Source organism: Indicator indicator, chromosome 1 (genome assembly GCF_027791375.1).
Source record: "Indicator indicator isolate 239-I01 chromosome 1, UM_Iind_1.1, whole genome shotgun sequence".
In the NCBI taxonomy this organism is placed as follows: Eukaryota; Metazoa; Chordata; class Aves; order Piciformes; family Indicatoridae; genus Indicator; species Indicator indicator.
The window spans coordinates 129,465,316-129,750,566 of NC_072010.1; the positions used below are offsets into that span (position 1 = coordinate 129,465,316).

The 285,251-nt window shown below is 46.1% G+C and overlaps 5 protein-coding genes and 1 non-coding gene across 6 annotated transcripts; 4 read left to right on the forward strand and 2 right to left on the reverse strand.

The window, feature by feature from the left end:
* The first annotated feature begins 40,726 nt into the window (after positions 1-40,726).
* Positions 40,727-84,971, forward strand: ADGRG2 (adhesion G protein-coupled receptor G2). The gene is made up of 27 exons (XM_054381808.1): positions 40,727-40,844; positions 43,032-43,649; positions 51,529-51,570; positions 53,965-54,003; positions 55,347-55,379; positions 56,607-56,648; positions 58,374-58,421; positions 60,087-60,154; positions 61,764-61,837; positions 63,216-63,255; positions 63,353-63,387; positions 64,279-64,361; positions 65,561-65,621; positions 66,690-67,411; positions 68,608-68,806; positions 70,011-70,167; positions 72,574-72,723; positions 72,934-73,056; positions 73,922-73,967; positions 74,073-74,176; positions 75,172-75,296; positions 77,006-77,274; positions 78,948-79,047; positions 80,057-80,331; positions 81,274-81,375; positions 82,933-83,085; positions 84,787-84,971. Exons 1-27 carry the CDS (start codon positions 40,727-40,729, stop codon positions 84,969-84,971), a joined length of 4,011 nt encoding a protein of 1,336 aa, XP_054237783.1.
* Positions 84,972-89,380: 4,409 nt separating this feature from the next.
* PHKA2 (phosphorylase kinase regulatory subunit alpha 2) lies at positions 89,381-136,682 on the forward strand. Its single transcript, XM_054399860.1, has 32 exons — positions 89,381-89,458; positions 94,645-94,803; positions 95,873-95,920; positions 97,154-97,322; positions 98,839-98,921; positions 99,180-99,260; positions 101,033-101,131; positions 101,438-101,584; positions 102,426-102,479; positions 103,090-103,212; positions 105,508-105,603; positions 106,073-106,180; positions 106,903-106,981; positions 108,785-108,919; positions 116,609-116,718; positions 118,281-118,425; positions 119,407-119,485; positions 119,902-120,065; positions 120,687-120,860; positions 121,940-122,028; positions 123,187-123,320; positions 124,187-124,343; positions 125,353-125,432; positions 125,656-125,734; positions 125,827-125,956; positions 126,466-126,567; positions 127,403-127,521; positions 130,219-130,266; positions 132,351-132,518; positions 134,071-134,124; positions 135,684-135,884; positions 136,509-136,682. The coding sequence occupies exons 1-32, from the start codon at positions 89,381-89,383 to the stop codon at positions 136,680-136,682; spliced, it is 3,666 nt and encodes a 1,221-aa protein (XP_054255835.1).
* A 4,314-nt stretch (positions 136,683-140,996) lies between these two features.
* PPEF1 (protein phosphatase with EF-hand domain 1) lies at positions 140,997-175,993 on the reverse strand. The gene is made up of 16 exons (XM_054384788.1): positions 175,936-175,993; positions 171,152-171,279; positions 169,627-169,678; positions 163,319-163,491; positions 160,947-161,061; positions 157,433-157,479; positions 152,902-153,068; positions 151,795-151,831; positions 150,317-150,466; positions 148,044-148,232; positions 145,776-145,961; positions 144,677-144,819; positions 143,572-143,678; positions 142,578-142,741; positions 141,685-141,769; positions 140,997-141,190 (listed from the first exon to the last, which is right to left on the reverse strand). Exons 1-16 carry the CDS (start codon positions 175,991-175,993, stop codon positions 140,997-140,999), a joined length of 1,995 nt encoding a protein of 664 aa, XP_054240763.1.
* A 12,160-nt stretch (positions 175,994-188,153) lies between these two features.
* On the forward strand, positions 188,154-188,226 carry TRNAV-UAC (transfer RNA valine (anticodon UAC)). The gene has a single exon. It is a non-coding gene; the product is annotated as a tRNA-Val (tRNA).
* Positions 188,227-196,244: 8,018 nt separating this feature from the next.
* Positions 196,245-207,003, forward strand: RS1 (retinoschisin 1). Its single transcript, XM_054396639.1, has 7 exons — positions 196,245-196,385; positions 198,556-198,583; positions 202,209-202,234; positions 202,341-202,446; positions 205,379-205,520; positions 205,653-205,848; positions 206,851-207,003. Exons 1-7 carry the CDS (start codon positions 196,245-196,247, stop codon positions 207,001-207,003), a joined length of 792 nt encoding a protein of 263 aa, XP_054252614.1.
* A 9,890-nt stretch (positions 207,004-216,893) lies between these two features.
* CDKL5 (cyclin dependent kinase like 5) lies at positions 216,894-282,370 on the reverse strand. The gene is made up of 16 exons (XM_054396767.1): positions 282,307-282,370; positions 281,731-281,765; positions 271,798-271,843; positions 267,135-267,271; positions 263,244-263,364; positions 260,066-260,125; positions 254,461-254,551; positions 251,985-252,174; positions 246,298-246,378; positions 243,956-244,116; positions 239,627-240,641; positions 235,937-236,042; positions 233,297-233,420; positions 222,945-223,047; positions 218,141-218,257; positions 216,894-217,265 (listed from the first exon to the last, which is right to left on the reverse strand). The coding sequence occupies exons 1-16, from the start codon at positions 282,368-282,370 to the stop codon at positions 216,894-216,896; spliced, it is 2,823 nt and encodes a 940-aa protein (XP_054252742.1).
* Between the last annotated feature and the right edge of the window lie 2,881 nt (positions 282,371-285,251).

The following is a 285,251-nucleotide window of genomic DNA, read 5'->3' on the forward strand; positions in this document are numbered from 1 at the left end:
GATTACACATTAAGAAGAAGTTCTTCACCATGAGGGTGGTGAGACACTGGCACAGGTTGCCCAGGGAGGTGGTGGAAGCCTCATTCCCAGGCTGGATGTGGCTGTGAGCAACCTGCTGTGGTGTGAGGTGTCCCTGCCCATGGCAGGGGAGTTGGAAGTGGCTGATCCATGAGGTCCCTTCCAGCCCTGACAATTCTGTGATTTCACCAAGCTTTGACTCAAACCCTACTTTTTTCAGTTGGTAGCTTTTAGTACAAAGCTTTTGCTAGTACAAAGCAAATTGGTTTGAGTGTTTCCTGTGACTCACTGAAAAGTAAATGAGCTACTTAACAGAACTGCCATGTTCATTGCCATGGATGTAATCTAACACAGGGGCAGAATTATGTAGATCACTGCTGGCTTAGTAACAACTGATAAGATAATTGATAAAACAGCATTGCCAGGAAAGCAGTCTGAGTGAAAAACCAGAGCTGGATAGATGCTTATTTAATTGCTGTGTGATTTTAGTTCTGGAGCCTTGCTCCTTATTCCTACCTGCCTAATTAAAATGCTGAAGGGCTGTGTGCTTTTCTTGGTCACAGAGAACATTATCAGATGCTGTTCTCAATATGCAGGGAAATGCCTGAGATGCAGTTAACTCTGTAGTAACTCTGTCAGTAAAAATAACCATTTTTTAAGCTACAAGCATGGTCCACAATTAAAACACAGAAAAACTCATCCCTGAATTCAAATACCTTCCAACACAACTACAGGATAACCATGGAGTAAGAAAATGTCCCAAATATTGACAGACAAACTGCAAAGCCAAAGTGAGAACCCTTACAGACAACAGATTCCAGAGGAGGGCTACAAAGTTAGTTTGATTCAGTAAGTCAAAACCCTTACAGTGGTTGAAATCCAGGCTGGGTGTAGAGTGGCTGAGAGCAGCTCTGAAGGAAGAGCCTTGGGGGTGTTGGGTGCTGAGCAGCTCCCTAGGAGACAGCAGTGCCCTCCTGCAGCCCAACAGGCAGCTGTGTGCTGGGCTGCAGCCAGAGGAGTGTGGGCAGCAGGGCAGGAGAGGGGATTCTGCCCCTTGGCTCTGCTCTACTCAGACCTCACCTCCAATCCTACCTCCAGTTCTGGGGTCCCCAGCAGGAGAAGGACACAGAGCTGCTGGAGAGAGGCCAGAGGAGGCCACAAAGATGATGCAAGGGCTGGAGCAGCTCTGCTGTGAGCACAGGCTGAGGGAGCTGGGGGTGTGCAGCCTGCAGAGGAGAAGGCTCCAGGGGGACCTCAGAGCTGCCTGCCAGGACCTGAAGGGATCCTGCAGGAAGGCTGCAGAGGGACTTTTGCTGAGGGTGTCTAGAGACAGGCCAAGGGGGAATGGTTTGAAGCTGAGGCAGAGCAGGGTTAGAGTGGAGCTGAGGAAGAAGTTGTTGAGTGTGAGGGTGGTGAGAGTCTGGCACAGGCTGCCCAGGGAGGCTGTGGCTGCCTCCTGCCTGCGGGTGTTCCAGGCCAGGTTGGATGAGGCCTTGAGCAGCTGAGTCTGGCTGAGAGGTGGCCCTGGGCATGGTGGGGAGGTTGGAGGAGATGAGCTCTGAGGTCCCTTCCAACCTGAGCCATTCTATGATAATTGCAATGGAAAATTGAAAGTATTTTTTGGCATCCTGAAGACAGAATACATAATTAGATATACATATGAAGTAATTTTGGTTGTATTTGGCTACTATTTACAATGAAAACAGAAAAGTCCAAAACATTTTAATTTAGGCCTATACCTCATACAAAAATGATAGAATTGCTTACTGGTGAAACAAACAAACAAGCAAACAAAAATGTAGCAAAGAAAGTTCTTAAAGTATAAGTGAATTTGAAATCCACAAAAGGCTCTTCCTGTGCTTGCTAATTTAAGTGAAACCTGAGCCTCTAAATACCTAGAAAAAAATGTCAAGGTCATTGCAAATAACTTTGATTAGCACTAAAAAAGGGACACAAGAGTAGACTAATGGGATGAGGGGATAAAATATTAAAAGGGAGCTATTGATTTAAAGGTGCTGTCACTAAAACTAAGTAGCAATAGCTACTGACCAAGTAGTAGATTGTATTTTCCTGACAGTATGTCCAGCAACCTATTAGTATTGATCAGATTTTCCCAGCTGTCTTGTAAATGCTCCTTATTCTCTTCTGGTTCATTTTGTTGGGTTCTTTTTTTTTTTTTTCTTTAGGTATTAAAACCAGGATCAAATAAGAGACTGAACATTCCAGCCTGTGCACAAATTGTTACAAACAGCAGTTTGTGTTTCTGTGTTTAGCAACATGTAGAAAAGGGAGCAAATAGCGTCCATTATTCTAAGGATAACTTCTTCTGTTTAGGTTCCCAGAAGAGGCATCAATGTGTCCATAAACCCTACATGCAAGGGTGTGCATCTGTGAGCTGCAAGTCCATACACCTTCTCCAAACACTGGGGATTTCTCCAGGAAGACAAGCTACAGGAGACAGTAAGTCCTCCCAAGAAGATTCATAGATTCAGAGAATGGTTTAGGTTAGAATGGTCTATAATGAACAACCAAAGTGCTAGCTATCATTTTGTTATCCTTTTCCATCACACAGTTTGATAGAATGATTTAGTTTGGAAGGGACCTGAAAGAGCATCTTATTCCAACCCCCTGCCATGGGCAGGGACACCTCCCACCAGCCCAGCTTGCTCAAGGCCTCATCCAACCTGGTCTTGAACACCTCATGGAGAGGACATCCACAGCCTCCCTGGGCAACCTGTGCCAGTGTCTCCCCACCCTCACTCCAAAGAATTTCTTCCCAATCTCCAGTCTCAATCTGCCCTCCTCAAGCATCAATCCATCCCCTCTGGTCCTATCACTCCCAGCCCTCGTCAAAAGTCCCTTCCTGGCTTTCTTGTAGCCCCTTCAGGTACTGGAAGGTTGCTCTAAGGTCACCCTGGAGCCTTCTCTTCTCCAGGCTGAACAGCCCCAACCCTCTTAAGCCTGTTTCCACAGGGTAGGTTCTCCAGCCCTCTGATCATTATCATGGCCTTTTGTGGACCCACTCCAGCAGCTCCATGTCCCTCTTATGCTGCAGGCAGCAGAACTGGAGGCAGTGCTCTATGTGGGGTCTCAGCAGAGCAGAGGGGCAGAATCCCCTCCCTGTGCTGCTGCTCTCCCTGCTCTGGATGCAGCTCAGCACACACCTGCCTGCTGGGCTGCCAGGGACCATTGCTGGCTCATATTGATGGTAAATAAGCAGATGATGTATCCCTTTCCTTGTTTGCAGGGGCCTGGACTGCAGAAATGAGGGAATAACTAGAGGAGAAGATTCTGATTTTACCTCTTTCCCATCTTCCTCTCCTCCATTCCCAAATAACCTGTATGGTTTAGTAGGCATTGAAACAGGCTGCCCAGGGAGGCAGTGGAGTCTCCAACCCTGGAGATGTTCCAGAAGCTGTAGCTGTAGTGTTTCAGGATATCGTTTAGTGGCCATGGCAATAGGGTTAGGGTTGGACTTGATGATCTTGAAGGTCTTTTCCAGCCTTAGTGTTTGTGTAATTCTATGATTCTGAGAACATAATTTGGTGTTTTAAACCCCAACACTTTGAAGAGCCAAGAGGAACACCCTCATTGTTTTCAGGGACTCATACATAAAGTTACCAGGTGCCTTCATGCATCAGGAGCTCTGGGAGTCAGGGAATCTCTCAGGTAAGGATCTAGAGTTGTACATGGCATTTTGTGGCTTTACTGTGTAACCTCTCAACTCAGGACCATGGGGGTTTTGGCATGGTAATAATGATGGGAGCCTTTGTGGAGTGCTGAAATGCAAAATCAATGTGATGCACTTAAGGAAAAAAAAAAGTATAAATAGAAAATACCAATACAGAAGTGGATGAAAGCATCAAAGAAAGTAGTACAAGAAATAATTCCAGAGCAGCAATGCCATGGAAGCAATGAGCTGTCTTTGAAGTCCATTAACTTGGTGACTCAGTGAACTTCCAAGATAAATATCTAGAACTCTGCATAGCAGTTTGTGATTTCCTGCTCTCTTCCTGTAGCCTCTAAAATGATTTGAATTTATGTTTGTAATTCATTCTTTTTAACTCCAGGTATTCTGTAGAAATCACTGGGAGGCAACATATTCATTTCAGCCTCTCCTTTGCCATCCACTTGTTCATCTGTGTCTGTGACAGAGACTGCTCTGATCAAAGCAGACATGAAGAGTCTATTTAGGAATAAGATTAGAGGTGGTTTAGATTGGTATACTAACATGTGTGGTCACAGAATGGGTTGGGTTGGAAGGGACTTCCAAAGGTCATCCAGTCCAACCCCCCTGCAGTCAGCAGGGACATCCTTAAGCAGAGCAGGTTGCTCACAGCCTTGTCCAGTCTGACCTTGAATATCTCCAGAGATGGGGCCTCAGCTACCTCCCTGGGCAACCTGTTGCCGTGTTGCAGCAGCCTCCTGCTGCACAACTTGTTCCTCACATCCAATCTCAATCTGCTCTGCTCTCCTTTCAAACCCTTGTCCCTGCTCCTGTCCCTGCAGCCCTTTGGGAACAGTCCCTCTGCAGCCTTCTGTACCCTTCAGGTACTGGAAGGTTGCTCTTAGGTCTCCCCAAAGGCTTCTCCTTTCCATGCTGAACACCCCCAGCTCCCTCAGCCTGTCCTCATAGCAAAAGTGTTGCAGTCCCCTGATCATCTTCATGACCCTCCTCTGGACTCATTCCATCAGCTGCATGTCCTTCCTGTGCTGAGGGCTCCAGAGCTGGATGCAGTACTCCAGAAACCTTTTGGTGAAGAAATGTTTCCTAATACCCAATCTAAACTTCCTAAATCTAAACATTTTGCCTTGACATTTAAATTAGGGCAAACCTAAGAGAATAAGGGTTAGTTGGGTTTCAGAAGCAGTGTTGTGTGGAGCACATGCTATGGTCCAGCAGTAAAAAGTTAGACACACATCAGTGAGCAAAGCATGCACCTGGGCCAGAAGGTGAAGCAAATGTTTCAGCTTTCCCAGAGATCACTCCATCAAAAAGAGGGTGACAATGATTTCCTCCTAGAGTCACCAAGGGAAAGTGCTCACCAGATCATGAAATGTCTGGCAGTGTGCTTGAGTAGCCAAGAGATGCACAGTGACAAATTTTTGACATGCACATCCCTAATGGCAAATACATCCTGAGAGGGTGTGCTCAGGGAAGGATATTCCAAGCTCCTGGAGAAGCTCTGCAGGGCTGTCATTTTCTGGCAAGATTAATTCTGTGAGGCTATGATCTCTTCTGGCTCAGCTTAGGCCTTCTCCCTGCCCCATGATCTGGAGTACATTCAGTTTTTCCAAATGAGTGGCACAGTGGAGCCAAGTGAGATACAATAGAGAGGAGGAACTCCCTGCTTGGTTCTGCACAACACTGTCACCTGCCTGTGCTGGCCTCCCATATCTCTCCAAGTTATCCTAAGACACATTTCTGTTGTTTCCCTTTTGCCCTCAACCACCAACATGCCTCCCAGCAGCACAGTTTGTGTCAGAATCACAAATCACAGAATGGTCTGGGTTGGAAGGGACCTCCAAAGGTCATCCAGTCCACCCCCCTCTACAGTGAGCAGGGGCATCCTCCACTAGATCAGGTTGCCCAGAGCCCTGCTGAGCCTCCTTGCAGCCAGAAACTCAATCCAGATGCACACTGCCTGGCACACAGGACTCCTTGCACAAGGAGTCATGACGCAGTGGCACACCTTGCCCTTTATCAGCTGCTCTTACCCTCTGGGCCATGAAATTTTCATTAAAACTGTTGCTTGTTAGTTTTTCATAGAAAACAGTGTGGTTGAGCAAAGCATCTTGCAGGAAAAAAACCAACCAAACAAACATTTTCCACCCTTGAGAAAAACCAGAAAGGTTTCAGTGTACTACAAACCTAAACAATGAATTCTTTTGACTGAAAATATTTGAGGTTTATGGGCCTGCAGTGATAGGATGAGGGGTAATGCTTTGAAATGAGATGAGATGTAGATTGGATGTTAGGAATAAATTCTGCACCATGAGGGTGCTGGAACACTGCAACAGGTTGCCCAGGCAGGTAGCTGAGGCCCCATCCCTGGAGATCCTCAAGGTGAGGCTGGACAAGACTGTGAGCAACCTGCTCTAGAGGGATTGGACTGGATGACCTTTGGAGGTCCCTTCCAACCCAAACTGTTCTGTGATTCTACTTTTAAAAAAGCTTTTGTGAATGTTTTAGATGCTCTGACACACAGACTACCAATTTTCTCTTCCGTTATCTACCAAATACTGCCAAGTAGAAAAAAAACATGGAAGAAAATAATATATTTGGCATAAAAGAAATTCACACTCCCTCCCCCACCCCCACCCCCCCCCCAAAAAAAAAGTGCATAATCTTTGTGTGTGGACCCACCTCTAACAAACATTAGCCTTTTGGCAGAATCTGTATGGGATTGTCCAGGGAATTTGATGTGGTTAATCATTGATTATATCCCTATGTCAAACTGCAAGTTGTATGGCTTGCTGAACAGCATATAGGGGAAGAATGCAATAAGCAAATATTTAGCCACCAGCTTGTTATTTCCATTTGTATCATGTAGAGCAAACAGCACTGTGTGCAATCTGCCACTTCCTTAATAAGAAATCAAAAGACAGTAAAGCCAATAAAAAGGTGATTTTTATTACAGAATAATAAAGCAGTTACAGATTTTAACTTCACTTATTCCACGAAGATGCTTTCCTTAGGGCATAGTTTAGGGATTGCCTTTGTGCTATAGTTGAAAAGGATTGGAAACTGACTGGGAAGGAGTTGCATTAAAAAAAAAAAGTGGTGAGAGGACTTTAAAACCACTTCCAAGTAGGTAAAAATTAGTGCTTCAGAAATCACAGCATGTTACAGAATCAGAGAATGTTAGGGGTTGGAAGGGACCTCAAAAGATCATCCAGGCCAACCGCCCTGCCAGGGCAGCACCTAGAGCAGATCACACAGGAACACAGCCAGGTGGGTTTTGAATATTTCCAGAGAGGGAGACTCCACAACCCTCCTGGGCAGCCTGTTCCAGGGCCTGTTCAGGGCACTTTCCCTTGGGATGTTTGCTGTTAAATGCTTTTTTTCCTGTATACAATCTCCGTGCTTTAAAATGCTGCCTGCTGTTTTGATTAAACCAGAAGCTGGCTGGGGATGATCTCACTGCATGATTTGTAGTTATAAATGTAACCACAGATGCTTCATTTTCTGAAGATCCTCCTGAGAATCCAAACTCCAGGCAGTTGATCTGAGCACCTGCACCCAACCACAGCTTTGGAAAGATGTGTCATTATATAACCAACATGAGCAAGCCATGGAGCTGAAATTGGGAACACCCAATCTGGCTGTGCGTGCTCAGATGGAAACACAAAGAGCACAGCAATTAGCATAAGCCATACACAGTCTGGTTGCTACCTAAGGTGCTGAAAAGATTCATTCAAGTAGCTTCAGCTGTAAGTTAAATGTCTTTCTATATCAGAGAATCACAGAATGTTGGAGGTTGGAAGGGACCTCCAGAGACCATCCAGCCCAACCCCCTTGCCAAAAGCAAGGTCACCCAGGGCAGTCCATACAGGAATGCATTCAGGTGGGTTTGGAAAGTCTCCAGAGAGGGAGACTCCACAACCTCCCTAGGCAGCCCTTTCCAGAGCTCTGTCACCTTCACTGTAAAGAAGTTTCTCCTCATGTTGAGCTGAAACCTTCTCTGTTCAAGTTTGTCTCCATTGTTCCTTGGCATATTACTGTGCACCACCCAAAAGAGCCTGGCCCCCTCCAGTTGACCCCCACCCCTCAGCTATTGATAGACATTGATCAGATCCCTCTCAGCCTTCTCTTCTCCACACTAAACAGCCCCAGGGCTCTCAGTCTTTCATGTAGGGGAGATGCCCAAGTCCCCTAAGCATCATTGTGGCTCTCTCCAGCAGGTCTCTGTCTCGCTTGAACTGGGGAGCCCAAAACTGGACACAGTATTCCAAGTGTGGTCTCAGCAGGGCAGAGCAGAGGGGCAGAAGAACCTCCCCAGCCCTGCTGGCCACACTTTTCTTGCTGCACCTCAGGATCCCATTGGCTCTCTTGGCCACATTGCTATCCCATGCAGAACTTGCTGTCCACTCAGACTCCAAGGTTTTTGTCCATGGAGCTGCTTCCCAGCAGGGCAACCCCTAACCTGTACTGGTGCCTGTATTCTCTGGTGCACAGTGCCTTGTTTTACAGAGTGCATGTTTTAATATACTCTAATGCACAGCAATAACAAACTCTTTCAAGATTACTACTTCTGTTGATTATTCAGTGCTTGGTAATTGTCTTTTCTTCTCCTGTTTCAAAGCTCTCAGACATCTGAGCAGTCAACTGGAAAATGTTGTTGGACTTACGTGACTAATCATAGACCATCAATAGTGAAAAGCTTACAGTCAAATAAAATATTCTTTGAAAACAATCCGAAACAAAACTGAAATTTATTTCAGAACATTAGGGGTTGGAAGGGACCTCAAAAAATCATCCAGTGCAACCCCCCTGCCAGGACAGGTTCACCTAGAGCAGGTCACACAGGAATGCATCCAAGTGGGTTTTGAATGTCTCCAGAGAAGGAGACCTCTTTGGCACAAGCTTAAAGATAGCAAAATATGTTTACAGTGATCATGGAGAACCTGTGACTTATTCACAGATACCTTCCTACCTGTGTGAATTAGGAAGAAGATCTTTGTGTGAGAACCCAGCCTCTTAAGCACAACAACCTCCTAGCTGGAACTGACAATAACAGCAGCATCCTGGGTGTCCAGCAGCTATCTCAATTCACTTGAATTAAGAAGAGTGTGTGCAGCAGATCCAGGGAGGTTCTCCTTCCCCTTTACTCTGCCCTGCGGAGACCTCACCTGGAATATTCCATCCAGTTCTGGGCTCCCCAGTTCAAGAGGGACAGGGATCTGCTGGAGAGAGTCCAACAGAGGCTACAAGGATGCTGAAGGGACTGGAGACTGCCTGGTGAGGAGAGGCTGAGAGACCTGGGGCTGGTTAGTGTGGAGAAGAGAAGACTGAGAGGGGATCTAATAAATGTCTGTAAATATCTGAGGGCTGAGGGTCAAGAGGGAAGGAACAGGCTCTGCTCAGTTGCACCCTGGGATAGGACAAGGGGCAATGGATATAAACTCCAGCACAGGAGGTTCCACCTCAACGTGAGGAGGAACTTCTTCAGTGTGAGGGTCCCAGAGCACTGGAACAGGCTGCCCAGAGAGGTTGTGGAGTCTCCTTCTCTGGAGCCTTTCCAGCCCTGTCTGGATGTGTTCCTGTGTGACCTGTGCTACATTCTCTGGTCCTGCTCTGGCCAGGGGGCTTGGACTGGAAGATCTCCAGAGGTCCCTTCCAAGCCCTAACATCCTGTGAGCCTGTGAACTGTAAACCTGTGAATTAGCTTAGTGGGAGTATGGGGGAGTATGGCAGCAATCCCAGCTGGGGAGGGAGCTGCATCCTGGTCTGACCGGAGGTACACGTGACCTGCCTAAGCAGGATTAAGCAACAACCCCAGTTCAAGCATCAGCTCAAGTACAAGCTGATGGCCACCTACCTTTGGTTTGAGTAGTGCCTTAGCAGGTTGGAGATACTGTCTGCTGAATGAGAACTTGAGCTGATAACTCAAGATAAGAAAACATGAAAAGTAAGCAAAACTAGCAAAGAAAGCCCTGAACAGACAGAAGCTGAAGTCATTTGATAAGACCAATGATAGCACAAAGATATAGATATGTTACAAGTTGGCCTGCTCAAGGGGAGAGATTGCCCAGCCCCTATCCAAAGTGGTTTTGAAAACTTATCTGCCAGCCCTGAAGAGTACACAAGGCCTGAATGGTGCTTGGGTTCTCCTGGAACCAGCCTGAGATGTAATTTCTTGTATCCCCAACCCCCTTACAGCATGTTAGCTTTTCTCTTCCCTGTGTTTGCCTAAAAACACAGAGAAGAGAGGATTCTTTTCTTTCAGTTTGTCAGATGGGTATAGGTCTTCATGCAATAAAAGTGTTGTAGGGTTGGGGTATATTTAGGCTTCAGTATTGGGTTCCCTACAGTATTTCTTCCCGAACTGTCACATTTATGTAGGTTCTTGAAGAAACACTGGAAGAATTTGTTTATACATTTTCATGGACCATCCTGTTCCATATTTGGCTGAGCAGGTAAAGAGAAAAAAAATGAATCTGCAGAAAGTACTTTCCCTCAGACACCTCCTCCCTGGGGGTGTTCAAGGCCAGGTTGGATGAGGCTTTGATTCTAGTTGAGAGGCGTCCCTGCCCATGGCAGGGAGGTTGGAGTAGATGATCTCTAAGGTCACAGTACCACATTAGAGGTTGGAAGGGACCTCGAGAGATCAGCCAGTCCAACCCCTCTGCCAAAGCAGGATCACCCAGGGCAGGATGCACAGGAATGCATCCAGGTGGGTTTGGAAAGGCTCCAGAGAAGGAGACTCCACAACCTCTCTGGGCAGCCTGTTCCAGGGCTCTGGCACCCTCACTGTAAAGAAGTTTCTCCTCATGTTGAGCTGAAATCTTCTATGTTCAAGCTTGTACCTGTTGGTCCTTGTCTTATTATTGCACACCACCCAAAAAAGCCTGGCCCCCTCCACTTGACATCCACCCCTCAGATACTGATAGACATTGATCAGATCCCCTTTCAGCCTTCTCCAGACTAAACAGCCCCAGGGGTCTCAGCCTCTCTTCATAGGGGAGATGCTCAAGTCCCCTAATCACTCTTGTGGATCTCCCTTGGACTCTCTCCAGCAGGTCTCTGTCTCTCTTGAGCTGGGAAGCCCCAAACTGGACACAGGATTGCAGGGGTGGTCTCAGCAGGGCAGAGCAGAAGGGCAGCAGAACCTCCCCAGCCCTGCTGGCCACACTTTTCTTGATGCACTCCAGGATACCCTTCCAGGTCCCTTCCAGCCTAAGCTATTTTATAATTCTATGATTCTATGACCTTGGCACAAAATGTTTCCTTTGTAACAGTTTTCCCAGTACTCATTTTCTGCCCCATAATGCATTTGGATCTCCTTCAACTGTGGTGAGCTTGGAACTATTTGTTGGTTTCTTATTATAAGTATTTTTTTTTGTCACAGTAATTTATTGTTGCTGTCTATTTAGTTGCAGGATATCTCATTATTTAAATGTTTGTGCCAAGCTGCTAACCAGGCTATGCCAGATAAAATTTGAGCATAACAATCAAAAAAAGTTGAAAAGCAAAGAAACTAGATTGGAGAGGGACTTGTCATAAGGGCAATAGGCCAAGGGGGAATGGTTTGAAGCTGAGGGAGAGTAGGGTTAGCTCTTCAGTAGGAGGGTGGTGAGAGTCTGGCACAGGCTGCCCAGGGAGTCTGGGGCTGCCTCCTGCCTGGGGGTATTGAAGGCCAGGCTGGATGAGGCCTTGAGCAGCTGAGTCTGGTTGAGAGGTGTCCCTGGGCATGGTGAGGAGTTTGGAGTAGAAGATTTCTGAGGTGCCTTCCAAACTGATCCATTCTAGGATTCTATGATACTGCTATTTAGCTACAGGATATCTCATTCTTTATATGCTTGTGCCAAGCTTTTAACCAGGCTATGTCAGCTAATAACTAGGGAATGGCAATCAAAAAAAGTTGAAAAGCAAAGAAACTAGACTGGATTTCTTCAGCCAGACAAACACTCTTGGTGCTTTTTTTTATTTCACTCATTTCAGTGCACTTATTTAAACTGATTTTCACAATTAATGCAGACAAAGGTACCTGAGGCTGTCTGTATGAGGCTGAGGAAGCTTGGATGAGAAAGCCCTCGGGCTGAGCTTCCTCATGTAGCCAGCCAAGGACGTGTGGTCATGCTGTGGCTGGTGGGGATGGTTCCTTCCTTCCCCTTCACCCCAGCTATGATTTCCTGCTGTAGCAGTGGTGCTGGCAGTGGTCATTGTGCAGCACAGGGTCCACTGGCTCAGGCCACTCCTCTACCAGCTCTGCACTTTCTGATGGTCTCCTCTTCAGCTCTGTTCATCAGCCAGTCCCTCCCACTCTGTGGCTGGATGATGGCTGGTGCATCTTTCCAGGCAGTTCCCAAAAAGAAGTCAAGTCCAGACCCTGAGGTGAGCACACAGGATCCTGGTTGAGAGGCCCCCAGGGACGGCTCCAGCTGACTCTAAGTAGGTGTTGAAAAGTCCTCCTCTGGTTGGGCCAGCTCCAATTTCCAATGTCTGGGACACCACACCCTTGGGTTCACTTTTGTGGAGGCAGCAGCTGCGCAGTCCAAGGAAAAGGGAATGAGATGCAGCTGCTGGGTCCAGCAGCAGGCTCTGTTCTGCCACTCCCTAATGCATCCCAGAGGCCACCACAGCTCCTGAGGCTTTCCAAAACATGTTCCTAACCCAGATATGATACACTGACTCTGGGCTGTTATCTAATGTTGATTCAGTTCAAGTCATTGATGCATGTTGAATAAATTAATTCAATTCTTCATTACAAATGTATGAAATCACCACTTATTACAAAAGCAATTGGCTTTTCATCTTGTCGTTTATCCTTTTCCATTGCCTGCAGCTCTTAAATGGCTCAGCCCATATGAGAGAACAGAGAGAAGGGTCCTTTTCCAAGGCAATTATCCTTCCCCTTTTCTTGGGGAAGGAAGGGACCACAGACTTCATTTCTTTTCTGTCCTGTAACATAGGACAGACACATTATTTTGGCAGTGTTGATCTGCTTGAGGGTAGGGAGGCTCTACAGAGAGTCTTAGACAGATTAGATCAATGAGCTGAGGTCAATGGATGTGCTTCAACAAGGCCAAGTGCCAGGTCCTGCATTTGGGCCACAACAACCCCATTCAATGCTCCAGGCTTGGGGCAGTGTGGCTGGAAAGTTCTCCAGCAGAAAGGGACCTGGGGGTTCTAATGGCCAAGCAGCTGAATAGGAGCCAGCAGAGTGCCAGGTGGCCAAGAAAGCCAAAGGCATCCTGGCTGGGATCAGCAATGCTGTGTCCAGCTGGAGCAGGGAGGGGATTGTCCCCTGGCACTCAGCTCTGGGGAGGCCACACCTGGAGTGCTGTGTCCAGCTTTGGGCACCTCAATATGAGAAGGATATATGAGGAGATGGGGTGGGTGCAGAGAAGAGCAACTAAGCTGGTGAAGGGCCTAGAGAATGAGTCTGATGAAGAGCAGCTGAGGGAACTGGGACTGCTACACGTGAGGAAGAGGAGGCTGAAGAGAGACCTCATTGTCCTCTACAACTACCTGAAAGGACAATGTAGAGAGGTCAGTGCTGGTCTCTTCTCACAGGGAATTAGTGAGAGAACAAGAGGGAATGGACTCAAGCTGTACCAGGGAGGTTTAGGCTGAACATTAGGAAACATTTTTTCTGTGAAAGGGTGGTCAGGCATTGGAATAGGCTGCCCAGGGAGGTGGTGGAGTCACCAACCCTGCATGTGTTTAAATACCTTTTAGATGTGGTGCTTGGAAATATGGTTTAGTGGTGACCTTGGTAGAGTAGGGTTAATGGTTGGACTTGACGGTCTCAAAGCTCTTTTCCAACCTGAATGATTCTGTGAATTTCTTTAAAATCTCCCCAGTGCTAGAAGCTTCTCTCACAAACAGTAACAGTACACTAAAAGCCACCTCAAAGTAAGGATTCAGAACAGAAAGACTGACCCAGTGACACTGAAAATGCCAGAGGCTCTGCTCTTAACTTAATTACCTCGTGCAGCTCTCTCCAAATGAAACAGACTCATCAAGATTATTAAAGCTGCACATTGACTATGTATTCAGTTTCCAAATTCTGGAGTGAAATACCCAGAAATCAATGACAGGTTGCAGCTTTGCAGCTGTGCCTGTAACACAAAAATTTTAATGGCTCTAGAGAAACAAGACTTGGAGTTGTCACATTCAGACTGGAAATACAACTTGATAATTGCAGTGGCTGTCATCTCATGGAACAGTTTTTCCCCTTCATATTGCAACATTTGTGGTTCAATATTTTCATTTTGGCTCATGGCTTTTATTTACACATCTCGCTGAAACCACAAAACACTACAAAGCCTCTCAAAACATTTTCCTCTGGTAATTATGGGATGCTTTACTTCTTTAACCTAAACAAATTTGTCTACTTTTAGAAACAGAAAATTCTTTTCACACAATCACAGAATGTTAGGGGTTGGAAGGGACCTCCAAAGATCATCCAGTCCAACCCCCCTGCCAGAGCAGCAGCACCCAGGGCAGCTCACACAGGAACACAGCCAGGTCAGTTTGGAATGGCTCCAGAGGAGGCTCCACAACCTCTGGGCAGCCTGCTCCAGGGCTCTGGCACCTTCACAGGGAAAAAGTTGTTCCTGATGTTCCTGTGGCACCTCCTTTAATTCACGTTGGCACCCAGTGCCCCTTGTGCTGTCCTTGGCCAGCCCTGAGCAGAGCCTGGCTCTGCCCTCCCCACACTGCCCTGCACATCTTTACCCCCAGCAATGAGGTCACCCCTCAGGCTCCTCAGCTCCAAGTTAAAGAGCCCCAGCTCCTTCAGCCTGGCCTCACAGGGAGATCTTCCACTGCCTTCAGCAGCTTTGTGGCTCTGCCATGGACTCTGTCAAGCAGTTCCCTTGAGGTCCTTCTTGAACTGAGGAGCCCAGAACTGGACACTGTATTCCAGATGTGTTCTCACCAGGGCAGAGTAGAGGAGCAGGAGAACTTCTCTCCACCATCTAACCACAGCCCTTCCAATCTACCCCAGGATGCCCTTGACCTTCTTGGCCACAAGGGCACATTGCTGGCTCAGGGGCATCCTTCTGTCCTCCAGCACCCCCAAGTTCCTTCACCCTGTGCTGTTCTCCAACAGGTCAGTCCCCAACCTATCCTGGTCCATGTGGTTGTTCTTTCCTAGGTACAGGACTCTGCCCTTGTCCTTGTTGGATTTCATTCCATTTCTCCCCACCCAAATCTCAGCCTGTCCAGGTCTGGCTGAATGGCAGCCAAGCCTGAGGGGGTGTCACCAACAAACTTGACCCTTACACTGTAGATAAGGGATGCTGCTGGTAACTTGCTATGCGATAAACAGCTAGGAAGAGACAGTGCCAAATGCAGAGCATTTGAGCAGCTACTTCATTTAGTAGAAAGCTGCAGCACTCAGACTTCCAGCATTCTGGCAATCTGAGCCATAGGTTTGAACATACGGATTTTTGAATTTCCAAATCAGGCAATCTCTAATACTTCTCTACTGTGATCATAATAAGCCATGAAATGCCTTTCCTCTCTGGATGATTTTGGGATCCTTGGCAGAAATCACCAAACAATGTAATGTTTCTAAAGGAAGTCTGCAATCTTCTCCCTTTACCAAAGTGTGAATTACAGAAAATGATGATGATGATGATGATAATGATCTCTGGATTAGAGGAAGCAAAGATGTCATTTAAGGCTCTATAAAATAATCCACTCTGCTGAACCACCCCTGCTTTAGTAGCCCCTCTGCATTTGGAAGTGTTGGTGACAGTGGCATTGAGGCAGCCTCAGCACCAAGCTGTGTGGTGCAGCTGACAGGCAGGAGGGAAGGGATCCATCCAGAGGGACCTGGACAGGCTGCAGAGCTGGGCCCAAGCCAACCTCATGAGGTCCAATAAGACCAAGTGCAAGGTCCTGCAGCTGGGTTGGGGCAATCCCAGGCACTGATACAGGCTGGGCAGGGACTGGCTTGAGAGCAGCCCTGAAGAAAAGGCCTTGGGGGTGCTGGGGGAGGAGAAGCTCAACAGGAGCAAGCAGTGAGCACTGGCAGCCCAGAGAGCCAAGCAGAGCCTGGGCTGCAGCAAGAGAAGTGTGGCCAGCAGGGCCAGGGAGGGGATTCTCCCCCTCTGCTCCACTCTGCTCAGACCACACCTGGAGCTCTGTGAACAGTTCTGGAGCCTCTGTTCCAGGAAGGATCTGGAGGTGCTGGAAGGTGTCCAGAGAAGGGCCATGAGGATGAGCAGAGGGCTGGAGCTGCTCTGCTCTGAGGACAGCCTGAGAGAGTTGGGGTTGTGCAGTCTGGAGTGGAGAAGGCTCCAAGAAGACCTTCTTGTGGCCTTCCAGGATCTGAAGGGGGCTACAGGAAAGCTGGGGAGGGAATTTTTAGTGTGTCAGGTAATGATAGGACTAGGGGGGAATGGATCCAAGCTAGAGGAGGGGAGATTTAAATTGGATGTTAGGAAGAAGTTCTTCACCATGAGGGTGGTGAGACACAGCAACAGGTTGCCCAGGTGGGTGGTGAAAGCCTCTTCCCTGGAATTTTTTAAGTCTAGGCTGGATGTGGCTCTGAGCAACCTGCTCTGGTGTGAGGTGTCCCTGCCCATGGCCAGTGGGTTGGAACTGGATGATCCTTGAGGTCCCTTCCAACCCTGACAATTCTATGATTCTGTGACTCACAGAATAGAAACCACCACAAATCATTTATGCCAGCAGTGTGCCCAGGTAGCCAAGAAGGCCAACAGCATCCTGGCCTGGATCAAAACCCGTGTGGCCAGCAGGAGTAGGGAAGTGATGGTGCCCCTGTACTCAGCCCTGGGGAGGCCACAGCAGGGGAGTTGGAACTAGATGTTCTTCAAGGTCTCTTCCAACCTAAACCATTCTATGAATCTATGAATCCATGAATCTGTGAACCTGTGAGTCTGTCTCTCAGTCAAACAGCCTGGTTTGCGTGGTCAGTGACAGGAGCAGACATTTGCCATGTCAGCGATCCACCTTGGTTCAAATGCCTAACCTCAGGAGTGCAGAGCTGAAAAGCCAGGTCAGTGTGCAGCAGAGTACATTAGCTGCCCCTCCAAAAATTGCCATGGTGGTTATCTTGCACATTTCATTTTGGAAGATTTAGGAGAGTGAAGGGGTTACCAGGTGAAAGCACCAAAAGAATTGGACTTCTTAACATTCTTGCCACTCTTACACTGAACACTGAGCATTTGGGACAGCAATGTGCCCTTGTGGTATCCTGGGATGCAGCAAGAAAAGTATGGCCAGCAGGGCTAGGGAGGTTCTTCTCCCCCTCTAATCTGCCCTACTGAGACCACCCCTGCAATCCTGTGTCCAGTTTGGAGCTCCCCTGTTCAAGAGACAGAGAGACCTGCTGGAGAGAATCCTGTGAAGAGCCACGAGGGTGATTAGGGGACTTGAGCATCTCCCTTTGAAGAGAGACTGAGAGCCCTGGGGCTGTTTAGTGTGGAGAAGAGAAGGCTGAGAGGGATCTGATCAATGTCTATCAATAGCTGAGGGGTGGGGGTCAAGTGGAGGGGGCCAGGCTCTTTTGGGTGGTGCACAGGGATAAGAAAAGGAACAAAATGGAGACAAACTTGAACAGAGAAGGTTTCAGCTTAACATGAGGAGAAACTTCTTTACAGTGAGGGTGCCAGACCCCTGGAGCAGGCTGCCCAGAGAGGTTGTGGAGTCTCCTTCTCTGGAGCCTTTCCAAACCCACCTGGATGCATTCCTGTGCATCCTGCCCTGGGTGATCCTGCTTTTGGCAGGAGGGTTGGACTAGCTGATCTCTGGAGGTTCCTTCCAACCTCTAATGTTCTCTGATTCTATGAGCAGTTCTGCTCCATCTTTGGATCAGGATGACAATCCCTGTCCTTGACTAATAACCACGAATGGTCTTTGCAATACCTGGGGACCTATCGTTGCTGGAGAAATGAGTTCTGGTAAGGGAGGGAACTTATCCTCTATTTAACAAAATTTCCCCAGCCTTCTAAAAATTCTGTAAGTGATTCAAACTGGCAGGGGGGGTTGGAGTAGATGATGTCTGAGGTCCCTTCCAACCTAAGCCATTCCCTGATTCTAAGAGGATGAGTTTCACCAAGGTTTTGAAGACCATTTCTAAGCAGGCAACATACATTGCATCTGCAGTTAGGTCATTATGCTGTCACTTGAAAAATCTTGGGCAGTCGTCCAAGAAAAATCAGATTCCTTTAGATATTCTTGTGAAATCAGCCAATTATTCCAAAAATGTTACAAGTTAGGGATATCACTGAGCCAAGAAGATGTCATAATTGGACTAGACTGGAAGTAAACCAGCTTGTATTTTGTGCAGATCCCAAGTTAGTTTCACAATACCCCTTGGAATTATCATCAGTTCTTGAGACGAAAGCTTGCAAAATTCACTTGTTAAAAACCCTCTAATTTAGGAGACAAGGAAGTCATCAAAACATAAAGATAGCATTATTTATGAGGGAAGAAAATAAAAGGCCAGTTTATACTGGTTGTAGGTCTCCTGTGTAGGAATTCTAAGTGTTTACACAGCCTTATGCAGAAGTCTGATGTGAGTTTTATAAAGCTTCAGTAACTATTCCAGACCTAAGGCAAAATTTCCTTTCCTGGCTACTTATTGGACTGCTGTGTTCATTCCTGCCACACAAGAGCATGCTCTTAAGCCTTACTGAGCATACTATGCTTCAGCAAACTCCTCTTTGTCAGCCTGCAGCAGTAGGACTTTGCTGTCTTCTGGCATTTGGCATCAATCTGTCCTCTGACTGCCTCATCTGGGAAGTTTATTGCTCCTCAGAGGGGACTGACAGGCTTCCCAGTGGTCTGCTCCTACTTAAACAGCCAGGAGAACTCTGGAAAAAGCAGGAGGTCACAGTAGCTTCCTGCCCAAGCAGTATTCAGTACCTTGTGGACTACAGATTTGGAAATAAAGGGGGAGTTTCTTCCAGAACCTTCTTATCTCAGGTAGCTTCCTTGCCTCTCATTTGCCCTAAGCTGTTTTCCCTATCCCAGTGGCTCCTTGTCTTTACTCTTTTCTGGTTTTGATTTCTTGTGTGCATACTGAAGGGACAGGGCTGTGCGGGAGAAAATACATTACTGACGTAGCTCTTCCCTTTCCCGGCAGCATGTGATCATAGAATGGCTTGGGTTGGAAGGGACCTCCAAAGGTCCAACCCCCATGCAGTCAGCAGGGCCATCCTCCACTGGATCAGCTTGCTCAGAGCCTTGTCCAGACTGACCTTGAAGATTTCCAGGGGTGGGGCCCCATCTGCCTCCCTGGGCAACCTGTTGCAGCAGCCTCATGGTGCAGAATTTACTCTTTACATCCTATCTCAATCTGCTCTTTTCTCATTTCAAGCCATTGTCCCTCCTCCTGTCCCTGCAGGCCTTTGGGAACAGTCCCTCTGCAGCCTTCTTGGAGCCCCTTCAGGTCCTGGCAGCTTGCTCTTAGGCCTCCCCAGAGCCTTCTCTTCTCCAGGCTGAACACCCCCAGCTCCCTCAGTCTGTCCTTGTAGCAGAGGTGCTCCAGCCCTTTGATCATCTTTGAGGCCCTCCTCTGAACCCTCTCCATCAGGTCCATGACCTTCCTATGTTGAGGGCTCCAACTCTCCAGTTTTCACCTCTTCTCCCTTCAAATGACAGGGAGGACTGTGCACTCTTCTGCTTCTTGAGGAGCAAACCCACCCAGAATTGGAATCTACCCAAACACAGTGGGGTAGGGGTCTCTGGATACCAGCCAGAATTAGCAAGGCTTGGGTCATCACCACACAGGATGAGCTCCTGGCAACAGTCTCTATCTGGTATAGGATGAGGAAGGTCTCTGTCATTGCTCAGGCATTCTGATGCTTACAGAAGAGCAGAGAAGCCCTTGAAATTCTTAGTTTCTATACAGTGAGATGACTGTACTGTGAATTAACTTTTTCAAGATGTTTCAAGAGCTTTTTCAAGATCTCCTGAAGAAACTATTGTCTCCTATAGGGATTTTTCTCATGTCTATATCCATGAGCTGACAGGCTCAGAACATCATTAATCTTCACATACTTTTATTATAGACATTTTAACTTAAAAATCTATCTATTCCACAGTTCACCGAGCAATATGTATTTTTCAGTACATGGCCTAGTTTCCCTTCACTGATTTGTAACCTCACTTTGAGAACCACTGACTTAAGCAATGAAATAAAGGCCAAGATACCTTCAGACAGGAAGGCTAGAGTGATGTGCATTTTCTTCTTCCCATTTTGTTTTATTGAAATCAGATGAATGAAAACACTCTCAAACCCTCCCCTTTCACAGAAAAAATAATAATAAGTGGAAAAATAACAATCAGAAGAAGAAGTGGAAAGAAATGTGGTACTGTAAGCATTTTTTGTTCCTGCCACCTGTAAACTACACCAGTGTCTTATAGGAAAAAAAAATCCTTCTGTTCTGGGTTCTTTTGGACATCCAGAGATTAGTAAACTTGTACTATTCAGGCACCAGGTGCTGCTTGACTTCTTCTTCCATGCAGAGAATCATAGAATTATTCAGGTTGGAAAAGACCTTCAGGATCATCAAGTCCAACCATTAACATCATCTGAAGATCTAACAACAAATGTCTAACTGGCTGCACATTTGTTGCTCATTATTTCAAACAGGAGGAATTTGCTAGCAGTTACCACACAGATATCTGGCATTACCACCTTCACTAAATTTAGAACAGGAAATGACTGCACTAACTGACACAGCAGTCCCATGAGCACTTCAGGCAGAGAGTGCCACTGAAGGGAGTGGCCCTGCCCCACCCATACCCCTGCTGCTCCCTGCTCCTGCCCCAGAGCCACCCTCCCCTCTTTGTGCATGAGCATCCCTTAGAGTCCAACATCCTCTGGGCCGAGGCACAAAACCCAGGTGGGACCTACACTTGCAAGCAACCTCAGTTCTCTGGGTGGGCATACAAGCAGCTGTGCTGATAGAAAGCAGGACACAATGTGAAAAGAGGAGAAGGAATCATGGAGATGAGCGACTGGAGAAAAGCAGAGGATAGTCCAATGTGATGGTTTGAAACTGTCTTTTTAATTTTTCCTTGCAAAGTTCAGAACAGAGAAAGTGAAAGAGTGTAAATAAGTCACTATTGGGTATAAGAAAGCAAAATAACGATTGTTCTAAACACTTCCATTGGATAGATAGAAATGTTTAAGAACTATCACCCAAAACAAAGTAGGCACTCTGCACATTCTGCGTTCGGCAGTGGGGGCAGTTGCTGGGCTGTCTGGCTGCTGTTTCTTCTTCTCTTCTGGCTGAAGATAACACACTGACCTTGGCAGCTAAGTTAACAACTTTCTGCTTAACTAACTCTGCTTCTCTGTCCAGGGGGGTCTGGGGGGGAAGCTCCTGGGAGAGAGAGGCCCCTTTGGGAGGGTCCCCTTGGGGGGAAGCAAAGGGAGATCGATTGTGCTTTTTCTGTTGATTGTATATATTTGTGAATGTTGTGAATTTTGTATATTTGTACATATTCATTGCATTTCACTGTAGATTTTAGACTCTGCTTGTAAATACAGCTTTTCATTTGCTTCCAGACTGAGCTAGCCTGGTTATTGTTGGTGGGGGGGGAATTTCAGCTCACACCGACACATCCAAGTTCGATTGTATGAGGTTTAACAAGATGAAGTGCCAGGTCCTGCACTTGCGTCACGACAACCCCAAGCAACACTCCAGGCTTGGGGCAGTGTGGTTGGAAAGCTGCCCAGCAGAAAAAGACCCAGGCAGCCTGCTGAACATGAGCCAGCAATGTGCTCAGGTGGCCAAGAGGGCCAACAGCATCCTGGCCTGGATCAGCAATGGTGTGGCCAGCAGGAGTAGGGAAGGGATCAGGCCCCTGTACTTGGCACTGGTGAGGCCACACCTCAAATGTTTGGTTCAGTTTTGGGCACCTCACTACAAAAAAGACATTGAGGTCCTGGGGCATGTCCAGAGAAGGGCAATGAAGCTGGTGAAGGGTCTAGAGAACAAGTCTAATGAGAAGCGGCTGAGGGAACTGGGATTGTTTAGGCTGAGGGGAAACCTTCTTGCTCTCTACAACTGCCTGAAAGGAGGCTGCGGTGAGGTGGGCATTGGTGTCCCAAATAACAAGAGATAGAACAGGGGGAAACAGCCTCAAGGGGACAAATGAGTGAAAGCTGAAAGCTTCTGCTTCAGTATATGTCAAATTTTGGCACAAAGTGGCAGCAGGTTTTTATTCAACAAAGAGCAAACAAGTCCTTTTTTTTTTTCCTAATGGAGAAGACAGAGTTGGTTCCCTCAGAAGTATGCTTTGTAAATGGAGAAGAATGCCCTTGCACCCAGACAGAGAACTAGAGGTAAAGAGGGACAAATGATCCTTTTGTTTCCCCCACGTATTTCCTCTAAATCATGCTTCCTTGTCGCTCATTGTCTGCACAATGAGACTTGACCTTCCCGTATTTGCTCTGATGATTCGAGATTGGCACACAGTTTACTTCCTTTTCTCCTCCCAAACCAAAATGAGCTTGCACTTTGTCGTTACCAAGACCTGGAGCTACTGGGTTGCTCACATCTCTTCAGTGCACATTCACAGAGCAGCTGGAGAGCTTCTCATTCAGCTTTGAACTCTCTCATGCCTCTGTTACAAGATCTTGCCTGAAAGTGCCAGAACCTTGAAGAGATTTTCTGTTCTACTCTTTGAATGATGCCAATATATATTCATTTACTCTTAGCAGATCACTAGAAGGAAACCAGGTCATCCTTATTCCTGTCCCATATGGATCATTGAGGCCAACCTTAACCCAACTGCCCTGGCCACTAAACCATGTCCTGAAGCACCACAGCTACAGCTGCTTGAGCACATCCAGGGATGGTGAATCCACCACCTACCTGGGCAGCCTGTTCCAACCCCTCACCACTCTCTCACCAAAGAAGTTTTTCCTTGTGTCCAACCTAACCCTCCCCTGGCACAACTTCAACTCATTGCCTCTCATCCTGTCATTGGGTACTTGGGAGAAGAGACCAACCCCAGCCTCACTCCAGCCTCCTTTCAGGGAGCTGTAGAAAGCAAGGAGCTTTCCCCTCAGCCTTCTCTTCTCCACACTAAACACCCCCAGCTCCCTCAGCTGCTCCTCGTATGATGCCTCCAGACCCCTCCCCAGCCTCATTGCTCTTCTCTGGACACTCTCCACCCCCTCAATGTCTTTCCTATCCTGTGGCACCCAGACCTGAACCCAATGCCCAAGCTGTGGCCTCACCAGTTCTGAGTACAGAGGCACCATCCCTGTCCTACTCCTGCTGGCCACACTGGTTTTGATCCAGGCCAGGCTGCTGTTGGCCTTCTTGGCCACCTGGGCACACTGCTGGCTCATGTTCAGCCATCCAGCACCACCCCCAGATCCTTTTCCCCCAGGCTGCTTTCCAGCCACTCTGCCCCAAGCCTGGAGCATTGCTTGGGGTGGTTGTGACCAAAGTGCAGGACAATGCTTACTATGCCTATTAGAGTTTCTGGAAACAAGAGACCCCAGAAATTACCTTGCAAATGTCATACATTTGAAATAAAATTCATCAGCGTCACATGTTTTAACATTATGAAAGCCAACTCTTGAAGACAGCCCTTTGAAGATATCATTAAGTTAATATTTTAAAGAGTCAATCATTAATTTAATATGACTAATTATTTTGAAATGGGAAGATTACTGGGAGGCAACATTTTCATGTACTAAACCATTAAATAAAATGAAAAATTCAAAGAAAGAAACCACAACTAATATGTGGCTAAGTATAAAGCTTAGCAGATAAAAAAGATGCAAGGTATCCAAGACTGTATTGCCAGAAGACTTTACAAATATGATTCTCCTGAGCTTAATAGAAGGTATAAGATTAGCTCTTATATTACTGGAGGAAACCTTCTGCCAAGACCATGTCTCATGAAATTTCATATACAGCCACTGCAGATCTGAATCTCAGTGTGCAATGAATTTAAAATAATGAGGAATGTAAAGGCCAAACAAAACTACTGAGAGAAAGACTTCAGATTCTACTGTCAGAGTACAAACATCCTCATTCTTGCTTACCTTTTCATTCTACTACTCTTTTATTCCACAGTATTGTTGGAAAAGGGACTCACAGATCACAAAATGTTAGGGGTTGGAAGGGACCTCCAGAGAGCATTCAGTCCAAGTCCCCTGCCAGAGCAGCAGCACCCAGGGCAGCTCACACAGGAACACATCCAGGTGGCTTTGGAATGGCTCCAGAGAAGGAGACTCCACAATCTCTCTGGGCAGCCTGCTCCAGCCCTCTGCCACCCTCACAGGGAAAAAGTTTTCCCTTCTGTTCCTGTGGAACCTCCTCTGCACCAGCTGGCACCCAGTGCCCCTTGTGCTGTCCTTGGCCAGCCCTGAGCAGAGCCTGGCTCTGTCCTCCCCACACTGCCCTGCACATCTTTCTCCCCAGCACTGAGGGCAGCCCTCAGGCTCCTCTGCTCCCAGCTCCAAGCCCCAGCTCCCTCAGCCTGGCCTCACAGGGAGATCTTCCACTGCCTTCAGCAGCTTGGGGGCTCTGACCATTGTTATATCCATTCTAGTCTGCTCCACGCAAAACTTACTGAGGCTGCAACTTACTCATTTCCAGACTTGTATCATATTTGGTGCCTTTATTTATTTGCTTCTGTGGCCACAGTCATGGGTGGGTATTTTGCTGACCCAGGAACTTAGTACAAATAGTCTAATCAAGGATCGTTTCCATTTGATGGGCCTTTCTGAATAAAGAGGATTAAAGGGAACTCCTCCTAAGACCTTAGTCATTTTTTGGCAAACCAGATTGATAGTGGGATCAAGACATCTCTGTTCATTACTTTGCTAGAGGTACAAGGGCCCATACTGGGCTTTTCCTGAACATGGGCTTCCTGAACTGGGCTTTTCCTGGGCTTTTCCTGGGCTTTTCCAACATCACTGAAGGGTATTTTGCATCTTTACAAAAATTAATCTATAATCAGTATAGTCACCAAAGAATGAGACAGAGAAAAGCTCCTAGAAATAAAGTCAGGCATAAATTGGTTTCCTGTGGAAATCACGTATTTGTTGATGAAGAAGAATCAGATAGTTCCTCACTTTTCCTGTGTATCTCAGGTTAAAAGTCAGACTCAGATGTTATTGAACATGAAAAGTATCCAAGGAAGTCATCCAATACTTGTCCTAAGCAATGTACACCTCCTTTCCAAAAGAGAGGACTAGGTCCAATTCTACCTCCCATATCCTGGGATGCATCAAAGGAACTGTGACAGGCAGGACAACTGTGACAGGCAGAAATTCTGACCTTCTGCTCTGCTCTCGTGAGACCCAACCTGGAACACTGCATCCTGTTCTGGTGCCCCCAGCATGAGAGGGACATGGAACTGCTGGAATGGGTCTAAAGGAGGCCACAAAGATGATCAGAGGCCTTAAGAACCTTCCCTATGGGGACAGGCTGAGGGAGCTAGGGCTGTTCAGCATGGAGAAGAGAAGGCCCCAAGGAGACCTAAGAGCAGCCTTCCAGTACCTGAAGGGGCTCCAAGAAGGCTGCAGAGGGACTGTTCCCAAAGACCTGCAGGGACAGGACTGGGGGCAATGGTTTGAAATGAGAGCAGAGCAGATTGAGATTGAATGTGAGGAACAAGTTGTGCAGCAGGAGGCTGCTGGAACAGGTTGCCCAGGGAGGCGGTTGAGGGCACATCCCTGGAGATCTTCAAGGTGAGGCTGGACAAGGCTCTGAGCAACCTGATCTAGTGGAGGATGTCCCTCCCAACTGCAGGAGGGTTGGACCTTTGGAGGTCCCTTCCAACCCAAACCATTCTTGTAATTTTATTTGAGGAGACAGACACATAAGGATAAAAGAAAACACTAATTTCCTGGCACTTGAGGCTTTATGTCCTTCTTTTTTCACCTCAATTACAGGTTGTTTAATATTTAATGTAGCAAATTATTTGACCTAGGTGGAAACAAGAAGTGGATTTTCTGTACAAGAGCATTCAGAATGTCAGTCAAATTACAACTAATGGCAGTGCTGAGGTTTATTAAAACCTCTGTGGTTCACTTAGGCAAAGAGCTTTCTGGTACCACCAAGAATGACCTATCAGCATCACTGTTAACATCTGAAAAGATTAAATAAAAACATATTTAGTAAAAAACCAACCTGAGGTGTATAGAAAAAGGTTGAAATATTATCTTTGGTCTATAAATAAACAACCAAAGTGCTATCTAACATATTATTATCCTTTTTCCATCACACAGAGATTCATAGAATGCTTTAGTTTGAAAGGGACCTTAAAAGATCATCTCATTCCAACCCCCCTGCCATGGGCAGGGACACCTTCCACTAGCCCAGGTTGCCCTGGCCTTGAACACCTCCAAGGAGGGGGCATCCATGACCTCCCTGGGCAACCTGTTCCAGTATCTCACCACCCTCCCTGGAAAGAATTTCTTCCTAATCTCCAGTCTAAATCTAGCCTCCTCAAGCTTCAGTCCATTCCCTCTCATCCTATTACCACAAGCCCTTGTCAAAAGCCTTTTCCCAGACCTTGCAGCCCCCTTCAGGTACTGACAGGCTGCTCTAAGGTCTCCCTGGAGCTTTCTCTTCTCTGGGCTAAACAGCCCCAACTCTCTCAGCCTGTCCCCACAGGGGAGGTTCTCCAGCCCTCTGATCAGCTTTGTGGCCTCCTCTGGGCACACAGCTGCCTGGTGGGCTGCCAGTGACCATTGCTGGCTCATAGGGAATTTTTCATCAGCTGACACCCACAGATCCTTCCCCTCTAGACTGCTCTTGAGCCATGCCTCACCCAGTCTCTACTTGTGCTTGGGATTGCCCTGACCCAGGCCTTGAGCAGCTGAGTCTGTTTGAGAGGTGTCCCTGCCCATGGAGGGGAGGTTGGAATAGATGATCTCTGAGGTCCCTTCCAACCTAAGCCATTCTATGAAAAGGTGAAATGTTCCCAGAATGCCTGCCAAGTTCCACACAGACTCTTTTTTTTTTTTTTTTATGGACAAGTTACAACTCCTTTAAAATGTTTTTGACTGGAAATACAAATGTTGGTACAATATAAAGAGAGTGAATGTCATAAATAGAGAATGGAAAGGTTTTATAGACCTCTCTCCAGGTGTTGTCTTCAGAACTGCTCTCCTTGGCAACTCTCTTTTGTAGTTTCCCATAATGTTAATTAGCTCCTCGGTGTGGGCTTTTGGGTATGGCAGCCTTTCATCCACCTCAGGTCTTCTACAGTTTAAAGGTCATTGTCCTTTGCTTGGCCAAAAGTGTACTTTTCTGCTGAGGAAAAGCAGAATCTTAGCAGCAGTTCTTCCCACAGCCTTACAGACTTGCTGAGGCTAGAGGGCACCTCTGGTGATTGTCTAGTCCAATGTCCTGCTCAGGACAGGGGCAGCTCCAGCATGTTGCCCAAGACCACATCCAGATGGTTTTTGAGTATCTCCAGGGGTGGAGACTCCACAACCTCTCTGGGCAATCTGCTCCACTGCTTGATCAGTCTCATAATAAAAAAAGGTTTTCTTATGTTTGAAAGAAATTTCTGACATTGCAGTTTGTGCTCCATTCACTTTTAACTCCAACAGGTAATAATGTTCCAGTGTTTTTCACCCTCACAGGGAAAAAGGTTTCCCTTCTTTTCCAGTGGCACCTCCTCTAATTCACGTTGGCACCCAGAGCCCCTTGGCCTGTCTTTGGACATCCCTGAGCAGAGCCTGGCTCTGTCCTCCCCACACTGCCCTGCACATCTTTCTCCCCAGCACTGAGGGCAGCCCTCAGGCTCCTCTGCTCCAAGCTCCAAGCCCCAGCTGCCTCAGCCTGGCCTCACAGGGAGATCTTCCACTGCCTGCAGCAGCTTCGGGGCTCTGCCATGGACTCTTTCAAGCAATTCCCTGAGGTTGGTTTTGAACTGAGGGGCCCAGAACTGAACACAATATTCCAGATGTGGCACCTTTCTAAGGAAAACAGCATCAAAGATTTCTCTTTTCTTTTGGCCTGGATACCTAACAAACTGCCTCTCATTTTTATGCCATTTTGGAATGTAGATGCCATAGGGACCCTGAGCTGCAATACAGTCCTGTGTGACATGGCTGTGTGTGTATGAGCCAGAATTCAGTAGGGCAAAACCCCCATGGTGAGCACAAACACCACTTGTCATCAGTAATGACACAGGACACAACTCTCTAAATGGGTTTTCTTTTATATACTGGTGAAATCATAGCATCATAGAATTGTCAGGGCTGGAAGAAACCTCAAGGATCATCTAGTTCTGATCCCCCTGCCATGGGCAGGGACACCTCACACTAGATCAGGTTGCTCAGAGCTACCTCCAGCCCTGCCTTAAAAACTTCCATGGATGAGGCTTTTACCACCTCCCTGGGCAACCTGTTGCAGTTTTACCACCCTTATGGTGAAGAACTTCTTCCTAACATCTAATCTAAATCTCCCCTCCTCTAGCTTGAATTCATTACCCCCAGTCCTATCACTACCTAACACCCTAGAAAGTCCCTCCCCAGCTTTCCTGTAGCCCCTCCTCGGAGACCTTCTCCTTTCCAAACTGAACAACCCCAGCTCTCTATCTGTCCTCATAAGAGAGAAGCTGCAGCCCTCTGCTCATCCTCATGGCCCTTCTCTGGACACCCTCCAGCACCTCCAGATCTTTCCTGTAACAGGAGCTCCAGAACTGTTCACAGAACTCCAGGTGTGGTCTGAGCAGAGTGGAGCAGAGGGGGAGAATCCCCTCCCTGGCCCTGCTGGCCACACTTCTCTTACTGCAGCCCAGGCTCTGCTTGGCTCTCTGGGTTGCCAGTGCTCACTGCTGGCTTGTGTTGAGCTTCTCATCCACCAGCACCCAGTTAACATTCAGCAAAGACTACACTGATGCTGTCCACACCTCCATGCCACTTTCTGACCAGAGAATGTGAATAAGTAGTTGTTCTATTGGAATGTTAGGTTGGTATAGCTACTCCAAGAACTGTGTTATAAAAGACAGGTTTGTTAGGCAGGCACAAATTCTGAACAGGGGCAGCCTCCTTCTCACAAACTGAGCTCTCAACTTTGTGCTCAGTATGTGCAGTTTCCAGATTAGGCTTAAGATCTCCTCCCTTGATATGTTTAACTCCTTTCAGCACAACAGCTAGGCTGTGTCATGCCCTTATCCTAGAATTGCTCACTCGTTGTTTACCACTTTGCTGTGCTGAAGGCAGAAAATAGACTCAGAGATGATTTTATTTAACACTCAGTGCTACCATCAGTTTGAAAATGACACCTAACCTTTTTTTTTCCTAGTAATCTGCAATTTACATGACTCATAACTAGTATAGGAGATTACAGAACATGAGTTATTTTGGGGGGAAGGCTACACTTCTACATTAAACAGAGAAATGTAAACATTTTAACTGCTTCTTTGTACCTTCAGGCAGTTTCTGGTGTTCACAGAAACTTGTAACATGGCAAAGAAGATGACAAAACCCCACAAAATCCAGAGCCTTGGAAATTAGCAGAAGATCTTTCTGCTTTGCTTTTAATTTAGATTTGACATAAATGCTATTAGGTTAACATAAACCATTGTAACAGTCATTCCCCTAACTTTATGCTTACTTCTTTTTAAAAGCATAATATACTTAAACTATGAGGGAGGTGGAACACTGCACCAGGGAGGTGCCCAGGGAGGTGGTTGAGGCCCCTTCCCTGGAGGTATTCAGGGTAAGGCTTGATGAGGCCCTGGGAAGCCTGGTCTAGTGGACCATGTCCCTGCTGACTGTGGGGAGGTCAGATTGGATGACCTTTGGAGGTCCCTTCTGGCCTGGACCATTCTATGATTCTATAAACTTCTTGGGTTTTACTATATACACATCACAAGGCAAAGCAGCCTGAAGTGTTGTGCTTTAGAGATGGGGAAGGAATACTCATGATCAGGCACAGGACAAGTTTCTCCTGTCAAACACCTTCATGTTCCACTACATGCTTGCTTCAGAGCATCCAAAGACATCACTGATCTAAGCAAAATGATGCAAGGCTCTTCATCTAACTCCAGCTCTTTTTGCCAGTATTTCTCTTATGAAATCCTGCTTATCACAGAATCACAGAACATTAGGGGTTGGAAGGGACCTCCAAAGATCATCCAGTCCAACCCCCCTGCCAGAGCAGGAACACCTAGAGCAGGTCAAACGTGAATGCATCCAGGTGGCTTTGGAATGTCTCCAGTGAAGGAGACTCCACAATCTCCCTGAGCAGCCTGCTCCAGGCCTCTGGCACCCTCATAGGGAAAAAGTTTTCCCTTCTGTTCCTGTGGCACCTCCTCTGCTGCAGTTGGCACCCATTGCATCCCTGTGCAGAGCCTGGCCCTCCCCACACTGCCCTGCACATCTTTATCAACAGGAATGAGGGTACCCCTCAGACTCCTCTTCTCCAAGCTCAAGAGCCCCAGCTGCTTCAGCCTGTCCTCAGCAGGGAGATGTTCAGTGGAACATGCTGTACATCCTCAGGGAGACCTGCTGTCTGTAAGAGTTGTAGAATTTACCCCTGTATTTTCTTCAGAAGCATGGAGAGGAGTTGTTGCCTAAAGCTCTATCCTTTCCCTCAGGATGTGCAGTGAGAATTGCTTTCCCCAGCTATGTCCTGGACCTAGGTTCCTCTCAGCAGTGCTCCGGCCCACACACAGAGAGCAGTTCCTAAATATTTTGGTAGATTAAGCTATTAACAAAGAAAAAAAGTCCTTGAAAATGCACTTAAAGAATATGCTTCCTCTGAAGGAATTAAAAAGAGAGAAGGGGAGGGACACAGCTGCAGCTCGCTGTTGCCCTGATGACTAAGTGAAGTTCCTCTGCACCATCAATAACCTGAACTGGCTGAAGCAAAATCGAATGAAGGCTGCTAACTCTGAAAAACTCTTATCTACATTGGGGCTTGATGCCATGAAGTCTGTTTTAAGGGTGAAGCCAGCTATACAAGGAGAAAGGGCGTTTAAGACTGAACACATTGTACACCAAGGAATTCAGAACAGTTAAACCAGAGTGGCAGTTTCTCCCCGATGAATCTGTTGTACCCCGCTACAAAGTTCTGGGCTCCTCAATTCAAGAAAGATGTTGAGTTGCTTGAACGTGTCCAGAGAAGGGCAACAAAGCTGGGGAGGGGTCTAGAGCACAGGCCCTATGAGGAGTGGCTGAGGGAGCTGGGGGTGTTTAGCCTGGGGAAGAGGAGGCTCAAGGGAGACCTTATTGCTGCCCACAGCTACCTGAAGGGAGGTTGTCGCCAGGTGGGGGTTGGTCTCTTCTCCCAGGCAACTAATGACAGAAGGAGAGGACAGAGTCTCAAGCTGTGCCAGGGGAGGTTTAGGCTGGATGTGAGGAAGAAATTCTTCCCAGAATTGGAATGGGCTGCCAGGGGAGGTAGTGGAGTCACCATCCCTGAAAGTGTTGACTGGATGAGGCACTCAGTGCCATGGTTTAGTTGATTAGATGGTGTTGGGTGATAGGTTGGACTTGATGATCTCGAATGGCTTTTCCAACCCGGTTAATTCTGTGAAAGTGCCCTCTCCACCTAAGTGAAGGCACCTTAGCTGCCTTCAACCTGCGACTGGCTAGCCCCACCTCTCAGCAGCTGCCCCACCAGGCCAGCGCTGCCACACGGGTCCGGGACGCCGCCCGCACCCGCGGGGCCGCCGGACAGGGAGGCGCCCCGCAGCCGCCGGGCCCGCCTTGCCGAGGGGGTGCGGGGGCCGCTCCTAGACGGCCCCGCCGAGTTCCCTCTCGGCTGGCTGCTCGCAGCACCTCCCTCGGCTGCCTCCGCCCCCCGGCTGCGTCCAGCCGCTGCCCCAGCTGCCGGGGCTGGCGGCCGCGTCTACCTCGCACTCAGGGTCGAACGGGCAGACGGCAGGGAGCGGGACGGGACGGGACGGGCGGTCCTAAGGGGCCAGGTGAGCGCTTGCTCAGCTCGCAGGGGCAGAGGCGGCGGCCCCTCGAGTGCCAGGAGGGACCTGCACCGCGTCCAGCCGCTAAGGTGGGAGTCGCCCTGCGCTGCCGGTCTTGAGGTGAGCGACGGAGCCCTGGAGCAGGCTGCCCAGAGAGGTTGTAGAGTCTCCTTCTCTGGAGACTTTCAAAACCCACCTGGATCCATTTCTGTGAGGACTACCTTAGGTGCTCCTGCTTTGGACTGGATGATCTCTGGAGGTACCTTCCAACCTCTAATGTTCTGTGATTCTGTGATTCTGATTCTCCGGGGCTGGGCGGCAGAGGTGCGCCGCTCTCTGGGACTGGGCTTTCCCGACGACCCTCCCTGAGGGCTGGAAGGTCCAGTGGAAAGCTGCCTGCGAGGCTGGTGGTGGTGGCGGGCAGAAGAGGGCAGGTCAAGGAGCTTGGACCTCTGCAGCCAAGGCCCGCGGCTCCCGCTTGGTCGCGGAGAGGCACTTGTGAGTTTCGCCTGGTGGAGGGGGGCGCAGTCCCGGGGCGTGGGGGACTGAGGGGAGATCCCGCCCGCAAGCGCAAGGCGCGCCGTGGGACCGGGGCGGGGTCCGCCTGTGGCCTGGGCCGGTGCGGTCGGGGCGTGAGGCGACGGTAAGGGGCTGCGGGGACACGTCTGCGAGGTCGTCTTGAAGGGAGATTGCTCTTGTAACAGGTATATTTCTCGCTGCTGCTGGTGGAAGGGTTTCTTTGCGATTTCTAGCCTTATTTTAAGCACTTAATCCAAGATGATACAAAAATCAGTGAGGTGTTTAAATCGGCTTAAAAAGTTTTGAGTGAGGCGTGGGTGGGGTTTGAATGAGGTTTGCGATAAGGAGCAAGGGCAGCGTCCCGTCGGGAAGGTGTTTCTAGGCTGGGTCAGGTTTCGCTGTCACGGTTTCAGTGGCAGTTGTTGAGGATATGTTCAGCTCGAGTTTTTGGTGCTTGTTTCTCCGACAGCCTGTATCACCACAACTAAAATGTCTTCAGTCGCCTGTCGTGCACAATCTTTGCTTTGAGCTAGGCACGCAGATCTAAATGTTACTCAGTCCCAAAGCAGATTAGTTGAGTCTTGAGCTCTGTCACTTGTGCTGAGAAGGTAAAGCTGGTGGTGTGTGTCTCTACTCCAAACACCTTTCTTCGTTTTGCTGGCGTGGGTTAACTGTACATCATCATTAGTTCTGTGCATGTTGATATTCCCGTTCTTAAGCATTTGGTTTAAGGGTTTACCCCTAGCTTCCCAAGCTGAAAAGTACACTAAGCAGGGGAAACGAGGATAGCTGCTTGTTGAATTAAACTAAAGAACAGAAGACTTGGCTTTGCTTGGGAGCATCTCCAAGTACTTTGTCTTGACAGGGGAAGGACATTTAGTGATAAAGACAGTCTAAAGTGAAATGCTTTGGAAGAAGCTGCAGGAAGGAACTTGCCTGTAAGCAAAGTTTGCTCAGATCTGAATTGGGGCCACAAGATTTTCTATTTACACTGCAAGTCAGTATTAGGCTACTTCTGCTCTGGTGATCAGACAGCAAGTGAACTAATGGTAGCAGTATCTTTAGTAATATGACTTTAGTATTGTAACACTACTTTACTAACTAGTGTTAGTAGTATCTATTAATGTTACTTTAGTATCTTAACATTTCTTTATTGACTAATGTCAGTAGCATATCAATTAATATTCCTTTAGTATCTTAATATTACTGTACTAATGTCAGTAGTATCTATTAATGCTACTTTAATGTCTTAATTGTACTTTACTAATATTAGTAATATTTAATAATATTACTATAGTATCTTAATATTACTTTACTGACTAATGTTGGTAGTATCTTTAGTAATGTTACTTTGGGATCCTAATATTACTTGAGTAATGTTAGTAGTATCTATTAATATCACTTTAGCATTTTAAGGTAATTCTACAGATTAGATGGAGCCTGAGGAGGTTTTTTCTCTTTAGTGCCTTCCAAATGTAGTGTTAAACTTCTGTTTGTAATACACCAACAGAAACGGCCTTAAATTAGAGCTAGCTGAAGAGAGGTAAAGTACTGAGTTCCTATTCTCAAGTCGATGGCTCAGCTTAGAAAGTTTTTGTGCTGTGAACGCATTTAGTCAGCTCTTCCACTGATAACTAGGATGCTGGCAGACTGAGAAAGTTTTGGGCTTCATGAGAGAATAACTGTTATTAAATTTGGACAATTTTTAGTTCTTAATCTGTAACATGATCAGTGGCCTTGGCTATCACACTGTAACTTTTAAAACTGATCGCTGTGCTTGAGTTTGGAATTTGATGTTTTCAGTGAAATAATAAATTAGATTATCTGAAGGCCAAAATTAGGATAGCTCATACAAATAATCTTGCCGACTTCAATGGAAGAATTGGCCTGAATAATGCTTTCTATTTGGCCTGAAGTGATAAATGTTCAGCTTAGTAGTGTTATTGTTATGTCTAGGTTCAAACAAAACCTTTGCTCCTTTTTTTTCATAGGCATGGATTTAGAGAATATTAATTTTCTTGCAGGACACTGGTAGGTGCTCCTCAGCTTGTGAACAAGAAAGGAGCAGAGTGAATCATTTCATGTTTATTAGATGCTTTTAATTATGAAGGTCTTATTTTTTTTTCCCATTCTTAAATTCCTACAAAGAAATGGATCTCAAGCTCCTCCCTGCATGAGTCACATGGATTTGAGTTGAAGATCTTGTATACTACAGGTGTTCAACATGTGAGTGGCACTCACATTGACTTGGGGAGGGTTTCATTGCAGGCAATATCTAGTGGAACTGATACAAGATTTTAGAAGTGTGTTTGTCAGGTGAAGTCCCAGCCTCAGCATTTTCTGCTTTTCTTTTGTGCATGAGTATAGTCCAGGAATCTAATTTATTGTTTGATGCAACATCCACTTTTCAGCCAGTGTCTTATTAAAACAGTGATGTTTCTTCTCTGGCTTAGGTCCTCCTGTACTGGCTGCTGAAATAAATGGTTCTGTTCTCAACACCTCAGACCCCCCCCCCCCCCCGCCTCCAAAAATGTAGTTTCCAACATGAGTGACTTACTTTTGCTTGCTTTAAAAGAAGATTGTAGAATGTCAGCTATACTGGTTGAGGTAGTGAATGGAAAAGAAATAGAATCACAGAATTGTGTTGGTTGGAAAAGACCTCCGAGATCAGTGAGTCCAACCAGCAGTGCAACACGTCCATGCCCACTAAACCATGTCCTAAAGTGCCACGTCCACATGTTTTTTGAACACCTTCAGAGATGGTGACTCCACCACCTCCCTGGGCAGCCTATTCCAATGCCTGACCACTCTTGCAGGAAAGAAATTGTTCCTCATGTCCAACCCAAACCTCCCCTGCTGCATCTTGATACTCAAGGTGAGGTTCAACAGGGCTCTGGGCAGCCTGATCTAGTTGAGGATGCCCCTGCCGACTGCAGAGGGGTTTGGACTGGATGACCTTCAGAGGTCCCTTTCAACCCAGACCATTCACAGAATATATCTGGTTGGAAGAGACTTCCAAGCTCATCCAGTCCAACCTTCGACCAAGCACTGAAGCTGATGGGCTTTACTTCTTTGGTATAAACTTAATTTTGGTCATTGGGCTGTTTAGAACAGTGTGAGAGATTAAGAGGGGAAAAAAACAAAACAAACAGCCAACCACCAAACTAACAAACAAAAACTCTACCAAGTATTCTGCTCCTTGCCTTCCAGACAAATGTTAACAGTTCCAACTGCAAGATCCAGGAGACTTGTTAAGTCCATAAAGTGAAGCTTTGGATGAAATCCCAATATGATTTCTTTTTTAGGGTGCTGCTGTTCAAGCCAAGAGCGCATGGGAAGGAAAGTGTAAACTGAGCAGAAAGAGCTATTTGTTCCCCCTGCCCCTTACAGTAAACTGAAGGAAATGAAGGTCTCATTTTTTACAAGTAGGAAAATTGCAATCATGACCTGAACAGTTGTCCTTTCTGGCATGCCTGCTGGTGCAGGGTTTCTCCTGGCTCTCACTTGATTCAGCCTGCTTACATTGTTCACTGCTTTGAGTGTTCCAATTTGAGGAAAGTTTTTGTCCTTCTCTTTCTCTCTCCATCCAATTTGAGTCTTGTTAATGAATGTAAAGGTTTTGCAAAACTTCAGATATGTCTGATTTTCTGTGCTTGTATCTTTGCACACCCTTCCTTCTCCCTTTCACATAGCTTAAGGTGCATATCTGGCATTCCTTTGATTAATGTGAAATTAAAGGCAGTCTTTGTTGTACTTTGTCTTCTGTTTTGCAGAACACTTATTTCCCTCCCATGGATCCTGTGCACCTCTCTGTTAACAAAAATGTAAACAACCTGCTTGTAGTTGAACTAACCAGACTTGAGACAAACAGAGCTATTTTATTGCATCTCTGCTGCTTATGCATCATCAGCACTATGTAAACTCTTTGTAGAAGCCTGCTGAGGTGTTGTCACTGAACAGCTTTATAGTTTGCTTTGGAAGATTTAAAAGAATGTGTGGATAATGCTGCTCTCCTGAGGGAACACACAAAGCAGGAGAGGATATCCTGGATAGCACAGAACTTTCATTAAGAGCTAGAAAGAGCCCTCTTGCTCATCTCTGAGGGATCTTCTTTATATGAGGAGGTGAAACACAGCCAACTTGGCTAAGAAGAACAGAAACTTGCTTGAAGTTGCCCTCAGATCCATTTGTGTGCTATATCCAACGAAATGAGTTACTGTAAGAGAATTAAGTACCGAAAGTACATTTTGGCACTGAGAATAGCAGTGGAGGGCCATGCAATAGCACATTGCACTGATGAATCCACTTACACAAACATTAACGATTAAGCTTACACTTGGACATCAGTCTAAGGGGAGACCTATGAGCTGAACTGAGGGTAGAGCTTGGCTTGCATGGCTTGGGATTTGTAAAGTAAAATGAGATTTAAAAGCATCTTTCTAATACCAATATCCTACAGCAATGGAAGGACTACAAAGATGATCCAAGGGCTGGAGCACCTCTGCTATGAGGACAGGCTGAGGGAGCTGGGGGTGTTCAGCCTGGAGAAGTGACAACTCTGGGGGGACTTCAGAGCTGCTTTGCAATAGCTGAAGGTGATCCTACAGAGGGCCTTTTTGTGAGGGTGTCTGGAGACAGGCCAAGGGGGAATGGTTTGAAGTTGAGGCAGAGCACAGTTAGACTCGAGCTGAGGAAGTTCTTCACTGTGAGTGTGGTGAGACTCTGGCACAGGCTGCCCAGGGAGGCTGTGGCTGCCTCTTCCCTGGGGGTGTTAAATGCCAGGTTGGATGAGGCCTTGAGCAGCTGAGTCTAATTGAAAGGTGCCCTGCCCATGGCAGGGAGGTTGGAGGAGATAATCTGTGAGGTCCCTTCCAACCTAGGCCATTCTGTGACTAAACAAAATAATGGCTTTCTTGGAGAAATTTTCCTCCTGTTTATTTCTGTGAAGGACTGAAACAGTGAGCTGGGAGTTTTGCAGAAGATTGATGTCTGTAACTAAGTGGCTTGCTGCTTTCTGTAAGCCAACATATTAAAACCAAAAGATTTAAAATATTTGAGAACAGTAAAGATTTATGTCAGGACAACATGTTTGCTAGGTCCTTGAACTGACTCCACCATTGCAGTTGGAGAAAAAGTGGTATGCTGATGAAGTGACTGTAGAACATTGCAGCCTTTGATCCACTGCAGAAAATTAATGAAAACCAAGCTATTATCAGACAGGAATAACCTTATTGCTGCCTGCTGGAAAAAAGTGCATTTAAAAAAACCTACCCCAGTGGAACAACATTTTTTTTCAGTCAATGGTGTTACTTCTGCTGTTAAGTCAGTGAATCCTCTAATTGCCAAAATTCCCCGTGACATAAGACTTTCCACCATAAATGTCCTCCCTATTACATCTGGCTTGCTGCAGCCAACATTTAAAAATAACATAAAAAACTTTACTATATTTTGGTTCCAGTCTGGAAAAATAGAAGGGGTTGACGGAAGAAGTTTACAGTCTTACATTTCTGAAAGTAGTGAAAAGCATGAAGAAGTTCTTGTACCTAGCAGAACAATGTTTTTCTTGCTCTTTCCTTGTTTTTATCACCTAATGGGAATAATGGAGACTGTCACAGAACAACAGCCAGATCTTCAAGGTCCCTTCCAAGCCAAACCATGCTGTAAATCTGTTCATTATACCTTCCTCCTCCTCAGTAAATTCTTTGATGGACAGCAGCCTGGGTTGCTGCTGGTGTCACAGCCACCAGTCCTCGCCAAAGTCTCATCAGCAAACCCCTTCTGCAGAGCCTTTGGGTGTGATGGGACACAGAGGGAAGGAGCTGCTTTGACTCACAACATGGAAATAGTAAAGTGATAGGCCCAGAGGAGACCACAAAGGTGATCAGAAGTCTGGAGCACCTCTCCTCTGAAGACAGGCTGAGAGAATTGGAGTTCTTCAGCCTAGAGAATAGAAGGCTCCAAAATTTGAAAGGGTTTACAAGAGGGACAAAGGCATGGAGTGACAGGATGAGGGGTTCAAACTGGAAGAAGCTGGATTTAGATGAGACATGAGGAAGAAATCCTTCTCTGAGGATGGTGAGGCACTGAGGTAGCCTACAGAAGCTGCAGAGGCTCCAAGGCTGGAAGTGTTCAAGGAAAGGTTGGATGGGGCCCTGAGCAACCTGGTGTAGGAGGAGTTGTCCCTGCCTATGGCAGGGGGCTTGAAACTAGATGATCTTTAAGGTCCTTTCCAACCCAAACCACTCTGTGATTCAGTTTGTGTATTTAACCCAAGATTTTAATAAGGGATAACTACAAAAGTAGGCAGAATGAGCACCAAAAGTATAGATTAAGGAAATGTGACTTGAGCAAACGAGATTGAAGTGCAGCAGCAGACAGCATGCTTAGAAGTAGACCATTGAGTACTTTGGGTCATGTTTTCCAGCCTGAGTTTCTGTTACCCACAGTTTACACATTGGTACCAAGAAGCAGCTCTGGCTAGAACTCGAAATAAAGGGACTAATTATTATCTACTGCCAGTAGATAGAGATCTTCAACAGAACTTGGAAAATTGGAATGTATGTTACAAAAAGTAATTTAGCAAAGTACACTGAGGACAGCTGTGCTGGTGATTTACATTTTCTCTGGCTTTAGTCCTGTTGAAAATATATCTGCTGTAATACAAGGCAAGCAGCAGCTCAAGATGATTCTCTGTGTCTCTTCATATGTGACCTCCGGGTACAGATTTGGAAAGCAGTCCAGGTTTCTCACATTGCACTTTTGCACTGTGCAGTGGTCCTTGAGGCTGGCTGCAAAGGAACAGGCTCCACCTCCTCTGTGCTCCAGTTGTGTTTGTCACACAAGCCCAGGTTCCTGAGGCACCTCAAAGGCCTTTTACTGTGTATAGCTGTGTCTGACTGCCAGCTGAAAGGCTTTAAAAACAGGGAGTGGAACATCTGCCTTCAGAGGCCAGGCTGAGGGAGCTGGGGCTTGGGGCTTGGAGCTTGGAGCAGAGGAGCCTGAGGGCTGCCCTCAGTGCTGGGGAGAAAGATGTGCAGGGCAGTGTGGGGAGGACAGAGCCAGGCTCTGCTCAGGGCTGGCCAAGGACAGCACAAGGGGCACTGGGTGCCAGCTGGAGCAGAGGAGGTGCCACAGGAACAGAAGGGAAAACTTTTTGCCTGTGAGGGTGGCAGAGGGCTGGAGCAGGCTGCCCAGAGAGGTTGTGGAGTCTCCTCTGGAGCCATTCCAAAGCCCCCTGGATGTGTTCCTGTGTGAGCTGCTCTAAATGCTCCTGCTCTGGCAGGGGGATTGAACTGGATGATCTTTGGAGGTCCCTTCCAAACATTCTGTGATTCTGTGATCTTTCAGAGGTACAAAGCTGGGTACAGCAGAGTGAAGGCAGTACAAAGGCTTATTTGCCTTGGTTTTCACTTTTTGACTGCTCTTGTAAGTTGCTGACAGCTTCTTGACCTCTCTATTCTGCCCTTCTGCAGCAGGGTGCCTGTCACAGTGCTTGTCTTAGTCAACCTGTTAGATTTCGGTAACTTCTCTTGAAGAACCTCTGTGCTCTTTGGGCAGGCCCAGTTCCTGCTGGGTTGAAGGACAGTTCTGTCAGAAAGCTTTTATGAGGTCAGGTAATGGTAATTAATGATAACAATTAATGCTAGTGGCCATTTAATGGTAATTAATTCAGTAGTAATCAATGGTAACAATTGACAGCTAATTAATGGTAACAGTAGGAATGCAGACCTCCTCTTTATACCATCTTCTTGTCTTGGGTTCCAGTAACCTCTTTAGATTCCAGGGAAGATGCTGTTAATGCTGAACTGCAGCACACAACCTACCAACCACCCATCTCATTTTGCAATGTTTGTTCATTGGTTTGAAGAAAAGTTCTCTCAGTTCTAGTTTCACTTTCAAGTTAATGGCATGGTCTGAAATGTTGTGAAACCTGGGTACCAATGCTACAGGATTGTCACTGGTCAAAATAACTCAGTCTCCATGGAGAGCAAACAAGAAGGAACAAATCTGTGCCTGAGCCCTTACTTTCCAGACAGGCTGGAGAGTTGGGCAGGGAGAAATTGAATGAAATTCAGCAAGGGCAAGGATAGAGTCTTGCACCTGAGAAAGAACAACCTCATGGAGCTGGATAGGCTGGGGAGCAATGTGCTCTTGTGGCCAAGAGGGCAAACAGGCTGCCCAGAGAGGTTGTGGAGTCTTCTCTGGTGTGATTGAAAACCTGCCTGGACACTATCCTGTGCAACATTCTCTAGGTGAACCTATCTGATGTGGGAGTTGGACTAGATCATCTCCAGAGGTCCCTTCCAATCCTTATCATCCTGTGATTTGTAGAAGGGCTTTGGGCCATGCTCTGATGTAAGTCTTTGGAGAAACAGAGCTTGAGGGAGAGTTTTTATGGGGTTTGGTTTTTTTCCTTTCAGTAAACAGCTCTTTCTTTCTGGATGACTTCACAATGTACAGAGTGTTTGTGAATTTCTGTATGATGCATTCCCAATATAACAGAGGCGAAAAGATTTGCACTCTTGGGTTGGAAACATTTTGTCATAGTATCTACACACCTGCACTTTTCTTTTTTTCTTTCCTAGTCACTCTGGTTTATTTATTTTTTCTTCTAGAATGGTTGCCTGGGGAAAACAGAACTGCTGTGTTGGCAGAATACAGGAGGTTTTCTTGAGGTTCAGGGTTGTTCTAGCAGTCCTTTTACTTCATTTGTTCCTGGCTATGGCAGGCAAAGGTAAGACAATTTTTTCCTGATTTTCCTAGTGTTGGTTTTCCAAATAAATAAGAATTAGACTTGGTGAATAAGGCTTTAGAATAGATTCAGAACAGGCAAGTTGAAATCAAGAGAAAAAACCGACCATTAACAAGAGATGAATCTCTCTGTTTAGAGTATTGGCTTTCATAAACAACTAATCAGTTTTGTTTCATGTAACCTTTTGGCTGTGGATGAGGAGGGGATGTAAACACAATCTGTAAGAACAAGACAAATTACTTTCTTGCTCTTTTTTTCTTAACTGGAAGTGTTGCTGTTTTCAGAGCGTGGTGTTAAACCTTTTACACTGCTCTTAGACACCAGATGATCCTCTGAACTTCAGTAGAGCAAGGGAGAATGGTTTGAAGCTGAGGCAGAGCAGGGTTAGACTGGATCTTAGGAAGACTTTCTGAAGGACAAGGATGGTGGGACTCTGGAACCTGTTGTGGATGTCTTCTCCCTGGGGGTGTTGAAGGCCAGGCTGGATGAGACCTTGAGCAACTGAGTCTAGTTGAGAGGTGTCCCTGCTCATAGTGTGGAGGTTGGAGTAGATGAGCTCTGAGGTCCCTTCGAACCTAAGCCATTCTATGATTCACTCTGCTTAGTGTGTATATGGGTGTAGAACATCTCCTGCATTGCCCTTGGCTGTGGATATGGTTATAGCTAGGGAAAAAGCAACAAGGTCCAAAACATGTAACAGAAATGATATATCTGAACATGGCAGTCTAGGCTTCTTACCTGTGAATAAGAAATAAATTCAAAAGGTTTTTGTACCAATCAGGTAACTGATATGATGATGGTTTTGTACACGGTACAGTAGAATCAAAGAATCATAGAATGGTTTGGGTTGGAAGGGACCTCCAAAGCTCCTCCAGTCCAAGCCCCCTGCAGTCAGCAGGGACATCCTCCACTGGATCAGGTTGCCCAGAGCCTTGTCCAGCCTGACCTTGAATATCTCCACAGATGGGGCCTTAACCATCTCCCTGGGCAACCTGTTGCAGTATTCCAGCACCCCCACGGTACAGAACCTGTCCCTTCCCACCCAAACCATTCTATGATTCTGTGCCCTAGAGGAACTCTGCCACTCTCAGAACACAGCCAGTTCCAGTTCCTCAATTCTATGACCACAGATGGGCTGCAGCCCACAAGTACCATTGCTAAAGAAAATCAGCAATGATTAACAGAACTTCCAAGAGCTTTAAAGTAATATCATCTCTTACTTGTTTTACATCTACCCACAACAGGCTTAGCTTTGTTGATAATTAATTTCTAACTAATGTAAGCTGTACTGCAGGTTTTTGACTTGGAACAGTGACATGCTGTGATTTCCTTTGTGCTTTTCCAGCATTCTTTGAGCACAAACAGCATAAAAACGTTCCCAAGCCTTTCTTGTAACAATTCATGTAGTGTTGGTATTTATTCCTGTAATTGTGGCACCTTTTTTGGCATTTTTTTTTTTACTGTTCAAGGCAAACTGGGCCAGACTTTGCTGTTTCCAGAGGAGTAAGTGAACTCTTTTGTCAGTTTAATCATCAGGCCTTGCTTAATGATCACCACTGTAGTTATAGTATGCAGCAAGTAATGACTTTCTGTGAGTCTGGGTTGATATTTTGTCTACCTGGTAGCTTCTATTTATCAACCTGCACTTGGAAGTTTGGAATTTCCTCCTGTTTTTCATTTGTTTCAATTCAAAAATAAATTTGAGAGCCCTGTGCTTCAAAGATGGAAAAGCTGAACACATTCCTGATTCACAAGTGACCTGATGAAAGCTGGTGATCTGTTTTCACAGATGCATGGTTTAGGTAGGAAGGGATCTTAAAGATCATCTAGTTCCAACCCCCCTGCAGAGATGTTCCAGTCCCCCAGTCATCCTTGTGGCTCTCCCTTGGACTCTCTCCATCAGGTCTCTGTCTCTTGAATTGGGGAGCCCCAAATTTGACACAGTATTCCAAGTGTGATCTCAGCAGGGCAGAGTAGAGGAGGGGAGGAGAACCTCCCTAGACTTTCTGGCCACACTTTTCTTGGTGCACCCCAGGATGCCATTGGCCTTCTTGGTTGCAAGGACACACATGGAAGAATTAACACTCTTATAGAAGATCCTTTTAAAAACAAAAATAATTTTACAAATCAACTTTGCTTTTTTTTTTTCCTTTTTTTTTTTTTTTTCAGATCAGGAGGGTTTCCTAGGAAAATACAAAGCTGTTTTTAAGACTGCATGTGAAGATCCTTGGATTATGTCACCAAGGATTTCTTTGCATCCCTTGAAAGAATTCATTGTCTGTGTGCACGTCAAGCTGTATTCCTCAGACAGACCTTGGACAGCCTATGTGTACTATCAAGAAACACCTCACACCAATCCCTCTGGAGAGGAGTATGAGCTTGGACTTACAGGAGATGGTGGTGAAGTGAGGATATGGTTGTTTGGAAAACAAATAAATACAAAAGCAAAACTTCATGAGAACACTTGGTATGAAATATGTGTCCAGTGGAAAAGTGAAGACGAGGAGATGAAGTTATTCATAAATGGAACCAAAGAAGCAAACAAAAAACTACCTGGGAAAGTTAATCTCCCTGGGAAAGGGAAGTTCTTACTTGGCTGTTCAAAGCTGCCAGGTACAGCTGTGTCACCTAAGCTGGGGATGACAGGGGAGTTGTACATGCTCAGGATGTGGGATAAAGCAGATCTAAGGCAGTCTCATGACTGCAAGGACAGCGGTGTGATACGCTGGAGAAAGGAGGACTGGCTCTATAATGTGACAGTAGAAGAGGACAACTCTCTGCCATGTGGTAAGTAACCACTGCACCACTGTTGCTGAAATTGTGCTTTTGTCACAAGTTATCTGAAATTGTTTTAGTAATTCTCTTCCAGATTGTAAAAAGTCTTTATTAGTCACTTCTAGCTAAATGCTTCCTGAGATGCTATGAGGATCTGCAGCTGTCACCAGCTTTGATCCCAATGCAACAGACATGGCAACCATCCTGTAAAGACTCTAAACTTCTGTGGAATGAAGGCTGCAGAGGGCCTGTTTCCAGAGGCCTACAGGGACAGGACGAGTGGCAATAGTTTGAAATGAGAGCAGAGCAGATTTAGATTGGATGTTAGCAACAAGTTCTGTACCATGAGGCTGCTGGAACACTGAAACAGGTTGCCCAGGGAGGTACTTGAGGCTCCATCCCTGGAGATCTTCAAGGTGAGGCTGGACAAGGCTCTGGTTAACCTGGTTTAGTGGAGGATATCCCTGCTGACTGCAGGGGGGTTCGGCTGGATGACCTTTGGAGGTCCCTTCCAACCCAAACCATTCTGTGATTCTAGTCTAAAGTCATCAGAAAGTTTTGATTCTGCATCTGCAAAGAATACAACTGGCAGAGGAGTGGAGCTTGGGGTCGGGTTATGCCTCCTGCATAGGCACAGAAGGTGAAAAGGAAGTGGTGAATTGCAGTCAGAGTTGTGCTGCAGGACAAGTTCTGCATTTTTTATTTTATGGCTGGGTTGGTATTTTGTGCCTACATCAAACAGCAGTTTGTAAAATCTTCAGTCAGATGTTTTCTGTTTTGCTTAATCACTCAAAATCTTTGTGCAGTATAAGCTGTTCATCTGTTGGACAATGATGCACTCCATAATAAATTGAGATTTACTTTATGTGCCATTCTGAGCTGAAGTTTCCTTGCCTCCTTTGGCCACCTTTTTGTTGACACTTGAAATTCTTTTTTTCTTGTGATTGTGTTACTTGTTTTATAAGAGTTTTCCAGATTATAAAAAATGTGTTTCTTTTTTTTTTTTTTCTTAACCATGTGAGGTCTAACAGAATCAAAGAACCACAGAATGGTTTGGATTGGAAAGGACCTCCAAAGGTCATCCAGTCCAACCCTTCTGCAGTCAGCAGGGACAGCCTCCAACAGATCAGGTTGCTCACAGCCTTGACCAGCCTCACTTCGAAGATTTTCAGGGATGGAGCTTTAACTAGCTCCCTGGGCAACCTGTTGCAGTGTTCCACCACCCTCATGATACAGAATCTGTTCCTAATATCCAATCTCAATCTGCTCTTCTCTCATTTCAAACCACTGCCCCTCGTCCTGTCCCTGCAGGCCTCTGGGAACAGTCCCTCTGCAGCCTTCTTGTAGCTCCCTTCAGGTACTGGCAGGCTGCTCTTAGGTCTCCCTGGAGCCTTCTCCAGGCTGAACAACCCCAGCTTCCTCAGCCTGTCCTTGTAGCAGAGGTCTTGCAACCCCTGGATCATTTTTGTGGCCCTCCTCTGGACTCATTCCATCAGGTCCATGTCCTTCCTGTGCGGAGGGCTTCAGAGCTGGATGCAGAATGTTGATTCTGGTAAGATTCACACACATGCTTAGTACTTAAAGGCATGCTCACCTTTAACCAAGTAGTTCCCTCTCCAGAAGATGCTGTTATTACCTCTGTAGTAGCCACATATCTTCTGCACATTTGCCAGGAAGGGCATGCCTGACCACTTCCCAGGTTGTGACAAAGGCTGACCACATTTCTTGGACTAATAGGACTTAGCAGTAGTAAACTTTTAGATTGCAGTTAAGAAAGCAACTCCTTCTTCCAGGCTCATAGTCTTCTGGTTTCCTTCTGCTTGATGTAGTCATTGCTTGCTCAGCAGGTGTAAATACTGCAGGAAAGGCCAAAGAGAGAAGGAGGCCCCACACTGTGTGTGTCACAAACCTGCCACTTGCATTCCTCAGGTTCCTGTGGTAATTCCCATTTTGCTAGGAATGAGAAGTAGCATAACAGCTGTGATGTGGAGAAGGGGTGCACAGATTGAGTGTGTCTCACTTCAACAATCATCTCCTGGGGTTTAGAAGTATGTAAATGAAGAAAGATGTGTTCACTCTTCCAGATGCCAACAGTGGAAGAGTTCTTTATCTTGTTCTTTAAAGAATGATTCCTCTTTAGCTATATATTTAATGTGGAATATTTAAATGAGTGCCTGGAGTATGAATATTTAATGTGGACAATATCAATGGATATCTGGAATGTTGTGTCCAATTCTGGACTCTTATTCAAGAGAGACAGGGATCTGCTGGAGAGAGACCAGTGGAGAGCTCTGAGGATGATTGTGGTACTTGAATATCTCTGCTATGAATAAAGACTGAGAGCCCTGGGGCTGTTTAGTCTGGAGAACAGAAGACTGAGAGGGGATCTGATCAAAGTCTATAAATATCTGAGGGCTGGCTGTGGTTCTTTGTGGTAGTGTCCAGTGACAGGACAAGGAACAAGAGGTACAAGCTGGAGCACAGGAGGCTCCACCTCAGCATGAGGAGACACTTCTGTGTGGTGAGGGTGCCAGAGCCCTGGAACAGACTGCCCAGAGAGGTTGTGGAGTCTCCTTCTCTGGAGACATTCCATAGCCTCCTGGGTTTGTTCCTGTGCAAGCTGCCCTGGGTGATGCTGCTCTGGCAGGAGGGTTGGATTGGATGATCTCTGGAGGTCCCTTCCAACCCTTGACATTCTGTGATTCTATGATATCACTTCTATGTCTGTATAAACAAAAAGCTGCTGAGGGACTTTTTAGGGTGTCAGGTGACTATAGGACTAGGAGGAATGGAAAAAAAAATAGAAATGGGTAGATTCAGACTGGTTGTTAGGAAGAAATTCTTCCCCATGAGGGTGGTGAGAGACTGGCAGAGGTTGCCCAGGGAGGTGGTGGAAGCCTCATCCCTGGAGGGTTTTGCAGCCAGGCTGGATGTGGCTGTGAGCAACCTGCTGTGGTGTGAGGTGTCCCTGCCCATGGCAGGGGGGTTGGGACTGGCTGAGCCTTGAGGTCCCTTCCAACCCTGACAATTCTATGATTCTGTAATCCAGGGGGAAAAAAATTGCATAAGGAATATAAAGCTCTGGGTGATTAAAAGAATCCAAACCCAGCAGAAAACACCTGAGTTAAAAACACTAAATGCTTGAAAAGAAATGACAGTAATGTGTGGCAGTAGTGTGTGGGCACCAGCTCTTCAGTTGTCATTTTCCTGTGGGCTATTTGCAAGTTGCCTTCAAGCCAACTTGACAGCTGGAAGAAATGTCCTGTTTAAACATTAGTCACTGCAGTTACACATTAAACAGTGACATTATCAACCCAAATATAAACACCCAAAGTGTTACACTGCGTTTATGCAAAGGAGCAGGGAGCTGACTGGATAGCTTTTACAGATTTCAAGGAGTAAATAGAAGAGATGATTTAAGGTATGACTGGAAATAGCATCACTGACAGGAAAGCACTGCCAGCAGTGTCAGTGCCCTGGCTTTTAGCAGCAGGAGCCCAGTGCCTCTTGCTTTTGCTTGCCTTTGTTTTTTCTTTCTGCATAAATACTATGTAGTGGTTGTGATCTGGCATTTTAGATTTTAAAAAAAACTTTTTAACTGTCAAACTTTCAAGATGAAGTTGTTGCCCCCTCCTCTCCTTGTGTCCTACTAGATGATCCTTGAGGTCCCTTCCAACCTGGTATTCTATGACTCTCTGAATCCTTTTAACTCCCAATATTGCTGAGCCTGCTACTGGTGTTTTTGGAGGAGGTTTCAAGGTTTGTGGGTCCAAAGCAGTCCAGTGTTGATGGGAGAAATGGGAAGTGACTGGTGCCCTGGGTGACTACTTTGCTTTTGCATGCTTAAGGAAAAAAGAAAAGTTTGGGTTGTTGTTCTAGCTTGCAGGTGTGGTCAACAGGAGGCATGATGTAGACTCATGTTGAAGATTTCCCAAGCTGTGTGCACTTCTGATGACAGGATCAGCTTTCCTGGAAGGGAGGGTGGAGTCCCAGGGCTTTACCTCCTCAGGCAGAAAGTGGAAATGCAGCTGCCACTCATCCATTCATCCAGACTGTTGGGTGAGCTGTAGCCTTATGTTTGAGTGCATCATAAAGTTGGAGATGAAAAAATAAAATCTTTGTGCCCCAATACAGTTTTCTTTCTAAAACTGGAAGGGCAGAAAGGTATAAAAACCTCTAGAAGCTCTTAAAGGAAGTAAATGTGATGGGGAAAAAAATACCTGCCTCTGGAGTGCCTGTTTGGTGAGTCATGCATCGCTCTACTTTGTACCTGTTAACACAAGGCAGCTTTGGCCTTCTCTTGCTTTGCGCTTCTTGCCTCCCTCTGCTGTCAAAGGAAGGAGCTTTTTGGAAAGCCTGCCAGAGAAGTGATTTGATTCACCTCAATGTCTAATGCACTGCTTCATACAAACAGTTAAAAGAGAGCAGTGTGGAGGAGCCTTGGGGGTGTCAGCTGATGACAAACTCCCCAGGAGCCAGCAATGGTCCCTGGCAGCCCAGCAGGCAGCTGTGTGCTGAGCTGCATCCAGAGCAGGGAGAGCAGCAGCACAGGGAGGGGATTCTGCCCCTCTGCTCTGCTCTGCTCAGACCCCACATAGAGCACTGCCTCCAGTTCTGGGGCCCCCAGCACAAGAGGGACAGGGAGCTGCTGGAGAGGGTTCAGAGGAGGCTTATTGCACAGGCTGAGAGATTTGGGGCTGTTCAGCCTGGAGAAAAGGTGACTCTGGGGAGACCTCAGAGCAGCCTTCCAGTCTCTGAAGGGGGCTACAAGAAAGCTGGGAAGGGACTTTTGACAAGGGATTGTAGTGATAGGAGAAGAGGGAATGGATTGAAGTTTGAGGAGGGCAGATTTAGCATGGAGATTAGGAAGAAATTCTTTGGAGTGAGGGTCGTGAGACACTGGAAGAGGTTGCCCAGGGAGGCTGTGGATGCCTCCTCCCTGGAGGTGCCCAAGGCCAGGTTGAATGAGGTCTTGATCAACCTTGTCTAGTGGAAGGTGTTCCTGCCCATGGCAGGGAGGTTGGATAAAATCTAACCCAATTTCCTAAAAACCTGTGTCACATCAATACTGAACTAAAAATACTGCACCTGAATTTTCTGTTAAGGATGCTAAAATGATCTGGCCAAAGTAACAGATCTGAAGTGAACAGAAACTTCCCACATTTTCTTACATTCGCCTTGCACCAACAGTCAGAGATTCACAGATTGCATTTGGTTGGAAGGGACCTCCAAAGCTCATCCAGTCCAACCTTCCCACAGTCACCAGGGACATCCCCAACAAGATCAGGCTGCCCAGGCCATCATCCAGCCTCCCCTTGTCTGTTTATTTGGTGTTTGGATTCTCACAGAGTGTTCTCTATTAGAGAAAATTCTTACACAATTTATAATGTCTTGTTTTGGAACAGGAAATTCAAGTTGTTAATGTGATGATCCTAAACTAACAGTGTTGCAACTAAAAATTAATGGAGCAAATAAAAGGAGATTTCACAGATATAAGGATTTTCTTGCTCTGTATTGATAGTGAACAACCTAAGTGCAATTAGCACATCTTGAGTTAATTTGCTTTCATTTTTACATGTCAGCTTCAGGGATATTTGAAGCTGGACTTTAATCCTGCTCCAAATCAGTTCTATCCATTTTTTTTCTTTCCAGTTCTTTTAAGCACAGCAGTAAAGGAGGGCTGACAAAAGTAAGTGAAATTAAATGAAGTATGACAGCCTCTCCTTCCTCCTTTCTGTATGCAAAGGTGATTGCTCAGTAAACTTAATGCTGCACCTTGATCAGTGATACGTTTCATCCTCTATGATCGTTTCTAGCAACTGTAGGCACCTGAATATTGTGCTGTAAGAGCAGTTATGGTTAGATTTGTGTCCAGAAGCAAGTGCTGCCCAGAGCCTGCCATCATCATTTGCTGCACTAGCCGACTCCATATCCATGTCTGACATTTATGTGATTTGGCTCTCTGTGCTGCTGGGTTTGTTTTTGGAAGCATTTGGCAGTTTTAGGGTTCATTGTTTTCTTAGAATCATAGGATCACAGAATGGCTCAGGTTCGAAGGGACCTCACAGATCATTCACTCCAATCTCTCTGCCCTGGGCAGCTGCTCAAAACCTCATCCAGCCTGGCCTTCAACAGCCCCAGGGAGAAGGCATCCACAGCCTACCTGGGCAGCCTCTTCCAGAGTCTCACCACCATTATACTGGAGAACTTCTTCCTCAGCTCCAGTCTAACCCTGCTCTCCCTCATCTTCAAACCATTCCCCCTTGTCCTGTCTCTAGACACCCTCATGAAAAGTCCCTCTGCAGCCTTCCTGTAGGATCCCTTCAGGTGCTGGAAGGCAGCTCTAAGGCCTCCCTGGAGCTGTCTGTTCTCCAGGCTGAACACCCCCAGCTCCCTCAGCCTGTCTCTACAGCAGAGGGGTCATGTTTCATGTGCCCACTGAGCCAGAAAAAAACAGCTCCCCTTTTCATTCCCAGTCCAGGTCCACCTAAGCCACTTCATTTCTGACAGCTTGATCATCTGCTCATTGTTCAGATTCATAGAATGGTTTAAGTTGGAAGGGACCTTAATGCCATAGGCAGGGACACCTCCCTCAAGAACGCGTTGTTCGAGGCCTCATCCAGCCTGGAGGGACATCCACAACTTCCCTGAGCAACCTTGTGCTGGTATCTCACCACCCTCACTGGAAAGAGTTTCTTCTTAATCTGCAGTCTCAATCTGCCCTCCTCAAACTTCAGTCCATTCCCTCTTGTCCTGTCAGTACAAGCCCTTATTAAATGTTCCAGCCTTCTTGTAGGCTTCCTCAGGAACTGGAAGGCTGCTCTAAGGTCTCCCTAGAGCCTTCTCTTCTCCAGGCTGAACAGCCCCAACTCTCCCAGACTGTCCTTATAGTGAAGGTTCTCCAGGCCTCTGATCACCTTTGTGGCCCCCTCTGGACCCACTCCAGCAGCTCCGTGTCCCTCTTTTCCTGGGGGCCCCAGAACTGGAGGCAGTGCTGCAGGTGGGGTGTGAGCAGAGCAGAGCAGAGGGACAGAATCCCCTCCCTGTGCTGCTGCTCTCCCTGCTCTGGATGCAGCTCAGCACACAGCTGCCTGCTGGGCTGCCAGGGACCATTGCTGGCTTATGTTGAGTTTTTCATCAGCTGACACTCCCAAGTCCTTCTCCTCCAGACTGCTCTGGAGCCAATCCTCACCCAGCCTCTATTTGTGCTTGGGTTTACCCTGACCCAGCTGTAGGACTTTGCACTCGACCTTGTTGAACTTCATGAGTTTGGCTTGAGCCCACCTCTTAAGACTGTCTACGTCTCTCTTGGGGATGTTCTTTGTGAGCAGTTTTCTATGTGTTGTATATGCATTGTGTGATGTGGATGTATTCTCAAAGTACATCTTGTGTAATTTGTAAATATATATGGAATAAAGCATCCCTCTCTTACCCAACTGATGTTAAACCAACAGTTCATTACTTGAATAATTCATCAGCATTTCTTTACCACAGTTCTGCAAAAGCAGCTGTGTGAAAGCACAGTTGTGGGTACCTGTTGCATTTCTGGTTGTTGCTACTTAGTCTGCCTCTCCTTCACTCCAACAAATGTCCTCAAAGTATTTCTGAATGTATTGGCAATGGAAGGGCAATGGGAAAGCTCACAGCCTAATCTGTGTCTTATATAAATATAAAATTGATAAACAGAGGAAAAAAAACCCAAACAACAACAAAAGAGTTCAAACCCCATTGCTCAGTGGATGCAAAGTAGTTTTGCCAACCTCTTGAATGAAGGTGAGCAGCACATCTGCAAAGATTGTGTTTAAAAAGGAGTGTTGTGTGTCTATCTGCATGTGTACAAAGATATATCCAAAACTTTCTGCTCCTAATGAAAATTCTTCTTCCTTTGCAGTTGAAACTACTGCTACGTTGCCTGGCAGAACACAAGTAACAGGTAAATTTGGGCTCCTCTGTAATTTTGCCCCCAGTTTCCTTCATCTTTTGGGAAGTGTCTCTTTTAGAAAGAAGAATTCCTCTCTAATTCATGGAGATAATGACCAATATGTCAATGTTTGCAAATGAATTTCCCATACCATCCTTGTGGCTTATTAGCATATTTTGTGCTGCAAGCAGCATCAGTAATTTTCCATAGAAAAGGAAATTCAGTATAGGCTGGGGAGAACAGTGAGCTTTTGGAGAACAGTGAAGGGGAAAAGGACCTGGGGGTCCTAGTGGATGGGAGGTTGACCATGAGCCAGCAGTGTGCTCTTGTGGCCAAGAAGGCCAAGGGTATCCTGGGGTGGATTAGAAGGGCTGTGGTTAGTAGATGGAGAGTGGTTCTCCTGCCCCTCTACTCTGCCCTGCTGAGGCCACATCTGGAATATTGTGTCCAGTTCTGGGCTCCTCATTCAAGAAGGACCTCAGGGAACTACTTGAGAGAGTCCAGCACAGAGCCACAGAAATGCTTAAGGGAGTGGAACATCTTCCTTATGGGGAGAGACTGAGGGAGCTGAGGGCTCTTCAGCTTGGAGAGGAGGAGCCTGAGGGGTGACCTTGTTCATGTTGATCAAGTTGTAAAAGATGAATGCCAAGAGGATGGAGCCAGGCTCTGCTGGGTGATGCCCAATGCCAGCACAAGGGGCAATGGTGGAAGCTGAGGCATAGGAAGTTCCATGGAACCATGAGGAATTTTTTTTTTCCCTGTGAAGGTGACAGAACACTGGAGCAGGCTGCCCAGGGGAGTTGTGAAGTCTCCTTCTCTGGAGATGTTCAAAACCTGCCTGGCTGTGTTCCTGTGTGATCTGCTCTGGCAGGGGGGTTGGACTAGATGAGCTTTTGAGGTCCCTTCCAACCCCTGACATTCTGTGTAATTCAGGTCACAGAGGTGACTCCTGTTCTCCTTTCATTGCAGCAATTATATTTACATTTATCCTTTTGAAAGAAGCTATTCCTAAGTTTTCAATAAGACAAGCGAGGAGCCCCACAAGTGATTAGCATTTCAGAAACTCCTTCTTTACCCCCAAAAATTCTGGGGTTCTGCAGAAGCGTTGCTATCCTTGACTTAAGTCTTCTACAACAGTAGGAAAGGCTTTTGCAGCATCATTAGTGTGTTTTGAGTAGCTTTCAAATTCTGAGGGAAGATGCTGAAATACCACAGGATGTTAGTGTTGGAAGAGACCTCCAGAGATTATCCAGTCCAACCCCCCTGCCAGAGCAGGACCTGAAGTCTGCTTTTAAAATAGTGTTTTGTATTTCATAGAATTACAGAATGACTCAGGTTGGAAGGGACCTCAGAGATCATTTACTCTAACTTCCCCACCATGGACAGGGACACCTCTCAGCTAGACTCAGCTGCTCAAGGTCTCATCCAAGCTGGGCTTGCAGCCAGCTGGTTTTTAGGTTGGTTGTGTGATAACTTGTTGGTGACACTGTCACAATCCACTCAGTGAACAAAAGAGCTAACTTGGAAGTGACTCTGTGAACCAGATATCAAGTTTCCTAATTTCTCTTTGATCAAATTGCTGGCTGTAACCAACATCAAAAGATTCAGTGGATGCTGTTTGCTGTATAAATAGCTGGCTGGCTCCTATCAAGATTGGAGTATGAATTAACTTTAGGTAATTCTGCTTTGGGTTTTTTTGCAGGGTAGAAAGGAGAGCAGATATGCATGGGATAAATTTGAAATGGCAAGTCTCAGTGTAATTATACAAAGTCTGAGAAGAGTTCTTCAGACCCAGAGTCTCCTTCTCTGGAGACTTTTCAAAACACACCTGCATAGTTCCTGTGCAGCCTGCTCTAGGTGATCTGGCAGGGGGGTTGGACTCAGTGATCTCTGGAGGTCCCTTCCAACCCCTAACATTCTGTCATTTTGTAATACCCAGCCCTAGAAGAGTTCTTCTTATGCAGAGTCTCCTCTGGAAACTTCCAAAACCCACCTGGAAGCATTCCTGTGCAGCCTGCTCTAGGTGCTCTTGTTCTAGCAGGGGAGTTGGACTCAGTGATCTCTGGAGGTCCCTTTCAACCTCTAACGTCTGTGATCCTGTGATACCCAACCCTAGAAGAGTTGTTCTTATCTAGAGTCTCCTTCTCTGGAGACCTTCAAACCCACCCAGGTGCATTTCTTTTTGAATTCATAAAAATAGTGTTGTTTTTTTCAATCAGAAATTGCTGTATCTGCCCTTTTTGACAACCTGGAAGCATTCCTCTGCTGAGCAAGTGTTGCCCTCTTGTGGTGACTGCAGGAAATGCAGAAAGAGAGGCTGCTGAGCATGGTTCTGTTTGTCTGAAAGTTCATTATCTTCTTCCCTCCCCCCCCTTCTTGTCTTTTTTGACCTCTCTGAAACAAAAGCTGAAAATTCAGGAGAATCAGCTGCAACGACCATTTCTGGTAAGGAAATCAGGAGTTTACTGATTATTGCAATGTTTGTTATTTCCTGGTAGATAAATCTGCCTTTTTTTCTGAGATAATGCAGAAAAGTTGTCGTGTAAATGAGTTCCAACATTTAAGGTCTTCATTGTTTATGTTTTGAAGAGAACATTTTGCTTTGTGATGAAATAGGTTATGCTTGAGGATGAAATAGTTGCAAATTGCTTGATCAACAGCCTTTAGTCTAGTAAAGTTTAGAGTCTTGTATCTGGGAAAGAGCACCCCCATGGACCAGTATAGCCCGGGGACTGACCTGTTGGAGAGCAGCTCTGGTAAAAGGGATCTTGGGGTGCTGATAGACAACAGAATGACCATGAGCCAGCAGTGTGCCCTTGTAGCCAAGAATTCCAATGGCATCTTGGGGAGGATTAGAAGGACTGTGCTTAGTAGATCCAGAGAAGTTCTCTCCCCACACACTACTCTGCCCTGGTGAGGCAACATCTGGAATATTGTGTCCAGTTCTGGGCCCCACAGTTCAAGAAGGATCTCAGGGAACTGCTCTAGAGCCCCCAAGCTGCTGCAGGCAGTGGAACAGCTGCCTGTGAGGCCAGGCTGAAGCAGCTGGGGCTTGGAGCTGGGAGCAGAGGAGCCTAAGGGCTGCCCTCAGTGCTGGGGAGAAAGATGTGCAGGGCAGTGTGGGGAGGACAGAGCCAGGCTCTGCTCAGGGCTGGCCAAGGACAGCACAAGGGGCACTGGGTGCCAGCTGGAGCAGAGGAGATGCCAGGGCAAGAGAAGGGAAAGCTTTTTGCCTGTGAGGGTGGCAGAAGGTTGGAGCAGGCTGCCCAGAGAGGTTGTGGAGTCTCCTTGTCTGGAGCCATTGCAAAGCCCCCTGGCTGTGTTCCTGTGTGATCTGCCCTGGGTGCTGCTGCTCTGGCAGGGGGGTTGGACTGGATGATCCCTGGAGGTCCCTTCCAAGCCCTAACATTCTGTGATTGTGTGAACATTACTTGAACATAAATATTGGAAATAATCTGACCACTCTTGAGAAGCACTGCAGTTGTTCTTAAAGTGCAACTTAAGTAATACTCAGTTCCTGTTGGAAATTTTGCATGCTTGATCTTTTTTGTCCAAAATTCACAGAAAGAAACCATTATATTCATACAATTTTTACCTCTTTCCTCTTTTTTTTTTTTTTGTTTTCCAGACTCTTCTCTTGTTACTTTTATCACCTATCCTATAAACTCTTCAGGCAAGATTTTTATTAATGTTTCTCTTATTTAGATTTAGTTAAATGCAGTTTTGTTTAATTTACTATTTTACTTTTATTTTTATGTAGTTTACTGTTGTTAATTTTTATTCTTTAGATACGACTTCAGAGGAGACCACACCATCTGCAGGTGAGAGTTAGTATGAAGAGAGGTAAGGTCTGAGGGCTGATGTTTGTTGCATTGGTCAAAAATTTGCCTTGTTTTAATAATAATTCCAAATTGTATCTTACATGGTCTTCAACTTCATATTTATCTACAGTCTGTATTGTGAGTCCACATGGGTAGGATTTTGAAGTGCACTTGACTGCCACTGAGCTGATAACTTTTCCTTTCTTATTCAAAATACTACAAAACCCAATGTGAGCATATTTATTTTTACAGGACATGTAGGGATTTGGTGTCTCTATAGATAGAACTTCTGTTTCCTGTACCTTCTGATGCTGTTTAAAGCATTTTTACATAGTTAAAAGGTACACCCCATTCCTTAAAAGCACACAGTGTGTGTTCATGCAATGAGTTGCCAAATAGGACCAGTAAAGAAGATCACAGCAGCTTGCTAAGCCTTTTGTTTTCTTTCCTAATGAAAACAAGGAGCAGCTTCATAGATTCCTAGAATGGTCTGGGTTGGAAGGGACCCCAAAGATCATCTAGTTCCTACAACCCTGCTATGAGTAGGGACACCTTCCACCTGCCCAGGTTGCTCAAGGCCTCATCCTTGAACCTGGCCTTGAACACCATTTTTGGAATTTAGCAACATTGCTGACAGAAAGCAGTAAAAGAGATGTAAGTGGATAAAGCATGAAGAGATTCCTGACCTGGTTATCCTCTCTGGTCATGGGCAAGAGCACCAGGTTGCTCAAGGCCTCATCCAACCTGGCCTTGAGCACCTCCAGGGAGGGGATATCCACAGCCTCCATGAGCAACCTGTTCCAGTGTCTCACCACCCTCGCTGGAAAGAATTTCTCCCTAATCTCCAGCCTGAGTCTGCCTTCCTTCAGCTTCAATCTGTTCCCTGTTGTCCTGTCATTACGAGCCCTTGTAGAATGTCCAGCTTTCCTGAAGGACCCCTTCAGGTACTAGAAGGCTGTTCTAAGGTCTCCCCAGAGCCTTCTCTTCCCCAGGGATGATCTCTAGAGGTCCCTTCCAACCCTTAAGACTCTGTGATTGTGTGTGAAAGTAACTTAATTCCCTTATAAATGATGATGTGTTTACACTCCTCCCAGGAAGACTGTCTAAAGCAGAAACTTATTTTTGTGCTGTGATTTCATAGGACTTTAAATTTCCAGTAGAAAACCTTAACTTTAAAACTTGCCTTTTTTTTCCCTTTCTTTCTTTCTTTTTTCCTTTTTTTAACAGAAACTCTTCACATAACTGATTCTTACCTCACCACAACACCAGGTAGGATTCATACATCACCCCTGACCTTCTTCTATGCTTCTCAAAAGTGAAGTGTGTGTAAGTTCAGGAGGTCTGCTTCCGAGTTTGTTTTTTTTTTTTTTTTTAAGTTAGATCTTTTTTTTTTTTGTATTACAGTGTCTCATATTAACAATCTGCTTGACTTCACATTGATCTCCAGTCTGGCAGGTCTGATTCTGCCATGCTTGTCTACATAGGTGCATGCAAAGGACTTTGGTCATTTTCTAAGTCAGAGCCAAAGGTTAAAGATTCATAGATGCAGAGAGTGGTTTAGGTTAGAAGGGACCCCAAAGATCATTCAGTTCCAAGCCATGGGCAGGGACACCTTCCACTAGCCCAGGTCACTCAAAGCCTTGGAACACAGTCTCAGGGATCATATTTAAATAAGAAAACCACCCAGTTCTTCATGCCTTTAGTAGATGAAACAGACTGAATCTGGTCATGATGTTCTCAGGGCAGGTCCATCTGTAGGAGAAGGCTGAATATAATTTTTCATCTATCAATTTAATTTTTTTTGGGTCAGTTTAAGTTTTTTATCAATTTAATTTTTTAACAATCAATTTAAGTTTTTTAATGATCAATTTAACTTTCTTATCAATCAACTTTTTATCAGTTTAAGTTTTTTATCAATCAGTTTAAATTTTTATCAATTTCATTTTTTATCAATTTCCTTTTTTATCAAACAATTTTGTGTTTTATTGATGAGTCTAACTTTTTTATCAATGTAATTTTTGTATCAGTCAAGTTAAATTTTTTATGAATTTAATTTTTTTATCAATCAATTTAGGTTTTTATCAATTTAATTTTTTATGAATCAATTTAAGTTTTTGATCAATTTAAGTTTTTTTACCAATTTAAATTTTTTATTAATCAATTTGGTTTCATTAATCAATTTAGTTTTTTATCAATCAGTTTAAGTTTTTATCAATCAATTAAAGTTTTTATCAATTTCAGGTTTTTTTACCAATTAATTTACATTTTTTATTAATTTGTTTTTATCAATCTGCTTAGGTTTTTGATCAATTTAAGTTTTTGATCAATTTAAGTTTTGGATCAATTTAAGTTTTCTATCAATCAAGTTAAGGCTTTTATCAATCAAATTTTTTATTAATCAATTTAAGTTTTTTATGAATTTAAGTTTTTATCAATCAATTTAAGGTTTTTTACCAATTAATTTAATTTTTTGTATTAATCAAATTTTTATCAATTTAGTTTTTTTATCTGTTTAGGTTTTTTATCAATCTATTTAGGTTTTTACCGATCAACTTAATTTTTTACCAATCAATTTAAGTTTATTGATCAATCAATCTGCCCTCCTTAAGCTTCAGTCCATTCCCTCTCATCCTATTATTACAAGCCCTTCAAAATGCTTCAAAATTATTATTAAAAATAAATTACTCAAACCCAGCATGTTTCACTCTGAATTACTAAGTCTTGGAAAATATTATGGGAAGTGGCCTAGAGAGGTGAAGCCTAAAGAGACATTGTGTAAAACAGATCTAAAAGGTAAAGACCTTTGCATTAAAACATTGAATTGGTTGTAAATATTCATGGATTGATAGAATGGTTTAGGTTGGAAGGGACCTTAAAGATCTAGTTCCACCTCCCCTGCCCAGGGCAGGGACATCTGTATGACTGTGCAGGGTTTAAAGTCAACTTTTTCACTCACTATGTTGTTTTTTTTTTTCCTCCCTCCAGAAACTATAGCAGAAGAAACCATTTTATGCAACATATCACCTGTCTGCAATTCTTCAGGTTAGTAGCTCTCTATTTTCTTTTTTATTTCTTACAATGAAATTTTCTCTTGTGAATAATGAGACAACTTTTATTTGCGATGGTAAAAGGTAGTTCTGTAATAAATGTTACTGAGTATTTAAGGAGAGTTTTGTACAGCTTCTGAAAAGATAAATATAAAAAAGGGGGAGTGTTTAAAAGTAATATTTAGCCTGTTGTGGATTCAATCTTTGGTTTCTTATCAAAGGATTGCAGATAAGAAGGGCAAACCTGAGCCAACAAGAGACTAGTACACTGTCATAGGCACTAAGGTCTCCCATATTGAGCCCAACTCTGTGTCAGAAGTAGAATTGATGTCTTTAGAAGAATTATTGTGAAAGCCTGCATGTATTTTAAAGTACCATCATAGAGTGGTAGGGGTTGGAAGGCAACTCTCGAGATCATTGAATCCAACCACCCTACAAAAGCAGCAGCAGCTGGGGCAGGACACGCAGGAACACATCCAGATGGGTCTTGAAAGTCTCTCTAGAGAAGGAGGCTCCACAACGTCACTGGGCAGCCTGTTTCAGTGCTCCATCACCCTCAACAGAAATATCTCCTCATGCCGAGGAACCTTCTGTGTTCTAGCTTGTGCCCATTGACCCTTGTTCTATATGTTTGGGCTTCAATTTTTCAGTTAGGTTCACCTCAGGCAGAAAATGCAGCTGATTCCTTGCACATCACTGACTGACTGCTTCACTAGTACAGAATCAAGCCTGAGATAAAAAGTCTGAATTTATCTAATGCTACAGTTCTGGTCATACTGTATATCAAAATGTGACAGAAGAGACAAACAAAGGAAATTGGAAAGAACAGTGATGTTCTCTTTATGTGAGTGAACAGAAATATAGTCCAAGATTGGGATTTGATGCCTATTTCTGCCTTCCAAAACACTTCATTGATAAACAGCTGCTGTGAAAAATGCTGAAGAAAATTCATAGAATGGTTTAGATTGGAAGGGACCTCAAAGGTCATCCAGTTCCAACACACCTGCTGTGGGCAGAGACATCTTCCACTAGCTCAGGTTGCTCAAGGCCTCATCCAACCTGGCCTTGGATCACTCCAGGGAGGAGGCATCCACAGCTTCCCTGGGCAACCTGTTCCAGTGTCTCACCATCCTCACTGGAAAGAATTTCTTCCTAATCTCCAGCCTAAATCCTCACCCTCACTGTGAGTCTGCAGTGAATGTGCAGCTGCAAGGAGAGAAGTGTCATAGAAGTTCTTTTTGTCTATCAGCTCTCAAGGACTGTGGAAAGATGCTCTGAATTGTGGTATGCTGAAAGTTCTTTAATCCCTAAGGCAACACCACATAGTCTTTACCCCCACATTTTATTCTCATTGCAGGAATTGGGTTTGGGTTAATAGTAATGTGCAGTGCAGATTTTCTGCTTTGAAAAAAACCAAAAGAGCTAGAAGGAATTTAGAGACAGCCAGCAAAGAATATACAGAAAATAAGGAAGCCCTTAACCTGCTTCATTTGTGGCAATAGGAAGTGATGAAAGAACAATTGCAAAGAAAAAGCTAGTCTAAGTGTTTTTGTTTCCCTTTTGTTGTGATAAAAGACAGAGAATTTCAGATTTCTCACCCAATTTTACATCCTATGCTTTGGCATTGATTTGCTTAACTCTTTTTGCCTTTTGGTTTTAGTGTTCTACGTGGGCAAGGTGAATCTTCAGGCAAGTGAAGAAAGTAACACATCACTAAATGTAGACATAGTAAGTGACCTCTCAATATGTTGTTGTAATGAAGGCTCTTTGTCTACACTTAAAACACTGACACCTTAAAATGATGCCTACTGTGTCTTTGTAGTTTTCTTTTAACTCAAGTCCAGTTTGCAGTAGGAGTTACCATCTGCAGTGGATAGATCTGCTCGTTCTCTCTTACATGGCTGCTCTTCAGCTGTATTTTAGAATTCCAACTAAATAAATTCACAGCTTCACAGATTATATTGGGTTGGAAGGGACCCTCAAAGGTCATCTTGTCCAACCCCCCTGCAGGCAGTAGGGACACCTCCAACTAGAGCAGGCTGCCCAGGGACACATCCAGTCTGATCTTGAATGTCTCCAGGGCTGGGGCCTCAAGCACATCCCTGGGCAGCCTGTTCCAGTATTTCACCCTGCTCAACCTTCCTGTAGGGCCCCTTCAGATATTAAAATGTAGAGCTCAGGTCTCCATAGAACCTTCTCTTCTCCATGCTGAAAAGCCCCAATTCTTTCAGCCTGTCTACATAGGAGAAGGGCTCCAGCCACCTGATCATCTCGGTGGCCTTCTCCAGCAGATCCATGTCTCTCTTGTGTTGGGGATGTCAGATCTGGACACAGTACTCCAGGTGTGGTCTCACAAGAGCAGAGTAGAGAGGGAGAGTCACCTCCCTCATCCTGCTGGTCACACTGCCTTTGATGCAGCCCAGGACAGGGCTACCTTCTGAACTGCAAGCTCATCATACAGACTTAGATCATTCCTACTGTGTCTTTCAGCTCAGTTCTTGAGTTCTTACACCCAGGATTCAGCATTGCCTGTTCCTTATGTCTATTACGGAGCTTGTCCCATTGCTGCACTTACAGTTAGAAAGCTGGTTCAGTGCCTGCTCTAAGCTGTCATTGTTGCAAACTAAGCCAAATTCCTCTTTTTCCAGTGTGAGATACAGAATCATAGAATGGTCCAGGCTGGAAGGGACCTCCAAAGGTCATCCAGTCCAACCTCCCCGCAGTCAGCAGGGACATCCCCAATTAGATCAGGTTGCCCAGGGCCTTGTCCAGCCTCGCTTTGAGTATCTCCAGGGATAGGACCTCAAGCACCTCCCTGGGCAACCTGTTTCAGTGTTCCACCACCCTCGTAGTGAAGAACTTCTTCCTGATATCCAACCTAAATCTGCTTTCCCTAGTTTGAAGGCATTGCCCTCATCCTGTCCCTGCAGGTCCTTGTAAACAGCCTCTCCCCATTCTTTCTGTAGCCCCCTTCAGGTACTAGAAGGCTGCCCTTAGGTCTCCTTAGAGCCTTTTCCAGGCTGAACACCCCCAGCTCCCTCAACCTGTCCTCATAGCAGAGGTTCTCCAAGCCCCTGATCAGTTTCCTGGCCCTCCTCTGGACCTGCTCCATCAGTTCCATGTCCTTCCTATCATTTGATCTATACTAAGTGAGCCAGTTCCTTCCATGAGTTGTGACAACCGTCTCATGGTAAATATTTGTGGAAGTGTGTTGCTGAGCAGGTGTGAAGTTTGTCTTTTGAATTTCAGCCTGTTGCAGTGTGTGAAATGAACATCTTTCTTTCAAGGCTAAAAACTGACTGAGTTTACTTAGCTGTGGAATCTTTGTTTCTAACAGATTAATAACATCAGCACCAACAATCAAGTTACAAAATTAATTGCCATTCCAGCACCTACCCTGCAAGAACTGAGGTAAGTAATTTTGAATAAGGATTTAAATCTGTCTTATATCTGGAAAAAAAAGTGAAGTGAGACCTCCCATGTGGTTAGCAGCCTCTTCCCTTGGCATTATTCCTGCACTTTATGAATTAACCATTTCAGAAGTTGTTTTGCATAAAGTTCATAGATTCATAGAATGGTTTAGGTTGGAAGGGACCTTGGAGATCATCCAGTTCCAACCCCCTGCCATGGGCAGGGATACCTCCCACCAGCCCAGCTTGCTCAAGGCCTCATCCGACCTGGCCTTGAACACCTTCAGAGAGGGGACATCCACAACCTCCCTGAGAAACCTGTTCCAGTGTCTCACCACCCACTATTGATTGAAAAGTCATCTTGATGAGAATAGTCTTAGTTTTGTTTCATGTACCACTGGAATTTGTTGTAAGAAGCAGTATACTTGCTGACCTTCCTGAGGTTCTTCAGTTTCCTTGGGGCTGAGCAAGGGCTAATGGCCTTATTTATATGCTGATGATCCTACTACTAGTAACAGTAATGAATGATAATCACAGAATCACAGAAGAGTTGGAAGGGACCTCAAAAGCTCATCCAGTCCAGGCCCCCTGGGAGCACCTAGAGCAGGTCACACAGGAACACATCCAGGGGTTTTGGAATGTCTCCAGAGAAGGAGGTGCTGGAAGGTGTCCAGGGAAGGGCCACAAGGATGAGCAGAGGGTTGGAGCACCTCTGCTATGAGGTCAGGCTGAGAGAGTTGGGGTTGTTCAGTTTGGAGAGGAGAAGGCTCTGAGGAGACCTTCTTGTGGCCTTCCAGTATCTGAAGAGGGCTACAGGAAAGCTGGGGAGGGACTTTTTATGGTGTCAGGTCTGGGGGGTATGGAGCAAAACTAGAAGTGGGGAGACTGAGATTGGATGTTAGGAAGAAGTTCTTCATCATGAGGGTGGTGAGAGACTGGAACAGGTGGTGGAAGCCTCATCCCTGGAGGTTTTTGCAGCCAGGCTGGATGTGGCTGTGAGCAACCTGCTGTGGTGTGAGGTGTCCCTGCCCATGGCAGGGGAGTTGGAACTGGATGATCCTTGGGGTCCCTTCCAACCCTGACAATTCTGTGATTCTAAATAATTTTTAAAGAAGTCAATTGATGTTAAAATACGTGGGAACAGAGGTTTAAACTTAGTTTGTGGAGTGACTAAGCAAAAGGCAACTGTAAAAATGTTTAATCCTTTGAAAAGTGGTTTTACAATATTAGAAGTGGTCTGATTTAAAAAAAGAATAATCACTAATCCAGTGCGTTTTTTTTTCTTCAGTAGTTGCTTGTTCTTTGCATAATATGGCAATTGTCTTTAGAGTAAACATAACTAAAATCTTCCATAATGGTAACTTTTTTTTATTTTAAAGTATTTCAGAGTTCAACAAAACCTTGCAAGCAGTAAGTGAGGTAAGTTTACTGATTATTACTCTTTGACAAGCTTAAGCATCAGTCCTGTTTTCTCCTTGGTAACAAAACAATCTTCCCTTTTCACTTGTCATTACAGTCCTCTGTTATGAAATGCAGTGCAGAAAACCAGAGGTTTGTTGTTAATTTTTTTCTTTTTCTAATGTTCATATCATTAAAAGCTTTTCTATTGTCTTGTGATCTATCAAGCTTGAGTGGCTATGGAGCAAACTTTATAGGAAGTGAAGTTTGAGAAACAGGCTGAGGAAATGTATATGTAGGCTGACAAGGAAATCCTGATCCCATTATTCTTACAGCATTAGTGAATTAATTTTTTAGATTTTTAATTATTTCCTTTTTTAAATTAAATCAAACTATATTGCTTTTCATTCATCTGGTGAAGCACTGGTTTGTTTGCCATGATATTTTTTTTCCTGCATCTATCTATTAGCTAAGTGTAATTGCTAAGGTGGAGGGATTTGGGACCAGCAAAATTCCAGAGCTTGTGAATACAGTGCCGTCTGTGTCATTTGGAGTTGAGATACCATTAATCATAGAATTAACACATTAATCATAGAATCATAGGGGTTGGAAGGGACCTCTGAAGAACACAGAATCACAGAACATTGTTGGTTGGAAGGGACCTCTAAAGGCCAGCCAGTCCAACCCCCCTGCCAGAGCAGGAGCACCTTGAGCAGGTCACACAGGAACACATCCCCAGACAGGTTTGGAATATCTCCAGAGAAGGAGACTCCACAACCTCTCTGGGCAGCATGTTCCAGGCACCCTCACAGGGGAAAATTTGTTCTTCTGTTAATATGGAACCTCCTCTGCTCCAGCTGTCACCCAGTGCCCCTTCTCTTTAGCCTGATGTGGTGGGGTTTGAGCACTAAAAATGTGACAACCTGTACTTTCACACTTAGCATTTGAGCTAATCTGCTTTGATTTAGCATCTGATGTTAGTTGTGTGGTAGAAGTGAGGCAGATCTGGTTATTGAGTGTAAAGCTTTTTTCTTCTCATTATAGTATCCAATGTCATTTCATCATCAAGCTGGCTGAGAGGGCAAATATTAGCAGTTTAACAGACAAAGCAGAAATAAGCCAAATTGGTAAGTTATGCTTTAAACAGTCTCAGCTTACATTTCATAGTATCATAGAATGGTTTGGGTTGGAAGGGACCTCCAAAGGTTATCCAGTCCAACAGCCCTGCAGTCAGCAGGGACATCCTCAACTAGATCAGGTTGCCCAGAGGCCTGTTGAGCCTCCCTTGGAATATCTCCAGGGATGGAGCCCCAGCCACCTCCCTGAGCAACCTGTTCCAGTGTTCCACTTCCTTAAAGGTGCAGAACCTGTTCCTAACATCCAATCTAAATCTCCTCTTCTCTAGTTTGGATCCATTGTCCCTTGTCCTGTCACTACAGGCCTTTGTAAACAGTCTCTCTCCATCCTTAACCTCCAAGTAGTGAAAGAAAAGATTGTTATTTCTTCTTAGATAACAAGGTTGAGGTGTAAAATTCCTGGAGAACATTAATGTTCCGGCAATGGCAAACTTGGATTGCCAAGTTTATGAAGTAGCCCTTTCCTAGTGACATTGTGATGGTAGGGAGAGGTGATTCATATCATTGGTCTCTTTGTTTCCAAGATGTAGCTTTGCATTTTGGTTTCTTTACAGCAACAGAAAGAGAAATCAGTGCTTGGCAGGCATGGAGAAGAAATCTTAGGGCATTCTGACCGGTGAGGGTGATAGAATGGCTTAGGTTGGAAAGAACCTCAGAGATCATTTACTCCAGCCATGGGCAGGGACACCTCTCAACTAGACTCAGCTGCACAAGGCCTCATCCACCTGGCCTTGAACTCCCCAGGGAGGAGGCATCCACAGCATCCCTGGGCAGTCTATTCCAAAATCTCACCACCCTCACACTGAAGGACTTCTTCCTAAGATCCAGTCTAACCCTGCTCTCCCTCATCTTCAAAGCATTTCCCCTTGGCCTGTCTCTAGACACCCTCAGCAAAAGTCCCTCTGCAGCCTTCCTGGAGGATCTTTTCAGCTGTTGGAAGGCAGCTCTAAGGTCCCCCTGGAGTCTTCTCTTCTCCAGGCTGAACAACCATAGCTCCCTCAGCCTATCCTCATAGCAGAGGTGGTGCAGCTTGGTTTTCAAATGTAATTTCAGAAAAAAAAAATCAAAATCAATGATGCAATACAAACCTTTAAAAAACATAAACCATGCTGATTTGAAGATCCTACTTAACAGTATTAGCAATTCAGTGCTTCAGGCTAAAGCAGGTTAATGTTTCTTTGTCATTGCAGACCGCTGTTGCTGTTCATCACTCAAGTATTGTTCCTTGACTGCTGAAGAATTACAAATGTAGTAAGTACATGGGATGCCATCCAGAGGGGCCTTGATGGGCTGGAGAGCTGGGCCCAAGCCAACCTCATGAGGTCCAATAAGACAAAGTGCAAGGTCCTGCAGCTGGGCTGGGGCAATCCCAGGCACTGATACAGGCTGGGCAGGGACTGGCTTGAGAGCAGCCCTGAAGAAAAGGCCTTGGGGGTGCTGGGGGAGGAGAAGCTCAACAGGAGCCAGCAGTGAGCACTTGCAGCCCAGAGAGCCAAGCAGAGCCTGGGCTGCAGCAAGAGAAGTGTGGCCAGCAGGGCCAGGGAGGGGATTCTCCCCCTCTGCTCCACTCTGCTGAGACCACACCTGGAGCTCTGTGAACAGTTCTGGAGCCTCTGTTACATGAAAGATCTGGAAGTGCTGGAAGGTGTCCAGAGAAGGGTCACGAGGATGAGCAGAGGGCTGGAGCTGCTCTCCTATGAAGACAGACAGAGAGAGTTGGGGTTGTGCAGTTTGGAGAGGAGAAGGCTCCCAGGAGACCTTCTTGTGGCCTTGTAGTATCTGAAGGGGGCTACAGGAAAGCTGGGGAGGGAATTTAGGGTGTCAGGGAGTGATAGGACTGAGGAGAGTGTATCCAAGCTAGAGGAGGGGAGATTTAGATTAGATGTTAGGAAGTTCATCATCATGAGAGTGGTGAGACACTGGCACAGGTTGCCCATGGAGGTGGTGGAAGCCTCATCCATGGAAGTTTTTAAGGCAGGGCTGAATGTGGCTGTGAACAACCTGATGTAATGGAAAGTGTCCCTGCCCATGGCAGGGTGGGGTTGGAAGTAGATGATCCTTGGGGTCCCTTCCAACCCTGACAATTCTGTGAAATACAAAATATGACTTGCTTGGGTGTAAGAACTCTCAAAATGTTAAGGAATTCTTTTCTGTTCCTAGAGCATGAAACATTCAACCTGATTGGATTTTAAATGTACATTATTTAGTAGCGTGTCCTTACCATTTGTATGAAGTCCTCTATCACAACTATTTGTCTTTAAAACCTGACGAGTGTTAAATTGTAACATGCATTTTTCTCTTTTTTTCCTTTTTTTTCAGTACTATCCAAGTGCCACATCACTCTATATGGGTTCCCACCCATCATTCTCCTCGCCCTAAAAAGGTTCTCTCTTTTGTTTCCCCCACCACTCTTTCTACCAAACAAAGCCCCACAGTTGGCCCACTGCCCCCACCATTGATAAAATCCCATTCTTCTGGAAGTCTCTCCACATCTCCCACTCCAAATCCTCTCTTTGAAACTTCTACCACATCTACTACTGAAGCTTATGTGTCTTCCACCACTGTTACCACTACACTTTCCTCTTCTGAGTCCATTGCTCAACCTGCCACCCCAGCTTTTCCTTCCACAGCTTCTAGTAAATCTCTCACTGTTGCCACACCTACAACAAAATCTGTCACTAACACAGGTTCATCAGCTAAAGCTGATGCTACACTTCTTAGCAACCCTGTTACAGTAATTCCTCCTTCCCAAGGTTTCACTAAACATTCTGCAGCTTCTTCTTCTGAGCTTCCCCCCAAACCTTCAATAGCAATTTCCCTCTTGGAGACCACCACCAAACCTGTAACCCAAATTCATGTCACTACAGATCCAGCCCAACCTGTTTCTGGTATTAAAAAAGTTCCTACACCACCTATTCTCCCCCTTACTCCTTTCACAATAACTTTGACCCCTGCTGTGAGTCCTGTCAACCACTCTGTCTCAGCTTCTCATCCTCACTCTACTGCTGCTGGCCATGGCAGCCTGCCTCATGGGAGCACAGGTAAATATGGCAAGTGAAATGATTTTTTTTTTAATAATTCTTTTATTGCTAGACACAGGATTGGCTGTTAGATAATCTTGTTTAATAAAGTTTAGCTGAGCTGGAACCTTCCAATTCCTGGGAAAAAAAACTGAGACAGCTCTCAGAAGGTGGAGACTTTCTGACTGCAGTAAGTTGTGATGCCTTTGGCCATGATGAATGACAACTAGATTTAAAATATTGCAAATCAATGTTGCATCTTCTTTAAAGTATTGTTATTGTTCAGGAATATTTTTAGTGGGTAAATATTTTCCTCTGAAGACTGGATGCATCTTTAAAAGCTTCTCTCCAAATTGCTGATTTTACTCGATTTTGTTCTACCTTGATTTTGTTCTACCTTGATTTTGTTCTACCTTGATTTTGTTCTACCTTGATTTTGTTCTACCTTGATTTTGTTCTACCTTGATTTTGTTCTACCTTGATTTTGTTCTACCTTGATTTTGTTCTACCTTGATTTTGTTCTACCTTGATTTTGTTCTACCTTGATTTTGTTCTACCTTGATTTTGTTCTACCTTGATTTTGTTCTACCTTGATTTTGTTCTACCTTGATTTTGTTCTACCTTGATTTTGTTCTACCTTGATTTTGTTCTACCTTGATTTTGTTCTACCTTGATTTTGTTCTACCTTCATTTTGTTCTACCTTGATTTTGTTCTACCTTCATTTTGTTCTACCTTCATTTTGTTCTACCTTCATTTTGTTCTACCTTCATTTTGTTCTACCTTCATTTTGTTCTACCTTCATTTTGTTCTACCTTCATTTTGTTCTACCTTCATTTTGTTCTACCTTCATTTTGTTCTACCTTCATTTTGTTCTACCTTCATTTTGTTCTGTTTTCAGGAATCCAAGGGCTAAAAATAGTAATATAACAAAAATTAGATTATTTAACATCAGTAATAGTCTGATGTGAAGAACTCTGTAATCAGTAAAAATTGGAATTAATGCTGGCCATCTAAAACCTTGCTTTTTGTGTTCATAAGGGCTCAGGTATTCAAATCTGATAGGGAGGAAAAAAAAAGATTCTGTCTCACATAATATGTTGAGAGACCTTACAAGTTGTTGGTCAAGAGAACTGCTTAGTTTTCCTGCTTCTCAAAGCTGACTTCAATCTGTTGAACATAACCTTTAAATCAATGCACAACCTTTCTTTTGTGACAGGGAAGACACTGTCAGCTGACACCTACACCACTTCTGTGTACAGCACCATCAGTGTCAGCACAGCTGAGCAAATTGTGTCCAAAATAGAAACTGAGGTAGCAGCTGGAAAAGTAGAGCCAAAGGATGTGGAAAGGATGGTCAGTGAGGTTAGCAGGGTCCTGACTGCTTCTCAGCCATTACCTCCCCGGATTTCTAACAGGTAGGTCGCTCTGGCAGAAGGCTAAAGGTGTGGTGTCTTGACTGTCTTGAGAAATTGATTTTGGCAAGTTTCTCTCTTTCAAAGTCAGAATCCAAAAGAATCATAGAATTGCTGAGGCTGGAAAAGTCCTTTAAGATCATCGAGTCCAACCCTAACCCAACTCCCATGGCCACTAAACCATATCCTGAAGCACCACAGCTGCAGCTTCCTGAACACCTCCAGGCAGGGGGACTCCACCACCTCCCTGGGCAGCCTGTTCCAACCCCTCACCACTCTCTCAAGCAATAAGTTTTTCCTCATGTGCAACCTAAACCTCTCCTGCCACAACCTCAACTCATTGCCTCTCTCTAGTTACTTGGGAGAAGAGACCAACCCCAGCCTCACTCCAACCTCCTTTCAGGGAGCTGTAGAGAGCAATAAGCTCTCCCCTCAGCATTCTCTTCTCCAGACCAAATACCCCCAGCTCCCTCAGCTGCTCCTTGTGTGATGCCTTCCAACACCCTCCCTAGCCTCATTGCTCTTCCCTGGACATGCTCCAGCCCCTCGATGTCTTTCCTACCCTGTGGCACTTAGAGTATTTCTTGTTCTTTAAAATCCTTACACAGCCCAGAATCAGTTTAAAATCCACACATAAACCAGGAGCAGTTTCAAATCCTTACACAAACCAGAGACAGTTATCATTCTACTTGTTACCAGCTTTCCTATAATCCCATGCCATGTCAAACTGTATTTTCTTTTGTGCTGACACCACAATAAGTGAACACAAGTCAGCTGTATTTTACACTGCTCTTGGGTTGCTGCTCTCTCTGGGGAGACCTCAGGGCTACATTTCAGTATCCAAAGGGAACCTACAGGAAGGCTGGGCAGGGACTGTTTAGAAGGGCTTGGAGTGACAGGGCAAGGGGCAGTGGTTTGAAACTGGGGCAGGGCAGATTTAGGTTGGATGTCAGGAGTGGTGAAATATTGGAACAGGCTGCCCAGGGGTGTGCTTGAGGCCCCAGCCCTGGAGACATTCAAGATCAGACTGGATGTGTCCCTGGGCAGCCTGCTCTAGTTGGAGGTGTCCCTACTGCCTGCAGGGGGGTTGGACAAGATGACCTTTGAGGGTCCCTTCCAACCCAATGCAATCTGTGAAGCTTTGAACTTCGTTGAGAATTGTGAGTCTGTGTGCTTGGTAATATTAAATATCTCTTTTTCTTAACAGAGTTATAAAACTGGTGGATTCTATTGGCTTGAAACTCAACTTTTCAGCAGCGTCTGCTGATTTTGTCTCCCCTTCCTTGGCTCTGGCAGTTGTCAAAACCAATCGCATCCGTTCCAACCAAATGTCTTTTGCTGTCCAGGACTCAGCTGATCTCCAGGTGAAGACTGATAGTTCTAAAAGACAAATTCTCCCTTATAGTTTTGTATTTATTTTTAAGTATTTATGTCTGTCTATTTATTTTTTAAGTATTTATGGCAGTATATTTATTTTTAAGTATGTATGGCTAGCTATTTATTCTTAAGTAGTTATGGCTATATATTTAATATAAAGTATTTATGGGTTTATATTTATTTTTAAGTTTGGTTTTAGATTTATTTCTAAATGCTTCTGGTTTTATCTATGGAACTGAAGTTTTTTCAGTGTTTATGTTACAGTTCCAGGATCTTTTGTTCATGTTGGTTGTTTCAGAGAAAAAATACTTTGGTTTTGAAGCCCTCAGTAGTTTTTCCTTTCATTTTTTATATTGTGTAAATAAGCAACAGGAATCTGTTAGGAAATGAATTGCAGAGGGTTCCAGGAAAGAACTGTTCTGTTGCTTGGATAATGACATTCATACATTTGTCACTCAGGACTAGTTGGTCTCACCAAAAAAGAAGAGCTTAGAAAGGTTGGATCCACTTTGTCTCACTCCAGGTCTCCTTCCTGGTTGAGGAAATGGTAATTTGGACAATCCCAGCCTGTGAGGCTTAAGAAAGGAAAGTTCTGGACAAGTTTTGGGAAGTTCTGCTCTCTCAGGGGAGGAAATAGTGTAGTGTGAGCTTTAGAATCATAGAATCATAGGTTCACAGAATGGTCCAGGCTGGAAGGGACCTCCAGAGGTCATCCGGTCCAACCTCCCTGCAGTGAGCAGGGGCATCCCCAGCCAGATCAGGTTGCCATTCCCTTGAATATCTCCAGGGAAGGAGGCTCAACTGCCTTCCTGGGCAACCTGTTGCAGAGTTCCACCACCCTCATAGTGAAGAACTTCTTCCTGATAGCCAATCTAAATCTGCTCTTTAGTTTGAAGCCATTGCCCCTGGTCCTGTCACTGCAGGCCTTTGCAAACAGTCTCCCTCCATCCTTCCTGTAGGGTCCCTTCATGTACTGGAAGGCTGCTCTTAGGTCTCCCTGGAGCTTCCTCTTCTCCAGGCTGAACACCCCCAGCTCCTTCATAGCAGAGGTACTCCAAGTCCCTGATCATTTTCATGGCCCTCCTCTGGACCTGCTCCATCAGGTCCATGTTAAAAAGACAGTCTTAAACCCATCACACCTTCCTACACTGAGGGCTCCAGACTTGTACACAGTACTCCAGGTGAGGTCTCAGCAGAGCAGAGCAAAGTGTCAGAATCACCTCTCTGGCTCTCCTGGTAACACTGCTTTGGATGCAGTCCAGGCTGCCCTTGGCCTTCTGTGCTGCAAGCTCACACTGCCTGCTCCTGTCCAGCTTCCCATCCATCATCACCTCCAAGTCCTTTTCCACAGGGCTGCTTTCTAACACCTCATCCCCCAGTCTGTATTGATAGTGAGGATGTGGTACTGGAACTGTTGTGTGACACTGAAAATGATCTGGATTGTTAACATCTGAGAGCCTTTCTGTTTTCCTAGCAAAATATGGTGCATAAACCACAGAATCACATTCAGTGACTGTGATTTTGGGGTACATGCTGACAAAATTTTTAGGGTTCCCATGACAAAAAAGTTTGGAGGCTATTGGTCTAAAAAGAAGAGTTAAACCATTTTCTGAAGGGCACTGTGAGATTCTTCCACTGTTGCTCCTCCTCCACCCATTCTTGGAGTGCACAGATGATCTCTTTCTTCAGTTCTGCTGATGTTTCACATCTCTGAGGAGCTCTGAAATGATGATACTTGGATGTAAAGTGGCAAGAAAATGTTAAAGCTTTGGTACTGAACAAAGCTCTCTGTCTCATGAGTACAGCACAACAAACTGGGTGGAAGTTAAGGTCTTTTTGTGATGCTGGATCAGTAAACTCTTGAGAACTGTAGCTCATCCAGTTTATTTGTATCATCTTTCCTAGTGATCATAGAGGGGTTTATGGTCTTAGATTCTGCTTAACCTCCTGTACTTAAAAACCTCTTGTAAGATAAGGGCTTTTTTTACAGCTTTTCTGAATTCTGGCAAAATTCATATGGGGCATAAAAATTCTTTGCCTTTGCAGGCTTCTGTTCTGTGAAATGTTCATTTCCCTGTACAGTTCCATAGACCTACCTAGGTTGTTGCTCTTCACCTTTTCAAATCAATATTGTCCACCACAGTGATGTGTTCTTGGGTTCTGTCTCTGTAAGCAAGTGAGTAAAACCAGAGTACTTCCAGTAATAATGCAGACCTGAAATGAGTTGCATCCTTTTCAGGTCTGCAAATGCTATTTATCCATTGGAGCAGGAGAAGGATGAGAGAGCAGCAGTGAGCTGCTGACAGTGATGACAGAGATAAGCCTTTTAAAGTCCTAAACTGAAAATAAATTTATTTTTCTTGAAGCATTTTCCTTTGCATTTATTTTTGCAGATCTCTCTAGGCATTAAAGCAATTAGTGATCTAAATAGCCTTGGATCAATTACACTTCCTTCATCACTGCTGACAAGTTTACACCCTGGAGAGTTGGACTTGGCTTCTAGAATTATATTCAACTTCTTTAAAAAGACCTCTGTGTTCCAGGTATCTTTTTGATCCTCTCTTCATAATGGTTTTAAAGTGGAGCCTAAAGCAAAATAAAACCTGAATGGGCTTTTTAGCCACAAAACACATTTCCGAAGCTCCTGGTTAAAAACTAATTTTTGTCCACATAACAACTGAGATTTTAGGTGCTCTACTCTGCTATTGCTTTCTTTAAGATTTTAAAATCTTAATTCTTTATTGTTGTTCCAGGATCTGTCCTTGAAGAATGCATCTTTAATCAGCAATGTTATATCCTCAAGTGTGGCTAACCTCACAGTTAGCAACTTAAAGGAAAATGTCACTGTCACTTTACAGAACATCAAACCTAACCAGGTACAGTTTGCGTTTTTTTTTTTTGGCAGACTTGAAGTGCAGTTTTGTTGTCTCCACTGGAGCCGTTGCAGAAGAAATGCTACAGCTACTACTACCAAGAATGCAGCTTGGTTGGCTCTGCTTTACTAGTGTGGATGTTTAATCTCCATCAGAATTTACAAAATCACTCAATTTTGCATATTTATCACTGGCAAAACATTTTGTTCGTGAATGGTCTGAGGTAATTTTGCTCCATCATCCATCCAGTTTTTTATTTTTCTATCTATGCTTCTCTTCTCATAGATTCCTAGAATGGTTTGGGTTGGAAGGGATCCTAACAATCACCTAGTTCCAAGCCCCCTGCTAGAGGAGGAGCACCTAGAGCAGGTCACACAGGAACACATCCAGACAGGTTTGGAATATCTCCAGAGAAGGAGACTCCACAACCTCTTTGAGCAGCCTGCTCCAGGCCTCTGACACCCTCACAGGGAAAAAGTTTTCCCTCCTGTTCCCCTGGCACCTCCTCTGCTCCAGCTGGCACCCAGTGCCCCTTGTGCTGTCCTTGGCCAGCCCTGAGCAGAGCCTGGCTCTGTCCTCCCCACACTGCCCTGCACATCTTTCTCCCCAGCACTGAGGGCAGCCCTCAGGCTCCTCTGCTCCAGCTCCCTCAGCCTAGCCTCACAGGGAGATGTTCATATTTTCACATGCTGAACAGATGAATTTAATTAAAAGAATCCTTTCTATGCACCTAAATGATTTTTTTTTATGTAACCATGCATATTAACTGCATACACTATTTATTCTTGCCTGCATTGCTAATTCATTAATTATTCATCATAAACGCAGAGTTCAGTAAAACACCTTTTTTATCTTACCTCCTAAACAGGATAATTCAACAGTTAGATGTGTTTTTTGGGACTTCAGTAAAAATGGTAAGTACTTGGTATCACCCAAGATCTCATGTTGGATTAGCTATGGCAATTCGTGTTACTATAAATGAAGGCTTTCCTAAGTGACCAAGCTGTTTTCATTGACAGGTGGACATGGAGGCTGGTCATCTGAAGGTTGCATAGTTAAAGAAAGCAGAGTAAATGAAACAGTCTGTTCATGCAATCACCTCACAAGCTTTGCAGTTTTGATGGTAATTATTAAAAATCAAAATGATGCAATCTTAGCCTGACTGAAGAACACATTGAAACAGATGTCCCTTAAGCACCTTCAGTATGCACACAGCACCTATGAAATACTGCTCAGGTTCTATTCACTTCATGGCTAGTACATCTAGAATCAGAGAATGGTTTGGGTTGGAAGGAACCTCCAAAGGTCATCCAGTCCACCCCCCCTGCAGTCAGCAGGGACAGCCTCCATGAGATCAGGTTGCTCACAGCCCTGTCAAGACTGACCTTGAAGATCTCCAAGGGAGAGGGATGGGCCCTCAACTCCCTCCCTGAGCAACCTCTTGCAGTGTTCCTCCACCGTCATGGTGCAGAACTTGTTCCTCACATCCAGTCCAAACTATTGTCCCTCATCCTATCCCTTCAGGCCTTTGCAAACAGTCCCTCTGCAGCCTTCTTGTAGCCCCCTTCAGGTACTGGAAGGCTGCTCTTAGGTCTCCTTTGAGCCTTCTCTACTCCAGGTTGAACACCCCTGGCTACCTCAGCCTTTCCTTGTTGCAGAGGTGCTCCAGCCCCCTTGTCTTTGTGGCCCTTCTCTGTCCTTCCTGTGTTGAAGCTGCTTGTTGAATGGCCCTGGAGTGAAAAAAACATCCTTAAGTGTTTATTGAACTGCAGCTTTTACATTCAGGCAGATGTTTGTATTGTAGGAAATAAAAATCAGGATAAATCAAATTTAAAACAGCTTTTTAATCAAAGAGGGCTTCGTAATTAGAAGCACAGAACCATAGAAGTATCTTAAGTTGGAAGGCACACTTAAGGATCATAGAGTGCAATTCTCTGCTCCTCACAGGACTAAGTTGGCTTTTCTGGTTTTCAATTACCCCTTTATATGATGCATGCTGGAAAGGACTGTTTGGTTGTTGTTTGTTTAATTGCAGAGAGAAAGGTACATTTTGAGAGGGTTTTTTTTGTTTGTTAATAAAAACACATTCTCTAAAATTAACTTCTGTTTCCATTTTAGAACCTGTATGGAAATACTCCTTTGAATCCCACACAGGAATTGGTGCTGACTTTTATATCCTACATAGGCTGTGGCCTGTCTGCAATTTTTCTTTCTATTACTCTTGTGACCTACATTGCCTTTGAGTAAGTACCTGCTCAGCTCAACTCAGCTGCCACTATTCTTGAGTTATGTGTGTTTGTAATCTTTACTGCAAAGTGCTGTCATGGATTTTGTCTCTGTTGGTAATGCACAAATGAGTCCAGTTGAACAGGATTCACAGAATGGTTTATGTTGGAAGGGACCCCAAAGATCATCCAGTTCCAACGACCCTGCCATGGGCAGGGACACCTTCCACTAGACCAAGGTCTCATCCAACCTGGCCTTCAACACCTCCAGGGAAGGGGCATTCTTGGCCTCCCTGGGCAACCTGTTCCAGTGTCTCACCACCCTCATAGTGCAGAACTTGTTCCTAACATCCAGTCTAAATCTCCTCTCCTCTAACTTCAAACCATTGCCCCTTGTCCTTATCACTACAAGCCCTTGTTAAAAGTCCCTTCCTGGCTTTCTTGTAGCTCCCTTCAGGTACTGGAAGGCTTCTCTAAGGTCTCCCTGGAGCCTTCTCCTCTCCAGTCTGAACAGCCCCAACTCTCTCAGCCTGTCCCCATAGGAGAAATTCTCCAGCCTTGTGATCATCCTCATGGACCTCCTCTGGACCTGCCCCAGCAGCTCCATGTCCCTCTTATGCTGGGGGCCCCAGTCTTTAGGAATTCAGTGTTTAGGAATGATAATCTTGTGGAGAAGTGAATTAACCATAAGGCTCTGTGCAGCAAAAACTGCAGAAGCAGCACTCTTAAATATTTTATGATGGATTGTCATCATAGAACTGTGCAGGAATGTGTTTAAAATACAGCTTAGGCAAAGCACTGCAGAATGACAGCATTTTTAAAAAGCTGGGATGTTTTCCTGTATCTGAGCCTTAACTACTGCAGCCTCCATATTAGATTTTGAAAATCCTCCTTGAAGTTCTTCAGTATAGAATCATAGCATCATAGAATTTTTGGGGTTGGAAAGGACCTCAAGGTTCATCCAGTTCCAACCCCCTGCCATGGGCAGGGACACCTCACACTACATCAGGTTGCCATGTCCAGTCTGGCTGCAAAAACCTCCAGGGATGAGGCTTCCACCACCTCCCTGGGCAACCTGTGCCAGTGTTTCAGCACTCTTGTGGAGAAGAATTTCTTCCTAACATCCAATCTGAATCTACCCCTTTCTAGTTTTGCTCCATTCCCCCAAGTCCTATCACTACTTGACACCCTAAAGAGTCCCTCCCCAGCTTTCTTCTAGCCTCCTTCAGACACTGGAAGGGCACAAAATGGTCAGTTTGGAGCCTTCTCTTCCCCAGCCTGAGTAGCCCAACTCTCTCATCTGTCTCCATAGGAGAGGTGCTCCAGCTCTCTGATCATCAAGAATGTATTTATCTCTATAAAGGCTTTAGAAACCTTGTCAAAAACTAAATCTGGCTTAGCAATAAAGAACATTTTGGGAGTTCTGTAACAAGAAGTCTAACCTAGAATGTAAAAAAAATATAAATTATGGCAATAAAGTCTAAGAATCCAAGTTCCTGATGGTATTTTTGTACCCTTATTACAACAACCTTTATTCATACAATTAATTGGGAAATCTTATGTATAAATGCAATACCTAAAGCATTTTATATCAATCACAGTATATAAACTAAGGTTGTGGGTTTTTTTGTTCTTGCCATTTGTGCAGTAAAGACTAGAAGAGAATAAACAAGCCAGGGATCCATGGACAGTTGATATCATTTCACTAATCTGCTTTTTGTTTTCAGGAAAATCAGGAGAGACTACCCCTCCAAAATCCTCATTCAGCTGTGTGCTGCATTACTTCTGCTCAACTTAGTCTTTCTCCTTGACTCGTGGATTGCACTCTATGACACACGAGGCCTCTGCATTGCAGTTGCAGTATTTCTTCACTATTTTCTCTTGGTTTCCTTCACCTGGATGGGCCTCGAAGCTTTCCACATGTATCTGGCCCTTGTGAAAGTCTTTAACACCTATGTGAGGAAATACATTCTGAAATTCTGCATTGTTGGCTGGGGTATGTATTTTTTTATTGTTGGGTTGGGTTTTTCTTCCTTTTTGGGTGGTAAATAGATACATTCTCTTATCAGCTATTTCAGTGTATGTCACACAATTCAGAAATGAAGGTGAAGCAGGCATTAAACATTGTGACCTTGCAGTGGCCAGGTGTTCATTACCAGTAAACCTGATACTATTCCACCTTTCTGAGGTGGGGAACTCCCTCCCTCATTGCAGAACAGAGGCTGCTGCAACGCAAATTGATAAGGAATATTCCTTCTGCAAGTATAATAGAACCAATTTGGCATGTGCAGGCTTCCATCTCCATTTGCCAGACAGGTTGTGTCAGTTGTGCTTTGATACAGCTTCATAGATTCATAGAATGGTTTAGGTTGGAAGGGACCTTAAAGCTCACCCAGTTCCAACTCCCTTACCATGTGCAGGGACGCTTTCCACTAGCCCAGGTTGCTCAAGGCCTCATCCAACCTGGCCTTGAACACCATTTCTGCAATAGCAACATTGCTAACCAAAAGCAGTAGAAGAGCTCTAACTGGATAAAGCAGGAAGACATTCATGACCTGGGTGTCCTCTCTGGTCACTTGACTGAATGTGAGTGATGGGATTTGCTGCCTTAGACTGAATGGTTTGGAGCTAGCTGTGGAGAAGATCTCTCAGAGAATCACAGAACATTAGGGGTTAGAAGGGACCTTGAAAGATCATCCAGTCCAACCCTCCTGCCAGAGCAGGAGCACTTGGAGCAGGTCACACAGCAGGGGTTGGAATGTCTCCAGAGAAGGAGACTCCACAACCTCTCTGGGCAGCCTGCTCCAGCCCTCTGCCACCCTCACAGGCAAAAAGCTTTCCCTTCTCTTGTCCTGGCACCTCCTCTGCTCCAGCTGGCACCCAGTGCCCTTTGTGCTGTCCTTGGCCAGCCCTGAGCAGAGCCTGGCTCTGTCCTCCCCACACTGCCCTGCACATCTTTCTCCCCAGCACTGAGGGCAGCCCTCAGGCTCCTCTGCTCCAAGCTCCAAGCCCCAGCTGCCTCAGCCTGGCCTCACAGGGAGATCTTCCACTGCCTGCAGCAGCTTGGGGCCTCTGCCATGGACTCTCAAGCAGTTCCCTGAGGTCCCTCTTGAACTGAGGGATTCAGAACAGGACACAATATTCCAGATGTGGATTCAGCAGGGTAGAGGAGAGGGGTAGGAGAACCTCTCTGACCTACTCACCACAACCCTTCTACTGCAGCCCAGGATGCCCTTAGCTTTCTTGGCCAAAAGAGCATATTGCTGACTCAGGGGCATTTTGTTGCCCACCAGGACCCCCAGGTCCCTTTCCCCTACACTGCTCTCCAACAGGTTAGTCCCAAGCCTATCCTTGTCCATGTGGTTGTTCTTTTCCAGATGCCAGACTCTACCCTTGTCCTTGTTGGGTTTCATTCCATTTCTCCCCACCCAGCTCTCAGCCTGTCCAGGTCTGGCTGAATGGCAGCACAACCTCTTGTTCCTCTCTGAGTTGTGCTTCTGAGCAGTTTTGTAGCAGAATGCTACAGTTTTTAGATTCTTTGAGGCAGCAGAACTCAGAAAACAAATATCAGAAACAGGACCTAGATTTCACAGAAAAAAATATAATTTCAACTCTTCCTAATACTGTCTATCATGATTTTCACTTATGTGTCTGCTCATAACCTCCTAGGGCTCCCAGCTGTAGTTGTGTCCATCGTGTTGGCAGTGTCACCAGACAACTATGGACTCATAACCACTGGGAAGGTTTCAGTCAACAGGCCTGATGAATTGTGAGTTAAAGGGAGGTGCTTTCTTGGGGGTGGCTGGGACACAGGTCCTGTGGAATTGCTTTTCTTTACATGAAAGGTGGGGAAGGAAGCAACAGAGGAGCTTTGAGATGGTGCAGTGCTGTAATAGGTCATGATTTTTGGGATCACAGAATCACAGAATGTTAGGGGCTGGAAGGCACCTCCAGAGATCATCCAGTCCAGCCCCCCTGCCAGAGCAGGAGCACCTAGAACAGATCACACAGGAACTCATCCAGGCAGGTTTTGAATGTCTTCAGGGAGGGGACTCCACAACTCCCCTGGGCAGCCTGTTCCAGGGTTCTGTCACCCTCACAGGGAAAAAATTCTTCCTCCTGTTTCCATGGAACTTCCTATGCCTCAACTTCCACCACTGCCCCTTGTGCTGTCATTGGGCATCACCCAGCAGAGCCTGGCTCCAGCCTCTGGGCATTCACCCTTTACAACTTGATCAACATGAATGAGGTCACCTCTCAGGCTCCTCCTCTCCAAGCTCAAGAGCCCTCAGCTCCCTCAGTCTCTCCCCATAAGAAAGATGTTCCACTCCCTTAAGCATTTCTGTGGCTCTATGCTGGACTCTTTCAAGCAGCTCCCTAAGGTCCTTGAATTGAGGGGCCCAGAACTGGACACAATATTCCAGATGCAGCCTCACCAGGGCAGAGTAGAGAGGGAGGAGAACCTCTCTCAACCTTCTAACCACAGCTCTTCTAATCCACCCCAGGATGCCCTTGGCCTTCTTGGCCACACGAGCACACTGCTGGCTCATGGTCAACCTCCCATCCACCAGGACCCCCAGGTCCTTTTCCCCTTCACTGCTCTCCAGCAGTGATGATTGCCTGTGTGTATGAAAGCTCTTACCCTTTGGCCAGAAAAGTACTTCTGGGTTAAGAGGCAAAAATGTTTTGCCTGTGCAATAACCCACACCCTTATTTCAGGTTCATTTCCCTTCATTCCTGTTTCTGACAACTTTTGACAGATTGTTCTCTTGTTCCAGCTGCTGGATTAAAAATCGAGTTGTCTTCTACATCACTGCTGTGGGATACTTCTGCCTGATCTTCCTGATCAATATCAGCATGTTCATTGTTGTGCTGATCCAGCTGTGTCGGATCAAAAAGAAGAAACAGCTTGGTGCTCAAAGGAAAACCAGCATTCAAGACCTTAGGAGTGTGGCTGGCCTCACATTCTTGTTGGGAATTACTTGGGGATTTGCTTTCTTCACAGTAAATGAGGTCTTTACTTACCTCTTCACCATCTTCAACACTTTGCAAGGTAAGTTTACCCTTCATGTGACTGCCCATTGTGTATGTCATAGAATGGAAAAAAAAAAAAGCACTGGGAAATAGCTTTTTTGGAGTTCAGCAATCAAGGTGTAATGTATCTTGTTAATTAGATTCAGAGGCTCATTAAGGCTGGAAATGACCTTAAGATCATTGAGTCCAACCCTAACCCAACTGCCATGACCACTTAAACCATGTCCTGAAGCACCACAACTACAGCTTCCTGAACACCTCCAGGGATGGTGACTCCACCACCTCCCAGGGCAGCCTCCCCTCACCATTCTCTCACTAAAGAAGTTTTTCCTCATGTCCAACCTAACCTTCCCCTGGCACAGCTTCAACTCATTGCCTCTTGGTTACTTTGGAGAAGAGACCAACCCGAGCCTCACTCCAACCTCCTTTCAGGGAGCTGTAGAGAGCAATAAGCTCTCCCCTCAGCCTTCTCTTCTCCAGGCTGAACACCCCCAACTCCCTTAGCCTGTCCTCATAGCAGAGCTGCTCCAGCCCTTGGATCATCTTTGTGGCCTCCTCTGGACTCACTTCAACAGCTCTGTGTCCTGCCTATTCTTGAGGCACCAGAACTGGAGGCAGAATTGGAGGTGAGGTCTGAGCAGAGCAGAGTCAAGGGGCAGAATCCCCTCTCCTGCCCCTGCTGGCCTCACTCCTCTGGCTACAGCCCAGGACAGAATTTGCCTTCTGGGCCAATGATATCTCCTGTTATTGCATTTGTTTGTGTGATTGCTGTCACCCCACGTTAGGAAAAGGCACTCTTCACTGCTCAGTGCTGCCCAATTTTTCCCCAGAGAAAAGTATTACTTCTTCTGATTAGGAATTGAAAAGAAATGAAAGACAAGCAAAACACTGTTCATCAAGAGGTAGTAAAAGTCAGTTTTGCAACCTTCTTCAGTGTTTTGTTTTGTTTTGTTTTTTTCAGGGTTCTTCATTTTTATCTTCTACTGTGTAACAAAGGAGAACGTCCGTAAACAGTGGAGAAGGTATCTCTGTTGTGGAAAATTCAGGCTGGCTGAAAACTCTGGTAAATAAGAGTTTACTTATTTTTTTAATGTAGATATTTTCACTTCTGAATACTTCTGTTCAGTGTTAAGTTCCTACTATTTTTAATACTATTAAAAAAAAAAACCAACTCAGTAAATCATTTTGCTGCAGTTGCAGATCTGATTTATTATCCAAGGTATAACAAATCTCCAAAGTGATGCTCTTTAAATGTGATGCAGTTCTTGTACACCATTGCATTAAGCTCTTAGCTGCAGCTGCTCTCTTCCACTGCAGTGCAGATGCAGTGCAGAGCTGCATCTTTGCAGGAAGACTTTTGGGCAGTTAGAAGCTGTAAGCTTTGTTCCAGCTTCTGAGTGGACTGTGGTTTTAGCAGGGACTTCCACAAAAAGAGGGTGAAGCAGAGTTTAAACCAACCAAACAAAAAGAAAGGATAAATGATTTTGTGCTGCTTTGTTGTTCAGTAGCTGACTTCTCATAGAGCTCTTTACTTGTTATACACTTAGAGGGTCAGCTGTGCTTCAGTTATTTCTCTGATGTGGTCTGCAGTTGTAAAACTGACAGTTGGCCGCTTGTGCTTAAAAGGGGACAAGAGAAAAAGGAACTAGATTTAAATATCAGGAATTGTGAAATTCTTAGGAGGAGTCCTGACTAGAATACTGTAAGGAGAATAAGTAAAGCCTTGGTTGTTTATTTAAATTCAGTTGCATTAACAACTATATTTTTATAGAATGATAGAATCATAGAATAGTTTGAGTTGGAAGGGACCTCCAAAGGTCATCCAGTCCAACCCCCTTGCAGTCAGCAAGATCAGGTTGCTTTGTCGAGCCTCACCTTGAAGATCTGCAGGGATGGGGCCTCAGCTCCCTCCCTGGGCAACCTGTTGCAGTGTTGCAGCAGCCTCCTGCTGCACAACTTGTTCTTCACATCCAATTTCAATCTGCTCTGCTCTCATTTCCTGTCCCTGCAGGCCTTTGGGAACAGTTCCTCTGCAGCCTTCTTGTAGCCCCTTTAGGTACTGGAATGCTGCTCTTAGATCTCCCTGGAGAATCCTCTTCTGCAGGCTGAACAACCCCAGCTTCTGGAGCTGAAAATTTCCCATGAACAGCAGTAGGTTTCCAGCGAACTCCAGTGCTGCAAAAAACCTAGAAAGCACATCTGACTGTCAGAGAAAGATACTGACAGAGGGTGGACAAGCAGAAAGAGAATACAGAACAGAAAGAGTCCTGGTGGACAAGTTCTTCAAGGGACAGCAATGTGCCCTTGTGGCCAAGAGGGCCAAGGGCATCCTAGGGTGCATTAAGAAAGGTGTTTCCAGCAGGTCTAGAGGTTCTCCTGCCCCTCTGCTCTGCCCTGATGAGACCACACCTGGAATACTGTGTCCAGTTTTGGGCTCCCCAGTTCAAGAGAGACAGAGACCTGCTGGAGAGAGTCCAAGGGAGAGCCAAATCTGCTCTCATTTCAAACCATTGCCCCTCGTCCTGTCCCTGCAGGCCTCTGCAAACCGTCCCTCTCCAACACACATTTGCTTATTGCTTATATGAACTGTGCTGTTTTCTATACCCTGTTCCTCTTGCAGACTGGAGCAGAACTGCTACCAATGGTTTGAAGAAGCAGACTGTAAATCAAGGAGTTTCCAGTTCTTCCAATTCCTTGCAATCAAACAGCAACTCCACCAACTCTACAACGCTGCTGATGAACAATGACTACGCAGTGCACGCCAATGGCAATGGTAGGTGTCATGCACAGTAGGATTTCTCAGGCTGCTTTTGTTCTTGCCCTGAAATACAAGTGTTACACTCCTTGGTGCTGATAGAAAGGGAAGTGCTGACAAAATGTGGTTCATTTTGGAATGTCCTCAAAAATTTATCACACTTCATTTTTTAGGAACTACTGGAGAGAGTCCAAGGGAGGGCTACAAGGGTGCTGAAGGGACTAGAGCACTGCCTGATGAGGAAAGGCTGAGAACCCTGGGGCTGTTTAGTCTGGAGAGGAGAAGACTGAGAGGGGATCTAATAAATGTGTATAAATATCTGAGGGCTGGGGTCAGGAGGGAAGGGACAGGCTCTGCTCAGTTGTACCCTGGGATAGGACAAGGGGTAATGGATATAAACTCCAGCACAGGAGGTTCCACCTCAACATGAGGAGGAACTTCTTCAGTGTGAGGGTCCCAGAGCCCTGGAACAGGCTGCCCAGAGAGGTTGTGGAGTCTCCTTCTCTGGAGCCTTTCCAGCCCTGTCTGGATGTGTTCCTGTATGACCTGTGCTGGATTCTATGGTCCTGCTCTGGCAGGGGGATTGGACTTGAAGATTTCCAGAGGTCCCTTCTAACCCCTAACATCCTGTGAGCCTGTGACTTACAGACAAAGTTTTAAAATACTCATTTCTTCTAGCCAGTGGGAACCCTTGGTTTATATATCAAATAATAGCTAACAGCTATTATAGAATAATTACTTACGAGAATCATGGAATCATGCATGGAAAGACCCTTGAGATCATCAGGTCCAACCTTTAACCCTACTCTACCAAGGTCACCATTAAACCATATTGCTAGGCATCATTTCTAAATGACTTCTAAACACCTCCAGGGATGGTGACTCCACCGCCTCCCTGGGCAGCCTGTTCCAATGCCTGACCACTCTTGCAAGGAAAAACTGTTTCCTAATGTCCAGCTTAAACCTGCCCCGGTGCAGCTTGAGGCCATTCCCTCTTGTTCCCTGTGAGAAGAGCTCAGCACCAACCTCTCTACATTGTTCTTTCAGGTAGTTGTAGAGGGTGATAAGGTGTCCCCTCAGCCTCCTCTTCCTCACACTAAACAGTCCCTGTTCCTTCAGCTGCTCTTCAGCATTCTCATTCTCCAGGCCCTTTACCACCTTAGATGTTCTTCTTTGCCACCATTCCAGCCCCTTAATGTCCTTCTCATATGAGGGGCCAAAAACATTTGTTGTCACCTGTATACACGACAAGAAACTTCAGGCATGTTTTAAAACAGTTCAGATTTTAATCCTTATTAAATTAAACAATGCCTGAAGAAGAAGGAAAAATAGGATAATAATACAGCTTGAAAGTAGGAAAAGTTCCTCTTCAGCCTTTCTGTAGGATCCCTTCAGGTACTGGAAGGCAGCTCTGAGGTCCTCCTGGAGTCTTCTCTTCTCCAGGCTGAACATCCCCAGCTCCCTCAGGCTATGCTCATAGCAGAAGCGCTCCAGCCCTTGGATCATCTTTGTGGCCTCCTCTGAACTGTGTGTCCTTCTTCTGGGAACACCAGAACCAGAGGCAGTATATATACAGAACATGTATGGAGAAATCCACATTTTGAACTGTTGCAGGGGTAAAATGGGAGTGTCTGAACTCCCTGCAGAGACTGAAGGAGCAGGGAGGCTTCCTTCTGAACCTTTCTGATAGAAGATGCTCTTTGGTTGTTGATTCCCCAGGCCATCTCCCCAGTGAGAAGAGCAGCGTTTCGTTCAGCCTGCAGAACGGGGACGTCTGCCTCCATGACTTGCCAGGCAAACAGCTTGTAGCTGAAGATAAGGATGATGCAAGCAGCCAAAAAAGCCACATCTCCCTCAGAAGGACTTCCAAGAGGGGCAGCCTCACTTTTATGGAGAAAATGTGATTTTCAGCATTTTCAGCAGCACATTGAGGGGGCCTAGAAATTTACTTTCCCAAGATTTACATAATGTGAGCAGACCAAGGACTGAATCTTATTTAATCTACGGTACTGGAACTTCAAGGCAGCCATGCAAGGGATTGAGAAGGACAACTATTTGAGGTGGGGGAGGTGGGGCAAAAAAAAAGGAAACAAGAGAAAAAGGAAGCTATTATTTTGACCAAGGTATCTTGGATGTCAAATGACAGCTGGCACAGTGCCATTTTTTGATTGTTCATTGAACAATGGTTTTTTAGGTTCTTTTTTTTACATCTTATTTTGTTTAGACTTTTTTTTTTCATTTAGGTTCTCTTTTTACATCTTATTTTGTTTAGACTTTTTTTTTTTTCATTTCAACCAAGTTTCTCTGGCTTTAGTACTTAGTAGTATTGTACTAAAAGGAGGAAATGAACAACTTGTGCCCACCAACAATGTTACCTTTAAAGATGTTAGCTACACTGTTCTCAACTTTTTATACCTTGTAGTAGCAAACTCTAGCCATGTACAGAAACAGGAAACTTCTCAGTCTTGCAGCATCTTAATAACACTTTTATATTTATTTCTTGTAATATAAAGTTAAATATTCCTATGTGTAGAAAAAGAATTGGTATTGTGGTTTAACTTCTATTGTCAGTTTGCATTTGTTCTTTGGAGGTCTCCTCCAACCCCAACTCATTCTATGATTTTGTAATTTAACTTTACCATAGAATGATACAGAAGTTAATTTGTTCAGTAAGTGAAAAACCTTACAGTGGTTTAAAGCCAGGCTGGGTGCAGAGTAGGTTGCGAGCAGCTCTGAAGAGAGAGACTTGAGGGTGTTGGTTGCTGAGCAGCTCCCCAGGAGCCAGCAGTGCCCTCCTGCAGCCCAGCAGGCAGCTGTGTGCTGGGCTGCAGCCAGAGGAGTGTGGGCAGCAGGGCAGGAGAGGGGATTCTGCCCCTTGGATCTGCTCTGCTCAGACCTCACCTCCAATCCTGCCTCCAGCTCTGGTGTCCCCAGCAGGAGAAGGACACAGAGCTGCTGGAGAGAGGCCAGAGGAGGCCACAAAGATGATGCAAGGGCTGGAGCAGCTCTGCTGTGAGCACAGGCTGAGGGAGCTGGGGGTGTGCAGCCTGCAGAGGAGAAGGCTCCAGGGGGACCTTAGAACTGCTTCCAATAGCTGAAGGGATCCTGCAGGAAGGCTGCAGAGGGACTTTTGCTGACGATGTCTAGAGACATGCCAAGGGGGAATGGTTTGAAGCTGAGGGAGAATAGTGTTAGACTGGAGCTGAGGAAGAAGTTCTTCAGTACTTCAGAGGGTGGTAAGACTCAGGAATACGCTGCCCAGGGAGGCTGTGGCTGCCTCCTCCCTGTTGAAGGCCAGGCTGGATGAGGCCTTGAGCAGCTGAGTCTAGTTGAGAGGTGTCCCTGCCCAGGGTGGGGAGGTTGGAGGAGATCATTTCTGAGGTCCCTTCCAACCTGAGCCATTCTGTGACTGTGTGAAATACATTCACTAGATACAGAGCTGTACTTACAAGCACTGTTAGTCTTCAACCTCTTAGTATACCACAGAGGGACAGAAACTGGGTCTCACCCAAGCAGAGAGCCATGAGAGAGAGTAATAAATAAAGTAGTAGGTTAGTAAATACAACTCACTCATGTTAGTAGCTTGAGTAAGTCAATGGGTGTTTGTGCCATTGATTTCAGCAAGGTCACTGTTTCACCTTGAGTGGTGGCTTCAAAGATTAAACACTGCCAGATTTCCTTTGCAGTGATAGAGAAGTGTTAGTTTTTGAAGAAGCAAAAATACAGCAAATAAATGCTAGCTGCTATGTTCAGCAGCAGAGGATTTTCTGTGTCATTTTCTGTGTCTTCTAAGGGGCAGCTCTTGAACTAGTCTAAACAATATTTCTGCTTGCAGTTCAGCCCTTGGCAAATCAAATCCTGAGGTCCTAGGTCAGAATTCCTGAAGCAAAATTTCATTCCCTTTGTGATACTTGTCTGACAAAGCTGGATTTTGGCTCTTGGTGCACAAGTGCTGAAAGCTCCTACGACATTGTGAAGACTTCCTGAACAGAAATTAGCCTGAGCCCTGGCTCTGCCTCTTCTTCCTCACACAGGTGTGCAGCTATGGCCATTACTTTGGTTTTTTTTTTTTTTTCCCCTTGTGTTCTTGAGCAAAGGTTGGATGCTCCTGGAACAAGAGCTAGAACAAATTGGCACCAGCCTGCAGAGTGCTAGGCCCTGTAAAGAGGATTTCTTGAGGTAGCTGCACACAGAAGGGGAGCAAGGGCTTTGCTTTCCCAGAGGAATGGTGGTGGAATACTGGAACAGGTTGCCCAGAGAGGTGGTTGGGGCCCCATCTTTGGAGATATTCAAGCTGAGGCTTGATGGGGCTCTGGGTGACCTGATCTAGATGAGGATGTCCTGAGGTTGGACTGGGTGACCTTTGGAAGTCTCTTCCAACCTGGGTGATTCTATGATTCCATGACTCTGTGACTTGGTAAGGAGCCCTGGCACCACTCTCCTCAACACAAACCAAACTGTCTCCAGTCTGGAGCTCTGCTGTAGTTCAGAGAGGAACCTTGTCAGCACTCAACCCCCCTCCTGGTTCTGTATGCGATGCATGGGGTTTGTTTGGTCACCTATGTCCAAGCATACCCTGAAAATGCTTTTCAAGTGAGAATTTAAAGTATTTGTTGTGTTTATCCACAAGGTTTTAACTGCATGTTACTGAAAGACTGTACTGGAATGCCTAGTAGCTGGAATGCAATTCTGTGAATGCTTTTAACTGTTTGGCTAATTGCCTTTGCACTGTTCCTTGTGAATTTATTTAATGTTCTTGTATTTATATTTTCAACTGTACAAAAAATAATAAATTTACAGAAAGTACAACTTGTAAAATAGCTAAACTCTGCCTTTGTGATCAATGTGCTATTGTACAGGGGGGTGTTTTAGGTCTTCAGATTGCATCAGCTGCAAGGTGTAACCTTTTGGGGGAAAATTATGATGATGTTTGTTGTTTTCCACATATTTTACCTTTCATGGGTTTTAGCATATTGTTTTTTAGCAAGAAAGCCCTGATCAGCCAATGTTGCCCTCAGGTCTGCAGAAGCTATTCTACAAGAATGCTGTAAAGAGCAGACAGCTGAGTTTGGCTTCACAGAATGGTCGGGGTTGGAAGGGACCCTCAGGATCATCCAGTTCCAACCCTCCTGCCATGGGCAGGGACACCTCACACTAGATCAGGTTGCCCAGAGCAACATCCAGCCTGGCCTTCAAAGCCTCCAGGGATGAGGCTTCCACCACCTCCCTGGGCAACCTCTTCCAGTGTCTCACTACCCTTAATGGTGAAGAATTTCTTCCTAACATCTACTCTAAATCTCCCGTCCTCCAGTTTGGATCCATTCTGCTGAGTGCTATCACTACCTGACACACTAAAAAGTCCCTCCTCAGCTTTCCTGTAGCCCTCTTCAGATACTGGAAGGCCACAAGAAGGTCTCCTGGGAGCCTTCACTTCTCCAAACTGAACAACCCCAACTCTCTCAGGCTGTCCTCAGAGCAGAGCAGCTCCAGCCCTCTGCTCATCCTCGTGGCCCTTCTCTGGACACCTTCCAGCACCTCCAGATCTTTCCTGTAATAGAGGCTCCAGAACTGTTCACAGAGCTCCAGGTGTGGTCTGAGCAGAGTGTAGTAAAAGGGCACAGTCACCTCTCAACGGCTTCAGTAATTAAATTCCCTACGGAAAAGCATATCCCACTGTCCCTGACCTACTTGCAGTTTTCCTTTGCTTTTATATTTGCACACTGATCCTGTTAGAGTTCTTGGAATCATTTTTGTTTGATGTATTGCTGGGCTGGGGAATCTGTTCTGACTTGGTCCCTTAAAAGCATGCACACACTAGTTTCTATAACATTTCTTATACCCTCAGCTGCTCGTCAGCAGACCTCTTCTCCAGAGTGCCTTCCAGTACCTGAGGGAATCCTACAAGAAGGCTGCAGAGGGACTTCTCACGAGGGTGTCTAGAGACAGGACAAGGGAAGTATTTGAAGCTGAGGGAGAGTAGGTTTAGACTGGGTCTTACGAAGAAGTGCTTGGGTGTGAGGGTGATGACACTCTGGAACAGGCTGCCCAGGGAGGTTGTGGCTGCCTCCTCCCTGGGGCGTTCAAGGCACTTCGGCCCTGTCCGCCTGCACGGAAGCTCTCCTGCCTCGGGAAGACCGCAGGGCCCCCTCCTGCGGCCGCCGGGACAGCGCCTGGCGGACCCGCCTCGCGGGAGGAGTCCGAGCTCGCCGCTCCGCCTCGCCGGTCGGAGGGATAAGGCCACCGCCATCACTGGCGGGAGAGGGCTGCGGGTCTGGCGGGCGGGCTGGCTGGCAGGCCGGCCGGCCGTGAGGCGATGAGGAGCCGCAGCAACTCGGGGGTGCGCCTGGACGGCTACGCCCGCTTGGTGCAGCGAACCATCCTCTGCCACCAGGTGAGGGCAGCCGCCGCCCTGGGACGCCGGGTCTGGGGGCGCCGAGGTGTGCGGGGGCCTGGAGCTGCCGCCTGGGCCGGTGACCACGGCCTGGTTGCACAAGGGGCAGGACGGGGCTGGTGGAAGCAAATTTCTCCTCTGGGCGGCCCGTGGCCGCCTTTCCGTGTCCCTGCCTTTGCCGCCGGAGGAGGAGCGCGAGGAGGCTGAGGCGCTGCGGCTCTGCGGCGGTGTTCGCTGGGCCCTCCTCTAAACGCGCGGCGGAAGGTGAGTGGAAATAGAGCAAGTCTGAGCTCGCAGACAGTGGTACTGTGCACGGAACGAGTTCTTGGCCTTACGCTGCACATCGCCTCGCTGTAACGCTGTGTACTCATGCCCTTCAGCCGCGGTAACCCTATTTGGCCCTAACAGGGCCGGTGAAATGCCTGTCGGCGTCAGCTTGGTGTGGATGCAGGGCAGGGCTGGCCGAGGCAGGGCCTCTGTGCTTTGTGCCCTACGTGTGTGCGGCCGCGCACGTCCGAGAAATTCCCATTCCCGGCCCCGGCTTGCTGCTGCCGAGGCAGCCTGTGCCGTGCTGGCGCTAGCGGAGAGATCTCTCCTGCTGCTAGGCTGCTTGGGCTCTGCCTTGCCGGTAGAAAGAACGAAGGCTGAGGTCGGTTGTATGAGGTTTAACGAGGCCAAGTGCTGAGTTCTGCGCTTGGGTCACAACAACCCCATGCAACGCTGCAGGCTCGGGGCAGAGTGTCTGGAAAGCTGCCCAAGCAGAAAAGCACCTGGGGGTATTGGCTAATAGCTGGCTGAAGGTGAACCACCTGTGTGCTCAGGTGGTCAGGAAGACCAACACTATTCCTGGCCTGGACCAGGAATAGTAGGGAAGTGATTGTGCCCCTGTGTTCGTTTCAAATACTGTTTCCAATTTTGGGCACTGCACTGTAAGACAGACATGGAGTTGCTGGTGTGTGTCCAGAGAAGGGCTGGTGAGGGTTTTGGAGAACAAGTCTCATGAGAGACTCAGGGAGCTCGGATTGTTCAGCCTGGAGAAGGATAAGAGGTTATTGCTCTCTACAGCTACGTGAAAGGAGGTTGGAGTGAGGCTGCAGATGGCTTCTCCCAAGTAACTAACGACGGGGCAAGAGGTAGTGGCCTCAAGATGTGCCAGGGGAAATTTAGATTGGATATTGTGAAGAACTTCTTTACTGAAACAGTGGTGAGGCATTGGAACAGGCTGCCCAGGGCAGGTGGTGGAGTCACCATCCCTGGACGTGTTCAAGAAATACACTTGCTGAGGGTTACAGGGAACTGGGGAGCAGTGAAAGAAGAGATGGGACCTAAATCTGCTCAGGTTAGTAGGGTTTGTGTCACTGGCTGTGTTTGTGGGCACATGGTCAAGACACCTGTGAATTAATATTTGTGTGCTAATTACTGTAAACCCATTAGAAAAAAATGCAAGAACATGGTATAAGTGGTGTGAGAATACAATTTTGCTGGGCTGCAATGGGTTGTGCTCCTTTCTCTACCTTTTGTATATGGTGTGACTTTGGACAAGTCACTTCCTCTGCCTGCCTGGATTCCCATGTTTATAAAATGAGGGTGCAGATAACAATCTCCATTAGAGGAGAGTTGAAGCTTCCATGGTCTGAGATAAAACATACCCTGTGAAAGCTGTGCCTTAATGATATTCATAATTAAGAATAATAGAAAAGGGAACTTAATGGCAGTATGGGAGTTGATAGCAGTGACCCAGAATTTTGCAATTCCTGTTTACAGTGCTTGGATGTCCTTTCAGGACTCTGTGCTGCTGCATTTTCCACTAAGTGTTCAATGCTGGAGAGAGCTCAGAGATGAGGGAAGGAGATAAGTCTTCTGTGCATGGAAAGCACGTTACAGGCTAGCAGCAAGGCAGAGGGACAGTATCCCAAGAGGGCCTGGAGGGATGCTGCAAGGAGGATTTGCCTTCTGTATCTTAGCCTTTTTATAGTTTTCCACTGTGATAGATTGAGTTGTACTCAGCTCTGGTGAGGCTACGCTTTGAGTCTTGTGTCCAGTTTTGGGCACCTCAATGCCAGAGAGATGTGGAGGTGCTGGAGCTAGGGCAGAGGAGGGCAAGGAAGCTGGGAAGGGCCTGGAGAAGAAATCTGATGGAGAGCAACTGAAGGAGCTGGGGATGGCTAGTTTGGAAAAGAGGAGCCTGAGGGGAGACCTCATTGCTGTCCACAACTACCTGAAAGGAGGTTGTGGAGAGGTTGGGGGTGGTCTCTTCTCACAGGTAATTAGTGACAGACCAAGAGGGAACAGCCTCAAGCTATGACTGGGTAGGTTTAGACTGCACATTAGGAAAACATTTTTCCCAGCAAGAGTGGTCAGGCATTGGAATGTGCTGCCCAGGGAGGTGGTGGAATCCCCAAGCCTGGCTGTGTTTCAAGGTGGTTTGGATGTGGTGCTTGGGGCTATGGTTTAGGGGTGACCCTTGCAGAGTAGGGTTAATGGTTGGACTTGGTGATCCTGAGGGTCTTTTCCCACCTGAATATTTCTGTGTGATTCTGTGAAAACATCCTCCTGGGCTGGGTGAAAAGCTCCAGTGTTTGCTTGGGAAGTTAGATGGCTGTCCCTGGCCCCCATGTAGCCTTGTCTTGAATAGCCCATGGTGGCCTGGGCTGAGCTGCTGCTTCACTGCTGTTGCCTTCCTGGTGCTTTTCAGGGTGGAGCCAGGGAGGGGAATTTAAGCCAGGAGCAGCCTGGCAGAAGAGCCAGGAGGTGTTGAAGGTGCATTTGAGGTGCTGCTGGGGTTATGTGTACTGTGGCCTTGTACCTTGCATTGAGGATTGTGCCAGCTGTGCAGCCTTGCCCCATCAGCTGGTGTTCTCTGCCTGAGGGCAGTTACAAGCTTGATGTCACAGGGATGCAGCGAGGAGAACACAGAGTGTGCTCAGGAACATTTTGCTGATGTTCGGTGTACCAAGGGTCAGGTTCCCTCACTCTACACCAGCAACGTTGTAGAGGCAGATTTGAATTCTGAATATGTGCTACCAAGCACTCAAATCACAGGTCCAGGCTCTTCACCAGGGTTGGCAGTTTTCTCTATGCAGCACCTTACAGGATTTGATCTGTAGCAGATCTTGTTTTGCAAGCACTGCGTTCTGCTCATCAGTCCCTGCAGCATGCACAGTGATGGCTATCAACCTGTTAAAGGTTGCACAAGAAGGCTAACACTAAACTACTGGTTCCTGTCCTGTGCTCTTGCATCAGTTACACCACCCTGCTGTGGTGTGGGGTCTGCCAGCTATTGCGTGTGGCTTTGAGGACACAGAGAGGCTTCAATACTGTTGATGAGCAAGCCTTAGAAGAGCATCCCCAGGAGGCTGTTCTCAGCCACTTATTACACTTGTAATTTAAATGGGGTAAGATGTGTCCATAAACTACCAAAAATTAACATCTCTATGCACTTTAATTACTGCTTAGTGTACTGTAAGTACTGTAAGAGAAAGGCATGTGGAGCTGATAAGGAAAGCACATCTGGTATATTCTTGTGGGTAACCCCAGCACATCTGGTTTCACTCAGTCTCTCTGCAAACTTTGCTGTAGAGCTTCCATCAGTTTTCGTCTGCCAGACCAACGAGACAGATGCAAATTAAATAGGTTTTCAGCAAGAGGCTGAATGTGGGCTTATATTGATGACCTGGTTAGAACCCCACCAGGCAAAGCATAAGGTCCTGCACCTAAATTGGTGCAATCCAAGATATCAATCCAGGCTGGGGCATAATGGCATTGAGAGCAGCCCTGCAGAAAACAACTTGGGGGTGCTGGTGTGTGAGACCTTGGACATCCCAGAAAGCCAATTGCAGCCTGGGCTGCATCAAAAGCAGTGTGGCCAGCAGGTCAAGAGAGGTGGTTCTGCCACTTTGCTCTGGTGAGACCTCACCTGGAGTGCTGTATCCAGCTCTGGAGCCCTCAATATAAGAAGGACATGGACCTGATGGAGCAGATTCAGAGGAAGGCCATGAAGATGACTGGGGGCTGGAGCACCTCTGCTATGAGGACAGGCTGAGGGAGCTGGGGGTGTTCAGCCTTTTGGGAGTGAGGTCTCCTTTCTTTAGTGCTCAATTGGGAGTGAGGTCTTCTTTCTTAGCTGCTGATTTGGGGGTGTCCTTCAGTTGCTCAATTGTTGTTCTTTTACTCCTTAGTTTGACTTTTCAAGCTTAGGAAAAAGTTCTTCAAGCTCTCTTGCCTTCATCTGTGCTGCTTTCCCCACGCTGTGTCAGCAGAGCTGTGTTTCTATGTGAGCAACTTGACATTGCTGTGGTTAAACCATACCAGGGCCTTGTCCTTTGTGTCAGGCTGTCACCCCTCTCCTGTTCACTTGTTACATGCAGACTTAAAATTACTACAGGAGGACCTGGGAGCTGCTGTGTGGCAGGAAATTGGTGTATGCATTCTTTTTAATTTAATTTGTCTTTATTATTTTAATCCTTGGCCCTTGTCGCACCAACCCTGGCAGCTGGTCTGTGTTCACTGAAATTTTTGATGAAGCTTTATTGACCTTTTGCTTCTCTACCTCATTAATGAAGAGCACAGTGCTCTAAGACAGACAGTCTTTAAAATTAATGATAATGAAGTGATAGGAATTAATGATGCAGTAAAAAATGCAATGGAGTATTTAAGACACAGGAGGCTACTCAGTCTGCTGATTTTCAGACACTGCTGCTTTTCAACACCATCAGGATTTGTCTTTCTATGCATTCATGCTTTAGCTGTCAGACACCAAACCAGAAACAGGTTTTGAATTTCCTAGGAAGGAAGCAGTGTTGGTTTTATTCCTCAGGATTATGCCATAGACCAGTTGCAAAGAGAAAAACGGATGCCAGGCTCTGTTTCTAATGTTTACTCAATACCCTTTCCCCTTCCAAATATATTTAAATTCCTATTTCCTCAATGTATTTGAAGTTTCCCTCAGCGACTGTGTGAATAATCCTGTGTGACTGAGGATGCCCAACCAGAAGCCATAAGCTTTATATCCTGGAGTATTCAAAGATGGTTTGCTTTTTTCACTTGTGTAACTTTGGGAAAGAGGGAGAGGAGACCTCCCTCAAAACTATGAGCAGCCACAGCTTGCAATCAATTTTTTACTCTTGGATATGGAAAGCTGGGATTCCAAGTAGTAATATTTGTTGTGTTTCTTCTGCCATGGTTAGAATCCAGTGACAGGGCTGCTTTCAGCCAGTACTGACCATAAGGACGCGTGGGTACGGGACAATGTCTACAGCATCCTTGCCGTGTGGGGGCTGGGGATGGCTTATCGGAAGAACGCAGACCGGGATGAGGATAAGGCCAAAGCCTATGAGCTTGAGCAGGTATGGCAAAGTTTGGAGTAAACCACTGATGCTGTTTGGTTGTTTTTTGTTTCGGTTTTATTTTTTAGTCATGGTTTGGAATGGTGTCTTTGCATTGCTTCAATGTTTAGGATCACTCAGGGTTTTCCCAGTTTAGAGAATGGGCCTGCAAGAAGGCTGCAGAGGGACTGTTTGCAAAGGCCTGCAGGGACAGGACCAGGGGCAATGGTTGAAATGAGAGCAGAGCAGATTGAGATTGGATGTGAGGAACAAGTTCTGCATCATGAGGGGGCTGGAACGCTGCAACAGGTTGCCCAGGAAGGTCATTGAGGCCCCATCCGAGGTGAGCTGGACAAGGCTCTGAGCAACCTGATCTAGTGGAGGATGTCCCTGCTGGCTGCAGCAGGGTTGGACTGGATGACCCAAACCATTCTCTTATATTTGTGCCTTGTTCCTATAACATTGCTATCTGTGCAGGTAGCACATGGTGTGTGGTGTTCCCAGCAGGGTTAGAATCATAGAATGATTCTACAGGAAGGCTGTAGAGGGATTTTTCATAAGGGTGTCTAGCAATAGGACACAGGGGAATGGTTTGAAGCTGAGGCAGAGAGGGTTAGACTGGAGCTGAGGAAGTTCTTCAGTACAAGGGTGGTGAGACTCTGGAATAGGCTGTCCAGGAGAGGCTGTGGATGCCTGGGGGTGTTGAAGGCCAGGTTGGATGAGGCCTTGAGCATCTGAGTCTAGCTGAGAGGTGTCCCTGCCCATGGTGAGGAGGTTGGAGTAGATGATCTGTTAGGCCCCTTCTAACCTAAGCCATTCTATGATTATTATTATTCTCACAAGATACAGCATTCCTCATCCTTAGGTGGATGAAAGGATCAGAAAGTTGCCTCACCGTTTAGAGAGGACCTTTGGAAAAAGATCTGTTCTCCTACATAGGGGTGTGGGAGTAAAGTCCTGTAAAGCATTTCAGGCAAATACAGGATGCTTTTTCCTTCTGGTTGTTGGTAATGGGTGTGAGCTCTGTCACTTTTGAATGCTGTTTGTAACAGCTGCTGAGGAGTGTCTCTGGTCTGTTTTGTTCCTGCAGAACGTGGTGAAGCTGATGCGAGGCCTCTTGCAGTGCATGATGAGACAGGTAACGGCATGGCTAGGAGCTGAACTGACAGAGCAGGTCATCTGCACTGTGTGCTCCTTCTGTCCTTTCTCTACACTGAGCTTTTCTTGTGTTTGTGTGCCTGTGGGGAGTCTTTTCCAGACTCATCGCTGTTGTGTTGTGAGATGAAACAGCTCTGGACTGAGGACAGAATGAATTTACCCCAAAGGAGTGACTAAACACACACAGAATTGGAGGTTAAACAGAAATACTACTTAAAAAAGTAAATCAAACACAAAGGGTACAAAGGCAAAAGGATATATACATATATATGCGAAATCAAAATCAATTCAGGCCTGGCTTCCCAGCTGAGCCCACCAGGCCTCAGCTAGGCTGCAACCAGGCCAAGACCTCCCCACAACACTAGGCCCCAGTAGGGCCAGAGTTGGCCCAACTGCCCCCCGTCTTCCACCAAGACAGGTTTACCAGGCCTCAATGCACCCCCCCAACCCGCACTACCCCCACACTAGCTGGGCACACTAGGGGCAGCTGTGCCACAAGAAAACAGCTTGCCAAGAAGGTCCCACTACAAACCAAATGCCCAGAGCAGAGAGGAGAGAGAAAGAGACAGAACAGGCTATGAGGTCTGCTTATATAGGGATGCAAGAATATGGGATGGAATAACAAATTAGTTTCCTGTGTCCACCTTCTGGGATGGACTGTCCAGCCCCTTGGACTCTGTCTGCTGGAAGAATTTAGCTCTGTGGTAGGACAGTTAATCTCTAACCTACAATGATGACCAAAACTGACCTTGCTTGCACTATTTTGGGACTGTGCTTGTAGCAAATCAGTTTTGCCCATGCTAATTGATTTTCACCAAGATGCATGTCTGTAACCAAGCTCTGAATTCAACAAGGTCATTGAATCTTTCTTGAGGAGATGTGGATTTAGCTGAAGCCTAAAGTTGAGTCATGTTTAAGCACTCTGTTATCATAGAACACAGAATCATTAAGGTTGGAAAAGACCTCCAAGGCCATCAAGTCCAATCTTCTACCCAGCACTTCCATGGTGACTAGACCATATCCCCGAGTGCTATGTCCATGTGCTTCTTGAACACCTCCAGGGATGAGGACTCCACCACACTCTGATCAATCAAAATACACTGAAGTTAGGTAACACAAAACAAGACTTCAAGTTTCTATTCAGCTCAAAGAAGTTCTTAATTTTGAAAGAGAATTTTTTCCTTTCTGTTTGAGACTTGTGGTGTTTTTTCAGGTGGATAAGGTGGAGAAGTTCAAGCACACACAGAGCACCAAGGACTGCCTACATGCCAAGTATAACTCTGCCACTTGTGCCACAGTGGTTGGGGATGACCAGTGGGGGCATCTACAAGTGGATGCTACTTCCCTTTACCTGCTCTTCTTGGCACAGATGACAGCATCAGGTAAGCAGAAGATATTTTAGCCTTGACTGTTGTTGCAGTCTTTTTCTATTCTAGCTCTCATTTAAAAAGAAAGGAAACTGTAACTAGCTTCAAAGACCTTCACACAATTATTACTCAGGAGAAATGGTTTGTGAAGCTGAGGGAGAGCAGGAATCTGGATCTTAGGAGGAAGTTCTTCAATGGGAGGTTGCTGAGAGCCAGGAAGGCTGTGGCTGCCTCTTCCCTGGGGGTGTTCAAGGCCAGATTGGATGAGCAGCTGAGTCTAGTTGAGAGGTGTCCTTGCCCATAGTGGGGAGGTTGAAGTAGATGATCTGTGAGGTCCCTTCCAGCTTCAGCTATTCTGTGTTTCCCTGGGAAAGAGATGTGGCTTAGTTAGGATTGCATGTTCATAGTAATTGGCAGTGTCCATTCCATTAGTGTTTGTTAGCACAGAAACACATGAGATAGAGTCGTGTCAGAGAAGAGTTTCATGTTTCAAGACTACATAGAGTGTCCTAATGGACAAACAGGTTTCTTCAGAGTAGTGACATTGAGTCAGGTGCCACTAATGTCACTGTAGTCCTCTTCTTGCTGGCACTGTTTTGTCTTTAAGACATTCAGGAGCTGGAGTCTGTCCAGAGAAGGGCAATGAGGCTGGAGAAGGGCCTGGAGCCCCTGGCCTATGAGGAGCATCTGAGGGAGCTGGGGATGTTCAGGCTGGAGAAGAGGAGGCTGAGGGGAGACCTCATTGCTCTCTACAGCTCCCTGAAGGGAGGTTGGGGTGAGGAGGGGGCAGCCTCTGCTCCTTGGTGACAAGGGACAGGAGCAGAGGAAATGGTTCCAAGCTGCACCAGGGCAGGTTCAGGATGGATGTTAGGAAGTATTTCTTCAGTGGGAGGGTTCTCAAGCATTGGATTGTTCTGCCCAGAGCAGTGCTGGAGTCACCATCCCTGGAGGTGTTCAAGCAGTGTGGAGCTGGTGCTTAGAGACATGGTTTAGTGTTGACCCTGCAGTGCTGAGTTGAAGGTTGGACTGGATGAGCTTGGAGCTCTCTTCCAACCAGACAGTTCTGTGATTCTTAGGCTTTTCTCAACTGTAGTCTTACTGTGAGGTTAAGGAGTTGTTCCTTATGTGTTTTATCTGTCCTCAGAATCCTGTGCAATTGACACCTGCAAAGTGGATGCCTGCTGATCCTGATGGTCCTTTGATAGAGCGCTAAGCAGGCAGAGGGGTGGGGAGCTGTGGGAATTGGGATGTACTGCTCTTGAGAACCAGAGCTGGCTCACATGTCCGTGCTTTGTGCCCACTGGCCGGAATGCCACCCTCCCAGGAGTGGTGTTTGGTTGGCATTTGGAGTATTTTATCAACAGCACCTTTTGAAGCCTGCTGCCTGATCTTTTGAAATCAGCAGGACTTTTTCCATTGATCTCAGTGGGCAGTATTTGGCAGCAAATCACCAAAAGCATGAAAGTCACTGAAGAGTGAGTATTGCAGTTCTGATGCAATGTCAATTCCTCTCTTCCCCTTTTTGCATCAGGGTTAAGGATTATCTTCACCCTCGACGAAGTTACCTTTATTCAGAACCTTGTTTTTTACATAGAAGCTGCCTACAAAGTTGCTGTAAGTAGTCATTTGTATCTAAACTACCTGAACACTGCTCAGCTGAGGGTGTAAAATTATTTACTGATGGAAAAAGGAACATGTAGACTTTTTTCCATGAGGAGATAGCAGAAGCTGTCAGGAGGGGCTCTTTTGGTTATTTGCCCTAAAAGAAAGAGTCTCCAATTTCATGCAGTGGTCTGATTTTGTGGTGGGATCAGAGGGGAGAACACTGTATATAATTATGCAATCTTCTTTTTCCTGATGATGTTGTTGCAGGATTATGGAATTTGGGAACGTGGTGATAAGACAAACCAGGGCATCCCTGAACTGAACGCCAGCTCCGTAGGGATGGCCAAAGTGAGAATGACTTCCTGACACCTTCTTCCTGCCTGTTGTGCCACGCTGAAGGGCTTGACAATCCTGCTGCCTTCCTTTGCATTGTCCTCTTGGCCACTGCAATACTTAGCTGGTTGTATGAGAATTTTTGTTGGGGTGTGAGTGAGTATTTTTTGGTGTCGAATCCTTGTGATTTCATTCAAGGACCTCAGCATAGCTGATCTGGAGATTGCAAGGGGGGTATCAGATTCCTGGAGCCATGAATCTGATACTTTCACCTCATAAAGTGGTCTCTGGTTTTCTCTCCCTCTTTCTTGATTCTCCAACCCCAGTATTCTGTCTGATGCTTTCATGCTAAGATGAAGCCAGATGTGAATTCTGGAGAATGGCAGAATATCAGTAAGAGAAACTATTCACAAGTAACTTGGAGAGAAAATGAGTAAAGATGGACTTAAATCCAAGTGGTATTTCTGGTTCCCCTCTAACACAGGGTCCTGAAGATCCTAAATGAAGCTCAGAAGGCCATAAATAGAAATGTGTAAACTGACAACTACCTTTTTAGATGGTGCCTGGGGGGCTAACAAGCCAAATATCACTAAGGCCAAAGGTATAGTTACACTGCAGCTGGGTTTATTAGTTAACAAGATCTTGCCTGGCTGCAAGAGGGAGAAACTGCTGGCATTGATCTCAGCTGAGCTGACCAGAGATGGAGCAGTGTCTGTGGCAAAGGATGAGATGTTTCTGTGCTGTGATGTCTGTATGACTTTGTGCACTGATGTCAGGATGATCTGCAGGACTCAGTGCACAGCTTTGCTTCTCTGTGGCTCTGAGTTCAATACAAATGCTGATTGGGATGGGGACTCTGGGGGCATGCTGGGAGCCCTGCTGCAGAAGGTGAAGTATCTTTTATCATGAGGGTAATGGAACACTGAAACAGGCTGCCCAAGGAGGTGGTTGGGGCCCCGTCCCTGGGGATATTCAAGGTGAGGCTCAACAGGGCTCTGGGCAACCTGATCTAGTTAAGGCTGTCCCTGCTGACTGCAGAGGGGGTTGGACTGGATGACCTTTGGAGGTCCCTTCCAACCCAAACCATTCTATGATTCTATAAGTAGATGATGCCTTTTTTGGATCTGGCTCAGAAATGCTTCCTCTCATACCTGCTTTGTGGCAGCTTTACAGCATGGAGCCTATGACTTGGAATGGAACCCAGTCTAATTTTTTTGCATCATTAAGGCTGCCCATGGTTTTGTGTTCTGCTGGGCTACAGGAGGAATGCCCAAATGCCCAGTGTTTGGGCTGCTCTTGTCCTTACTAGACAAATGCATCATGGCTAAAAGGCATGGGATGTGGTGATTCTCCTTGTGGCTGTGTGACGAGCAGATGTCTCATTTCTCTTTCCCTTGGGAAGTAATCATCTCAGAGAGATGGTGATCCTCTATTCTTGAGCCACCAGCTCTGCTGACTCTGGCATGCTTTGAGCAAGCCTTCCTCTTCCTCTCAGGCTGGAGTGAAAGGCCACTGAATGGGGGTGATTTTAGAACATGGAACAGGAGAAGCATTTATTGTTAAGTATTTTTGTTATTTCATTAGCTCCCTAACATTTTACATTGCCTTTAAATTGTCACCAGCACATCAGTCTTGTGTCCTACTTCTAAAGCATTGCCAAGCTTCTCTTTAAAGATGAAAAAATGTCTGTGGAGCAAACTTCTATGATTCTATAAGCACAGGTGCTAGGGTCTATATTGGCTTTAAAGGTGTTTTAAAGGTATTTAATGATTTTTTTTTTTTTGAAGGCTGCTTTGGAAGCAATTGATGAACTAGATCTGTTTGGAGCTCATGGGGGACACAAATCAGTGATTCATGTTCTTCCTGATGAAGTAGAACATTGTCAGGTAAAAAAAAAATAATCAGCCATTTGTTTTCCTTTGCCAGGGGTTAAACCAACACCCTTCTGTTTTTAAATGAAATGTTAATTAAATTGAACCAAGAATTTAACATCATAAAGCTGGCTTCAGCCTAGGCTGTTCACCATGTTCCTAGTAGATCATATGGAAGGGTTCTTGTTCTAACTTAGTTACAAATAATTGCAGCAGAGTTGTCTGTCTTAGCAGCATGGTCTGTTGCATTGGCACTTTGCATAGTGTTTTGAAATAGCTGAATTGTTTGACGTCCCTCTCTTCTGTTCCTGTTTCACTCAGTCTATTCTGTACTCCATGTTGCCAAGGGCATCCACCTCAAAGGAGATAGATGCTGGACTTCTCTCCATTATCTCTTACCCAGCTTTTGCAGTGGAGGATCTAAACCTTGTTAATGTAACCAAGAGTGAAATCATATCCAAATTGCAGGTAAGGGTTTCCTTTACTTGGATTATGTAGAGGGAAAGAGAAGCAGAATCTCTCTCTTAACCAAAACTCCTAATTAAACAAGGCTTGCTGGATTTGTTTCATCTGTGTGTGGAAGGGAGGGAGGGAAATCCCCAAGTGATACTTAAAACTCAGCCAGTTTGACTTGTTGCACCTCAAGCAGTTGTCACTGTCCCACTTCTCAAGCCTGACAAGACCCTTCTGGATGCCATCCCTGCCCTCAAGCAAGTCCAGCACACCACATAGCTTGGTGCCTTTGGCAAAGTGCAAGGTCCTGCAGCTGGGGCTGGCCAGTCCCAGGCACAAACCCAGGCTGGGTGCAGAGTGGGTTGAGAGCAGCTCTGAAGAAAGAGCCTTGGTGGTGTTGGTGGCTGAGAAGCTGCCCATGAGCCAGCAGTGCCCTCCTGCAGCGCAGCAGGCAGCTGTGTGCTGGGCTGCAGCCAGAGGAGTGTGGGCAGCAGGGCTCTGCTCTGCTCAGACCTCACCCACACAGGACGAGGGGGAATGGTTTGAAGCTGAGGCAGAGCAGGGTTAGAGTGGATCTTAGGAAGAAGTTCTTCAGTGTGAGGGTGGTGAGACTCTGGAATGGGCTGCCCGGGGAGGCTGTGGATGCCTCCTCCCTGGGGGTGGGTGAGGCCTTGAGCAGATGAGTCTAGCTGAGAATGTCCCTGCCCATGGCAGGGAGGTTGGAAGAGATGATCTCTGAGGTCCCATCCAACTCGAGCCATTGTATGATCAAACTCAGCAGATATTCCCATGCTGGTGTGAGCCTGTGAGGAAGACCAGGCTGTGAAGTTCTCTCCAATCTTGCTGTTTTTCCCAGGGCCGCTACGGCTGCTGTCGCTTCCTCAGAGATGGCTACAAGACACCCAGAGAGGTACTTTATGTGTCTTCAGGAAGCATTTGAAGAGTTTTCTCTCTTCTTTATATACGGCCACCTGGTTTAGTGGATGGTGTCCCTGCCCATGGCATGGGGGTTGGAACTAAATGATCTTTAAGGTCCCAAACCATTCTATGAATTTCTGGTCACATTTATGTGAAGAGGTGAAGATATTTTAATGGATCTGGAGGTAAACCAAGTATCCACCCTAAAAATGGCACATATCTGAAAGAGGCTAAGAGTTTGAAAACCAGTTATTGAGGACAGAATTTAATTCATAGTTCTGGAAGAAATGAACCCTTTATACTTACAGTGCCTAAGCAAAAGCTATGTCTCTGAAGCATCCCAAAATATTTTCAACCTAATTCAATCCAAGATTATTTGGGTGACAGCTGGATTCTGAGACTGGGAAGAGTCAGTTTGTCTAGGGAAACATTAAATGATTTGGAGACAATGTGAAAGCCAAGAGACTTCATGGCACCTGTTTCTGGTGGGTGGTGTTGGTTTCTTTATTTTAATAACTTGTATCAAAGAGCTTTCCATTGTGAGTAGAATATGAGTGACTAATTTAGCACTGTGACTAAATGAGTGTGATTTGAATTTTTAGGATCCAAGCAGGCTGCACTATGACCCTGCTGAGCTGAAGCTCTTTGAGAACATTGAGTGTGAGTGGCCAGTGTTCTGGACATACTTTCTAATTGATGGAGTATTTAATGAGGACAGAATTCAGGTGAGGAAAGAAGAAAGTGCTTTGAGTGGAAATGCAAAGCCATTTGCCCACAGTATCTTGTTGCTTTGCTTCTTGCTTATTTTGAGTTGCAGTTGGCTACCCCAGCAGCAGGTTGGGAGTAATCTTTATCCAATCTCACCTTTCTGGGGAGTTCATCAAGTGGTAGAGGCTGCAGTGTTGTGCATGCTGGGGCCTCATTACACTCTCTTTTAACAGGTTGAGTGGCTTCATTAGCTGATGTGGTCCAGCTGGGGGATTTATTTGCCTGGTTCTCTCTTTTTACCTGGTTTGGTGCCCCATTACTAATTGCTTTGGCATGAGACTATCTTCTTTTTCTCCTGAATTCAGTGGCTTGGCTGCTGAGAACAAGATTTGTAGTATTTTTTGATCCTTTTGAACAGTCAGGCAGATTTGGGGTTGGATTGTGAGGAGCCATTTCACTTTCACAAATCCTCTAAGTTACTTTGTGCCTTTGCTGTGTCAACCTGCCAAAAGTTAGAATGGCACTTGGAGAGTTTTGATGAATTCAAGAGTGACAAGTAGCCTGGACTAGAAGTATTCATACCAGGATCTCTGTAGATTTGTGGCTTGAAGGGATTGAAATATAAGTGTAGTTTAAAATCATGCAGAGAGACAAGAGATTGCTACACATAACCCCTCACAAATAAAATGACATCAGAAACAAACCAGAAAATGTTAAACAAAAAAGGCCTCTTGCTGTACTAGATGGAAATCAAGTGAAATACTTCTGACACTGGAAATGTTAAGTTGCTTTCCTGAACACTACAAATAGCCTGGTGAAGACACAAATGACATTATTCAGCCTAGAGAAGAGAATACTCCAGGGAGACCTTAGAACTTCCTCCCAGTACTTCAAGGGATCCTTCAGGAACGCTGCAGAGGAATTTATCCTGAGGGTGTCTAGAGACAGGACAAGAGGGAGTGGTTTCAATCTGAGGGAGGGCAGGGTTAGACTGGATCTTGGGAAGAAGTTCCTCAGTGTGAGGGTGGTGAGACTCTGGAACAGGTTGCCCAAGGAGGTTGTGGATGCCTCTTCCTTGGGGGTGTGTAATGCCAGGTTGGATGAGGCCTTGAGCAGCTGAGTCTGGTTGAGAGGTGTCCCTGCCTATGGTGGGGAGGTTGGAGGAGATAAGCTGTGAGGTCCCTTCCAACCTGAGCCATTCTGTGATTCTATGATTAATGAAGGGAAAAATCAGCAAGTGTACTGAAATATCACTCAGTCAATAAAACACCACCTCACAAAGCAGCCTGTAGAATTTAGTTGGGTTATCTGGGACAGTATGTACCTGGCTGGGGCAGTATGTACCTGGTGTGCTAGGACATGGGCAGACTGGATAATTGCTCCTGCTTCCCACTGTTTAAATATAGCTGAATGAGTCACTGGGACACTCAGATGCCTGTCTAGTCTTCCTCAGTTACTGCTGCAAACACGTGATGGCAGTGGCAGCAATTGTTAGAGAAATGAACCCCCTGAGGACTCAAAAAGAGCAGAGAAGGAAAATCTCAGTGTCCTTTTCCTGTGGCTGCCTTGTTTGGCCTGTTCCACTGTACTCAGAAAGGAATAGCAGTAATAGGATTGCAGAGGCAGGTGCTGATAGTATGCTTGAAAACAGCTTCCCTGGAACTAAAAAACTTGGAATGGGATAATTAAATGGAATAAAATAAAGGATGTAGTAAAAAGAATATTAAATGTTCTTTAGTTTGTATTAAGTCTGATATTCCTATTCATAAGATGTCTGACTGTTCATAAGAAGAGGTTTCTCTGTTCTGTTAAATTAGAGATTTTTAAACAATTTGAACCTATTTGAAGTTTTCCATGGGGCAATTTTTTAAGAGAATCTGTGAAGAGAAACTGATTTCCCATTCCTGCAAAGCAGAAGTCAGAAAACCATAGACAAATGTGCCTGGGAGAAAGCAACTTTGTTTTTGTGAATATTGGCAGTCCTGACATCCAGTTCCAGCTGGAAATTCCATGTAGGATTTGTTCCAGTGGCTTTTTGATGGGAATATATTGGAATTTTTCTACTGCTGAAGTGTGTTATAGGTTAAAGATGGGTGGCCATGTTTCTGAGCTTCATAATACTGAGAGGCTGGAACAGTCTCTGAGAATTTAAACCCTGAGCTTTCATCAGCAAGTCAGGATTCCTCCCTCCCCACTTTTCCGTTTTTTCAGCAGAAAAGTGCTATTGAGAAGTACCAAATCCTCTAACTTGACTGGTTTGAGTTTGCTGACTGTGATTGTGAATTCTCGCTCTCTTTCAAACATGCTTCTAGATCCAGGAGTATAGAGAGGCTCTGGAAGGAATATTGATTAGAGAGAAGAATGGAATAGTGCTGATGCCTGAGCTGTATGCAGTCCCTGCAGAAAAGGTAGGATGAAAATGCAGCAGCCCCTTCAGTGTGCAGAGTATGGGTGGCCAGCAGATGGAGTGAGGGGATTCTGCCACCTTACTCTGCTCTGGTGAGACCTCACCTGCAGTGCTGTGTCCAGCTCTGGAGCTCTCAACGCAGGAAGGACATGGACCTGATGGAGTGGGTCCAGAGGAGGGCCATGAGGATCATCATGGGGCTGGAGCACTTCTGCTGTGAGGACAGGCTGAGGGAGCTGGGGGTGTTCAGCCTGCAGAAGGGAAGAGATCTCAATGTCTCTAGCAATGGCAGGTTAGGAAGGGAGAGGATACTGCAGAGGGGGTTGGACTAGATGACCTTTGGAGGTCCCTTCCAACCCAGACTATTCTATGATTCTATATTTGGACTATGTTTTTTTGAACACGTCCATGTTACTGATTACTCTTCACAGCTTTAGGGTAATGTTTCTTTTCTGTGTATTTGTTTTCAGGTAGATGAGGAGTATGAAAATCCTCACTCTGTGGACCGTGTCCCAGTGGGAAAGTTGCCTCACCTTTGGGGCCAGTCATTGTATGTCCTTAGCTGCCTGTTAGCAGAGGTAATGGTTTCTTGTACAGTAGGTGAGCTTTCTTTTCATTTGATTTTGAGGTGGCTTGAGCTTACAGTACAATGTGGTTGACAGGTAGGGCTCAAAGTGTTTTGCACTAGGAGCATGAACCACGAAGGAGTGATTCTGAACTTTCAGGACCTCTTTTTTTGTGTGTGTGTATAGATACAGAATTGTCTGTGTCTCACCAAGGGGAACAGGTTGTCAAGGGCTGGTAGTGATAGGATGAGAGGGAATGGATTTCAGCTTGAGAAGGGCAGATGGAGACTGGAGATTAGGAAGCAACTATTTCCAGTGAGGGTGGTCAGACACTGGAACAGGTTGCCCAGAGAGGCTGTGGATGCCTCCTCCCTGGAGGTGTTCAAGGCCAGGTTGGATGAGGCCTTTAGTGACCTGTTCTATTGGAAGGTGTCCCTGCCCATGGCAGGGGGGTTGGAACTAGATGATCATCAGGGTCCCTTCCCACCTAAACCTTTCTATGAATGTATGAACATACAGGTTGTGTCTGTCCTAACCATTTCTTGTTCTTCCAAAATACCTTGCAGCCCTTATTGAATGCCCTGTTTAATGGATGGGGTATTTCAATCAGGCTTCCAGCCCTGCTGTCCTGATAAAATGATTGGTTAAGCTTTCCTGTAGATGTTACCAGAAGCCTTTTTAATTAAGTTTTATTTGTTTCCTTTCTCTTTTTCTTTCTTTTGCCTTTACTCCAGGGATTTCTTGCTGCAGGTGAAATTGATCCCTTAAACAGGAGATTTTCCACTGGATTTAAACCTGATGTTGTGGTACAAGGTGGGACTTTTTTTTGTGTGTGTCTATGTTATAGATGAATTGGATCATGGGATGGTGAAGTCCCTCTGTAGAGGAGAGAGGAAAGAGAAGTTTAAAAGGAATATGGAGTTTTGTAATACATGTAGATGACACTTGTGAGAACTATTGATTGCCTAGGGGTATGTGGATGATAACTATGAGAAGGATTGATTGCCTTGAGGTTCTTTGCCTACCTTGCCTTTTTCCAGCAGGAAAGATCAAGTTTAACAAACTTTTAAAGCTGCATTTGTTAAAATGCTAAGACCTGTCAGGGCTTGGAGAGTGGCAGAGTCCATCTTATAATGAAAAGGAAAATCTTGGTGGGCTCTAGCAAGAGAGAGCTGAACTGGTGAGATGTGGTTTAGCTGAGTTAGGTTTCTGTGCAGCCCCCTCTCAGAGGCACCAGGGAGGATCTCTATACACAGGTGAGGCAGTCACAAGGTAATTCAAGTTGGGAGGTTCCTCTTGAGGTCTCCAAGCTCCTGCTCAAAAGAAGCCAGCTCTTTTGGCTGCTCCAGGGAGTAGCTTCTCTAGTCAGTGCAGGAACAGCCAAAACTAGAGAGCAAACATCTGCTGCTGCTGATCAGGGCTTCAAAGGCTTTTCAATGGCCTGTAATGCTCTGGAAAAGCTCCCAGCCCATTTATCAGGGGTCACCTTTGTCAGTGATGCTATGATGTGGGCAGGTGCTTGTTTACTCCTTGTTGGTATCTCACAGGAGTGGGATTTTGGTTTTCAAAAATGTTTCATTTCTAGTACAAAATGCTTATTTTTGGTGTTCTTTGACAAACATTTAGAATGCAAGTAGAAAGATTGATTTGTTAGTCCCAAACCAATTAGCCACCTAATATAAGCAAAACCTCAAGCAGGACAAGAGGTGGGATCAGGACCTGGATTGCAAAGTCCTCTGATTTTGGGACTTACTTTTTGCCATTTTATGGCCTGTGTAATATTTATTTGCTGTACAAATACCAGCACGTGTTCCTCACTGTGCTGTTGTAGTGTAGTGTATTAAAAAGCAAAGATTTTCAGGTTATTTTTCCCCTTGTCTGCAAAAAGAGACTGCATGATCTAAAGTAGTTGTACTGAAAGAAATTGAAAGAAACAGAGAAAAAAATTCTTTCACAGGCTGAAAGAATTTGGGCTGTTCAGCCTGGAAAAGAGAAGGCTCCAGGGAAACCTCAGAGCTACATTTCAGTATCTGAAGGGGACCTACAGGAAAACTGAGCAGGGACTGTTTAGAAGGGCTTGGAGTGATAGGACAAGGGGCAATGGTTTGAAACTGAAGCAGGGGAGATTTAGGTTGGACCTCAGAAGGAAGTTGTTTACAACGAGTGGTGAAATACTGGAACAGGTTCCCCAGGGATGTGCTTTTGAGGTCCTGTCCCTGGAGACGTTCAAGATCAGAATGGATGTGTCCCAGGGCAGCCTGATCTAGTTGGTGTCCTTGCTACCTGCAGGGGGGTTGGACAAGATGACCTTTGAGGTCCCTTCCAACCCAATGCAATCTGTGAATCTGCATAACCTCAGAGCTGACCCTGCTTTGAGCAGGAGGTTGGAGTAGAGTGGACAAGAATGCCAAGGCATGTTGAGAAGTAGAGAGCCAAAATCTGACTGATGCCCTCTTGCAATTCCTTTTGGTCTCACAGGCTCAGAAGTCAAGAAAGCAGTGAGGCCTTGATGTCTTTTTAGTCAACTAAATGAATTAATTAAGAGTCAGTGGCAGAGACAGTTCAAAAAAGGTAGAACATTGGCTCTTAGTAGAGGTTTTGTTTCCTGTTTTGCAGTAACTGTCTTGGCAGAATCCAATCAAATCAAGAGTCTCTTGCAAGACCATGGCATCAGTGTTCAGAGCATTGCTGATATCTATCCACTCAGAGTGCAGCCAGCTCGCATCCTCAGTAACCTCTACACCATGCTGGGTAGGTATTTGATGGTGGAAGCCTCTCTGCTGCTGTGCAAGGTATTTTTTAAGGTTGCAGTTCACTTTGTTTTTCTTTCTTCACCTTGTCTCAATTTCTTTTATTTAACTGCTTTCATTTAAATCAATTTCTTTGATTTAAAACTTACAATTTCTTTGATTTAAAATTTCTTTGATTTGAAACCATTGTATTTGTGCAAAGGAGCTTAACAAAAATGAGAACTTCCTTCTTAAATATGAGAATCCCAGGAGGAGAAAGGAAACTGCCTCCTTAGGTGTGATGGTTTGAAACTGTCTTTTTAATTTTTCCTTGCAAAGTTCAGAACAGAGAAAGTGAAAGAATGTAAATAAGTCACTATTGGGTGTAAGAAAGCAAAATAACGATTGTTCTAAACACTTCCATTGGATAGATAGAAATGTTTAAGAACTATCACCCAAAACAAAGTAGGCATTCTGCACATTCTGCGTTCGGCAGTGGGGGCAGCTGCTGGGCTGTCTGGCTGCTGTTTTCTTCTTCTTCTCTTCTGGCTGAAGATAACACACTGACCTTGGCAGCTAAGTTAACAACTTTCTGCTCTAACTAACTGTGCTTCTCTGTCCAGGGGGGTCTGGGGGGAAGCTCCTGGGAGAAAGAGAGGCCCCTTTGGGAGGGTCCCCTTGCGGGGAAGCAAAGGGAGATCGGTTGTGCTTTTTCTGTTGATTGTATATATTTGTGAATGTTGTGAATTTTGTATATTTGTACATATTCATTGCATTTCATTGTAGATTTTAGACTTTGCTTGTAAATACAGCTTTTCATTTGCTTCCAGACTGGGCTAGCCTGGTTATTGTTGGTGGGGGGGGAATTTCAGCTCACACCGACACACTTTTTATTTTTGGCGCTCCAACTCGGGCTCGATTGCTTGTTTGATTTATTTCTGCTCAGATTAGGAAGCAAAATGAAGCTGTTTTGGATTTTGAGTAATTTTATTTCATCTATTATCGGTGCAATTGTCTACAGATGGGCCATTTCTTGCATGATAGACAAGATTGTGAGATATGTGGCATATAAGTCGTTTCTTTGGGTTAAGAACAAGTTACTGAATGTTGGTGAATTCTGTTGTGGTCTTATTGGGCTAAGAAGCTATGGTAACTCAACTATGGATCTGCTAGCAGACACATTTGAGTTTGTTACTCCTCTTACAACTACAGAGGGTCCTTGGAACCAGTGGTACCCTAGATATCTTGTGCTAGCCTTAATTTTGTTGCTTCTTGGAATAACCATATGGCTACTGATAGCACTGTGTCAAGAAAGACATAAGGCTACTTGTTCTTCCAACTCTGCTGTGAATGTGAAAACCAATCCAGTAAATTTGGTGGCCACTGTAAGCAGAAAGCGTAAAGGAGCTGCAGGAGGAGATGCAGATGCTGCAGGAGATGGTGCAGATGGAGATGAGGGTCCTTCTACTCAGGGTCCCTCTGTTAAGAAAGATCCTTCTGATGAGGAAGAGAGGGTTAGCCTTAAAACTCTGGTAGACCTCTTGAGACCCCACATGGATGATGGAGATGTAGGTCAGGATGTAGACCCTGGTAGATTAGCAACTGCTGGCAGAGCCTCTGAACTCAAGGAAATTCAACGGAGGATTACAACAGGATTATGGGGACAGCGACCTCAGGATGATGATGATGATGAGGATGAGGATGACATACAGTCAGCTAATGCACCCAGACAGGAAATTAGACATGTGAGGAAGGATTACATCAGAGGAGATAATGAGCCAGTCCTGTCTTGGCTAGCCAGGTGTTTTGATATGGGAGCCCCAGCATTGGTGGTAGGCGACAAGTCGGCCTCTCAGTTGGGGATGCTCTCAAAGGATACTGGCATAGACAGGCATCTAGGCAAGTGCATTGGTAAAGCTTCTCTGTGGGCACGCCTCCTACTGGCAGTCTCGCTGAGGTACCCCAGCAGAGATGATTTACCATGGAACCCTAAGCCTTGGACCACAATAGCTGAGGGAATCAAGCGTCTGAGAGAGTTTGCTGTGAGGGAAGTAATGTATGGAGATCATAAGACTCTGAATCCTGATGAAATTCCTGTTGGAACAGGCCTTGCCAAAAAGCTCATTAAGCTTGCTCCTCCTAATTATGCTACTATTCTGGCAAGCAGGATTGTGGCAAGAAATTATGGTGGAGTGCCTCCCACTGTTGGCCATTTCACTGACCAAATGAGGCAGTTGGAGGATAGTCTTGCACGTACTTCTTTGGTTTCAGCCATTGAAACTCTGTCTGGAGAGATAAAGAATTGCATGAAAGAGCTGAAGGAGGAACTTAAAACCTCCATATCCAACTTGATGAAGGGGGATGATTCTGATTCCTCTTCCTCCAGATGGATACAAGTTTCAGCTGTTAGGAACAGACGTCCTCCAAGGAGGCCATTCCAGAACAGGTCAAACCAAAACAGAGAGCAGAAGCAATCACGTGGCAGTATCTGGATAACTCTGCGTGATCAGTTTGGTGAGAACATGAACAGATGGGATGGTCAACCAACTTCTGATCTTTTCAAGAGGTTACGGGAGCTGCAGAGGGGCAGATCCCGAGGTAGCAATACCAGGAGGGTAGCTGTCACTTCCTCAGTTTCCCAGAACAACTCTGATAGCTCCAACAGTGATCCTAATTCTGGTGCTGGACGTTGTGCCAGCTGTACATGTGGAGGTAATCCCCACCATTAGGGGTGCCCTGCCTTCCGCCAGGGGGAGGTAAGGGATAATGGAGATAACAGAATCTATTGGGATGTGTACATCCAGTGGCCTGGCACTTCAGAATTTCAGAAGTACAGGGCCTTGGTTGACACAGGAGCTCAGTGCACCATAATACCATCAAATTATCAAGGGGGAGAATCTATAACTATTCAGGGAGTCACTGGTGGATCTCAAGAGTTGTTTAAGATAGAGGTTGACATAAGTTTAACTGGGAAGCAGTGGAAGAAACATACTATTGTAACAGGTCCTAATGCACCTTGTATTTTGGGAATTGATTTTCTGAGAGAAGGGCCTTTTAAAGACCCTAAGGGTTACAAATGGGCTTTTGGAATAGCAACTGTAGAAATTGATGGAGGAAAATTGAAGTTGTCCATTAGACCTGAGCTTTCAGATGAATCTGCAGTTGTGGGACAACATGAGATAGAGGATGTAAAGCTGCCGGTTGCTTCTCAAACTGTGCATCACAGACAATACAGAACCAACCGTGACTCTTTGGTGCCCATTCAAAACTTGATTCGTCAGTTGGAGAGTCAGAAGGTCATCAGCAAAACTCATTCACCTTTCAACAGTCCAATCTGGCCTGTGAGAAAGCAGAATGGAGAGTGGCGTCTGACAGTTGATTTCCGTGCCTTGAATGAAGTAACTCCACCCATGAGTGCAGCTGTACCAGACATGATGGAACTCCAATGAGAGCTGGAATCCAAGCAGGCCAAATGGTATGCTACCATAGACATTGCTAATGCTTTCTTCTCTATTCCCATAGCAGAGGAATGCAGGCCTCAGTTTGCTTTCACCTGGAGAGGCATTCAGTACACATTCAATCGTTTGCCCCAGGGGTGGATTCACAGTTCAACCATCTGCCATGCAGTGATCCATGATGCTTTGGAGAAAGGTGGAGCTCCAGAACACATTCAGTTCATCGATGACATCATCGTCTGGGGTGAGACTGCTGAAGAAGTCTTCGAGAAAGGTAACAAAATCCTTGACATTCTCTTGCAAGCTGGTTTCGCTATCAAGCGAGACAAGGTGAAAGGACCTGCCAGAGAAATCCAGTTTCTGGGAGTGCGGTGGCAAGATGGTCGCCGTCACATCCCAATGGATGTGATAAACAGAGTCTCCACCATGGCAAATCCCACCAACAAGAAAGAAACTCTGCGTTTCTTAGGCATAGTGGGATTTTGGAGACTGCACATTCCTGGATACAGTCAGATTGTGAAACCTCTCTATGATGTGACTCGAAAGAGAAACAGTTTCCAATGGGGTCCTGAGCAACAAGCAGCCTTTGACCAGATCAAGCGAGAGGTAGTCCAAGCGATGGGTCTGGGACCTGTCCGAACTGGTCCAGACATTAAGAACATTCTGTACACAGCAGCGAGTGACAATGGCCCAACCTGGTGCTTATGGCAAAGAGCTCCAGGGGAGACACGAGGACGTCCTCTTGGTGTCTGGGGTCGTGGCTACAGAGGCTCAGAGGCAAACTACACTCCAACAGAGAAAGAGATTTTAGCTGCTTATGAAGGAGTGAAAGCTGCTTCTGAAGTGATTGGAACTGAGTCACAACTTCTTCTAGCTCCTAGATTGCCAGTTCTGAATTGGATGTTCAAAGGCAAAGGTTCTTCACCACATCATGCAACAGATGCTACCTGGTCTAAGTGGATGGCTCTGATAACACAGAGAGCTCGAATGGGAAATCTCGAAAGGCCTGGTTTGGTGGAGGTGATCACAAACTGGCCAGAAGGCACAAGCTGTGCAAAACCTCCAGAGGAGAGAGTAACTCGTGCAGAGGAAGCTCCTCCTTACAGTGATCTGTCTGATGATGAAAAGAGATATGCTTTGTTCACAGACGGTTCCTGTTGTTTTGTTGGGAACAAGCAGAGATGGAAATCTGCAGTGTGGAGCCCAACGCGCAGAGTTGCAGAAGCGAGAGATGGAGAAGGAGAATCCAGTCAATTCGCAGAGGTAAAAGCTGTCCAGCTAGCTCTTAACATAGCTGAACGTGAGAGATGGCCAAAGCTTTATCTCTACACTGACTCGTGGATGGTAGCCAATGCCTTGTGGGGTTGGCTGAAAGACTGGAAGAAGAATGGCTGGCAGAGGAAAGGAAAGCCAATCTGGGCTGCAGATCTGTGGCAAGACATTGCTGCTCGCATTGAGATAATCCCAGTGAAAGTGAGACACATCGATGCTCACGTTCCTAAGAGCAAAGCTACTGAAGAACAACAACACAACCATCAGGCAGATCTAGCTGCAAGAGTTTCCCAGGTGGACACAAACTCTGATCCTGATCCTGATCTTGACTGGAAACACCGAGGTGAGCTGTTCTTAGCTCGGTGGGCCCATGACTCGTCAGGACATCAAGGCAGAGATGCAACCTACCGATGGGCTCGTGACAGATCCATTGACATTTCCATGGATGCTATCACACAAGTCATCCATGACTGTGACATTTGTGCTGCTATTAAGCAGGCAAAGCGGATCAAGCCCTTGTGGTACGGTGACCGATGGTCCAAGTACAAGTATGGTGAAGCCTGGCAGATTGACTACATCACTCTACCTCGTTCTCCATCTGGTAAGCAGTATGTGCTGACTATGGTAGAGGCAAGCACTGGATGGCTGGAAACTTATCCAGTTCCTCATGCAACTGCACGTAACACCATTCTTGGTCTGGAAAGACAAATCCTGTGGAGACACGGAACTCCAGAGAGGATTGAGTCAGACAACGGAACTCATTTCAAGAACAATCTTGTGAAAAACTGGGCCAAAGAGCACGGCATCGAGTGGATATTCCACATTCCCTACTATGCACCAGCTGCAGGGAAGATCGAACGCTACAACGGTTTGCTGAAAACCACTCTCAAAGCCATGGGGGGTGGATCTTTGAAAAACTGGGAGAAACATTTAGCACAAGCAACCTGGTTGGTGAATAGTAGAGGTTCAGTGAATTGAGCTGGACCTGCCCAATCAGATTTGTTGCGAAAGGAGGAAGGTGATAGAGTTCCTGTTATCAGAGAAAAGAATCTGTTAGGCAAAACTGTTTGGGTATTTTCTCCTTCAGGAGAGGCCAAACCTGTCCGAGGGGTGGTTTCTGCTGAAGGTCCTGGTCACACCTATTGGGTGATGCAAGAAAATGGTGAAATTCAGTGTATTCCAGAAAGAAATCTAACTTTGGCTGAGAGAGGTTAAATTCAGAGTGTTGCGCAGATACAGCATTGCGCCCAAGAGGAGAGTCCATGAGATCTACGGTGCACAAACCCTGAGAGCCCTGAGTCACCTGAGAGTCCCTGTTCCTTTCTTCGCTCCATCTGCGAGGAAACAAACTGTTTGCTGTTTTTCCTGTGATTTGACTCTTTTGAATCATCTACATCTGAGATAGCCGGAATGGACTATGGTCTTTATTCACCTAGTGTTGTAGATATTATTTTAGATTAGATAAATGATAGTAGCAGCCAATGGAATTGTTTAGAAGGGGTGGACTGTGATGGTTTGAAACTGTCTTTTTAATTTTTCCTTGCAAAGTTCAGAACAGAGAAAGTGAAAGAATGTAAATAAGTCACTATTGGGTGTAAGAAAGCAAAATACTGATTGTTCTAAACACTTCCATTGGATAGATAGAAATGTTTAAGAACTATTACCCAAAACAAAGTAGGCATTCTGCACATTCTGCGTTCGGCAGTGGGGGCAGCTGCTGGGCTGTCTGGCTGCTGTTTTCTTCTCTTCTGGCTGAAGATAACACACTGACCTTGGCAGCTAAGTTAACAACTTTCTGCTCTAACTAACTGTGCTTCTCTGTCCAGGGGGGTCTGGGGGGAAGCTCCTGGGAGAGAGAGAGGCCCCTTTGGGAGGGTCCCCTTGGGGGGAAGCAAAGGGAGATCGGTTGTGCTTTTTCTGTTGATTGTATATATTTGTGAATGTTGTGAATTTTGTATATTTGTACATATTCATTGCATTTCATTGTAGATTTTAGACTTTGCTTGTAAATACAGCTTTTCATTTGCTTCCAGACTGGGCTAGCCTGGTTATTGTTGGTGGGGGGGGGAATTTCAGCTCATACCGACATACTAGGAAAAGTGGCCAAAATGCAGTTTTCCCTGTGCCCTGAGAGTTAGGCAAGAACTGACTCTTTGTTTGTTGTGCAGGAGCTATTTCCACAGAGAAAACTGGCTTTAGAACAAATGTCTGGAAAAGTTGCAAATGTTTTCTTTTCTTCCCAGAAGTCAAAAGTACTTCTGTTTAAAGTCTGGAACCTGGGCAGCATGGTTGGCATTCTACCAGAAGACAGCCTGCAGAGTTTTCTGCTCCAAATCAGGGAAGCCATGCTGCTATCAGAGCATCTTTGGGTTGTTAGCTGCTTCATAATTTTCTTTCCAACCCTGAGCTGAGTTGAGCTGCTGCTGAGTTGAGCTGCTCTGAGTCTCTGTCTCTATTGCATATCTAGCAGGCTTTAGGGCTTTTCTAAACACAGGACTTTATGTATGTTCTAGTTCTTCAGCAGTGGCCCTAGAGGCCTGTTTGTCATAGATTCACAGAACAGTTTAGGTTGGAAGACACCTTAAGGATCATCTACTTCCAACCTCCCTGCCATGGGCAGGGACACCTTTGACTAGCCTGGCCTTGAACACCTCCAGGAAGGGGGCATCCATGACCTCCCTGGGCAACCTGTTTCAGTGTCTCACCACCCTCACTGGGAAGCATTTCTTCCTTATCTCCAGTTGAAATCCGGTGGAGTTGCCATCCCTGGAGGTGTTGAAGAAGCTGTAGCTGTGATGCTTCAGGACATGGTTTAGTGGTCACAGTAGTTGGGTTAGAGTTGGACTTGATGATCTTCGAGGTCTTTTCCAACCTCAATGAGTCTGTGATATGCCAGTAAAATTGTTTCCTTGCCAGGTGTGGATTCTGTGATTCTATTTCTCCTTGTCTAAAATTGTTTTGTTTTTTTTTCCCTTTTCTTTCAGGCCGGAATAGGAAGATGAAGCTAAGTGGGAGGCCACACAGACACATTGGAGTGTTGGGCACCTCCAAGCTGTACGTGATAAGAAATCAAATATTTGCTTTTACCCCTCAGGTGAGCATGTAAAGCTGGCAGGGAAATCACTGCTTACCTCATGGTTAATCATTACTGAAGCCCTTTGCTTTGCTGTGCTGTCACTCTGCTTTAGGCAGAGCGGGGCTGCTGAAGCAGATGTGCCTTGCTTTGAGTGTTGGATATCAACATGGTAGGAGTGCTGACAAGTCCCTGTTCTGGCATACAGAGCCTTTGACTTCACCTTAGGAGAACACAGCAAATCAACAGCACAAAGTTGTTACTGATCTCTGCCCAAAGCACCATTCTAGCTAAGGAAAAAATGCTACAGCTGATTCCTGTGATAGAAAATTCTGTTTTATATCAGTGTGAAAGGTCTCTCCCAAAAGACTAAGCTGTAATCTTTGCATTGTATTGTTCAAAGGGTCAGTGGGTCTGTCTTTGCTGACTGTGTCTTGAACATAGAAGGTTTCAGCTCAACATGAGGAGATCCTTCTTTACAGTGAGGGTGACAGAGCCCTGGAGCAGGCTGCCCAGGGGCGTTGCAGAGTCTCTTCCTCTGGAGACTTTCGAAACCCACCTGGGTGCTTTCCTGTGCAGACTACCCTGGGTGCTCCTGCTCTGGCAGGGGGGTTGGACCTGATGATCTCTGGAGGTCCCTTCCAACCTCTAGTGTTCTATGATTCTGGTTAGTGCAGGAGGTTTGGGTCCTCCCAGAATTAATGGTTTTTATTTACACATTTAATGAAATCTGAAACATTTATTCTTAGATTCATAGAATGGTTTGGGTTGGAGGGACCTTAATCATCATTCATTTCCAACCCCCTGCAATGGGCAGGAATGCCTCCCACCAGCCCAGGTTGCTCAAGGCCACATCCAACCTGGCCTGGAACACCTCCAGGGAGGGGCAGCCACAACCTCCCTGGACAACCTGTTCCAGTGTCTCACCACCCTCACTTGAAAGAATTTCTTCCTAATCCACTCTAAATCTGCCTTCCACAAGCTTCAATCCACTCCCTCTTGTCCTATCACCACCAACCCAAGTAAAAAGCCCCTCCCCAGCTTTCTTGTAGCTCCCTTCAGGTACTGGAAGGCTGCTCTAAGATCTCTCCAGAGCCTTCTCTTCTCCAGGCTGAACAGCCCCCACTCTTTCAGCCTGTCCCCACAGGGGAGGTTCTCCAGCACTCTGATCATTTGTGGTCTCCTCTGGACCTGCTCCAGCAGCTCCATGTCCCTTTTCTTCTGGGGACTCCAGAACTGGATGCTTCCCAGTCACCAGCATGCACTTAAACCTGTTCAGAGTAGTACAGATCATAGATGGCTGTCATTCATTACTGGGAAGATTCTACTTCTTGGCTGTCATTGTCTACTTTTCATTTGTATGCTTTACTTTTTTCACAGCCCTATGAGAGTAAGAAAATGGTCTCTGAACAAGCATGGATTTTGTTTTAATAGTCACAGGCCTCAACAGATTAATTCATGCAGTCTGTGCTGTGCTCAAGAATAGCTCAGGTAGCTTTTGTGAGTGATTTAAGAGAGAAAATGGAACAAAACTCAGGAGAGCCATGACAGCTACTCATGTGCCATATTTCTCCCTTCTCCAGTTTACTGATCAGCATCACTTCTACCTGGCTCTAGACAATCAGATGATTGTGGAGATGCTCAAGACAGAGCTGGCTTACCTCACTTCTTGTTGGAGGATGACAGGGAGACCAACCCTGACATTTCCCATCACCCACACAATGCTTGGTAAAATGAATTTTCTCTCTTTCAAGCAGAATAGATAACTGCAGGAGTGGAGGGTAGAAGTTGATGACATCAGTGTTTCAACATCTCATAGCATGGTTTGGTTTGGAAGAGGCCTTAAAGATCATCCAGTTCCAACCCCACTGCCATGGGTTTGGACACCTTCTGCCAGCCCAGGTTGCTCAAGGCCTCATCCAGCCTGGCCTTGAACACCTCCAGGAAAAGGGGTATCCATGACCTCCCTGGGCAATCTGTTCCAGTGTCTCACCACCTTCACTCTGAAGAATTTCTGCCTAATCTCCAGTCTAAATCTGCCCTCCCCAAGCTTCAATCCTTTCCCTCTCATCCTATCACTACAAGCCCATGCAAAAAGTCCCTCCCCAGCTCTCCTGTAGCCCCCTTCAGGTACTGGAAGGCTGCTCTAAGGTCTCCCTGGGTCTTCTGCAAGCTGAACATCCTCAGCTCTCTCAGCCTGTCCCCATAGGGGAGGATGTGCAGCCCTCTGATCATTGCCTCCTCTCCAACAGTTCCATGTCCCTCATGTCCCTGTACTGGGGGCACCAGAACTGAAGGCAGTGCTCCAGGTGAGGTCTTACAAGAGCAGAGAGGCAGAGTCCCCTCCCTCTTCCTGCTGCTTTCACTGCTAGAATTTGGGTGACATGGTAATATTTTGTTTTGGTTTTACTCCTCCTTTATATCCTTGCACCACCTCATCTCCATACTACTTCTGTCCAAAGAAATTTGATAGAAATCCCTTTGGAATTTGCCCTGAAGGAGGTAGGTTTTGCCTTGAGAAATCTTGTCTCAGGGTTGGGTTTTTGTTTGCCTTTTTTTTGGGGAATAATCTCTTACTGATAGCAGTTGTGGGATTGTGATTAAATTTCTCTGCTTTCCTTTGTAAAGAGCAGCCAGAAATCCACTGTTTGGACACAGCGATTTAGGAATGTCTTGGTAAGCTTCAACTCTTCCATTCTTCTTTTACAGTTAACGATGGCACTGACATTCATCCAGCTGTCCTTGCCACCATAAGAAAATTGGAGGATGGTTATTTTGGAGGTGCAAGGTAATGTCAGAACCCCAAATGATGGTACCCACCATTTTATTAATTGAATTTTGTTCAAGCCTCTGGTTTGGACTTGTGATAATGCACAGACTTGGGCTTCCATTTTTAAGAATTATCTTTCACAGCTACTGGACATGTTTTAGTCATGAATTACATGCAGTACCTGTAAGCCTATGTGCTCCAGTCATCTAGATAGAAAAATAACTTAATATGGTGCTACAGGAATCACAGAATCACAAAATCTTAGGGGTTGGAAGGGACCTCCAGTGATCATCCAGTCCAACCCTCTTATCAGGACAGGTCACATAGGAAGACATCCAGGTGGGTTTGGAAAGTCTGCAGAGAAGGAGACTCCAACAACCCCCCTGTGTCAGTGGTGGATGTTAATGCTCGCTGGCCTGTGTTCCTCTTTGCAGGGTGAAGATAGGCAAGCTATCAGAGTTTCTTACCACCTCTTTTCATACCTATCTGAGCTTCCTGGATCCAGACTGTGGTGTAAAACTGTTTGATGACCCTGATGAAGGCCGTAGCAGTCCTGACAGTGAAGATGGAGGTTACTCAGCAGATTTCTGTGAAAGAGGTGGGGCTTTTACTCCCAGATTTTTTCTGTCAAGTTCTGCCAGCAGAGCCTGGGTTTACCTAGAACGCAGAGTCAGTTTAGTGCACAGTTGGTAGTCATCAGTCTGAGGACAGTATCTGCATGACTTCATCTGGAGAAAGGAGTTCCTGCATGTTCTTCCTATGTTTGTAGCATGGCATTGATCAGTAACTGCTGCAGTAAAGCTGGGTCTGAAAAGTCAGCAGCTGAGGACTGGAAGAGGCTGGGGGAAGGAGGAGACTGAGGAATCTCAGCCAAGAGCTTGTGTGGAGGAGCTGATAGAATCATTTAGGTTGGAAAACCCCTTTAAGGTCATTGAGTCCAGCTGTAATCTGTGGACTACCAACACAACAAAACCACTTTTCCTTCCTGTCAAAGGAAAAAAAAAACCCAGCTTCCCAATGTAACTGGTTTTAAGGTGGCAAAAACTGAGGATTTTTTTTACCACTTTGTACAGCTTAAAAATCTCTTACAATATTTTTTGCATTTTTATGTGCTCTTCTATATAGGCAAGAATCAAGTGGTATGCTAGAAAAAGAAAGCATTGATAAATTATGATTTTTACCTTTAATAAAGCTTTTCTTCTGTGTGTTGTCACACTAGAAAGCCAGGATGAGCTGGATCAGTACATAAACGATATCCTGCAGAGCACAGCACTGAAGTCATACCTACCTCCAACTTCAAAGACTGCCAATCAACCTCCTGTGTTCAGTGCAAACCATTCCACAGAGGAGATACTGTCACTAATGGCCAGAACAAAGGGCTTGGAGGTGCCAGGTATTTCTCTGGATTATTTATTTAATGATGACAATGGAAAACTTGGTTTGAGTGCTCCAAGGGGAAAGTAAGTGTTTCACAGCTCTAGCTCCTAAAGAGAACTGGTGGCAGGAGCTGTTACAGTTCTCAAGAAAGAAATGAGTCTGGAGCTGTTATTTTGTGTTCCCATGGGATAGAATCATAGAATCAGAATGGTTTGGGTTGGAAGGGACCTCCAAAGGTCGCCCAGTTCAAGTCCCCTGCACTTAGCAGGGACACCCTCCACTAGATCAGGTTGCTCAGAGCCTTGTCCAGCCTGACCTTGAAGATCTCCAGCCATGGGGCCTCAACTACCTCCCTGAGCAACCTGTTGCAGTGTTGCAGCAGCCTCCTGGTGCAGATGAGTCAACACTAAACCATGTCCCTAAGTGTTTGAACCCCCCAGGGATGGTGACTCCAGCACTGCCCTGGACAGAACATTCCAATGTTTGAGAACCTTTCCAGTGAAGAAAAGATTTCCGAACACCCAGCCTGAACCTGCCCTGGTGCAGCTTGGAACCATTTCCTCTGCTCCTGTCACTTGTCACCAAGGAGCAGAGGCTGCTCCCTCCTCACCCCAACCTCCCTTCAAGGAGCTGTAGAGAGCAATGAGGTCTTCCTCAGCCTCCTCTTCCCCATCCTGAACACCCCCAGCTCCCTCAGCCCCTCCTCTAGCCCAGGTGCTCCAGGCCCTTCTCCAGCCTCGTTGCCCTTCTCTGGTCATGCTCCAGAACCTCCATGTCCTTCCTGGAGTGAGGGGCCAAGAACTAAACACAACACTCAAGGTGTGGTCTCAGGAAGATGATCTCAGAAGGTCTTGGAGCAAGCCTGCAAGGAGATAAGGTTCAGCACCTGAGCTTGTCTCCAAGTTCCATGCACAGCATCTCAGAAGTCTTGCCTCTGTATTTTGGCTCTTGGAGGTATTTCTGTTGTTTTTACCTATAAAGTTGCTTCCTGTAGGTGTAAAGAATGTGCATGAACTCCTCCTCCACATTTTCTTGTTACTGAAACTGACTTTTTTTCTGTTTTTCTTTTTGCCCCCTGGTGGCTTTGCTCTCCAGCTGTGTCTATGTCCCTTCCCACTAAAGTTCTGAACACACACCGGAAGTCTCTGAACCTCGTGGACAATCCTCATTTCTTTGAAACAAAGGTGAGCTGTGGGGATTTCTTTATGCTGCTTGTGGTTTTTAGGACACAATATTGGGGCCTTCCCTACGTTTCCTAGCCGTTTCCAGACATTTTCTCTGTCTCACAGACAAGGCAAGCAGCCTGAGGCACCAGATAGCTACTCCCTTTATTGGGAGTGTATTCTTGGGCCTGATGAAGGTTGGTTTTGTTTTTTTAGATACTATCAAGTGGAAAACTTTTAATTGTGTAAGCAAACAAAAAAAATATTATAATAGCTGCTTATTTCTAAAGGGTAGGGACACCTTCCACTAGCCCCAGGTTGCTCAAAGCCTCATCCAGCCTGGCCTGGAACACCTCCAGGGAGAGGGCATCCACAAGTCCCCTGGGCAACCTTTTCTAGAGTCTCACCACCCTCACTCTAAACAATTTCCTCCTAATCTCCAGTCTAAATCTACCCTCCTGAAGCTTCCATCCATTCCTTCTCATCCTATCACTCCCAGCCCTTGTAAAAGGTCTCTTCCCAGCCTTCTTGTAGTCCCTTTCAGGTACTGGAAGGCTGCTCTGAGGTCTCCCTGGAGCCTTCTCTTCTCCAGGCTGAACAGCCCCAACTCTCTCAGCCTGTCCCCACAGGGGAGGTTCTCCATCCTCTGAGCATCTTTGTGGCCTCCTCTGGACCCTCTCCATAAGCTCCAGGTCCCTCTTGTGCTGGGGGCCCCAGAACTGGAGGCAGTGCTGCAGGTGGGGTCTCAGCAGAGCAGAGGAACAGAATCCCCTCCCTGTGCTGCTGCTCTCCCTGCTTTGGAGGCAGCACACAGCTCCCTGCTGGGCTTCCAGTGTGTATCCTTCTTTTTTCCCTTTGCAATTAACAGCAAAGTAGAGGAAAAGCGTGCAAATAATTTATTTTCCTTCTTTGACAAAATATTTCATTGTTTTGTCCCCAAAAAAAGTCTTGTTAGCTGAACCAAAATGAGAGACAAAGTTCCATTCTTGGTGTTGCATTTTCTGGGCTTAGTCTCCTTCTCAGGTCTCACAACTGTCTGGCAAGAGCTTTGTATCTGGTCTGTGTTTCTATTTCAGGTGCAGAGTTATGTTGCAGGTCTATTGTGTAGTTTAATGGGAAGTCCAATTTGAATTCCATCTTTTTCAAGATTATTTCTTTGCTTTTTCTTTCTTCATCCAGGATCATGGAAATGTTTTGCACTTACCTAAAGATGCTCGTGGGGAGTTGGATTGCAGGAAGCTTGTTGAGCAGCTGAAGGAATGTCCAACACTCCATGATCAAGCAGATATCTTATACATCTTGCATATACTGAAGTGAGTTGCCTGAGGTCTTAAACTTCAGTATCTTTCAAGTTTGCTCACAACTATCTTGATTATTCACGTTCAGAAAGCTTTCCACTATTGAGGGCTGTGCCTTGAAGGGAGAGGTTAAACAGTCTGAGCTTTAAGGAGGATATTTTCAGGTAGCTTGATGACAAAATTAATTGGGATACAAAAAAAAAATTTCAGAGATTCATAGAATGGTTTGGGTTGGAAGGGACCTTAAAGATAGGTTAGAGGTGGAATTCAAAAATAGTGGACATCTAAATAATTTCAACTTAGCAATGGCTTAGGTTGGAAGGGATCTTGAAAATTATTTAGGTTGCAACCCCCCTGGCATGGGCAGGGACACCTTCCACCAACCCAGGTTGCTCAGAGCCATCTCCAGCCTGGCCTTGAGGAAGGAGGCATCCACCATGTCCCTGGGCAACCTGTTCCAGAGTCTCACCAGCCTCATTCTAAAGAATTTCTTCCCAATCTCCAGTCTAAATCTGCCCTCCTTAGGCTTCAATCCATTCCCTCTCATCCTATCACTCCCAGCCCTTGTCCAAAGTCCCTTCCCAGCTTTCTTGTAGCCCCCTTCAGGTACTGGAAGGCTGCTCTAAGATTTCCCCAGAGTCACCTTTTGGTGGGAAATCCTTTCAGTGCTTGCTTTGAAGTCACAGGCTCCTGGCTAATTGAGTGTTCAAGTTACTATGACAATTCCTGGGATCTAAAGAGCTTTGTCCACACATAACCAACCAGTCTGTGGTGAAGGCCCACAGGTGCCATCAACAGATGATGAACAATGCAGTCACAATCAGGCTGCTGGCTGTGCAGAGCAATCTGCTGACAATTCCTCTCTTTGTCTTTTCTGGCAGGGGTGCTGAGTGGGACACAGAGCTGGATGGCCAGTCTGGGGTCACTGTTCACAGCCTGCTCAATGAGCTCTACAGGAAGGCAGGCCTCAACCAAGAGTGGGGCTTGATCCGTTACATTTCTGGTATCCTCAAAAAGAGAGTGGAAGTCCTGGCTGAGGTATGAAATAGAAACCATGCTGGTTCAGTTTCCCCTTGGAAACAGACATCAAACTACCAGTTTGCTGGTGGGGTTAGTGCTTGCCCTTCTTCTGGGGAAATGAGTTGGACTAGGTGACCTTTTGGAGGTTCCTTCCACCCCAGACCATTCCATGATACTTCACAACATCCACAGTGCAGCATTTTCCAGTAAACACTGGTTGCTTTTCTGGTCTAAAATCTTGTTCTGACATCTTCACCTTGTGTCTGTACTGCAAACTGTGCTAATCATAGAATGATTTGGGTTGGAAAAGACCTCCAAAGGTCATCCAGTCTGAGCCCCCTGCACTCAGGAGGGACATCCTCCACTAGATCAGGTTGCTCAGAGCCTTATCCAGCCTGACCTTGAATTTCTCCAGGCCTGGGGCCTCAACTGCCTCCCTGGGCAACCTGTTGCAGTGTTGCAGCAGCCTTCTGGTGCAGAACTTGTTCCTCACATCCAATGTAAATCTTCTCTCATTTCAAACCATTGTCCCTCATCCTGTCCCTGCAGGCCTTTGCAAACAGTCCCTCTGCAGCCTTCTTGTAGCCCTCTTCAGGTACTGGCAGGCTGCTCTTAGATCTCCCCAGAGCCTAACATCCAATCTAAATCTGCTCTTCTCTACTTCCAAACCATTGTCCCTCACCCTGTCACAACTTGTGCCAAGTTTTTCATTGGTTAAAAACATTTTCTGTCTTAACCAAAGAGCAAACCTTTACCTTGTGATAGATCAATAAAGGACTTTATCTTTTATCAGCCCCACTGCAGTGCCTAACCATTATACTGCTGGAAGCAGAATTTCATAGCCCTCTTGACCTCAGGGGATCTTTGGCACCTAGCTGACAGCTTTCTTGCTGGCCTTACAGGTCTGGTAATTGATAGAAATGCACTGAAAAATTGCTGAAGAAATGCTTCATTTTTTGGAATGGCAAAGCTGTGTCACTCCCACATGACTCAGAGAAAGGTCTCTTGTTTTCTGTCCCCGTGACAGGCGTGTACAGACCTCCTGTCCCACCACAAGCAGCTTACAGTGGGCCTGCCACCAGAACCTCGTGAGAAGGTGATTACAGCGTAAGTTGGAGTCGCTTACAGAAGCAGCCTGCCCTCATCTTCCTCCCAGCACCATTCTGCTCCTGTTACCTTGCTTTACAAACATTTCCTCAGTCTGGCAGGAATTGCAGTGAGGCAGGCAGAATTCTGTGGAGCAAAGCTGTTTCTGACTGACTTGATTCCTGCTGAAGAGTTTAACAGCAGGTACCTGAGTCACTGCTTACTGTGCTTCGCCTCCTTGCAGCCCACTGCCACCTGAGGAGCTTGTAGATCTCATCTATGAAGCCAGTGGCCAAGACATCAGCATTGCAGTGCTGACACAGGTATGCAGCACCTGGCAAGAGAGTTCTTTCAGCTGTGTGGCTCCAAGAGGAACCCGCTCTGAGCAGATGTCCTTTTGGCTTTGTCCTTGCAGGAGATCATTCTGTACTTGGCCATGTACGTCCGGTCCCAGCCCAGCCTCTTTGTGGAGATGCTGAGGCTCCGCATTGGTTTGATCATCCAGGTGATGGCCACAGAGCTGGCTCGGAGTCTGAAGTGCTCAGGTAAGAGATTTTATCAGAAGGGTGCTTCTGGCATTATTGTGAGGATTCTTCATTTACATATCTTAAATCAGAGAAGTATAGAATGGTTTGGGTCATCTACTCCAACCCCCTTGCAGTCAGCAGGGACATCCTCCACTGGAGCAGGTTGCTCAGAGCCGTGTCCAGTCTCACCTTGAATATCTGCAGGGATGGGGCCACAACTACCTCCCTGAGCAACCTGTTCCAGTGTTCCACGACCCTATGGTTCCTAAGATCCAATCTGAATCTGCTCTGCTCTAATTTCAAACCATTGCCCCTCGTCCTGTCGCTGCAGGCCTTTGCAAACAGAGAGGTTGTGGAGTCTCTTTCTCTGGAGACATTCCAAACCCACCTGGATGCATTCCTGTGTGACCTACTCCAGGTGCTCCTGCTCTGGCAGGGTGGTTGGACTGGATAAACTCTAGAGGTCCCTTCCAACCCCTGACATTGTGATTCTGTGATTGCCTTTTTAAATTTTTTTTTTAAACTAGGTGAGGAGGCTTCAGAGAGTTTGATGAACCTAAGCCCCTTTGACATGAAAAATCTCCTACACCATATTCTCAGTGGAAAAGAGTTTGGAGTGGAGAGAAGCTGTAAGTTATCCCCTTGGGTACTTGTGTATGTTAAATGGGAACTATAAATATAGATTGTCTGATAAGTAAGAATCCACTCTAACAGATAATTCATCCTGGGTGGCCAGCACATGGGGAATAAACTAACAGAGAGAATGCATTTGAGAAGCACCCTCATCAGGGTTGTCAATGACACCAAGCTGTGTGATGCACTGGACTCACTGGGGGAAGGGATCCATCCAGAAGGACCTTAGCAAGCTTGAGAAGTGGGACAGTGACAGCTGCATGAGGTACAAGTCACAGTGCAAGGTCCTACATCTGGGTCAGGCAATCCCAGGCACAAATCCAGGCTGGGTCAGAGTGGGTTGAGAGCAGCTCTGAAGAAAGAGCCTTGGGGGTGTGGGTGCTGAGCAGCTGCCCAGTAGCCAGCAGTGCCCTCATGCAGCCTGGCAGCCAGAGGAGTGTGGGCAGCAGGGCAGGAGAGGGGTTTCTGCCCCTTGGATCTGCTCTGCTCAGACCTCACCTCCAATCCTGCCTCCAGTTCTGGTGTCCCCAGCAGGAGAAGGACACAGAGCTGCTGGAGAGAGTCCAGAGGAGGCCACAAAGATGATGCAAGGGCTGGAGCAGCTCTGCTGTGAGCACAGGCTGAGGGAGCTGGGGGTGTGCAGCCTAGGGGAGAAGGCTCTGATATCCAAGCTTGGATGCAGGCATCATAGTTGGTGCAGTCAAGATTGAATTATTGATGTGATTTGAAGGGGTGCTGTCACCACTGAAAGGATGTGTGTTTATCTTGAACTCCTGAATACAATCCCATCTGCTTCTCCAGACTCTTTAAAATTGTCTCTGCTTCTTTCAGTGCGACCTGGAGATTCCTCTTCATCTAGCCCTGCAATTTCTATTCATGAAATGGGGCATTCTGGAGCCACCAAGACAGAAAGGAGTGGCATTACTAAACTGAAGAGTGAGATAAAACAGGTGAGGGGGTTCTGGCAACACTCATCAGGAAATGCAGCTGTTCAGCTGCTCTGCTGTTTTAGATTTATCCTTGGTAAATAACAAAATTTCCAAAGATCCTTTGATTTAAAGCTCATCACTATGTAGAAGGCAGATGACTCCAAGCATGTGCTTCCTTTTCTGTTCTTGTTTCACATGTGTGGATGCCCTTTTCCTGGAGGTATTCAAGGCCAGGCTGGATGAGGCCTTGAGCAACCTGGGCTGGTGGGAGGTGTCCCTGCCCATGGCAGGGGGTTGGTACTGGATGATCTCTAAGATCCCTTCCAGCCCAAACCATTCTATGAATCTGTGCTTGAACAACTTCTACTGCATTCATGACATCAACTTTTAGAACAGCTTTTTTACCATCTGTAGCTAAGGAAAAGTCAGATGTACAAAGGGAAGCTTTCATGCAGTGTTCATTGCCACAGCATAAGAATGACACAGAGCTCTTGGAGTGAGTCCAGAGTGAGAGTGGGAATTATTCTGCCCCTTGCCTCTGCTCTGCTAGACCCCACCTCCAATCCTGCCTCCAGTTCTGGTGTTCCCAGCATAAGGGGAACACACAGCTGTTGGGCTTAGTCCAGAGGAGGCCACAAAGATGATCCAAGGGCTGCTCCAGCCTGGAAAAGAGAAGACTCCAGGGGCCCTTAGAGCTGCCTTCCAAAGGCTGAAGGAATCCTGGAGGAAGGCTGCAGAGGGACTTTTGCTGAGGGTGTCTAGAGACAGGTCAAGGGAGGATGGTTTGAAGCTGAGGCAGGGTTAGACTGGAGCGGAAGAAGAAGTTCTTCAGTGTGAGAGTGTTGAGACTCTGGAACAGGTTGCCTAGAGAGGTTGTGGATGACCTTTTGAGGTCCCTTCCAACCCCTAACTTTGTGATTCTGTAGATGCCTCATCACTGGAAGAGTTCAGGGACAGGGTTGGACAAGTCTTTGAGCAAGACCCCTTTCACCAGATCCAGTCAGTCAATGGCATGGATGAGAAGATCTTTAAAGGTCCCTTCCATTACAAAGTATTCTGTAATTCTGTATTAGAAGCCTAGTTTTTAAAGGCCCCTTAACAAACAAGGCAGTTTCATTCCATCTGAGACCATTCTGTCAGTCTCTAAGGAAACTTTTGAAGTTTTCCTTTGATTGCATGAAACAAATTGGCTCAATAAGCCTTCAGAAAGGAGTAGCAGTTCTGCATGGTCTTGACATGGAGTGTTGGAAGGTGACAATGAAGATCAAATAATGATTCTTCCTAGGATATGATCAGGCAGGGAACAAAGACACCTCTGGGACCCAGCGTCCATCCCATGAGACCTGGTTGCCCTGTCTGAGGCATGCTGCTGCCTGTGCATCATCACATCCAAGCTTTGTGGTAAGGCTGTGGCTGTGAGGGTGCTGCTAGCTGTGTTTTACCCACCCTGAAGTGACTCTGGGGCTTCAGTCTGAGCAGGGATGGCAGTTGCAAGTGGGTGTCTGGCTTGTGGGACTTTCCAGAAGGAAGAGGGAGGGCTCTAGGTGGCAGCATTATGATGCTTTAAATGCAGAAAACAGACCTTGGACCTTTGAGGCTGGAAATGTTTTCCTTCCTTGCTTTTGTGTTAGATGGGGAACTTGGTGTTTTGGGCAGAGGAGGAGTTGGCTGGGTTTGGTTTTGTTCTCCCCCACCCTGCCATTCATCCTGTTTCCTGCCCTATCCCATGCATTCTCTCAGTAATTCACCAGATTCTTACTTGGTGTCATTTTGGCAGCGGGGAGGGAATAACCTTTGTGTTACAAAGAATGTTTTAAATGCTTTGTGCTAACATCTCTTTGCACTGAGCTCAGGTGTTGACCTACTGCAGCTCTCTTGTTTGCTGCCTTTCTTCCTTGAGCCTGAACACGAAACCTTTGCTAGTTCTGAACCATCGACACTCAAACTGGGAGGCATGGCTTGGGAATGGACAGACACAGAAAAGTGCTCTGAAGTCTGAGGTGCTGCAGCCACACTTGAGGAAGAACTTTGCCTTGCAGCTGTTTGTTTGGTGCTGCCCACCTGGTTGGCAGCCCCCAGACTGTCTGTAGCAAGATGACCTTCCTGTGCAAAGTGGAGCTGCTGACATTACAGTGAGCAGGGCATGGGAGTAGGGAGCTTGTGGGGCTTTTCCCAGCCCCAAGTCACAGGGAGGCTTTTGCATGCATCTTAAACTGTGCTGATTTGAGTCTGCCAGGCTGGAAGCTTGCTGGATGGTGTGGCTGCCAAACAGGCTGCTGCCATGGCAGGGTCTGCCTCATTTTTGGATGTTAGGAACAAGTTCTTTACTGTGAGGATGGTGGAACACTGGAACAGGTTGCCCAGGGAGGTGGCTGGGGCCTCATCCCTGGAGATACTCAAGGTGAGGCTCGACAGGGCTCTGGGCAGCCTGATGGAGTTGAGGATGCCCCTGCTGACTGCAGGGGGGTTGGACTGGATGACCTTTGGAGGTCCTGTCCTACACAGACCATTCTATGTTGACCCTGGAAATAGGCAGCAGCTGCCCTGAAGTCAGCTGAAGTGCAGCACTGTGAGGAGCCAGGGACTGTGGCAGTGTTCACCTGAGCTCATGAGCTTATTGAATGTTTCTTGTCTTTGCACAGATGAGTTACTTGACTGTGTGTCCTGTTGTGCCATGGCTGTCTGTCTGATGTGTTGGTGTCTGGATTTGGTTTGTAGCTCTTTCATGAGGGCCACTCCATGTCCAGCAGCATGTTCACTGCCCTGGTAAAGCATTCTGCTGCCTTCCAACTGCTTTCTACCCTCTGTGTGTGCATGCAGGAGGCTGAGCTCTAGATACCTCCTGTGACTTCTCCTCTGGAGAAAGCTTGTTCTCAAACCCTGCCTTTGTCTTGTTCGTCCTCACTGGGAACCAATTTTCATAGCAATCTTTTAATAGCAATGGAGTCTTGCTTTTAGATCCACTTAGTTCTCCTGGAGCTTAAGCAGGTGTAGCAGATCAAGCAGTGGAACAGCTTTAGCTGCCTGGTGGTGGATTATGTTACAGGTGTCACCTGTGTTTAAATGGAATGCAGCACTGATAAACTCTAGCAGTCCCTGGGCACTAATGAGCCCAGAATAGCTTCAGGTTTTTGAAGGGGTTTATGGGCATGGGGACCTCCTCATGCAGTCATCTTCTTTCAAGGCAGAGAGCTGTAGCTCTTCATAAGATCTCCCTGTTAAGGTTGAGAAACCTCAGCAATTTCAAGTCTGAGACTTCAAATCTGTCCTGAAGAGATGGGAGGTTTGCAACTGCACTTTGGACTGGCAGTTGTGATTTGTGCTGCTCTGCACTTGCAGGCCTGCTGTGGATGGCAGACTCCCACAGTCCTAAATACAGAGCTGCAGAGCACTACTGGCCTTGTGGCCTGGCTTCACACCAGCAAGGCTGCTGTTGTCTCTCTCTTCCCAGTGCAGAAAGGCAGGCTGCAAGTGTGTCTTTGGTTGAAGTGCTCAGGAGTGTTCCATCAGATCTTTGCTTCTCTGAACTGCCTCAGTAGCCAAAGTAATTGTTGTATGCAGATTGGGGACAGAGCTGGAGAGCAGCACAGGGAAAAGGGTCCAGGGTGTCCTGGTGGACAGAAGGATGCCCCTGAGCCAGCAATGTGCCCTTGTGGCCAAGAAGGTCAAAGGCATCCTGGGGTGGATTAGAAGGGCTGTGGTTAGCAGGTCAAGAGATGCTCTCTGCCCCCTCTGCTCTGCACTGGTGAGGCCACATCTGGAATATTGTTTCCAGTTTTGGGGCACTCAAGTCAAGAAGGAGCTGAGGGAAGTGCTGCAGAGAGTCCATGGCAGAGCCCCCAAGCTGCTGCAGGCAGTGGAAGATCTCCCTGTGAGGCCAGGCTGAGGGAGCTGGGGCTTGGAGCTTGGAGCAGAGGAGCCTGAGGGCTGCCCTCAGTGCTGGGGAGAAAGATGTGCAGGGCAGTGTGGGGAGGACAGAGCCAGGCTCTGCTCAGGGCTGGCCAAGGACAGCACAAGGGGCACTGGGTGCCAGCTGGAGCAGAGGAGGTGCCAGAGGAACAGAAGAGAAAAGTTTTCCCTGTGAGGGTGGCAGAGGGCTGGAGCAGGCTGCCCAGAGAGGTTGTGGAGTCTCCTTTGGAGACTTTCCAAACCTGCCTGGATGTGCTCCTGTGTGAGCACACATGATAGAGCAATAGTGACAACAGAGGAAACAAGGCTGGTGCTTGCAGAGAGACAGGCATGGGAATTCCATGGCCACATGAAGTCAGTTTTAAATCTACTGACTTCAGCAGGACTTTTTGCTTGTAAGACTTCTCATGATGGACTCACAGAGCCCTTGGTTCTTTTATGACTCAGCCTGACCCACCTGCAGGTCAAATCATCTTGCATACCAGTGACACTGTGCTGGCTGCCAGCTCACAGAATCATCACAGGATGGCTCAGGTTGGAAGGGAGCTCAGAGCTTATCTCCTCCAACCTCCCCTCCATGCCCAGGGACACCTCTCATCTAGACTTAGCTGCTCAAGGCCTCATCCAGCCTGGCCTTGAACACCCCTAGGCAGAAGGCAGCCACAGCCTCCCTGGGCATCCTGTTCCATATCTCACCACTCTCTTACTGAAGAAATTCTTCCTTCCATTGTTGTTAGAGCCATCCCTTGTGTTGACAGCAGTGCCATTTACTTGGTCAGGCCTTGTTGAATTGCCTGCCTGGTCTGTTGAGAACTGATGGAAGTTCCAGGGAAGCTTTGGGACTGGCTCTGAGCTGGCAGTGTAACAGAGGGATGTGTCCACCAGGATTGGCACTTGGGGTGGTAGAAAGCAACTAAGCAAGGCTTTCATGTTGGTTACAGAGGAGCAGTACTCCATCATCTCCCACCAGCACTTCTCCCACTGGCTCCAGTGCACAGAGCAGCTGGGGTGACCGAAAAGGGCAGTGGCTCCGCAGGAGGAGGCTTGATGGTGCTATTAACAGAGTTCCTGTTGGCTTCTATGAGAAGGTGTGGAAGATCCTTCAGAAGGTAAGCTGATGTCTGTGAAGGGCAGGAAATATCTTTATCAGTGGTCCTGAGAGTGCACCATTAGTAAATTTCCGGGTGACACCAAGTTAGGGGAGAGTGTTGATCTGTTTGAGGGTAGGGAGGCTCTACAGAGAGACTCAAACAGATTGGATCAGTGGGATGGGGTCAGTGGGATGTGCTTCAAAAGGCCAAGTGTCTGATCCTGTGTTCAGGCATCAAGAACCCCAAGGAGTGCTCCAGGATTGGGGAAGTGTGGGAAGCTGTCCAGCAGAAAGGGAGCTGGGGGTTCTAATGGACAGGTGGCTGTAAAGGAGCCATCAGTGTGGCAAAGAAAGCCAAAGGCATCCTGGCTTGGGTCAGAAACAGGGTGGGCAGCAGGGACAGGAGGTGATCATCTCCCTGTGCTCAGCACTGTTGAGGCCACACCTCGAGTGCTGTGTTCAGCTCTGGGCCCCTAGCTGTAAGAAGGAGATTGAGGAGCTGGAGCCTGTCCAGAGAAGGGCAATGAGGCTGGAGAAGGGCCTGGAGCACCAGGGCTAGAGGAGGGGCTGAGGGAGCTGGGGGTGCTCAGGCTGGAGAAGAGGAGGCTGAGGGAGACCTCATTGCTCTCTACAGCTCCCTGAAGGGAGGTTGGGGTGAGGAGGGAGCAGCCTCTGCTCCTTGGTGGCAAGGGACAGGAGCAGAGGAAATGGTTCCAAGCTGCACCAGGGGAGGTTCAGGCTGGGTGTTAGGAAACATTTCTTCACTGGAAGGATTCTCAGACATTGGAATGTTCTGCCCAGGGCAGTGCTGGAGTCACCATCCCTGAGGGTGTTGAAGCAGTGTGTGGAGCTGGTGCTTAGGGACATGATTTAGTGCTGACCCTGCAGTGCTGGGTTGAAGGTTGGACTGGGTGAGCTTGGAGCTCTCTTCCAACCAGACAGATGTATTCTGTGGTTCTGTTTTGTACCTGGGGCACCCAGCTGTGTCATTCCTTAGCCTTCTCACCATTCAGCTTTTGTCTCTCTTTTCTTGGATACCACTTGGCATTTCTAACACCACCTCTCCCTCACTCTTGGTGACCTGTCTCCAAGCACCACAGTGTGCTGATCTTGAATTGTGGTGTCCTGGATCTGGAAGGCTTTAGCAAAAATGAAACATAGTTGTCTTTCATGCTCTGTTGCTGTGCTTTTGCCTTCCCTTTTATTCCTACATCTTTTCCCACTGAATGTTCTCACTGATTCCTGTTCCTCCTTTGTGAGCCTCTTCCTGTAGTGGCTAAGGACTTTGCTCCCCTTCAGTGGCTGGACTGGGACTCAGCACGCTCCCCACAAGTCATGTCAGGCTGTTTCTTAGTGTCTGCCAGGTTACACAAACAACTTCTTCAGCAAAGGTGAAATAATACTTTTAGCAGGTTTTGGTTGGGGTGTTTTGGTTGATTTTTAGTTTAATTTTTCCTTTTTTTAATTTTTTTAAACTGAAAGTTGTTACATTTTGGCATAGAACAGGGAACTCTCAGATTAACTTCCAAGAACTGCAATTTCTGTTCATTATCCAAACGTTGTTGTTTCAGTGCCATGGGCTGTCCATTGATGGCTACGTCCTTCCTTCTTCAACCACCAGAGAGGTACAGTACAGTGCTCTCTGACTGTTTGCTTTGGCAGTGTTTGATGCAGTAGGGCTGCTCTTGCAGCCATCCAGGACCTGAAGGGGGCTACAAGAAAGTTGGGGAGGGACTTTTTAGGATGTTAGGTAGTGATAGGATTGGGGGGGATGGATCCAAGCTGGAGGGGAGATTCAGATTCGATGTTACGAAGTTCTTCACCATACGGGTGGTGAGACACTGGAACAGGTTGCCCATGGAGGTGGTGGAAGTTCCAGGCCAGGCTGGATGTGGCTGATCCTTGAGGTCCTTTCCAGCCCTGACAATCCTGTGATCCTTGGTTTGAAGAAAGCTAGAAGTTCTGGACCTTCCCCCAGCACCTCCATCAGCTTCCCTGGTGGCTCTGCACATGAGCTCCTGCCAGGCAGGCCTTGGGAGTGAGGTTTTGCCTTTGCCAAGCCTGTCCTCTGCACACTTTAACTGACCCCATGGGCCCATGGAGCAGCACTGGAAAGAATTATAGAATGGTCTGGGTTGGAAGGTCCAACCCCCTCTGCAGGGTCAATAAGAGGGTGGCTGCTGGCAGTGCTTTGGGCAGGGTGAGGAGGAAGTGCAGCCCTGCTGGGATGAAGCAGACTCATTGCTTGCCGCTTCTATTTTTCATAGGCTGCAGTGTATTTTGGCATTGCAGTCTCACAAGTAAATAACCAGTGAAGGACGATTAAGGATGATTGTTTCTAGACAAAGCTTTGACTCCTTAAATTCATAACTTTCCCTTAACTTGTTTCCCTCTTAGCTGGATTGCCAATGCTATCTTTAGGTGCCCTGGCAAGCTTTGCTTTCATGTCTCTAGAACAAACTCTTGTGAACAGTAATCCACTGGTGCAGGAAACTCTGCTTGAAGCTCTTTTCCTGTCTGGTTCCCTCAGATTTGTCTCTGGCTTCCCTCTGGTGGTAGTGGCTGAAGAGAGGAGCTGGAATTTTCTGCCTGATGTAAACACTGGGTTTCATTTTCAGAACAGAGAGCTTTATTTATCCCTTTGGTGGAGATCAGCAGGCTTCTATTTTTAGCCTGTCAGACCCAGACAGTATCTAATTTTGCTCTTGAAAGAAGTTAAATGAAACAAGCACAAACCTCCTAAGACAGCAGCCCTGCACATACCATCCAGAGAGCTCTGCCAGCACAGAAGAGGCTGCTCCACAAGCAGCGTGGGGAAGCACTTGGAGCAGCTTTGGGTATTTTTAAACCTCAGCAGTCAGCTCTGGCTTTGCAATGGCAGAAAGGTGGGCAGAGGGCACGAGACTGCAGCATGAGGAGCAAAGAGTTAAGCTGGCAGCAGTAAGCAAAATGTATGATGGGCTGCAGGGCTGGAGCAGTCTTCTGGAGGTTGCATAACTGTTTGCAGGATCAGGGCCCAGCTCCACAAAAAGTTTCTGTAGGTGCTGAAAGCCACACAAAGATCTGAGCTGGCTTCTGCCAGCCTGCCCCTGTGTGCAGAGAGCAGCATGTGTGGAGGTGCTGGCAGGATGTGGGGAGCTGCTGTTTGGGAGCTTTCCTTCCCATTTCTCCTGCACCCTGCTAGATGACCCCCTGTGAAATCAAGTTTGCTGTGCACGTGGAGTCGGTGCTGAACCACGTCCCCCAGCCGGAGTACAGGCAGCTGCTGGTGGAAGCTCTCCTGGTGCTCACCTTCCTCTCTGATGTGGAGGTGAGCACCATTGGGGGCATCATTCACGTGGACAGGATTGTGCACATGGCCAATGACCTCTTCCTGCAGGAGCTGGTGAGTGCCAGGGGGTGGTGGGTTGAAACTAAAATGGCCACACAGGGCAGGCTGGGAAGCCTCCACAATTGAAACCTGACCCCTGCTCCTTTTTTAATGTGTGCTGAGCTTGATCTTTCTCTTATTCTTTCCCCTACAAAGACCAAATCACTCAAGTGTCTTCTAGAAGTAGAGTCATAGAATCATAGAGAAGACTCTGAGGAGACCTCAGAGGTGCCTTCCAGTGGCTGAAGGGATCCTGCAGGAAGGCTGCAGAGGGACTTTTCCTGAGGGTGTGTAGAGACAGGGCAAGGGGAAATGGTTTGAAGCTGAGGCAGAGAGGGCTAGACTGGAGCTGAGGAAGAAGTTCTTCAGTGTGAAGGTGGTGAGACTCTGGAACAGGCTGCCCAGGGAGGCTGTGGCTGCCTCCTCCCTAGGTGTGTTAAAGGCCAGGCTGGATGAGGCCTTGAGCAGCTAAGTCTAGCTGAGAGGTGTCCCTGCCCATGGAGGGGAGGTTGGAGGAGATGATCTGTGAGGCCCCTTCCAACTTAAGCCATTCTGTGATTCCATGATCATGACATGGCAAGGATTTCCCAATAAACATGCACCCCTGACTTCCCTGCTTCTCTGCTTGTGTCTTTCCAGAAATCCTTTGGAGCTACAGGCAGGATCTTGGAGAAGGATGTGGCCACAGGAATTTGCCACTTCTTTTATGACAGTGCTCCAAGCGGGGCCTATGGCACCATGACATACCTGACAAAAGCCATCATTATTTATTTGCACGACTTCCTGCCTAGCACAGGCTGTGCCATGCAGTGAGGGATGCCTCACGCGGGAGAGGAAGGCTCAGAAGATCTTTTCTGCTCCCGTTTCCCTGTCATGAACCTGTGGTTTAGCTGCTGCATGTCTGTGTGCTGTGCACTACCTCAGCCTTCCACACAAGTTGTGATGTACCTGCAGGGGACAGGTAGGTGGAATTTGGCCTGGTTCTAAGAGAGGAAAGTGTGCCAGAAATAACAATGAGACTCATTCTACCCCAAGTGTAATTCACATGAAATTAGCAAGAATTACTCAGCTCTGCCAAGAGGCAAAGGGATTGCTCTGTGGAGATCAGAAGGCATAATAAAACAAGGGAGCTGGGTCTCAGGCATAAAAGTCTCCCAAACAAGGGCTGTGATGGAAGTCATTAATTTTTCTCCTGCTGTGTGTAAATGCACATCATTGTGAAGCACCAGTGCACAGTGTGAGCCCCCCAGGGAAATGTAAAGTAGAGGAAGAACTTGAACTAAGCAGCTGATGTTCCTGGTGTACATTAATCCTGGTCCCCATCTCGGTGGCACCTGTCAGTGTAGGCCAAACAGCAGGAGAGACAAAGGTCTGACAGGATCCATGGAGGTGAGAGCAGAGCTCTCTCAGGAAGATGCCTGTCTTTAACCTGAACAAAGCAGCTTCCTTCCCTGCAGCCCCAAGGCTTTGGATGCAAACTCTCGAGCCTGCAGCTTCTCCAAGGTGATGGTCTTATGCCTGTAATCCTCTTCTCTGAATGGAGCAAGGAAACCCCCTCCACTCCAGCACCCTTTCCAAGTCTCCTGATCCTTTCCCTTGCAAAGAGCCTCAGAGTTAAGAATGGCATTGTTACCACCCTGCCAGCACAGCAGGATTTATGGAAGGCTTTGATGTTTCTTTTTTGTTCCTCTTTTTTTGGTTTTTATTTTGTTGTCTTTTTTAATTTGAAGTCACACATTTTACATGTGGTTAGGGATGGGCTGTCTGGAAGTCTTCCTTCAGACAGCTCCCAGGTTACTGCCTGTGCCTTGAATCTGTCCACTGGAAACCAGTTCCTGCAGCTGCTCCCAGGGATCTGGTGTCCTGCAGGGAACTGGCTCCTTGGCCATTGCAACTGAGCTCAGCAGTGTGGAGGTTGCGCAAGCAGAGAGTAGCAGAATGATTCCGGCAGCTCTGGCCTGTACGAAGGAAGCATTTCTGTTCTGTTCAAATCAGAACTAGGCCATTTTTAGTGTTTGAAAACCAGGGGTGGGGTGGGGTGGAAATGTGGTGCCGTGGAAAATGAATTGGTTTGTGTTCTGGTTTTATACAGATAGCTGAACAGCTTTGATGAAAGGAAGACAGCAATCCCCTGGCTCAGCAGTGTCCATGTGCTCCTGGGGAGGCTGAGCTTGCAGTGGCCACAGCACCCTGCCTGCTGCTCCTCTGCAGAGCTGCTGCTGCTCTAGCAATGTCTGGGCACTGCTTAAGAGGGCAAAGGTGTGGGAGGCCTGAGTAGGTGGTTTCATTTTTTTTGCAGAGAGCAGGAAGGTTTGGCAGCCCATGGGGAGCACAGGAGCCCTTGGCCTGGGTGTATGAAAGCTGGGGGGCTGCTATAAACCTATGGATCAGGTGCAATTGGCAGTAGGATGTGGAAGTCATTTTGTTGGCATGGTGGCTGTTTTGTAGGGCTTTGCCTTTGATGGGTTGTTGTGAGAGATCACTTAGCTTGGTTCCCACTAAATGAAAGCAGAATCCTTTGCCTAGCTTAAGCAGACAGATGTGTCAGTGCAGTGTGAGCACACAAGAGCCTGCATGATGCTTCCTGCTTTGTGCAGCATCCTAGGAGATGTCAGCAGTGGCAGCTATCTCTGCTTTTCATCTTGCCTCCTAGGCTGAGAGGGGTGCAAAATGATTTCCTCTCAGGATCTTAATTTATTTAGTGTTTTTTACCTACAGGTGTGATCTTGTTTTCAGAAACAAGAAGGGGGATGCAATTGGGGTTTTTATGCAGCTGTAGTGGAGTCTAAAGGAATTGAGCCTACACCCAGGGGCTTGAGTGAAGTGGGAACCTTCTAGTGTGGTCTGGAGGTAGGAGCAGGGTTGCCTATGAAATAGGAGACAGAGAGAGATGCCCTAGGCAGTGGCATCTGTACCTATAGGGCAGGGCTGCTGGCACTCAGCTGCAGGCTGATTCATCCCTGCTCAAAGGTCTGCTCACAGCTGTGACATTAAGTAGCTGCTGCATACAATTGTGGGCTAAAAAAAAACACCCCAAGATTAGGGGTTATAGAAGAAGTGCTTCAGCTTGAACAGCTTGGATTTAAGGACAAGGAGTTGGGCTCCCTCCCACTCAGAGTCTCAAGTGGCTCTTATTCTTGCCATGACATCTTTCACAGCTACTCCCCCTGCCACCTCCCCTGCTTCTGTTAGGGGTCAGGGGGGCTCCTGTGTGCTGCTAGCAGCTGACAGGGGAGGTGGTTTTTTTTTTTTCCCCCAGAAAGGCTCAGTGACTCAGCTCCAACCATTCTTCAGCACAGCACCCTCGAAAACCTCTTCTCACCTCCTGCCCAGTGAAGCTCAGCACTGCAACTCCACCTCTGCATCCCCTTTTCCTGCAGTGATCCCTCCCAAGGTGAGCATCCTCAGCCTCCCACTGGAGCAGCTTCAGGAGCCTGTTGTTAGAGGACAACATTGAAGCTGGAGGCTGTCAATGGTCTGAGCTCCCACCTCTTGCTGCACACCCTGGCTTTCTCTTCTTTTTTGGTGGAGGGGACACAACGTGGTGGTGGTAGCAAAGGAGGGCTCCAGAGCTGTGCTGTCACATTCCACTTTGGGTGCATTTGCTCTTCAATCTTCTGTCAAGTTACAAAATACTTCTGGAAAAATATTTTGTCTTTACTTGTAAAGAAAGAGATTGCAGAAAACAAACAAGACAGCAGGACCTGGGGCTGCTGCTAGGTTGTGTGATGCCAGATTGGGCAGGCTGCTTTTGTTTGTACATTGACTGCTGTGATGAAATAAAACCTAGCTCCTTGCCTTAGCTCATCTGCTGCCAGGGGAGATTAAAGACTGGCTGGGCTGGAACCTTTTCCTGCTCAAACAGCCCTTCAGGTATTCACTACAGCTGAATGGGGCAGTGCTGCTCTCAGAAGGCTTCTGATCTGGCCACACTTCACAGCAGTGTGTCACATTCAGAGTGTAAGGTGCAAGAGAATTGAGTCCAGGTCTTGCTGCTCTCCCCCACAGGAGTGGCTGGGATGATAGTTGCAGGGAGGGGAAGATTGGCTTGGGGTCTGGTGAGGAGCACTGGGCTCTTCCTGTGTTCCAAAAAACTCAATTCCAGAATTTCTCAGTTTACTTGGTAAAAAATTTGTGCTTAATTCTATGCAGGGGTCGGTTCCCAGTATCATAAGATATGAGAAGTTGGAAGGGACCCTCAAGAGATCAGCAGGTCCAGCCCCCCCCCCCTGCCAAACCAGGGTCACTTATAGGGCAGTCTGCACAGGAATGCATCCAGGTGGGGTTGGAAAGTCTCCAGCGAAGGAGACTCTACAATAATATCAGTAATATCCAAATTTGTTTGCTCTCCTGCCTCATCTCTTTGCTTTCAAGAAATGCAGTTTATTTCAGGGAAAGGGTGGTGTTGATACCGCAGGACAGACAGACACCACTGCTCCCACTGCCTGTGAAAGCTGAAGCTTTATTTTGCCATCATGTTACATCATCAGCATGCTATGGCTTTAGGTAATGAGTTATGACTGTTTCTGAGCTCCACAGCCCAGCAAAGGCAGGGAGAAGGAACCAGTGGCAAGAGGAAATAAATACATTTTCAGCTGAGGTCCTTTAAGCTCTGTCTGTAAACTTCAAGGAGGGACAGGACCTGGAATGCTTTAATTCCAGTGCATCATTCAAGGGGTGTTTGTCTCTCCCAGACTGGACAGCCTGCAGCAAGCCTCTGCCTTGCCCATTGTATGGCCAGGGAGGGGGCTGATATGTTCCTTGTGGTCATCAGTGCTGTGCCTCAGCTGTCACTAAGGACTGCTGAAAGAACCACACCAAAATTTCTCTTCCCATGGGGCTGTAGGTGTGATCTTGGCAATGTTCCTAGGTTGGACTGATGGGGGAGAAGCCACCCAGGGGGAGGATAAATTGTGAGGTGCTGATGTGGCAGTGAGAGTAATAAGAATACAGTAAGCAGTGGGTTTTGTCTCTTCTGTCTCATCCAGAACAAGGCTTGCAGTGACCACAGTGCTCACCCTATCCAGGAGCCTGTTTAGGGTTTGTCAGGCTGGAGCCTGGGCTGCCTCTGTCCAAGGCCAGCAAGGTGAGGAGCTTCTGAGGCAGCCCCCAGGACCTTCTGCCCTTTCATGAATTTGCCTTTTTCTCTAGTCTATGAACCACATGAAAGGCCTCCAGGAATTCATTGAAGTCAATGTGGCCATCCTTGTTGTAGTCTATGCTCAGGACTAACTTGTCAATGGACTCATCACTCACATCAATGCCCAGGTGAGAAGTGAAAAGTTTCCACATCTGGCCAAACTCCTCAAGTGAAATCAGACCTGGAAGAGACAGACAGTAACTTGCTTTTTGTTTGGGTTTGGTTTTTTTTCCAGTGCTGTTTCCCCTTGCTGTAGCCCCTCCTGCACACATCCACATTCCTTCAGTGCAAGCAAAGTTCCCTGCCTCCTGTGGCTTGGGGGGTTCTGTCAGCCCAGGGCTGAAGTGTGAATTTTTCTCAGCTAATGATCTAAAGGTTCCAGCAGTGAAACTGAGCAAGCAGTGAATGCTGACTGAGAGTGGAAGGGACAAAAAGCCTCTAAAGGAGAGAAGCCAGGCTGGAGCTGGGCTCTGAGACTTTTTTGCCTCTGTGCATTGTCCCTTATCTGGTTATAGCCTGACTCCTTAAATTAGTCTTCCTTAAGCTGGGAAAATGACATCACCTCTGGCTCCTCTGCACTTAGAAGCCTAAATGGGGAGTACCCAGAGTGAGGGGAAGATAAGCAGTGTAAGCTCCCCAGAACTGGTGCAATGAGCCAGGCTGAGCTAGACTTACCTGAGTGATCCTTGTCAATGATGTTAAAGATGGTCTCCAGATCCTTTCTGTATCTGCACAGTGTTTCCACCAAAGCTGGCTGAGCCTGGGGTTGAAGTCACATACAGGAAGCCATTCAGCTGTTGGTTTGAATCAGTCTAGCCAGCAGAATCTGAACTAGCCAGAGCTGGTTTCCCACTTGAACTTGTCAAGTGTTTAGGGGTTTTTAAATCTGTATGCCTGAATTCTCTGGAATGACATTTTTGTGTCTTGCCCTGAGGAATAATCAGCTAAAATCTGTCACTTTCAGATGGCAGGGCAGGGAGAGAAGGAGCCCTTCATACCTCCTACCTTCAGTAATTATTTGTGGATACAGGGATAATCTGGGGAAGATGCTGTCTGCCAGACACTCCCAGAAAGCTGCTGCTGCTGCTCTCTGAAAAAATGATGGCAACAGCTAAGGACCAGAGCACTGCAGCCACTGGCTAACAACTGGGCTCTGCAGAGGAGACCTCAGCTGCCATTAAACATCTCCAGAAGTCCAGCTCCAACTGGGACTCATCCCTCGGGTGCCTGAATTGGCTCTGGAGCCCATTTGAAGAGTTCATCTCCAAGAGCGAGGATTGGATGCTTTAGGGTAGGATTTGTCACATCCCTCAGCTGCCCTTGAGGGAAAGCAAGAGGCAGTTGGAGCTTGTGATTCATCCAACCTATTTTAAGCATCTACCTTAGCAGGGAGGGAGGATTTTGTACCCTGGCACTGCTCACTTCCCCCCACTAACTATAAAAGGAAGCTCAGCAACTCGTTCAGCTGTAGCTTTCTGCCTGATTGGACAAACCACTGCCTTGTGCCTCAAGTTGCACCAAAAGCTCTTCCTCCAAGGTTTGCAAGGAGGCAGATTTTTCCCCCTTACCTCTTTTATAGGTTGACTTATTTTCAAATCATAAAAACAGGACATGAAGTCAACTTCCCCATCTGGGCTCATCTGTGCCAACTGAGGGCGCAGCATCCTCCAGGGCAGGTCCAGTTGCAGGACAGACTCCATGGCTGCAGCCCAGTCATTGACAGGAATGGTGCCTGCCAGGAGGAGTCAGTTCATGGTTACAAGTGGGACCTGACAGCACACAGCAGTCAGCAGCATGCCTTCTGCCATGCTTCAGAAAAAAATTTTTCTCCTTTTCTTGGGCTAAAACCCCTCAGAACAATGAACAGGGGAGGTTGGAGTAGATGTTTCTAAAGGTCCTTTCCAAACTCACCACCTTTGTGATGCTATGCTGCTGCTCAGCATGTTTTCATACCTTTTGAGAAAACCAGATCTGAGCTGAGCTGCAACTAGAGAGTGTGGCTGAAAACCCACCAAGACAGAAATCTGTCCAATGGTTGTTCAGTGGCAAAATAATCAATAGCACCACATTCCTGATTGCCCTTCTAGGAGCACAGGGGGCAAAGCCAGTGAAATGAGAATCCATCATGAAGAGAAGTTGTATTTCTGCTAGAAACCATCAACTCCTTGCTCCCTGGTAAAAAGATTCATGTATCAATTTGCCATTGAATTCTCTTCAGCTGATGGATGAGTGTGTGTTTGCTAGTGGCAGAGGTAGGCAGATTTCCTCAGCTCTCTCCCAGACTCAGAAGGAGACCAGTTCCCCTCACCTGAGACCCCAGTTCCCTGTCTGAACCTTTGAGCTTCTGGTGCTGGATTTGCCTGCCTCAACTCTCTGCCCAACAAACACCATTTCCTTATCTGCCCCTGGGTTTCAATTGTTTTCTTCTCCCTGAAGCTTCATTCCCTCAGGTTATTTCCTGGGGCTAAGAACTTGCTAACATCTCCTTCCTCTGCAGCTTTACAAGCAGGCCCCAGCAGCTGCTTTCCCCATGGTGGCACCTGGCCAGAGAGATGGAGTTACCTGTGCCAGTGTGGTCATACTGTGCAAAGGCACTGGTGAGTTCAGACCTGTGGGCGTAAATCTTCTCTCGTAAGGACTTCAAAGCAGAGGATTCAATTGTACCCACCCTAGGAGAGGGGAAAAATGCAGAGCAGGTCATGAAAGGATTTAAATCCTCTTATTTTATGCTTTTTAACATCCATCATCAACTTCTTATACCCTAAAAGGCAACATGGGGGGAGAAAAAAATCGCCCAAGCCAATGAACCAAACAAAACCCCTTCAGCATAATGTGAATTTGTGAGATAATGGAGTTCATGCAGGGCATTCTGAGCTCCTTTGCTGCATTCAATCCAATCAGGCCTGGCAAAGCTCTTGTGGTAACCTTTTTAGCCTCAATTCATAACATGATTTGTCCAGGTTAACACTGCAGCCTTTATGCAGACATGACAGGCACAGGCCCTTTATGAGTCCCTGACAATTGTCTGTTCTAACCATGTACTGCAGCTAATTACCTTTGGCAGTTGAATCCTAAAATGGCTCAGGTTGGAAGGGACCTCAGAGATCATCTCCAACTTCCCCACCAATGGACATGGACATCTTGCAACTACACTCAGCTGCTCAAGGCCTCATCCAACCTGACCTTGAATACCCCCAGGGAGCACAAAGCCACAAGCTCCCTGGCCAGCCTGTGCCAGAGTCTCACCACCCTTACACTGAAGAATTTCTTCCTCACCTCCACTCTGACCTTGCTCTGCCTCAGCTTCAAACCATTCCCCCGTGGCCTGTCTCTAGCCACCCTCAGCAAAAGTCCCTCTGCAGCCTTCCTGGAGGATCCCTTCAGCTATTGGAAAGCAGCTCTAATGTCCCTCTGGAGCTTTCTCTTCTCCAGGCTGAACACCCCCCCACACCTCCCTCAGCCTATTCTTATAGCAGAAAGGTAATCCAAGGGCTGGAGTACCTGTGGCCACCTCTGGACTCTCTCCAACAGCAGCCATATCTACTGCATTAACTTTTAAATGACAAAGCAAAAAACCAAGGGAAAAAAAGAAAGGGGAAAGAGGAGCCCCTGCAAGGAAAGCCCTCTCTTTGTGGGAGGCTGTGGCAGCACAGGCACAGAGCTGTACCTCTGGTGCAGGTTCTGCCTGCGTGTCTGCTTGCTGACTTGGTACTGCACGAAGCGAGGACTCAGCTCCGGAGTCAGCTTGATGTAAGCTCCACGGTTGCTCCCCTCTTCGTAATAGTTGGAGGCAGAAAAGATAGTGATGACCTGAGCAGGGGGAACAAAGACACTGCCTTGGTGGGGCAGCTCTTCTTGAGGCTCCCTTCTGAAATGATCCTAGACAAACCAGGCCAGCTGCAGCATTAAGTGTACATAAAAAGACAGAGGGCAGCAGCTGTGGTGTAACTGGGCAGAGCCTGTCCCCTCCCTCTTCACCCTCCAGCCCTCAGATATTTATAAACATTGATTAAATCCCCTCTCAGCCTTCTCCTCTCCAGACTAACCACTCCCAGAGCTCTCAGCCTTTCCTCACCAGGCAGTCCCCAGTCCCTTCAGCATCCTTGGAGCCCTCCCTTGGACTCTGTCCAGCAGATCCCTGTCCCTCCTGAACTGGGGAGCCCAGAACTGGATGCAATATTCCAGGTGAGGTCTCACTAGGGCAGAGAAAAGAACCTCCCTCTATCTGCTGGCCAAACTTAATGCACCCCAGGATCCCATTGGCTTTCTTGGCCTCAAGGGCACATTGCTGTCCCATGCAGAACTTGTTATCCACCTGGACTTCCAGGTCTTCCAACCTCCTCACCATGGGCAGGGACACCTCTCAACTAGACTCAGATGCTCAAGGCCTCAACAGAAACCTCTTTCAAAGCTGGATCTGGTTTTCAGGGTTCTTGCTGGCCTGTCAGAAAGCAGAGCCAGAAACGCAATCATTCACTTAAAAGGGTTTCTGGAGCCTCAGAGCATCTCTTGCACTGTACTTCCTCATACCTCTCCTTGAGGATTTTGTTGAGCTGTTTTCACACAAGCAAGTCCTGGCTCCCTGAAGCTGTGAAGGACTTCTTCAGAACTCTGTTTGTTCTAACAGCTACCTTGCACACAATTCCCCCAAATCCATTGTAAGGAAGTCACTCATTTTTTTTTCCAGTTAAGTTTACAGACAACTATACTGTGGCTTTCCCTGTGAAAGTCACAGGACAATTGTGTTGAACATGAAAGCATCTTACCTTCCCATCATGGCTGATCTCATAACCTTCAGGCTTGAATTCGTGAGACCTGATGAGCATCTTCAGATTATACCTTTCAAACAGCTTGGCAGTGACATCAGGACCAAAGTAACAGCCTCCTCCTCGACGCTTGTTTGGTGTGCAGCCATTTTGGCTTCTTGGATCGCTCCAGAGAATGTCAAGGATCTATAATGAGCAAAGTCAAGCAGGTGAGGACTGATAGTAGGCAAGGACGGAGTGCCTGTGGTGGTCTGAAGTAGTTACCATACCCAGAGCTCCACAGGACAATACCTGAGCTAACCAGTGGCTCCTGTGTTCTCTTGCTTCCTTCCAGCAGGACACTCTGTAGGGCTGAAACTTCTATTCTCCTTTTCCTAAAGAAACATTATCTAGATTTTGGCTGAACTTTTCTCAGGTGAAATATCATTTCAGCAATGCACTTCCTTTTACAGCTGAGGTTTCAAACCCATGTCAGGGAATGGCACCTGGGCTGTTTCAAAGAGAGCAAAAGCTGCCTCCTTTGCGTGGAGGTGTGAGAGGGGGTTGTGTGTCCCAGCACAGACCTGCTAACCACATGGCTCTGTGGTTTTACCTCAGCCATGCTTGGGGGTGGCTGCTCTAATCATGACAAGAGTTGCCTTTGGCTTCATTGTCTTGGTTAGCTCATGATTCAGACCAAGGTTTTACACATTAGCATGTTAGCAGGACTCAGGCATGAGGATAAACTCTCACGGTTTAAAGTCACTTAGCCTAATCATTCCAGGCAGTAACAATCAGCAGGGAAAAGGAGGTTTAAGCTACCACATTCCCTTCACCTTTGTGAGCATGGCTGGGAGAGGGTTAGACTGAGGGGAGCTGCTTGGACCCATTGTGTGAGTTTGTAGGTCAGATGGGTACCATGGGGCATCACCTCTTCAGAGACAGACTTGCTTCTCCAGAAGCTAAAGAAAGCTGTCCCTTAAAGCAGCTGTCTGAAGACAAGCTCAGGAGAAGAAACAAAATTCAATTTTGTGCTCCTAAAGTGCTGTGCAAATGAAGCTTTGGAAATTATCAGAACTTATTAAATGACAACAGCTCTGTGCTGCCTTGAATATTCCAAGAGGAAAAAAAAACAGAGGACACTCTTGAGTAATCAGCCTGTAGGTCTCAGGTGCTGGGTTTTTTTTTTTTGGGGGGGAGGGGATAGTTTCAGCACTCAGCTGCCACAACCACCACTAAAAAAAAAAAAAAAAAAAAGGTGCTCTTAGCACTGACAATTGCAGGCTGCCCTATTTGACAGCCACCTCTGTACCAACAGATCCAACCACATGAGGGCAAGCACACACATCTCATACTGAGCAGTTTCCTCCTGATGGCTAAGAAAAGAAAACTCTGGGTAAATGGTGCTTGGGAGGCAGAAAGTTCCAAGCCTTTATGACCAGGGCTGCGAAAAGCACCCAGAGAACTGAAGCTGCCAAGTCTGCTCCATGAATAATGGGGGGGGCTTAGGATGGGACAACTCACAAAATGGTAGGGGTTGGAAGGGACCTCTAAAGATCACCCAGTCCAAGCCCCCCCTGCCAGAGCAGGGTCACCAAGGGCAGGTCACAGAGGAACATGTGCAGGAAGGTTTGGAAAGTCTCCAAATGAGAGTCCACAACCTCTCTGGGCAGCCTGCTCCAGGCCTCTGACACCCTTCTCTTGCCCAGCTGGCACCCAGTGCTCCCTGTGCTGTCCTTGGCCAGCCCTGAGCAGAGCCTGGCTCTGTCCTCCCCACACTGCCCTGCACATCTTTCTCCCCAGCACTGAGGGCAGCCCTCAGGCTCCTCTGCTCCAAGCTCCAAGCCCCAGCTCCCTCAGCCTGGCCTCACAGGGAGATCTTCTACTGCCTGCAGCAGCTTGGGGGCTCTGCCATGAACTCTCAAGCAGTTCCCTGAGGTCCTTCTTGACCTGAGTTGCCCAAAACTGGAAACAATATTCCAGATATGGCCTCACCAATGCAGAGCAGATGGAGTGGAGAGCACCTCTTGACCTATTCCCCACAACCCTTCTAATCCACCCCAGGACGCCCTTCACCTTCTGGCCACAAGGGCACATTGCTGGCTCAGGAGCATCCTTCTGTCCACTAGGACCCCCAAGTCCCTTCTCCCTAAGCTGGTATCCAACAGGTCAGTCCCCAACCTATCCTGGTCCATGGTGCTCCCTCAGACTCAAAGACACTGCCTGAACAGAGCACCTGCTGGGTTGGCAGGAGGCTTTGGGTATCAGTCTCTTTTTGGTGTCACCTACTTGTTTCCATTCCTTGAGGGTAGGGTCTGGAGGCAAAGTTGAGGCTGAAGGTTCAGCAGAGCCTGCTGAAGAGCTGTGTGGTGTTTTCTGGTTGGCAGTGTGTTTGCTGGGTCTGGTTGAGGGAATTCTCTCCTTTCCTTGGTCCTGTCTGTCTGTCACTGACTTTGGTGGCCGCATCAAAGATTTCAGCTTGAAAAACAAAAATGGAAATGGTTACCAGAACATAAAACCAACACAGAGACACCAGCAGCAAGGCTCATGAGCTCACATTTCAACTCTTGCAATGGCCTCAGCTCACAGCTTTGGTGGAAGGTGCAAGTGTTTCATAGCATCATAGAACGGTTTGGGTTGGAAGAGACCTCTAAAGGATATCCAGTCCAACCCCCCTGAATCAGCAGGGACATCCTCCACTAGATCAGGTTGCTCACAGCCTTGTCCAGCCTGATCCTGAATAGCTCCAGGGATGGGGCCCCAACCACCTCCCTGGGCAACCTCTTGCAGTGTTGCAGCAGCCTCCTGCTGCACAACTTGTTCCTCACATCAATCTCAATCTGCTCTGCTCTCCTTTCAAACCCTTGTACCTGCTCCTGTCCCTGCAGCCCTTTGGGAACAGTCCCTCTGCAGCCATCTTGGAGCCCCTTCAGGTCCTGGCAGGCTGCTCTGAGGTGTGCCTGGAGCCTTCTCTTCTGCAGGCTGAACACCCCCAGCTCCCTCAGTCTGTCCTCATAGCAGAGGTGCTCCAGACCCCCTGATCATCTTCATGGCCCTCCTCTGGACCTGCTCCATCAGGTCCATGCCCTTCCTGTGCTGAGGGCTTCAGAGCTGGACACAAAAAGGGTCATGAATGACTACAGAAGTGGTCCATATGAGAATCAGTGGCCATATGGTAATCTTAGAAGGACATCCCTAGGAGCTGCTCTTTAGCCACGTTAGATAAAATACAGTATGAAATAAGGCTTTAGTAATAAAAATCTGATTTTGTAGCAAATAATTTAACGGAGTGATTTCTAATCAAACTGTGGAGCCTGGAGAGCACATTTTGACTCTTTGAGTCCATCTTAAAGCAAGCATTGCAGCAAATTCTCTAGTGCCCAGCAGCCTTTGCTGTTTTACTGCAGACCCTAAGCACGAGTACCAACCACACCACCATGATATATTTGGTTTGGCACTTACAGAGACATTGCTTTCTATCTGTCAGCGAGCAGCCTCTTCAGAGCTGCTCTCACATCCTTGTCCAGACACTGACTCATTCCAAGCCATAGCCAAGTTCTTGTTATACAGAGAGTATGGTCTGGGCTCAGGGTTGACTCTTCAGTGCCTACCTTCACTAGAACCTCAAAAAAATGCACCAATACTGATGGTGAAACTGCATCCACTACTGTAGCATGCTGCTAGGTTAATTTGGCTCAAATCAATTGGATGGCAGGAGGGTAGCAGTGAAATGGATAAAGGCCCTTTTATTGTTCAGCCTCCTGCAACATGCAGGGCATCTTTGGAGCTGCATGCTGTGGCTCCCTGAGAGCTCATTAATGCAGATTCCTCTCCAAGGAGTTGAAACTTTCTCATACTAGCTCATTTCTGCGGGGTGGGAGAAAAAAAAAGCCAAACCATACCATACATTACACACACACAGACATATGAATCCTACTCTTTACCAGACAAAAGGATTGATGGAAAACAAAATGCAAAACCCTGGGCTATTCCCCCTTGCACTGACCAGGATGTGAGACCTGGCAGTTGCCAGCTGTGCCAATTAAAAATACATCAGTTGGACTTGAGTGGTGTTGCCCTGAGCTGTGTCCCACACATGGCTCATTAGCAAGGCTCTCCTGTGGCAGCAGCTTTGAACTGGTAATTCTTCATTTCCCAGCTACTGCAGCACTGAGCCCAGCCCTGCTGAAAGCATGAGCAGAACTCAGCTCACAGTTAAAGGAACCTACCTCTGTAGTTCAGCAGCCAGTTTAGTGCACAGGGGTACAGACCATGGAGCCTAGACTTTCTAGCTAATGCATCATCACTGCAGGAAGGAGGTATGTAATGTGCTCTCACCTATTTTAAAGTCAAAAGACCCACATTATTTTACAGCAGCCAAGTAATCAGTTCCCAACAGCTACTGGAAACTTTGGTAACACCGATTTTGAAGAAAGTTCACCTTTTTTTCTCCCCTTACATGCCTTGAACAGCAACCATTTCCTTTCCCAATGCAAACCACCTGATCTTAGCATTGGACAAAGAACAAAATCCTTCCCCCACATGGATATATGATCTCTTACCTTATTCCTCTCAAGTGCATTCAGGAACTCCAGATCTGTGGTGTCTGAAATTCCTCCATGGAGGATGAGAACTTTGCTGTCAATTATAGTGGCGAGGGGGAGCCAGCTGAAGATGTCTCGTAGAAGTCCCAGGATCTGTTTGCCATGGTCCTGTAAAATACACTCTGATAGCAGATCCTGTTTCTGCCACAGTCTGCTGCTTCTAAGCTAAAGACTTTGCTGATGTGTCTGCCAGAGCCTGTCTGAGCATTTCCATTCAGGTGATGCCATGAGCTGCAACACCACTAAAGATGTTCACAGAATCACAGAACCTAACTGGCTGGAAGAGAGCTCCAAGCTCATCCAGTCCAGCCCTTGACCCAGCACTGCAGGGTCAGCACTAAGCATGACCTAAGCACCAGCTCCACAGACTGCTTCAACACCCCCAGGGATGGTGACTCCAGCACTGCCCTGGGCAGAACATTCCAATGTCTGAGAGCCCTTCCAGTGAAGAAATGTTTCCTAACACCCAGCCTGAACCTCCCCTGGTGCAGCTTGGAACCATTTCCTCTGCTCCTGTCTCTTGCCACCAAGGAGCAGAGGCTGCTCCCTCCTCACCCCAACCTCCCTTCAGGGAGCTGTAGAGAGCAATGAGGTCTCCCTCAGCCTCCTCTTCTCCAGCCTGAACATCCCCAGCTCCCTCAGCCCCTCCTCAAGCCCAGGGTCTCCAGGCCCTTCTCCAGCCTCATTGCCCTTCTCTGGATACTCTCCAGCCCCTCCATGTCCTTCTTAGAGTGAGAAGCCCAGAGCTGAACACAGCACTCAAGGTGTGGCACAGGGGGATGTCACCTCCTGTACATGCTGCCCTCCATGTTTCTGATCCATACCAGGATGCCCTTGGCCTTCTTCACCACCTGGGCACTGCTGACTCATGGTCAGTGACTGCAAAACTCCCAGGTCCCTCTCCAAGTTGCAGCTTTCCAACCACACATCCCCAAGACTGTAGCACCCCAAGGGATTGTTGTGACCCAGGTGTAGTACCTGGCACTTGGCCTTGTTGAACCTCATCCAATGAGCCTTGGCCCATAGGTCTCACCTGTGCAGATCCCACTGTAAAGCTTCTCTACCCTCCAGCAGATGGACATGGCCATCCTGCTTGGTGTCTCTGCAAAGTGAGGATGCCTCAATGCCCTCATCCAGATCATTGACAGGAACACTCAAGAAGACAGGTCTGACATTCCCTTTAGGGCCATTTGATTGCCTCTTGTTTTTCTTCCATGTTCAACTCTTTCTGCATTCTTGAGTGGCCTTATGGATGTAATTTATTTCATCCCACAGATCTCTGAGCATAAAAGGCTAACACTTAATGCTGTCAGTTACTGCCCTGATACTCCACCACATTGCTAAAGTAATTCTGTACTACACTTGAACAAACTGGTTGGAAGTTTCTGTGTTTACACCTGCAGGACTACACAGCAAACAAAGAGGAGGAAGCTTACCTTATATTTCTTCACAACTTCTTTTGTGAGGCCATACCTGAAAATAGGACAGCATCATGAACTGGTTTTCAGTATGCCCCTTCTGAATGATTTTCTGCACTGTAGTGTTTGCCAGGAATGCTCTAGCTCTCTTTTTCTACTGCCATTTTGTCTCAGTTTAAATATGCTTTATTCTGCCCTGTCTCTCAGAGCAGTGTCAAGGGGCAGAATCACAGAATCATAGAATTGTCAGGGTTGGAAGGGATCATCCAGTTCCAACCCCCTGCCATGGGCAGGGACACCTCACACCAGAGCAGGTTACTCAGAGCCACATCCAGCCTGGCCTTAAAAACCTCCAGGGATGAGGCTTCCACCACCTCCCTGGGCAACCTGTGCCAGTCTCTCACCACCCTTATGGGGAAGAATTTCTTCCTTAATATCCAATCTGAATCTATCCACTTACAGGTTTGCTCCATTCCCCCCAGTCCTATCACCCTAAAAACTCCCTCCCCAGCTTTCTTGTAGCTCCCTCCCTTCAGATACTGGAAGGCCACAATAAGGTCTCCTTGAAGCTTTCTCTTCTCCAGGCTGAATTAGCCCCAACTCTCTCAAGTCTGTCCTCACAGGAGAGGCTGCCCACATTCCTCTGGCTGCAGCCCAGCACACAGCTGCCTGCTGGGCTGCAGGAGGGCACTGCTGGCTCCTGGGGAGCTGCTCAGCAACCAACACCCCCAAGGCTCTTTTTTCAGAGCTGCTCTCAACCCACTCTATGCCCAGCCTGGATTTGTGCCTGGGACTGGCCCAACCTAGACACAGGACCCTGCACTTTGACCTATGGAAAAAGCCAATTTTTAAACTACATTATCATACTTCCACCCATCCTTTTTTTCCCAGGAAGCTGCACTAAGCCCATTGTCTTCAATGGATTGAAATCAGGTAAGAGAGGAGATATGACTCCCATTCAAGTGCCTGTGTAACAAGGATGTTCTTTGACCTCCCCCTCACACATCTTGAGCATGCAAAGCTACAGGTGAATAACTGGTGTCACAGTGCCTAAAGCAGCATCCAAAAGCTCCAACATTTCTGGTGATACTCCTCCCCACCCCATCACTGCCCCCTAAAACCTACCTCAAGTTTATGACATAGTCCTCATGGTTTCCTCTGTTCAGGTGTAAATCATTGGGGTAGATGAGTAGAAATGCAAAGAGGATTATAAGTATCTCCATAGAATTCTTCCCTCTGTCCACAAAATCACCATTGAAGACGTATGGGTTCTGTTCTGAAGGCAAACCATTCTGCAGCAGGAAACACAAAGAAGGGCATTTGGAGAAGCTGCTATGCTGCTGTAATAAAGGACTCAGCATTTAAAGGAGATCACCTGGCTAGAAAAACCTGCAAAATACTCTGCAGCATACAGAGAACTGCATTTGTTTAGTTGCACTGCTGAGAACAAACCTGTCTGTGGCAGACAACCTGTGGGAGCCAGCAGAGGTGACCTCTGTAGCTGTTCTTTTGATGCTGTCTCTAATTCTTTCCTCTACCTATTTTACCTATATCAATCTAACCTGAAAGAGGCCAAAAGAAACATTGGTCTTGTAATAAAAGAGACTTTGCTGTTACTGCAACTACTGCTTGCAAATAGAAGAGTCATTGACAGAATCATGGAACGGCTTAGGTTGGAACAGACCTCAGAGCTCACCTACTCCAACCTCCCCACCGTGCCCAGGGACACTTCTCAACTAGACTCAGCTGCTCAGGTCTCATCCAGCCTGGCCTTCAACACCCCTAGTGAGGAAGCAGCCACAGCCTCCCTGGGCAGCCTGTGCAAGAGTCTCATCACCCTGGTATTGGAGAACTTCCTCAGCTCCAGTCTAACCCTGCTCTGCCTCAGCTTCAAACCATTCCCCCTTGTCCTGTCTCTAGACACCCTCAGCAAAAGTCCCTCTGCAGCCTTCCTGCAGGATCCCTTCAGCTATTAGAAGGCAGCTCTGAGGTCCCCCAAGAATCAGAATACTCCCAGCTCCCTCAGCCTGTCCTCACAGCAGAGCTGCTCCAGCCCTTGGATCATCTTTGTGGCCTCCTCTGGACTCCCTCCATCAGCTCTTGTGTCTTTCTTCTGCTGGGGACACCAGAACTGGAGGCAGGATTCAAGGTGGGAAATACTATTTCCATTTTCACTTACTAGAAAAAAGGAAATCTCTGCTTTCACACTGGGCAGGCACAAGAATTACCAATACAATATCTATAAAATTACAGCTCTGGAAGCCACTCTTAAAAGGTTTGGTAGCACCACAAGACAACATCCTGCTTCCTGACTAGAGCTACTGTGTCCAGCATTCCCCATGTTCCCATGGCATGCCCTGCTGTACTGCCTTAGCATTCCCTGTGTTCCCCTGGCATGCCCTGCTGTACTGCCTTAGCAGGTTTGTTGCAGGATGCAAGATTTGGCCAGGGACTCAATTGCACATTTAAATTGAATCCTTTAGGAATTCTCTCTTTTTTGTGTCCCAGTCAGTGTGCTGTGCTGTCAGGATGCACCAATGAATCCTGGTCTTTCAATTCCCAGAGCAGCACAATCCTGACTGCTGGAAATACAACCTGCTTGGGTTTTGCTATAGCTTCTCCCCCAGCTCTCTCCTAGTTAATTTAGAGGAGTCCTGAGGTTGCCCTGTGCCAATTTACAGCACCCTCTGCTAATGCAGTGGGTTGGAGCGGCTTTAAAAAAGCAAGGTTGGATTTCAGGAGTGGGACAGACAGGAGGGACTCAGCAGCAGCTCCTGCAAAGATGAAGTAATAAAAGCTTTAGCTTAACCCCCCCAGGCATGCGAGTCACTAGCACATGGTCAGCACACAGCCACTAACTGCAGTCCTCATGCAAAGAGAGATCTGCTGCAGCATTCTCCAGGCTCTCATTCTTCTGCAACTCTTAGTTGTAAATGAGAGGTTCTTTTGGGACTTCTAACTTCAATGACATTTCAGGTTTTGTTCCACACTCATGTGAAGTTTTCCTATCATCTTTTTCTCTGGTTTCAACCAACAATAAGGGCAAAACTACATTAAAGGCTGTTAAGAGCCTCTGACATGTCAGAGAGGCAAAGAGGCCCTCTTAACAATTAGCAGCTTGCTGCTGGGCATCATTACTGCCTCTGCTGGGTTAGTGATTAATTCACTTCCTTTTGCATTTTCTACAGCTTCAGGCTAGTTCTACCCACAGCATCCATTTAACAATCTGCCTTAGCAGTATATAATTTAAAATTCAAGGGTTTCAAAGAATTTCAGGAAACACTGGCACTTAATGGCAGAGACTGGATACACCTCACAAACTGGCTAGTGAAAAAACCAAAAAGTTATTTCCCTCAGGTTCACCCAAAGCAGGTGTAAGGATTACACACTCTGCTACAACCAGACCTGTGCTGATAAGCTGTAGATTGCTGGCAGCTCTGTGCTTGCTGTTAGCAGTTAGGAGTGCTGTGAGCAGAGTTCCCTGGGCAGAGCCATACACACTTACCGTGCCTGGTCCATGTGCAGGCCTCCAAAGTGCTTCAGTAGCTATTGCAGCTCTGCACACACCTGAGGTCAGCACACTCCTCAGGGCACTGTTTAGGATTGGCTCTTCTTGCACCTTTAATGGTTACAGGTGGTTCATAACAGCTTTGAGCTTCCAACTGAAACACTTAGGGAGGGAAGCAGAAAAATATGGATCCCAGAGGGGGACTGGATTTGTTGCTTGTCTGAGTAAAGTGCTTGGAGGGGACAGAATAATACTGTGAGATTTAATATGCTTCAAAATAACTAAGCAGCTCTATCACATGATCTCTGCTTTCCCCAGACACTTTCTGTCCATTTTATTTGCTTTGGTGGAAGGACTCCCCTAGAAGCTTAACAGAGAAGGACTGGAGGCAAACTCCAGTCCCTGAAATCAGTGGGAGTTTTGGCTCTGAATTTATTCACATAAGGTTTTAGTCCTTGCTTAAGAGGTTTTCTTCTCTTTGCAACATCTATTGGGGGAAGGGGCAGGGGGGGGGGGGGAAATCAGCTTCTGTCTACACCAAAAGAGTAAAATTTAGGCTGATTGCAGTTGTAAATATAACACACAAAGCCACAAAGATGACCTAAGACATGGAACACCTCTGCTATGAGGATGGGCTGAGAGAGCTGGGGTTGTTCAGGCCAAGATAAAACTCCAAGAGAAGACTCCAGACCTTAGAGCTGCCTCCCAATACCTGAAGGGATCCTACAGAAAGGCTGCAGAGGGACTTTTCATAAGGGTCTAGCAATAGAACAAGGGGGAATGGTTTGAAGCTGAGGCAGAGCAGGGTTAGAGTGGAGCTGAGGAAGAAGTTCTTCAGTATGAAGGTATTTGGACTCTGGAATAGACTGCCCAGGGAGACTGGGGATGTCTCCTCTCTGGGGTGTTGAAGGACAGGTTGGATGAGCTGTCCCTGTCCATGGTGGGGAGGTTGGAGTAGATGCTCTCTGAAGTCCCTTCCAACCTAAGCCATTCTATGATTCTGTGAAAATAGTTGTTTTTTTTTTTTTTTTTTTCCCATTCCAGGCTGTGTATGAAATATTACACTCTTATTCCAGTTAAAAAAAAAAAAAAAAGAAAAGAAGATTGTCTAATTAAAGTAACAGCTAAAAGACTGCAATGCAAGGACCAGCTAAATGTAGCTGATTTCTTAATTAAAAAAAGTCTGATTATATTTAAAAGGCTTCAGGTGGGCACTTGGGCAAAACAAACAAGTTTCCATTCAACAAATATCAGATAAAGTGTAGCAAAGGAGGAAGCAGGGGAGGAAGGACATAATTTCAACATCTGGGTTAGCTCAATTCAGTCTCCACTCAGAGCAGGTGAACTTACAAGGATCAGACTCAACTCCTTTCCCCTGGAAAACTCAAAGAGTATCTGCCACATGAAAGGTGGTGATTCATGCTACAGATAAATGTGAAACTAAATATAGGACCTTTCTCACATGGCAGTTAAATATACAATTGTGGAAAAGAGAGCCTGGAGCTGAAGTTTTTTCACATCAGTAAAGTTTTTCTTTTTTTCTTAACATTAAAAAGTGATCAGATTGGGTTTTTTTAACATTAAAAAGTGATCAGCTGTTCACAGATATCTAAAGGGTGCCCAAGGTATTTTCATTTTGTGCAGACTACTTGATTGCTTCCAAGACATCAACAGCTTTTAAACAGAAGACATTTTTTGTTTGTTTCCTGTAAACAGATAAGAATAATAAAAACCACTTTGCAGGTATCAGTGGAAGGCCTAAATCAGAGTTCTGTATTTTTTCTGGAGGGCCATAATGGTCTAGTGTTCGATCAGGAACTAAGTGAGCTCCTGAGTTTAGAAGCTTTCAGTCAATATGGAATACAAAACAGTGGCAGGACTTTAGAGACACTGCAAGGAACCCTCTTAAACTTGGGTTCAATTCCAGTTCAGCATTTAGGAAGATAAAGATCTCCTGGATTTCCTCCTTTAGAGTGACCAGGAGGATGTGGAGAAAAAAAGAGCTAAAACAAAGACACTGTTCCAACTGTTGCATGATTTATGTGTGCACACCACATGAACACTTCTGACAGGGATAAATCTTATCAGACACAAACACATGTCCTTAAGTCCAAGTGAAAAGGCTACATCAAAGACCATCTTGCTTACCTTGTAGAATATCAGCAAAAGATCATCCAGGTTTCCATGCAAATCTCCTGCAGGAAACAAAAGTTCTTAATTAAGACTTTAATTATCTCACAAAGGAGGAGAAAAAAAAAGGAATTATAAACCTGGAATTAGTTAATCCTAACAAGATTTTCCCCATGTTCTCTTCAGTAATTTGCCTTCTGTTAGAATTAGTTTTATTTTAAGGTACATGATGAAGCTGCTTGTAAAACCTGCCAGTTCAATACTTTTAAAAGTATACAATGGGACTGCATGAAATATTTGCCTTTCCAGCTGGATCTGAAGTTCAGATCAGTCACACAGCAATGGCTCACTCAGGGAAATAAATGGGAGTAGGATGAACAAACATCCTGTGAACCTGAAAGCCAGAAAATGTCACTAAAAGACCTTTAGAAACATGCTAAGACTTCTACATCCTAACAAGTTTAAATTTACTAAGACACTATATACAGCACCATGGAATTTGTCTGATTCCTGGCCAGGCTGTGATTACTACAGGCAGGATTTGATGGGGAGTATCAAGAACTGGCCATGCTTTCATGGCTACCAGAATGACAGATTTGGCCCTCCCTGCAAGGTTTGGTTGGGAGCAGGCAGGGGGATTGCACTCCAACACCTTGGATGACTGCAGCATAGCTCCCCTCTGCACTTGACTGAATTTCATGCTCACAGAAACCAACCTTCTTGCATCTGTGACTCACCACCATGAAGTCACAGAATGGTTTCAAAACCTTTCTTGGGATAATAGGCTTTCAGCTCCAATGAGCAGAGAATCAGAGAACAGCTTAGGTTGGAAAGAACCTTAGATATCATCTCCTCCAACCTCCCCACTGTGGACAGGCACACCTCTCAACTAGACTCAGCTGCTCAAGACCTCATCCAGCCTGGCCTTGAAAAATCAGGCATCTAAAACCTCCCTTGGCAGCCTGTTCCAGAGTCTCACCACCTTCACACTGAAGAACTTCTTCCTCAGCACCAGTCTAGCCATGCTCTGCCTCAGCTTCAAACCATTCCCCCTTGGCCTGTCTCTGGACCCCCTCAGCCAAAGTCTCTCTGCAGCCTTCCTGCAGGATCCCTTCAGGTCCTGGCAGGCAGCTCTGAGGTCCCCCTGGAGCCTTCTCCTCTGCAGGCTGCACACCCCCAGCTCCCTCAGCCTGTGCTCACAGCAGAGCTGCTCCAGCCCTTGCATCATCTTTGTGGCCTCCTCTGGCCTCTCTCCAGCAGCTCTGTGTCCTTCTCCTGCTGGGGACCCCAGAGCTGGAGGCAGGATTAGAGGTGAGGTCTGAGCAGAGCAGAGCCAAGGGGCAGAATCCCCTCTCCTGCCCTGCTGCCCACACTCCTCTGCCTGCTGGGCTGCAGGAGGGCACTGCTGGCTCCTGGGCAGCTGCTCAGCACCCAACACCCCCAAGGCTCTTTCTTCAGAGCTGCTCTCAACCCACTCTGACCCAGCCTGGATTTGTGCCTGGGATTGCCTGACCCAGACACAAGACTCTGCACTTTGACCTATGGAAAAAGCCAATGTCAACATTTTTACCCTGTCTACAAGTTTTGTGTCCCACTTTATATTAATGTTAAGCCTGCTGAAGTCACTCTAAGGAATCCCTCCAGCTATGATAGATTTTCATGACCTATAAGTGAATGCAACATTTCAGCTGTGTATTTAATCTGCATCATTAATTTGAAATTGAAAGAAAACAGGGAGGCAGATACCTTATTTTAAGGAAATCAACATTTGGGCTCAATTATGTCTAAAAATCAGTGTTTCATCTTCTGCAAAGGATCTTGCTGATTTGATTCAATGGCAGGTAAGGAACCCCTTTAAATGCTGCTTACATAGTGCATGGGGAGGTATATTTTGCTGTGTAGCAAGTATGAATCTATTTCCTTAGTTTGGGGATAGGTTTTGTTGGTTTAGTTAACAAATTAATGTTTGTACAAAATCCTTCTTAAACAAACCCTACCCTGGCCATTGTAATAGGTTCATGACCGCATCTTAAAACCATTCTTTGTTGTGCATGTCTGCTTCCTTATCCCACTTGACTATGAGCCACAGCACACACTGCTGCTAGCTGTCAGGAGTTCAAGTCACCATTGCTGTTCTGTTCTGCAGAGTCAGGATACTGCATAATTCCCCACAATTTACCAAAGCACAGCAAAACAGACAAGCAAGGAGCTCTTAGTTCTTTACCTTATGCCATGTCATGCATTCTGTGAGGCTAATTTGTTGGTTGCATAAAGACTGATCCATCCTCTTGGGTCCCTTTAGACAGGAGGGTTTATTATAATTCCTGTTTACCCTAGATAGTCATACTGTCAATGGAAGGGCTTGTTTACCACCCCTACTAAGCCCTCATTAAAACTGTAACTGATTAAACAATGATGGTGAAGTCTTTTTCTCAGTAAGTGGAAAAGGCAGTGAGACTTGCAGCCAGTGATCAAAATACTTGGTGGCATTTTAGAGAGGAAAGTGCAGGAACCTTTAAGTGACACTGCAGTGTTAGCTGAATTTATCCTGACTCACTCAGAAATGTTTAATGAGAAAAGGAAAGAGGAGCTGGGGACATTCTGAAAATACACTTCATATGACTCAGGAACCTTTTAATTTTGTGTTTGTTCCAATTTATGCATTTGTGTAAATAAATAAACAAACTCATCAAGAACTTGTAATGGCAACATTTGGAAATGTATCAGAGAATGTGAGGGGTTGGAAGGGACCTCCAGAGATCATCCAGTCCAACTCCCCTGCCAGAGCAGCAGCACCCAGAGCAGCTCACACAGGAACACAGCCAGGGGGCTTTGCAAGAAGACTCCACAACTTCTCTGGACTGCCTGCTCCAGGGCTCTGGCACCCTCACAAAGAAAGTTTTCCCTTCTGTTCCCATGGCACCTCCTCTGCTCCAGCTTGCACCCAGTGCCCCTTGTGCTGTCATTAAGCATCCCTGAGCAGAGCCTGGCTCTGTCCTCTTGGCACTCACCCTTTACATATTTATAAACATTAATTAGGTCACCCCTCAGGCTCCTCTGCTCCAAACTAAAGAGCCCCAGCTCCTTCATCTTGTCCTCACAGGGAGAAGTTCCACTGCCTTCAGCAGCGTGGGGGCTCTGTGCTAGACTTTGTCAAGCAGTTCCCTGAGGTCCTTCTTGAACTGAGGGGCCCAGAACTGGACACAGTATTTCAGATGTGGCCTCACCAGGGCAGAGTAGAGGGGGAGGAGAACTTCTCTCCACCTACTCACCACATCCCTTCTAATTCACCCCAGGATGCCTTTGGCCTTCTTGGCCACAAGGGCTCATTGCTAGTTCAGGGGCATCCTTCTGTCCACCAGGACCCTCTAGGTCATTTTCCCCAGAGCTCCTCTCCAACAGGTCAGTCCCCAACACAGGAAGGACATGGACCTGATGGAGCAGGGTCCAGAGGAGGGCCACTAAGGTGGAACAGCTAACCACTTAGAATATCAACCCATAGCCAAAGTGGTGCTCTTCTCTGGGACTTTACCACAGACAGTGATCTCCTTGGAGTAGGAAGTTGAGAGATGGGTGATATTTGGCATCTCCTTGAGAACCCTCCTAGTTTCACATAGGAGCTGCAGTACATAGCGGGCATGAAGCAGCTGTGAGGGGGAAAAAAAAAAACAGGGAGAAAAGGTAAACTTAAGTAGCAGCAGCAATACATCTGTCTGCATTATTAAATCAGACATGCATTGCCAAGCAGTATTTATACTCTAGACCTCCAGCCATGATTACAGACTGTATGGCTTAGTGCTGGGAATGAGGAATGTTCATAGTTTTGTGAATGGACATTAAGGTCTTCATAAACCTGCTTTACATATTTCCTCATTTTAGTTTTAGTCTTTCTACTCTTCCAATTGACAGAAAAGGTAAGAGACTGAGTTATGCAGCACTCAATCACTGCATAAGGGGGCTGGGAGGTGTGGGGTGTGGAAAGATGTGAAAACAGACCAAAGCCCCAAAAAAACAAATCCAAAAACCACAACCCCACAACCTCCCCCCACCCCCCCAAAAAACTCCTAAAGGCCATAACTGATCTTTCAGCCAATTCCAAAAGTAATGGGAGGGAAAGTCCAAGAAGGGTTGCCTTGGTAAGACTTGTCAAAGAACCCCAGAATCACAGCTGTCTTTATGTTCACTGTCAAGATGTTTATGGCAGTGCAACACTGAAGCTTCTGGGCTTCTCTGCTAATGCTTTTCATGAGCATTTTGTCCATTTTGAAGCTTTAACAGAATCATAGAATGGTTTGGGTCAGAAGGGACCTCCAAAGGTCATCTAATCCAAATGCCCTGCAGTCCAAATTAATTTAGACACAGCTCTGAGCCAGCTTGGTAGAAGAGAGAGATTAGCTACTGACTGACTTTTCAAGATCCATGTTTTTAAAGGGAACAACAAAAGGCCAATTAAATATAATTATTTCCTTACTAAAATGCCAACCACAGTAAGGGAAGAGCTGTCAGTGAAGTCTGGGTGGGCTCATTTATCATGTGCTTTATATTTTGCTACCTTTAACAACAGCCTCCACAGAAAATTACAGAACAGGCCTCCCACTCCTTATGTAGTCAATTAAAAAGCAAGACAGACCCTGAGCCTTTATACACAGTGCACTGTTAAGCATAAATGACCAGGAGTTCAGCCAGAGTTGTGCCATGTGATGCTTCCCTGCCAACCCTCACCTTGTAAGAGGGCAGCAAAGGGCTTTGCAACACCTTCTTAGTGCTTTGGCAGCTGCAGGCTCCTGAGATTTGTGCTGTCACCCTGTTCCACAACATTGGTGATGCTTTATGTTCACTCTTGCCTTAGGGTAGAGCCTTACACGTTAGAATGTGGTGATTAACCTTTACAACTCAATTCCTCTAAGAAGAATGGGGTGGGGAGAAAAAAAAAACCAGGCTCCCTACAAGGAGCATTTTTAACACAAAAAAGATGATGAATAGTTTCTAAGTTAGGTGAGGACACCAGATCCAGGGAGGTACTCCTCCCCCTCTACTCTGCCCTAGTGAGACCTCACCTGGAATATTGCATCCAGTTCTGGGCTCCCCAGTTCAAGAGGGACAGGAATCTGCTGGAGAGAGTCCAACAGAGAGCTATGAGGAGAGGCTGAGAGCCCTGGGGCTTTTTAGTCTGGAGAGAAGACTGAGAGGGGATCTGAGCAATGTCTATTAATATCTGAAGGCTGTGTGTCAAGAGGGAGGGGACAGCCTCTGCTCAGCTGCACCCTGGGATAGGACAAGAGGCAATGGATAGAAACTCCAGCACAGGAGGTTCCACCTCAACATGAGGAGGAATTTCTTCACTGTGAGGGTCCCAGAGCACTGGAACAGGCTGCCCAGAGAGGTTGTGGAGTCTCCTTCTCTGCAGACTTTCCAGCCCCATCTGGATGTGTTCCTGTGTGACCTGTGCTGGATTCTATGGTCCTGCTCTGGCAGGGGTTTGGGACTCGATCTCCAGAGGTCCCTTCCAACTCCTAACATCCTGTGAGCCTGTGACCTTCCCTAGTCCTGTACCCTCACTGTTATCCCTGCCTTGCAGCTATTAGGACCATTTCATGATCACTGTAATCAAAACGCTAGAAGTAGAGGTCCCTACTAGTAGCTGCCAAAGACTGAATCAAATCTGGGAACTGATTTGGCTGAAAACTGACTGCTTTGGATTTCATTGTGCTAGCTTCCAGCCAGAATGGTTTCCAAAGGCAGCTCACCATGTACCTACAGAGGGCTAGCAGGGAAGGGTCATGGGGTAGAAAGGAGGAATGAAATATCTCCTTTAGCCTTACCTTGGATCCAACTGATTGTGGAGCTACACCTTGACAAGAGATGTAAAATCAGTACAAGGAAATCAAACCTACTGCAACTTACCTGTTCATTCCTGAAAGCATGAAGAAGAGCATTGGCATCTTCAACAGTGAGGGGGAATGAGAGTCGTGGTCCATAATAGGAGTCTGGAACATCAATCTTCCTTCCAAATTCTCTTAAACACAAGTCTTCATCCACCACCTGAGACACACTGGGTGTGGTGAAAATATGGGAAACTGCAACAAAAGAGAAGAAAACCAACAGTGTGGAAACTCCACCAGTCCCCCACAGGGCCTGGTAACAGAATGAGTTTATAGTAGCAGAACTCCAGGTGTCCCCAGATTGTTTCACAATACTAAAAACAAAAAAACCAACCAACCAACCTAAACCAAAGCAAACCCCAAAGAAGAAAAAACAAAACCAAACCAACCCAAAACAAACCAAACCCAAAACCCCCAAACAAAAAAACAACCAACCACCCAACATCCCAAACAACCAACCAACACAAAAAACCCCAGGCCAAATCACCAGCAAGAGATTTTGCATTGAAGCTGCGGAGCAATCTGCTCTTATAGGTAATAAGAGATGTGACCTGTCACAGGCTTTCTCCTCTTTCCCCCACAAAGCAAGAAAATTCAAAAGTCATGGTTGATCATTCAGGGACCAGCATCCGTTTAAAGTTTACACTTTGAATACAGCCTTTAAAGCTTCACTTTTATTGCTTTTGTTTTCTATGTAAAATTTTGAGGCTAAATACCAGAAATGATATTAAAAACCCCCTACTTGTTTGCAGTGGATTGCAAAGCATTCCCTTCTGATACATTTAGCAGATAATACAAGCTTCTGGCTGGTTGCCATAAAACCATTGGATGAAATAAAGTAAACAAAAACATAGAGGTAAAAGTAGAGCATAGGTACTACTTTTCCTGGAACACAGAGAGAAGCAGGAACATTGCTAATTACTTCAATATTTTCTTGGCATAGCCTTGGATTGTAACTGAGTGGACAGGGGATTTTAGTGTTTTCTTCTTGCAGGTTGCCTTTATAGTACATCATTCTAAAAGAGAACCCCAAACCTCAGAGGACAATGTTATAGAATCATAGAATGGTTTAGGTTGGAAGTGACCTCTGAAGGTCATCCAGTCCAAGCCCCTCTGCACTCAGCAGGGACATCCTCCACTAGAGCAGGTTGCCCAGAACCCTTTCCAGCCTCACCTTGAATATCTCCAGGAATGGGACCTCGACCTGGGCAACCTGTTCCAGTGTTCCACCACCCTCACAGTGCAGAGCCTGTTCCTACCATCCAATCTAAATCTGCTCTTCTCCAGTTTGAAGCCATTGCTCCTCATCCTATTACTACAGGCAGCTGCTATTGCAGCATTGCTCTTGTGAGGTGATTATCATCAGCACTTCGTGCTGGGCTGCAGGCAAGTTTTCTGTAACCTTGATTAGATGCAACTGGAAATAAAAATGTATTATTTATTGCTGGAGGAATACCTGTGGCTGTGCCTCAATGTTCACAGCATGCAAAGTGTCATGTGGCTTCATAAATGATGAGATTCATAAAGGTCAATTTGTCTTGTAAGTGGATAAATTCAAAGTTAAAGAAATAAATGGATAAAAAAATACACTTTGTCAGCTCTGGATTAAAAAACCAAAACAAACTACATCTTTTGTATCAGCTCTTCTGCTGTGAGCTGATTAGCACATTCAGTGTGCAGCCATGCAAATGGATTAAGGCATCAAGTAACAGCAAGGTGCTCAGGGTTCATTGTTTCCACCCAGTACAGTCTGATTTAGAGTCTTGCACTACAGTTCTGGCTTCTGACCAGAACGTCACCCACGGCCTCAAACTGCTGAGTCCCACGTAGTGATCAGCCAAGCACATCTGCACCAAGCCTTGGGCCAGCTCTAGCAGCAGCTCCCTGGACAGCACCTCCCTGGACAGCACCTCCCTCTGTGCCCTACCTCTCAGGAGGTGGCTGGCTGCAGATTATGGAGCCAGTTCCTCAGACCACCTGAAATCCTCCTTGCTTGCCTGTTCTTGCCAGAGATTCTCCTCATCTGATGTGACTCCTTCAAAGTCAGAGTTCTTCTCAGTACTTCAAGCCAGCCCATGCCTGCTCCTGCTCCAGTCCTCCCTTCCTGCACAGAGCAAGCTACTCATCTTTTTACTTCTGAACATGAATCTGCCTTCTTTACAGCCACACTTCTGTTTTGGCACATTCCCAGGCTGGGAAACCCAATCTCCTTTCCTGTAGGGCATCTCTCTGCAAAGCACCTCCCCATTTGCCACCACTTCTGGACAAATGCTCAAAAGTCAGTCATGGTCATTAGCCTTAGAGAGCACTTATGTCTCCTGAGGCAATCTTTCAGATAGATTCTAAGGCTCCTTCCCACACAGAACAACTGTCTCATCTCAGAACAGTCAGTAATGGATCCCCTAATGCAGCCTGGGGATTAGCATGCTGGCCAACAAGTACCCCAGCTCCCCTCACAAGCCCCATGCAGGGCTGTTTCTGAAGGATCAGTACCTTTCTCATTAGTCATCTTCTAGGCAAAGTTGTAAAGGCTCTTCCATCAGCCCTTCTTGAAATGCAGGGATGGAAACTTTTGGCATGCCTAGCTCAGGTATATATGTTAAGAATGAATGAAATACCCTCTGTCAGCATCTGTACCTCTCCACTGACTACAGGGAGGACAGGGAACAACCTGCTTTGTGCTTTGACACTGGAAGTCTAGCCCAAGCTCAGTGAGTTGAGCCTTCACTCTTAGCAGACCCCACACAAGCACCCTACAGGACAAGAGCCACATTCATGTTAAACCTGAAAGTTCAGAACTGTGTGGAGCCAGCTGAGCCACAGAAAGCCCAGGGACCTGCTTCTCCTGACAAGACACCTGCCCATGGGAGTTAAGTAGATAAAGACATCAGTTCCAAGAACATAATCACTACTGGGTTAACATGGAATCAGCTACTTCCATAGCCAATGCACATTCAGACTGATCACTGGAGTGCCTGAGAGCACCTCTGACTCCTGGGGAGTGCTTTTACCTCTGCCAGATACTGCTCCACAGCCAGCAGGTCAAAGCCAGACAGACTTTGAGCCCACTAAGGAACAAAGATTGCTATTACACTCCAAACATTTATTCCTTCACTCAGCTCCTGCTGCTGCAAGCAGCTGTGCCTTACTCCCCACTGCAAGAATCCCTCTATGCAAAAACCCTTGGAAGGGTCTTAATGCTTTAAGGGAGACATCACAGGCAGAGATACTGCAGAAGACAGCACTTATGTTCCCTTTTGGAGGAAGACCTCAGGAGGTGTGTGGCTCCTGCCCTGGTGATCCTGAAAGGCACAGCCAAGGGTGCCTTGGACTATCAGTCTCACCACTTTGCTCAGGGCATGTTTGCCCTCAATGCACCCAACAAAAGAATGAGTAAATGGCTCATCTTTTGTTGGAAAAGTAGTTTCCAACTTTCTCTGACAAGACACCTTCCCACTAAAAGGCTGAGTAGGTATGCAGATTTTTTTCAGGGAGGGAGGAGGAAGAGTGTAAGGCAGAAAAGGTTTTCATTCATACTTCCCATTCATACTTTCCCATTACTTTGGAAAAGAGCCTTTAGTCAGAAGCAGAACAAGACACAGAGCTTTACAGTATCCCAATCACAACTTAAGCTACACTGACATATTAAGCAGGGTGAGAGGATGAAAAAAGCTTCAGGGTAGAACAGAACAATCATATTAAAAGTACTGTTGTGTTAATGAGATGGTGGCTGCTGGCTTCCTTGGAAAAACATGTTCTGAAGAAGCAGATTAAAACCAGGGAACTGACAAGATGAATGGTGGAGACTGAGCAGTTTATAAGGCCAGCAAAAACACAGATCAATGTCTTCGGGTAGCTTTCTCACCACATGCTGAGAGGAACAGGCAACCTATTGGCTGCTAAGAATATTATATCCTATCTTCTTGGAGAGGGCTTGAGAACCATATGCTGACACCTGAAGTGAGCATACATTGATGGAAAGACAGCTAGAAAATGGTGGGGTTAGAAAACAGAGGTTTGAAGCCTCTCTGCTTGTTATGTTTACACTCACTGTAACTTGCATCTTAAGGCTGTGATTCAGCAGAAGTGGAAGAAGGTCATTAAAAATCATTCTGTTCAGCACTGATTTTGCTCCAGAGAGGCTAGCATGGGTGCTGCAAAGGTCGCATAGAGGGGCAAGCAATCAAGAGCTTGAAGAATGCACCCAGTCAATAGTGGGACAAACAGCCAGGAACCACACAATAGAAATTTGATATGCAATTTCTCCAAAGAAAACAACCCCAAGTCAGCTTCTTTGCACAGGTGGTCTCAGGCATCTCTATTAAACACCTACCTTACAAAATGTGGTTTGTTTTGGGTTCTGGTATCTGTAGCATGAGGTGTTAGAAAAGGGGAAATAACAAACCAAGATAAAGACAAAGCCTTTAGAGCAGTTATCAAGTCCTAGCAGCTTCAGCCCTAATGGATGAAAGTTTTAAGCAAGCAAGGCAAAAGAACTTTACCATAAACCATGGATTTCACCATGTGTTTCAGTCTGTTCCAGAAAAAGATCACCCAAGTAGGTGACAAGGGACAGTTCACTCCCTCCCCATCTCCCTGTGCAGAGGTGGGGCCTGGATCTCTACCTGCCCACAAATGGCCTATGAACATAGCAGAGTGCTCTGTCCCAGCCATGTCCTGAGCCCCAGCACTTCACCTTTGTTTCTTCTGTCAACAGACAGTTAAAAAAGGTGGATAAATCATATCTACAACAGGCAGCTGGAAAAATTCCTTTTAATATTATAATGAAAATAGAGATCAGCACTATTTTTCCAACTCTCAGATCTGCCACTACTATTTTCTTTCCCCACTCAGGTGAAAAAGCTGAACTGAGGCACACTGTCAGCATGTAGAAGCAGATGAAGTAAGCAGGGTTTGATTTTCAAGTTTGCCAATTCCTTCCCAGAAAGTTACATTACTAAAGCAGATTTTAATTTTTTCTTCCAGAATACAGTGGTAATGGACACAAATCAAAGGAAGGATTGTTGCATCATTCTCCTTGGCTTTGGAACAAGGTTCAAACGTAATTTCTTCTTCTGTAGAGCACAGAGAGCATTAGGCACTCTAAAGTATTTAAGAGAGAAAAATCACCATTGCTAATGGTGGGCATTAGACACTGAACCACTTAGGTTTTGATGGTGGTTTTCTCCTGCTATCAAAGTGCCTTGTGCAAATTTTAATTGGAATAACCTGTGGCTGGACCAGATGAAGGAGAAAGGACATTCTCTTGTAATTTAATAAGAAGGGGACAGCCTCCTTTTTAACTTCCACTGGGATTAGATCTATTCTAAATTTATTCAGGGAATTCATGTTTGTTTTCTGGATTTAGGAATAACTTTCAGTCTGTCCTTCTGTTGAGCTTGACCTCAAAAGTTTGTCCAAGGATCCCAAAATACTTCAAAAATTAAAGCTTGTGCTTCAAAAATTAAAGGTTGTGCTTGAGGAAGGTAGATTTTAAGCCTGAGAAGAGAAGATTTAATCTAGATATTAGGAAGAAATTCTTTCCAGTGAGAGTGGTGAGACCCTGGGACAGGTTGCCCAGGGAGGTCATGGATACTTCCTCCCTGGAAATGTTCAGTGTCAGGCTGGATGAGGCCTGGAGCAAGCTGGTCTAGTGGAAGGTGTCCCTGCCCATGGCAGGGGACCTGGAACTAGATGACCTGTAAGGTCCCTTCCAACCCAAACCATTCTATGAATCTATGAACAAACTACAGCTTTAATTGAGATAGCTTCTAAAGATTGATCTCCAGCAGTTTAGATTTACTTCATTTTTAGTCATTCATATACTGATACAGGTTCTACAGTGAAAGCTAGAACAAATTAAGAAGTGGTCCCAAACTGTTTCAAGAAAAAACAAATATCAGAAAAAGAAGAGCAACCTCCTTGAAGGCAAGTTCTTTGATTGTATCTGCCCTAAAGCAACCAGACATAGCCTTTCTGAATATTCAGATTTCATTGTTTAAGAAAAACACACAGAAAGCTGTTAAAGTTGTTGTCTGTAAGACTACTACAAGAACTGCTTAAGGGCAGTAACATAAGAAACACTCTGAGCATCCCTGAGTATTCTTGTAAGGACAACAGGTGTCTGTTCTGTCTTACATCTTGACTCACCAAGTAGATACTGAGTAGAGCCATCACTTACAAGACAAAATTCTTACTATAAGGTTTGGGAAATCAAACCTCAGCTCCAGCATGTGCCCCAGGCTGTAAATACCACATTGAAACGAAACTTTCCTCACATCAGCTTTTCCAAAGAGAATCTCCAGATTACTTTGATTCATTTATCCTTACCTGAATCAGGCTGAGTACAGTGATCCAGCATGAAGGTAAAAAAGTTGGATAGCTAAGTATAGAAAAGAAAACAACAAACACAAACTGATCAGTTTAGGGGACCCAGCAAACATTAATATTCTTTTTCCTTACTCAATTACTAACAATTTCCCATTTAGGGGGATCTAAGACACTACTGAATGTTTCCATAGCATCAGCCTGCAATAATGGCACAAATTCTGTCCTACTACAAAAATGGCTCAGTCATTTCCCTCTTTGCTATGAAGTAACAGATTGACACCATATGAATGCATAAAAAGCTCCAGGCCTGTTTCAGTGCTGCTGGCATTTTGGGGTATAATTTGTCTTGCCCTCCATCTGGACTACTTGCCTAGACATCCTTCCTAGTCAGTAGAAAAATAGTGCTACAGGGCACTGAACTGACTTCAGACACTGATGCTGGGCTGAACACAGTGCATTAGAGGTTGGAAGGGACCTCCAGAGAGCATCCAGTCCAACCCTGCCTGCACTGATGTATTGAGATGCTGGTATCTCTGTTGCATATATCTTGCCTCACAAACATGATTAAGATCACCCTTAGTGACATAACCTGCAATTCCTGGCTAACAGAGCTGTTCTACAAGAATCTCTAGCCTAGGGATCACAGTATAGCAGAGGTTGGAAGGGACCTGAGGAGATCATCAGGTCCAATCCCCCTGCCAGAGCAGGATCACTTAGGATAGTCCTCACAGGAATGCATCCAGGTGGGTTTGGAAAGTCTCCAGAGAAGGAGACTCCACAACCCCCTGAGGAACTTGTTCCAGTGCTCTGTCACCCTCACCCTGTAAAGTCTCACCCTCACTCTGTCACCCTGTAAAGAAGTTTCTCCTCATCTTGAGGTGAAATTCTTCTATGTTCTAGTTTGAACCCATTGTTCCTTTTCTTATCACTGTGAATCACTGAAAAGAGCCTGGCCCCCTGCACTTGATACCCACCCCTCAGATATTTATTGACATTGATCAGATCCCCTCTCAGTCTTCTCTTCTCAAGATTAAATAGCCCCAGGGATCCCAGTCTCTCTTTATAGGGGAGACACCCAAGTCCCCTAATCATCCTTGTGGCTCTGGTATGGTTGTATGGGCAGAATGGTGTCATGCTCTTAGTTGGCTATACACACGCACACATATATATAACTAAATTAGTTCTTTACCATGAGGGTGGTGGAACACTGGAACAGGTTGCCCAGGGAGGTGGTTGAGGCTCCACCCCTGGAGATATTCAAGGTGAGGCTCAACCGGACTGGGGGCAACACGATCTAGTTGAGGATGCCCCTGCTTACTGCAGAGGGGGTTGGACTAGACAACCTTTGGAAGTCCCTTCCAACTCAACCCATTCTATGATTCTACACGTGAGGCACAGAAGTAGTTTGATAATACAGGACACAGACTTGTAGGGAGAAAAAGCCACACATGCATTTTGTTTGTGCAGCTTCAGCTCTCTGGGAATAACACAACTGCCTGTAGAGGAAGAATGGAAGATTACAAACCTGCAGCTGATCTTGCTCATCAGCATATTCAATTGACTGGAAGATACTCAGCGAGTAGCGGCGCCTCGTCTCCAGCCGGGCCATGGTGAAGCGGTACCAGTTCTGGATGAGGATGGCAGCTCTGATGACTGGCAAAAGAGAAGGCAATGGAGTGCTCATGGGTACAGTGCAAGCTGCACTGAAAACACATGCAGTCTTTGCAGATGGATGACCAATTCAGACCACTGTGCACAGCTGACATTAGGACTGGTCTCTGGAAAAGAGAGACTGAAATAGTGCTCTCCAGTAATGAATAAATGCTGCCTTTACTATTTCTGTCTTCAGGGCCAGATCCCAAACTAGCTGACTTGCTCAGGCTTGTATTCTTAGAAATCCTCCTCATTTCATTGTCCTGAATACCATACTCATGTAAGTCAGCCGTCTTCAGCTGATGGGCAGTGTGTGGGTTCTGGGAAGGTAAGTGCAGTGGGCTGAAATCACCCCCAACTAACTTGGAGAAACTACCCCAAAATAAATTGCCAGACTAGCTCAGAAGGTTCTGGAAGCAAACGAAGCTCTATTTACAAGCCAACTAAAATCTAGAAATATGAAATGCAACGAATATGTACAAAATATACAATATATGTACAATATACAGATACTTACAGTTTTAAAGCAACACAGAAACTCCACAGACCGCCCTGGATGGATCCAGGGGACCTGTTCACCTCCTCCTCCACTCCCTCTCTCCTTCCTGTGACCCCACACAGTACTCAAAACAAAGATACCCCTGGCAAGGCCACAGAAGAGAGAGGAAAGTTGCAGGCAAAAGTGACAGAAGCAGAAAAGAGAAAAAGCTGTTTCTGCCACTACTCTCTCTCTATTAGCAATCCAATGAATTCTATAGACCTTATCACTTCCTCTTGCATCCAATGGTCATTCATTTTACTTTCAGTCTTTGCAGTCAGGAACTAGGCTAATGCTCTACCTTCAAACTGTAACCATAACAAAATGAAGAACAGTTTGGCCTACCAGCAAGATGTATTTCCTTACCAACCTGCAGTAAAAAAGCTTCAAGCTTTGTAAGCTCTAACACGAGCATCATGTAATGACAGAGTTTACAACAGCCTCTCCTAACAGAAAGCTTTTGCCTGCATGGCTGTACCAGCAAGCCAGCAAAACTCAAACCTTAACATTTGTTAACAAAGGAACACCCACCTCAAGAATCCAATGGAACATATCAGAAAACCATTTTAAATTATATGTTGGATATGTACTTCAAAAAGTTGTGTCTGCTATTGTCCCAGTCTGGAAAACTGCTAGAAATGTCAGTGAAGAACAATCACCAAGACTGCAGCTTAGAATGAAGGGCCTCTAAGCCTTAATCACTCCTCAAACAGATACCTTTGCTTGTCTGCTCAGATACCCCTGCTTATCAAGCAGGACATCTTCTCTGGAGACTTTCAAGACCCATCTGGATGCACTCTTGTGTGACCTGTGCTCAATTCTATGGTCCTGCTCCAGCAGGGGAGTTGGACTGGAAGATCTCCAGAGGTCCCTACCAACCTCTAACATCCTGTGAGCCTGTGACATCTGGGGACACAAAGAGGTCCTAGGGTAGGTGCTGTCCTGTGGGGAGATCTCCTCACACCTGTCAAGCAGGAAGCTCTGTGTGAGCAACAGCCACCAGTGAAAGCTGTGCAGGGGGACAGAAGCTCCAGGAGCTGATGCTCACCATGCTGCTACCCTTGGTACCCACAGGGTAGCAGCCTGAAGAAGCTGGGCCATGAAACATGGTAGTGGCAGGAAGACAAGAGGAAAGGCAGCCAGGCATGCCCTCAGCATCACAGCTGATCACTGCAGCTCCAATAGACCTGGAGGGAGGGGTGAAAGCAGAAGGCTGGAGGGTATGTTGTGGAGTCTCCCTCTGTGAAGATATTCCAAACCTGCCTGCATGTGTCCCTGTGTGATCTGCCCTAGGTGCTCCTGCTCTGGCAGGGGGGGTTGGACTGGATGATCTTTGGAGGTCCCTTCCAACCCCTAACATTCTGTGATTTCTGAGATATGCTCAGCCTGAAATCACTGTGAGCCCAGGAGAGGAACAGAAGAGCTCTGCTGTCTCACAGAGCTGTGACTGTTGTTTTCAGATCTTTTCCAGAAAGATCAACTAACTTTGAGAAAAGCATTCCTTGGTCCTTGTTAACTGGTTTTTAAAGACCAGCTAGAGAGGAATAAATGCATGTTTCAGATACTTAGGACACGTATAAAATTGGATTTATCTTCTAGAGGAAGACACCACTTACTGTGGAAAAATCAGAACAAAATGCAGCTACTGCCTTGAAGATTGAGCAGCTGAAACTGACAAATTCAATTTAGTCATTTGCTTAAATTATGGTCAGAAGGGGACTCTGTGTTAACATGCTTAGCCCTACAGAACACTAGCAGGGGCAGTCAAGAGGCACTACTTGCATCACTAACAGCAAGATGAAGACAGAGCACAGGGGTATTGGATCCTGCACCTGTCTCAATGCAACCACATCTCCACCACCATATTCTTGCCTGACAACAAAAACCAGAGTAAGCTAGGAGGTGCTCTCAAGAGGTGTCACATTCACTCACTTGAAGTTGAACATAATTCTTTCTGGACTGATCTCTTATATCTTTTTCCCTACCTGTTTTTGATCTGTACTCTCAACAGGATACCAATCAAAACATAGACAGGGCCAGAAATGTCAAGACTTTGCCTCCAGCCCTGCAGCTAACACCTCACTTCAAGGAGTTTCCTAAGGAGCTCAACCCTGAATAGCTCAGCATAGGACACTGAAGAAAGTCTTCAAGCTTCTGATGTTGAAAGAACAAGTCAAAGGAGCTGCAGGTAAAGTTTTCTGATTTGGGTCTTGTCTGGACTAGAAAAGACTCTCATCCTCCAGACATGACATCCAGCCTAGAAAAATCCTCCTGCCTGAAGAAAATGCAATCTTTAAATGACTAAGAACATCTTTTGTACCCTGCATTAACTTTGAGATGTTTCTTGTTTTCTGTCCTTTCTGGAATTCAGCAGCACCACTGATCTGACAGACTGACACATCAGAGCAAGGCTGTCACCAACTTTTCTGTTTAGAAGAGTACCCAAGGGGCAAAGCACAGCCACCAGAACAGAAACTGATTTCCAGCATCAGAACCATTAAACTTTCCATTAAAGCCCCCCTGGGGTGCTTAATGGTCCTGAGCACTTAACACTGGTATCACATAAGACAGATAGATATCAACCACTCTGGTTAATGTTGCAAATCTAACAGAATATTTCCTGTCTCTTTTTTTTGGTTGTTGTTGTTTAATTGCACTTATAACAGCGCTGTTGTTCTCAGGCCTGACTCAGCACATGATTTTTCACACTAGGCTAAACTGCATCTGTTCCAAGAAATTGTTCTCAGCTGCAGAAGGTTTCTACACCACTGAGTACCTGTTAAATTCACATTATTAAGGCATTCAAGGGATGTACAGCCTCAGGCTGCAGATGAAATGCCAGTTCAGCATCATTTGACTACTGCTGAAGTGCAGAAAGAAAACCATCTGGCAGCTGGAGAGGACTGAACACTGACAAACCACACAAAAGCATAAGTCAGCTTTGGGGTAGCAAAGCCTAGCTCTACACCCAGTGTATATTGATGGTTCCAGACCAAGAGGAGTACAGCTCCTCATGTCCATTCCAAACTTCATCACCCTCAAAAATAATCCCAACTAACATGGATTTGAGTCCTTGTAAGGCACATATATGTACAGCACACAAACCCAAAGAGGAACAGCCACTTCTCAGCTGCAAGTAGGCCTCAGATTCCAGATGCTTCCAGTCTATTTCCACTGCTGTGATGAAGCACTGAGGCTGCTTTGAACACAAAGCTGAGGGCTACCATTAAACCAATTAGCCTGGATCCCTGCAGCCATGATGAAGAGCTCCTGCTTCTTAGCAACCAGATCCATGTGACTTGTATCCTGGCTGGGCAGCCAAAAAGAGCCTTCATTTTCAGCCATCTCCCAAACCTGCACACAGTGCCACATAACACACCTCTTGGCCCACCATGCTTTAAGTGACAAACTTTGAAAGAGAACACAAACAATCTGAACAAAGGTCTGAGCCAATCCTGGAACCTACCTGCCTGTACAAAACCTGGTATGTGCATACCAGGGTGTGGGATGATTAAAAGCAGGGGGATGAGGGTTTATTTTTTTAACTGAGCATTTCAGCAGGTATTATGGAGACTTTCAATTGACAGACTCAGTGACTGTCAGGGAGAATTTCAGATCAAGCACTGGGTGTGACAGAAAATTGATTCTGAGGGTCGCTGCAATAGCTCGTTTTAATTATTACATTTGGTTCGTAATCTGGGGAGTTTGGGGCAGTTTTCCCAGGAATCCAGTGCTGTGAAAGGCCATGATGGATTCCTCCCAATACTGTACCCCACAGGCTTTGCCAGGGACAGTTAAGTGCAGACATATCTGAAATGTAGCTTCTGTCCAAGATGCTGTGGATTTGTTCCAATCCCATCTGTAGATGTCAGAGGTGGTCTGCAGTTGCCTTCTAACCTCAGCCAGCATGTAAAAGCTGTGCATTCACACAGACTCACGGAATGGCAGGGGTTGGAAGGGACCTCTGACAATCACACTCTTTTAGAAAGAAGATCATTAAATATAATTTTCTCTGAAGTATTTTAACAACAAGAATTGGGGCAAATGTTACCTTGGGATCATCTTCTGGTGTTAGAGAGAGAACAATCACTGACCTGGAAGACAAAGGCAGCACTCACCATTCTCTGACCTTCTGTCAGCTACAGAACTGCTGCATCCCATGGTTCCAATGCACATCAATCAGTTTTCACTGCTGCTGACACAAAGCCTGCTTCTCTCAGTTCTTAACTTTACACACATTTCCTGTGCTCTTCTTTCAGTGGCGAGGACTGGATCCTTCTGGGGGTCCTGGGTTCCTCCTAGCACTCCTAACAGGGAGAGGATTGAAAGAGAGAGTTAAAATCCAAAGTGTTTGGTAAAATAGAATCTAAAGCAGCTACAGCTCAGAACAAATTGTTGTATAGTATGTCCTACACAAACAAAACCTGATGAAGCATCCTAGGCTTGCATTCAAGACAGATGAACTCAGTAATTAATACAGTTTACTCCTTACATGTTAGCTCCAAGTTCATGTGCCCCAGTGATTTCTTAATCTGATGCTAGCTATTTGAAGCCTTATTACAACACAGGATCACAGGATGCTAGGGGTTGGAAGGGACCTCTGGAAATCATAAAGTTCAATCCCCCTGCCAGAGCAGGACCACATAACCATAGAATCTAGTGCAGGTCACACATGAATGCATCAAGATGGGTCTTGAAAATCTCCAGAGAAGGAGACTCCACAACCTCTCTGGGCAGCCTGTTCCAGTGCTCTGTGAAGTTCCTCCTCATGCTGAGGTAGAACCTCCTGTGCTGCAGTTCATTTCCACTGCACCTTGTCTTATCACAGGCTGCAACTGAACAGAGGCTATCCCTTCCTTCCTGACCCCCAGCTTTCAGATATTTATAAACATTTATTAAATCGCCTCTCAGTCTTCTCCAGACTAAACAGCCTCAGGTCTCTCAGCCTCTCCTCATCAGGCAGTCTCCAGTCTCTTCAGCATCCTGGTAGCCCTCTGTTGGACTCTCTCCAGTAGATCCCTGTCCCTCCTGAACTGGGGAGCCCAAAACTGCATGCAGTATTCCAGGTGAGGTATCACTAAGGCAGAGTAGAGGAGAAGAAAACAGAAGCATGTTACTCTTCATTCTTGTGAGCTGAAAAGCAGAGCTGCAGAAATTTAAGGACTTTAAGTTATAGCTGATACTATTGCTAGAAAAAACACACAAACTCCAGCCCTCCTAACACTGTGTGGTTTTGAAATGGTGCTCTACCACCCCATCTATTGCTTTATCCATCAGTGTCACCACCACTACATCTGCAAGGAGAGACAGTACATAGCAAACTGCTTATCAGATTTCACTTAAGTCAAACATTCAATTTGCTGTTGCATTTCTAACATTCTAAATAAAAGATTTGGTTTAATTAAATAATTGAACAAAGTACATTTTGCAACATGGCCTTTCAGGGTTTCCCACTGTCACTTGCTCAGCTCCTCACTAAATGGTATCATTCACCAATGCACTACACTTCCTAATCAACAAGTTCAGCCTAGTACAGTTCCCCTAAGATACAAACCAGGTTGATTTCTTAGGCACTAGGAAGTCACTGATACTCTTAGAGACTCTGAACTTTGTTTGAAAGATTTCTTACATGATCACAGACTCCTCTCTCCCTGTGTCTCAGGGATACATATTTCTCCCAGCTACTGGCTGATGAAATGGAAAGCTGGGCTTTTGCCAAAGTATTGAAAAAGCTTCAGAGCTACCAGGTAGCCAGGTGAGAATTTGGGAGGCAATGCTGTGTTAATATTCTGGGTACCACAGCACCGATTTACCCTCCAGAGACAATCTGTTGTGTTCAGTAAAAGGCAGGCAGCAATCCAGTTTCGACAAGCTGAGGATTTTTAGACATAACTCCAAGAAATTGCTGCATTTATCTAAGTTCAGCAAAAAGGCAATTTTGTGATGGACAGGCACTGAATCCATCCACTGAAGCACAATAAAATGTCATTGCAACCATGCCAATAGGCAGGCACCAAGATAAATGAGAGTGGCACATGCTGCTCTCTGTCTGGATAGCAGACACTGAAGGTTACACTGCAGCAAGTGCTCAGAAATTTGGGGTTCAGAACCTGAGCTGTCAAGAATTTGGTTTACAAGGAAAATGAGTCAGCATCATTTGATGCAGATGTAATAGCTACTGCCCAAAAGTCAGTCATGCCTCCAAACTGTCAGTCACGTAAAGAGCTGCCTCAGGAAGAATGGAAATCCTGTAAAGATTCATAGCTGACTTTTAATGAAATCAGGCTGTAGCTTCTTTGGGCACAGAGCCACCCTTTAAAACATCCCTCACCTTTTAAAATTACATGAGCTGTGCTACTGGCAGACAAGTGTAAGCTAGGTCAAGCTTGAGGATATGGAAGCCATACAAGTAAGAGCCACTAGACTAACTGCTTGCTTCATTCCATTTGTTTCTCACCTCTGATAAATGAAGAATGAAAGGCTCCTGTCTTTAATTTTGCTGGGACGGACCTTCCACAATTGTGCTATGCCCTCAACATGTTTTTTTTCAATGGCTGTCTCCAGTAATGTGCTTCCTTTCCCTACTTGTCCTGTTCCCAACCATATTTGTGAGCAGGTAGTTATGATCTCCTCCCATACATGTGTTTGGAAAGGTGATGAGACAGGGATAGTTTTCCTCATAAAGATTGGATGGATGGAGCTTCCAGTGACAGGGGCATTCCATTGGGGTCTCCTTGTTATCTGTTTTTAAAAAACATTGTGGCTCACAGACTCTAGAAAGTTCTTTCCTTTGGAAATGAGGACTGCAGAGCTGAGAAATAGATGGTCTAACATGGGGTTCTGATCTATTCAATTCAGTGCATTGCTGAGGGAATGAAGCAGGAAAGACCCGAGAGAGGAAGCCAGACACTAAATCACAACACTCAGGTTAGCATCTGCAGAGGAACAACTTTTCAAAATTGTCTTGTTGCCAGAACTGGGGTTGTCAAAGGTGGGAAACTAGAGATGACCTGAAGATTTCATTAGCTAAAAAGGTCCTCCTGCAGAAAGTTGGATAAAGCAGCCACAGTCAATAAACAGATCACCTGGCTATGGCAATATTGACACCAGCACTGGATTTGGTTTGCCAAGGGGCTGATATATCAGCATAGGAAAAGCAGTAATATGTTTAGGTTTCTGTTATTTCACATCCATTGGACAAAGTGACATTTCCATTAAGTGACTTTCAAGATATTAAATATATATTTTTAAAAGGCTTGTAGTGATAGGATGAGAGGGAATGGCTTTGAGCTTGAGGAGGGCACATTTAGGGAGATTAGGAAGAAATTCTTTTGAGTAAGAGTGGTGAGACTCTGGAACAGTTTGCCCAGGGAGGTCATGGATGCCCCCTTCCTGGGGGTGTTCAAGGCCAGGTTGGATGAGGCCTGGAGCAAGCCAGGATAGTGGAAGGTGGGGTTGGAATCAGATGATCTTGAAGGTCTCTTCCAACCTAACCCATTCTGTTAATCTAAGAAAGGAGAAAGCCTTTATTTCACAGGTAATTTCTCTAGCCTGCTCAGAGAAAGAAGGCTAAGCTCAATATAAACCTGACAGAACAACTTCTAGCAATGGCTGTGTTTGCAGATCTCAGGCTGTATCTTTTTGGGCCAGGAATCAATAAGGAATGGATGTAGTAAGATACTGGGAAGCCAGCAAAGCCTGAAAGAGAATAGGATGAAGACAGAGCAACTCATTAAGGTGGACTCATTCATGAGCAAAAAAAAAAAAAAAAAAAAAAAAAAAAAAAAAAAAAAAAAAAAAAAGTGCACTGCAAAAAGAAATGAAAGCAAGAACTGCAAAGGTGTGAACATACAGAGATTGTTCAAGCAATTGTGAAGTTCAAGAACTGCTGGCAACTTCAAAGAGAATCTGTACAAAAATGATGGGAGAATGCCAGTTCATCTTAATTACAATCAGCAAAGGATACTTTTACACTTCTGTGCAGAAAACAAACAACAAAGCAAGCAGCCTCGGCTTTTTGCATAGCAAGCCTTAGAGGAGGATTTTTTAAAGAAGGGGAGTAACAAATATGAGTGCACAAATGAGGTACAGATCACCTTGAAGTATAAGCAAAGCCATCATATCACTTTCCACAAACATTAAATGCCTCTAGGGGGAGATTACTTCAGGATGCAAGGAGAAAATTAAAACTCCTGAAATAAAGTTGCTAGTAGCAAACTGGACCCAACCAAGTGTAAAAGTCAACACCCACTGTAAGCCAAATCTGAATTATGTACTGTCCTGCACGATCTTACTGACATTCCATTTAATTCTCCTAACTAGAAGGAGGAAATTGGTAAGAGTGAAACTCCACAAAAAATGTATTGAAATCTGAGCCAGTTTAAAAATTCCATTCATGCTTCAGCTGAAATTCGTATTTGTTTTAATGAAGCTTAAGTTAAGCATCCAAACAAGGTTCAAAATTATCATTATAAAAGTATTTTTATATTAAACCAAAGGTACATGAAATACAGTAGTCTCAAAGCTACTTGATCACATCTGTACTTCTAAGTTCTGGATAGCTGATCTAGTCCAGGTCAAACTTTACAGTCTGAAACACTGATTTTCCTCAGGATAAATCATAAGTAGTTCCATATACATCTGTCACTCCCTACACAGACTTAGGATGAAGTCAATTTGCTCTTTAAAAGTGATCTTATCTCTCTCTCTCTCTCTCTCTCTCTCTATATATATATATATATACACACCCCACCCAAAGATATTACCTGGTTTTGTCCTTTCTCCTTCAGGAACACTAAGGCATCTTCTACACAAGTACCTTTAGAAGACTTTTCCTAAGAGAAAGTGGTCTCTTTTTGGAAGCAGTACTGCACAGTGAGGGGTGAAGCTCTGCAGAACAGGTGCTCCAATTCTCTCTGGGGCTCTGGAGCTCTGAAGCTGCAATGTACTTGCTCTCCACCTATTTATATAGCTTCCCGAGAGGAAATTTCTTCAGCAACAGTCAGGGCAGACGCTGCTTTCACTGTCCGGCCTGATGTGAAAGCTGATGGCTGCAGCCATCCAGCTGCTCTGCAGGCATGCTGTTGAACAGCTGGGTTTCCACCATGCCTCCTGAATCTCAGGCAGAGAAAGAGATGGGCTGAAGTTATCCTTTGCATCTGAAGTCACATGATCTCTTCCAAGAGGAATGGCCCTTCTGCTGTGCTGAGGCAATGATTTGCATTTTGGAAGACACAGCAGACTGGGGAAAAAAAAACCACCTAAAAACATAAGGGCTGTCCAGGTATTTGGTTATCTGATGTGAGCAGCATGGTTATGAAAGCCCTTAAGAAAAGGCTGAATTTCCCATGAGATGCTGGATCTGCAAGCCAGTGATCTAGGTGTCATCCAAAACACTCTGTCACACCCAGATCTGACAAGCCTGAGGCAGCCAAGGCTTGCACTCAGAAGCGCTGCACTCAGAAGCGCTGCACTTCATTTCTTCCTGTGCACAAGGACTGGAACTGAGTGGACTCAGTTCATGCTTCGGTGCGTCTGCTCTCCCTCAGACTACTGGAAAGGGATCAGAGCAGCTGAGAGCGCTGCAGTGTTGCTCCCTTGTGTGGCCAGCAAGCTCAGCAAGCTTTGAAATCAAACCCTCATGCCTGGCAGCAAGGCTTGCACCTCTGATCTACCTCCTCACCACGCTGACCACAGACTCTCAGTCACTGCACAGGTGCCTGGGGAAGGGCAGAGCGGCCACACTCAAGGCAATTTATTCCAACCCACTGCTAGCAAACAGCCCCTGAGGGATTTGCTGCTTTAGGCAGTGTATCAACAGCATGGGGGCATGGCAGTTTTGAACACATACACAGTCACACCACTCAAAAATATCAGGTTTCAATAGAAGTCCAGTACTGTAATATCAGCAGCATCACTCATCCTTATCACACCCCCTCTTCCCCCAGTCTGTCCTTCCACACCTCTCCAAAAGCTAGGCACAGCTTGCTGCTGTGCAAAAGGATGGAACTGCAGGGGCCTGTGGGTCCAAAGAGTAGCACAGGTTACAAAGTATGCTGTAGTGGGAGGAAGCTCCATGTGGATGGGCACAGGACAAGAGCCACCATGCCCCTTACTCTGCAGCCTCTCTGTGGGTTGGAATCCCTCTAGGACTGGATAGAGAGCAAAAGATTTCTGAGAACAGACAAATAAAGCAAGATCTTCAACTCTCCTGCCCCAAGGGTCTAATAATGCTGTAACATGATATTTGCAGGAAATTTTTGCCAGCAGTCTGGTGACAGTTCTAAAGGCATCAACCATCACTGTGAAGGACAGAGTGATTAATTGTCTTTTGGGACAGGCAGTTGCATTTACTATGACAGAACAGTGACATTTACTAAGGTACAAAAGATATTTAAAGTGCCAAACCAGCAAAGCAGAAGGCACTATGTGAATGCACTGGTTTGACTGACTGAGCTAGTCCTTGGAGGATTTGGAGGCACAAACTTCCACTTTCAATGCTGTTCCTCTCCTGTGAGATGAGATAGAAAATGGAAAACATATGAAGCATGAAAGTTCTGTACAACCCAGAAGAGTTTTAATGTTTCATTCTGGCAGGAAGCACTTTCCCTGATCAGAGTTACAGCAGCTAATCATTTATGTATGATCACACTGTTCTGCCAAAACACATGCAAACAAAAATACATCACAACCTCTTTCCACTGCACTCTGGGCATACACATCAGTTATGAAACATTTACTGTACCTGATAAATTCACCTATATTGGCATTTGCCAACATCTCTGCATAATTAGAGGCTCTAAGCTTTGTTTCAACAGCAAACAAATCTATCAGAAACATTTCATCCAAGATCTATAAGAGAGATCACACCCTTAACTGTTAAGTTCTGCAAGACAGAGTCTCCACTGCCTGTTTTCTTTTGTTATTTATGGAAGTTGTTTGCCCTCTTCGTGGTCTGACATGACATGATAAGCAACCTGATAAAGTCAGCTCTGCTAGAATGAGCCACCTCTCCAGTTACCTATGGGGATCACAGTAACATGCAACTTGAGGAAACAAATGTGCTTTCCAAATTAACCTTTCCAGTTCAAGCCCAAGAACTGCACCAAAGAAGACAGGGCAAAGAACACACCAGGTCCACCAGCAAGATACTACCCCTTTTCTGTTCAGCAATCATCCATTCTACATACACTTAAGATGTTGAAAAAGGTTTTAGCTTCAACAGCTGCAACAAAGGACAAAAAAGAATCTGACAACGTGTTGTTGAGCAGTCTTGCATGACAAGAGTAAAATCAGTTCTGTTGCTAGCGCAGCAATTGGGACATCCCTTTACAAGCAGCCCTTGCTGATGCAATAGCACATCTTCTGTTTTCCAGATACCTTGGGAACATGAACCTCCTGAGCAAGCCTCCATGAAGGCATTCCACATCCATAATTCAAATTCTGCTTCAGGCCTATTTCTCACAAGCACCCACTACAAAGTGAAGTAACTGATATTTTCCAGAAAGACTCAGGATAATATAGTCCAAATGAATGTGCTCCTTCTGAGCCCTGGCCATGGTTCCCCTCCTCTTACCCTACCAAGCTCAAAGAAGTATTTTTATGTGACCCAACAAAGTATTTAAAGTATTTGCCAGGAGCCAAGTCCATGCTAGAGAGACCTGGATGGCCAGTCACAACAGAAAGACTAAAAAGACTAGAAGAAATTAAGACATAAACAAATATCCAGAAGAATTTGAAACAGTCGAGATGACAGAAACCTGTTCTCACAAATCAGCAGGAGTAGGTTAATTTGGGTGAACAGGAAGAGAGATCTCCCGCTCTGTCTCCCTGACAATTCTGGGTGAGAACAAAAGATATCAAAACTGGCATCCTTGGCAAAAAGAACAGAAAATTAGAAATGGGAAAGGCAGGCAGCTGCAGGGCCTCCCAATTCCTGAAGGCCAAGAAAGTAGATCAGAACATTATGAAAGCATCAGAATACATTCTGTAACAATGAGAACACAGTTTGTGGAAAAGCAAGGTTTTCCGAAGTGCCACTTGAATGCAGATTATTCTGGGAAGCAATGACTAATGACCTCTTTTGCACTACTCTACCTCCCTCACAAGTTAACTTCACCCTCTATGTAGAGCCTATCACCTCTAGGAGATGCTAAACCATGTCTCCAAGCACCACATCTACACAGCTTTTAAATACCTCCAAGGGCTGGTCACTCAAAACACTCACCTGAGCGACCTGGTCCAGCGCTTCGTAAGACTTTTAGTGAAGGGATTTTTCCTTATGCCCAGTCTAAAACTCCCTTGGTGCAACTTAAGGCCATTTCCTCTCCTATTGCTGTTTACTTGGGAGCAGAGACCAACACCAGCCTCACTCCAACCTCCTTTCAGGGTTGTAGAGAGCAATAGTATCTCCCCTCAGCATCCTCATCTATCATCTCTAGGAGATGACAGATACCTGCAGCATTCAGGTTTTGTCAAGACTTAGTAAAATAACATGAAGAAAAGGAAATGGGCACAAGAATTACCTAACAACAGCTGGATCTGGATTTTGCTGGTCTGGTGAACCCCAAGTTGCACAGACAGTGCAAAGCCTACATCCTGAAGCCTCAAGCCTACCAGACTCTCTTTTCCCAAAAAGCACCTCTGGATTAAATCAGATTCTGCAGGTCAAGAGATTCGACTCACACATTAATGATCAGAATATAAAAGGATTTTTTTTTATTTTTTTAAATTGTATTTTTAAAGACTGGGAACTGCCTGTTCTTAAGTACAGCCATCATATACATGATAAGGGTCAGCAAAGTGAGAGAAATAATTTTCTTCACCTTCTGTTCTCATTTTATCCTTATGAGATTGCTTCTGATGACAAAAATACAATATTTTCTACCTTGAAACAGCAAATTTGCTGCTTCAGCAAACTATTATTAATTCCAAGAGTCAAGTCTACTGCAATAGAGCAGCACTCCTATGGAGACAGACTGAGACAGAGTTGGGGCTATTCAGTCTGGAGAAGGGAAGGCTCCAAGGAGACCTTCTGGTGGCATTCCAGTGTCTGAAGGGAGCTACAAGAAAGCTGGGGAGGGACTTTTGAGGGTGTCAGGGAGTGATAGGACTGGGGGGGAATGGAATAAAACTAGAAATGGGGAGATTCAGATTGGATGTTAGGAAGAAATTCTTCCCCATGAGGGTGGTGAGACACTGGCACAGGTTGTCCAGGCAGGTGGTGGAAGCCTCATCCCTGGAGGTTTTTAAGGCCATGCTGGATGTGGTTGTGAGCAACCTGATGTAGTGTGAGGTGTCCCTGCCCATGGCAGGGGGTTTGGAACTGGATGATCCTTGAGGTCCCTTCCAACCCTAAAGATTCTATGATTCTACAATATCTAGCCACAAAAAAAAAAAAATTGCTGTTTTGCTTACAGGCACCACATGCTTCTGAAAGTTTACAAACTTACCTTTTTTCTTCCCAACAGTAGTTTCTGTTTGTAACTTTTAACCACAGTCCTGTAAACACTGTACAAGTGCTTTACTTTGTACTTCCACAAGCCACTCCCTCTGGGATGTGAGGATTTAGTGTGGTGAGGACTGAGGTAATGCAAACAGTACAAAACCCCAGGTAAAACATAATAGACAAAAGAATGCAATGTTGTGTGGTGTCACAGACAACAAAAATGTTCCTGAATTAATGAACACCTGCTGAAGTCAGGCACAGAAGTGATGAGAAACAGATGTGCTGCTCTGTACCCTCACAAAGAGCCATCTTCTTCAGTAAATATATCATGAATCCACAGTCTAGGTAATCCTCGTTACTGCTGCTGGGAGCAGAGGGTGAGCAGACAGTACAAGCAGCTCAGGCAGCTACCCTTTAGCAAAGACACCCACAAACACTTAGGCCTTCTCCTGCTACATTCACATAGAATCATGGGGGTTGGAAAAGACTTTAAAATCATCAAGTCCATCTGTTAACCTCAACACTACCTGCTGCTAAACCATGTCTCTAAGCACCACATTTACACATCTTTTAAATACCTCCAAGGGCTGGTCACTCAAAACACTTGCCTGAGCAGCCTGTTCCAGCACTTAATAAGACTTTTAGTGAAGAAATTTTTCCTTAGGTCCAGTCTAAACCTCCCTTGGTGCAACTTAAGGCCATTTCCTCTCATCCTATTGCTGGTTACTTGGGAGAAGAGACCAACATCAGCCTCACTCCAACCTCCTTTTGGGGAATTAGAGACTAATAGTATCTCCCCTCTGCATGCTCTTCACCAGGAGGAGCAAGCCCAGTTCCCTCACCCACTCATAAGACTTTTTCTCTAGTACCTTCATCAGCTTCATTGCTCTTCCCTGGACATGCTCCAGCAACTTAACATGCCTTCTGTAGTGAGGGGCCCAAAATTCAACACAGTAGTTGAGCTGCAGTCTCACCAGTGCTGAGTACAGGGGAACAATCACTTACCTAGTCCTGATGCCATGCTATTTCTAATACAAACCAGGATACTGCTAACCTTCCTGGCCACCTGAGCACACTGCTGGTTCATGTTCAGCTGGCTGTCGACCAAATACCTCCATCTCCTTTTCCCCAAGCCTGCAGCATTGTATGGTCTTGTGGAACCTCATACCCATGTCCTTGGCCCATCACTCCAGCCTGTCCAGACCCCTCTGTTGAGCATCTCCACCCTCAGGCAGATCAAAACTGCTGCCTAACTTGGTGTTGTCTGCAAATTTACTGAGGGATTTACACTCAATCATTCACATCACAGAATCACAGAATCAGCCAGGTTGGAGGAGACCTCCAAGATCACCAAGTCTAACCAATCACCCAACCCTAACTAATCAACTAGACCATGGCAGTGAGTGCCTCATCCAGTCCCTTTTTAAACACCTCCAGGGACGTCAACCCCACCACTTCCGTGGGTAGCCCATTCCAAATGGCAATCTCTGTAAAGAACTTCCTAAGATCAAGACTAAACTTCCCCCTGCACAGCTTAAGACAGTGACATTAAAAAGAACAAGTCTCGATGCTGAGCCCTGGGAAACACCGCTTGTAACAAACCTTTCGTGTTGTTGTTTCCTACAAAACTCCACTTGGGAAGCACCAGCACTCGCAACCTCACAGGCTGAGCTGCTCGCTACCGAACCCCAGCCTGGGGCCTCCGGGTTGAGACGGTGATAGCGAGAGCGGAGAGCCCCCTGCTGGCGGCGTGGCGCCGCAGCGGGAGCTACCCCGGCTGCTGCCGGCCCGCCGCGCAGGCACACACCGGCTTCATAGGGATGGGGAAAAAGTCGGCGCTCAGCGCTTCTGCCCTTTTGTAAAGGAAAATCCTCCATCCGCTCCAGCTTTCGCGCCTCAGTCTAAAAACTCTCATTAGTGTGTGTCCCATAGTGTATCTGAAAGGACAGATCTTAACTTTGCACCACACAACGGCTCCCCAAATTTCAGGCTCTGCCCCTCTCTCCGCACGCTGTTTTAAACACTGTCCCCTGTACCGAGGAAATCACCCACACCTTCCTCCCCTGCTGGAAAAGAGCCGAAATACTCCACAGTAAGCAGTGGAACGCCTTCCCGCGACCGATTTACACAGAATCCACGCAGCCAGATTCCCGCGGAGCTGCAGCGCTGTTGCTGTACCTCTTACGGAGCTCAGCCTTCCCCATGCTTCCGTCAGCCTGCTGAGTACCGAGACGGAGTGCACCAACCCAACGACCTCTGCTCTCCTCTCACCTGGGAGAAGAGAGCAGCAGAGCAAACCGACGAGCAGAAGGACGTACAGGAAGGGTTCGCCTGGCATTTCCGAAGCAGGGCTAAGAAGCAATGACGTTAGGGGTGCACAGGCTGAAAGCAAAGACATCAGATAGATACACGGGAAAGGAGTACTCCCAGCCCCTGCTACGCATGGCGTAAGGCTGGAAAGGAGCCCTTGCTCTCCAGCCTCATCACTTGCCTCTCAAGGCCGCGTTTGCTGGGACGGACTTGGAGCGAGGCCCTAACACACCTGCATCAAATCACTTGAAACCCTTACCTGTGGTTTTCCCGACAACATCAGCGCTATTAAAGCGATTTACCCCTTGCATCGCTCCTCCGCATCTATCTGAGGGGGCAGAAACGCCTTAAGATGATTTTTAATGACTGCATTTTTAATTAACCAGCAAAACAAAGAAACACGCACACAAAAAAAGCCCCCACGAAAAAGACAAAACCCGGGGGGTCTGCAGCTTCCCTCAGGAGCCCACCCACCGCCTGCCCGCCCGCGCACCGCGCTCGCGGAGGAAGGGCGGGGGGACGGAGGCACCTTATCGTCTGGTCGATAGGAGCACTGCCCCAAGAAACTTCTTGCGTGGCGGTTCCATAGTGTAGTGGTTATCACGTCTGCTTTACACGCAGAAGGTCCTGGGTTCGAGCCCCAGTGGAACCAACGCCGGCTGCTTTCTTTTCCTATCCTGGAGTTCGTTTCCCTGGTATTTCCGTAAAGCTCGAAGTGACTTCGCTTTTTTCCTCCCCGCCCCAAGAAGCGCAACTTCACAAGCACTTGTAAAAAGTGTTGGTTCTGTTTGCGGCGCTGAACCTGGGCGGGGCAAGGGTTAGCTGGAAGCTTAACAACCAACTGTTGCCTCTGCTTTTAATCCTGGCTGATCTATGGGCAGTTGGGGCTTATTTTGTGCCCTCCTCAGGGCCCCTTTTCACAGGTGCAGCTTAGGTCCATCTGCCTTGCTGTAGTGAGAGGCAGATGGGCCCTCTTCCTGTCACAGCTCAGAGGTTTCATTTCTTGGGGCAGGGGGGCTGCACCCCACCTTCTGAGAGATTCCTGTGGTTCACACATAGGTGTCTAAATGTGCATTTCACAAGATCACACTAGCTCACAGGATGTTAGGGGTTGGAAGGGACCTCTGAAGATCATCAAGTCCAACCCCCCTGCCAGAGCAGGACCATAGAATCCAGCACAGGTCACACAGGAATACATCCAGACAGGGCTGGAAAGGCTCCAGAGAAGGAGACTCCACAACCTCTCTGGGCAGCCTGTTCCAGTGCTCTGGGACCCTCACAGTGCAGAAATTCCTCCTCATGTTGAGGTGGAACCTCCTGTGCTGGAGTTTATATCCATTGCCCCTTGTCCTATCCCAGGGTGCAGCTGAGCAGAGGCTGTCCCCTCCCTCTTGATCCCCATCCCTCAGATATTTATAAACATACTTCATGCATTATAATGTGTTATATATATACATATGTTATGTATAAACATATTTCATATGTTCCCCAGCTATGCTAAACCCAGCGTGTGCCAGTCACACATTCCTGCTGAGGCATTGCACGTCGTGTGTGTGTGTTCAGCTCCCAGACACACAGATCTGCCCTGATTTACCCCATCTGGCACTCTGACTTTGAGAGGAGCATGCAATTGCTAGGTGGTTACACTTCTCTCTCACAGAGGACTGCTTTTGCCTCCTGCTTCCCTTCTGAGGGCACAGGTGCACAGTGCTGGTTGGTCAGGTGCCAAACACGTGTGTGTGTTTTGAGAGCTGTGAGAAAAGACCAGCACCAGCCTCATTACAGTCTCCTTTCAGGTAGTTGTAGACAGCCAGGAGGTCTCCCCTCAGCCTCCTCTCTTTCACACTAACCATCCCCAGTTCTTTCAGTTGCTTTCCATCAGATTTGTTCTCCAGGCCCTTCCCAGCTTCCTTGCCCTCCTCTGCCCTGGCTCCAGCACCTCCACACCTCTCTTGGATTGAGGTGTCCAAAACTGGACACAATACTTGAGGTGTGGCCTCCCCAGAGCTGAGTGCCAGGGGACAATCCCCTCCCTGCTCCTGCTGGACACAGCATTGCTGATCCCAGCCAGGATGCCTTTGGCTTTCTTGGCCACCTGGGCACACTGCTGGCTCCTCTTCAGCTGCTTGGCCATGAGCACCCCCAGGTCCCTTTCTGCCAGGCATCTTTCCAGCCACACTGCCCCAAGCTTGCAGCATTGCTTGGGGTTGTTGTGCCCCAAGTGCAGGACCTGGCACTTGGCTTTGTAGAAGCTCCTCCTGTTAACACTGACCATGGATCCAATCTATCCAATTCCTTCTGTAGAGCCTCCCTACCCCCTGAAGATCAACACTGCCACCCAGCTTGGGTGGAGGCTCTGAAATGCATAGTTGCTATACAGAGACTTTAATTTCAAGGCTCTTCCACTCTCTGTGTGAACTAGTTTTGTTTTTCTCATGCTACAGATTTATATTTAAACAAAAGCTGATTGATTTATTGATTGATTGATTGATTGATTGATTGATTGATTTTCCTGTGGGGAAGGAGAAGAGCCACCAGTCTTGAGAGTGTCCTTTTGGGTAAAATATTCTTTGGGTGATAGCTGTGCTGTTTTTGAACACCACACCTGAGCTATTGCATTTCTTGTACAAAATCAAGACCTGTTTGAAGGGTGGAGCTGATCATAAACCTGATTTTAAACTACTTGAGGTGATAGGGGAGAGATTGGTTTCACTTTTTAAAAAGGCAGGAGATGATTTCTCTCTGAGTGGGCAGCTCTGCCTCCCAGTGACCTGTGCTTAGGAGACCACAAGGTGAGAGGCTGAAGCCCTGGGCTGTTTTTTTCCAAGAGATATGTGGATGAAGGGATTTAGGGATTTTTAAGATGGGATTTTCAAGACCATGAGATTTAAATACCAAGCACTCATCAATGCAAAGAGGGGAGAGATAACCAAGTGTCTTCAGCAGCTCTGGAAATCTTTGTCTCTGTGGCAGCTCATTTTAAACTGGATGACAGAGAGAGGGAGAGAGACCCTTGCCTGGGTACTTTGTAGGCCTGGAGCAAGATGCCAAACTGTGGTGGCACTGTGCCCTGGTAGCCTCAGTAAGTTTGTTCACCCTCTGGCTGGACCTGAGAGGGGTGCTGCATACAGAAGTGGCATGAGGCCTCTAAGAACCTCTGAGAAAAAACTCAGGAGCAGCTCCCTGCCCTTAGGAAAATAACTTCCCTCCTGGTGCATGGCATAAGCTCCCCTGCTTGCTTGCCTTGCCACGCATTGATGCTCCCCCAGTGTTAGGGCTGAGCCACCCCAGCAGGACGGCTGTGTCCATGCAGGGGGCTGCCTGCAATAACTCCCCTGCTCTCTCAGGGTAGATTAAAGTGAGAAAAATGTTGGGTAGAGGAGGTCAAACTGCTTGAGCAAAGCAGTAAGGCTCCTTGGCTGGAGACTTGTCACAGTGTTGTCACCTGCCTTGGCGAACTGGGGATGCATCAGCGCTGGAGTTGTGACTGCAGGTGGATGTTTGTTACCTGACATTCCTTTTGTAGGGCATTCCAAATCTGGGAGTGTCCAAAGGCAGCTGAGGTGAATCCTGCCCAGGGGGCCATTGTATCCTTATTTGTGCAGCGTTTCTTGAATGGCTGTAGACCAGAAGACTAGAGACAGCTTTTCCAGCTTCATTCAGCAGCTGCCTGTGTGATCTCTGCAGTACTTTATCTATTCCTTGTGCATGCAACCCCAAGATCTTCTGACACAAAGAAAGCTGCTTCTGAAGCATTTGCTTTCCAAAAGCTCCATTAAAAAGCCACTGCTAATTGCACATAATTACCAGAGATTGGAGGAACAGGTGCAAGATCCCCTGGACTCACTGGCAGTCTTTGTCTTCAGTCCTTCACAGTAATTTTAAAATCACATGGATGTAGCTCTCTTGGATGTAAACTGGTTGAGAGGATACTACAGGTAGAACTGTTAGCAAAGGCAGGTTTGCTCCTTTTTTTCTGGTGTTGAGATTTTTACACCTCATCAAGTGAACAACTGAAATGTACTATTTCTATTCCATCTACTAATTGCAGTTTTCAGGCTCATGCAATTAGGTGACTTAGAAGAGCAGTGAGGCCAGGGCAGATTTCTACACACAGCTATTATTAGGAAAGGCATTGATAGTGTAGAGGTAAATAACCAGGGGGGAGGATAATTAATACCTACTCCCTACAATGGACAATATATGCTAAAGATCTCAGCATTAGGCAGCTGCATTCCTGTGTGCCTTCTAGGCAGGGCTGCACTTTGCACAATCAAATTCACACTTGGAGTGGCAGTGCCTCAGTACTTTTTACCTTGTAAAAACACACATGGGGCTTGACAGCAGTAATTGTGTGGTTGGTGCTTGATACAGTCATGAGAATGGAGGAGAGTAAGATGCTTAGGCAATGCTTAAGTTAATCTCATACCTTCCCAGCAAGCCAAGCAGCAGCTGAGGAGCTACTCCCAAATGAGGCTGAAAAAGATGCTGTTCAAGATGGGAAGCGTCCTGCTGACTCTTCTTTTCTGGTCCAAAGGTATGCACTTTGCCTCCTGAGAGGCACTTTCAGATGTTGGAGCAAAACTAGGAGAGGGTAGATTCAGATGTCAGGAAGAAGTTGTTCCCCATGAGAGTGGTGAGAGACTGGCAGAGGTTGCCCAGGGAGGTGGTGGAAGCCTCATCCCTGGAGGTTTTTGCAGCCAGGCTGGATGTGGCTGTGAGCAACCTGCTGTGGTGTGAGGTGTCCCTGCCCATGGCAGGGGGATTGGAACTGGATGATTCTTGAGGTCCCTTCCAGCCCTGACAATTGTTTCATCCACACTTCTTTCCTCTGCCAGGGGCTGTGGGGGGTACAGAGCAAGCTCTTCTCTACCTTCTCATGGGAGCGTAATAATGCAGAGAAAGGCAAAATTTTGGAGAAGCTGTGTAATTTATGTGCATGAACAAGCAGAGTTCTTACAGGCTCTATGAATATTCAGTAGTAAAATTGTTTCACCAAATAATTGCAGTGTAAAAAGAAATATATGTAAAAAAATAATTGCCACATAAGTTGTCAGAATAGGAATTTGCAAAGAAAATTGCAGTGCAGCTGAGTGCAGCTGAGTGGATAATAATGCTGAGTGGAAAAATGAGGGACAGGAGGACATGAGAGACTGGTTCATTGATCAAAACTCTTGATTAATCAAAATGATCACTTTCTCTAGCAGCAAGACATTGCTGATGGAGATATGCTTTGGTTTGGAAGGTCTCCTAGGTATGTTGGCCTGGAAATGTCTTCCAAAGGCGCTTCAAGAACAAAAGGCAATCATAAGAAAATGACAAAAGTATTTCTCTGTCTCAAGGCTTTCAGAACGTGGCAAATGGTAGCTGGCAAAGAGGAGCTAGAAGAAGCCAGAAAAAGCAGAGTCACAGTCTCCTTCCATTTGAATTAACCCAGCTGTGGAACAAGGAGATCATTTTCTGGGTTGTGTTTGAGATTTGGGCTCCATGGTGAACCTTAAACAAGGCTGAGGTTGCTCTTGCTCAGTGCTGGGCAGTATCTACCTGCATTAATATGTGGATAGAGACTGTAGGAGAGATCTATCACACAGTCCAGCTTTTTCCCCAGGGATGCTGAATTCTCAGTGGTTTACTTTGTCTATTCCCCCCTCCCTGCCCTATCCTTCTCTGTTTCCATTGAATATTTTGATCCACTAAATTTCATGGCTAGGGAATTTTTCCTCAACTAGCTATGCCTTCATTTCATCCTCTTATGCCTAGCTGTACCCTAATTAATAGGTCTTCCTTTCAATCCTCCAGCAAATATTGGTGCATTCTCCTATCTCTTTTGTTTCACATGGGAAGGTTACTGGTGCCCAAGCTTCTTGGAATGCTGTTTTCATCCAGACTCCAACATTTTCTTTTCCCCAATGGGTGGCATAACTGCAATTAGCCCTTGGAATTAGTTCATACCTTCCTCTGAATCCCATGCTCTGCTTTTAATAGACACCCACATATCAGGCTATTTGTGGAAAGCCTGCTGTGAAACGTTACTTGCAGGATCACTTTCCAGGCATCCCTCCTTCAGTATTTAATTTCTTTGCTTTGCTTCATGGTCCAAGTGTCCTCTTTTGGGATAACGAGCAAGGAGCAGCAACCCTCTGCCCAGGACCCTCTCCTGTTTCTGCCTCTCCCACCATGGAGAAGGTGCTGCTAGGTCAGTCCTCCAAGCCACGTGTGCCAAGGCCACAATAAGCTCCTTAGCTGATTTTCTCTGGCTTAGAGGAGCATCCCCAGCCCCCCTGCCTTGGCTGGGCTTGTGTGTGCCGGGGACACCACCACAGCAGCAGCAGCAGCAGCAGCAGCATATGGTGCAGCAGGCAGGCAGGCTCCTGTGACAAGAGCCACAGCAGCTGCCAGGCCCCCTCCATATGGTGAGGGGGAGCACCCCCAGCCCTGGATTGACATCAATCTGCTTTTAGCACATTGAATCTAATGTGTCTGCACCACTTTCCTCCATCCATGAGCACTGCATGGTGAGGAATAAGCACATCTCAGCTGGTTAAGAGTGGATTTCTCTTTTTCCCCCTTCCCTGTCTTGGAAAAAACCCCAACCAAACAACAAACCCAACCAAACAACAAAATCAAAAGCCCAAACCTGCCTTCAGATCACAGTAAATAACATATTCAGAGCTACTCTTTGGCATAATCAATACACCTAATAAAATTATTATGCAGCCAATGTTCTGCATAGCTCTAAAAAGGAAGGAGCAAACACAGCAATAAGATCAGAAATTGCCCAAAGTTTTCCCTTTGGTGAAAAAAATAAAAGAAGATAATTATATACATTTTAAGGGCAAAATGTTGATTATTTTCAAAGTATTTAAGTTGTTTCCAAAGATTTTCTCAACATAAAAAAAATAAATGTGGAGGCATTATGGAGTGAACAGCCATAAAAGGGAAATTAATAGGAGATATAATTGTCAGGATTTCTCTATGAGGTTTATCACTCTCCCATAATTACCAGTAAATATTAAAATGAGACAGGAAGGAAAATGGAAACCAAATGAAAATCATTCAGGTAAAGAAAATTAAATGGGAATGGAAATAATAAATCCATGGGAAAAAAAAACCAAAATGAGTGAGTGAGAAGAGCAAGCACAAGAGAAGAGCTGATACTGTTCCTCTTGCTTCAGCCTCTGGCTCTGACCATGGCCATCAGTCATTAGCAGAGATGAACCCTGGTGATGTGTGCTGGAGCAGTTCTGTCCTCCTGGGGGATGCCAGGCTCAGAATAGAGGATGCATAAAGAGCTGCATTCAGAGGAGTGTGGCCAGCATATAGAGGGAGGTTCTCCTCCCCCTCTACTCTGCCCTGCTGAGACCTCACCTGGAATACTGCATCCAGTTCTGGGCTCCCCACTTCAGGAGGGACAGGGATCTACTGCAGAGAGTCCAAGAGAAGTCTACAAGGATGCTGAAGGGCCTGACACTGCCTGGTGAGGAGAGGCTGAGAGCCCTGGGGGTGGTTAGTGTGGAGAGGAGAAGGCTGAGAGGGATCTGATCAATGTCTGCCAATAGCTGAGGGGTGGGGGTCAGGAGGGAGGGGACAGGGACAGGCTCTGCTCAGCTGCACCCTGGGATAGGACAAGGGACAATGGATATAAACTCCAGCACAGGAGGTTCCACCTCACCATGAGGAGGAACTTCTGCACTGTGAGGGTCCCAGAGCCCTGGAACAGGCTGCCCAGAGAGGTTGTGGAGTCTCCTTCCCTGGAGCCTTTCCAGCCCTGTCTGGATGTGTTCCTGTGTGACCTGTGCTGGATTCTCTGCTCCTGCTCTGGCAGGGGGCTTGGGCTGGAAGCTCTCCAGAGGTTCCTTCCAACCCCTAACATCCTGTGAGCCTGTGATATCATCTCCAAGGGAAACAGGCTGAGCTGCTGGCTCAGTAAATCCTTAGGTGGTGATGGCCCCTGGATGAACACTCTGCTTTCACCAGCCCAGCCTAGTCCTAGCTCCCAAAATCTTTTGTTGGACCTGGAACAGACCTCTGCCTGCCAGCGTAGCTCCCAAGGACCATTCAAAGCCTGAACTTCTTAGAAATGAAGACACTGTTTCAATCATAGAATCCTAGAATGGCTCAGGTTGGAAGGGACCTCAGGGATCATCTGCTCCAACCTCCCCTCCATGTCCAGGGACACCTCTCAGCTAGACTCAGCTGCTCAAAGTCTCATCCAGCCTGGCCTTCAACATCCCCAGGCAGGAGGCAGCCACAGCCACCCTGGGCAGCCTGTGCCAGAGTGTCATCACCCTGGTACTGGAGAACTTCTTCCTCAGCTCCACTCTAACCCTGCTCTGCCTCAGCTTCAAACCATTCCCCCTTGGCCTGTCTCCAGACCCCCTCAGCAAAAGTCCCTCTGCAGCCTTCCTGCAGGATCCCTTCAGGTCCTGGCAGGCAGCTCTGAGGTGCCCCTGGAGCCTTCTCCTCTGCAGGCTGCACACCCCCAGCTCCCTCAGCCTGTGCTCACAGCAGAGCTGCTCCAGCCCTTGGATCATCTTTGTGGCCTGACATGGTCCCATGGAGCCTACTCAACATGGCCATGGAAAAAGCCCTGAGGGAGAACCAACAAAAGCAATCACAGAACAACCCTGTGAGGGGACTACACCTGCCAAGGGGACCTGGAGAGCGGCCATGAATGCAGTATGGGTCCCTGGGGCCGTCACCACTGGTGCAGGGGTGAAGAGAGATGGGCAAAATGCCACCTGTGATGGTGGCCTGGCACATCACAGCTTCCCCAGCTGCACCTTGCTACCAAGGCTGGTGCAGCCTGATGTGAGTCACCTTGCTTGCCTGGTACCATTTCCAGGGCTAGGATGTAAAAATAGCCTGGGTTAATAATAGAGCAACCCACACACTGGCACCCAGTGGGCACAGAGCTGCTGCAAGGCTTTTGGCAGAGTCTTGGCCCTCTGTGTTGCCTGCAGACCCCCTCACTCAGCTCTGTTTCATGATGCTCTTCAGTGCAGTGCTGAAGGAAAGCATGCAATGGCAGCATGATAAACCCAGGGCTGTTCATTCCTCTCCCCTCTTCCATTCCTGTGACAGTTTTCTGGGGCTCCAGTCCTATTTTTTTTCTGTCTTTAAAGCTGTTTTCCTTGTCCTGTGGCCCACACGTGCAGAAGGGAAGCAGCAGGAGCTTCCACACCAGGGAAGAGCTGCATCGTGGAGGAAGTGAGCAGAGCAGAGCAGAGCAGAGAGTTTTGTTTGTCTCTCTCAGATCTGTTCAACTGAGGTGCTGCTTGCAGAGCTGAGAAGCTAAAGGAACAATTTTCCATCTGAAGCTTCTAGTCCACCTACATCTTAATGTCAACAGGCAGCCAAAGTCATGACAGTTTCCTACACACTTGGCCTGCAGTGATGAGGTTTATGTCAACTTTTCCTGACTTCTATTCTCTGCATATTTTATTTACCTGCTTGGTTTGACAATGCTCTGGTAGATCTGTCACTGATTCTAGCCACCCTTTAAAACTGGTGCCCTGCTGTTGTGGCTCTGTGCTCAGGATGTAGAATCATCACAGAAGTGTCAGGGCTGGAAAGGACCTCAAGGATCACCTAGTTCCAACCCCCCTGCCACGGGCAGGGACACCTCACACTGGATCATACCCAATATGATTTCTGAGAGTTGACCTCACTGACATGTGCTCAACCTCTGGAGGTGTTATTTCTGCCCACACTTTAACTTTCTGCTTCCTTGCTCTTCTTCAGCCATGTTCTTAATGACCACACAAATGTTCTGTCTCATGTTACCTCTTCCTCTCATTAAAACATGAGCAGCTGAGTCTCCTTGCTACTGCCTGCCCCAGGTAGTCACAAGTTGTGGATGCTGCTTTGTCCTATTTCCACCTTGGGAAACCTGAGTTTTACATGTCCTGGCATTGCAGGACTGCCTTTGCCAGCTCTTTTCCCTCTCCTCCAAACCTGGGCCAGTCCCTAAACGGGGCCATGCCAGGGCCCATGCTGCACCCCAGTCCCAGCAGAGGAGGCACTCTGCTGAACAAGCATCTTCTGGTGCTTGCCCAAGCCCTGGTTCCCAAATCCTGCACTACAGGGTGGCTACCAGGATAGGTTGGGGTGTGACCTGTGGAGAGCACTGTAAGGGAAAGGGACCTGAGGGTCTTGGTGGACAGAAGGATGCCCCTGAGCCAGCAATGTGCCCTGGTGGCCAAGAAGGCCAAGGGCATCCTGGGCTGCAGTAGAAGGGCTGTGGGGAGTAGGTCAAGAGAGGTTCTCCTGCCCCTCTGCTCTGCCCTGCTGAGGCTGCATCTGGAATCTTGTGTCTAAGTCTGGGCCCCTCAGGTCAGGGAAGTGCTAGACAGTCCAGCACAAAGCTCCCAAGGTGCTGCAGGCAGTGGAAGATCTCCCTGTGAGGCCAGGCTGAGGCAGCTGGGGCTTGGAGCTGGGAGCAGAGGAGCCTGAGGGCTGCCCTCAGTGCTGGGGAGAAAGATGTGCAGGGCAGTGTGGGGAGGACAGAGCCAGGCTCTGCTCAGGGCTGGCCAAGGACAGCACAAGGGGCACTGGGTGCCAGCTGGAGCAGAGGAGGTGCCATGGGAACAGAAGGGAAAACTTTTTGCCTGTGAGGGTGGCAGAGGGCTGGAGCAGGCTGCCCAGAGAGGTTGTGGAGTCTCCTTCCCTGGAGTCATTCCAAAGCCCCCTGGCTGTGTTCCTGTGTGAGCTGCCCTGGGTGCTGCTGCTCTGGCAGGGGGCTTGGATGGCTGCTCTCTGGAGGTCCCTTCCAGCCCCTCACATTCTGTGACTCTGTGTGGCTTGTGCACAGCAGCACATTGGACTCACCATGCTGCAGGGTGGAGTGGGGGGACAGGAAAGGGCTCTTCCTTATCTACCTGACTTTCCCAAGCACATACAGATAATAATTCACTTCACTGAGCTGCTTGTTTGCTGAATGCCCTGGGGCACTGTGGGGGCTGGAAATGGCCTCTTTCAGTTTGCTTTGTTGTTTTTTTTTCAGTCCTGTACTTTTAAAACAACAGCCCCTGGCAGCTGTGCAGGACTTCTGCCTCTGCCACGAATTGCTGCAATTGGTTCTGTCTGACCTACAATCACCAATTATCTTTGTAACCTTCCTGGAAGGCAAACAGGCTGGCTGTAAAAGCAGGCTGCCCATTACATTGGGGGACTATTGGCAGCCAGCTTTCCTCTTCATTTCCTTTGTAGGACAGGGCCTGTCACAGCTGTAAACACACCAATATATCAATTACTACTTTTTCCAGCTGACTACAGGCAAGGGCACATCTTTTCCTCTCCTGGTGCCAGGGGTTATCAGGCCATGCTGCTCAGCCAGGATGTTTGGCCCCTTCACTTCCATGCCTTCCCCAAGCTTTGCCTGCTGATCCCCTGTGCTGCAGGCTGTGGTTGGGCTGCTCATGGGAAGGAGCCTGCAGCAGTTAACCTCTTCCAGCTGAAAAAGGCAAACCTGATCTCTTGTTTGAAATGTTTATACCAATGAGCCATGCAGTGAAGGGTGGAGGCCTCTAGTCCAGCAAGGACAGCCAGAGGGGGCAGCCCTGCCATGGCACTGCTTTTGCACCACTGCCTGTTGCAGGGCTGATCCAACAGCAGAGTGTGTTGAAAACAGGGCTTTTGTGCTGGAAATTCACCCCCTTGCTTGATTTGCAGCAGTGTCTCCTGGCAGACAAGCCTAAAACCCCTAAAAGTCACTTTTGTGGCCCTAGAGCAGGCATGACTGGCTGAGGACAGCCACCCAAGCAACACCAGGGCAACCCAGGCAGGAGGGTTTATTGCTGGTGGCTGAGGTGGTGTTGCCATACACCCACCCACCTGAAAAGGAGTCCTTCTCTCCCTGTTTTCACTCATGGCTATTAGCTTTCCAGCTGCACGTGTCCATGATGCGCCAAATGTTGACCCTGGATCTCAAACAGACCCAAAGCAATATCCTACACAGCCTGGTACTCACATCCCCTTCTCCAGCCCTTGGCATGTGGTGCCACGAGAGCAGGATTCCTTGTGCTGGGCACAGATGTAAGGGAGCTGCTGCAATGCACTGGAAGAGAGAAGGATTTTGTTTCTGTACAGAATATATTCATTCAGTAGCTTGTTTACTAGCTTTGCTCCCTAGTCCTTAAAAGCCAAGGCAAGGATTTAGGCAGAGAGGTGCAGGCACCTTTGCTTTTACCTCTGTGGGGCTCCACTGGTCAGGTCACTGCCAGGCACAAGTGCATTTAACTGCCAGGAGGAAAACAGGAAATGCCCCACAAAAAGCTCTCTGCAAAAGTCAGTCTTCTGGGAGTGAAAATAAAGAGGTTAAGAAGCATGCAGCAAGCAACACATCTCTACATTAACTACATACACATTAACTCCAGCACAGGAGGTTCCACCTCAACATGAGGAGGAACTTCTTCACTGTGAGGGTCCCAGAGCACTGGAACAGGCTGCCCAGAGAGGTTGTGGAGTCTCCTTCTCTGGAGCCTTTCCAACCCTGTCTGGATGTGTTCCTGTGTGACCTGTGCTGGATTCTCTGCTCCTGCTCTGGTAGGTGGGTTGGACTGGATGATCTTTGAAGGTCCCTTCCAACCCTAACATCCTGTGATCCTACACAAAACCTGACTGCATGCAGAATGGAGGAGCCAGGCCTGATGGGTGGGGAGCCAGGGTGGGCTGTGCTGGCCTGGTTTGTATTGATCTGATGAGAGGCAGCATGAACTGAAGCCACCCTCATGCAGTGTGGGGCACAAGAGGGAGGTGGCAACCTGCTGCATGGCATGGAGCTTGCAACTCTGCCTTGGTTTTCTCCTGGCACAGTGGAAGTACTGAGCTTGGCTGGGCAACATCTGTGCTGGGCAAGGTGGAGTATGGTGTTGTGCTCAGTCCCCAGCCTACACTTTCCAGGCCAGATCTGGACCCAGGCATCCACATTTTCCTGCTGAGCTCCATGGAGTCAGGGTGCTCATTGCCTCCCTCCTGGGCCTGCTAAAAACCACATCTTTTTGTTTTAGCCCAGGGCCTTGGGTGGTTAAGTTCATGATGCCAGAGGTACTGCCCTGGGACACTGAAACCATCTCTGTGTTAAAGAAAGGACATTTTAAAAAACTTCCTTTCTCATTTTCTTTATTTCTGGGGTCTGTCTTGATACATCCAAGCTCAGTGTGACATCCAAGGAGCAGTGGCATTTCAGGAATAAACAGAGCTTTGTGTTGCAGGTTTTATGTGTTTTTTTTCCATCTGATTATAATTGCAGAGTGTTTGGGAGTCTCCTGAGATGAAACTTGCTGTAGAAATGTGAGCTGGAAATTCCCAGCATGAGCTGGAGCTTCCTAGGCTCAGCAAAGTGGCAGCATAGGAATGAATAAATCAAAACTGGCTTTCAGTGAATAATTCAGAGGCTAATTCATTTGGTGAAAAGATCTTTTCTTAGTCACAAAACCTCTCTTTGGAGTTGGCTGCTTTCTCCTAGCTCCTGCATGCAACTTTTGGTCCTTAGGGGCTTGCTAATTCCCTGCTGGCATTGGAAACGTGGTGTCTAGCATCTGATTTGTGTTAATGAGTTACCAGCAACCATGGGACTACTTAAAACAAAGATACATATTTGTAGCAAAACTAGAAATGGGTAGATTCAGACTGGAGGCTAGGAAAAAATTCTTCCCCATGAGGGTGGTGAGAGACTGGCAGAGGTTGCCCAGGGAGGTGGTGGAAGCCTCATCCCTGGAGGGTTTTGCAGCCAGGCTGGATGTGGCTGTGAGCAACCTGCTGTGGTGTGAGGTGTCCCTGCCCATGGCAGGGGGTTGGGACTGGATGATCCTTGAGGTCCCTTCCAACCCTGACAATTCTGTGATTCTATGATTGTCATAGTCGTCTGGGCACTCTTCTGACAGTCAAATGCAATGAAGGTACCTTGCTTTGGAAGCAGGAGAGACCTTTCAGTACAGAAATGGCTCATAAAAAAGCCATTGCTTAGAGACAGGCAGGAGGTGAAGCAGGCCAGGTATTACTGAAATAGCAGCTCTTCCCCCATGGCCACAAAACCTGCTCTGCTCTAAGACAAGGGGGGGAGGGGGGAAAGGGAAGGCAATCTTGTATGTAGGATGGCTTGGGAAGACCTATTTGCATTTTGTTTACTTCCATCCTGTCCAGAGGGAGTGATTTGAGGCCAGGCACTTTGCAGGGTGTCCCATCTCCTGCCAGGCACCAGGGATTTGCAGTGGTGCCAGGCTAGGATTTCACCTTTGGGGTTAATCAGCTCACACATTTTAGGAGCAGAATGGGAAAGGGAAAATGTGGGGCAGGTAGACAGTAAAAAGGGCAGAGGAAAAATGAGCAGCAGAGGCTGAGAGGGCAGGCATGGGCTTCTCTTCAGGATGTTTCAGGTGTGTAGGATCAAAATGAGGAGAGGCCAAAGCATCAATGACAAAATACAATGGAGGAGCAGTGCCCTGTTCCTGCCCACATCCTCTGGCTTTCCCTTGGCAGTCAGCTTGGGGAAACATGGTAGAATCCTCATCCCTTACTTGATTTATTCACCCCCAGCTCAGGAGTAAGTGTTTAATGCATTTCCTGATGTTTGCCTGCAGCAACTTTGTTCCTGATCTCTCTCTCTTCTTCCCTCCATGCCTGCTGACCTAGCTGTGATGGCCCTCTCCCCAGGAGAGGTAAGTCTCTTCAGCTGGTTTGGTGTCCACCTGCAGCTTACTTCAGGACCCAGACTCAGCCACTGTCAATGCCCATGTTGATTTATGACTTTTACCTTCCCTTTAGGATGAGAGACTGGAGCTGTGGCACAGCAAGGCTTGCAAATGTGATTGCCAAGGAGGTCCTAACTCGGTGTGGTCCAGTGGGTCTAACAGCTTAGAGTGCATGCCAGGTAAAGGGCTTCAAGCCATGGTGATTGCCCATGGGGATGGGCTGCCCAGGGGGGTGGTGGAGTCGCTGTCCCTGGAGGTGTTTAAGAAAAGCCTGGATGAGGCACTTAGTGCCATGGTCTGGGGGATTAGAAAGGGGTGGGTGATTGGTTGGACTTGATGATCTTGGAGGTCTCTTCCAACCTGGTTGATTCTGTGATTCCTCAGCAGCTTCCCTGTTGCACCCTTGACTGCAGAGGTGTCCTGGTCCATCAGTACATTGTAAAGTATTTCTTCCTTATGTCCACTCTAAATCTATCCTCTTTCCATTTAAAACCATTATGAAGGGCAGGGAAGGGAAAGCAAGGGAAGGGAAAGACCCAAGAGGTTTGCTTGATCTATCAGTGGCTGAGGGATGTATGTGTGAGAGGAGTGGCTCTGGGTTTGCTGGCTCAGGCTAGGTGTGAGGGGTGCTCTCTCTCATTATGTAGGTGAGTGATGAACCACAGAATTACAAAATGTGACAGGCTGGAAGGGACCTCCAGAGATCATCCAGCCCAACCCTCCTGCCAGAGCAGGAGTACCCAGGGTAGTCTGCACAGGAATGCATCCAGGTGGGTTTGGAATGTCTACAGAGAAGGAGACTACACAACCTCTCTGGGCAGCCTGCTCCAGGACTCTGTCACCCTCACTGTAAAGAAGTTTCTCCTCATGTTGAGCTGAAACCTTCTATGCACAAAGTTTGTCTCCATTATTCCTTGGCTTATTGCTGTGCACCACCCAAAAGAGCCTGGCCCCCTCCACTTGACCCCCACCCCTCAGATATTGATAGGCATTGATCAGAACCCTCTCAGTAATGAATGCATCTTCCTCCACTGATGAAGGCTGCTCTCCTGAGCAGTGAACACTGTCCCCATGTCTCTCAGCTGTCTCTCCCCAGGCAGGGGAGTTTTGCACTCACCTCACCCAGTGCAGCCCAGCCATCACACTGTACTCCTGTGTCTGTGCTGCCTGGGGATGGTTTGCAGAGCAGCCATGCTGAGATGTTGCAAAGCTGTCTCTGGCATGGGCAGAGGGGAGCAGCCATCCTCATAACCACTGCAGCAGTGGTGTCTGGGTTGGCAGTAAGGGCATTAAAGGGCTCAGCCAGTTTGGCTGAGTGGGCCCCAGGTGTCTGTTCCGTGTGTCCCTGAGCAGGGTGCAGCCAGGCAACAGCAGAAGGTGACCTGCTAATTGCATTATGGTTGTGTGGTCTGCAGATTAGTGTTGCTAAAAGTAAAGTTGGGTGGTGTTGAAGACAAGCCTGTCAAATAGTAAACATGCAGGGCTACCCCAGGCAAGCCACCCTCCTGCACACAGGAGGGGAGCATGGGATCACAGGCTCACAGGATGCTATGGGTTGGAAGGAACCTCTGGAAATCATCAAGTCCAACCCCCTTGCCAGAGCAGGACTATAGAATCCAGCACAGATCACACAGGAACACATCCAGATGGGTCTTGAAAGTCTCCAGAGAAGGAGACTCCACAACCCTCTGGGGAGCCTGTTCCAGTGCTCTGTGACCCTCACAGTGAAGAAGTTCCTCCTCATGTGGAGGTGGAACCTCCTGTGCTGCAGTTTATATCCATTACCCCTCATTTTAACCAGCTGGAAAAGCCTGATGTTTCCATGCCTGGAGGAAGGCAGGACAGTGACTATGTGTGTTTGTAGGGGAAAAAACCAACATGTTAATGAGGTACCAACAACAGAAATATGTTAATGAGATATTGATGCATATGACATCAACCTAGTGGAGCTTGCTAATGAGACATTGACTGCATGGCCATAGTGCTGATGGGCTGCACTGGGAGGCTGCAGTCATACCAGACCCTGGGTGTCTGCATGTTGATGATTTTTGGTCAGTCAGGCATGGCTAAGGTGAGGAAATGTCCTCCCAACATGAATCTGTGTTCCAGCACCCTCATAGTGCACAACTTGTTCCTCACATCCAATCTCCATCTGCTCTGCTCTCATTTCAAACCATTGCCTTGATCCTATCACTCCAGGTCTTTGCAAACAATCTCTCTGCAGCCTTCTTGTAGCCCTCTTCAGCTACTGACAGGCTGCTCTTAGGTCTCCCTGGAGCCTTCTCTTCTCCAGTCTGAACAACCCCAGGTCCCTCAGCTTGTCCTTGTAGGAGAGCTGCTCCAGTCCCCCAGTCATTTTCATGGCCCTCCCCTGGATCTGCTCCATCAGGTCCACGTCTCTCTTGTGCTGGGGGTTCCAGAGCTGGACATGGGACTCCAGGTGAGGTCTTATCAGAGTAGAGTAAAATATTTCTTTACCTGGTGTTTTTGCAGCCAGCAGGAGTCTTGCTGAGCTTCTCATTGTTGTAAAAGACAGCTGTGAGGTCAGCATTGATTGCCTGAAGATCAGAGCTGGCTCAAGCCATTTTGCACTGCAAGCATAGCCATAGATCAGGACAGTTAATGAATCACAGAATCACAGGAACATTCAGGTTGGAAAAGACCCTCAGGATCACCAAGTCTAATGGAGGAGCACAAGAAGACAAAGCCTAACAAGAAAAGCCATGCCTGGCATTTCTCAAGGACCTGGCGGAAGCTGACAGCCTGGAGGCTGGATCCACACTGATGGATCCAGTCTGGATCTGCTTCCACATGCTTGCAAGAAGGAGCTTTGGACTGCAACATTTGAATAAAAACTTTCCCCCAGAATGCTGCAGACAGGACAGGCTTAGGGAGTTTGGAAGAGAGAAATTCCCATGGGAGAAGGGTTAGAAATGAAGACCACATGGTCCCTGGGCAGCAAACACTGCAGGGGCTGTGGTCTGGGTTTAAGAGCATCCCCAGCACGCTGGCCAAGTAAAAGAGGGAGCAGTGAAAGCACAGGGCACATCCCCAAGAGTGCAAACACACCCAGGGCACACAGCCCTTCCTGTGTTTTTCCATGTTCTGCAGAGTGCCCCTACCACAAGCCCCTTGGCTTCGAGTCTGGCGCTGTCACCCCCGACCAGATAAGCTGCTCCAACCCTGAGCAGTACACGGGCTGGTACTCCTCCTGGACGGCCAACAAGGCTCGCCTCAACGGCCAAGGCTTTGGGTGAGTCCAGAAACCCCTCCCCAAGGCCTTCTCTGGGTGGGGTGAGGGGCTGGGAGACCCCTGGCAGCTTGGAGTCAGGAGGGTCTGCCCCTGAGTGCAGTGCTGGAAAGGGGGCTGGTGCTGTCTGCCCAGGTGTGCATGGCTCTCCAAGTACCAGGACAATGGGCAGTGGCTGCAGATAGACCTGAAGGAGGTGAAGGTGATCTCGGGGATCCTGACACAAGGGCGCTGTGATGCTGACGAGTGGATGACCAAGTACAGCATGCAGTACCGCACCGACGAGAGCCTCAACTGGGTCTACTACAAGGACCAGACCGGCAACAACCGGGTCAGTGGGCTTCGTGCTTTGGCACGGGTGGAGGGGTGGTGCATCTGGTCACAGGGACACATCAGGGATTGGTGGGGACCTGCCCCGAGAGGGCACAGAATTGGAGAAGCATAGAATGGCTTGGGCCAGAAGGGACCTCCAAAGGTCATCCAGTCCAACCTCCTCGCACTCAGCAGGGACATCCCCAACTAGATCAGATTGCCCAGAGCCCTGTTGAGACTAACCTTGAAGATCTCCAGGGATGGGGCCACAACCACCTCCCTGAGCAACCTGTTCCAGTCTCTCACCACCCTCATGGGGAAGAACTTCTTCCTAACATTCAATCTGAATCTACCCACTTCTAGTTTTGCTCCATTCTCCCCCCAGTCTTATCACTACATGACACCCCAAAAAGTCCCTCCCCAGCTTTCTGGTAGCCCTCTTCAGATACTGGAAGGCCACAAGAAGGTCTTCTCAGAGCCGTCTCTTCTGCAGACTGAACATCCCCAAGTCTCTTGGTCTGTCTTCATAGGAGAGGTGTGAGCTGCTCAGGAGATTCAGTCAGTGTGATTATTTTCTGCATCTGGGTATTTCATTAGGAACAAGTTCTGCACCATGAGGGTGCTGAAACACTTCAAGAGGTTGCCCAGGGAGGTGGTTGTGGCCCCATCCCTGGAGATATTCAAGGTTAGGCTCAACAGGGCTCTGGGCAACCTGATCTAGTTGAGGATGTTCCTGCTGACTGCAGAGGGGGTTGGACTGGATGACCTTTGGAGGTCCCTTCCAACTGAAACCATTCTCTGATTTAAAAAACCCCAACTTTTATTTTGGAGGTGAAGGAGCAGAGCAACCTCCTCCCTCTGCTCCACGCAAGCACCCTAGACTCACAGTACCACAGCAGTACATTAGAGGTTGGAAGGGACCTCAAGAGATCATGGAGTCCAACGCCCCTGCCAAAGCAGGAACTCAGGGGGCCAGCATTGCTCAGCTGCCTGCTCACCTTGCTCCCACCTCTGTCCCCAGGTGTTCTATGGCAACTCAGACCGCTCCTCATCGGTGCAGAACCTGCTGAGGCCTCCCATCGTGGCTCGCTACATCCGCCTGATCCCGCTGGGCTGGCATGTGCGCATCGCCATCCGCATGGAGCTGCTCGAGTGCTTGCCCAAGTGTGGCTGAGCCCTGCCTGCCTCCCGGGGCCACCTGGCTGGCTATCCACAGGCCTGCCCCCAGCTCTGCCCCCAGCTCTGCCCAAAGGTCTGCCCAAAGTCCTGCCTGCAGGTCTGTCCAAAGTCCTGCCCAAAATCCTGCCCAAAGTCCTGCCCAAAGGTCTGCTCACAGGCCTGCCCAAAATCGTGCCCAAAGGTTTGCCCACAGGTCTGCTCACAGGCCTGCCCAAAGCCCTGCCCAAAGGTCTGCCCACACGTCTGCTCACAGGCCTGCCCAAAATCGTGCCCAAAGCCCTGCCCAAAGTCTTGCCCAGAGGTCTGCTCACAGGGCTGCCTGCAGGCCTGCCCAGGGAAGGGCTGTCCTCAATAAAATGTTGGTTCACACCATGCCTGCCTGCTGGTATAGCTGTACCCCACAGGGAGGCTGAGGGGTGTCTGCAGGGCACCCCTCGGGGAAGGCAGGAGCCTGTGTGGCTGTGGCTAGGTGAGGTGAAGTTCCTTCTGGGCTGGGTAAGGTGTAACAAACTGGCATCAGTGTATTTCAGTGTATTTCACAGCTCCTTTGCTTCTTGCCTTGCCCTGTCCTTTGCCTCAGGTCACTTGTCCAGCTTGCATGAGGAAGGGACCTGCTTCTGCTGTTCATCTGAGCAAGCTCTAAGTGGTTCCTGCTAAAGCAGGAGCTTCTGTTCTGATCCTAGCTGTGCTAATTGACCTTTGGAACTCCACTCAACCTCTTTGCTATAAAGAGATGGGTGCTGAGAGGCTTAATTCATTTAGTGCTCCTAAAATGCTTTTAGAGTTAGACTTGCACCTCTGCACACACACAGTGTCCTGGAGTAACAGTGCAGCTGAGGTCCTTATGGAAGCAGCCAAAACACAATGGCAAAATTATAAAGCTTTTCCTCATAATGTGCAACTTTTCCTAGCATATCACTAATCACTGTGCTGGCATAGATGCCTCCAAGTCACCATCACCCAGAACAGAGCCAGCAACTGAGGTTCCACAACCTCTCTGGGCAGCCTGCTCCAGGGCTCCATCACCCTCACTGTGAAGAAGTTTCTTCTCCTGTTGAGCTGAAGCCTTCTGTGTTCAAGATTGTACCTGCTGTTCCTTGGCTTATTACTGTGCACCATCAAGAAGAGCTTGGCCCTCTACACTTGACCCCCACCCCTCAGCTATTGATAGACATTGATCAGATCCCCTCTCAGCCTTCTCTTCTCCAGACTAAACAGCCCCAGGGCTCTCAGTCTCTCTTCACAGGGGAGACGCTCAAGTCCCTTCATCATCCTTGTGGCTCTCTGTTGGGCTCTCTCCAGCAGGTCTCTGTCTCTCTTGAACTGGGGAGCCCAAAACTGGACACAGGTTTGCAGCTGTGGTGTCACCAGGGCAGAGTAGAGGGGCAGAAGAACCTCCCTAGACCTGTGCTCCTGTGAAAGTGTCAGGCCTACAGACAGACACAAAATGACTTCTCAGGTGGGCAGTCACCCAGGACCTGGCAGCAACCTGGTGGGCAGAAGAGTCCTGGTCTGGTTCTGGTCCCTTCTGCTCATCTTGGGAGGTGCTCTGGAGGAGACATGTCAGGAACGAGATCAGCTGCTGAGCAATGCCAGTGTTCTAGTGCAAAATCTGCATTTTTATTAAAGACATTATTTTGGAAGGCCCATTCAAAAATACATTGTGCTCAGTAAAAATTAAACCATTTCCATGCTGAGAATTAAGGTTACCACAGGAATTTTTTTTCTCTCTCTTTTTTTTTTTTGTCATTTTTCTTTTTTTTTCCTCCTCTTTTAGAGTATTTACAGGAACAATAGAAATTGTACAGAAGTTAAGAATGGAATACATGCCCCCAGGAAAAAAAAAATTGGTTAAAGGTGTATATACCAACAACAGGATACAAAGGGGTTGTATACAAACACTTTACAAATGGTTTCTTAACTTGCATGGAGTCAGCCTTAAATATTCAACACAGGTGAAAATCAATTGGTAATTCCAGGATTGAAAAACAAAAGAAAAAGGTTAACACCACATCACATCCCTTCCACAACAGAAAGCATGGCAGACCTCCAAGGTTGTGCGCTTCAAGGGTTCTAGGAGCTGTTAAAACCAAAAAACTACCTGTGGGGAACCTTCTAGCCATAAATTTAGAAGCTTGGAAAACTACCTTCCCAGCCTGTTAAATTTTGGCAGATTGTGATCAAAGATCACATTTTTCCTAAGCCTTCTTCTTTCATTTTTTCTCCCAAATTACATAAATTCAGAATCTGTGATCAAAGATCAGATTTTTGCTAACCCTCCTTCATTACTTCTTTCAACACAAATTCAGAATCTGTGATCAAGGATCACATTTTTCCTAACCTTCCTTCTTTCCTTTTGTCAAACAACACAAATTCAGAATCTGTGATCAAGGATCACATTTTTCCTAACCTTCCTTCTTTCCTTTTGTCAAACAACACAAATTCAGAATCTGTGATCAAGGATCACATTTTTCCTAACCTTCCTTCTTTCCTTTTGTCAAACAACACAAATTCAGAATCTGTGATCAAGGATCACATTTTTCCTAACCTTCCTTCTTTCCTTTTGTCAAACAACACAAATTCAGAATCTGTGATCAAGGATCACATTTTTCCTAACCTTCCTTCTCTCCTTTTGTCAAACAACACAAATTCAGAATCTGTGATCAAAGATCACATTTTTCCTAACCCTCCTTCTTTTTCTCTCAAACAACACAAATTCAGAATCTCGTGTGTTTCACAGTGGAGTTCTAAGCAGTCCTGGAAGTCTTTAGCAGATGAAGCAGAGTTTTAAAATGCCTGCATAGAGGTGTCTCTGCCCATGGCAGAGTGGGGTTGGAACTAGATGATCTTTAAGGTCCCTTCCAACCCAAAGCATTCTCTGAATTTGAAGTAGTAATCACAGGATGTTAGGGATTGGAAGGGACCTCTGGAGATCTTTTAAGCCCAACCCCCCTGCCAGAGCAGGACCATAGAATTTCCAACAAAATTATGGTTTCAGGGAAGATTTTGTTGTTCCATCTAACCCAAATCCCTCTCTCTCTATGTAACTCCTTTCAGTTAGACATATCCCTCAGTAGCAGGAGCCTCAGATGTGCACTAGCAAGACAAAAAAAATCATTAGCGGAGACAGTAACCTACACTTACAAGTTTTGCCTCGTTACTAAACAAGTTAAAAGCTGTGCCATTGGATTTACACATCAAAGAGTTTACACCAAGAGGTTTCTATCCTACAGGAAAGTTGAAGAGTGGCTTCCATGGTGAGCTATGAACATGCTCTAAGGTTCATAAGGGGAAGCTCTAGAGCAGCAGTCACTTCACAATGCGTTTTCTATGCCTGTACAGCTAAGATGCCAAGCTGCATCTTCTCAGGAAGAATGCAGAGAAACAGTGGCCTGTGAAAAGAGAGGCCTGGTGTGAGGGAAAAGCCTGGCAGGCAGGGTGTGTTTTGGTGGGGGACACGACGAGGTAAGGTATCTCACCCAGATGAAATGTAAAATTAAAGTGAGGAAAATCCTGAGCAAGTCTAAGGATAGCTGCTTGAGTAAAACAGCACACAGGGCAGAGTAGTAGATAAGGCCTCTAACTCCCTGATAATCTGCACTAGAGAAACAACAAAGAACAAGGCAACTGCAAGATTGAGAACCACAAGGGGAAGGGCGAGGGAAGACTGCAAAGCAGTGCAAAGGATGGCATTGGGATTCCAGAGGGAGAGCTCAGATGGCTTGGAGGTTCAGAAGTGTATCAGATGAAGGCCCATTAAGACTTTATTACTTGGTTAACAGTACCTAGAGGATGAATCTTTTTACGTCTCTTCAAAACTCAGAGGCAGTCATCAGCTCAGAACAAAGAAACCCAACCCCGACCACATTCTGCAAGAGAGAGGAGGTAGATTGACTTGCAGAGAAGACAAGAGATGTGTAGAGTCACTCAGCCTGCCACACATTCCATCTTCAAACTCCAGAGACACATCTTAAGACTCACTTTTGTCTGGCTGCATATTTGGGTTATGTTTTAAAAGAGCCTGAGAAGCAATCTGATCTGGTGGCATGAAAGCATCCAGACACAGCAGGGCTGCTCCTTTCACTCTCCTCATGCATCTCCTGCTCAGTTTGTTAAAAGCTACCTTTTTGCATCAAACACAAGGCAGCAAATAAGCATCCAAGCAGAACCTGGAGCAAGTAAAATGCAGACCTAATCCATCAGTTTTCCCTATGTGGTCTCTTGCAGTAGCTGTTAAGACACTGAGAGAAGAGATGACCTGCTACAGCTTTTCTGCTCCAACTACAAGAGGATCTTTTACCAAAATTGCTTTGCCTCATTTTCATGGAATTTGTTTGACACCTGCAGAAAGAGAACTCTTCATTTTCAGTACAACATCTGATGTGCACAAGCCTTTGCTTGCCTGATAAGCCTGAGAGTTGATGTCCTGCTGCTGTTTGACCTCTTGACAAAGGAGACAACATCAAGAACTTCCAAGCTGTCTTATATTAAAAGGGTTTACTCACATTGCTCCCTTTTAAACAAAGGCCAGAAGTTAAATGGCTTTTCTCCTCATTCACTACAAACCCAGTTAATGAATGGTCACTACATGACACCATTAGAAAGAGCTGTGTAGGGAAAGGCACCTGTTCCTAAATAGTGTCCTGATTCTCAGCCTGGAGAAGAGAAGGCTCTGGGGAGGCCTTAGAGCAGCCTTCCAGTACCTGAAGGGAGCCTACAAGAAAGCCAGGAAGGGACTTTTGACAAGGGCTGGGAGTGATAGGATGAGAGGGAATGGACTGGAGCTTGAGGAGGGCAGATTGACTGGAAATGAGGAAGAAATTCTTTAGAGTGAGGCTGGTGAGACTCTGGCACAGGTTGCCCAGAGAGGCTGTGGATGCCTCCTCCCTGGAGGTGTTCAAGGCCAGGCTGGATGAGATCTTGAGCAACCTGGGCTGGTGGGAGGTGTCCCTGCCCATGGCAGGGGGATTGGAACGGAATGTTCCAACCTAAACCACTCTATGAATCTATGATTTAAAGGTGATTTAGAACTGGTTAAACAGGGCACACAGCACCTTTTGTGACACTCCTGTTTTGAACAGCAGGCCTGCTGACGTGCCCCACAGCCTGGCTGCATGGTCTATGCTATAACCCCATCAGCAGAGGTATTGAAGTCTGCTAGCTGGAATGGAATCAATCAGTGTGCATTGCCACCCCCCAGTCTGCAGTACCTTACATATGGCTAATCCTTTCCCCCCTCTTTGTGTGATGGGGATTCACATCTTCTCCCAGCTCTCCTCTGCCAATATTTAGGGCATATAGAATTAATTGCAGGCAGAGATTTTTGAGGCCTGTCTTCTTACCAAAGCATTCCAAGGCAACAAAAAAGCCTGCCACAGGAATGAAAAAAAAAAACCACAATCACCTCTAGAGGATGGCTTAGCTAAACAGATGGCAACAGTGCCTTCAGAACTCTCTCATCTGTGTTCCCATTCCTACAAGGGAGGTCTAGAGCACTGAATTGTTAAGAATACAGAGGTTTGTTTCTTTTTTTCTGGGTGAGCACAGGGGTCTACTCAGCTAATAGCTACAGCACCTTCTGAAGAAAAAGGCTGGTGTGCAGCTTTCTATACTAATAAGATTCATCTGTTAAGAGACCTACCTGCAATGACAAGGAATGGCTAAAAACCTATCCCAGGACACTGCTTCTTGAAGAATCACTCCAGCTTTGCTCCCAGAAACAGCTTGGTGTAGCAGAGAGAGAGGTGACAAGCCTAAAGATGATCTGAGGGTGTCTTGGATGTTTAAAAGTTTGAAGCCTGTTTCAATATTGACCTAAAAGAGCAAGTATCTGTAAATAAAAGTGGCATCAGGACCCACCCATTCAGGTGGGTTTGATTTGGTATCAGAAATCAAAGCCTGGTATTAATCCCAAGCCCTGTGAGATGGGGAAATGTTACTGGAAGAAGGGATGGAATCTGGGATCGCTGCGCACCTGCCAAGAACTCTGCCTGGTGCTGGTGACCTCTCAGAGGAGCAACAGATCTTGGACTGCAATAAATGGAACAAAAAGGGTTAAAACAGCTCTGTGGGATTGTTCTCTGTGGTCAGCTCTGTTGGAAAAAAAAAAAAAAAGATGTTGTCCTAGGCTAATACATTTACAGGGCAGTTTAAAAGGAGAGCTCAAACACATACAATTTCAGTTAAGATGAGCTTAAGGTGCTTCTGTTTCAGTTACAAAAGAGCTCAAGAGCTAGAGTAAAAACATACAGACAAGTTTAGGCAGCTTGAGTTCTTCCAAGTGACTATAAATTCATTTCTGAAACTTCAGTTCACATCATTAATAATGCCATAAGGCAAACCAGATTGCCCAAGAAGAAGAAAATGCAGTTTAACTAAGATACTTCTTACTAAGCAAATCTGCAAGAACATGTAGCACAAGACTGACAGAGCAGTGAAGAGGAAAGCTCACACTTGCTTTGTAATTCTCTTCCCCTTTATTGAGCCAGCCTCCTTTGGAAGCCTTGGGAAAATTACATCAGCAATCGTCTAAATATTGGGAAGTGAGACGAGGTTAAAAACCACACAACTGATCCCAGCAACCAGCTGGTTGAGCTGCTGGAATCTCTTTCTAACAGAACAGAGGAAATAACTACACACATTCAACACAACTTAGTAATCAACTGAAATCTACTACGGTTTGTTGGAGTTGAGAAGAAAATTCAGGATGAAATAGAAACATTCTGTAAATATGAGCCCACCAAATACTTCAACATTCCTTGGGTCACAGTTCAGTATTCAACTAAAACCTACTACAGTTTGTTGAAGCTGAGAAGAAAACTTAGGATGAAGTAGAAAAAACTTTCTGTAACTGTGAGCCCACCAAATACTTGAACGATCCTTGGGTCACCCTGGAAGCTTTGCTAACTACTTTAGCAGCTTTATGTACAGTCAGAGATTACTCTGATTTGACTTAGTGGGTACTGAGAGAAACAAACCAAAACCAACCCCCAGACAACCTACTTTGGAAACATTTCTCCTTGCTAGAAATCACAACAGCCACACACAGCCCAGCATCATCATCCCCAGCACGAAGCTCTTACCAGCAAGCAAAATGTCCTGCAGAGGGGAAAGAAAAAAAAAATCCACAAAGTAAAAAAGAGTCTAAGTCTCCCTGTGGAGACATTCAAACCACTCTGCTTAGGGCCCCACTCTGAGGCAGTGCTTTTGTAAGTCAGTGGCAGCAGCCCATACACAGCAGGACTAAGCTAGCTGGGACTAGGTTAATTCATGGAAGTGGTGAGTCCAAAAGAGATTGCTAAAAGATGCTGTTAAACCCTGAGGCTAAGTCCTGGTAAACATCTCACTGCCTTTCCTGGATGCCCACTGAACTTCTCAGCAGCTGAAAATCCCTCTCCTGCCTAATGTATTTCTAGATCTTATATAGATATAGATCATATACAGATACCATCTATCATATCCATCTGTCACATCCACACATTTCTTGCAGGTAGGTAACAAAGAAATGATTCTTATTTTGTAATTTATTAATTTATTTTTAATTTACTAGCCTGGCTTTTTTTTTTAGCCCTGACAGAACCTGCTGTAACATCCTTCCACATTTTCACTTTCTGATAAAAAAACTTTTTGGAGCAAGTGGTGCCAAATTTGCTGCTGTTAGCGCTTTGGTATGGCTCAAGAGGTACTGAAGAGCGTGGCCAAGTTTGCATTGTTATCCCATTTGGAAGTTCAGCTCTTCCTGCCTGGCTGCTTGTGTCAACTCCACCTGTGGCTAATCATCAAATCTACATTCAGGTTAATCTCTTTTTTTTTTGTGTGTGTGTGTGGAAGAAACAACATATTTGCAAGTACAAGTGCCTGATGAGGAGAGTCTCATGCTGCAGAGTGATGAGAGAGTTGAACTCCTGTGTTTCAAAAGGAGATTGTATTGTTCTGACACTACAGCCTTGGCTCTCCTCTTATTGCACAAAGCTCAGGCTCAGGCTGGCATGACTCTTGTCACCTGCTGGCTTCCTTCTGGTTTAGCTGACTGGTAGCAACAGAGGAATCAGGTTGTGTGTTTGCTACACTCAACATTCACCAAGGCCAAGGCAGTTTGAAAGGTGTTGCACAGGAGACTGGAACCCAAGATCTGGTACTCTGCTGAGACTGGTAACTGAACTCTATACAGTTAACTCTATACAGGTAACTGAACTCTATATTCAGACAGTGAGACCTAAGGAGAAATCAAGCTGCCTGGCAGCCTCCTCCTTCAGTATCCCAAAATCAGATTTGTAGCTTTTAAATACATCCTGAAATAGAAGGAAAAAAAAAAAAAAACAAAACCAAAAAAGTGCAAGAGTAGTTTCAATTTCAATACAGTGCTCATCTTATAAGGTAATAGATTGCTAAACAAGATGTAAAATACACATAGGCATAAGAGCTTCTCCCCTGATCTGCAGTGCCATGCTATGCCTAAGGGTCAAAACCTGGCATTTCCCTTGCAATTCATGGTGTGTTTCTTTGGTTTGCACCCCTGCTATGAAGTGGAAGAGCACCTGCTTGACCTTGGAGTCGTGGGGCACTTCATCTGTCAAAGAGATAACACGAGAGAAAGAGGAAACAACAGTTTGGTACCAGGGCTCTGCGCTCTCGATGCAGAAATCCCACCAACATTCCTAGGAAAGCTAAGGACACAGGGGAGAACTCAACACATTTAGGACTACTGTACAGTTCTGCAGTCTCTTTCCATTTAGCGAATCCTTCCCTCAGAAAGCCTGGGATTGAATGTTGCCTTTTCCTTTGTCACCAAGCAACAACACTTCAAACCCAGGGCTCTCATACAGTTACAGTCAGGGTTGCAGCCACATTCAACTGCCTTTTATTAGAAGTATAATACTGCACTCTATGTCACAAATGTATAAAAAAATAGGGCAGAGAGTGTCATAACAATACTTTGTCCATGAAGGATAGTTAAAAAACAGACAGCTGTTTTCCATTTATATATATATATATATTTATTTATATATATTTATATATAGAATAAAATACTTCTGAATGCAATATATAAATGTTACTATTAGGGGGATTTTTTTTTCCTTTTTTGTTTGTTCTTTTTTTTTTTTGTGGTTCTATTTTTTAATTTTTTCCTTTTTTTATTCTTTTTTGTGGTCCTTTTTTGTTGTTCTTTTTTGTTCTTTTTTGTTTTGTTTTCTTTTCTTTTGTTGTTTTTTTTTAATAGAAACTACTGTAGCTGTTGCACTGCTTCACAATGTTTCAAACAGCTCCAAAATAACTTTCCAGTGGAACAGAAAAGATATGGTTCTAACAGTACAAGATATTAGGGTCATCATAAATAATAAATATTACAAATCCTATCAAATATGGAAGTAAAAAAAAAACCAGCAAATTTAAGACATACAGTTGAAACCCTCAAGCAGGGATACACCTTTGTTTGTTTGTTTTTTTAACCTTTGTTTGTTTGTTTTTTTCATCACACAAACCCCACTGTTTTAACTAGGCAGCAAAAAAGAAAAAGGAAGTAAGGGCATAGGTCTAGACGTGAATGTTTTCACCCTTTCAAGTGCCAAGACGTAGCAGAAGTCTCCCAGCTTTCAGAAGGAGAAGTGCACTGAGCTGGAACGTAAGCGAGAGCAATCTTGCTCCCTGCCTGGCACGTTCTGCCTGGCACACAGGGACATTTCTGATGCCTGGTAAATTCCTAACCCCACTTTGCTTTCCTGTCCAATCCCTGACTCTGGCTGCAGCGCCCAAGGGCAGAGCTCCACAGCTCCATATTGCACACCTCTCTAAAGCTGATAAACGCAGGCTTACAACCACCACCACCACCGCCACTGCCCTAGGCTGACCTCCGCCCTGCCTGGCCTGTCCCTGCCCACAGAGCCGTTACAAGGCTGTCTCTTTCAGGTCGTTGAGGTTGGGCATGCGCGGGCGGTTGGTCCGGCTGTAGGGGTGCCCGTTCTGGCCGCCCTTGGGGGGCAGCTGCTCCGAGTAGGGAGGCCCATCGCTGGCGCTCCTGCTCACGTGCCAGCTGGGCTCCAGCTGGCTGGGCATCTGCAGCGCCGGCCTGCTCTTGGGCTGGGGCTCCTGCCTGACATTGCCGCTGGCAGAGCTCTGGCCGATGGGGTGGATTCGCACTTCTGAGAAGGAAGCTTTGGCTGGCTGGCTGGGCAGTGGCTGGAAGCGAGGCTCGGCGGGGACAGGGTGGTTGGAGGAAGAGAGGTGTAAGAGCTTCCGAAGGGATTTTAATGGCTGGCTCTGAAAGACACAGAGAAGAGCACCTGACCTGCTGCTGTGGTAGTTTTAGGCTGCGCCTTTAAAAATGTTTACAGAATCACAGAATTAAGCAGGTTGGAAAAGACCTTCCAGACCATCAGGTCCAACATATCACCCAACACCATCTAATCAGCTAACCCATGGCACTGAGTGCCTCATCCAGTCTTATTTTAAACACCTCCAGGGATGGCAATTCCACCAAAGCTTGCACAGGGTGGTTGTGGATGCTTCCTCTGTGGAGTTGTTCAAAGCCAGGCTGGACGAGGCCTTGAGCAGCTGAGTCTAGTTGAGAGGTGTTGCTGCCCATGGTGGGGAGGTTGGGATAGATGAGCTCTGAGGACTCTTCTAGCCTAAGCCATTTTGGGATTCTATGAACTTTAGAACCTCAGCCACATTTTATGAGGCACAGATACCAGAAATATAAAGTTCCCCAAAATTTTGTGAGCCTCAATCAGGAATTAGAGTCTTCAGTAAACACCTGCACTGCAATGAGGGCTGGCAGAACTCAGCAGTTAGGTATCCTGTTTGCTGGCAGCTGGGTGATAAGATGCTCTAGTCCCACACAGCTTCTTTTAACTGCTGGGCAGGCTGAATGAAAACGGAGGTGTGGGGTTACTGAAATGGGTAGCAAGACCCTGAGGAAGGGGCAGGGGGGATGCTAGGGGCTGGAAGGGACCTCAAAAGGTTATCCAGTCCAACTCCCCTGCCAGAGCAAGAGCACCCAGGGCAGGTCACACAGGAACACATCCAGGTGGGTTTTGAGTATCTCCAGAGAGGGAGACTCCACAACCCCCCTGGGCAAGCCTGCTCCAGTGCTATGTCACCCTCAGAGTGAAAAAATTGATGATGCTACTTACAGGAGGCTGGATTTCTGTCATCTTCTCAGGATGCCAATCCTTCTGCCTGCTGCTCTGGTGATTAGTGTGAATGGCTTTCTGTAATGCCAAGAGATCCTGACCGTCAGTGCTAGGCATCTGCAATAAAACATTCAGTATTGGTCTCCCAATATAGACATGTATTTTCAGAACAGCTGGCAATAATTCCCCCCACCTCCCCCCAATTAATTACAGAGCACAAGTGAAGCCCATTCTTGCAGCAGAATAGCAATGACCTTCCAGGATTGATTGATTGATTGATTAATTTATTTCTTTTCCCCACACAGTAAGAGCAAAGTGGCTGTGGACATCATGCAGATTGGCTGCACCCTCAGGCCTTCAAGCATCAGCATGCTGTTAGTGTGATTGGCTGTAAGAGAGAGCAGTTAAACCAGGCTTCCAAAAAACAGAATTTAAAAGAAAATAAAACCAGCTGAGCCTCATCTTCATATTTTAAAGCATTCCATACTGCAGTTAAGACCATGGAGCAGTTCTATAAATTTGTTCCTGAGTGAAGCAGACCAAAAAAATCTCTCTCTAAACCGATGCCTGCCTGATTTTGCCAACATAAAACCAAGAGCTTTTCCTTTCCCCACCTTTTTCCTCCTTCACAAATACCCCAAATTAAAGGGAAAAAAAATTCCCTTGCAACGGGCTGAAAATTGAACAAAATTTATGGCAGAAGGATAATTTAAAACTTCTGTGTAGAGTTTGACCTCTAAGAAAAAAAACAAAAGGCCAGTTAAAATTTAACCTGTTTTTAATGCAAGCTGTCTTGTGTCAGGAAGAACCAGGACAAATAAAAACACAGCAGCTGTATGAGCTAAGATTCAAGGTTCAGCCAATTCAGTTGTTAAGATTTGGCTTACAGAGGAAGGAGCAGGTTTGCATTAGAAAATATCTTTCCAATATAGAATCATAGAATTGTCAGGGTTGGAAGGCACCTCAAGGATCATCCAGTTCCAACCCCCCTGCCATGGGCAGGGACACCTCACACTAGAGCAGGTTGCTCAGAGCATAGGTTACCTTTTTTCCCCCCTGACTGAAACAAAATGAGACAATTTGGTTTTAAACATCCCCAATTTCACAATCATTTTCTTCCTGTCACCTTAGTCCCAGGGCTCACTCACTCTGGAACTGCTGATGTTCCATTTTCAGCATATCTAATACTGATAAACAATTTTTTTCAGGCACCACAATCTGTTTCACCAGGACTGCCAATTTTCACTTCCATTTATCGAACTGGCCCAAGATGCTTAACTGGCATGAAGAGAAAGGGACCCCATGAAAATCAAACACATGCTGCTGGAGCCAGTAAAACGAGTTTACTGGAGCATTGGAGAGTGCTACTGTACTTCAAAAATGGATACCATGGGCAGAGTGACTACAGGAAGCTTTTTCAAAGAAGAGCTATGCTTTAAATTATTCTTTGAATTAAAAAGAGGGAAGAGGGATTTCTTGATGCTTGGATTCTCCCCGCTGGTTGAGTCTGTCTGCAACATAAGATACACAAACTAAATGCATAGTACTGCAATTCAGTTCAACTGCCCCCTCCCTGGAGGTTCTGCCCCCTCCCTGGTGGTGTTGCCCCATTCCTGGAGGTGTTGCCCCCCTCCCTGGAGGTGTTCAAGGCCAAGTTGGATGAGGCCTTGAGCGACCTGGACTAGTGGGAGGTATCCCTGCATGTGGCAGGGGGTTGGAACTGGATGATCTTCAAGATCCCTTCTAACCTAAAGCATTCAGAACCCCCGTGCTTGGGTAGTTACAGGATTTTTAACATGAATTCACAGAAGACATGATTCATGTAGCTGAAGAGCTAATCTTGCAGCACTGCCAACAGCTTTTAGCACCGGAGTCAAGCTTGGTGCTGAACTGAAGGCAACATTTCTTTGTTTGTGCTGCCAGATCCCAGTATCAGGGATGTCCTCAGTAACAGCTTAAGAAGAACAAAGAAGAGTGTCTGAACCACCACTTGTGCACACAACAGTGGGTGCAGCCTGTCCCTAGATCCTGGCCTGTTCAACAGCTGTAGTGATAAGAGAAATGGAAAGAGGATTTTCAGTCTCTGGATGGGTCCTAAAATCAAGTTGATGTCAGAAAGTTTCTAGCTGAGGATGCAAGAGTTTATTACTGATTTGTTAATCTTCCTTTGAGACATTAGCACTAACTAGCCAATGCCATTCTCCCTAATGCAAAACCTCTTCCTCTCCCCCTCTCTTCCTACTCCATCTTTACCTCTCTTCTTAAGAGTGAAAATTAACAGGAGTAAAGATTATCTATAAATCTGTCCTGTCTTGTTATCAGTAATGGCTTTGGTAGCTATAGATCAAGATATTTGTGGAATTAGCTGGTTTAGGAAGTGCAGGATTTTGGGATGCAACACAATCCAGTCTTTACTTCCTTCACACAGATTAATCACAGAATCATAGAATTGTCAGGGTTGGAAGGGACCTCAAGGCTCAGCCAGTTCCAACCCCCCTGCCATGGGCAGGGACACCTCACACCACAGCAGGTTGCTCACAGCCACATCCAGCCCGGCTGCAAAACCCTCCAGGGATGAGGCTTCCACCACCTCCCTGGGCAACCTCTGCCAGTCTCTCACCACCCTCATGGGGAAGAATTTCTTCCTAACATCCAATCTGAATCTCCCCACTTCTAGTTTTGCTCCATCCCCCCCAGTCCTATCACTCCCTGACACCCTCAAAAGTCCCTCCCCAGCTTTCTTGTAGCCCCCTTCAGATACTGGAAGGCCACAAGAAGGTTCCCTTGGAGCCTTCTCTTCTCCAAACAGAACATCCCCAGCTCTCTCAGTCTGTCTCCATAGCAGAGGAGCTCCAGCCCTCTGCTCATCCTCGTGGCCCTTCTCTGGACATGTTCTGGAAGTAGTTGCTGCACCATCTATCAGCTAGGCTTTTGAAGTGTTTCTTGTCACTATGTCTGAATGGCAGGAATTAGACTACAACTGTGCAAAGCATCACTGGAAGCAATGGCCTTAGGTGTGCTACCTTTTCATGGATATTTTGATACCAAGTAATCCCAGAGTCATAATCAATGGCTTTTGTTCAGTTGTGCAAAGCAAATGATAATTTCAACTGTGTACAACTATCAGGGTATCAGGATTGTACAACTGTGTACAACTTCAGAAGGAGAGGTAATGCTGCTGCTCTAAAACCTGCCCAAGCAGAGAGGCAAGGGTGCATTTCTGAGTATTACTTAACACTCATAGAATCACAGAATTAGTAAGGTTGGAAAAGACCTTTAAGATCATTGAGTCCAACCCTAACCCAACTCCCATGATCACTAATCCAGGTCCTGAGGGGTATCTCAGATACAGCTTCTGGAACACCTCCAAGCATGGAGACTCCACCACCTCCCTGGGCAGCCTGTTCCAACCTCTCACCACTCTCTCAATCAAGAAGTTTTTCCTCATGGCCAACCTAACCCTCCCCTGGCACAACTTCAACTCATTGCCTCTTGGTTACTTGGGAGAAGAGACCAACCCCAGCCTCACTCCAGCCTCCTTTCAGGGAGCTGTAGAGAGCAAGGAGCTCTCCCCTCAATCTTCTCTTCTCCAGACGAAACAACCCCAACTCCCTCAGCTGCTCTTTGTATGATGCCCTCCAAACCCCTTCCCAGTCTCATTGCTCTTCTCTGGACACTCTTCAGACCCTCAATATCTTTCTTGTCCTGTGGCACCCAGAACTGAACCCAGTGCTCAAGCTGTGGCCTCACTAGGGCTGAGTCCAGGGGCACCATCACCTCCCTACTCCTGTTGGCCTCAGTGGTTTTGATCCAGGCCAGGCTGCTGTTGGCCTTCTTGGCCACCTGGGCACACTGCTGGCTCATGTTCAGCCATCCAGCAGCACCCCCAGATCCTTTTCCCCCAGGCTGCTTTCCAGCCACCGTGCCCCAAGCCTGGAGCATTCTCACTCCTCTCCACCAACAGCCAGAGTTGTGCCACCTCAGCTCCGTGGCAGAGGTATTTTGATTTAGTTGCTCCCCTCCACCAGCAGTGTGATTTATGCCATTCTGAGGCCCTCCAAAAGTAAACCTGCAGTTACACTTGTAGAAACTCTGCAATGTGGTGTAAACTTGAAATATTTTACTGTTCCCAAAACTGTCATTTGAGAATGAGGGGAGGTGGTGGTTAGGTTACTTCAGTGCTTAGGAAGATTTGCATTATTAAACTTCATGAAATAGTAACTTACCATTGCTCTCTGATAAAACAAAGTTCTTTCTCCCTCCCAAAAACTACCTCAAAATATCTAATTGTATAAAAGACACCAAAGGCTTCTACTGGATAACAAAAGCCACAATCCATTCCCCCCAACAAAACATTAAACAGTAAGAATGGTTAAGCCACATTATCCTTATGCCAGCAATGGGGTGCTGCAAGAGGCTGTTATCAAGACACTGTCACAAAAAAGACAAGAAAGAATTCTCATTTACAACAGTTTGATCTCCTCCTGAAATATTGAAGCTCTGAGGATACAAAGAATGCATCTGTTATTCTTGGAACAGTATCACCTCAGCCTTGCTGCAACAACAACTTAAACCTTGCCTCAAGGAGTTTAAATGAAAACCAAATATGCACAGGACCAGAAGGTGAAGAAATTATTTGAAAAGGCACACAAATAAGCCCTGAACAGGGAAAGAATTTGCCTTTCATATAGCAAAGAGAGAAAACAGAAGACCAAATAGATAAATAAAGGAAGGGTACTATGCTCATCTAGCAGAATAAAATGGTACAATGCAAAACTGCTAACCACACGTTCTGGGTACTTACAGTTTGAGATTTCTTCTTTTTCTTTTTTATTGCCCTGAAAAAACCTTGCTTTTCTTTCTCCTTGAGCTGCTCTGAGTGACTGCTAAGGTTTTCAGGACTTTTCCTAAACATGAAACAAGGCATTGTAAGAGAGAGTTTATCTTTGTGTGCTGTGTAACATTCCATGGAGCAATGAGGGCTTGATGCCAAAGAATGTGAATTATTGATTAAAGCAAAAAAAAAAAAAATGTTCTTAATGTTTTAGCATTCCTTGGTTCAAGGGTTGCTAGACAGAGACCAGATAAATAGAACTATTAAATGGCATAGAGAGGAACACAGTGTTAGGGGGGGTAGGGAGGTTATCTCAAAGCAGTGAAGAGTTATTTAGGGCAAAGGAAAGCGTGCATGGGTTTGGGGTTTGAGGTTTGTTGTTGTTTTTCTTTTTTTAAGCCAGAATTTAATATTCAAACCAAAATATCACACACAAGGGAAAAAATGAAAAAAAAATCAGATCTGAGAGAACATACAAATGGTGCTGAGGTATAAAAGCACAGGCCCAGTTTCTCCACTGCTTGCTGGAGAGCCAGGAGTCACAAAGTTCGCCAGAGAGAAACCAATTTCAACCGAACTTCCTGACCTTGGCTGACATGGTTCCAAATCTACCATCAGGGAAGCTGGGGATCTATTGTTGTCCATTTCAATTTAAAAACTTCAGTTAGTTTGTTATGCTTGGGTGAGACAGTGCTGGCAAGACAAGATTACCCCCCCAAAATGTGGAAGAGGTGACTTGACTGAAGATCAAATCTCCACCTTTGAACTCATCCACAGGGCTAACTACAGCTGATAAACCACAGGTTACTTGAAATATAACAGCTAGAGGAATAACTTTAAAAGCTGATAAATGACACATTAAGTATAACAACTGATAAATAACTTTAAAGGCTGCTAAATAACATTTCACTTGAAGTGTAACAGCTGATAAATGTCACTTGAAGTACACACAGTAAACCATGCAGGTAGTGCACTTACATGGAGCAAAAAGATGCTTTACATAGGACACTCCAGAAGTAACTGAATGCCCTTCAAAGTACTTTGGAAATGCAGGAAAGTGCCACAAAAATAATTTCAGTGATAGAAACACTCCCCCCCTCCACCCTTCCCAGATGGCTACATTAAATGAGTCAGAGATTTCCATCTCTTCAATGTGTTCAAAAGCACAGCCAAAGCAGCCCCAACGTTTCGTTCCCTTGATTGCAGCACACAAATACTTCTCTGGGAAGACTGAAAAGGCAAAGACATAACAAGAACAAGCAGGTGGATGAAGAAGCCAGAGAAGTCATGTTAGAAACCAAGCATTGATTTTTAACAGTGAGAAGCATTAACCACCTGAACAAACACCTCAGTGAAAAGAGTGGATCTCCCCATCTTTGACACTCCCAGTCGGGACCGCTTCTGGGAGACACAACTCCATCAGGTGTGCTACCAGGGCTGGAGCCCAGAGAACAGCAGCTATTTAATAGCAACTAACATACAGAACATCATACTGGGTGGTTTCCCAGTCCCTCTGCACTCTTCAGTTGTCTGAAAACAAACCCAAAAATGATTCCATTGTCTTGATGTGAAACCTAAAGGGAAGCCGCAGGCCTAAATGCTGTAGATGACACCAGGAGCAGCTGGGAGGTGGCAATGCTTAGCTGGTTGCTGTAGTTACCTCTGGCTTCTAATTCTGGCTTTGAAAGGCTCTGCTGTCAGCTGGGGACTCAGCTGTTACTACATGCCAAGCTGACATTTTTCTCCCAAGCAAACAAGAAACACAAAATTGGGGTAGGAGTCACCGCAGTCATCCTCCTTATTAACAAAAGTACCTTCAGTCTGAGAGGTGGTTTGGTCAATTCCTCCATCTCTACACAAACCCACTCTGAGCTCAAAATGCTGCCTGGTGCTCAATTCTTTACTCTGCTCTGTTGAGACCTTGAATAATGGGTTCAGTTCTGGTGTCCCCAGCATAGGAAGGACACAGAGCAGTCGGAATGAGTCCAGAGGAGGCCACAAAGATCCAGCCTCCAAGGGCTGAAGCAGCTCTGCTGTGAGCACAGGCTGAGGGAGCTGGGGATGTGCAGCCTGCAGAGGAGAAGGCTCCAGGGGCACCTCAGAGCTGCCTGCCAGGACCTGAAGGGATCCTGCAGAAAGGCTGCAGAGAGACTTTGGCTGAGGGTGTCTGGAGACAGGCCAAGGGGGAATGGTTTGAAGCTGAGGCAGAGCAGGGTCAGACTGGATCTTAGGAAGAAGTTCTTCAGTGTGAGGGTGGTGAGACTCTGGCACAGGCTGCCCAGGGAGGCTGTGGCTGCCTCCTGCCTGGCGGTGTGGAAGGCCAGGCTGGATGAGGTCTTGAGCAGCTGAGTCTAGTTGAGAGGTGTCCCTGGGCATGGTAGGGAGGTTGGCAGAGATGAGCTCTGAGGTCCTTTTCAACCATTCTATGATTCTAAGTAAAATGCTTGCAGTGTTCAAACAGTGCAAGAAAATGCAATTGTTAAGAGAATGTGCTTAGAGAAAAGATTTGTAGGCATGGAGGATGGTGGAAATTTTGCCCATTCAGATTTTTGTAGCTTAGATCTGGATCCAGGAAACATACTCAGGTGCAAAACAGCATGGACTGAACATGCAAGTTAAAATGCTGCAGGAAAATTCCCTAGATTTATATAATTATTAAATTTAGAACACATGTTTTAAGTCAGCTGGATTGCTCAGGAGTCCTGCTCCTGTCATGTCCTTCTACTTGGTACCACTGTGTAAGAGCAGCAAGGCAGTCTTGTTTATTCCCTTAAAGCACCAAGGAGAACGGCTGAGACTAAAGACTACTGACAGCTTTACAGATCTGAACCCACAAGACTGACTGAACACAGACAAAACACCCACTGAATTATTTACCAAATGATTGCTCCTTAATTTGTTAGAGAAGCTGGAGGGAAGCATGCTTGTACTCTGAAAGTCAAGGGAATGGGGCTGAGAATCTTCTGAGTCCTTCCCTAAGGGAGCTACACTGCATCCACATCTGCAAGTATCACAGCATCACAGAATGGCTCAGCTTGGAAGGGATCTCAGAGCTCAGCTCCTCCAACCTCCCCTCCATGCCCAGGGACACCTCTCAGCTAGACTCAGCTGCTCAAGGTCTCATCCAGCCTGGCCTTCCACACCTCCAGGGAGGAGGCAGCCACAGCCTCCCTGGGCAGCCTGTGCCAGACTCTCACCAGCCTCACACTCAACAACTTCTTCCTCAGCACCAGTCTAGCCCTGCTCTGCCTCAGCTTCAAACCATTCCCCTGTGGCCTGTCTCTAAACCCCCTCAGCAAAAGTCCCTCTGCAGCCTTCCTGCAGGATCCTTTCAGCTATTGGAAGGCAGCTCTGAGGTCCCCACAGAGATATCTACCCCAAACCATAGCTCCACTGTGAATTACCAACCCAGCAACTAAGTTTTATGTTGAGGAACCAGTGGCAGGTCATAAGGAAGTCACAGAATCACAGAATCAGCCAGGCTGGAAGAGACCTCCAAGATCATCAAGTCCAACCAATCACCCATGTGCTTACTCTACATTGTCCTTGAAATTTTTTCAGTGTCTTCCTACAGCTTTTCTGTTCCAAGTCTGCTCCAAGAGAGGTGAATTCAATATTCAGAACAAAGCTTGGGAAAACTTCTGCCATACTTTCAGAGAGATATTCACTCAAGTGTGATTCTTTTCTTTGGCTCACTGAACCTGCATGAGAAAAGAGCAGATAGGCAGAGAGGAGAGGAATTCTGCACCAGCATTTCCTCTTTCTGATTAGAGTGACCACACAGAAGAGGAAAATAAGTGATCTCTGCTCATTTTGGGTTGCTTGCCTACCCAAACCCCAGTGGCTTCACACTAAGGGGTTGATGTCATTAACTCCTATGACTCATATTGCAGTACAGTTGTCTGCAAAAGCACTGACCTTGCAAAGTGCCTGCATCAAAACACATGCTCATTATGTGCAAAGAGTGAACATATATAGCACTGGAGCAGGAAGCTTTAACACCAGGATTCCGTACCCAGCAAAAAGAAGAGAATCACATTTCCATTGCTGAGAGGAAATGCTGTGGTATTTTAGGCAGCCCCAAAAAATGATTTCCAGACAATGGAGAGTGCAGGGAAAAATTAGGATTTTTCAGAGAAAATCTGTTTGGTATGGTCATTATGTACTGAAATCACAGGCTCACAGGATGTTAGGGCTTGGAAGGGACCTCTGGAGAGCTTTCAGTCCAACCCCCCTGCCAGAGCAGGAGCATAGAATCCAGCACAGGTCACACAGGAACACATCCAGATGGGGCTGGAAAGTCTGCAGAGAAGGAGACTTCACAACCTCTCTGGGCAGCCTGTTCCAGTGCTCTGTGACCCTCACACTGAAGAAGTTCCTCCTCATGTTGAGGTAAAACCTCCTGTGCTGCAGTTTCCATCCATTGCCTGTCTTATTCCAGGGTGCAACTGAGAAGAAGCTGTCCCCTCCCTCCTGACCCCCAGGCTTAGACATTGATCAGATCCCTCTCTGCCTTCTCCTCTCCACACTAACCACCCCCAGGGCTCTCAGCCTCTCCTCACCAGGCAGTCTCCAGACCCTTCAGCATCCTTGGAGCCCTCCCTTGGACTCTCTCCAGCAGATCCCTGTCCCTCTTGAACTGGGGAGCCCAGAACTGGATGCAATATTCCAGGTGAGGTCTCAGCAGGACAGAGTAGAGGGGGAGGAGAACCTCCCTGGCTCTGCTGGCCACACTCCTCTGAATGCCCCCCAGGACCCCCTTGGCCTTCTTGGCCCCCAGGGCACATTGCTGTCCCATGCAGAACCTGTTGCCCACCAGCACTCCCAGGTCCTTCTCCACAGGGCTGCTCTCCAATCTGACAATATTACTGCATGTTGATATTTTGCATGAAGCTTCAGCTCCTGAGAGCAGGAAGTTACACCAACATCTGTTACACAGTGGAGTAGAGAAGAGCCCCAACTCAGAGAGCTCACCCTTAAGCAGAAACCAAAGGCAAAAGGTGCTGTTCTTTCTTCCCTTTGTGTGTCTTTGCTTGCTTACGACATATAAAATAAATCACATGGCTTTTTCTGCTCTGGAAATAGCTTAGGTGTGAACAAAAATTTTGTGATCATCACTAGCATTTACTGCACCTGTCAAAAAAGGTCTCCAACTGCATGCAGGCACAAGGAGGTGCAGCAGCAAACATGCATGGGGCAGGCAAGGTGATGTGTTTAGAATTAGCTAAAAGGAATAAACAGAAGGCACACTGCACTCATGCTGCCACAGACAGATTTGTGTTGCAGGGAGGAGGTTCCTCATGCTTGTTTCAGTTATTCTTCAGCAACCCTGGCTTACAAATCCTCTTTAACTGCCAGTGTATGACTGCCTTTGCTGAACCACTCACAATCCCATCAGTAAGATTTTGGTCTAATAGTTGGAGTTACTAAAATGTCTGAAGTTTTCTTCAGCAGACAAATGAGCAAATTAGCTTTTGGGTTTGCTTACAGCCAAGTCCTTGGCAGCTAGAGAATTACCATCACCAAAGGCAAGGAAATGTCAGAAACCAATGAAGCATCTCCAGTAAATGGTTTGCTTAAGCTAAGAATCCAAACCTTGCAAGCTGAAGCCTGTATCGAAACTTTTTTATCTAAAAGCTTGTCACTAAAAGCTTAGAAGTCAGAAATCAAATGTGAACTTTGCTTGGAGCTGCAACTTTTTATTTTTTTTTTTTTTTTACGTGAAAAAGGTCTGGTAAGACCTGACCTGGAGTACTGCAGCTCTAGAGCCTTCAGCACAGGAAGGACATGGACCTAAGGGAGAAGGTCCAGAGGAGCAGGTCTAGAAGAGGGCCTCGAATCATAGAATGGTTTGGGTTGGAAGGGACCTCCAAAGGTCACCCAGTCCAACCCCCTGCAGTCAGCAGGAACGTCCTCCACCAGATCAGGCTGGTCAAAGCCTTGTCCAGCCTCACCTTGAATATCTCCAGGGCTGGGGTCTCAACTCCCTCCCCAGACAACCTGTTGCAGTGTTGCAGCACCCTCCTGGTGCAGAACTTGTTCCTCACATCCAATCTAAATCTGCCCTTCTCTAATTTCAAACCATTATCCCTCATCCCATCACTGCAGGCCTTTGGAAACAGTCCCTCTCCATCCTTCAAGTACTGGAAGGCATCTTTACAAAATATTGTATTGTTTTAAAGTCCTGAAAATTAATGTCAGGTAGATAATTACAATTCTCTGGCACTTCTGAGAGTAGGATGGTTTGGTTTTGTTTTTTCTTGTCTTGAATAAGAGTTTGTGTTGTGTCTATATTTTTTTAAAAATAAATACTTTATCTATTTCTCCTTTTTTATTATTTTATATGTTATTTATCCCAAGAAGCTATGACAAGTGCTGGAGAAGGTATTAAAAAGCTGTTTGCCATAGAATGTATACACTGATATGGACATGGAAGGTTTAAACAATAAAGCTTTCCAGAAGCCTGCAAATATCACAACCCCTAACACAATGTTAGGGGTTGGAAGGGACCTTCAGAGATCATCCAGTCCAAACACCCTGCCAGAGCAGGAGCACCCAGAGCAGGTCACACAGGAACACAGCCAGGAAGGCTTTGTCTCCAGAGAAGGAGACTCCACAACCTCTCTGGGCAGCCTGTTCTAGGGCTGCAGAAAGGGCTGCCCAGAGAGGCATAATCCTAGAAGGTCTAAAGAACAAAGCCTTCCAGAAGTCCCCCAAATACCTTGCAAACAATCAACGCAAATCCTTCTAATAAGATGTACAATCAAGTACTGTATGTTGGAGTCTACTGCAAGGAGACATTTAGAACTGTAACAATGGTAAAGGTAACTCAGGCCAACGTTTTGGCACGCTGGCAGAACAAGCTTAAGCATCTTGCCTCCTGATTTTGCACAGCTCAGCTCAGGACAAAGCTCATAAAAGTGAAACAGAATAAAACCTCCAATCTTGTACCAAAAAAAAAAAAAAAACAACAAAAACCCACCAGAAAAATAGAAAGAAAAAATGAGCAAGTTCCAGAAAATTCAATTATGGCAAAGAAAAGATTTTCCAGAAGGCCAAAAAAATCTGCCTTTTTTTTTCAAGGGAAGTTGTCTGAACTGAAAGGATCCAGTAATTTAAAACCTGATGACAAAAGTTGAGTTTATAATAACTTTATTTGAAAGAGGCAGGACAGTGGGGACAGAGTGAAGAAATGCACATGAAGACAAAGGGAACACCTGTGACAATCCAGTCCAGCAAACAGTCACAAAATCTTTGACAGGAGAAAAGGCAAACACAGAGCAAATAGTATGAGAGAAGCCATTTCTTGAGTTGGGTTTTTTCTTTTTACAGTAGTGGCAATACATGGCACTCAGAATTCGAGATGAATTGTCATCTACCAGTTACTCATGGTCAGTCAAACATCAAATATTTAAACTTCATCAGGAAAATTGATGTAAGCAGAGTCACATTCCAGCAGAGCTTCCCACATTTCCATCAGCGGTTACACAACTGCTATACAGAACACGGTGTAGAGGAACAGCCACTCTACAGCACTCAGCCACCTCACCAAGCTGCATTTATGGCACAGAACAAGTTTTGGGCCATTTTTTTTTAATGGTGGTTTTTTGTTTTTTGGGTTTGCAACAACATCAGACCATTGTCAGGACAACTTTGCACAGAGTAACACGTAGAGCTGGGCAGGAAACGTTTCAGGAAAACGGAGAGCAGGGAAAAAAGCGAAGAGAACGAAAAATGCATGCCAGAAGAGCAGGGAGCTGAGTGGTGAGGGCCATCCCTCCCCCTTCACACCAAGAGATGCTCCTTCTTGTGAGGGTTCTGCTCTCAAAGGAGCTGTTCCACCTTGTGAAAGTGTTTTAGGACATAAATTGGAGTAAGGACTTCCATATAACTGCCTCCAAGTTAACGAAGGGCCTGATTCACCAGGCTGCATTCAGCATCCCTGTAGTCTTTTCCCTGTTTCATAGGATCATAGAATAGTCAGGGCTGGAAGGGACCTCAAGGCTCAGCCAGTTCCAACCCCCTGCCATGGGCAGGGACACCTCACACCACAGCAGGTTGCTCACAGCCACATCCAGCCTGGCTGCAAAACCCTCCAGGGATGAGGCTTCCACCACCTCCCTGGGCAACCTGTGCCAGTCTCTCACCACCCTCATGGGGAACAACTTCTTCCTAACATCCAATCTCAATCTCCCCACTTCTAGTTTTGCTCCATTCCCCCTAGTCCTATCACTACCTCACACCCTACAAAGTCTCTCACCAACAAGATGAAACAGCTTCAAGAGAATTTACTGAGGGGAACAGAGAATGTGTTCCAGAATAACCTCTAGCTTCTGGTTCAGAGTGTTCACTTCTTAGATCTAAGATCATAGAATGGGTTGGGTTGGAAGGGGACTCCAAAGGTCATCTACTCCAACCACCCTGCAGTCAGCGGGGACAGCCTCCCCTAAATCAGGTTGCCCAGAGTCCTGTCAAGCCTCACCTTGAATATCTCCAGGGAAGGGGCCTCAACTATCTCCCTGGGTAACCTGTTGCAGTGTTCCAGAAGCCTCATGGTAAAGAAGATGTTGGTTGAAGCCTCTGGTTTAAATAACAACGAACAAAAGCACTGCACAAGAGTTCCTCACATTCAAACAACACTAATGCTGCCCCCAGAATATTAGTCTGGGGTATTTCTGCTTTTGACTGCCAATTCCATCCTGGACCTGAAGGATCTTCCCACTAAAAGGTTAGTGGATTATCAGTCTGTTCCTTGCACATATCAGCCTGTTCCTTTGAAAAGTTTTGGTTCCAATAATTTGCCATTGTAAGCCCCCCCACAAATACCCCCAAAACTGAGTTCAAAAATTCCCACCCAGCTCTAATAACAGATGCCATTATTCCAGTCCAAGGTGAAAACAACATTACACGTTTCTTTGCAGTCACCACACACCATAAAAGCCAATATAGAACCAAATGATAGAGAAAGCAACAAAAACAAGATTCCAGTTGGCTTATGTTATATAGTCAAGGTAGAAAGATTCAGATATGAAGGACAACAGAACAGGTCAGAGGGTTCACCAGGAGGGATAAATACTTTCTTCAGCCACAAAAAAGTCACAACATAAGCATCACCTTTTTACATAAATGACCCCGGACTCCTCAGCTAACTTCCACAAAAATGGCTGGAGGTGGAGCTACTGAAGGACAGGAAGCAGATTCTAGTGAATCAGAGCAGGTGACAAAGGGTTCTGGAGTAAACATCTTCTAGCACTAACATGGGAAACAACCAGGACACAAGCAGATGTTGTCCTTCCCCACCCTCCCTCCCCCCACTTTTAAAGTAGATAATTCACAGATTATTCATGTGAAAACACACTGAGTCAACAAAGCACTGGCACAGGCCTTTAGACAGCATGATTTGATCTCCCTCTCAGAAAGCAGTGTCTCAGAGAGTGCTACAAAGCACAGCTGGAACCATGTGAGTGCACATGGTCCACGGCAGTCCTCCAAAGCTTCATTTAGAGAACCATAGAAGGGGTTGGGTTGGAAGGGACCTCTGAAGGTCATCCAGTCCAAGCCCCCTGCAGTCAAGCAGGGACCTCCTCCACTAGATCATTTATTTTTTATTCAGTGTTCTTTATTGTGACTGAGCAATTTTAGAGCTGAGCAGCTCTCAGAGCAACAAAATTCAGGTATTTCCCTTTAAGTACTGCAAAACTATGCATGTGCTCCTATTCTACTAGCATAATTATAGCTAATTGTCCTCTGTTATATAATGGAGCCATATGATGCTTTGAATCCTTTCAAATCAATCCACCAAACCATTAAGATGTTGCTCAGTCCATTTTCCCATTGAACACACTCCTGGCTTTTCTGTGGTGTGTATACAAAAAAGAGCAGCAGTCCCCACGTTAGGGGGAATGTTCTTCATGAATGCCATCCTATTTTACATGTGGAAACATGCCTTTGGAAAGTGAGGGTTTTCCCCCCACTTTGACAATTCATGCTTCTGGAATCAACAGAGCCTATAGCCTTTGCTATCCATACTATACACACACACACAAAAGCACTTTGCATTATGGTTAACTGAAGACTGAAGTGGGGAAAAAAAATCAGGAGAAACTGGATAAAAGCACCTAAGCTTTAATGCTTTCAGCGTGAGGGTGGAATGAAGTATTTCTTGCTGCTCCAAAGGCGACAGAAAGCATCAAATGCTATGGCAGCATCATAAGGGGAAGCAACTTAGAGAAAAAAATGGGGGGTTTCCCTTCCCTTCTGTTAAATTCCCTTTTTTTTCTTTCCTTGCCATTCTCCACACATCTGTGTAAATAACAACTCACCAGGTATCAAAGGTGGTTTGTCTCTTGGAGTGGTTTGCCACCGTGCTGCTGTCTGCTGGTAACACAGAGGCTCTGCTGGAGACGTTGTTTTCTAGGTAGGTACTGTCTGGGCGCGGGGATGGAACTGGATGGAGAAAGAGCAAACATTTCTACTGGGCTCTGCCTAACCCCCCACACTTCAGAGATTCATACAACAGTTTAGGTTGGAAGGCAACTTCAGGATCATCCAGTTCCAATCCCACTGCCATGGGCAGGGACACCTCCCACCAGCCCAGGTGGCTCAAGGCTTCATCCAGCCTGGCCTTGAACACCTCCAGGGAAGGGGCATCCACCACCTCCCTGGGCAACCTGTGCCAGAGTCTCACCACCCTCACTGGGAAGAATTCCTTCCTAATCTTCAGTCTAAATCTACCCTCCTCGGGCTTCAATCCATTCCTTCTCCTCCTATCACTCCCAGCCCTTATCAAAAATCCCTCCTAAGCTTTCTTGTAACCTCCTTCAGGTCCTGGAAGGCTGCTCAAAGGTCTCCCTGGAGCCTTCCTTTCTCCAGGCTGAACACTCTCAGCTCCCTCAGCCTATGCTTGTAGGCAGAGGTGTTCCAACCCCTTGATCAATCTTGTGGCCCTTGTCTGGGCCCACTCCATCAGGTCCATGCCTCATCCCTGGAACCTTCCCAGATCAGGTTGGATGGGGCTCTGAGCAACCTGCTGTAGTTGAAGATGTGGGGGTTGGATTAGACAATCTTTAAGGTCCCTTCCAACCCAAACCACTCTATGATACTATATTTAAAAACTGAACAGGCAGCATTGCTGCAGCATCACTCTATGCAATCTAGCAAAATAAAACCTCTAAGTTATTGTTCAAGCTGCAGTAAAAAAAACTACAGGGAAATAACTTTTGTATTAAGTCAGTACTTAAGAACTGCAGAACTAAGAATTTAGTTTTTACAATAACTCCTTCTTTCAGTATGTTTTGAATATACTATTATCAATGTATTGTGAACTAAAATATGTTTGTTTAATAGGTACAAGGAAGAAGAAATCTCTAGTTTCTAACAAGGACCTGAATAAATCTCAGATAGACATTTTCTTTAGCACAGGAGTTAAGGAGAGCCATTCTTCCTCAGAACTCCTGTTTCACTATGCATAAAAAAGAAGGGAGAATCCCTGGCCAATTTTAGGAGTGTTTTAAGGATTAATAACAGCAATTCAAGACTGGAGGTTCTGAAGAGTTTCTTTGTGGCCTGTGCTACAAACCCTTACCCTCAAAAGCTGTTCAAAACAGTACAGGCTTTACTATTGCTCTCACTTCCAACTATTGCTCTCACTTCCAATATTACAACGACTGGCAGATTTTAACAGCTCTAAACCAGGTCATCAGCCAAGTGAGCAACCTGAAGACACTCACAGGGAGATTTGTGACTCTGCTTAAGGTTATTAGGTGACTTGTAATTGAATTTTAGCTGATGTGGGCTTCTTAATGTTCAGGGCAGCCCTAAAAGCCTCCCAATGCTTGCAGGACTGTAATTAGCTTCTTATCATCCTTGCATTTTTCAAAAGGATTACCCAGGTTTAGCCATGAGGCAGCTGCTAAGCAGCCACCATCTTTTGTGTACCATCCTAGAACAGTATCTATTTATGTGTGTATATATATACACACACAGAGGCATATAAATATACATACACATGCACATACACTACCCTGGTTTATTATTTATTTGGAGCTGGGATTAGACAAATGTGTTTTTATCTGCAGGAAACCCTCATCTTTACTAAGAAATGAGCATAGGTTTCAAGCAATGAAAAATGAGCATTAGAGTTTCACACATCACAGTACCTGAAATAAATCAGGAAGGATGTCAGTGTGTTAGAATTGCAAAGGTGTTTGGATGCAGTGGTAATAAGAATTTAAAAGAGGAACTCAAAATATGAAAATTAACTCCTAGATTCATAGAATGGTTTAGGTTGGAAGGGACCTTAAAGATCACCTAGTTCAACCCCACCAGCCCAGGTTGCTCAAGGCCTCATCCAACCTGGCCTTGAACACCTCCAGGGAAGGGGCATCCACAACCTCTTTGGGCAACTTGTTCCAGTGTCTCACCACCCTCACTAGAAAGAATTTCTTCATTACCAGTCTCAATCTGCCCTCCTCAAGCTTCAATCCATTCCCTCTCATCCTATCACTCCCAGCCCTTGCCAAAAGTCCCTCCCCTGCTTTCTTGTAGCCCCCTTCAGGTACTGGCAGGCTGCTCTAAGTTCTCCCTGGAGCCTTCTTTTCTCCAGGCTGAACAGCCCCAACTCTCAGCCTGTTCCCACAGGGGAGGTTCTCTATCCCTCTCATCATCTTGGTGGCCCTGCTCTCTGGTAATATGAATTTGTTTCGTCCCATTCACCCTGATAAATTACCTTCTGCTTTACAAGGTACTGCACTGGAGAGACTTTTCAATGCAATTAACTAATATCACATTAACACAGATACTGCACACAAGCTAGTCTGTGAATGTGGGGTAACAATTTTTTTTTCCCCAGCAAACATTTTCAGTTGTTCATGTTACTGTTCTTTATTTATTTCTGCCACTTAATTTACAGACAGTGTTAAAATAATTCTTGTTTAATTTTGAAAGCTCCACCATGAAATTACCTCTGTAAAAGCTGCCAACTCTCCTCGGAACAGGGTCATTATACAGAATTCTATTTTCCTTAGTAGATGCTCCATCTTCTGAGTGTGGATCATGATATGCTCCACCCTAAAGGAAAGAACAATCATCTCTTTAAAGACTAGAAGCTAATTTGCAGTTTTGTACCAACATACATAAGCAAGAAACTTTGAGCTTCACCACACACAATTCTCCTTTTGTGCTGTTCACATCAGTATCAAATCATGAATGCTGTAATCAATATCAATGAATTGGTTTTGCTGCCTGCTTGCTGTTTGCAAACTGCCAGAAATGGCATGCATAAACTTTTGCCTTTGAGTTGTCATTTTTGAAGATCCAGAGCATGACAGTGTGGCAGTTTTAGGCTGATGCCTAGGAAATTTTCTACAGATTGAGCAGAAAGGGGTAGCATGTAAATAAATCACCCCTGGATGTAAAAAGGAAAACAATGATAAGGTCTGAATAATCCCATTGGCCTGAAAAATGACATAAAGTTACTTGTATAAACTATTTCTGTCTCTTTCTGGGCTCTTTGCTCTAGCAGATACCAGCTGGGTGCTTTTGCTTGGCTGTTGCTGACCTTGGCTGCACTCTTGTTGTGGCTAAGTACTAACAAGCTACTCTCTGCTCTTCTCTCTCTCTTTTCCCTTGTACAGGGGAGAAGGAGGGAAGGGAGTCAAAAGGGGGAAGCTGTTGGTAACCCCCTGGTTTTGTCCAGGGGGGTTCTTGTGTTGCTTATAAATTGTAAATACATCTAAATATTGTATATATTCATTGCATTTCATATTTCACAGAATCACAGAATGTTAGGGGCTGGAAGGACCTCCAAGGTCCATCCAGTCCAAGCCCCCTGGCCAGAGCAGGAGCACCCAGGGCAGCTCACACAGGAACACATCTAAGTGGCTTTGGAATGGCTCCAGAGAAGAGACTCCACAACCCCCGTCGGCAGCCTGCTCTAGGGTTCTGTCACCCTCACAGGGAAATAATTCTTCCTCCTGTTTCCACGGAACTTCCTATGCCTCAGCTTCTACCACTGCCCCTTGTGCTGTCATTGGGCATCACCCAGCAGAGCCTGGCTCCAGCCTCTGGGCACTCACCCTTTACGTATTGATGAACATGAATGAGGTCACCCTCAGGCTTGTCCTCTCCAAGCTAGAGCCCTCAGCTCCCCCAGGCTCTCCCCATAGGGAAGATGTTCCACTCTCTTCAGCATTTTCGTGGCTTTGTGCTGGACTCTTTCAAGCAGTTTCCTGAGGTCTTTCTGGATCTGAGGGACCCAGAACTGGACACGGTATTTCAGATGTGGTTTCAGCAGGGCAGAGTAGAGATGGAGTACCTCTCTCCACCTACTCACCACAGCTCTTCTAATCCACCCCAGGATGCCCTTAGCCTTCTTGGCCACAAGAGCACATTGCTGGCTCAGGGGCACCCTTCCATCCACTAGGACCCCCAGGAACTTTTCCCCTTCACTGCTCCCCAGATTCTAGATTTCTAGATTTTAGTTTTGCTTGCAAATACAGCTTCATTCGCTTTTCAACTGAGTGGTCTGGCAATTTGATTTTGGGGGTAATTTCAGCCCACCACAGATGGAGACCCTGGGATTTTTTGCTGTGAAAGAAAGGCAGCTGCAATGTCTCTGGAGGAATCTTGTGCCGGAGGCCTTGTTGAATTAATTTCTGATGGAATCTGGTCACTCTGCTACTGGCAGATTCACAAAAGCCAACAGGAAGTGGGTACAATTTAGGATAATTGCAACATCAAAGCACCATCTCTTACCAGCAGCTAGGCAGCAGTACCTAGAGGTACCAACAGGCACAAAAAAATAATTGTGTGCAAAATAAGAGGTGGTCCCTGAACTAAGAAATCTAATTAAGTGAGACTACCATTCCCTCTAATTTACTCTATATTCCTGAAGTGCTTCCTGGAAGAACTTCAAGCAAAAGCTTCAGTGAGCCCCTGGAAACACCCATTTACATGCAATTTGTCAGCAAATATGACTTATCCCCACCCTTACATGAACCAGATGCTGTCATTTCTTCCACAGCATGGCCCAAACAGATACGATTCAGTGCTCTCTACAAGACCTCACAAAGAAACTGATGGAGGAGTTTAAATCTACAACGTCCAAGAAGCACAAAAGGTCAAAACCAACCAGGATTAAAAAATCTGGATTTCAATTCACTGGATGAGCGATTTTCAAACTCTGTTTTGCCTTTTACACCCTGGGGGTGTTCAAGGCCAGGTTGGATGAGGCCTTGAGCAGCTGAGTCTAGTTGAGAGGTGTCCCTGCCCATGGCAGGGAGGTTGGAGTAGATGAAAGTTCTTCACCACAGGGGTGGTGAGACACTGGAACAGGCTGCCCAGGGAGGTGGTGGAAGCCTCATCCCTGGAGGTTTTTGCAGCCAGGCTGGATGTGGCTGTGAGCAACCTGCTGTGGTGTGAGGTGTCCCCACCCATGGCAGGGGGTTGGAACTGGATGAGCCTTGAGGTCCCTCCCAATCCTGTCAATTCTGTGATTCTGTGATCTCTAAGGTCCCTTCCAACCTAAGCCATTCTATGATTAATGAAGATCTGGCCTCACTGTCACAAATAAAAACCCCTTGAAACTGTTCCAAGATTTAGCAATGCAGCTAAACCAATGCTTTAAACCACAGCTTGATCCTAGAACATCCAAGAGACTGAAGCATTTGATTAAATTACTCCTTGTGTAAGATACCTCTTGTTTGTCACCAGCTAAGTTACAAACAGAAAATGGCAATAAGCAGCTTGTAGTTGATTTTCTTCTCCTTGCCTCCTTCTGTGTGTATTTAACTTAAAATTAAAAAAGAACCCTTAAAATGTTGTACTGAGCCTTGAAAAGCCTTAAAACTAATAATGAATGCAAGTCTTTTTTTTCCTCTCTTTTGTTTTGTTTTTATTTTTCTTTTTTTTCTTTTTTTTTTTTTTTTGGTGGAGTAAGATTTAAAGCCTGGCAAACAATGAATGTTTGTCTTCAAAAAGCGACTTGGTAGTGTGAAAGAGGAAAATCAGGAGGAAATTGGAAACACTGAGGCAGGGAAACTTCACACAATAGAAGCAGAGTGGAACTGACTGGAAATAAAAAATAGGAAACCAATGAAGCATCTTTGAGAACACTTAGGTTCTTCCTGATTTACCAATTTACCACACTAATCAAGAGAATTTTTTGGTTTTGTTTTGCTTCCTCTAGTAAGTGATGGTCTTTTAGCAATAATGTCCGCTGTAAGTGAGTGAAAAGCTCACTTCCTAAATGAACATTAGCATTCATAACAGAAATACACAGAAAAAAAGCTAAATAAGAACACAAAGGAGAAAGTTAACCCAAACAATATGATTAAAAATGACATCAGACAGCCTAACAAAGGCTTAGGAACTACTAATGAAATTTTAGCTTCAGAGAGAAGTTTTCCCCTTCTCACTTTTCAGCACTTTAAGAGAATGCCACTCGAAGTCCAATTTTAAAATTAGCCTCAAGGAAACAGTTAGCCCTTGTGGAAAAAAAAAACACAACAATGCAAACCTCACCACCCCTTTGCTTTGCAACAAGTGAAATAAATAAATAAGTGCAACCAACCAGAAAAGAGAAAGCAGGAGACTGTCCCCCCATGAAAGAGAGCAAGGGAAGCCTTCCACAACAAGCAACACTTTGAACTAACCCTATTTGTATCTTCTGTACAGTCTTCTCGTGACGAGCCAACAGATCTTGTGAGTGACTTATGCTGCACCTGTGGAGATAACAGTTGCAGGCTGTTTGCTCTGGCTGCCATCCCTTGCCCTATGCTTAAGCCACCCTCTGAGCCCTTTGACCTGACTCTGTCCCGGCTCACATACATAGAGTGTCTATGAGGGCGCTGCTGTGAAGAGAAAGGACTGGTATAACCTAGACCATAGGAAAAAGATTCATGCGGAGCAGACAGAGAGTGGGAATGGCTTCCATCCATGTGATCTGGCAGTTTTAACTCCTCCATGGTTTTGGAGTGCCTCGTTGCTGGTCTTCGGCCGTCCAGGGTCCCCTCACCACGGTTGTTCCTCCCGGAGGGGCTGAGCAGAGTTCTGTTGTCACCGTGCCGAGGAGGGGTGGGACTGGTGGGAGAGTTCAAGTCCATGCAGCTGGATGGAAAATACCTTCCGCTGGTGGGTTCCGCAGCTTGGGCCCTGGCCTCGGACAGATTGCCCACGGATTTGGAGTCTGTCAGCACGCCATGGCTCTTGGACTTGGTGCGGTAGGAAGGGCTCTTGGAGGCCTGGGGGATGGTGTCGATGTAGCTGTGGCGGCCGGGCTGCAGCGTGCCGGTCTTGCTCTGCGAGCTTTCCATCAGCGAGTGCCGGTTCTGCTGGGACCTGCTGTTCGACTTCAGGTACTTGGTGCCCGAGCCCTCCGAGCTCTTTGGCTCCACGTTAAAATCGAACTCCGTCTTTGCCTTGGCTTCCTTGGGGCTGAGGAGGTGCGGCAGGTTGTTATTGGCCAGATCCTTGTTGCCGGAGCCAGGCGCGGCGCTGGGCTTCTTGGCGTGCATGGGGCTGGGAGTAGCTCCGGGAAGGTTTCCGTTTAAAAAGCTTTCGTTTGCTGGCAGACCTTCTTCCCTTGGCCCGCCAACCCCTAGGGTCTGCATATCCTTGCTGTTTGATCTGTGGTGGGACTGCAAAGCAGAACTTTTGCTGGCTTGATTTCTATGTCAAAATGCAGAGAGAAGCATTAATATACCAGATGGCAGATTCACCTCTTTAGAGCTTCAGCAAAAAGCAACACTCACTTCAGAAAGGGGCTGCCATGTAAAGACACCAAAAGACTGGGGCTTGGGGCAGTGTGGCTGGAAAGCTGCTGGCAGAAAGGGACCTGGGGGTTCTAATGGATAAGCAGCTGAAGAGGAGCCAGCAGTGTGCCCAGGTGGCCAAGAAAGCCAAAGGCATCCTGGCTGGGATCAGCAATGCTGTGTCCAGCAGGAGCAGGGAGGGGATTGTTCCCAGGCACTCAGCTCTGGGGAGGCCACACCTCGAGTGCTGTGTCCAGTTTTGGGCACTTTAATCCAAGAGAGATGTGGAGGCGCTGGAGCCAGGGCAGAGGAGGGCAAGGAAGCTGGGAAGGGCCTGGAGAATACATCTGATGAAGAGAGTGAAGGAGCTGGGGATGGTTAGTGTGAAACAGAGGAGGCTGAGGGGAGATCTCATGGTTGTCTACAACTACCTGAGGGGACATTGTAGAGAGGCTGCTGCTGGTCTCTTCTCACAGGTAATTAGTGACAGACCAAGAGGGAAGGGCCTTAAGCTGTGACTGGGTAGGTTTAGACTGGACATTAGGAAAACATTTTTCCCAGCAAGAGTGGTGAGGGATTGGAATGTGCTGCCCAGGGTAGTGGTGGAGTCACCAAGCCTGGCTGTGTTTCAAGGTGGTTTGGATGTGGTGCTTGGAGCTATGGTTTAGGGGTGACCCTTGTAGAGTAGGGTTAATGGTTGGACTTGGTGATCCTGAGGGTCTTTTCCAACCTGAATGTTGTTTCTGTGATTCTGTGAAATTAACAAACACTGCCAACTAGACATCAGAACTCCAGCAACAGTAACAGGTTTGCAAGTGTTAGCACACTGTTGTTTCTTTGTGGTGATATCCTGATGGACAAGCTGAGCTTTGGTTAATGGATTTCTCTGACAAAGAAAATGAAGATAAATAATCCAATCATGGGAAGCACAACTGATAAATTTACACATTGATGCATGTGTGAGTGCTAGATGTGCACATCAATAATGGTAGCACTACATTATGTAAGTTAGCCTGATGAGGAAAGGCTGAGAGCCCTGGGGGTGGTGAGTCTGGAGAGGAGAAGACTGAGAGGGGATCTGATCAATGTCTATCAATAGCTGAGGGCTGGGGGTCAGGAAGGAAGGAACAGGCTCTGCTCAGCTGCACCCTGGGATAGGACAAGAGGCAATGGATAGAAACTCCAGCACAGGAGGTTCCACCTCAACATGAGGAGGAACTTCTTCAGTGTGAGGGTCCCAGAGCCCTGGAACAGGCTGCCCAGAGAGGTTGTGAAGTCTCCTTCTCTGCAGACTTTCCAGCCCTGTCTGGATGTGTTCCTGTGTGACCTGTGCTGGATTCTGTGGTCCTGCTCTGGCAGGGGGGTTTGGACTCTGAAATCTCCAGAGGTCCCTTCCAAGTCCTAACATCCTGTGAGCCTGTGATGCATTAGGGGGAAAAAATCTTAAATACACCTGGCATGGCAAAATAAAGGTAGCACAGTAAAGTCTGCCAGCAGTGTCAAACAAAGCTGACACAATCAATGCTCCACAACATCTAATGGGTGCCTGATTTGGAAGGGGTAGGCAGGGGAGGGGAGTTTATTGTGCTGCTAAAGACATCAAAATGGAGTGAGCCTGAGCTCAGTGCAGAAAAGCAAGCTCTGTAACACCAAGCCCAAACCCAGGACTAGGAGAGGAACCTCAGCTTTTGTGAAGCTCTGAGCTATCCCAGTTCTCAACACACTTAGCCCTAAGGCTGCACCCAAAATGCTCTGCAGCAAGACTGACTTGGTGCACAGCTGCTTGGTGAGGTCCTCAACCCCTGGTCTCCAGATGTTCTGGTTTGGGGATATCCAGGAGTGAGATAAGAGTTGGTTCTGCAAACAACTCAGCCTGAATTTATTTATCTCAGGTTTTCTGGCTTAAAACCAGTTCTGCTTCTGGATTTAGGCTGGCATTGCAAACTAGCCATGACTGAGCAGTGCTGCAGATTTACTTGGTAGCCCTGATGTACCTAGGCCAGCCATGAGCAGCTAACTTATTTCTGTACCAATGAGAACATAACTCAGTTATAAGACTGAGGGTTAAAGTGAGAGCAGCTCACTGTAGAGATGAGTTTGTACCTTTGCTATCTTATTGATAATTGCAGCTGAACAGTGGTAGCCATGTTTTACATAGCAACTTTGTACTCCCCACTTTCAGTGATCTTGTTGTGCACTTCATTACAGCTCCCAGAAATTTAGCCATTTTAATGCCAGTTTAAAATACTTTTTAGTTAAAAGGAAGTATGTTTTTTTCAAACTCAGAGATATAAGGAACCTAGCAATTTTACATCAAGCACCTAGGCAAGCCTCTTACACAAGAAGTTTCCAATGGATTTAGGTTTTCCTATCTGATGCCACATCTCTAATGGGAAAACTTCTATCATAGAACTGGGTAGGAAGGTACCTCCAAAGCTCATCCAGTCCAACCCCCTCTGCACTCAGCAGGGACATCCACAACTAGATCAGGTTGCTCAGAGCCCTGTTGAGCTTTACCTTGAACCTTGTACTCAGCTCTGGTGAGGCCACACCTTGAGCATTGTGTCCAGTTTTGAGCACCTCTCAATATAAGAGAGACGCAGAGGTGCTGGAGCCAAGGCAGAGGAGGGCAAGGAAGCTGGGAAGGGCCTGGAGAATACATCTGATGAAGAGTGACTGAAGGAGCTGGGGATGGTTAGTTTGAAAAAGAGGAAGCTGAGGGGAGACCTCATTGCTGCCTACAACTACCTGAGGGGACATTGTAGAGAGGCTGCTGCTGGTCTCTTCTCACAGGTAATTAGTGATAGAACAAGAGGGAAGGGCCTCAAGCTGCCACTGGGTAGGGTTAGACTGGACAGTAGGAAAAACTTTTTCCCAGCAAGAGTGGTGAGGGATTGGAATGTGCTGCCCAGGGTGGTGGTGGAGTCACCAAGCCTGGCTGTGTTTCAAGGTGGTTTGGATGTGGTGCTTGGAGCTATGGTTCAGGGGTGACCCTTGTAGAGAAGGGTTAATGGTTGGACTTGGTGATCCTGGTGGTCTTTTCCAACCTGAATGTTGATTCTGTGATCTCCCGGGACAGGGCCCCAACCACCTCCCTGGGCAACCTGTCTCAATGTTCCACCACCCTCACGGTAAAGAACTTGTTCCTAGTGTGTGTAAGCATGACAGCAACTCTCTGATAAGCAGAGCAAAAGTCAGTGGTGATGCTGCTGGTGACCTGGCCACGTTTACCTGTTGGACAAGGTGTTGCTCTCTGCATGGTAAGGCTTCCTCTTGGCTGACCGTGAAGGTGAACTTCCACAGCGATCCAGGAGTCTTTGGGTTTGAAAGGAAGGATGGTTCAGACACTGTTCTGTCAAATATCTATCTGCTGGATCTAACTTCAGTAAGTTCTTTGGAAAACAAATCCCAAAGTTGAAATGTTAGTAGCTGTTTTGGCATTTGGGAAAAAAAAATATAACCAATTAAAGTAACATTCTTGGCATAGAGTTTTTAATCTCCAGAGTTTATGGGGTTAGATGGAACTGCTGGAAGGACTTCAGGTTGCATTCAAGTGCCTGTGGTACATAATAAACACTTAACAAAACCTCTGTTCTAGGAATTTAGGTTCTAATTAAGATATGGAAGGCTTCAGCCTTATTAGGAATCACAGATATGTGCTATATGTATGTAAAAAGAGACTCAACCCCATATATAGCTATGTAGGTGTGCTTAAAATAGGTTTAAAATACCCAGATACCTAAAATAATTAAAATATTCTTTGTCTATCTACCCATACATGTTTAAAAGAGATGTATGTTAAAACAGATGTATTTCAAATATATATAAAATATATATATAAAAATATACAAAATAAATATATATATGTTTAAAATATATCTATTTTAAAACAGATGTAATTTAAAATATATATCTATGTTTAAAATATATCTATTATAAAATAGATGTAATTTAAAATACATATCTATGTTTAAATACATCTAGTATAAAACAGATGCAATTTAAAATACACAACTATGTTTAAAATACATCAAAACGTATGTTCAAAATAGATCTACATTTATCATAGTACCACAGTACATTAGAGGTTGGAAGGGACCTCCAGAGTGCATCCAGACCAACCCCCCTGCCAGAGCAGGAGCACCCAGGGTAGTCTGCACAGGAACACATCCAGGTGGGTTTGGAATGTGTCCAGAGAAGGAGACTCCACAACCTCTCTGGGCAGCCTGCTCCAGGGCTCCATCACCCTCACCATACAGAAGTGTCTCCTGGTGTTGAGGTGGAACCTCCTGGGTTCCAGCTTGTACCTCTTGTTCCTTGTCCTGTCACTGGACACCACCACAAAGAGCCTGGCACCTGCATCCTGACACCCACCCTCAGATATTGATAGACATTGATCAGATCCCTCTCAGCCTTCTCTTCTCCAGACTAAACAGCCCCAGGGCTCTCAGTCTCTTTTCACAGGGGAGATGCTCAAGTCCCTAATCATCTTCACATCCTCTGCTGGACTCTCTCCAGCAGGTCTCTGTCTCTCTTCAACTGGGGAGGCCAAAACTGGACACAGTTATTCCAGGTGTAGTCTCAGGAGGCAGAGCAGAGGGGCAGCAGAACCTCCCCAGCCCTGCTGGCCACACTTTTCTTGCTGACCCCCAGGATCCCATTGGCTCTCTTGGCCACAAGGGCACATTGCTGTCCTGTGCAGAACTTGCTGCCCACCAGCACTCCAAGGTCTTTCTCTGTGGAGCTGCTTTCCAGCAGGGCATCCCCTGGCCTGTCCTGATGCCTGCTGTTATTCCTCCCCAGATGCAGGACCCTGCACTTGTCCTTAATGAACTTCATGAGGTTCCCCTGCAACCCAGATCTGACCAGATCTGGTTGGATGGCAGCACAGCCTGACAGGTGTCAGCCACCCCCTGCTAGTTTTGTATCCTCAGGAACTTGCTGAGGGTGAATCCCCTCCTCCAGGTTGTTGATAAAGATACGGAACAAAACTGGACCCAGTACTGATCCCTGGGGAGCACCACTGGCCACAGGCCTCCAAGCTGACTCTGTGCCACTGATGACAACCCTCGATCTCTGTTGTTCAGCAAGTATACAAGCCACCTCACTGCAGGCAGAGCCACATCTCCCTGTGAGGCCAGGCTGAGGGAGCTGGGGCTTGGAGCTGGGAGCAGAGGAGCCTGAGGGCTGCCCGCAGAGGAGCCTGAGGGCTGCCCTCAGTGCTGGGGAGAAAGATGTGCAGGGCAGTGTGGGGAGGACAGAGCCAGGCTCTGCTCAGGGCTGGCCAAGGACAGCACAAGGGGCACTGGGTGCCAGCTGGAGCAGAGGAGGTGCCACAGGAACAGAAGGGGCTTGGACTGGATGATCTCTGGAGGTCCTTCCCAGCCCTAACTTCTGTGTGGTTCTGTGTGAAATATCAACCCTTTCCACAAAGAACTGTAACATCAAAATAGATAGCTGAAAAAGAAACTCAGAAATGTGTTTAAGATGAATTGTATCAGGAAACAGGGATGAAAAGTCACTTCCATCTTATTCTACAGATTACAGACAGAAAATAAAATATATTTTTCTACCTTCATAAGGTCAAGCAAGACACCACTTAAAATTCCCAAGTATCTTCTCTCTAAAGTCTGTGGATGGTTGACTGCTGGAAACTGTAAAAATAACAGAGCATAAATATAGTGAGGATGTAAACAAGGGATACACGGATCCAATGTTTCCAAACCCAGAAACCACACAGTGAAGCAAGGCATGGAATTACCAGGAACTGTGCACTGAAAAAGTTCAGTTGTTTATGAAACATTAAAAAAAATATGATCATGAAATAACTGTTGATGTATGATGCTAATTAATAGTGTGTAGCACTAACAGCATTAATAGATGAGGCCAAAACAGAGGCCGGAGCTCCTTTATTTGTCAAACTTCTCAGGAAGTTGCCTTACAAAGGGCAAACAATTGGTGGTGTTAAGGACTGAACTTTGGATGGATGCTGTGGCACTGTGGTATCTGAGGGTGCATCAGAGCCCTATCAGATCACAGCAAATGTAAATGATGACATCTGAAGATGGACAAATCTGATTCTTGGCTTCATTGCTGTTTGTCAGTGCTCCCACAAAGTCATTGCCCTTGGAGGTGTTCAAGAATGGTGTGGCCATGGCACTTTGGGACAGGGTTTAATGGTCATGGTAGTGTTGGGTTGATGGTTGGACTTGGTGGTGTTAGAAAACTTTTACAACTCAAACAATTCTATGATTTTATGATCTTGCTATGGATCTAGTCAAGCAAAGGAGGTATTCTTGGGTAGTAAGGCACTCAAGGACCTCTCTCATATGAGAAATAATCAAGTTCAGATATTGTGGCCTTCCAGAAGGGGGCTACAAGAGAGATGGAGAGGGACTTTTGAGAGTGTCAGGGAGTGACAGGATTGGGGGGATGGAGCAAAACTAGAAATGGGGAGATTCAGATTGGAGGTTAGGAAGAAGTTCTTCATCATGAGGGTGGTGAGACACTGGAAGAGGTTGCCCAGGGAAGCGGTGGAAGCCTCATCCCTGGAGGGTTTTGCAGCCAGGCTGGATGTGGCTGTGAGCAACCTGCTGTGGTGTGAGGTGTCCCTGCCCATGGCAGGGGGGTTGGAACTGGCTGAGCCTTGAGGTCCCTTCCAACCCTGACAATTCTGTGACTGATTCTATAACTTTGATTTCTAAATGTGTTTGTGGCACCATGATTGACAACAGGTGGGAGGTTTCAGATAGATTCAGAAATAAGCAATATATATTTTCAAAGGAGATTAAAAATAACTTTCAAAGAGTTTGAGAATGCAAACACAGTAATAATGAAATATAAAAAGTTGAGGCAGTTCCAAAATGTTTGTTGGTTTGTTTTTTTTTGTGAAAAACATCAAACACGAAAAGGTTAAAGGCTCAGGATTACTCCTGTGGTTATGCTGCAATGAGAACTGCAAACAGCATGAGAAGCAGAGCACAGTGCTGCAGGGTATCTTTTGTCAGCTAGAGTCTGGACAAAAATCCAATGCAGGCAGGATTTGAAAGTAGCCCTGTTTAGAAAGAAAACCAGGGCAGGCAGGGATGATTCGAAAAATGGAAAAATAAAGCCCTTGTCAAAAGTCCCTTCCTGGCTTTCTTGCAGCCCCCTAGCCTCCTTCAGGTATTGGAAGGTGTCCCTGGAGCCTTCTCTTCTCCAGCATGAACAGCCCCAACTCTCTCAGCCTGTCCCCACAGGGGAGGTTCTCCATCCTCTGAACATCTTCATGGCCTCCTCTGGAGCCTCTCCAGCAGCTCCATGTCCCTCTTGTGCTGGGGGCCCCAGAACTGGAGGCAGTGCTGCAGGTGGGGTGTGAGCAGAGCAGAGCAGAGGGCAGAATCCCCTCCCTGTGCTGCTGCTCTCCCTGCTCTGAATGCAGCTCAGCACACAGCTGGCTCTGGGCTGCCAGGGACCATTGCTGGCTCCTGGGGAGTTTGTCACCTACTGACACCCCCAAGGCCTTCTCCTCCAGGCTACTCTCCAGCCATTCCTCACCCAGCCTGGATTTATGCTTGGGATTGCCCTGACCCAGGTGTAGGACCTTGCACTTGCCCTTACTGCACTTCATGAGGTTGGCTTGGGCTTACCTCTGTAGCCTGTCCAAGTCCCTCTGGATGAATCCCTTCCCTCCACAGTGTCAGCCAGACCACACAGCTTGGTGTGACTCACAAACTTGCTGAGGGTGCCTCAATCCCACTGCCCATGTCACTGACAAAGATGTTAAGCAGCACTGCTCCCAGTATCAACCCCTGATGACACCACCTCTCAGCTATGCAGTTAGGTGCACACATTTACATGTTCCCCTTAGCTCAGATGAAATGCTCCCTTCCAAACTCTGCTTTAAAGAGTGAGCTACCCTAAACACTCACTTCCAGAAGTGCATTTTACTTGGAAGGAAAAAGCATTGCCTGTGTACAATGTGTACAAGAGTGTGAGAGCACCAGGACCAGTTGCCCACTGTTTGTGCTGGCATTACTTGTCTTAAAATACATTAGGTGAGCTTGGAAGGAAAATGGAAGAAAATTACTTTGGATGTGTTTGTTCCTAAACAGTCTCTTTTTTCTTTGATTTCATTTGAAGTGGCTCAAAAAGGATTGAGAAGTTTTTTTAATTTTCTGAAGTCCAAGTCTGATCTGAAACAGTAAATTAGCTGAAAGAAAGCTTCCAGGCTTCCTCCGTGAACCAAATGGCAAAATGTTGTTGTCTTCATGTAGAATGATTATCATCAAGAACATTTTGCACCTGGAATGAGCAGGGAAACACGAAAATCTGCCAAAGGTTGTCTTATAGCATGGAAGAAATTTTCCCCATGAATTGGCTAATGAAGATCACATTCCAAACCAGTATTTTTGGTGTGTTTTTCATGTTTAAGCCATTTTTCAGTATTCAAAACCTGCTCTCAATTAGAAGGTATATGGCACTGTTGGCATCATTAGTATCACGGGGGAGACCTTAGTGCAGCCTTCCAGCACCTGAATGAGATCTACAAGAAAGCCAGGAAGGTTTTCTTGACAAGGGCTAGGAGTAATAGGGTGAGAGGGAATGGATTGAAGCTTGAGGAGGGCAGATTGAGACTGGAGAGTAGGAAGAAATTCTTTTCAGTGAGGGTGGAACAGGTTGCCCAGGGAGGCTGTAGATGCCTCCTCCCTGGAGGTTGGACCTGGGTGATCTTTAAGGTCCCTTCCAACCTAAACCATTCTGTGATTTTATGAATCTCTGACTTTACACGTGGAGCTAAGAAGTCTGCAGGCTTTCTGAGATCAGGTAATAAACCATTGATCCAGGATGAGAGCAGAGACTCCTAACTCTCAACCCTGTGCTAATCACATTAGCTCCACATTGCCCTTTTGAATTACTGTATTTTAAAGCTACAACCCAAAGAGACCTCACAGAGCATTCATCCCAATACTTTATCCACTGCACAACTACAACTGCTGTAAAATAATGATTGTTTTGCTGACAACTTTTAAAGCATTGATGCTTTTTTAACCCCTAGGGGTTAAATTATTGTTTCTTTTGACAGAAAATCTCATCCAGCCCAGTGTTCTAAACAAGACCAGATAAAAATAGGACCTTGCAAGAAATTATTTTCTAATCTGAATCATTTTTCTAAACACTTCACTGATGGAGGATCTACAAACTTCAACAAAAGCTCTTAGGACTTAGCTGTCCTTGTAGCTAAAATAATTATCCTAACACCCAGCTATTTTGCTTTTCAGCAGCAGCTAAACCAAATTTATGGCCACTTTTAATACACTTTAACCTAACTAGGGTCTCCTCTCTAAGTTCTCCAAGTTCTCTAAGTTTTCTCTTTTTTACAGAGTAAAACTGAGTCTAGCACAGCTCAGGTCTCCTAAAATCTTTGTATGTCTCTTTAATGGATTTTACAGTAACAACTTCTGACTATTTATCAAGATCATAAATTCAGCTTTCTAAGAAAGAGTCATTAATAAAAAAATGACAACCAGAACTGAATGACAAGGAACCATGAGTGCCATTGCTGCCCCAGGTGCTGTTAAAGATAATAGAGATACTATTTATATATTCCTCTGGGATGTAGCTGTATTGCACATCCCAAACTGAGCAGCTTTTCCACACTGCTGAGTCTCTGTCATTACATGGTATTGGCAATCCCCTGAGAGTGGAACAAGGCTGCCAGTGGGAAGAGCTTTTTCACTCACATGGCTTACATCAGCTCCCCAGGAGTCAAAATGCACAAAGCAGCATCTCTGGCTCAGTTTTTTTCCAGAAGAGAAGCCTGAAGGTAGCAGGCATGAATTTTCCACATCCTGAGCTGGCAAGAGCTATGCCATTAAACTTCACAGAGCAAACCTGGCAGGGTAATGCTAAACTGAATAGAATCCTAGAATGGCTCAGGTTGGAAGGGACCTCAGAGATCAACTATTCCAATCTCCATCCCCATGGGCAGAACACCTCTCAACTAGACTCAGCTGCTCAAGGCCTCATCCAACCTGGCCTTCAACACCCCCAGGGAAGAGGCAGCCACAGCCTCGCTGGGCAGCCTGTGCCAGACTCTCACCACTCTCACACTCAATACCTTCTTCCTAAGATCCAGTCTAACCCTGCTCTGCCTCAATTTCAAACCATTCCCCCTTGGCCTGTCTCTAGACACCCTCAGCAAAAGTCCCTCTGCAGCCTTCCTGCAGGATCCCTTCAGCTATTGGAAGGCAGCTCTGAGGTGCCCCTGGAGCCTTCTCTTCTCCAGGCTGAACACCCCCAGCTCCCTCAGCCTATCCTCATAGCAGAAGTGCTCCAGCCCTTGGATCATCCTTGTGGCTAATGTGCCTGTCAAAAAAAATGTCCAAGAAATTCAGGAAAATCTTTACTCAAGACTTAACAGTTTATAAAACTCCATGCTGGTGTAAGCAGTACTTTGAATTACTCTGAATAAGAAGACCTTACAATCTAAAATTGGGGGTGCTGATGGACGAGAAGCTGGACAGGAGCAGGCAGTGTGAGCTTGCAGCACAGAAGGCAAAGCACAGCCTGGGCTGCATCCAAAGCAGTGTTGCCAGCAGAGCCAGAGAGGTGATTCTGACACTTTGCTCTGCTCTGCTGAGACCTCACCTGGAGTACTGTGTGCAGGTTCTGGAGCCCTCAGTGTAGGAAGGACATGGACCTGATGGAGAGGGTCCACAAGAGGGTCACAAAAAAGATCAGGGGGTTGGAGCACCTCTGCTGTAAGGACAGGCTGAGGGAGCTGGGGGTGTTCAGCCTGGAGAAGAGAAGGCTCAGGGGAGAACTACTAGCAGCCTTCCAGTACCTGAAGGGGGCCTACAGGAAGGCTGAAGAGAGACTGTTTGAAAAGGTCTGCAGGGTCAGGAGGAGGGGCAATGGCTCCAAACTAGAGAAGGGCAGATTTAGATTGGATGTTAGGAACAAATTCTTTATTGTGAAGGTGGTGGAACACTGCAACAGGTTGCCCAGGGAGGTGGTTGAGGCTCCCATCCCTGGAGATACTCAAGGTGAGGCTGGACAAGGCCCTGGGCAACCTGATCTAGTTGGGGACGTCCCTGCTGGCTGTGGGGGGTTGGACTGGATGGCCTTTGGAGGTCTCTTCTGGCCTGGACCATTCTGTGATCCTATAAATATCCCCTCCTTACACAGAGACACAGTGCACAGTGGACATGAACAGAGCCTTCAGAGCCCTAAATGCTGTGTGAGTGCATTTCCAAGCAAGAGCAGAGCTCTCCCTTACCCGCAAGCCATGGAAGCGTGGGTTGCTATAGAAGAGCTTCATCTGCTCTGCTGGCAGTGGGCCCAGCACCTTCTGGATGGTGAAGAGCTGGTCAATCTCACTCTCGCCAGGAAACAAGGGCTGCCCATCGCTCAGCTCGCCCAGGATGCAGCCTACAGACCACATATCCACAGCCTTTCCATAAGGGGCTCTGCAAAGCAAACAGAAAACTTTTGTCACCCACTGGCAATCTCTTGTCACTGAGGTGTTTCAAGTTTGTGGCCACGTTTCCCATGGCTCACTTCCTTACAAGACAGAAAAACAAGACTTTGGTATTAAAGAGACTACTTCAACTACCAAGCCCTCTGTTTCTGCCTTGGATTGCTTGAAAGGCAGCACTTTGCACAGAATCACAGAATTAACCAGGTTGGAAAAGACCTTGGAGATCACCAAGTCCAACCTATCAGCCAACACCATCTGATCAACTAACCCATGGCACTGAGTGCCTCATCCAGGCTCCTTTTAAACACTTCCAGGGATGGTGACTCCACCACCTCCCCAGGCATCTCATCCCAAAGCCCTGTCTCTGTTTCTGGGAAGAATTTCTTCCTCACACCCACCCAAACCTCCCCTGGTGCAGCTTGAGACTGTGTCACTGCTTATCTGGGAGAAGAGACCAACCCCACCCTGGCTACAACCTCCCTTCAGGTAGTTGTAGACAGCAATAAGGTCTCCTCTGAGCCTCCTCTTCTCCAGGCTAACTTTTGTGATTCATTACCTGGCTACCAGCTCCTGGTTTCTATAGTATGTGTAAGTAACTACATGTGTGCTGTACATACAGGAGCTGTGTTCTGGGAAAGTGCTCATGTGGAATAGAACAATGCACTGCTATATCTGATAGCAATGGGAAGATCACACACAGCAGACCTCACAGCATCACAGAATGTGAGGGGCTGGAAGAGACCTCCAGAGAGCATCCAGTCCAAGCCCCTGCCAGAGCAGCAGCACCCAGGGCAGCTCACACAGGAACACAACCAGGAGGCTTTGCAATGGCTCCAGAGAAGAAGACTCCACAACCTCTCTGGGCAGCCTGCTCCAGCCCTCTGCCACCCTCACAGGCAAAAAGCTTTCCCTTCTCTTGCCCTGGCACCTCCTCTGCTCCACCTGGTACCCAGTGCCCTTTGTGCTGTCCTTGGCCAGCCCTGAGCAGAGCCTGGCTCTGTCCTCCCCACACTGCCCTGCACATCTTTCTCCCCAGCACTGAGGGCAGCCCTCAGGCTCCTCTGCTCCAAGCTCCAAGCCCCAGCTCCCTCAGCCTGGCCTCACAGGGAGATGTTCCACTGCCTGCAGCAGCTTGGGGGCTCTGTTCCCTGAGGTCCTTCTTGAACGGAGGGGCCCAGAACTGGACATAGTATTCTAGATGTGGCCTCCCCAGGGCAGAGTAGAGGGACAGGAGAACCTCTCTTGACCTACTAACCACAGCCCTTCTAATCCACATTCCAGTTATTTCTCTTTCTTCCTTTGCCCTTTTGGGTCCTATGAATTTGTTCATATAGTATCTGACAATCTATTTAACCTTGGGAGGTAATAAAACACTCATTTTACAAATTAGTAGAAGAGTAAACCTAAACCTAAACCATCTGGCTGAAGCTACTCCTGCAGGTACCACCCTCACATGTAACGCAGCACTAATTTCTCAGAGCTTTCTTAAAGCCTTGGTCATTAAATTCTTCCCAGCTAGTCAAAAGCCATCATCCTTCCTTCTGAGCCACTTCAGCAGTGCTGGTAAGGAGTAACTAGGAATGAAAACTGAATCAGAGTTTTGACCCACAGGATGAACAGGCTGCACAGAGAGGCTGTGGAGTCTCCTTCTCTGGAGACATTCAAAACCTGCCTAGATGTGTTCCTGTGTGAGCTGCCCTGGGTCCTCCTGCTCTGGCAGGGGGCTTGGGCTGGATGATCTCCAGAGGTCCCTTCCAACTTCTAAGACTCTGTGATGAAGAGAACTGGGATTGTAGCATGGTGAAAGCTGCTCTGCCACTGCTGTATGATGTCCAGCAAAAGGCTGATGGAACATTTCATGCTACAGGACTGCCATGGAAACCTCTTCTGAAGGATATGGTGGGGGGACAGGGACAGACAGCCAGGCAGGAATCTGAAGCATGCCTGTTACAATTCAGCTTCACATTCAATTAGTTAAACACTGCTCAGCTCAACACAGACCAACATGCCAATGATTCCCTCATCTAGTGGAGGCTGCCCCTGCTGACTGCAGGGGGATTGGACTAGACGAGCTTTGGAGTTCCCTTCCAACCCAGATTGTTCTGTGATTCATTGCCAATTTACTGGAAATGAGCACAAACTAATGAAATATGGAAGCTTCTTGAAATAAACCACAGCTCTCCGTGGGGGAATCTGACAAAATATGGTTGGGAAAAAACCAAAAAGGTAAAGAACCAGCCAAGCTTCCTCATGGCATTTGACACCTTCTACTTACCCAAGGAGCAGCTCAGGGGAGCGGTACCATCTGGTAGCCACATACTCTGTATAGTTGGCATTGCTGCCTTCAGACAGGTTACGAGCAAAGCCTGGTAAAGAACCAGAGGGAGAGATTAGATCCTACTTTAAATACAAGATGCATATCACCCACTGATTTTGGCAGTAAGAGGTCACAGCTATTTCTGTAGAAGCAAATTGTATACAATTTCCAGCTCATAATGATGTGGGCAGCAATTCCTTGTGTAGGCACCAAGCTGTGTGGTGCACTGGACTCGCTTGAGGGCAGGGATGGCATCCAGAAGGATATTGGCAGCCTTGAGAAGTGGGACAATGACAACTGCAGGAGGTGCAACAAGTCCAAGTGCAGGGTCCTGCATCTTGATTATCCAAGCCCAGGCATAAATCCAGGCTGGGTGCAGAGTGGGTTGAGAACAGCTCTGAAGAAAGAGCCTTGGGGGTGCTGGGTGCTGAGCAGCAACCCAGGAGCCAGTGGTGCTCCCATGTAGCTGGGCAAGCAGCTGTGTGCTGGGCTGCAGCCAGAGGAGTGTGGGCAGCAGGGCAGGAGAGGGGATTCTGTCCCTTGGCTCTGCTCTGCTCAGACCTCACCTCCAATCCTGCCTCCAGTTCTGTGTCTCCAGCAGGAGAAGGACACAGAGCTGCTGGAGAGAGGCCAGAGGAGCGCTACAGGGGCTGGAGCAGCTCTGCTATGAGGACAGGTGGAGAGAGCTGGGGGTGTTAAGCCTAGAGAAGACTCTGAGGGGACCTTAGAGCTGCCTTCCAATAGCTAAAGGATCCTGCAGGAAGTCTTGAGAGGGACTTTTCAACCCTGCTTCTCATTCCAATGATATGACCTCTCTGGTGAACAGTGTCAGGGAAAAATCTTTCATTCATGTGTTTATAGAGAGGGAAGATAACCAGGAGCCACACTGAAGAAATGGGACACTGAGGAGTGAGGGGAGGGAGGAATTCAGGAAGGAACTGAGGAAGAAAGGAATTCAGAAGGAATTAGGAAGGAAGGAGTTTGGAAGGAATTAGGAAGGGATTTGGAAAGAATTAGGAAGGAAAGAAGGCAGGAAGGAATTTGGAAGGAAGGAAAGCAGGAAGGAATTGGTAAGGAAGGAAGGAAGGCAGGAAGGAAAGAGAGAAAGGAAGGAATGAAAGGAGGGAAAGAAAGGAAAAGGTGATACAAATGACCATATATGCTACTGGAATCCACAAGCATGGCAGCCCACGAGGCCAGGTGCACAGAAGAATCAACAAGTCAAGAATCCATCCTCCTCCCTCCAGAGCAGTCTGCTGGCACTTGGTGTGCCTAACATTGCCTGAAAAATCAGCCCCCAGAGTTAGAGGCTGAGAGCAGCACAGATTTGATGTGGCAAGGCAGAAAGCAAAACTATTGTCAGGGGCTCCAGTGCTGTCTCCACATAGCTGTGTCATGTAAGAAACCTCTCCTGAGCTTCTTCTGACTCTGTGGTACCATGCTGGAAGCTGGTGGACAGAAGCAGCAACTCAAGAATCATACAATCATAGAATGGTCTGGGATGGAAGGGACCTCCAAAGGTCATCTAGTCCAAGCCCCCTGCAGCCAGCAGGGATATCCTCAGCTAGATCAGGTTGCCCAGAGCCCTGTCAAGCTTCACCTTGAAGATCTCCAAGGATGGGCCTCAGCTACCTCCCTGGGCAACCTGTTGCAGTGTTACACTACCCTCATGGTGCAAAACTTGTTCCTCAGATCCAATCTAAGTCTACTACTCTCTAGTCTGAAACTATTGTCCCTCATCCTGTCCCTGCAGGCCTTTACAGTCTCTCTCCATCCTTCCTGCAGCCCCCTTCAGGTACTGGAAGGCTGCTCTTAGGTCTGCCTGGAGCCTTCTCTTCTCCAGGCTGAACATCCCCAGCTCCCTCAGCCTGTCCTTGTAACAGAGGTGTTCCAGCTCCCTGATCACTTTCTGGCCTTCCTCTGGACCTGCTCATGGTCCATGTCCATCAGGTCCATGTCCTTCCCGGGCTGAGGGCACCAGAGCTGGCTACCACTGGCCTTCTGGGCTGCAAGTGCACACTGCCTGTCTAGCAGAAAGCAGAGTCCTTTTCTCTGTAAGGGCACAATTGCTTGGTTTTTTTTCGTTTTTTGGTCATGGCAGAGTCTGCTGATTATTTCTTCCCCCACATTGTGCTGAAGTATTGGGAAGATTTTTTTTGACACAAAAATCAGGGCAGGTAACTAGGGAGAAGATTAAACCAAACTATAAGCAGTGAGAAGCAATAGGTGTAAAGATGAAGGCGCAATAGAGTTTGCAAATCAATCCTGATGCAGAATAAGGAATTTCAAGCAAGGACTTTAAACAACTCAGAAGATGGTGGGAGAGATGTCAAGGAAAAAAAAGGTGTAAGGGAAAAAGGAGGTTGGCAGTTTCTGCTGGAGAAACAAGGGAGGCTGAAGGTAGACCTCATGGCGAAATTCTTCCCCATGAGGCTGGTAAGACAGTGGCACAGGTTGCCCAGGGAGGTGGTGGAAGTCTCATCTGTGGAGGCTTTTGCAGCCAGGCTGGATGTGGCTGTGAGCAACCTGCTGTAGTGTGAGGTGTCCCTGCCTATGGCAGGGAGGTTGGAACTGGATGATCCTTGAGGTCCCTTCCAACCCTAACAATTCTGTGATTCTACAGACAAAATAAAGCATTCTAGCATTAATGACATGTAAGCACTTTAATGGATGCCCCAAGAGCACCAAGGAGCCTCCACTATTCAGAATTTTCACAATAAGGTAAGCAAACACCTGTCAAGGATGACACAGACAGGCTTAATCCTTTCTTGGAGTAGGTGGAAGAACTAGAGAGTTTCTTGAGGTCTTTTCCAGTCCTGTGTTTCACCATTTCTACGCTTATGCATTATAAAGAGATTAAGAGACTGCTAAAACAAGTGATTTTTGAAGACCTGGTGTTGAAACAGCAAACACTCTAGTCAGAAAGCCTATTTCCACCAGAAAGAGGCATCTGCTGTAATTGGAGTTTGGTCCTGTTCCCTTTTTCCACTTCTGTCGGCAGAAATGCCACCCACACAACATGTGTCCAGGCAAGCACCAGATTCGAGCTCATTTTTAACTAGCACGATGTGTACAGAACACAGCCCAAGAAGTGGGTTATTAAAAACCTCTCAACTTCCCTCTTCAAACTGCTTTGTCCTCTGGGCTGTTTGGAAACATCCAATTACTTCAATACCTGCTTTGGGATGGCCTCGCAGACCTTTGATCTGTTATCACACGAGGAATGTGATGCTCTACATGGCAAGCACCTGTGTGCCAAAACAGGAAGCAAGGAAAGGCAGGCAGCGTAGATCAAACCATGTGATCCAGAGGTGGCCACAAAGATGATCCAAGGGCTGGAGCAGCTCTGCTGTGAGGATAGGCTGAGGGAGCTGGGAGTGCTCAGCCTGCAAAAGAGAAGGCTCTAGGGGGACCTCAGAGCTGACTTCCAATAGCTGAAGGGATCCTGCAGGAAGGCTGCAGAGGGACTCTTCATGAGGGTGTCTGGAGACAGGCCAAGGGGGAACGGTTTGAAGCTGAGGCAGAGTAGGGTTAGAGTGGAGCTGAGGAAGAAGTTCTTCAGCCTGGGCACAGAACTGCCAGGAGAGGGCAGACAGGAGGTCTGTGGGCACCAAAAAAAGGCAAAGGCACCTAGGGCAGCTGCAGCAGTACCCTGGTGTTCTGTCAGAGCTGTGCAGCTCCTCACACTGCAGAATAAATTGCCCTTAATTCAAAGAACTCCTGTGGACCAAACTCTTCTAAGGCTTTTCCTAGAACAGTTATTGGTTCTGAATGCTTAAGCAAAAATGCCTTTAGCATTAAAAGAAATAAGCTGCACTGCAGATGACAAACAACTTCTTTGTGTCCTCTGAAACTATTTCAATCTCTCTTTTTCTTATTTTTTTCCTTTTTTTTTTTTTTTCCCAGCAGTTACCCTCTTCATTCAAAATTGCAGAGGTTTGAAATGACAGATTTCTACTGCTCTCACTCAAAAGTGCTCTTGGGTAGCACTATGGAATTGGGTTTTCTTCACCAAGCCAACCTCTAAGCTGTTTAGAGCGAAAAATATTTTATTCTGTGTTTAGGTAGCATTTAAAAATCAAAATGCAGACTGCTGGCACACTGTACACTCTGCTCTGCTGTCCTGTGGAGATTACTCACTTGGGCAGTTTGCTTTGTGCTTGGGGGCTGCTTCTTCAAAGCCTTAAAGCTGATATTAAAGAGGTATTGATATGCCAGGAGCATCAGATCTGATATCACACCTATAACCCTGACTCTAACCTCTATCCATGAAGTCATTAATCTTAGGCTAGACATTAGGAAAATTTTTGTCACTGCAAGAGCGGTCAAGGATTGGAACAGGCTGCCCAGGGATGTGGTGGAGTCACCATCCCTGGAGGTGTTTAAAGGTTGTTTAGATGTGGTGCTCAGAGACATGGTTTAGTGGTGAACTCTTGGTAGAGTAGGGTGAATGGTTGGACCTGATGATCTCAAGGGTCTTTTCCAACCTGAATGATTATGTGATCATTATATGTGGACGCATGACTCCTTAATTAAGATAACAGAAAAAGCTGAGCTATGACTACACACAGGGAATCACAGAGTCATACAATGATAGGGCTTGGAAGGGACCTCTGAAGGTCACTGAGTAAACCCTCCTGCCAAAGCAGGATCACCTAGGGCAGGTCACACAGGAATGCATCCAGATGGGTCCAGAAAGTCTCCAGAGAAGGAGACTCCATAACCTCTCTGGGCAGCCTGTTCCAGTGCTCTGTGACTCTCACACTGAAGAAGTTCCACCTCCTGTGCTGTAGTTTCCATCCATTGCCCCTTGTCCTATCCCAGCATGCAGCTGAGCAGAGCCTGTCCCTGTCCCCTCCCTCCTGTCCCCCAGCCCTCAGCTATTGATAGACATTGATCAGATCCCTCTCTGCCTTCTCCTCTCCAGACCAAACACCCCCAGGGCTCTCAGCCTCTCCTCACCAGGCAGTCTCCAGACCCTTCAGCATCCTTGGAGCCCTCCCTTGGACCCTCTCCAGCAGATCCCTGTCCCTCCTGAACTGGGGAGCCCAGAACTGGATGCAATATTCCAGGTGAGGTCTCAGCAGGGCAGAGCAGAGGGGGAGGAGAACCTCCCTGGATCTGCTGGACACAGTCCTCTGAATGCAGCCAAGGACCCCACTGGCCTTTTTGGCCACAAGGGCACATTGTTGTCCCATGCAGAACTTGCTGCCCACCAGAACTCCCAAGTCCTTCTCTCCAGCAGATCCCCTCCCAACCTGTCCTGCTGCAGTTTATTCTTCCTTCCCAGGTGCAGGACTCTGCACTCATCCTTACTGAACCTCATGAGGTTGCTCTTTGCCAAGATCTCCAGTCTGCACCATTTCCACCTACACACAGCTCTTTCACAGGGTATGCCCATTAAGCACAGAGAGCTTTCCAATTCCAGTGCTAGCCACAAACCTGAAGAGGAAGGCTTTAATCAGCACACACTGCAGAACTGTTCAATGAGTAAGGCAAAAACCCACTGCAGGAGGTTTGCTTTTAAAATGCAAGAGGCAGGTAATCTATCTACTGAACTTACCAAAGTCACACAGCTTCAGGACATCATTGTGGCTTATTAAAAGATTCTCTGGCTTGATATCTGCAGTATCAGAGTGAAAGAGAAGAAAAAAAAAATAAATGGCTGTTAACTTCTCTTTTTTTAATGTTGAACTCAGATATGTTAAAATAGAAATAGATAAATATCCAAATAGATCAATATAGTGATATACATTGAATATATGGATATATAGAAATGTTAAAATAGAAATATATATACAAATATATTAATATATTGTTAGAGATGGATATAGATTGAATATCTCAATATATATTGAATACATGGTTATATAAAAATGTTAAAATAGAAATATACAAATATATCAATATATTAATACAGATGGATATAGATTGAATATATAGGTATTGAATAATTGATACATAAAAGTGTTAAATATAAAGACATAAATATACAAATATATCAATATATTGATACATATTGATATAGACTGAATATCACAACATATATTGAATATATTGATATATAAAATGTGAAAATATAAATCTATAAATATACAAATACATCGATATATTGATATAGAGTGACATGAATTGACTATATCAATATATATTTAACATATTGATGCTTAAAAATGTTAAAATATAGATATATAAATATACAAATACATCAATATATTGATATAGAGTGATATGGATTGAATATATCAATATACATTTAATATACTGATATATAAAAAATGTTAACATTTATATCTATAAACACATTAATATATTGATATATAAAAATGTGAAAATATAAATCTGTAAATATACAAATACATCAATATATTGATATAGAGTGATATAGATTGAATATATCAATATATATTTAGTATATTGATTTATAAAAATGTGAAAATATAAATCTATAAATATACAAATACATCAATATATTGATATAGAGTGATATAGATTGAATATATCAATATACATTTAGTATATTGATTTATAAAAACATGAAAATATACATCTATAAACATACAAATACATCAATATATTGATACATTGACATAGACTGAAAATCTCAACATATATTGATACATAAAAATGTAAAAATACAAAGATATGAATATACAAATAAAAATATTGAATATATTGCTATATATTGAATATATTGTTATATACTGAATATATTGCTATATATTGAATATCAATACATTGACTATATTGCTATAGAAAATCTAGCATGCATTTATTTATTAATAAAAAGCATATAAAAGTGTTGTCAGCAGCTCTGGATTCCTTCTGCATGTGCAGATGATTCATCCCATCAGAACTGAAGCATTCCCACAGCGACTGCTGAAAGAACCTTCCAGCAGTTCAGGTTGGGAACACCCAGAACTCATTTGCTGCCGTTTGGAGTCTTGAAAGCAAAATATGGACTGACAAAAGATGCACCAAGATATTCCTGGCCCCCAAATGAACGCTCAGAACATTGCATGTTGCAAAATAACACAAGGAAGTGACATTTAGTTGCCCAGTTAACCGAGCAGATGCTAAGTGTGTTGTGCTCAATGCTTGGAGCAAGGATTTTCTTGAAAGCCTCTCAGCATTGGTTTAGAAAAAAATGTGTTGTCTAGTTTCAAATCTGTTCTGAAGTTGATACTGTGGCATGCAGAGCTGGCCACCTTCATCAAACTACACTTCAACAAAGAGTTTCAGACTCTTCTGATGCTTGATCGGTCTTAAATATAAATTAAATGTAAATACAAACAGAAACAGGATTTAAATATGAATATATATATATATATACTTATAAAGCTGATAAATAGAATATATAGAAATATAAGTATATGAATAGAGAAATTATAAATAGAAGTATAAAATAGAAATATACTAATATGCAAATATAGCAAGATTTGGATATATAAATATACATGTGTATAGATATAAAATATGTGTGCATATATATAAAATATATATATATACACATATATAAAATATAAATATATGAATATGTGATTGATGTGTAAAAATGTTAAAATACAATGTATAAAAATGTTAAAACACAAATATACATATATAAATGTGCATTGAATTTATTCATATATACTGAATAGCTCAATACATTAAATGTCTTGATATATACAAATATTAAAATATAAATATACAAATACAGAAATATATAACTATATTGAATTCATTCATACCTATGAATAGAACAATATAGTGAATGTCTTGATATATACAAACATTAAAATATAAATATACAAATATATAACTATCTTGGACATATTGATATCATTTAATGTAAATAAATTAAAACCAAATAAAAATATAAACATGTACATAACGATACATAGTATTTTATTTTTATTTTTAAATCGTATTTATTTCTTTTTAAATGTTAGTTATTTATTTTTAAATCGTATTTATTTCTTTTTAAATGTTAGTTATTTATTTTTAAAAGGTATTTATTTTTAAATCATATTTATTTATTTTTAAATAGTATTTCATTTTAAAACCTATTTATTAATTTCCAAATTGTATTTATTGTTTTTTAAATTGTACTTATTTTATTTTAAAATTGTATTTATTTATTTTAAAATTGTATTTATTTATTTTTAAATAGTACTTATTTAATTGTATTTATGATATTTTAAAATTTATTTCTTTTAAAACCACATTTATTTATTTTAAAATCATATTTATTTTTAAATCTTATTTAATTTTAATTTGTATTTATTCAATTTTTAAATTACATTTATTTATTTTAAAATAGTATTTATTTGTATTTATTTATTTTTAAATGTTATTTTATCCTTAAATTTAATGTTATGGTAGTTTTTTTTTTTTTTTTAATTTTACTTTACTCTTATTTTATTCTTAATTTTATTTTAGTTTTGAACTGAAGGGCCCCTGCAGATGTATTTATTTATTTTTAAATGTTATTTTATCCTTAAATTTAATGTTATGGTAGTTTTATTTATTTATTTATTTTTAATTTTACTTTACTCTTATTTTATTCTTATTTTTATTTTAGTTTTGAACTGAAGGGCCACTGCAGATGCATGAAGCAGGCTTAAAACCCTGCCAAACTGACAGATGTTTTCCCCTTGTTGATATAAAGCATTTGTTATATTTATTTTAAGTATAAATCACTCCATCATCTTTCTTCAAAAGGCAAACCCCTACCCAGGGCTCCCTTGCCACACACTCACCTCTGTGAACGATGTCATTCTTATGGCACCAATGAATTGCTTTGATTAGCTGGTAGATGTAGCTCTTCACTTTTTCTGGTGGAACTCCATTCGGCATTTCTTCTAGCAACTCCAGCATGTTCTAGAAGGTTCAAAGACATCCAATTTCAGAGAGCTATGCTGTAGTTTCTAGAAGGTAACACGCTTTCAGCAGTCTCAAACAACATGCTTAGGCCACTGAGTCAGTAGTTCCAACATCCAAGGAGTATATTCTAACCACAAGGATATCACAGGATCACAGAATGTTAGAGGCTGGAAGGGACCTCCAGACATCATTCAGTCCAACCCCCCTGCCAAAAGCAGGATCACCTAGAGCAGGTCACACAGGAATGTGTCCAGGGGGCTCTGGAATGTGTCCAGAAGTGACTCCACAGCCTCTCTGGGCAGCCGGCTCCAGGCCTCTGACACCCTCACAGCGAAAAAGTTTTCCCTTCTCTTCTCCAGGCCTCAGTAACCCACACTGTAAAGAAATTTCTCCTCATGCTTAGCTGAAACCTTCTCTGTTCAAGTTTGTCTCCATTGTTCCTTGGCATATTACTGTGCAGCACCCAAAAGAGCCTGGCCCCCTCCACTTGACCCCCACCCCTCAGCTATTGATAGACATTGATCAGATCCCTCTCAGCCTTCTCTTCTCCACACTAAACAGCCCCAGGGCTCTCAGTCTCTCTCCACAGCGGAGATGCTCAAGTCCCCTAGTCATACATAGTTAAAGCAACACAAGCCAGGTAGTGCAGATACTGTCACAGACATAAAACTGCCTCACAGGGGCACAAACACTAACCTGGGGAGTAACCCATACCTATACATCATCTACATTGATCTCAGATGTATTTGCACTACAGTAACTCTGGCCATGTGAACTGTTGTAATTATACACCTAGGGAAGAAAATAAATGGATTGTTTGCAGCAGAAAATTTCCTCTTTGACAAAGGACACTTAGACTCCCATTACCTTAGCAAATGTCTCCACTTTCCTGTGATTAGAAGTACAATGGAGTTTGTACTCTGAATCCTGAATGAATAACTGGCAGCAGCAGCTGCCCACTTGAAGAGAGTAAAGTCTTACCCAACTCATTTAATTATGGATTTGAGCATCTGGAGAGTTTTCATTTAAAATAAATTTACCTTGTCTTAGACAAACACTTTCTTTAGCTGCATAATACAATTGTTGAGATTTCTCTTGTAAGATTTTTAATGGACACAAATAGAAGAGCAAACTTGGATAATATTTGGAAACAGAATTGTTGGAGAAAGTCCAGAGGAGGCCACAAGGATGATGCAAGGGCTGGAGCAGCTCTGCTGTGAGCACAGGCTGAGGGAGCTGGGGGTGTGCAGCCTGCAGAGGAGAAGGCTCCAGGGGCACCTCAGAGCTGCCTGCCAGGACCTGAAGGGATCCTGCAGGAAGGCTGCAGAAGGACTTTTGCTGAGTGGGTCTGGAGCCAGGCCAAGGGGGAATGGTTTGAAGCTGAGGCAGAGCAGGGTTAGAGTGGAGCTGAGGAAGTTGTTGAGTGTGAGGCTGGTGAGACTCTGGCACAGGCTGCCCAGGGAGGCTGTGGCTGCCTCCTGCCTGGGGGTGTTCAGAAGGTGTCCTTGGGCATGGAGGGAAGGTTGGAGGAGCTGAGCTCTGAGGTCCCTTCCAATCTGAGCCATTCCATGATTCTACAAACATCTCTGAATCTCTGAATAAATGCTCCCGGTTTCCTTAGAAACACTTCAGACCTGAGAAAAGGTATTTTCAGTGAAGGAATCACATTGATTGTTGCTGCACTCTTGTCCACAACCAAGCCTGTGGATCTGGATAAGTCAGTCAAGAAGTTAGTGTTACAAGATGAACCAAAATAGGAACACCACCACAGCCACATGTAATCCTAGCTGAAGACATTAACTAAGGGGATGATGACTAAAGGAGATTAGACTGAATGTGAAGTAATCTGGCTTTGAGCGCTATGGGTACGTACAGGACACAAGGTGTTCAGCAGCACTTAATGAAAACATTTGCCTACTATATCACATTTTATTTAATTCCTTCTACCTTTCCCTGCAGGGACAGGAGCAGGGACAATGGTTTGAAATGAAAGCAGAGCAGATTGAGATTGGATGTGAGGAATAAATTCTGCACCAGGAGGCTGCTGCAACACTGCAAGAGGTTGCCCAGGGAGGGAGTTAAGGCTCCATCCCTGGAGATCTTCAGGGTCAAACTGGACAAGACTGTGAGCAACCTGCTCTAGTGGAGGATGTCTCTACTGAGTGCAGGAGGGTTGGACTGGATGACCTTTGGAGGTACTTTCCAACCCAAAGTATTCCATGATTCTATGAATCAGGCCAGGAATCTTTGCACAAGAGAGAACTGACTGAAGAGCTCTAACATGCAGCTAGACTGCAACATCACAGTGACAGGATAATGAAGGAAAATTTAAGTCAAGGGAACAATATCTCTTGAAATCTCCAGAGATACAGATCTTTAAGCTTGTGTTTATTTTTTACTGGGTGTACCTGAATTATTTCCATCAAGAAATGCTGAGTGGTTTAGCATTCAGGGGGAAGGTCTACCTGCACCACAAAGGCTACAAAAATAATGTAAAACCCATCTGCTCCAGGTTTCCCCCTGGAAACAGCCCAGGATGCTTGGCAGTAGTAGGGTAATCTAAGGAAATTTTGGAATGGTTTCAGATGAGGTCAGGATTGGAACTAATGACAGTGATCTTTGCCAAATCCCTCTAAGCAACTATTGATAGTGGCCTTGTTACAGAAATACACAAACAAATCCTATTTTTAACAGGGAAGGATGGAGAAAGTTGAAACAGATTTCAAGGTCACAAGCCTATGATCTTGACTCCATGATGATTCATTACACTATTAAACTTGCCTCTAGAGTATGGATGGACTTTTTTCTTCAGATGGTAGGTATTCCAGTCTACAAGATTTAAACATGAGTTTTTTTCACAGCACAGAACCACAGAATGTTAGGGGCTGGAAGAGACCTCCAGAGAGCATCCAGTCCAAGCCCCCTGCCAGAGCAGCAGCACCCAGGGCAGCTCACACAGGAACACAGCCAGGAGGCTTTGCAATGGCTCCAGACAAGGAGACTCCACAACCTCTCTGGGCAGCCTGCTCCAGCCCTCTGCCACCCTCACAGCCAAAAAGTTGTTCCTGATGTTCCTGTGGCACCTCCTCTGCTCCAGCTGGCACCCAGTGCCCCTTGTGCTGTCCTTGGCCAGCCCTGAGCAGAGCCTGGCTCTGTCCTCCCCACACTGCCCTGCACATCTTTCTCCCCAGCACTGAGGGCAGCCCTCAGGCTCCTCTGCTCCAAGCTCCAAGCCTCACAGGGAGATGTTCCACTGTCTGCAGCAGCTTGGGAGCTCTGGCATGAACTCTCTCAAGCAGTTCCTTGAGGTCCTTCTTGAACTGAGGGGCCCAGAATTGGATACAATATTCCAGATGTGGACTCACCAGGGCAGAGGGCTGGAGAACCTATCTCCACCTTCTAACTACAGCCCTTCTAACACAGGATGCCCTTGGCCTTCTTGGCCACAAGGGCACATTGCTGGTTCATGGTCAACCTTCCATCCACCAGAACCCCAGGTCTCTTTCTCCAAGAGGAAGAACTCTTTACATGGAAGAACTTTGGGTTTTTTCAAATACCAATACCTGAAGCAAGACTATCAGTAAAGGAACCAGTGCTGTCCTCCCACAGTAAGTACCTAACCACAGCAACTCAGATTGCATTCAAATTTCTGATGTTCCTCTTTATAGATGAGAGCACCTTAATTTTCAACAGTAAAAGGAACTTTAAAGACTTTTCAAATAATCTGATGATTTAACTCTGCCAAAAATAGTACAAACTCCACTCACTTTTTCCACATATTCAAAAACTAAGTATAATTTTCCTCTTCTTCTGAAGGCTTCCTTCAGCTCCACTATGTTCTCCTGTTTCAAAGTGCGAAGCATTTTAAGCTCTCGGAGAGTGGTTTCTTTGACTTCTTCATTTTCTAAAGTGCAAAGCAAAAGTGACAGAGTAAAACAGATTAAAAATGAAAACAAGACACCCAACACCCCCAAGGAACAAGTGTTAGAAATCATTCTTTTGAACCCCTGCTTAAACTGTCATGTTCTAGATACTGCAGAGCAAAAGGTTTCTTTTCCAGTGTGATCTCTCTCTGATGCCTGGATACTTTTGCACTGGAAGAGAGGTAAGTGCAACCATCACAGGCTTCGTATCACCACCATCTAAGTTTTCAGTGGCAGAAAAAGGCCTAAGAAGCAACTCATTTGCATTTTTATCTTTTTTCATTATGAAGAGCACTAATATGCTTCCACCAAACAGGCATGTACAGACTCATCTTCCACCCCACAAGCACTGGCAAGGTTAACAAGCCCTCAGGAAAACCACTCATGGTTTGAACAACGTCAGAGAAACCTATAAATGCTTTCATTCGATTCCCCCAAAAGCCAGAATACATTTTAAGCACAGCTTTGTAAGTGCAGGAAGTTTCCCCTTGAGGCTTTTGATGGCAATTCAGCAACGAGGAGCAGGGTAGCAGCCACAGAGGGCAGCGGAGCAAGCATCAATTCAGTGAAACCTTCAGTCTGAACCTGAGGAAAATCCTCAGAAAAAAGCTGAGAAATCCAAGTGTTGTTTTGACAGTTTATTTGCCTGGACATTACTGAAGAAAGAAGGAGTATTTTAGGAAAGTCTTCTGCACTTGTTTTAGGAGAGTGTTTCGCACACTCTCATCACCAAGGGCCCCCTAAGGTTCTTAAGGATGCTACCAACACAATGCCAGGTTTCATCTTTCAGTTAGCAAAATGAAATGCATTCATCCAGTAAAATCTTCCCATGCACATGTGGAAGCAGGGCTCTTAAACTCTTAGACCTCTTATGCACAACAGAGAGATATTAAATGGGCACAAATTCAAAGCTAAATCCCATCTGCAGGTCATGTACCACAAAGAAAGTCAGACAGAGGAAGAAGAAACAGCTAAGAGAAATCTTTTTTCTGATCAAGTAAAAGGCAAGAAGAGGTTTGCAGAGGAGAGAGCATGACACAGGTTGCGCAAATGTAGATAACTACTACCAGAAGAGAGAAAAAAAAATAAAAGAGAAACTGAAGTATAGCAGGAGAGAAGGAAAGCAAAATACTATCATCACCAATGTTTTGATTGAAAAAAAAATGTATAATTTAGAGCAATCGAAATAATTTCATTTTCCACCCCTGCTAGGCAGGCTCTTCCCAGCACATTTAGCCTGCACATGGCAAACAACAGCAAAAACATTCAGTGAAACAAAAATGGCAATACAAACAATTAAAGCACATTCAGCTTTCTAATGAACTCCCATATTAATGAGACAGATGTGAAATGGGCTGAATCAAATTCATCAAAAGAACTTCTGTCATCTTTCCAGGAACTTGTAAACAACTTGCTGCAACTCTGAAAAGCAGTCATCAGTCCTGTAAGCTGACATCATTTCATGCTCTTGGAAAGCCACAGCTAATGGCAATCTTGCATTGCTTGTTTTCCTTTTTTTTTGTTTGCTTTGTGTAGGCTAATGTAATAATCCTGTTGAGGGCTTAATATTGAGATTCAGTGGTTAGGATCTGTGCTGAATAGAATCACAGAATGGTTTGGCTTGGAAGGGACATCCAAAGGTCATCCAGTCCAACCGCCCCCTGCACTCAGTAGGTATATCCTCCACTAGAGCAGGTTGCTCACAGCCTTGTCTAGCATCACCTTGAAGATCTCCAGGCATGGGGCCTCAACTACCTCCTTGGGCAACCTCTTGCAGTGTTGCAGCAGCCTCCTGCTGCACAACTTGTTCCTCACATCCAACTGAAATCTTCTCTGCTCTCATTTCAAACCCTTGCCCCTGCTCCTGTCCCTGCAGTCCTTTGGGCACAGTCCCTCTGCAGCCTTCTTGGAGCCCCTTCATGTCCTGGCAGGCTGCTCTTAGGTCTGCCTGGAGCCTTCCCTTCTCCAGACTGAACACCCCCAGTTTCCTCAGCCTGTCCTGGTAGCAGAGGTTTTCCAGCCCCTTGATCATTTTTGTTTCCCTCCTCTGGACCTGCTCCATCAGGTTCACGTCCTTCCTGTGCTGAGGGCTCCAGAGCTGGATGCAGTACTCCAGGGGAGGTCTCCCAAGAGCAGAGGGGCAGAATCAGCTCTCTCCATCGCTGGCTGTTTAAGACCCTTATAGGTGGCAGTGACAATAGAATTCCACCAAACTCAGCAGGTCTGATGCCCTTTCACATTCCTCTGTGTACAAGACTCACTGTTCCAAACTCTGCCTTTTCAGGAAGCTTTTGAAGTCCCCCAAGAATTCAGCTGCTTCTACTGACCCTTCCTGCACTCATCTCTCTGAAGTACCTTCATGACCTAGTCAAGGTGAGCACCTCAATTAAATTATCTCCTGAATTCTTTAATAGAGATTTTAAACATATTTCAGAATTGCAGGGCCAAAAAAAAAAATAATGAAAAACACTCAACTGGCAAAAATCAGCTGGAAAGCAAAGAGTTTGCACTGCACAAAGCAACAGACACAAATCAGACTTTGCTGGGTCTGACTCTCAATATGAGAGACCTTGCAACCAATCACACCTCCAGAGCCACTAGCAAGAAAAACAATTGAAATGTTTGGTACAGTAAAATAAAAAAAAAAGATAGAGTAAAAATAAAATAAAATTTTAAAATACAATGAAAATAAAACAAAGTTTAAAAATAACATTTAGAAATAAAATAAAAATTAAAAAGCTAAAAAAATTAAATTAAAAATAAAATAAAAATAAAAAATTCAAAATAAAATAAAAATGTAGATATAAAATTAAAATAAAATTTAAACAATAAAATAAAAATAAAATAAAAATAAAATAAAAATAAAATGAAATGTAAAAATAAAATAAAAATATAAAAATAAAATTTAGAAATAAAATTAAAATAGAAAAATAAAATAGAAATAAAATAAAAAATAAAATGAAATTTTAAAAAATTAAATAAAAATAAAATAAAAATAAAACACAACCTAGAAATAAACTAAAAGTAAAATAAAAACATAAAAATAAAATGTAGAAACAAATTAGAAATAAAATTGAAATAAAATAAAATTTAAAATCTAAAATAAAAATAAAACTAAATTTAAAAATAAAACAAAAATAAAATAAAAAATAAAAATAAAATAAAATTTGAAAAATAAAATAAAGATTAAAATGAAATAAAAATAAAATAAAGGTAAATAAAAATTAGATTAAAATAAAAAAAAAACCACAAATAAATGCAAATAAAATCACGTGTGGGCTGTTTGTCTAAGCCACACTGTCAGCTTTCAGCTAAAGCCTTGGGAGATGGCCAACCATAGCTGCAGTGCCTCAGACCAAGAGAGGATGATTCTTCTCTTGTTACTCCATACTTGGCCTCCCCTTCCGTGTGTGTCAGGCCAGCAGGGCTCAGGGGTAAGCTGTGCTGTGTGCCAGGTAGGCAGCTGCTGCTGTGGCTGATTTCTAGATTTGCCTGTGCCAGCCATCCAGTGTCCCCCACCAAGCAGAACCAGAAAGAGCTCTTTGCTGTGCCTGTTGCTGGGGGAGGATCAGGTGTGTGAAGCACTGGCAGCAGCTGCCAGGGGTCCTGCTTCTGCTTTGCCGGCAGCAGTGAGCTCTGCACAAGCTGGCTTCGCTCACGGCTCAGCAACACTGGAGGGGACACAGGGGCTGCTGCCAGAGAGAAATGAGCAAGCTTCACACAGACAGTGGGGCCTGGTGAAGGGAGGGCAGAGCTGCTGCCTCCAATCCTCTCATGGATCCCCAAGAGCTCCCTAGTTCCTCTTCATACCACTGAACTCAGTGACTTGTCACAGCCTCCTCCATTTACCCCTTCGAGCCCCCTAATGTTTAGAACCCCTCCCACAGATGAATCACAGAATCAGCCAGGTTGGAAAAGACCTCAGAGATCATCAAGTCCAACCTATTACCTAATCCCTAACACCTCCTGATAACTAAACCATGGCTCCAAGTGCCACATCCAAGCTTTTTTCTGAACACCTCCAGGGACAGTGACAACTCCACCATCTCCCTGGGCAGTGCATCCCATGGCCAATTACTCTTTCCGTGAAGAACTTTCTCCTCACCTCGAGACTAAACTTGCCCTGGAGAAGAGACCAGCCCCCACCTGGCTACAACTTCCTTTCAGGTAGTACAATCTCCTTTCAGGTTGTACTAAGGCTCTGCAAGTCACCACTACAAGACATTTGTTGACCACATCCAGTCTCCATCTTACTACCATGGCACCAAAATTCTCAGCCAGACTAAGACAGATGCAGGAAGAAAGGAAGGTAGTTAGCTACTTGGAGTGCATACTGCGGTCCCTTGGCAGGTATGAAGGATCAAGTGCTTGGAATATTGACAGAGCTAATGAATCATGGTAATTTTTAAATCATGTCTTGATAGATGAGGCTTCTTATTTTAACTGGAAGAGAGGTATGAACAATGGAGTTTTTGACATGAAAGATTATGCAGGAAAAAAACCTTACCTTCGCTGTCTTTGAATTTCTTGATAGCCACAATTTCATGTGTCTCCTGCAACATAAAAAAACAAAGAAAGGGAAATGAGCAACATTTGGTGCATCTCCTTTCTTAGGGGTTTGAGTTCATGTGTCTCCTGCAACACAAAAAAAGCAAAGAAAGGGAAATGGGCAACATTTGGTGCATCTCCTTTCTTAGGGGTTTGATTGCAGACAAAGTGGGGGGGGGGGGAGGAATCTAGAGAAATTTCACAATGCAAAACAAACTTAACCAAAAACTGGTAAATGCCTCAGTGACCAGGCCAAATGCAATACAGAATCTATCTGTTTGGAAGAGACCTCCAGGTTCATCCAGTCCAACCCTCAACCCAGCACTGAAGGGTCAACACTAAACCATGTCCCTAAGTGCCAGGTCCACAGGCTGCTTGAACACTCGCAGGGAAGATGGCGCCAGCACTGCCCCGGGCAGAACATTCCAATGTCTGAGAACCCTTCCAGTGAAGAAACAAGCTGCAAGCTCATTGCCCTCCTCCTGTTGCTTGGGAATCAACCTTCTAGGCTTGGCATCATGTTTTACTCGATTTTTGTACTGGAGCACCATCCTAGGAATGGTTTTCTCTGCTAATCAAGAAAAATAGTTCTTGAAACCTTGTGGTGCAGCTTCTTCTCATGCATACTTGTGTCTCTAGTCTCTCAGGGCCTCCCTCAGGATCCTGCTCACACTTCCCCTGGGCTCTTACAAACTCCTGCAGCAGATCCTAGGGGCACAAATGTGTCTGTTCTCTGAAGGCTGTTGTTATTGTGAGCTCAGTTTTTAGTAGAGAATTAAATATCAGTTGATCATAAAATGATTGGAGAGACAAAGTTTGTTTTGGGTGCCACTATATCTTCTTCTGAGTCCCTGAGCAGTCTTGGGAAGGGGGAAAAAGGGAAGGGGGGAAAAGGGAAGGAAGGAAAAAGGGAAGGGAGTGAAAAGGGAAGGGGGGGAAAGGGAAGGGAGGGAAAAGGGAAAGGGAAAAAGGGAGAGGGAAGGGGGAAAAAGGAGAGGGAAGGGGAAAAAGGGAAAGGGGAGGGGGAAAAGGGAGAGGGGAGGGGAGAGGGAGGAGGAATAAAACTCCTTCCTGACTGTTATGAAGCATATTTTAATATACAGTTCTATCAAGAGCATACTACTACAGATTCCAGTGTGCTGAAAATGAATTGCAAAGCTGCTTTCCTAGCCTTAACCTCAGCTGAAGAAGGTTACCACCACCATTACCAACTTTATTTTGGCTGCAGAGAGCCTTCTTTTCAAATGGTGAGGTGTTCAGGCATAAAGAAGTAGGTAACATTTATGAGTGTAATCACATGCTAAGGTGTGGAAAGATGAAATTCTACTGCAGCAAAAAAAAAAGAACCAACAAAACCCCCTTGGGTGAGTGGCTCCAGCTCCCTCTTCATTTGAGAGCAGGCACCTTGACCAGGAGGCAAGCTAGCTTCTGGAAATCAATTATCATTGGCAGCAGAGATGGAGCAATGCCATATTTCTGCACGGAACTGTTACAGGCAATGCCATCTGCAGAGCAAAGCTGACTGGCTCCTTCTTCCACAGCAGCAAATTTCCTGTGACTTGTGAGAAAAACTCATCCAAGTGGTGCAGACCTTCTTTCCCCTCCCTCCGCCTCACAGCATCAGTTAGTGAAGAACTGTGTTAAGAAATGTACACAAGATCGTATCTGGGGGAATGGCAGCCTGGGCTCTCAACCTACTCTAAGGTTGTCTTTCATTCCTCCACTGTCATACTAAGGAATCTAAACTCTTTCAGGAGCAAAAGAGAGGCAGTAGGAATTCCACAGGTGACCTTTAGGAAGGTTTAAGAGAGGCCAAGCAGCATTTCATTTTTAGGGTGTCAGGGAGTGATAGGACTGGGGAGAACGGAGCAAAACTAGAAATGGGGAGATTCAGATTGGAGGTTAGGAAGAAATTCTTCCCCATGAGGGTGGTGAGACACTGGAAGAGCTTGCTCAGGGAGGTGGTAGAAGCCTCATCCCCAGAGGTTTTTAAGGCCAGGCTGGATGTGGCTCTGAGTAACCTGATGTAGTGTGAGGTGTTCCTGCCCACGGCAGGGGGGTTGGAGCTGGATGATCCTTGAGGTCCCTTCCAATCCTGACAATTCTATGATTCCTATGAAAAAAGAGCATCAAGAAAAGTGTTTCCAGCAAGGCTATGGAGGTCCTCCTGCCCCTCTGCTATGCCCAGATGAGACCAGACCTGCAATACTGTGTCCAGTTTTGGGAGTCCCAGTTCAAGAGAGAGAGAGTCCTGCTGGGGAGTGTCCAGTGGAGGCTATGAGGATGACTGGGGACTGGAACATCTCTGCTATGAAGAAAGACTGAGAGCATGGGGATTGTTTAGTCTGGAGAAAAGAAAGCTGAGAGGGGATCTGATCAATGGCTGCATTTCACAATATACCAACTTAGGAATCAAAGGATGAGGGCATAGCTGAGGGAACACCTCAGTCCTCTCTACAGCCCCCTGAAAAGAGGTTGCAGTGAGGTGGGGTTTGGTCTCTTCTCCCTAGTATCAGGTGAAGGAAGGGAAATGGCCTAAATTTGTGTCAGGGGAGGGGTAGGTTGGAGATTGGAAGAAATTTCTTTGCTGCAAGAGTGGTCAGGGATTGGAACAGGCTGCCCAGGTGGGTGGTGGAGTCACCATCCCTGGAGGTGTTCACGAAACGTGTGGCCATAGCATCATGGTTTAAAGGCCACAGTGGTGTTGGACTGATGGTTGGACTGGATGACCTTAAAGGTCATTTCCTGCCAAAACAATTCTGACTCTCGTTCACCCTTGCAAAGAACACATCCCTGGCAAGACAGAAGTAAAGGAATCATCAGATCTGGGGAATCCTTTGTCCATGGATTTGTCTGGGTTTCTCCTCTTCATTTTTTTCAGGTTAGGGTAGGTTACCAAGGAACATTCTGCAAGGCAATAGTTGACTACTTGTGCTACCTGAGTGAAACCTGTGTGAGGAGACTGGGGTGGGGGGGGGTTGTTGTTGTTGTGGGGTTTTTGCTCTCATTGGGATTTTTTTTGTTTGTTTGTTTGTTTTCCTGTTGTTTCATTTTTCCCTTTTTTGGGGGGTAGTTTGTTTGGGTTTGGTTTTGTTTGGGTGTTTTGTTGTTTGTTTGGGGTTTTTGTTTTGTTGCTGTTGCTTCATTTTCCTTTTTTTAGGAAGTAGTTTGTTTGGGTTTGGTTTTGTTTGGGTGTTTTGTTGCTTGAGGTTTTTTGTTTTGGTTTGGTTTTTTGCTGCTGTTTCATTTTTCCTTCTTTGGGGGGGTAGTTTGGGTTTGGTTTTGTTTGGGTGTTTTGTTGTTTGTTTGAGGGTTTTTGTTTTGGTTTGGTTTGTTGTTGTTGTTTCATTTTTCCTTTTTTTTTTTGGAGGTAGCTCGTTTGGGTTTAGTTTTGTTTGGGTGGGGTTTTTTTGTTTGTTCGGCTTTTGTTTGGTTTGGAGGTTTTAGTTGTTTTTTATTTGTTTTATTGGGTATTGTTTGCTTGGCTTTTGGCTTTTTGTTTTCATTTTTGTCTTTTCCAATAAGGATTTTTAGTGCCTGCAGAGTAATTAATGATTTGCTTGTTAATGTTCTTTGCCATTGTTCTTCACACCCAGAGCCCTGTTATACAACCTCACATTGGAATGCTGATTTTTGAGGGGGTTTGTGGGAGTTCAGGCTGGGTGCCCCCTGCCACTGCTGCATGAGACACATCTCTGGTGTCCCGGGTGCTCACCCAATAGGGGTGGACACAGGAAACGGCGTATTTCTACCCATAAATCCTGTGCCCTATCAAGCCATCTGCAAAGTCATTCTCGTCCTCTTTCTTCCCTCTCTGCTCCCATGGGAGATGTCCTCTCTTATCGGGTAATGCCGGGGGAGTATCCAAGGCCTCTTAGGCCTGACTAGGCCTAATGCCAGGAGGAGAATGGAGGGGGGGCAGTCTCAGACCTGGCCAGCCTGAGACTTGCCTAGCAGTGGGAGGGGGAAGAAGGAGCCCTGAGGGTTTGGGTATACCCTCAGGTGGGAGGAAAGGAGGATTGGGAAGCTTTGGGAATTCTGTGAGGGGTTCTGTATGCTTTAGGATGTTCTTTGCCACTATGCTGTGTAGTTTTCTGTAGCTTCACCAATTGCTTTTCCATTTAAACTTTCCATCACTCTCCAATCCGTTTGCGTGTGTCATTCTTTTGTCCCTTTCGGGGCAAGAGATGTTCTGGCTGGCCTCAAACCAGCATAGGGTTTTTTTAGATTCACTTAAAATGTGTTCACATCCAGAACCCTGTCAGGATGACACCAAGTCAGACCTAGTGCATTCCAACACAAACTACTGCTAGAGCTGTTCCTGCTCTGTACCAGCAGAAGACTTGCTACTACATCAGACTACCAAGGCAAACCCTCCCCTGAAGAAGCTTTGTTTGTCATAGCTGCATCTAGTTTAGACCAAACACTGCAATCAAACCCCAAGCTTTGACTTGTGCAGTTTTCACTCTGGGATTTTTGCAGTAACCTTAAATGTTCTGTATCCCCCTAAACACATCTGAAGTCACACTGCCATTATTAAATATTAATGAAGAACTTTAGTAAGGTAAAGATTTCAAACCTTTACTCCACAAAGACTCCCAAAGCTTTCATGGTTGTTACTTTTTCTTTAACTTCTGTTTAAAAGAATGTTCATAGTGCCTTGGACGTGAGAGAAATAAACCTCTAGGAGATCCAACAGCTAACATTCTAAATCTGTACTTTTCTTATGACAACCTTTAACATTAAGGATCTTGTCTGGAACATTCTCGTGGAAGCTTAGCAGAAGGAAAGGAGAAAAATGAAGACTTCAGGGGAGGACCTGCTGAGACCTCACCTTCAATCCTGCCTCCAGTCGGTGTTCCCAGCAGAAGGAGGACACAGAGCTGCTGGAGTTAGTCCAAAGGAGACCACAAAGATGATCCAAGGCCTGGAGCACCTCAGCTGTGAGGACAGGCTGAGGGAGCTGGGGGTGTGCAGCCTGCAGAAGAGAAGGCTCCAGGGGGACCTCAGAGCTGCCTGCCAGGACCTGAAGGGATCCTGCAGGAAGGCTGCAGAGGGACTTTTGCTGAGGGTGTCTGGAGCCAGGCCAAGGGGGAATGGTTTAAAGCTGAGGCAGAGCAGGGTTAGACTGGAGCTGAGGAAGAAGTTGTTGAGTGTGAGGGTGGTGAGATTCTGGCACAGGCTGCCCAGAGAGGCTGTGGATGCCTCCTGCCTGGGGGTGCTGAAGTCCAGGCTGGATGAGGCCTTGAGCAGCTGACACTAGTTGAGAGATGTCCCTGCCCACAGTGGGGGATGTTGGAGGAGATGAGCTCTAAGGTCCCTTCCAACAAAAGCCATTCTCTGAGATGCTTCTAATTGGACCTCCTCTGAAAGTTATTTAAAGCTTTATTGATCTTTGGTGGTACCTTCAGTTATATCAGGAAAAGGAAATGCAAAGCCTGTAGCAGAGATATTCATAGCTTCCTGAAGACACTCAAGAGACCACATGTACTTTATTCTCTAACGTTCAGGTTAAAGAAGGAGGATGAGCCTCAGAAATTCTGCTCCTGCTGCTAACTGTGCCAGATTGCTTTGTGGGATGTGAGAATTGATGCTGTACAGTTACATTGGCATGGAGATGTTCTTACTTCAGCAACACAGTTGGGAATACTTGGTTTGTGTTTCTAGTGTGTGCACTACAAATGCAATTGAATGGACACAAGCTAAAGGACTGCAAGAAGGCTGCAGAGGGACTGTTCCCAAAGGGCTGCAGGGACAGGAGCAGGGACAAGGGTTTGAAAGGAGAGCAGAGCAGATTGAGCTTGGATGTGAGGAACAAGTTGTGCAGCAGGAAGCTGCTGCAACTCTGCAAGAGGTTGGCCAGGGAGGGAGCTGAGGCCCCGTGCCTGGAGATCTTCAAGGTGAAGCTGGGGAAGGCTGTGAGCAACCTGCTCTAGAGGAGGATATTCCTTGCTGAGTGCAGGGGGGTTGGACTGGATGCCCTCTAGAGGTCCCTTCCAAGCCAGGTGATTCTGTATTAACACAGCAGTGGAACTCAAAGAATACTGCTCCAGAGAAGGCAAAACCTGTGCAGGTCCAGGCAGGGAACACTTTCAGAAATGCACCTTAACCACACAAGTAATGCAGAGATCTTTGTGCACACATGAAAAGAAACCCTAGAGACAGGAGAGTTGGCCAGGCAAGTAACTTGGGTGGAATTCATCTCACCCACTGGTTCAGATCTTGCATAAGCAAACTTCCTAGCTCGTGTAAATTGGGAGAGTCCAACATGTGAAAGGAAATTCTTACCATCTGGAAATTATCACATGCAGCAACCTTCTGGCTGAAGCTGCTCTCCCTCCCCTGCTTTTACTGGCTGCTGGGAAAGCCTTGACAATACACATGGGCTATGGAACTCTCAGCTGCCTAAAGCTAAATGAGATGGACACTACGTGAGGAAATTTTGGAGGCTCTCTGTAGATTTACTGAATCTTTTTATCCACAGAATCTTCTTCTTCTCAGTTTAAAAATAGCTTTAGGGATAGCTGCTTCTATTTCAGACTTGGAGAAGGGCTTGGGTTTGCTTTGGGTGCACCAGCAGATCTGATGAAGAATGAAACCTTTTCACAGAACCACAGAATGTCAGGGGTTGGAAGGGACCTCCAGAGGTCATCCACTCCAAGACCCCTGCCAGAGCAGGAGCACCTAGAGTAGGTCACACAGGTGGGTTTGGAATGTCTCCAGAGAAGGAGACTCCACACTGTCTCTAGGCAGCCTGCTCCAGGGCTCCATCACCCTCACATGTGTGGTGTCTCCTCTTGCTAAGGTGGAACCTCCTGTGCTCCAGCTTGTACCTGTTGTTTCTTGTCCTACCACTGGGCACCACCAAACACAGCCTGGCACCTTCATCCTGTCCCCCACTCTGCAGATATTGATAGACATTGATCAGATCCCTCTTGGCCTTCTCTTCTCCAGACTAAACAGCCCCAGGGCTCTCAGTCTCTCTTCAGAGCAGAGAGCTTCAAGTCCCTTCATCATTCTTGTAGCTCTCCCTTGGATTCTCTCCAGCAGGTCTCTGTCTCTCTTGACCTGGGGAGCCCCAAACTGGACACAGTATTCCAGGGGTGGTCTCAGCAGGGCAGAGCAGAGGAGGAGGAGGAGAACCTCCCTGCACCTGCTGGCCACACATTTCCTGATGCACCCCAGGATGCCCTTGGCCCTCTTGCCCACAAGGGCACATTGCTGTCCCATGCAGAACTTGCTGTCTACCAGGACTCCAAGGTCTTTCTCCTTGGAGCTGCCTTCCAGCAGGGCAACCCCTAGCCTGTACCACTCAAACACTGCCTTGCTTATGTACTCTGTGACTAAGTTAATTTTTGCACATCCATTTATAGCCTTCCCAAACACAAAATCCATCATTTCACACCATATGGATGCCCCCACAGTTGTCACACAGCTGTCAGCTTTCAGTATTTGAGATGGTGGAGCTGGTAACCTGTTGCCTTCATCGTGCCTCCCAGGATGCTCTGGAATGAGGCTCCTCTGTGGTTTTAGTGGGCTTGCAGCTATTTCTGAACCCTCACCATTCCTCTGCCTGCAGGAAAACCTGGGTTCCAGTAAAGTTTTAGATATTCAGACCTTAGAGCTGCCTTCCAGTACCTGAAGGATCCTCCAGGAAGGCTGCAGAGGGACTTTTCATGAGGGTGTCTAGATACAGGACAAGAGAGAATGGTTTGAAGTTGAGGCAGAGCAGGGTTAGACTGGAGCTGAGGAAGAAGTCCTTCAGTAGGAGAGTGGTGAGACCCTGGAACAGGCTGCCCAGGGAGGCTTGGGCTGCCTCTTTCCTGGGGGTGTTGAAGGCCAGGCTGGATGAGGCCTCTGGAATGTCTCCAGAAAAGGAGACTCCACAACCTCTCTGGGCAGCCTGCTCCAGCCCCCTGCCACCCTCACAGCCAAAAAGCTTTCCCTTCTCTTCCTGTGGCACCTCCTCTGCTCCAGCTGGCACCCAGTGCCCCTTGTGCAGTCCTTGGCCAGCCCTGAGCAGAGCCTGGCTCTGTCCTCCCCACACTGCCCTGCACATCTTTCTCCCCAGCACTGAGGGCAGCCCTCAGGCTCCTCTGCTCCCAGCTCCAAGCCCCAGCTCCCTCAGCCTGGCCTCACAGGAGATGTTAACTTTAAGTCAGTATCTGAGTGCAAGCCACTCAAAACCATACCTCTAAGTCCTGTGCAATAGTCCTTCTGTGTCCCTGCTAAAAGCTACCAGGGGAATGCAGACCCTCTTGTGATGGTTTGAAACTGTCTTTTTAAATTTTTTTGCAAAGTTCAAGCAGAGAAAGTGAAAGAGTGTAAATAAGTCACTATTGGGTGTAAGAAAGCAAAATACTGATTGTTCTAAACACTTCCATTGGATAGATAGAAATGTTTAAGAACTATTACCCAAAACAAGGTAGGCATTCTGCACATTCTGCGTCCGGCACTGGGGGCAATTGCTGGGCTGTCTGGCTGCTGTTTCTTCTTCTCTTCTGGCTGAAGATAACACACACTGACCTCGGTGAGCTAAGTTAACAAATTTCTGCTTTAGCTATCTCTGCTTTCTGCCTGGGGAGTCTGGGGGGGAGGCCCCTGGGAGAGAGGCCCCTTGGGAGAGGTCCCCTTTGGGGGGAAGCAAAGGGAGATCGGTTGTGCTTTTCTGTTGATTGTATATATTTGTAAATGTTGTGAATTTTGTATATTTGTACATATTCATTGCATTTCATCATAGATTGTAGATTTTGCTTGTAAATACAGAACTTGGCAGACCTAATGATCTCAAGGGTCTTTTCCAACCTGAATGATTCTGTGATTCTGTGTTTCTATGACTACACTGCACCTCCAAGGGTAGCAAAGTAGTCCCTGTTGATGAGCAGCAAGATCAGACACATCCAACTTACACAGCAGATAGAATCATAGAGTCACTAAGGCTGGGAAAGACCTTTAAGATCATTGAGTCCAACCCTAACCCAGCTGCTATGGCCACTAAACCATGTCCTGAAGCACCACAGCTGCAGCTTCCTGAACACCTCCAGCCATGGGGACTCCACCACCTCCCTGGGCAGCCTGTTCCAACCCCTCACCACTCTCTCAATCAAGAAGTTTTTCCTCATGGCCAACCTAACCCTCCCCTGGCACAGCTTCAACTCACTGCCTCTTGTCCTATCACTTTTGCTTTTCTGATGTTCTCTCTGCATGACCTCACTGGATCCCTGTACTCCTTTTGAGTTGCCTGCCCCTCTCTCCAGAGGTGGTAAATAGTGTAGACAGGTTGCCAGAGTTAATTTTGTCTGAAATAGCGTTTTTTTTCCTTTCTTTTTTTTTTTTTTTACTTTGCATTCTAAATTAAAATCACCAAGCACAAAAGTCAGAGCATTCTTCCTGAAGTTTGACTGGTAAGGAGCTGGAGAAATTCCACATGGATCCCACTTCCTTTCCCCCCACTCAGGACAGGTAAATGCAGCTTTGTGGCTCTGTGCTGGACTCTCTCAAGCACTTCCCTGAGGGCCTTCTTGAACTGAGGGGCCCAGAACTGGACACCATATTGCAGATGTGGCCTCAGCAGGGCAGAGGGGAGGGGCAGGAGAACCTCTCTTGACATTCTAAATGAGAGAGCTTAAACAGAAACTGCATTCAAAACTCTTAGTGAAGATTAATAAAACATTAGGAACACTTCACATATTTCAGACAATTATTAAAAGCCCCCCAAAATGGAGTTTTGATACTAGATGTAGCCACTAATGTGATGAATAACTGCCTGCAAGGAAATAGCTCACTCCAGCTGCCACACCTCACGCACAGCAACATCTCAGCTCTCATCAAAAGTTATTGTTTCACCTCCAAACCCCCAACATTTATCTCTGACTTAAAGTAACTTCATTACCTTGTGTCTGCATTTAAGTACGACGCCATAGGCTCCTGGAATAAAGAAGAAAAGAGAGAGAAACCATCTCAAGGAAGAAGAAAATAAAAGCAGCAAGACAAAACAGTCTTCAGTTAACTCCTGGCTATAGAAATAATACTTCTTTTTCCTCCCAGTGTTATTATCCAGAGGTTGCTCACACAGATCCTGTACTAAAATTCTGTGCCCAGGAACTATCTTACAACATTTTTTTCCTAAGCCAACAGATTTTTGTTTAATGCTGAAATGATTTTTTTTTAATGAGAAGAGGTTGATAATTTGCATCTCCCTAGTCTGACTAAAAAGAAATTAATATAGTAAGCATTAAAACCAAACAACAACAACAACAAAATCCAACCCCCTAAACCTGTGCTACTTCTCTTCCTTTTTTTTTTTTCCACCAAACTTCTCCTTCCACTTGAGAATGGAGCTAGAAGGGCTGCAGAGAATCAGATCTTTAGCTCAGCATACAAGCACTGTTTTGCATATCTACAATGAACAGGACTAAGTCGAATCTATCTAAACTGATCATTATTTGTAAAGGAAGATACTACTCACCTTCACCTACAACCCCAAGGATCTCAAATTTATTCATCACATTACCAATGTTAGGAATCTTCATCAAGACAAACTCCTCCTATGCTGAGAGCCACAAAACATGGCACGATGGGGAGTGGCCAAAGGCTTTGCAAAAAGGCAATTGAGGAAAGGCTCTTCAGAAGACAAAAAGAATATTCCACCTTGACCAACCAGGTTTCTCACAACCTCTCTTAATTTCTAGTCAGACAGCAGCTTCCTGGGGAAAGAAGGGGAAACAGTGGCATTAGTACTTTACTGTGTTTCAGTAAGAGAGAGCATTGGTGTGGACATGACACCAGTGTTGTCTAACAGTTGTCACTGATTCATAGAATCACTAAGGCTGGAAAAGACCTTTAAGATCATTGAGTCCAACCCTAACCCAACTCCCATGGCCACTAAACCAGGTCCTGAGGCACCACAGCTACAGCTTCTGGAACACCTCCAGCCAGGGGGACTCCACCACCTCCCTGGGCAGCCTGTTCCAACCCCTCACCACTCTCTCAATCAAGAAGTTTTTCCTCATGTCCAACCTAACCCTCCCCTGGCACAGCTTCACCTCATTGCCTCTTCTCCTGTCTCTGGGTGCTTGGGAGAAGAGACCAACCCCAGCCTCACTCCAGCCTCCTTGCAGGGAGCTGGAGAGAGCAAGGAGCTCTCCCCTCAGCCTTCTCTTCTCCACACTGAACACCCTCAGCTCCCTCAGCTGCTCCTTGGGTGATGCCTCCTGAGCCCTCCCCAGACTCATTGCTCTTCTCTGGACACTCTCCACCCCCTCAATGTCTTTCCTATGCTGTGGTGCCCAGAGCTGAACCCAGTGCTCAAGCTGTGGCCTCACCACTCACTTCTACATTTTATGATCCCTAGAGCTTAGCAGCACCCATAAAGGATGGAACCCATGGAGAACAAGTATGACAGAACAGCTGGGCCTTGTCATCCATACTAGGATGTCTACTACAGAAACAGCCACCTTAAAGTCATTTTTCTACAAGACAGAAACAAACAAAACTATTGGTAGAAACTACCTCAGTGAGCAAAAGCAGATCTCTAACTACTCATGTCCTCAGTCTGGCAAAAACACTTGCTGGAAAGAAAGCAGCAGAGTCAGAAACCAGATCTTGTTTCCCATCAGCACTGATCAACAACATGACCAAATGCACCACTCCATTCCCTAACAACAGTCACTGGCAACAGCTGATGACACCACACTGGGAGGAGTGGCTGACACCGCCCCAGGCTGTGCTGCCAGTCAGCCTGACCTGGGCAGGCTGAGAAGAAAGGTGGAGGGAAACAGAGTGAGAAGCAACAAGGACAAGGAGAGAGTCTGGCATCTGGGAAAGAACAGCCATATGGAGCAGGATAGGTTGGGGCTGAGCTGTTGGAGAGCAGCAAAGGGGAAAGGGAGCTGTGGGTGCTGGTAGAAAGAAGGATGCCCTTGAGCCAGCAATGTGCCCTTGTGGCTAAGAAGGCCAAGGGTGTCCTGGGGTCCATTAGGAGGGCTGTGGGGAGTAGGTCAGAGAGGTTCTCCTGCCCCTCTGCTCTGCCCTGGTGAGACCACACCTGGAATCTTGTGTCCAGTTCTGAGCCCCTCAGTTCAAGAAGGACCTCAAGGAACTGCCTGAGAGAGTCCATCCCAGAGCCACAAAGCTGCTGCAGGCAGTGGAAGATCACTCTGTGAGGTCAGGCTGAGGGAGCTGGGGCTTGGAGCTCAGAGGAGACCGAGGGGTCATTGATATCCCCTCCCTAGAGGTGTTCAAGGCCAGACAGGATGAGGCCTTGGGCAGCCTGGGCTAGTGGGAGGTGTCCCTGCCCATGCCAGGGGGGGTTGGAACTGGATGATCTTTAAGGTCCCTTCCAACCCAAAACATTCCATGCATCTCTGAATCTCTTCTACGAATTTTATGGAGGGATGCTAGGCCTCCTAATAGGACAAGGTTCTGGAGGAAGAACCATCAAGATTGCATAGTATGAAGAGATGCACAATGTGCAACTTGCAAAAGAAAAAGATGAAGACAAGATAAAAAGCAACAGGAACTTGCAATTAAGCAAGACATTTTTTCATGCTCTGAGCTCCAACCCATCCTCCTCTGCTCAGAAAAGAAAAAAATAGGGATGAAAAGGACAGCTGCTGAAAAGAAAAAGCAAAACTGAGAGAACTGCCAAACCTGAACAAACTCTGTAAGAGCAACACACCAAGGTCTGCAAATGCAGCTCCAGCAAGCTTTCCTTCCCTGCCAGTGCTGAGATTATCACTGCCACCTGACTTCACTCTTCTGAGTCTTTGGAGGACTTGTTCTGCCCTGTAACCTCATCTGAAGGGGCTGCACATCAAGGGAAGCAACTGTCACATGAGTGGCCCAGCAGACAGCATGCCTCTGTGGCAGGAGGGCCAAGCATGCAGGAGGTAAGAACCTGAACCAAGTTCCCTTTCCACAGCAAGCACACATCTAGGAAAAGCACTGAAGAAGCTCCCAGCTATTAAAGGCACCCTTTGGTTAAATCACAGAATGTCAGGGGCTGGAAAGGACCTCCAGAGATCATCCAGTCCAACCCCCCTGCCAGAGCAGGAGCACCCAGGGCAGCTCACACAGGAACACTGCCAGGCAGGTCTTGAACATCTCCAGAGAAGGAGACTCCACAACACCTCTGTCACCCTCACAGGGAAAACATTCTTCCTCCTGTTTCCATGGAACTTCCTATGCCTCAACTTCCACCACTGCCCCTTGTACTGGCATTGGGCATCACCCAGCAGAGCCTGGCTCCAGCCTCTGGGCACTCACCCTGCACATCTTTATCACCAGCAATGAGGTCACCCTCAGGCTCCTCCTCTCCAAGCTACAGAGCCCTCAGCTCCCTCAGGCTCTCCCCACAAGGAAGGTGTTTCACTCCCTTAATCATTTTTGTGGCTTTGTGCTGGACTCTCTCAA

Coding starts and splice junctions, on each gene's coding strand:
- CDKL5 (XM_054396767.1), bottom strand. CDS start 282,370: ATGAAGATTCCTAACATTGGTAATGTGATGAATAAATTTGAGATCCTT. Junction 240,642..243,955: donor AGCAACACCTTGTCCAACAG/GTAAACGTGGCC, acceptor ATTTTGACATAG/AAATCAAGCCAGCAAAAGTT. Junction 217,266..218,140: donor TGACAGAAATCCAGCCTCCT/GTAAGTAGCATC, acceptor TGTGTCTTTCAG/AGCCAGCCATTAAAATCCCT.
- PHKA2 (XM_054399860.1), top strand. CDS start 89,381: ATGAGGAGCCGCAGCAACTCGGGGGTGCGCCTGGACGGCTACGCCCGC. Junction 89,459..94,644: donor GAACCATCCTCTGCCACCAG/GTGAGGGCAGCC, acceptor TGCCATGGTTAG/AATCCAGTGACAGGGCTGCT. Junction 123,321..124,186: donor TACATCTTGCATATACTGAA/GTGAGTTGCCTG, acceptor CTTTTCTGGCAG/GGGTGCTGAGTGGGACACAG.
- ADGRG2 (XM_054381808.1), top strand. CDS start 40,727: ATGGTTGCCTGGGGAAAACAGAACTGCTGTGTTGGCAGAATACAGGAG. Junction 61,838..63,215: donor CCTACCCTGCAAGAACTGAG/GTAAGTAATTTT, acceptor TTTATTTTAAAG/TATTTCAGAGTTCAACAAAA. Junction 68,807..70,010: donor CCTCCCCGGATTTCTAACAG/GTAGGTCGCTCT, acceptor TTTTCTTAACAG/AGTTATAAAACTGGTGGATT.
- PPEF1 (XM_054384788.1), bottom strand. CDS start 175,993: ATGTGCATTGGAACCATGGGATGCAGCAGTTCTGTAGCTGACAGAAGG. Junction 161,062..163,318: donor ATGCTTTCAGGAATGAACAG/GTAAGTTGCAGT, acceptor TCCCCCTCACAG/CTGCTTCATGCCCGCTATGT. Junction 141,770..142,577: donor TAAGTCAACCTATAAAAGAG/GTAAGGGGGAAA, acceptor CTTCAACCCCAG/GCTCAGCCAGCTTTGGTGGA.
- RS1 (XM_054396639.1), top strand. CDS start 196,245: ATGAATGCAGTATGGGTCCCTGGGGCCGTCACCACTGGTGCAGGGGTG. Junction 198,584..202,208: donor GTTGTTTTTTTTTCAGTCCT/GTACTTTTAAAA, acceptor CTGCTGACCTAG/CTGTGATGGCCCTCTCCCCA. Junction 205,521..205,652: donor CTCAACGGCCAAGGCTTTGG/GTGAGTCCAGAA, acceptor CTGTCTGCCCAG/GTGTGCATGGCTCTCCAAGT.